Genomic DNA, 283,295 nt, shown 5'->3' on the forward strand with positions numbered 1-283,295 from the left:
GCAGATATAAGCTGTTGATGGTATTTACAGACTACATATGTATTTTTAAAAAGCTGATCAGGCTAATCAAAAGCACGTTTCCTCAGATTACACCTGTTGGGGGAAATATCAAGGGAGAACCGGGGCTTTATCTGCAATACACACCTGTGCAGTGAAATTGTATTTGACAAACTGGTTTATAAGAATGTTCCTACAAAAGAGGGAGATGAAAGGTGCTTTAAAAATCACAGCCCTGCCTCCAGTTCCCACACCAGTATCGAAGTGCTGCTTCCCCTGCTCAGACTGGGCTTTGAGGACATCACCCTGCTTTAATGATCAGATTGCGCCAATAATCACCTTTGATTAAGATATTTGTCTAGGTCGTGTGTATTTTTCCCTCCAAGGCTTGTTGTTGGGTGCAGGGTGGGACAGTATCAGCCCAGCGGCCACCGCCTGGGTACAAACCCCGGTAACCGAGACACCTCCTCCTCACACTTGGACAGGGATCGCCCTTAAAAGCTTCGTGTTTGTGTGAAAGAGCCCCTCAAAGGTGAGCTGGAGCAGAGAGGAGGAAAACCTTTAGACTTGAACGTGTCTGGTACACTACGATCTTGCCTAAAAAGAAAAATACCAAACAAAAAACAACAAAACAACAAAAACCCAAACCAAAACAACAACCACCCAAACATACATTTCTCTGGAGAAGTGCTTTGCTAAGCCTTCGAGTCAGTGCACCCCAGGGAGCGCTGTGTGTGCGGCAGGGCTGAACCCAGGCCGCAGCTTTCGGACACTCGTACGCCAGCATTCCACGCGTTCGCATGATTCACGGCCCTTCACACCATTAAAATCCCTTCACCAATTAAGCCCCCATGAACCTGCAGGACGGGGACCTCGCAGAGCTGTCGGGTCGGGGAGTGCCCGACCCCTCTTCCCCTCAGCTCCCGCCATGACAGGAACAGGCCCAACCCGGGGCCTGGCGGCGCTCTGTCCCGCCCTGCCGGCCGCCTTCGCCACTGCACCCGCCCCGGCAAACCCGGGGGCGCTCGGCCCGACCGCACCGCGGCTGCCTGAGGAGAACGGACCACCCCCCCGGGGCCGCGCTCCACCAAACATCAGCCGGTGGGAGCGAGGCCCGTGGCGAACAGGGGCTTGGCAGCGTGGGTCCCCTCCGGAGAGAAGGGCCTCCTCGGCGGGCCCGCAGCCGAGGGAACAGCCGGGAAGGCGCGATAACCGGCCGCGCCCGCAGCCGCCCCGGCCGGGACTCGAACCGCCCACCCCCCGAGCCCGCAGCCACACTGCGCCTGCGCTAAGGCTTGGCGCTGCGTACGTAGTGCTATCGAGGCTGCTTCCGCCCTTAATGGGGTTTTTTTTTTACCCTCCGACACTTCTGCCTTCCCCCTTTTCCCTTTAAAGGAACGCGGAAGGGCGGGGGGAGCCGGCGGGCGAGAAACACAAACAAGCGCGCGCGGTCGTGGCGTCATCACGCGACGCGGCGTGACACGTCGGCGGCGGCGGAACTCCCAGCCGGATGTTCCAAGATGGCGGCGGAGGGGGCCGGTGCTGCGGCCGTGAGGGGGGGCGGCGCCCGCTGCTAAGGGGCTTCCGTCGGTGGGGAGGACGCTGCCAGGTACCGTGAGGGGCGGCTGAGGGAAGGGGGGGACGCTGGGCTGGGGGCAGCCGGAGGGCTGGGGGATCGCGGGTGGAGCGGTGGGGCCTGAGGTGCGGGCCCCGGGGCTGGCGCTGCCCGGTGCCGCCGTGCCTCAGCGCGGGTGGGCCGCGGGGCAGGGAGGCGGCGGGTCGCTGGCGGTCCCGGGAGGCGGCCGCTGCCCCCGGTTGGGGCGAAGCGGCGGAACGGTGCCGCGGCCGGCGGGGCGGTGCTGCCGAGGTGGCTCTCTGGCGGGGTATGAGTTGTTCTGGGTCGCCTTCGGTGCGGCGGGGGGGACGGGCGCGCTGGCTGCAGGCGTTCCCGGTAAGATTTCGTGCGGTGGGGGTGGAGAGAAAAAGAGATCCTGCGGTCAAAAGTGTCGCCTGGTCCTCATTATCGTGCGTTTCCTTTGAGGAGACAACAGTACTTCTTGTAACTCAGGGTTGTTTTTTCGAGTTGTCAGGTGTCATAGATCTGCGCTTTATTGGAGCAGCAACTGGTGCTGACTCAGGAGTACGGTTGCCTGAAAGTGTTCAGGACCTGCTGGTGCGATGGCCTGGTAGTCAGTCCCCCTTGCAAAACAAGTGGGAATGTTTTATCCTGCCCCTGTCTATGAAGTGTATTAAAACTCTGTGCTTTTGATTCGCAAAGAGCTCTTTTTGCTGAATAACATTTGTAACTATGGTTGCTATTTAGGAAAAAGCCAGTGGGAAGGTATCGGCCGTGCTGAACATGTAGAATGTGTTCAGTCTGAGCGTCATCCACATGTGTGCAGATGTGCAGCTCTCTACATAGAAAAAAAATCTGAAAAGCTAGTGTCCCAGATACTGATTTTTAAACCTGCAAACCTTATTTTCCAGCTATTCTTGTCTTTAGGTTTGTAGTGGGGTTTTTTATTCACTTTGTTCTTATTGTTGGGAATCTATGTATGTGAATATGTTATTTATTGTTTGGTACAAGTTTGTGCAAACACGTGTGTGCGTGTATATACAGGCACACATGAGAATATATATATAGACACACATGAGACTTAATATAAGTACTCTGTAACCTGCTTTGTGGGCATACTTATTCTTGTTTAAGAGTAATTTATTTAGCTTATGTCCCTTGGAGATAGGATTAAATGAATTCCCCCCAAATAAATTATTCCTTCATGCAGATAAATTTTCACAGAGGAATTTAATCATTGCTGTAGAGCTCATCGGGTGAAATTTATTGATGATCTTGTCTAGAGGGTAGTTTTAATTTTTTTTTTTTTTTTTTTTTCCTCCGGTAGCATTTTCTTGGCACATCTGGAAACACCTTCTGCAATTGTTGTTTCTGGTGACTAATGTTTAGCAGGCTGCTCTGCATTATCTACTAATAAACCTGCTGGAAGTTAAGAATTTCCAAGCTAGATAAAGCAAAGATGGATTGCTCTTAACTTACATAGTTATTTCTCATTTATAAATTTCTTAAAATCAGTATTTCTGTTAATACTGGGTTGGGAGCAGGGAAGGTCAGTATCACTGAGTTAATATCTTCTGTTTAAATTACCTGACACAGGCACATTCATTTTATTTGGACTTAATTCTTCAAATCTTGCCTGCTTTTACTACTGTGTGCAGTCTGTTAATATTAACTTTCCTTCTGTACGGAATCTGATACCCTCGTATTGAACTTCTGTAATGCAGCATTAGAGATCTTGTTATAGGAATGACGAACCAGTGCTTTAAAGTAGAACTCTACAGTTAATTTAATTAGTTAATTACTCATACTGGTTGTTACAAAAATGTGGTAAAGTATGAGGATTTTTACCTTTGTGTACATCTGATAAGATGCTATAAAGAGTGACGTCTGAAACAACTTTTCTATTAAGAACAGAACTTTTAGGTAGACATCAACGTTTTGTTCAGTTAATTTAGTGATTTCCAGGAGGGAACTGTCTTGGCAAATGTTTTAATCAGCTTTTTTCCTCCCTGCTTCATAGTATGCTGCATAAAAACACTAGTTTATTTGGAGGGGAGAGAGGAGTTTTTGCAGTTAGTTAGTGCAGTAAAGAAGACGATGAAATAAAAACGAGGATGTCCAGAGCAGCCTGGCGTTTCTTAAGCATGTGGAAACCGAGGTGGATGTCAAGGCAGGGTTTCCTGGTAGCATGGCTGGCAGTAAGCATGGCCAGCTGGAAAACCTTCACCTCCGTATCGTATTAGGAGAAAAGATTGCCAAGTACTAAAAGCTTTTTGTAAGTGTTCCTTGATAGGAATTCGACAGGCAGCTGTGCTTTTAAAAAGAATGTTGAAGACAAATTTAAGTGATGCATGAAACTAATGAAGCTTTCTATTTAATGCTTTTCTGTTGTAGTTAGTTTCTGGTCTTCTTTCCTGTTTTAACAGAACACAAAATTTAACAAATTTACAAGGTCTTAATATAAGATATGGCTGGGAAATATATGGCTGGTACTTCAGGCTCTTTGAAAGAGGGACCTGGATTGTACACAGGACTGTTGGATTCTGCAGGGCCAAGTAGAAGAGATTTTTCCATAGGATAAATTGTACTGATGTCCAATAAAGTCTGTATAGATCATGCTGTCATGTCAGTCAGTATTCTTTTTATTGGATTTTTTTATTTATAAATCTTTATGAAATACATGTAGTTACACAGTGTTCACTCAGTATGTATTTTTGTTAACTAGAAGCGTTTTGCATTTGAACTTCTTTATAGTTATGAAAATTTTGGCTTGAGTACAAACATCTGAATTTTCTGGCTTCCCATTTTATTACTTTTACTGAGAAGATGCTGAATCTTAAAAAAAAAAAAAAAAAATCCCAAGCAACTAAAAATTGCACAACTTTTATCGGTATTGTTTGGAGTCCTTGCTGCCAATGTTGGAACACTTCTGTGCCCGTCCTTTCCACCCTGAAATACAGCTATAACTCTGATAGTGTACCAGAGTCTCACTAGTGTTAAAGCAAGAACATCGATTAAGTAATAGGTGGATGGAGTTTCTTGTCTTTTATATTCTTACATGCGGTTTTACTACTATGCAGCATTCATCTAGAAGAGAGAATATTTGTGATGAAAACTGGGTTGCCTTTCTCAAAATAAGTCATGCTACTGTCCCACACAATGTTTTCTTTATTAAAACAAAAATGGGCCGTCTTCTGTTGAGGGGAGTAACATCTGATGAATTCTTTCTTGAGACGCTTCTCATGTTACCTGTAGAGAGGTCCATTCACATTGAGCAACAGCGCTGAAGATCGTCTCTAACTGAATTAGAGTTAGATAATAATTTCTCGACTCTTTATCATTGAATTGAGCTCGCCATAGTGCTTGCAGGTTCTGTTGTAGGCTGACTGCTGCTGTGTCTTGTCTATGATACATACTTCTGCTTCAAACAAATCAGGGGCAATGTAACAGTGTAATGACATCGGTGCTCTAACGGTCTGAGATTTTAACATTTGTGCAGGACTGAACTGTGTTTAGTTACTCTTACTTGGAGCTGTTTGTTAATACAGTTGTTAAATAATGTGCATTGTTACTACACAGCATTAAACTTCATTAATACTGGACTTGGATTTAGAAAGACAATGTTATGTGCAAATTTCTTATGCACTCTGGAAAGTAGACATTTTCCACTTCAAGTTCTTTGAGTAATTATGTTTGTAAAATAATAATTGCTTAGGTGCTGCATGTATTGTGAGAAAGGGAACTCACTTGTCATCTTTTTTTGCCTTGACAGGGTAGAAGAAGGAATCTGTCTACGGCATCCACTACTAGTTTTCCATCTGGCATCTGACCCTGCTAGAAGGCCACCATGCAGCAGCCTCCACAGACTGTTCCAGCAGGAGCGGCAGCTCCACCTCCTGCAGGGATTGCTCGGAACATGTACTGGAGAAACAGCTCACTCAGTAAACGAGCAAATGCAACAGCTGCCCCAGTGCAGCCTGTGACAGACCCTTTTGCATTTGGCAGACAAACTCCACAGGGATCCCCTTTAGATAATCCATCCAAGGGCAATGCATTGGTTATGCAAAGTTCTTCCCCAGCGGCGTTTCCGCAGCCAGCCGTTATGCATGCTTCCCCGTCACGTGCAGGGGACAATCCTCATGGACAGCATACATCTTTAGCAGCTCCTGTATCTCAACCAGGAATAAATACCAGTACGTTTTCTAATGTTCCGATTCCTTCACCGTCCCCAGGATACGTTATAAATAGTACTACAGAAGTGCATCCAAATGCAGATCTCGGACTCTGCAGCCCTGCAGTACCATTGCATTATAATGCAGGAGCAGCAGTTGAAAATTCTTTCAGTGCGCATCCTGGAATGGTGTCTGCATCAAACAAACCTGGAGGTAGACAAGATATTAGTAGAGATCCAAATGATGTTCCTTCAGGACCCGCTGCGACAGCACTCTTCCCTCCACCTCCTCAGCAGCCTGTGTCTCACTGGAGGCCTGTTCAAGGTAACCTGCAGTCTCCAGTTCGAAACTTTGTGCCCTATCCTGAGCCGTCTTCTCAGATTGACGTTCATAACATTTCTCAGTCTTCTGTTAGCACTTCTCATCCTCCTCCAGAGACAAATTTACAGCAGGGTCCTGCACACCAAGGTATTCCACAAAATATCGTGCAAGCACCTTTAGCTGTTGGTTGTGAAAAGAATGGGAATAACGGCTCTGCAAATAGCAGTCATCACATGAACAACATCCAGCCTGGAAATGTGTTTAGGCAGAACACAGAAATGCCTAATGCTTGGTTAAATCAACCATATCAGGAACAGTTTTACCCACAGCCACCATTGCAAGACTCCAGTTTTGTCATTCCCACAGCTCAGGAAAATAATCCCCAAAATCAGCCTCCAGATATGTCTGAAACATCAAATAGACCTGTTCCCACAGATCGAGATTCAGGAACTCTCTCCATGTTTTTCAAAGGGGATGAGGCAGAAAATGAAGAAATACTGTCATCTGAAAAAAATTACATAGCTGAGAAAACAGAGTTTGATGCTTATCGGCCAAATTCGGCATCCTCGTATCACCAGCCAATGCATCCTCAGCGGGTTGCGACTAATGTTCTCTCTCAGGCGCAGTTTGGTACAGGTTCAGCCAATGAGATGGTACAAAAAGGAATGGATGTCCAGTACTTTCCCAAAATTGTAAGTCAGCAGGAACCACAGGCTGCCAAGCACTCTATGTTTGTTAGTGATGACAAAGCACATATAGCTGATATGTCTGGGAATGGTGGGCCACAGTATGAAAATGTTGAGAACCTGGAGTGCATTCAGAATCAAGAAGTGCTGCCAAGTGAACCACAGAACATCAATGCTTCATCCCATGCCGCTGGTCCTGATCTGTACAGATATGGATCCTTTCCAGGTCAGATGCTTCCGAAGAATGCTGTTATGAGCCATGCTGAAGGAGGACCAAATTTGGAGGCACCTGATTCATTACCTCATCCTGTCCGACCAGATAGTGTATCTTCAAACTATAGCAACATTAGTCACAGGAGCACTTCCAGCTCAGCAAGACCTCAAGAGCAGGTCGGTACTTTTATTCAGCAAGAAAGTGGGAAGCCTGATGAAGAATCTTCTGCTAGCTTCTTTAAACAGATTGACTCCTCTCCTTTGGGAGGTGATTCAAGCGAGCTAAACCTGGGCAAGAACTACCATAGTAATCTATCCCAGCCTCCAACTCCAAGTCCTCCTAAGCCTACAGGAGTATTTCAGACAAGTGCAAATAGTTCTTTTGAACCTGTGAGGTCCCATGGGGTTGGTATAAAACCTGCAGAGATTGACCAAGCAAAGATGGTGGTTGAATTAAGAGAGAACCACTTGAACCAAAAGAGTATCAAGAAGAATACAGCTGTACCAGCTGCGTCTCCAGGCAACCTTGAACAGCCACCAGATAATCTGGAAACTATTTTCATGCCTCAGGTACACCCACTGCCTCTTGCAGTCACGGGTGAAGCTGGAAATATGTTGCACTCTGGACCTGTTGTGGAAAACATACAATCAGTATCTGAGAGAAGGTCTTCAACAAGAGCTCAGGGAGCAGTTAAGAAGTGTGATAGCCCAGCAACAACTCTGTGGGCTCATAATGAGTTACCAAATTTTGGAGGAAATGTTCTTCTAGCTCCTGCTGCTCCTGCAGTCTATGTACCTGCCAAACAAACTGTAGAAGTCATTCAGCCACCAGAAGAAGGCCTGTCTAATCAGCAGCCAAGTAAACCAGGGACTATTCCTGTGCAGCTTTCCCAAGATGGAAATATAACTTCTGAAAATCTTGAAAATCCTCCCAAAATGGGAGAAGAGGAGGCACTTCAGTCTCAGGCAAGTTCTGGTTATGCAAGTTTGTTGTCTTCTCCACCTACAGAGTCTTTGCAAAATCAGCCTATCTTGATTGCTCAGCCTAATCAAAGCTATAACTTGGCTCAGCCAATTAATTTTTCTATTTCTCTATCTAATCAGCTCAGCAGCAATGAAAACAATCAGCCGATGAAGGACTCTGGGGTTGGCGACAAGCCCGCAATGGGTCCCCAAACTTCACATGCTGGTGGGATCATTTCTGGGGAAAACGTGCCATTACCTGTGATGCAAGTTGGATCTCTATTAGTTAATGCACTTCCAAATGCTAATCTGTTAAAACATAATTTATTACAGAGCCCTGTTAATTCCTCTGATACTGCTTCTAATCAGCCTGCAAACTTGCTTATGAAAACTCCGCTTAATTTGGCTCCAGAAGGGCAAAAGAATGTTAATATGGAAAGTTTTGTGCCCGAATTTGCTAGCAAGCCAGGGTCTAACTCATCTGTCTCTCCTGGGACAAATCTCCCCAGTGGAAGTGCAAGTGCACTAGTACCCCCTGGTAATTCTGTAGTACAGGCTAATAATTCTGCAAATCACTCAAATAGCAAAGAAGAAGCTGCTGGAGTGCTTGACTTCACGGTATCACGGATGTTGGAGAAAAACAGTGCAAGTAATTCTGTACAGGTGCATAATCAGTCACTTGCTGGTGGTCCAGTATATCCTCAACAGTCAGCTGGTAGTGCTGGTCAGGTGGGTCCCGAGATGCATGACAAACAACATTTCTATCAACAGGTGACAAAAGATGTACAGCATCAGGCTGTCTCAGACAGAGCTGTTCAGGGAGCCTTGCCACCTCAGCCACAAATGCAAGCAGCTCAAATGCAGCAACCAACATCTGGGCAGTCCTCAGTTCCTTCAAACTACCAGGTCGCCGCAGGGACTAAAGCTGTGCCAGCATCACAGCAGCGTGAGAACCAGGTGCCGAGTAACCATCCTCCACCTGTGGGTCCCCAAGAGGCAAGTTCAGCGCAGCTGACACCAAGGTATGATCAGACGAGTCCCGATAAGCAAGCAGCACCTGGACAACCATCGGGTGCTCCAACTTCTGTAGTGCCTTCAACCGCCACCAGTCAGTCGGTCACGCCAAGTGTGCAACAAGACCTGCAGCGTCCATCCCTGCCTCAGACTCCTCAGGATGCCTTTGGTCCAGCCCAGAACCCTTACTACTACTATAGACACCCTTATGATGCTTACCAGCCTCCGTATCCACCACCTTATCCTCCTGCAGACCCCAGAACAGCAGCCCAGCTTTATTACATGGTAAGTTTTTATTTTTCCCTTCCTCCCGCCTCAGAATGTATTAGTAATTTTGATCTTCGAATTACTAGTTTAAACAGTTGTCATGATGAACATTCAGTGTAGCATTCATGTTAAGCATTTAATTGTAGGGAAAGTCCAGATAGCAGTACCAAAAATGACATTACAAAGATTATAAAAACTTTAAAGTAGCTGCTAATACAAATTCCAGTTGGCACAGACATCAGCTGATAGCAATTGATTTGGTTCTTTGGAAAAAGTTGGCAGTTATAACTGTTTTAGCTGACTGGGTGTTCAAATTTGTTTCCCATCTGCTGCCTGAATTATTGATGGTTTAGCAGAGTGCCCAGCGTAGTGGTTGAACTGCCTTTAGTCCAGATGTAATGTGTTTTTTTTATTAAGTTTAGGATATTAATAGACTCAAATATAACTTCCCACAACAGTTATGGAAAGCTATACTGTGGTCTATGGATCTATATCTCTCCAGATATCATAGTTGTTGTGTGTATGGTGATTTGTTTGGTTTTAAAGGTTTATTCTTAGAGGTGGGAAGCCTCTTACCTTACCTGTCAATCTCTTCTCTAGGAGGATAGCTACGGACAGTATGACCCACGGTACAGACACTATGATAACACCGGCCCTGCTTATATGGAGTCTGGGAGCTACCGGTATCCTGAGCCTGAACGTCCTAGTTCCAGAGCAAGTCACTGCTCTGACAGGCCACCTTCTAGGTATGCAATTCCTAAATGCAGTAAAGATCTGGAACACCCCGAAGCAGAGAGTGTAATGACGCCTGTTGAAGTTTTGTAGCATAATCTGCAGTGAGGAAGTTCAAAAACTCATTGTGTGCTGCCATAGGAACGGATGATATCAAATGCAACATCTGAAAAGGGATAAAATTCCAGAGTCTTTTCTGTTGCTAAAGCTTTATTGCTCCTTTCATTCAGTTCTCTGGGTGGTTGTTGGCATTTCTGCCAGGCAGGAGGTCACTGCGATGGACTCAGTGCTGAGGTTAGCTCTTTTTCAGGTGTGCCGTCAAAGAGCAGGCCATGGGTTGGTTAATCAGTAGTAGTTTCGTTTCTGGTTAGCACTTAAGCAGTGGCCTCTAGTTCTATTAATAAAGTGGCACGTTTGCACATTGGTCTGGGATTTGATCTACAAGCATAGCAGTATGTGTGGCACTATTTTCCTTTTATTATTTTATGAATGAATATTTCATTAAAGTAGTTTAGTTTCTTCTAAACTCATAAGTGTCTTTTCTCTCCCTTCTCTCCTTGGAGAGAGAGAGGTGAGGGAAGAACGTCAAATGAATGACAAAAGGTTACTGTTCCACTATCTGGTGGGTGGGTGTGCTACCCTTTGTAGTATTTGTCTGTTGTTGTTGGTAGTTCACTCATGGAGTGGTCTTCAAATTAAAAACATAACATTTTGCTTACGACCTCCAGCAGGTTATAGGAGGTGTATATTGGCCTTGAGGAGTACAAAACAATGGCTGTAGCTGCATGTGATAACTTTTATCATCTTCTTAAGTGAATATAAGTGCACTGTGAGATCTTGTAATGAGATAATAACTCCTGGTAGCTCTTCCTGGTGTGTACTCTTACATACTATTTTCATAAGAGGTTGAAATTCCTACGGGTGGCATTGGGCAGATCAAAGCCTGTTACGAGTAGCTCTGGCAGTGACGTGTGATGTGACACTGCAGTCGGATGTGGGCTGTGGTATGGAACTGCGCGGCAGCAGAGCGTAAGAGTAGGAAAGTCAGTGTGATAGCGTGTCTGAAACTTGCTCTTAATCTACCAGTATTGATGATGCAGCTTTGTAAACTCTGCTTGGGGAAGGGAATAACATTTTCCTGAAGGAGACTGAGAAGATTGGTTGGGTGGATAAACCTGATCTGATAAGATCACATCTCCTTCTCTGCAGAGGCAGGTGCTGTGTTAGCAAACTTCCCACACGGTCCAGGGAGGAGCATCACTTGACTTGCTTGGCTGCTTTGGAGTTTGCATTATCAGTTGTGTGATCAGTTGTAAAGGAGCATGAAAGTTCCCATCATTCTACCTTGGCATTAAATATATTTACCTCCTGTGTGTGTACGTATATGTATGTGTGTTTGTGAGTTGTATATACGTGTGTATATACACATGTATAGATATAAACATACATGTATACACATACTCATATGTACATGTACGTACATATATATAGACTCTACATTTTTTCACCTAACAGTTACCTTCTAGCTTTTTTTTTTTCAGAAATTGAGGGATGGTGTCCTGAAAATGGCATATAATAAAGGTTCATGATTTTTCAAGTAATGGCCACATCTTTCTTTTTCCATCAAAAGTATTCTAATTATCTTGTATATGTATGTACTGTTTATTACTTTAATATGTTAGTTTTAGTTAGCTTCTCTTGCTTGTTCTGTTCATTTGGACAATGAGTAGATGAGTAAATGAGTATTTTCTTCTGTTCGGTCTTCTCTGTTTACTTGCTCTAATGAAAAACGAGCCTTTCCTACACGCTACTGTCCATCCAAGCTTATTGAGAAGGGTAATAACCTAGAAGATGCCTGGAATTAGTTGTGTAGTGATGTGCTGTGTTACAATTGCATCTCAATGCTACCTCATTTATTCACTGAAGTATTAAATGTAAGGATGTGCTAACCCTCAAAGCATTGCTGCATCTGCTGAAAAGCCGAGATTGAGAAATGGCCTGATTGCAGAATGAGAACAAAGCATTGGGACTAGGGTAGCGCTGGCTCTGCAGCGTGAGTATTCTGTGTTCTCGCCAGCCACAGATCAGCCTCAGCTCCAGGTTGAACAAGACGATACAGTATTGAGTTCTTTGGCCAGGTACCCAAAGAAAGAGCGCTTCGGTTTTGTTTCTTTTCTGGCTGTATTTGACGCTGGTGGCAATGGCAGCCCCAGAGGCTGAAACCCTCTGTTCAGAGTTACCTGGGAGGGTGCTAGTTCATGTCCTGACCTGTTTTCATGACCTGTTCTCCAGACCGTAGTCTTCTTTTCATCACCATAAGATGTAGAGTAAAACACCGTTAAAGTAGAGGGAGCAATTATTTCGTTACTTGTTAAGTTACTGACTTCTCTGTTGAGACAGCTCAAAGGATGCTAATTATAGCAGTAGTTTGTGTGGTAAATTGTCTATAAGTAATTAAACTTATCACCAACACAGTTTACAAAAATCACTAAACTATTATGTAGTCAGGGCTGTCAGCTTTTTATGGCACACAACAATTTAGTGATACATTGGTTTCTAAAGTCTTAATTTTATGATTCCTTGATTTCCTGTAAATGCATTATTTTAAATATGAAGCACTACCTTGTGACATACAGTTCTTCATATCTCCTGCTGACTTTAGAAGAGATTGAAGGAGGAATAATAACTATTTATACCCGTGCACTTTCTTTCAGGCAAGGGTATACTGAAGATTATTATTCAAAAAGTGGATGGAGTGATTATTATCCAGGCTATTACCCAAACTCTTACGATTATGGAGGTAAGGTGTCAAAATGAACTCTGAATTTTTCTATAGAAAATTGCAGGTTTAAACAAAGATTTATGGGGAACAGGAGTTTCAAGATTAGAGAATTATTATATTTTTCCATGTTAATAACTCATATCCTTTCCACAACCAGCAAGAATAAAGTTATACTTGCTGAAAATTGATCTTTGGGCCTAGTTCAGTTCTCAATAACATGCCATCCTTCCTGTATGTTTTTTATTCAGTAGAAATAGTAAATAGAAACTAAATTGTTTTTTCCTCACTCCCAGCCTTCAATTTGCCTTTCCATTGTGAAAGCACAGCATTGTAAGTCTACAGAATAGTTTTCTTCAATGTGTTGCAAGCCTGTCATTCACTGGGGTGTAACCTGCAGGGAGACTTCTAAAGTAAATTTTAGGTGGGTTTAAACAGAAATTGAGCCAGGACTAGAATTTGGTTTTGTCCATAATTACCTGAGTGCTCACAGAGCCGTACTGCCATTGGTAATCTGAGGATAATTGCTTGTATAGTGCCTGGGAGGATTTTAAGCAACATCTGTCCACATCCTGAGACATTTAGTGACACGCTCTGAAGAGTGATCACAAAGATTCTGTTAATGTTTCTTGAGTTGTTATTATGTTATGATCGAGTTTTAAAGTTGTTAGAAAAGATCTGTCTGATGGTAAACACTGTCCCTTTTTTGTATATTTAGCTAACTATAATAACCATGTTTCTCTGAAAGGTGTGGAAGTGATTTTTTTTTAGTTGTTTTTTGTTTGAGTTTTTTAAACTAAAAATGAGTAGACGTTTATGTAGTTTTAAGTACATTATTTTGGTTTTTGCTGTATCCTTCTGGACCAAGTCAGCATGTAATTAAAAAGAAAGGAGTGAAAAAAGGTTATAGGCAAAGGCTTCCAGTACCTACACCATTTCTTTTTATTTTCCAAAGATCCAAGTCGCTGGGAGCGTTACTCATCGGCGTACGACCCCAGATACAGAGATCCTAGAAGTTACGATCAGAGATATTGGTATGATGCTGAACACAACCCTTACCAGAAGAGAGAAGCATATCCATATGGCAACAGGTTTGTCCATTCAACCCATGTTCTCTCCATGCTCTTTCCTGATCTAGGCCAGCACGGGGCCTGGGTGCTGATGATGATCAGAGAACTCGTGTGTGTCTGAGTGAAGGAGGAGAATCTGGTGTTGGTTTCATAAGGGCTGAACCCCCTGTAGCCAGAAAATGAAATTAATGTCAGTAGGTGTTAAGACAGAGGCTGAGGCTTTGCTTGTGCACTAACAGAAATACTACTTTATTTGCTGAAGATCTACCCCAAAGCCTTCAGAACTTATGAACTGTTGTGATAGTTGTATCGGGCATCAGAATTTCAGGGTATCATGCAGCTTTGTAAGTAAAATGTTCAATATTCTGTAGGAATCCAGATGCATCCCATTAACAGACTATTAAAATGCAGGATTACACATAAATGTTGCTATTCCTTCCAGTAGCTTTGACATAGGTCATTGAGGAAAAACAGGTGAGCCGTAACGTCACCCTGAAGAAAAGGATTCAAGGCAGTAGGACTTGTTTTCAGATCAGGTGAACATTCTGTGGATTTTCCTGGAATGTTCTGGATGAACTTCATGAAGAAATGTCAGTTTGCTTACTGTAATAAAAATCTCAATCTAGGAAATAATCTAAAAGCTCTTCTGAAATTAGGTACAGTTTTTTCTTGACGGGTATGCAGTGAAGTCACTTCCCTCAAGGATATGGGTGCCTGTAGTCATTTTGCTTGCATGTTTGTTTCTTCTTCAGGCATGACCGGTATGAAGATAACTGGAGATATGACCCTCGTTTTACTGGAAGTTTTGATGATGAAGCTGAACCCCATAGAGATCCTTACGGTGATGAATTTGATAGACGCAGTGTCCACAGTGAACATTCTGGTCATAGTCTCCGCAGCTCCCGCAGTGTTCACAGTCGCCAGAGCAGTTTCAGCTCTCGCTCTCAACAAGTGAGTTTCAAATGATCACATCACGTATTCTTTCAGCTGGGTTGGGTCTTTCTCTATGTTGGGGTGGGTGAAGCATTAGAAAGATGGAAATAATATTTCTGGGTTTAGCTTGGGGCATACGTATTTTGAAAACTTTTATTCTGTAAGTTAATGCTGTTCTGTAATATAGTTTTGAACTTAATATTTATCACAGTTGTCAAGAGAACTTTAACCAAAATCAGCACTCAGCTGTGCAAGTTGCCACACGCACAGAAATGGAAAATTTCCTCTACTGAATCCGTTTGCTGTTTGTGAGAACTTTGCCCTTACTGTGCTTGGCTGTAGTTGATAATGTGTCTGGCTTTCAGCGCTAGGTCATTTTTTCTCATCACATGCACGAATGCTATTACTGAACTTGAGATCTGTTAAAAGACTAACTCTATGTTTGTATGATGCTACTTTGACTTCAAATGCACAACCCAGATCTAACTGACTACTCATCTACTTGTGCCATAAGTACAAATACCCGAGTAACACAGAATATTTGGGTAATTTTTGAGCTACAGTCTTTGCTAGTGGAATGTGTCATTTTAGCTGTAGTCTCGTGTTGGTTTCTTGGACGTTTAGGTGATTTTTCAGTCTGAACTCCAATTCATTTAGGAATATTGCAAGTAGTATTGGAGATCATTTAGGCATTAATCTTTAGGCGCCTGAAGTCATTTAGGCATTCATCAGGTTTAGTCAGTTGAGATTTTCTGTTAAAGTGTGGACAGCACTGTTACACCAGTTACACACTCTGTTACAGCAGAGGTGGACACTGATTCTGATCCTTAGTTGCTGATGCAGCAACACTTGAACCTGTAACTCACTTTATAATGTTATTCTTCACACAAGCGCATGGACGTTCTGTCTTGACAGAACTGAACATACTTGGATGTGAACAGATCAAATGGTAGTGAAAACACTGAGGGAGAACACTGAGACATATTAATTATCTTCTGTAGCCTCTTGGTGCGGGTGCCTTGCAGGGTAAGCTTTCTCAACTGCAGTGATACAGTAAGCCTGGTTTACAAGAAAGAATCAAAGGCGGGGGTAATGCTCGCCGTCTGCAGTCACGCTTGCAGTATTGCTTTGTGTAACTTCATGCTCTCTGCTAACAATTACTAATATGATCTATTTAGAGCCAGCTGTATAGAAGTAATCATGATCTAACGGCTAATGCGTATGAAACTACTGCACAGGCAGTGTCGCTCCACGCAGATTATCCATATGGCGGATATGCTCCTAACTTTGATGGACAACAGCCTTTTACAGATTATGGCTACCCGACTGAAGCTGGATGGTCAGCTGTAGAACAAGGTATTGGCGCCGCTGGGGAAGGAGGAGGGAAGGCACTGGGCTTGCAAGGTTGTCTACCGGTAGCAGTCTGCACTTCTGTTAGTATTTATAGTGTATGAGATGCCTGAGATTTATTAAGCCTATTAAAAGGAAAAAAATATGCTGCTTTACAGTGTATGTACACACAAAGTTGTGTTTCCTTTTCAGTGTAAGGATAACTTGCTTACTGAAACCTGGATGTATCACGGAACAGTAGTAGCTAGACAGTGTTTGCTATTAAATACTGCGTACTTCCATTTCTAAAGGTCTATTTAGATAGATTTTTAACTACGCTGCTTGTGCTTCATGGGGAATGATTAAAGTTTAAGTTAAACTTCAGATTTTTCCATAAATTTTTCTTACTCTTATGGGTTGGAACAAAACACTGTTTCTCTGGAAAAGCTTTTCCGGAGTGTGTTGAAGTGTATAACATCAGCTCTTTGAAGATGCATCATGTATTTGGACAGACATCACAGAAATGTGGTCTGATACAAACAATTAAAGCCCCTGGGTTGAAAAAGTGAGTGGATTTTAAAGTTCTATAGTCCAGTTTTGTTCTTGTTGATCTTTGTTCAGAAGATCTTTGGGACTACAATGGAACTGATTAATTGTTGCTTATAAAGTTTAGCCAGATTGAATGCCAGGGTTTTTTCCACTAGTGCTGCAGGATTACTGAATTGGATAAATACATCAGCAAGTTTATTTAGTTGCAAGACAGATTACTTGTTCTTACTGTATCTTTTCTTCCTATTTCAGCACCTTTAAGGCCCTCAACGCCTGAGAAATTTTCAGTGCCTCATATCTGTGCTAGGTTTGGTCCTGGGGGCTTCTTAATCAAAGCACTGCCAAACCTGCCTTCAGAGGGACAGCCAGCTCTGGTTGAAATACACAGTATGGAGGTAAAGTTTGAAAGAAAAAAAGGAGTTGGTGGAATACAGGCCTTTCTTTTGGAAGGAGAGTAGGGAAATTTGATCTATAACTTCCTGACTTTGTTTGGGTTTTTTTTTTTTTCAGTATGTCAATGCATATATCTTTATATTTATCTATAAGTACAACAGTAACTTTATAAACTCTTTTCCTCTGAGAGATGATGTAGTCATGATCAGATCATCCAGCTCCTTAAAATTTTCTTCAGGCAAAATCCTTAAATCCTAGAAGGGCTGGAGTCATGTTGATTTGTTTCTAGTGTGTTGTGGTTCACAGAGACAATATTGTCCCGTACATTCTCTGCAGGGCTAAGAACTGCTTACCATCTGGGCATTAAACATCAGGGATATATTTTCATTCTTGTGCTTCTACAAAGAAATGCAGTACTCTAGTAATGGAAAATATATGGAAGGACAGGCTTAGAATTCATAGGTAAAATATCACTAGAAGGAAGTAGAATTGTACACAAGTACTAGAACAGCATTAGAAGAATTATTAAGGAGATGGGGCAGATTTTTCTGTTTTGCTACAGAATGCCTTCTCATGTGAAGGAGATTTTGTCATTTGTTATCATTATGCTGATTGCAAGTCACCATGTGTATTTTGTTTAAGAGCGATAGGCTTAATTACACTATAGACTATGCTGAGGTCTGGGGGTTTTATTGTTAAAAATCAAAATTCATCGTTATAAGAGTTTCTTATGGTTCATATTTGTGTTTTAGACTATGTTACAACATTCTCCAGAGCAAGAAGAGATGAGAGCATTTCCTGGTCCTCTTGCTAAGTATGTTCTTACAGATTTCAAAAATAACTTTCATGCTTTCAGATTTCATTTCTTCATCAAACTCTTACTTGTCTGCAAATTACAGGATTTAAACTGACTCAAAATATTTATGGCTTTTCACCTGCTTTAAATAATACATGAGCTTTAAGCTTATTCCTCATACTACTCACAATGAGCTGAATGTTTACAATTATTTCACTAAAAACTTTTTAATTTTTTTTATTTATTTCAGGGATGACACCCATAAAGTGGATGTTATTAATTTTGCACAAAATAAAGCTACACAGTGCTTTAAGAATGAAAGTTTAATCGACAAAGAATCTGCAAGTCTGCTTTGGGATTTCATTGTACTGTTGTGCAGGCAGAACGGGGTATGTCTCACTGCGTGAGGTTTTGTCTATCCTAAAATATTTCAGACACAAAATATTATTAATGTAGAAGACAGTAATATGCTTATAGTGACTTATCTTGGAATAATTCACAGATTCCCAGAACAGGTAAACTGGCCACTTGTCCTCAGGTGCTCAGAGGTGCTGATATTCATACATTGTTACTGAAGCGACAGATAAAATGAAGGCGATGATGAAATAACAGAAGTTTTTTTTTTTTCTTTCCACCTGTATAGACTGTTGTGGGAACAGACCTGGCTGAACTTCTGCTCCGAGATCATAAAACAGTGTGGCTTCCTGGGAAGTCCCCTAATGAGGCAAATTTGATTGATTTCACTAATGAGGCTCTGGAACAAGTGGAAGAGGAATCTGGTGAAGCCCAGCTCTCATTTCTCACTGATAGTCTTGCAACTGCCATTGACAGTCTTGAGAAAGAGACAGAGAGATTCAGAGAGTTGCTGCTTTATGGCCGCAAGAAGGTGAATGCTTATACTGTTGTTCCAAATACTACATGTGTCTTATTTACTTATTTTTCACAAATCTTAAAGCTCTACATAGCAGTTAAAATCGTTCTTGCAATTTGCAGTGCCTATAATATTTCATGGTGCTGTACTGCACTGGTATGGAAAAATTGTCCCCTACAGTTTAAAATATAAAACAAAATTATAGTCATGTGTTAGTATCCTGTCTAAACAATCATTTTTTCATTCAGTCACAAAGTACCACTGTAAAACAGTCATTGTTTATCCAAGTAGTATGTTAAGCTATCCCCAGGAAATTAATTTCTGTATTAATTAGGATGCTTTGGAGTCTGCCATGAAGCATGGTTTATGGGGCCATGCTCTTCTACTTGCCAGCAAAATGGACAACAGAACACACGCCAGAGTTATGACCAGGTACTGCTTTGCTTGTTGCTTAGTACATACAATGTGACTGTCTGTTCTGCTAATGAGGTAGAGACTTGGTGCTCAGAAATCTTAATGTCAAAATCAGGAGTTGTCCTTAGTAGCTCATGCAAGAATTATGCTTTAATTTTACCCCTCTATTCAGTTGTCATTTGTTGCTCTTTATTCTGGGCCCTTCCGGCTGTAAACTTAAACCTGAGAAGTTTTTCTATGCCACTCGCTTCATTTAAGGGGTATTTGAACAGTGTCCTCTGTGGGCTTGCTTGAAAGGTGCTGTTAGGCTTTGAAAACACTGCAGAGAACCAGCTGGCAGCTTGATTAAAGCCAAGAAACTCTGCGGGACCCTTCATTCTCCTCGCCTGGAAGAAGCAGATGTGTTCATGCATGCTTTGTCTAGAGACAGGAAAACTCTCTCAGCTTCCCTGAGCTGGTGAAATCATGCACTGGGTCTAGTTAGCTGGCATTGGGAGAACCCTCAGGTTTTTCCCAGAGTGGCAGATCCAGTTAATGTTTTGCTTTTGAACATTATCCACTGGACAATTGCTTATTCAGTATAGTATTTTCAAATAACATTTCCTTCTCTTAAACTAAGCTAGATTAACTGCCGCTGACTGTTCAAGTATATTTTTAACTGCTTACCCCATGTTTGTGTTTTGTTTTTCTGTGTAATGTCTCTGTAGGTTTGCCAACAGCCTCCCAATTAATGACCCTCTGCAGACTGTTTACCAGCTCATGTCTGGAAGGATGCCAGCTGCATCCACGGTAAGACTCAAGCGTGAGCCGCGCTGGAGACATAGCAGCGAGCAGCGTAGTTCACAACAGTCATCTTTGCATGTGCTTTTTCCTAGAATGTCAGATAACTTTGGTCCTTTTTAGGTTGAAACACTTACCCGTGCAGAGCTCCAGTCACTGATTTGACTAAGTAATTCTTCTAATTTTAGTGCTGTGGAGATGAGAAATGGGGAGACTGGAGGCCTCATCTAGCAATGGTGTTATCCAACTTGACCAATAATGTGGACTTGGAATCCAGGACCATTGCTACCATGGGAGACACTCTTGGTAACTCTTGGGGAATAAACAGGGTGATGACTGACGGAAAAGCTTTCTGAAAGCTTTTGTTACTCAGCTTATTTTTTTGAAAACAAGCAATTGCTGTGTAAAATATAAAGTGGAAGAGTTTTTTATGGGGGTGTCTCTATTGTGAAGGCATTTGAATGCAAAACCAAAACAATAGGGGACACTGAATTACCATGTGCCACTGCGAGGAAATATCCAGAGTTCTGTTGCTTATTTCTCCACAGCTTCTAAAGGCCTGCTGGATGCTGCTCATTTTTGTTACCTTATGGCCCAAGTTGGTTTTGGAGTTTACACAAGGAAGACGACAAAGCTTGTCCTAATTGGATCAAATCATAGGTTTGGCTTTCTGTTTTTTCTTTAATTTTTTTAAACATAACTTTTTAGATGCAAAAATGAAAGCTTAATGGCTTGAGAGACTGGATTGCACTGCTCCCTTTATCACCAGCCGCAGCTGGTTTTGAGATATTTGATGCCTTGTCCTTGTTTGAGGAGTAGGAGTTATTGATATTGTGCCTAACAGAGCTATGGTTTTGACTTTATTTCTGATGTACAGATCTGTATTGTCAGCGCATATAATCTCAATGTTAAATAATATTTTTCCTCTCCCATTCCCAAATAGTTTGCCGTTTTTGAAGTTTGCCACCAATGAAGCTATTCAAAGAACAGAAGCCTATGAATATGCACAGTCCCTAGGAACTCAGCCTGGCTGCTTGCCCAATTTCCAGGTGAAGAGCTGTGTCATCTTTGTTTATTTGGGCAAGTTTTCTGCAACGTTTACGTCCCTCAAGTGCTGTATTCAGCTTTATCCATTGTAACATGAAATATTCATGGATAATGTAGTGCAAGATAGCTTTTTTTTTTTTCCTGTTATCACTTCAATCTCCTTCTTGCGTTTTTCACCTATGCATTCTGAACTTCTGAATTTTAAATTTTGTTGTTATCATAACTCTGTATTCCAAAAGAAAAACCCAGCAGAATTTGTTAGCACTAGCTGTAGACAAACAGATAACTTCCATTGGATAGGAGAATTGAATGGTTTTTTCCCTAATTTTTTTTTTTACCCGACTAGTATAGGTATGATAATGGGATATCTGAGCTTTCAACTGAAATGAGAGACTGCTTTTCATTTGGTATGTTTAAGAACGTTCTGATCACTTGGTTTATTTCTCCTGCTTGCATTCTGTAGGTTTTCAAATTCATCTATGCTTGCCGACTAGCTGAAATGGGACTTGCTGCTCAGGCTTTCCATTATTGTGAAGTGATTTCCAGAACTGTCCTCAAAGATCCACATTACTATTCCCCCGTACTAATTGGCCAGCTCATCCAGGTAACATAAGGAAGAATTAAGTATTTGTGGCTTGATGTTGTAGGTGGTAACCTGTGGTTAAAGCTGCCTTTTGTTGGATGGTTAAACTTTACAATGATTTCTTTCTCTAGATGTCATCACAGCTACGCCTGTTTGACCCACAGATAAAAGAAAAACCAGAACAGGAATCTTTTATTGAACCTTCATGGTTAGTAAGGCTTCGACATGTGGATGGACAGATCAAGGTACAGAATGCACTTTTCAACATAAAGTATTCTCTTTTAAGGATTAGTGTAAATCCCATTTTTAAGTGGTTTTGGTTATACTGCTAATTACAGAAACATAAGGAGTGACCTTATGATATATTCATGTCATAACATACAAATGTTATGATTTAAACGAAGTGGATTTACCACACTTTAGTGCCCTAAGATTAAATACAGAATAGTTAAAGGGCAGTGTATGTTATATGAGATAAGGCTTTTCCTAGTACCGTAACGCAAGGAGAATTGCAAGACTCGTTAGGTTGCAATAACTCCTGCTGTAAGTAGAGGATCTGCTTGCAAGAAAAAAAAATGTCTGAATTAGTGTAGCTAAATTGTAACAGAGTGGAAATAATTGCCATTTATTTAAAGAGATCTGTTAGGAATTTGAACCTTGAGCTAATTAACTAAGATTCCGATTAAAAAAAAAAAAAAGACAAAACAACACAACAAACCCAAAACATAAACGTTTTGGTTGAACTTGGCCTGTAAATGGCTGACAACTCATTTTTTTGACTAAGCACTAAAAAAACCTGTGTGCCGTTTTTAAGATTTCCTTTGCTGTATGTTCCCTTGGTTATGAACTTAATGTCTGGTACAGTTAATAAGATCTTGCTTTTTTGTGCAGGAGGGTGCAATAGCTTATAACACAGACAGATCCACCCCACCACCATATGCATGTAGTACACCAAGCTCTGAATTAGACCATGCTAGTCAATGTGATGGAGCAGGAGTTGGCCGTGACATGGGTCCAGGTGCTGAAAATGCATTATTAGCATCCTTATTACCCAATATGGCTCAACAGATGCAAAGTGTGCAGCTGATGCCTTCAGGTTAGTGTTTCATATCCTCCTTCCTGACAGAGGGAAAATAAACCTTTCAGGTTTCTGGTATAAGAAACCACTTAAGAGGGTGGTAGAAACAGTGAGATTTCACTTCTGTGTTGTATCATTTTATTCATAGGGTAAAAGGTTCATACACTGGAATCTCTGTTTAGTTACAACTTAATTTGGTTTTGTTTTTTTTTTTTTTTGTGCCGCAGTACCTCAGGCTGTCCTTGATGGGTCAGTTGCTATGATTCCTCCTGGTGACCAGGAAGCTGCCCGAAGTGTCCCTTTCTATTCAGTGGCTTCTCAGCCTATCGGTCCAGGAGCCGGCTTTGCACCTCCAGGATTTTCAAATCCGTATGGAACTGAGCCATCACCGCTGTATTTAGGGTCAGCGCTACCACCAGGAGGGCCACCACAAGAAGCTGAACCACGGTCAGAAGAACAGCCAAACCTGGAAACAGGTCGGGGATCTTAGTAAACGGCTTTCCTTCCTTAAAAGGGGAATGAAGTATTTTGGGAAGTAATGCAAAATATCTCAATATTTAGAAAGCAGTAAATCAAGGAAATGAAACTTAAAACCACCATGTAATGAAACAGAAACATCTATGGAAAGCGACAATATTTGTCCTGCTTACTTGGCTTGGTTTAAAGGAGAGGTCAGATTCAGCAGATTATGATTTAGACCCGAACAGGTCATCACAGAGTGCCCTGGGATTGGCAGTTCTGTTTGCAAGGGCTGGGTTTGGAGCCTTGGGGATTTCTGCCTCTGGACAGCAGCTTCCAGGACCCTGATAAGTTTTAATTCTGTGTCAGCAGAACCTGACACGTGCGAAGGCAGACCTGCACAAGTTTGGCAGGGCTGCTAGAAATGTGGAGAGCCTTAAACTGCTCCATACTGCTGGTAGCATCCCTCAGCCTGCTCTGACCTGTATTAATTTATTTAAGCTTAATACCCATGCAGGAGAAAAAAAAAAAAATCACAGCAACTGCAGTTCACATTCTTTAAAAGACCAGGTTCTTTCTAGCATAAAATTCATAACTAGTGAAAATTTTTGCCTTAAAGGTGCTGGTGTGGTGTTTGGGGGTGCTTTTTTTGTTGTTTGTGTGTTCCCCACTGCTAACATAATCTAATTTGGTTTTTTAAGGAATGCAGAGAATTGCCCCAGACTCTCCTTCACAAAACTCCTTCACTGACCAGAGAGAGGACGATTTCTACGGCAGAATGGCCAGCATGGTATCTTTATTTCATACATCTCTTCAGCGAGTGTCGGCTGCGTTGCAGATCTCTGCAAGCACAAGAGCGTATTGGGGCTCTGTCTTGCTCTTCAGCAAGACATGAACCTTAGTTTTTCTTCCCCGCTGTCCTTCCCCTTCAGTAGAATAAATAATGAAGAACTAGTAGAAAACTTTAGTCATAATTTTCTTCTCTAAAAATAATTACTTTTTTAAAAAGAGGGGATTAGGGGAGATATCAGGCTGTTGTCTGAAGAGTTTGATTTATCTTTCTCTTGCCTGCCTTCCTCTCCCATATCCCAGAATGATTCTTCGTAGCCAGAAGAGCTTGTAGCATACATCAGCCAGTGAGGCAAGCAGGCCCCAAAGAACAGATCTGTGACTGAGTTCTAAAAGCATAGTATTGACTACCATTTGGTCACGACTGGAAACGTTGGAAGGTGTTTATCAAAATCCCAACCCCCTTTTTAAAAGATATAGTATTTTCATTGTTTAAATATTACTGAAGTTAGTATCTTCTTGGAAGTTTGTTTGAAGTGACAATTGTTTGAAAGAATTAATATAAATGTTTTTAATAGGGATACATTTGGCAACTGATAAAGGATGGGGAGATTTTTTTAACTGGAAGTTAACCATAGTTATAGAAGAAGCAGTGAATTTTTTTATGTTTGAGTTGCTGTATGAATATTAGAAGAACAACCTAATGTTGGAGGGAGGAAAAAAAAATGCAGCAACCGCTCCTTGGTGTAGCATTTTTGGATCTTTCCACTTGTGGGTGGTTTAGCCTGCACAGCAAGCGGTGCCCTGATTTAACACTTTTTAATGAACAAGTGACATGATAGTGCAATGACTTGGCCAGACTCCAGATCTTTTTCTGCACCTCCTACATGTCGGAGGAGATAGAAATACCCAAATAACCAGCTTGAATATCTTGAATTGTGTGGGAATTTTTGATAAAGAGTGAATGTTGTGTCAGATATTTAGCTGCTTGCGTATTAAGCATGTCCTGGCTTTGTATCTAACCAGGCACCAGGACGAAGATCCAGATCTGCATCTCAGTCTTCAGCACACATGGTATGCCACGAGCAGGCTGTTCTGTTTGCTAAATCTTCGTTGTTCTTTAAGTTTATTTCTATGTGCTTTTGTATCTCTTCCTATTACTAACTTTTCAAAGGAGGAACTTTTTTAGCAAGTTGAAACGTAATCCATTACTCCAGCAGTGACAACTTTATACTTTCCTCTATATTTGTAATTAAGGGCTATGGGCGAAGATCACGAACAACTTCAGAGTCCTCTGCTCATTCCGTGGGACGAGAGAGATCCAACTCTGCAGCAAAACAGCCCTCTCCTTCTCCCTCTGTTCCTGTAGGGAAAGAGACTAAAAAAGAAGTAAAAAAGGAGCCAGCACCCAGAAAGGTAAAATTTATAAGGAAGGTAGTTATAGCTAGAAGAGACTTGTTAGTAAATGTGGTAACTCCTGGTCCGGGGTACTGATTAAAAAGGTCCTGACTAAACTGTTTTGTTCTATTTATTAGGTGCAACTCTGCGCTCAGAGTTGAAATCCCTAACAGAAAATGAATTGTTGCATCCATGTTTCTTTTGATCTGTCTGTAAAGACAGTGTTGAGAGAATTAACTGAATGGATGAATCTTTTTTTCAGAGTGGTGCAAACTGGTTTCGCTGGCTGATGGGAAAAGGAAAGAATGAAGCTCATCTTCCAGATGACAAGAACAAATCAGTAAGGCCCCTAAATCACAAAAACCTTTATACATTTTATTGTGTTCAAAATGTTCATCTGTTACCCAGGAAAACATTGTTTTAACAAGTAAACAAATATATATAAAACTTTCAAGATTATGCTTATTCCAAGACTGGCTTTTTAAAAAAAAGTTATTGGTTTTTTTTGTGATTTTTTTTTTTTTGTTTTTCGTTTTGTTTTGTATTTTGGCTCAACAGCTGTGTTTGAACTCCTAATCTTTGATTTCTATGTAGATTGTTTGGGATGAACAGAAGCAACGCTGGGTTAATCTGGATGAACCAGAAGAAGAGGTAAAAGTCTGAGGACTCATTATTTCTCCAAGTGGAAAACTGAAATCTGTGCTGGCACACAATTGTCTTTAATCTATTATTGGCTCCTAAGAACTGCATTTTACTGAATTTGGATTAAGATGTGCAACATCTTGAAACTAATAAATAGGTTACATGTTCTTATAGTCTACATCCTTATGGAACCATCTGTATCTTCGGTTGCTGGCATGGATCCAGTAATTCCAATTGAATTTACAAGGGAATTTGTTCTAAATTTAGTCCTGTCTATCTTTTCATAGAGGTTGACGTCACCTGGACAATTGTTCATTAATTTGTTGCAAACAGAATATAGGGGGAAAATCTAGGAAGATCTATAGTTTTGAAAATATAATGCATCACATAACAAAGAAAATCATACATCGTGTCCATCCTTACCATTCAAGAATCTGTCTCAAAATGCAAACAAATAAGAACACTGTTATAGATGTTTCCTTTTAGAATGAGCACAGGTGGGTTGTAGAAATGCCTTGATGTTAGTTATATGGAATATTGGTCCACACTACAAGATGTGTGTCTGTATACCCAATTCTATGTGCTCTGTAATAGGTAAGGAAAGAAGTTAGACGGATACTTGGTTTAAAACTCTCACTCAATGATGTGGTTGGATTATTTTTTTATTTTTTTTTTTTTTTGTTCTCCCTGCAGAGTAAACCTCCACCGCCACCCCCCACAGGATTTCCTAAAGTCCCTCAGAATGCTCCACCTGGACCTGGAGGCCCACCTGGTGCCCCTGTCAACATGTTCTCCAGAAGAGCAGGTAACAGACAGCACTGATGCCTGAAGTATGGAAGACTTCAGATTTTCTCTTGCATAAAATGTGAAGGCGGAAGTCTTGGCTTTTCTGGAGTTTGTTGGGAGCAGTTAGCAACTCGGTGATAGCACGGAGCGGTGGCTATTGCTGGCCTTGCTTGTGCCTAATTTCTGTGCTGTGATTTGCTCTCACAACTGTATTGTGACTTGGGTTTTATTGTTTGTATCCCTGGAGCATTATTTTCTGATTCTGAAAAATGGCTTAACCTGCAGACTGTTCAAAATGTACATGGGGACGACTAACGCAAGGCTTATTTCTGTTACTTCTGGATTTTTCTGTTGTAGCTGGAAGCAGAGCCCGTTATGTTGATGTCCTGAATCCAGGTGGAACCAAGTCCGGCGGTGCTGTTCCAGCGCCATCAGACCTGTTTGCCCCCTTGGCACCAATGCCCATTCCTGCAAATGTATTTGTTCCAAACTCAGGTGTGTTATGAGTGGGTAAAATTGTAAGGGGGTTGTTTGGTTATTTATGGTTGTATGGTCGCCTGTGCTTTTGCCAGTGTATGTATTATGTAGCCTTTATGAATGTTTAAGAATGTTCAATCTCATTAACTGTAAGTTGTTTTAGAAGTAGAATTAGTCTTGGGAACTGCAATAAAACAAATGGGTTGGTAAAGCCCAGCTCTTTGTGCTGCAAACAAGGGTTTTACCTGCACGCTTGCTTACCGTGTTCCCCCCCCCGCCCCGCTTTCACTACACGCTGTGTTGCACCAAAATGATCTGTATGAGCTGTATGCATCTCCCGCTTGCAGACTTGTAACAAGACGGGTCATCTAAAGACATTGAGACTGCCCTCTTTAACTTACCCTTTTCCTGGGAGAAGATTGGTATTGTAGAAATTCCGTTCTGATCATGCCCCCACTTCTCACTCTGTGAAATCAAAGGCCCTGCTGTGGTGTGTTCGGCTAAATCCCATTTCCTTTGCAGTTCCAGGGGAGCCCCAGCCAGTGGAAGGGAGTGCTGCAGCAGAGCACGCACCAGCTGCAAATCAAACCAACACGGATCCTGCTGCAGCTGTTGAACCAGAGGTGGGTTAGAAAGAATGTGTTATGTATATAATTCCAACTTCTTCTAAAAACCCTTGTGATTCTGAATAGTAGGTTTGTAGCCACAGCATGTACAAAGCATGTTGTTGTTGTAGGGATTATGTTTGTGTATAACATTTTAGTTAAAAGACCTGGAGAAGGGAAATGCAAGTGCAAATGGAATTGGGAAGGCCATGAAAAATTGCATTTCCTAATTTGGCAGGGCTGCAGGTGGTGTGGGTGCTCTATGTGTCAGGAAAGACACATAACACAGGAAGAGCCATACGGTGCACGTTTCACCCGCCTTGATGTATTGTAATGTTGGTTTGTTTCAGTGGGATCAATATAGCAGAAATGTGAAATAGCATCATAGTAAGGAAGATTAAACAAAAACGTATTGTTTCTTTTTAGTATTTAAACCCTGCAATCCTTCCTCCTGGATCTGGCCTTCCTGTTTCTAACCCTGATGGCTCCCAATCAGGCGAGGTAAGGTTTGATTCAAAGTTAGCTGATGACTTTTGCAGCGTATTTTAACCATTAATTTATAGTGGGCCATCTAAACCAACAAGTAACTGATTCAGCTGCCGATGATTAGCTGAGGTGGAATCATATGACTGCCTCCAAAATTGTACAGAAAAGACCTCTAAGCCCACACGAGAAGTTCAGGCTCCATGTCCTACATTCTGTGGTGTGATCTCCTTTTTCCATATAAGTAGACTTTCACAAGCCTTTTTCAGAGTAAAATGTCAATAGCAGTTTGAGGATCTCTTGTTGCCTCCCTGCATGCATATAATTTCACTAATATTAAGTGCAAGACACAACAAGGAGAATAGATTGCTGTGTGCCAGGCAGAGTAACATTACCTTTGTTCCTACTAAATGTTTTCTATATCTACATAATTTTGTGCTTTAAGAAGTCCTTTTGATTTAAACTAACTTCTGGCTTTACATTTGTTTTTTGTTTTTTTTTTAACTTGAAGTTGGTTTAACCTTTGGCAGTGAGACTTTTAAAATGAAATAAAACAACTGAAAGCTTGGGGCAGTGACATGCATGACGACTTTTTTTATTTGTGTTTTTTTGTATTTGTGTGTTCTTGCTGTTTTGTAGCTTTCGCGCTCTAGTTCAATGAGTTCATTATCACGTGAAGTAAGCCAGCATTTTAATCAGGTACATGTGGCTGGCCATTCTCATTTATGTTAACTTATTTACTTTGTCCCCTCCTTTATTTTGCATTTGCTCAAGTACTTACTAATGCTACTTTTAGTCATTTTCCCCTCTTCTCATTTCACAGAAATAACATTATATGTATTTAATGATGTAGTGTTCCTTTTAACACTCAAACAGGGCCTTCAGATTTTTTTTCATATTTATGAGAATGCATGTAATCCGGGCATGCTTTTTGTTTATGTTCATGTTCCTAAGAGATTCACTTGATAATTTTAATCAGTTCTTTCCTGGGATACCAAAGAACTCGGTTGATTTTTAAACAAACAAACAAACAAAAAAAAGAAACAATCCAAAAAGCCTCCTAAAAAGAATCACATAAGCAAAATGTTGTCATTCTTCTACTGCCAGTCTCAAATCAATAATAACACTGTTGCCTGTTCCATCGGCACAAGCCCCTGTAGGAATTAAAGGAATGCTTCATCGCTGCTCTTAAGTTCAGTACCGTAAAGGGGTGACAAACTCTTTCTGATATTTCTTAGTAAAGCAAAACTTGACTTAGACTGTTTATTTTGGGGCAAGTCCTAAGGTCTACTAACAAAAGCAGAAGGTACTAATTCAGTGAAGTCACGCCGGTGTCTTGTTTTGGTTTTTGCATGCTTTGGATATTCCGAGCTATCTACAGTTTGTGCATGTGACATCGTTTTGCCAATTCCTACATTAAGCAAGCAATATTAAAGATCTGGATGCAAACTGTACCAGCACTGTTTGCAGTTGTTACAATACGCTGTGCTGTCCGTATTGTTGGCATTTTTACTGTGAATATCTGCTCTGTCTGACTAAGCAAAGCACATCTGAGAGGCAGTGAAGCTCCGCTGTTCTGTAACTTCAGTATTATCTGCTTTCTAGCCGGCCGCTGGACCGCCTGCGGGGGGATCTTCAGCAGGAGCCGTTCCGTTCTACAACCCTTCGCAATTTGCACAAGTGAGTAAAGGCCTCCTCTTCACTTTGAACAAAGCCATTCAACAAAATCATGATTTTATGTGTAACTGTCTTAATCTGGACTGTTGCATGTAGGGTGTTAAATGTGCACACGGACCAGTCTAGCACCTGTTTAACTTAAGTTTTGAATGCAAACTTGTTTTATTGCTGCCTTTTTGTACTTTGTCTCCAGTATGACGCTTTTACAGAACATTTTTTTTATTATTCCTCTTCTCCTTTTTCAGTCTCCTGCAGCCACTGGAAGTTCAAGACTGGGAAGAATTGGACAGAGGAAGTATCCAACATTGAAGTAGAGTCCAATGGCTTTGTATTTGGATTTCTCACTGGTGTCCTGAGTATACAAAGAACTATTCAATCTTACGGCACATGGTATCAGTTCTAGCTGCAGTTGACATGATGGAAATTTAATGATGGGTGATTTTTTTTTCATGGGTCTCCCTACTTGCACCTCATCTACGCAAATCATTACCAAACATGAAATATAGGTAACTTTTCCTTTTAAAAAACCTGGCTAGAAATAGCTTTCCTGTGATAAAGAATAGACACAAGGGAGGAAATAGTTGCTGTCTGTTACAAGAACTATTTGTAAATTGCATAGGCAATTTATTCCTTAAGTTTATTTTAAACCTACTAGTATGACCTTGGAAGACATGATTTCAGGGGTTCCTTAATTTCTGAAGGATGCTCCCCTCCCAGCGGGAGGGAAAAAACCTGTCCACATTGTAACGTAATGCTCTGTGGCCTTAAGAGGACCATGCACAATTGTGATGCTCGTTAAAAACAGGACTTGGTGTGTCAGCATGTGAGGCTGGAGGCGCTCGTTCCTTCAGGAAGCGCTCGTTCCTCCGGGAAACGCCTCATGCTGGTGTGGTTTTTGAAGTGAGGAGGGGGCCACAGCTCATCCAAATAAGTTGACCCACATTGAATGAAAACTGTGACTGTAATCTAATACTAATTTGATTTGGATCTTACCTAGTATGTATGTAGTTTGTGGTTTTAGACTACTTGTAAAGCAAATTGTATAGTCTGAAAGAAGCTCTCTGTATAATAGCCGATGCTGTACTATTTGACGAGTGAGTGTTCTTTTAAGTGCAATACGGTTACTCGCTTTCTCTCCAACTGCTGGCACCGGACAATTAAGGTGGGAACAGCTTGACAGTTGCTGAAGTTTTTTTTCCTGTTGAGTGCCAGAATCAGCATAATACTCTATTCTTGAATTTCCATTACTAAAAAAAAAACCAAGGTCTTAAATAGCTAACGGCTGAATTTCAAACATACTAAAAGTAGACGGATTTAGACCTCTACCCATGGACTCTAAAATCTTTAGGTTTAATATAAGAAATCTTGAAAACCATGATATGCAACATTCATATTTGCTGAAGAATCTGAATTACCTGCAAAGAGAGAAATAAACTTTAAATATTTATTAAATCATTAGGCCATACTTTATTTAGAACTTGCCACCAAACTATTTTATTTTACTTGAATTTCTGCCCATGAGAAGAAATAATGTGAATGTGATATTGCCAGTTTTGGTCCCCAATTGTTTGTTGGGTTTTCTTTGTTTGTTTTGTTTTTTTTTTTTGTTTTGTTTTTTTTTTTTTTCTTTTCCTGCATAACGCTACCTTTCCGAGATCTCGATAGCCTTACCTACGTCCTAAAAGGTTTGTACGTAACCGAAGTTAAATGCTCTTTGGGGGATTAGAAACCTTTGCATAATGGTCCATACTCAATTCCAGACGTGGTCAGCAGCTGTCAGTGTGGTTTACTTTTCTATAATTGAAACCTCGTCAGACACTTGGCTTTCCTCTCCTTCAGCCAGGCTGCTGGTGGTTTTTCTCCTTTCAGTAGAGACTGCCAAACAACTTCATTCAAGAAGGCTTCCTTTGAGCTGGGAGCGGCTATCTTTCCTAAGTGTAAGATTTGACACTGTAAATTCTTAAATAAAATATTTTGCGCTCTGGAGCACTTTCACATTTTACTACTTCTTGTGGTTATTGCTTTAAGGAGCCGGGGGGAGGCACAGCTCCTCTGCCTTTGGAAATAATCCAGCTACAGGGAGCTGGAGCTCCCCGTGCATAGGTGTCTTCGGTGCGATGTTCAAAATCGAGGCTCTAGACTTAATGTGAAGTGTAAACGCTTATTTAAATGCCGCCTTAATCGTGGTTTTGCAGTATTTCTTCCTTTGTCACCCAGGGGGCGGGGGCTGGTGGTGCGGTCCTCCCGCCGTCAGGGGGCGCTGCTGCCGCCGCTGCCGCTGACGGGGCGGGCCCAGCCCGGCGTCGCCGCCGCCGTTGCTACGGGCGGGGCTGGGGCGGCCTCCACCGCCGCCCGCTCGGCCCGTCCGCCCGCCCGCCGGGCCGGGGCCGCCGCCCGCCCCGCTCTGAGGGGCCGCGGGGAGAAGCCGGGGGGGCCGAGCCACCCCCGGGTGCAGCCGGCGGGGCCGCTGCCCGCTGAAGGACCGCCGAGGTCAGCGCGGCGGAGCCGGCCTCCGCCGGGGCGGCAGCGGGCCCGGAGGTCAGTGGTCTCTCTGAGGGGAGGGGGGCTCCGAGGCCGCCGGTGCGCGCGGCCCTGGGGGGGGGTCGCGTCCGTTCTCTCGTCCCCCCCTCAGGGCTTGGGGCGGTGAGAGGGGAGGTGTGAGGGGTTGGCGGAGCTCTCCCTCCCGCCCGGGCGGCGGAGATAGCGGGCGGCCTCGCCTCGGGCGCAGGAACAGCGCTCGGGTGTGCTCTGACGGGATTTGGTACTTCCAGCACAGGGTGTGCCGGAGCAGGCGGGAAGTTTGGGTCACAATAACGGCAGAATAACGAGATGCTTCTCCCCCCTAAGTTTACCTTACACACACCCCCCTCCCCCCGTGTAGGAGTTTACCTTGAACCCCGATTCTGTGTCCCTAAAACTACTCCTCGGATGTTTTCTGGGATGTTTTCTCAGTTTCGGCGGCGGTGGCCGGGGGTTGGCACAAAGCGGCGAGGTCCCTGCTGTGAGATCAGGGTAGAAGCTGAGATCACTGGAAATTTCCTGGCCTCTGGCAGCGGGCGCTGTGGGCAGCCCGGTGGTGCTGGTGACTCACGGTGCAGCAAGGAGGACAAGCTGGGATTTATGTGCGGTTTTAATTTCCTTTCGTGCTAACACTATACACGAGCTTCTTTCTATGCAGCCCTGATGCCCGCAGCGGTGAGGAAGTCAGTCCGCTGCTCTGCTCTAACAAGGTCATGTTAAGGTTTGAAACGTTCTAGAGGGAGGTCCCGTGAGGAGCAAGCTTTCTGCTTAAGGAGCGGGATTCACAGCTCAATAACTTCGTTCTTACATGTTTCTTTTTGGGATATCCAGGTATCCCACCTCTTGGAGTTCTGCAGACAATGCATCCGCCTACACCTGCCCCTGCTCTTCGTTCTCAACTAAAAAGTGAGCTGTCTCCCGTTTCTATGTCTTTCTGGCTCGGTTAAAGCCCTGTGAGCCTGCGGGGTAAGCGAGGGAAGGAAACGATGCTGTGAGGAGCTTTTCAAACAGAGCAGTGTCCGTAGCTGGTACCCCGGGGAGGATGAGTACTCCAAATGGATTTCCGCAGCACTCAGGGGCATGTGTTACTCGGAGCACGGAAGGAGGAGCCGTACAGGACCTGCACGCTAAAAAAGCCGGCAAAGCAGCCAAGAAGGAGGCTGGTGGCAGTGGGGTGCTTACCTTTGAAGATCGTCCAAGTGTAGGCACCTCTTTAAATGAAACCTTAAAGCTTCTACCAGATGAACTCAAAGCTAACGTGAAAATTAAATCGATCACTCCAAGGCCTCCCCGGAAACCCCGGCTGGAGCGTGCTGCGTCTCTGGATGAGAAAAGCTGGAGGAGGTGGAGGCGGTTTAGAACAAGCCAGGAAAGTCTGACTGATCCCAACGAGACAAGTTCCTCCAACGGTTCTCTGCAGGAAGCGTCCCTCAGCCCTCCGGTCAGGGGCAGGGCAAGCCCCAGCCATCAGTGCTGCCAGCAGAACTCCTTGCAAAGTTCACCAGATGCCTCGGAAACCGGTCCCGTGGGGAAGAGCAGAGGAGGCACCTCCGACCTGGGGAAACGAGCCTCCGAGATCTCCAGTGCCTTTGGTGGGCTTCTGCGGGGGAAAGCGTTTGCAGGCGGCAAACCCCGGCTGTCCCAAATAATGCCGGCTCGACCTCTGCCGCCCATGGAGTTCAATGTGGCCTCTCACACGCTGAGGACAGCTAATAGGATTGACTCAGATTGTATGGATTATCGACATTATTCTCAGCACAAGTTTGGGAGGGTAAGCAGCAGCTTGAGCGATACCAGGCTACACGGCAACGGGATGGTCTGTGATAATTGCTCCACAGACTCCATGAAATCTACGTTCAGCCTGCTCACTCCCATTCGCTCCAAGGATGTTCGAAGCAGGTACGTCCCCCAGCTTCTCCTGGGAAAGTTTGGGGGGTGTTAGCAGGGATTTGGCTGTCTTGCAGAATCCTGCTGGGCAGGGGCAGGGAACTTCAGACCAATCGGTAAAGTAGAGAAGTTGTTCTGTGTTGTTTAACCTGCTGTGGAGACTGGAAGCAGCTTGCAGATCAAGAGATTAGTACAAATACTCTAAATTTGCTGCTTTCAGCTGGGTATTTTTTTACATAAATATGTATAAGTTATATTTGCTGTCAAGTTGCTTTTAGTATTTAAGTAATCTGTTTTGAAATTTAAGGAACGGTAGTGGTGCATGCTAGCAGTTGGGAAAACTATTCTTTTTCTAAAATCTAGAACTACATTGGGCTTGAACTGAAATATTAAATGGCAGGAAGAAAACCCAAATGTTTTAGCTTGAAACTATGACATAGTACTGCATGTACTGTCACAATGCTGTAAGGTGCTGAGGGTCCTCTGCAGATACTGAGTTTGTTTGGCTTCTGGCAGGATCAAATCACGTCCTTTGAACTGCTTCAGTGTCCCACGGGAGCTCCTCTGCCCCGGCTTTTCCAGGAATCTCTTGAGGAAGAGTCTGCTTCCACTCAGGTCTCGGCACTTTCTCCTAGCGTGGCCCTGACCTCTTGCTCTGGTTGCTCATTTGTCTTCATTCTTAGTTAAATTTAGATTAGTGGTTGGAGGGAACTGAGGTGGGTATATTAATCTGCTTGCTAGCGCATCCAATCCTCTTCTTGTGTTGGCGGCAGAGCCTCTATTTGTGAAGACCTCCCAGCACACAGCACAGACACTGCAACGAGTATTATTGGTAGTACTGCAGGTCAGGAAACATGCAAAAGGTAAAGGATATCAAGTACTCAGCTAAAGGTTGTATGTTATAGACACACAACAGTCTGTGAGACCTTGAGGGATAAATCTGATCATTGATCCAAAGAGTGGGAGCCAGTGGTAGAGGGGAGAATAATTCTGAGATAAATTAAAGTGTTAGTAACTGGTGAAAAAGCCCCAAAGATAGATTGTTACTCGTTTGCCATCAGGGGTTTTCTTTCACCTCCCTCTGCAAAACTGCTAGAGGCAGGTGGGCGCTGGGGAGACCAGTGGGTCACGCAGCGTTCCCTAGCATTGTGCTCTCATCGTTATTTGTAGAGCTTAAGCAAGATTAAAAATGCTTATTTAACTTGCAGTCCTTTTGCCAATACCCCTTGCTTTTGTGTTCTTCGGAGAGGCAGGCGGTGTGGGGCAGATCTGTCCTTTTCGAGTGTGATATTCCTTTAAACCTCAGACTCAATAAATCATTTACTTGAAAGCTAATTTGATGAGCTGAATAGAAGGAAAAATGTGAGTTTGAATCCTTGATTAGGAACAACTTGGTGCCAGAACATTGAGAACGGTGGAGCTATTTTCATGTTTTAAGTAAACTGACCTGCTTCAGGACAGTCAAATATCAAACCAATCTCTTCATTTTGTGTTTGCGGTAAGTTCTAGGGGGATTGAAGACTTTGGATGGCTTCAGTCTTCTCATCACAGAACCTCTGCATCATCAGTCTCACCACCATACTCGTGTCCTGGCTTGGAAAAGGCTGGTTTATGACCATAGTTTTGTTTTCTTGCATGTGATCCGTGGACTCTCAATAAGGGTTGGAACTTTATAAGGAATTTCAGGCAAGCAGAACAATATATACATACTAAATGCCATTTCTTGAGCTAGAGACATGTTCTTGATTAACTCAAGATTCAGATGTTACAAATCATTATTCCAACTGTCATGTTGTTTCCTTAGATGCTCATTTATGCGTCTTCTGTTCGCAGAAGCTATTTGGAAGGCAGCCTTCTGGCAACTGGTGCCTTACTGGGAGCAGAAGAACTTAGCAGATATTTCCCTGATCGGAATATTGGAATTTTTGTGGCCACCTGGAACATGCAGGGTCAGAAGGTTTGTGCACATCAGTCTCCCCAGCTCTCTTGGCAGTGGGAAAGTTACCCCGTCTTTACTGCAAGGACTGGTGCAATGGTTTTTTAATGTTCATGACTATGTTCCTCGTAAGCCCGAGTTCATCAACTTTATTAAATTACAAGGCCCTCTTACGCATGTTCACCTTAGTGAGAATTTTTAGTATTGTCACTTAATGTATTTTTTGAAGCATGAATTGTTTGCACGTGCTGTGGGACTTGTAGCTTAGCCTGGACTTTTCTAGTAAATCTGTACATAACTAATACTGCTTTATTTTTTCTTTTTCTTTTTCTTTTTTTTTTTTAAATAATAGGAACTTCCTGTGAATCTGGATGACTTCTTACTACCAACAGATCCTGACTATGCCCAGGACATGTATGTCATTGGGGTTCAAGAAGGCTGTCCAGACAGGTAGCAAAAACAATGTAATGAGCCATCCTCTTTCATTGTTAACTAATTACTTGGGTTTTAGTTAATCTGGAAATAGTCTCCATCATATTAATATTTTCAATAAACCCATTTAATAAGACTTTGAATTCCATTGCATGAGCACCAGAAGAAATGGGATTTAGAGATAAATATCAAAAAACTCTGTAAATACAGAACTTGGTCCTGTTGTCAGGGCAGCTAATGGCAAAACTCCTGTCTGGTTTCTGTGGGCATCTTGCCATGGATCCAAGCTGGCTGTGGGCTGGCTCACGGGCTGGCCATTAGCCTTAGCAGCCACGTGCTCATTAGTAGCACATTGCTGTAAATGTCTAGTCTGTCTGAGATTGACCAGCCCTAGAAGTGCCAATTGAAGCCTCATGTCAGACCCTGCTTTGTTACGGTGTCCTCCCAGTGGGACTCTCTTTTCCCCAGATTTAGAGCTGCTCGGTGCAGGGGCAGTAATACCCTCCCACCAACACGCAGTGCCTCTGCATAGCGTGTGTGGAGTTACACGTCAATCTGACCATCCTTCCCTGCAGCATCACTGAGGCAGCGGAGCTTTTGCTTACTCTTACTTGACCTTGGCAAAGGGATCGCCCTGTTTTCGCAATGCTGATTTCCTCTCCTGGTTGTTGTCTCCTGTACTGTCCTTGTGACCCAGCTGTTCTTCTTCCCTGCAGAAGAGAGTGGGAGATCCGCCTGCAAGAGACGCTGGGCCCCCACTACGTCATGCTCTACTCTGCTGCCCATGGGGTGCTCTACATGTCGGTCTTCATTCGCCGGGACCTGATCTGGTTCTGCTCAGGTGTGTGGTCCAGTAAGAGCTGGAACGTGGGGAAGGGAAGGAACTGCAGCCATCGGGTGTCTTGTCCTTTCTTCCAGGGCTGTCCCTCATCTTACTTTCCTCCTCTCTCTAGAGGCTTTTTGGTAACAGCAACTTCTTTTTCTCTTTCCAGAAGTGGAGTATGCCACGGTGACAACCCGGATCGTATCTCAGATCAAAACCAAGGGAGCTCTGGGAATCTGCTTCACGTTTTTTGGGACCTCCTTTCTCTTCATCACCTCCCACTTCACATGTGAGACATTTACACTCTTGTTAGAAGTGTCCCGATTGAGGGAGGAGGAGGTTTGCTTTACTAACGTGAAAACCAAAAATTAACTCTGCACATTTATATCCCTTTTTCCACACTTTCTGTCATTATTTTTCAGTGTGGATTATATTTTACATGTGGGAAATGTTTAATGCCCTTTGGAAGCTGCTGTTGTAACCAAAAATGGTAATTGAATGAAAATGATGCATTGTTGGCAGTAAATGGGATTTCTGTCTTTCAGCTGGGGACAGTAAGGTGAATGAGAGGAAACTGGACTACAATAAAACCATTCAAGCCCTTACGCTTCCCAAGAACGTTCCAGACACAAACCCCTATCGATCCAGTTCTAGTAAGTCTGAAACCATGTTTGTGTGGGAGCCCACACGAACGGAGTTTGTGCATTGTCTGTCAGTCTGGAAGAAGAAGGATAGCACTAATTTGAGATGGTACAAAAAGAGGCCACAGGTCTTTTTGTCTGAGGATGGTTACTGTTCACATAATTATTTTTTTTAGGTGGGGCATAATTTTGGGGGGAATTTGAGAGAAAAAGTTGAAATGGAGGGGAAGGGAGAAAATTTGAAAGGAATTTTCATGTGATGTGTTTTTTCTTAGAACAGCAGTATGATAATTTTGGTGTAGTAGTTATCAATATTATGGATGTGTTTCACTTTCCAAGTCTTTTCTAGAACAAGTAGAAATTATTTCGAGACTTAAGAGCAGGAACATTATTTCAATTTGCTGACACAGGTCAGCGTATTGTTTGCCAAATTCCATTATTCTTTCTTAATACTGTGCTGTTAACATGACGTCTCGATGTATAGCCAAGCCCTTTTTCTAGAAAGATGAATTTACTCTTCACCTGTAGCATTCGGTTTTTGTGTTCATACTATTTTTAGGTCCTATAGACATTTTTTTTAATGATTTTTTTAAATTTCATTTCAATTTTTTACTGTTTTTTTTATTACCATGTTCTGTGATGGTCACAGGCAGAAAACATGCTCAAGTATTATATCTGCTGGTAGTGAAAAGAAAGAATTTATACCTGCTTCTTGAACGTCTCTAGCAGTACTCTCAGTGAGCTGTGCCTCATACAGCTGTAGCGTATACTTTAATTTTCCTCAAAAGAAGATTCAGGGAAGAAAAGTTTGGTTTTTTTTTTCTTTCCGAACTTTTCAGGATGCTTACCTTTATACTGACACTTCTGGCTTGAATTTGCAGATGATGTCACAACTCGGTTTGATGAAGTATTCTGGTTTGGTGACTTCAACTTCCGACTGAACAAGGATCGTGAGACCGTGGATTCCATCTTGAACCAGAACCCAGAAACTGACGTGTCCAAGCTACTGGTGTATGACCAGCTTACCAGTGAAATGAGTAGGGGTGAGGGACAGCTGGTTTTCTCCCAAGTCTCCAGGAACAGAAATAATTACAGCCAAATCCCTATTTCTTAGAGAGCTTTCCTGCTTTCTCTTGTCAAGTTCCCTAAAAAAGGAAGGCAGCAGTTGTCAAATACAGGGGCTTTTTGCTATAGCATTTTGCTATATTTAGTGTAATCTCCCAAGCCATTTACTGCTCTGTTTCATCTGACTCCTCTACAAACTGGACATCATTCTCTCAGTGTCCAGGGCATTTAGGTTTGAGGCATTTGCAAAGCACCGTGAGCTTTCAGTGGAAGGGGAAGTGCGTGCACCAAGTGTTCTTTGTTTAAATAGCCACTGACTAAGTAGCCACTGGCTAACTTTTATCCTCAATATATAAGAACTTGAGCTTGCTCCCTTTCTGGAGCCCAAGCCCAGGTTTTTCTAGTCATTTGTGTATATGGCTGTTGTTTCTAGCCAACACCAGTTACGCAGTGTTGAATAAATGCAGAAAGTGTGGCAGGTTCTTAGGAAGGAGGAATTTGTTGTTCATGCTGTTCTCCCTTTCCCTTACAGGGTCTATTTTCAAAGGATTCCAAGAGGCTGACATTAATTTCCGTCCTTCCTACAAGTTTGACATAGGAAAGGACAGCTATGACACCACTTCCAAACAAAGGACTCCTTCCTACACGGTAAGGATGGTTTCAGAGCAGCATGTTCAAAAGGGCTGCTCAGCCTCACGTCTGCCTCCAAAGGGGATTCTCAGCCATGCTGAGATTTGTTGCTTGAGAGCAAGAGGGCACATGGAACTGCTTTGAATCCATGACCGCAGGGAGAGTTTGGCACAGGCTGCTAATCTCATTTCCCTGCCTTACATCCCGTTCCAGTGCATTCTCCCCTGTGCTCGGAGCTGGGCACAGAACCGCTATTGGGATCAGACACACATTCTTCATTAATGTGTCCCGGCCCAAGACACTTAATTTCACTAAGTGGAGCGTGATAAACGAATGGATTTGTCTCTTGGGAACCAGTGCTTCTTTCCAGGGTGGATGCGTAAAGGGAGTTACCATCAGTCTCCCCTTTTTTCTCTGCCTCCCAGGACCGAGTTGTATTCCGCAGTCGGTACAGAGACGACATCCAGGCTGTCAAGTACTCATCGTGTCCTGTGATCAAAACTTCAGACCATCGGCCTGTGTTTGCGTTGTTTCGTGTGAAAGTGAGACCCGGCAGAGACAAGTTAGTACCTCCTCCACCACTCTGTATGATTGCACGTGGCCCCGGTGATCCTGGGATATGCTCCTGTTCTGAGTTTGTCCTCTCAGGAGAGTTCCTGAAATAGAGTTTATCCCATGTAGCACTTCGCAGGCTGTTTTTTACCCAATATATGCCAGTAAGAGCGCTTAAACCTTGCACTGACATCTGAAATTCCTGCTGCCGGGTCCCTTAATCCTCCTCAGCGAGAGAAACGGAGTCCATTGCCATGGGCTATAAATCTGTGTTTTAGCTGAGATGCAGCTCTGTTTTTCCTGACAGCATGGACAGCTTCCCTCTGTTGTGCATGAGCCGTACCAGCGAACACACCAGGTTAACAGGAAACTAGCTGAGCTTTTCAAATGAGTGTTTTTTGCCCCTTATGAATGCAGGCCTGCTCATGCTTAAATTGAAAGTACATTTGCCTTTTACAACCAATATTTTCTTCATTTAAATGTATCGTGAAAAATCTTAACTTGTTGCTGTGAAAGAACAACTTTGATTTACCCCTTTTCTCCCACAGCAGTAGCCGAAGGCCTTAAGAAAGTAAAAATCAGGTTTCTGACCTTTCTTGTATGGACTAGTTGGGAAATTTTGGGCAAACAAGAAGGTTGTATTTGTGCCCTGATCTAATTGCTTGTGTTTATATTGTAGCATTCCACTCGCTGCAGGGCAGTTTGACAGAGAACTCTATTTAATCGGAATAAAGAGGCGGATCACAAGGGAACTTCAGAAACGGCAAGAGCAAAAGGACCAAAAATCCAGCAGCATTTGTAGCATTTCCTGAGCCGAGGTCTCTGCAATGCTTGTGTTAGAGGTGCCCGGAAAGAGGATTTCAGGCCACGGCAAACTCTGCAGGGAATTGTCTGCCTAAGCACCTCTGGCAGTTGCTGTGGCTTGTGAAGAATGTCTTAAACCTCATCCTCCATCTGCATGAGCTAATCCATGTAGCTCAAGTGCTTTTGCTGAAGAAAACGGAGTCAGTTATTTAGGACATCCATCCCGACAGATGTAATTGATTTATTTTTAACCAGGCTACCTTTGGAAGCGACCAGGTACAGTCTCTCAGTTCTAAGGTGACTCCACGTGGGGAGCACAGCTTCTGGAATTGGCATGACTGCGGCAGGGGACCTAAGAAAAGCCTGCAGAAAGGTGAAAACTTGTGTTTGTCTGTTTGAGTTGATCTGGTTAACACACATACGATGTGGGGTTGTGGTTTTTTTTCTCCTTACCTGTAGCCAAGTGTACAGTATTCCGTAAAATGCGTAACAGGGACCAGTTAGGAGACTTGGGCAGTTTTGTGTAAGGATGGTGCTCCTGCATTGGGCCTTTTTGGTCCTCTACAGCAAGACGTGTGTGAATGTACTACTGTATATCTGAAGTGTAGAAACATTGCCTTTCAGCAATTATTCTATAGGCCTTCTGTTGCTAAGGGGGGAAATACCAGTCTCTCACAGTGTATTTGGCTGTTGAGAGTGCTTGAAACAATCCCTTCCTTAACTCAACTCACTTGCCCTCCCCAGGGGTGATGAACCACCACCTGCCTTCAGCAGGACAGTCGAGTTGAAAATAAAGTATAGCCACTGTGTGATGCTTCACCAAAGCGATTACGATGTCGAGGGAGGGTACGTGGGAGGTGCGCAGAGAAACTGCAGCAACTCGGACCAGCGCAGTTTCGTTACCTCTGATTACAGTTAATTCCTTTTGTTTTTTTATGTATTCAATTCCGTGAACTGTGAATAACTTGCTGTTTTTCAAGTAGTGTTGTCTTAAGGCTAAACATATTACATGGACCAGTATGGCACTGGTAAAACGTTAAGTACAGCTAATACTTCATGGGCACAGATCGGCTGGATCATTAATCACCTTAGTAGATAAAACAGCGTGCAAACAACTTGGAGGAAGTGCTGCTAACTATGCAACCTGTCCAAGACAGAGCTTCTCTTCTGCGGTACAAACATTTATGGCACTGACCTGTCTGTAGCCATCAGGTATTTGAATTTCCTTTCTTTTTAAAGGAATAAAAATAAATTAATGCAATACCTTAAATGAGAACCAGCTCTTATTGCAGGGTTGTCAGAACTACAGTTCTTTGTGTGATGTTCGGTAACCATTCGGGTGACCTGAGCCTTTCGTCTTTCAGCTGGAAAAAAGGGACAGATTCCTTTGGGAATCATTTGCATTGAACAAACAAAGCCCATTTCACCGGGCAGTTCAAGAAACCCAGCCCATTAGCTGATGAATTTCAGAACTCGTACTACTTGCTCCAGTCATTCAGAGGTCTCTTTATTTTCTTACGAACATACACAACAACTGAACAGGACTTTCATACTGTGGGTTCCACAAGAAGCGATGCAACATCTTTTCTAGTTGCACAAGGAAAGGTGTGGGGGTAAAGCAGGTAGTAGCTGCCTCACCGTGTTCTGCTCCCAGTTTGATTGCTCTTTACAATGCTCATCGAGCCAGTGAAGTGCTGCAATGCAGCTCTCTACATTTTTAAGCCCATATATTAGGGGATTATGTAAATCAGATGTTTAATTTCCTCTCTTTTGGGTCTTCTTCAGTATATCAAATGCGTGGCACTTAGCTTCATGTCACTCACTTTAAAGATAATGAGCTTTCTGAACGTCATTTTGGTCTGAGTTCCATCTCTGCTCTGAGACTGACCATTACGTCTTCTTTTTGCAAGGCCTTAAGTTCACCTGTGTGACAATTTGAAGGAAGTAGGATGCAGCAGCAACTCCTTTAATAACTTCCTGTTTTGGTACCAGCTCTGGAGTAAAAGAACTTTTATTCTTTAACGTAGTTCACTTACTTACAAATGAAAAACCTAAAGAATAGGATTGCCTTAATTCTACACTAAGTGTCCATGTAGCATTACACACAGTATCTCTGTAGATGAACTCCACAGAAACTTAAATTATGCCATAGGTCTACTTTCCTCTGAGCTCTAGCAAAATGATGAAGTTGTTTACTTCCAGCCATGTGACTTCTAATAGTACCACAGATGGTAAATCACACTGATGAAATGGATCGATGATGCTTGTAACAAAACCTGGACTGCTGGAAACCTGTTATTCACATGGATAACAACTGGTATTTTCCTAACTCAGTTTGACCAAGTCTTTGCTCACCTTGGTAATGGCTATAAATATTCTTTGAATTCGGATCCATAAGCCCAGCTTTACGTGCCACCACATCCCACCAGAAGGGCACACACCAGCACCTCCCGTGTGACAGCCCCACCTCTACTGCTGCTATGATTAAATGGTAACACAGCAGTGACTGACTTCTCAGATACATGCTTTCAGTTGTAGTGATGAATATTTTGGCTTGCTGTGTTCTCCCCCATGCCAAGAGAAGGCTGTACACACCCCTCTTCTCTTGTAACCTACTCGGAGGGTCGAAGCACTCATCCAGAGCCAGGGTGGGCCTTTGAGCCCAACATAACGAGCTCTTCACAGTCCAGTGTTGTGAAACAGCTTTGTTCAGCTGTCGCGTAGCTCCGTGTCTGCACAGTATGCCTGGAAAGATCGGGGAAAGAGGGCTCGCAGCAATATTATAATCTCAAAAACATATTAAAAAAGAAGCAAGTCTGTCAGACGCACAGGATGCACTGCTTTATCGAAAAAGCCGGTACATCCGAGGGAGTCGCCCGTCCTTGCTGGAAAGCGCCGTCTGGATGTGTTCGTAAGAGGGCAAATCTGTTAAGTCGCCCAGGGCGGCCACAGCAGGTTTTTTATGAAGCATCTTAGTGACCACTCTCTTGATATCAGTAGGTTTCACCTGACCTGCAGGGAAAAAAAAGCCAGAGCTGTGACAACTATCATTAACTCTAGACCTTCTCTACCGTCCTTCTGTTTTTTTCCTTCCTCCTGATAAAAACAAGCATTGTGGTAGCTTGCGAGCAATTGAGAAGATTGGTTTGAAATACAGATTTGTAGTATTTATGCCCCCGCGCTTTCTAAGGTAACTCATCTGCGTTACAAGAATATGTTTTAAGTTGCTCCCCCCACCCAATTGTACCTACAATTTGGTCAAGGCAAGGCAAGGCAAAGCACTGTCTACTCACTGATGAGGGCACAGAGCTCGTGAGGCAGCTTCCTTGTGTTTGTGGCCAACACTTGCCTTCCCACATCTTCAAAGATAACTGGCCGAGACTCAAGGTTCATCATGAGCATGGACTTCAGCTGTGTCTTCGCTCTCTCGAGTTCTACCTGTAAACGAGCAGCAAATACAAACAGATGTTTAAAAAAAGTCTGGCCACTGCTCTCCAAGATGCCATGTAAGAGTTCTCGGAACATCTTCCTCTTTGTGAATATGTTGCTAAAATTATTATTATTCTTTTACAGAAATACTTAACATGCTTATCTAAAAAACTATTTCTAGCAAGGTCAGTGCAATGCAAGATTTCAGCTCAAAGGCCCTGGGCACAGCGTGTAAGTTCGGGTGCTGACCTCTCCTACTGCTCCTGCCATTAGAATGAATTCTCTTGTGATGATTTCCACCATCTCTTGAACCTAGGAAAAACAGATAATTGAAAGAAGATTAGAACAACACTTATTTTATTAACATTACTGCCTGGTAATAAATGATGTGATTCCTTTTTAAGGACAGCTGCCTTTGAGTTCCGGACTGTATACCTGTTTTGGATCGGCACTGGCATGTATACACAGGAGACCAGTATCCTCGTAACTGTGGTGGTAAGAGGTTGCATTATACATCCAGTGGTGCCTGTGGGTATACAAACAGTATTTAATTTTTTTAAAAAAAGAATTTAAATGTAAAAATGAAACAAACATGGACAGCGAGTCCCCTCCTGGTGCATTTCCAGGATTCTTGGCAGTACCAATGAGAATTGTCAGTTCCTGCCTCTGACATGATTTCTGCATGTGCCAGCTACTTCCTTCTCCCCACCTGCACCCCTGAGACCAAACCCAGAACGACACAGAGCAGCGTCACTGGTGCCTGCTGCTAAGTCCGTTACTGTCCCCTGATTAAAGGAGGGATTAGTCTAGTGGAGGAAGACAGGATTCCTGGTCACTTCTGCCCTTTGCTTTTACCCTCACAAAACGCCCACAGACAAACCAGTCACGGGTGTTTCAAGCGGAATAAGCTGATGTAAAACCCAGGGTGTTGGCTTTCAAAAGGTGAAGCCATCCATGAGAACCTGCTAGAGAAGACCGCTCTGCTGTCCTTTACACAGAAAGACAAACACACCTGTTGAGCACATTGAGATACAGGCGGGTGAACATGCCCTTGCCAGGCCCTCCAGCTGAAAAAGAGCCACCGCCTCCCATCATCATGTTTAACACCGCAAAGGGAATGAAATCTTCCTCCTGAATCGCAACAAGAAATTCAGTCAGGTAACAGCAGAGCTCTCAAGGGTCTGGGATGAGTAAAGAGCCAGAAAGAAAGATGGCACAAGAAGAGTGTAAAAGTCGGTGCCTTTATCAAACTGTTGGTGAAAAAGCTGCTTGTCTGTTCGTGCAGCATCAGCAGCAAGAGGGCCAATGCTTCTCAAGACCAGGGCACCCAAAACAAAGGATTTTAGGCTGATACTTACTAAAAACGAGCAGCTTTCTAACCCAATCATGATGTGGGTAAGCTCTGGGATGGGAGTAGGGCCCAGACTCACATCTGACATATCTTTTTCAACCTGTGGGAAAGGCAGACAGGTTATTAGGGCAGATTTTCCCCTTTGTTGTACCCAGTTTGATATATTCCCAGGAATTAAGCTGTCACCCGGACAATGGCTGTCATGGCCAGCTTTGGCTTATGTTCATGAACAACATGTAATGTTAGGAAAAAAAAAAAGCTTATAGAGAAATCATAGAATCATAGAACTGTCTAGGTTGGAAGAGACCTTTAAGATCATCTAGTCCAACCATCAACCTAACTCTGATAAAAACCATCACTAAACCGTGTCTCTAAGCACTATGTCAACCCATCTTTTAAATACCTCCAGGGATGGTGCCTCAACCACTTCCCTGGGCAGCCCACTCCAAGGCTTAATAACCCTTTCAGTAAAAATTTTTCCTAATATCCAATCCGAACCTCCCCTGGTGCAACTTGAGGCCATTTCCTCTTGTCCTATCGCCTCACCAACAGCCAGGAAGAGGCACGATGTCACCTCCCCCCCTTTTCCTTTTACCTTGACGATGCCTCCTGTGTACTGAGCCACCGATCTGTCCACGTCCCTGCTCTGCCCGCTGCCCCACACTGGCTCCACTCCAAGCAGATGTTTCCTCGCACACTCCACTAACTGTTCGTGCTCAATTCCCACCCCGGCGAGCACCATCCTGTCCGGGGTATAGTAGTTGCGCAGGTAGGAATGCAGGACCTGGCGATCGATTTTGTCAGTGTTTTCCACGGGGCAGAACCTGTTCAGTCCAACTGTATTGTCTCTGTAGGCTGCCTAAAAGGAAACAGATAGATTAAAGCACCATATATTATTTCACCCCCCGCCATCTAAAGCTTCTCCTTCCTGTGTTAGAATTATGCCCAACTGAGAGATGTAAGAGAGGAAAGGCTGAGCGCTATTTCACTGATGTCAGCATAACTCATCAACGTGCTGTCACTCGTGTCAACAAAGATTAAGTTATAGATAGTTCTAGTTCAGGTTAAAATCTTTCACGTGTGTAGAATGTAGGATTTCAAAGTGGGGGGAGAGCAAAATTCTCCCTCTCACCACTGAAATCTAATTGAGGAACAGAAAAATCTGTTTTCAGAATAGTCTGATATAAGCCCTGTGTTGAGGAAGGGAACGCAGCGTGTCGCGTACAGGGCACTGCGCACAAGGTATGGCTTTGCAGTGTTTTACCGCGTGGATCATTTCGGTGAGGAGAGGCTCTGGATCGGGTCTCATATTCAAGTCTTCAAGCTCAAATCGGATAGCCATTCGAGTCATCTCAATTTCTTCATCTGTAATAAGAGAGAAAGCAAGAGATAACAGACAAAATACCCAATTGCTACATGATAACTTCTCGATGAGCTCGATCTAATGAAGAATTCTGAACTCTAATAGCAAGTCATGCATCAGAAGTCTTTTTGAGACAAAGACTTGTGTTCCCAGACCTGATAACCTGGGCTGTAGGGCTACATCAGCCAGCAAGTTGACCACTGTGTCCAGGCCTTTGGCATCAGCAGAAACAGCGTACATTATGGTGTCCCTGCAACACAAGCAGACGGGTTCGGCCCTGAGAAGTCACAATCATTCAGTAAATGCACACCAGGAAATCACAGATATAGCTGCTTGACCATCATCATTAAATGCTTTCAAAAGGAAATAGATTTGACTTTTAGAACCCTTTCAGGTTCACTTCTGTAGCTTCTTGGCAGTCGCCACAGATGGATTTCTTCTGCTTAGAAGCAAAAACTGGCTTTTACTATCACACACCAGGAAAAGCAACTCAAACTACTGCCAGTGTTACAACCACCCAGGTAACACAGGGAAAGAGCGTCGTACCTTGATGCCTGGCAGTCACAAATGCCCCCGTGCTTTTCTAAGGTGAGCAGAATTTCATCTTTGCTGCCAAACTGAGCTGTGGACTAAGAATGAAGATACCAGTGTTACAAACTGGTAAAATCCTTCAGGGTGGCCCAGAACAAGCAGCATCTACATTCTTGAAGTCAAATGGTTTGCTAAATACTCACTGACTTCGGAGGGGAAAGCGCAACGGACTTTCAAAATATAGTTATAACCATCAGGAATACCATCCCCATCTACTTTAACAGCTCAAACCCGCCGTGCTGCTGCGAGGAGCGGGCCCTGCCCTCGGCCGCTCTCTCTCGCTTCCCCCGGTTGCCCCACTGCTGTGCAGATTTACGGTGCTTCCCACAGACTCTGGGACCCCGTAAGGGCAAGAAGGGTACTCACGGAGAAGGCCAGCTTTTCCAAGAAGTGAGAGATCCCGCTGAGGTATTTTGCTTCGTGTCTTGATCCCGAATTTATAAGAACTAGCGTTAAGAAGAGAAAAAACTTAGCGTGACTTTTATCCCCGCCCCGGTCCTTATGCACAGCCCAGGCTCCCCGGGGAGGTGAAGTGTCACTGCCGCCCCCCTGGCCAGGCCTGCGGGCAGGGCCGGTGTGGCTGTCCCCAGCTCAGGCCGCTGCCCGGGCCCGGTGCCCCCCCAGTCCCCCCGGTGCCGGGTACTCACGGCCCACGGTGCAGAACTGCCCGAATTTCTTCTGCGAGGCGACTCGCAGCCCGTTCTCCAGCACCGTCACCCGCGTCTCGAACCGCTCCCGGCCCTCGGCCGCCGCGAAGACCGCCTTGGGCACGCCGGGCAGCGGGCAGGTCAGCGACACGCTGGGGTAGGCGCCGCCACCGCTGTAGCTCCGGCCGGCCGCCAGCCCGCACCTGCGGGACACCGGGAGTTCCGTCAGGGAACCCGAGCCCGGCGGCACCTCCCTGTAGCCGGTACCGGGCGCTGCATCCCCCTGATCCCCCCCTCCCAGCCCATTCCTCACCGCCGGGCCGGAACCCAAGCGCCCCGCCGCAGCCACGCCATGGCGGCCGCCATCTTGCCGTCACCCGGGAGCCAGCAGGCGGCACTGCGCAGGCGCGCTGACCCCGGGGAGGGGGGGGGTGGGCGGGGAAGGAGGGGGGGTGGGTGGGGAAAGAGGCGGGGCTGAGCCCCCTGAGGGAGGCGGGACTCGGAGGAGGCGATTGGGTAAGAGTGTGGTTGCCGCTCACTAATTGGTCCCTTCTGAGGGAGGCGGGGCCCGCTCTGAGGCGAGGCTCCGGCCGGTGGCCGCTCCGCCTCGGCCCGCTCCGCCACCGGGGGCGGCTATGGCGGCCGGAGGGGAGCCGCCGGCGGGCCCGGCCGAGCCTAACCCCTTCTCCTTCCACGAGTTCGTCCGCAGCAAGGCCCGGAGCGGCGAGGAGGCGGGCGATGCTCGCCAGGTAGGGCCCGGGCAAAGGCGCGACTCACCTCAGCCCTTCTGCTCTCCTCAGGCGGCGCCGTCCGGCCCGAGCCTCGGCCCCCTCTTATTCCCGGATCCGGCGCCGCTCGGAGAGGCGGAGGACGAGGACGAGGAGGAATGGAGTGGGAGCTACCAGCCCTTGGCCGTGGAGCAGGCCCACCTCGCCGCCGCGGGCCCCGCCTCGCCCGCCGCCGGCTCCTTCTTCTTCGAGGGCGCGGGGCTGGAGGGCAGCGAGGAGCCGAGCGTGGCCTCCCTCGGAGCCCCCCCGGGGCCGGGCTTCCCCTCCCTGCGGCAGCCCAGCTACGAGGAGGTAAGAACCTGTGCTGCCCGCCCGGCACCTTTCTCGGGACGGACACAAAGGCCGCCTGCGGGCTCCGTCTGCTGTCAAACGAGCTCCGAGCTCCTGTACCAGGTTGTTACAGAAACTTGGTGTCAGCCTCCAGCGTTATTAACGCGTGCTGTCAGCAAGGGCTGTGCCGTACGTGGTAGCTTGTTGTTAGGGATGCTTACAGAAGAGAACTAGCTCTGAAAAGCTAAAACTGGCACGAGTCAGATCCAGTACCTTGTCTGTGCTACTGCTTTTTGCATGGCCCGGGTGACTTCCTCGTGCTCTCGCCTCTTGAGGTCATATTAATTTAGAATTAACGGCATTTGATTAGTCATATTGGCACTGGTTGCTCGGTGCCATGTTTCTGTGCCCTACAGGGTTAGTGAAGTTAAATGGTTTTGAGAGGGGAAAACTAGGTGCAAAAGTAAGCTTGAATGGAATAGAAAGTGCAAGACTTTCCAGCGCTAGAGTTAAAGCTGCATATTTCTTCTGGTACTAGTCTTTGAGTGTTAGTAGTGTTGTGAAACTACACCCTCATTTCTAATGAGAATTTTTATTTTTTAGCTAAAAGAAGAGAATGCCAGTTTGAGAAGCAAGATCAATAAGCTTCAGATTTTCTCTGAAACTCAAGCAGACAAGTGCGTAAGCCACAGTACGGGGGAAAGTAACCACATAAGCAAGGAGCTGTCTTAGAAGAGGTGCTCACTGGAAACAGTCAGCGTCTTTAAAGAAGAAAAATGTAGTTGAAATCTATGCTGTTTATTAAAAAGCTTTAACCAACCTGATTTTCTTATTGAAAAGGGTTTGGAAAGTAAGTGGCAAGCTGACATCTGATGAGTGTGCTTGTGTGGCTTATGCTTCGTGCAGTTTAGGCGGTCAGTGAAAATGAGGGTAGGGCTTGACAGGATGCATTTCGTAAAGCTTCAGACTAACAAAATAATGAATCTTAGTCTCTCTCCTTTGAAGCAAGAAAAGCATTTTTTTATTTTTGCTGATGAGCAGCTTGATACTGGGGTAGTTGAATTTCCTGAGGTTAAACAACCCGGTGACCAGTCCAGGGTGGTAATTTCTGAAGTTCCTCTCAACTGTGCTGCTCCTCGCAGCGAGGCAGCTGATGCTTCCACGGTGACGGGGTCACCGTTGGATTCAGAATTACCCTTAGTTAGGCTGATTGTGAATGGCCGTGTTTTCTGCACAGCCTTTTTGCAGTCAGGTGTATAGTTCCCTTTAACACTAATGGATGTTGAACAAAGAAATCCCCTGAGCCACAACCTAGAACTGTACTTCTGTGGGAAGACTTCGTTTTTCTTATGACACAAAAGAATGTTTCTTGATTCTTCCCTAGAATTTTCTTACTAAGGTATTTAATGCTACAAGAGCTTAATGAATATTTTCCCGTGTTTTTTTAAGGATGAGGAAGCTCGAAAGAAAGCTTGAGGAAAATAAAATTAAAGAAGAAAAAGAAGCGCAGGATTTGGAAGCAATGGTGCAACACGTGGAGCAAAATCTCCAGCTGATGACGGTATGTGTTGGCATTTGCCACGGCAGGAGAAGCTTGTTTGCAGGTGGAACTGTATAATTCTGTTCCTTTTCCTTCCTCTCCCAGGAGAGTGAGGGAAGCTGAAGTGATAGTTTTCCCTTATAAAAGACTGTGCCCTTGTCTAGAACTCCATTTATTACCTAGAGCAAGGGAGGTCTTTGCAGAAATACCATTTTCGGATTCATCAACACCTTCAGTTGCTTTTTTGCAGCCTTCTGGAAACACCTCCTGTATGAACTAAGCTGTTTTTCCCACTTGCTCATTTACACTGAGTACCTTTTCCTCTTGTCTGTGAAAAAAAGCTAATGGCTGGAGGGGAAGGACAGCGCTTGAAGGTGTCGGAAAGGAAAAATGGGGAAGAGGCAGCTGATCAGACGTGACTGGGGGCACCATCTCCATCTCGTCAAGCATAGATACATACAGGATGGCCATGAGCCAGCAATGTGTCCTTGTGGCCAAGAAGGCCAAAGGCATCCTGGGGTGCATCAAGAAGAACGTGGCCAGCAGGTGGAGGGAGGTCATCCTCCCCTTCTGCTCTGCCCTGGTGAGGCCCCATCTGGAGTACTGTGTCCAGTTCTGGGCTCCCCAGTTCAAGAAGGACAGGGAACTGCTGGAGAGGGGACAGCAGAGGGTTACAAAGATGACAAGGGGCCTGGAGCATCTCTCTTATGAGGAAAGGCTGAGGGACTTGGGTCTTTTTAGTCCGGAGAAGAGAAGGCTGAGGGGGGATCTGATCAACACCTATAAATACTTAAAGGGTGGGTGTCAGGAGGATGGGGCCAGTCTTTTTTCAGTGGTGCCCAGGGACAGGACAAGAGGTAACGGGCACAAACTTGAACATAAGAAGTTCCATCCACACATGAGGAGGAACTTCTTTCTTGTGAGGGTGGCAGAGCCCTGGAACAGGCTGCCCAGGGAGGTGGTGGAGTCTCCATCTCTGGAGACATTCAAACCCCGCCTGGACACGTTCCTGTGGGACCTGCTCTGGGTGGACCTGCTTGGGCAGGGGGTTGGACTGGATGATCTCCAGAGGTCCCTTCCAACCCCATATCATTCTGTGATTCCGTTTCAGAAACGGGCTGTTAAAGCAGAAAACAATGCTACGAAACTGAAACAGGAAAACGCACTACTTCAGGTAGGAAGCAGTGTTCCTGAGGTCTCCCTGACTGTACTGGGTCCGAAAGCATGCGCCTTGAAATCGATCCTATAAAAAGGAATATTGAAAACTTTTAAGGACGCCTCACTTTTCCCAGCGGATGCTGTAGAAGACGTTCTAGGCTAGAACATTTCAGTTCTTGGTAACTTCATCCCTGCGACGTGTGGTGCTTCCCTGACAGTTTTTACTGAAGTTTCACGTGATGTTCAAACGCCATTGGATCGTTGGGACCTGTGAGGGCCGTAACGCAACAGGGAGAAGCGGGGGGCTCGGCTGCGGGAAGGCGTCCGACACAGAAGGGAGAGAAGCTGGAGAGATACTTAATTAGAGATGGTGCAGCAGCGCCCGCCGAGTGCTGGGTGACAACACCGGGGTCAGAGAACAGCCTCCTCCCTGTTGTCAGAGTCTGATTAGGCTGCTGTAACACTGGAGTGAAAAGAGCAGATTTTGGGCTGCTGGCTGGCATGAAAATGAAAATTCAGCTTTAATTAAGGCTTCTGAGCTGTAGTTTGCTGTCAGTCTGCTCTCCAGAGCTGGGAGGACATTCTCTCCAGGCAGTCTGCTTACGGGATCTGCCCAGGAGTTGCTGTACCCTGCTCAGAACTGTGAAGTATCTGCTGGAGTTCTGCGGTTATTTTTCATATCGCTTTTGGCCCTTTCCTCCCCAGGTTCAGCTGAAGAATTACAAGACGGAGAACGAAGCCCTGAGGTCGGGGCAGTCGGCCAGCCTGGCCGCGGTGAAGCGCAACGCGGACCTGGCCTTGCAGAACCTCCTCAGCGTCGTAACGAGCTCCCGCTCCTCCATAAAGTGAGTCCTTGTAACCTTGACTCTCCCGACGCCGTCCCGTGTGTTTCTCTTGATACCTGTGGGCACAACTAAATCCTTAGTGGAATTTTTAGGACTGAAACTCATCTTCTTGTATTCTGGATGCCAGATCAGCCTGTGCGTGTTCTTACTTACCTACTGGGTATTTTTCTGCAAGGTTAGGTAATAAAAATAACTAGAACGTGTCTTATTTCTTTTTACTTGATGTAAAACTGCTGTATTTAGACTCTAAGTCTCTTACACTTTATTTCTTTACAACTCCCACTTCACTCCAAGCAGCAAAGGCTGCAGTCCGGATAAATGGAGTCTTGAAAAACCACATATTTTATTTTAAAAAAAAAAAAAAAAAGCCATCAAAGCATCCTGGCTGTTTTGTGCCCCCCCCCCCCCTGCTCTGACGCTGCCCGTGTCCCCCCCACCTCGCTCTAACGCTGCCCTTCTCCCCCCATCGCAGGCAGCTGGTGTCCGGGGCCGAATCCCTGCAGCTGGTCGCCGATCTCCTGAGGTCCATAGACCGGATGGCTGAGGTGCCGGAGGACGGACAGTGACTGAAACCGAACGGACTCAAACCCAGAACTTCGCTTTCACGCGAAGAAATCATTACTTAAAAGCTAATTTCTGATACTCGGCCTGGTTGCGGTCTGCGGAGGCGGTCTGTAGTCCTCCTCCTCGGGGCGGGGAGCTGGGACCCGGGGGCGCCCTCTTGCTAGCCCCGCCCCGCGGCGTCAGCGGCGCCCTCGATTGGCTGGGTAGCGTCACGTGCGGAGGGGCTCAGCTGACCGCAGTGCCCAGCGGTGATTGGGCGGAGGGAGAAGGGGCGGGCCCCGCGGCAAAGCGGTGCGGCCCAGGCCCGGGAGGCTGCTGCGCCGCCATGTCCCGCTGGCCGGGCCCGCCCGGGGCCCGCCGCCCCCCCGGTGCTGGGGCCGCGCTGTCCCCCCCGGCCCTCGACCTGAACGCGGAGCGGGAGAAGATCCGGCGGGAGATCGAGGAGCTGGAGCGGAGCCTGGAGCCCGGCGGGGCCGGAATCGAGGTGGCCGACTCCAGCCTCAGCTCTGGCACTGGTACGGCGGGGCGCGGGCTCACTGAATTTTTAGAGTTGGAAGGGACCATAAAGATCATGTAGTCCAACTCCCCTGCCGAAGCAGGCTCGCCCCTCTCCAACCGCCCCCGGTGCTTCTGCTGCTCCGTTAAGTTACTGCTCTGGCTCTTGAGACGCGTCCCTGGCCTGACGGGATGGAGGCTCGTCCCGTTTCTGTGTTAGCCCCGCCGTTTCTGCCCCGCGCTGCGCACAGGCGGTGCTGGGATCCGGGACTTGAGGCGAGGCGTCCTTGCAGGATAATCCTCTTGCACCGGTGTTTTGCATATTTTCATGATGAAACCAACGGCAAGCGAGGGGGGAAGGTTGAGAGAGCCATCACGCCTCCTGATGGAGGTCTGTAGTCAGGGCGGGTGGTGATGAGCTGACTTGTGAAACCCAACAGCCCACCAAATACTGTGAATAGTTAAATCGTAGCCTTTTCCACACCGTCTGAATGAACAACACAAACTGCTGTGCAAGCCCTTCCATTTCACAGCCTGCCTGTGCCTCTTAAAATTAAATTTTTCAAAGCAAGGAGAGGGTGGTATATATCTGTGGGGGCTGTCACGGTCCCTTCATCCACCAGTGTTTTGATCACATGAAGTCAAATAATGTATGTTAGAGCTCTGCAGCCACACTGAATGCAAACCTAAATATTGCTGAAGAGTGTGGAAGGGCTGTTAGGTGCTTACAAAGTTTGTGGGTTTTATTTGGTTGGAATGTTCATTTGGCTGCATACTCTGGAGCCTTTTACCAAGATGTGTAGGGCCAAGACACAGCTTGGTTATTGCTGTAGTTACCAGAAACTGCTCTTTTCTCCTACTCTGGAACAAAAAAGTGCATATATGGAGTATAACTAAACATAATTTTTACTTAACAATATTGGCAGTACCTGAAACCTCTAGTGGTTGTGTCTGAGATACTATGCGAGGCTTTATTCTGTGTTCTTCAATTGAAAAGTCTTTGGGTTTGAAGCTTTCTGTTTTTTTAATCCCACTGCAGTAAGCATTTTTGTATTTTTGTTGTCTAACAGATGATGGTGAAGATGATGACTCAGATTCTCCTGCTGAAATGGTAACCATTTTCTCTTTAAGCATATTTTTCTATGTCTATTGAAGGGAGCAGGAGGAAGGGGAATTTCACTCTGTTCTGGGGAGATCTAGGCAGCTGGCTTGACTCCGTAGCTTGGAAGGATTAATAAAGGAGCTGGAGGTTTAGTTATTCCTGCCCAGGTCTTTGTTATTCACATATAATAGAGAGACTTCTTCATGTGAAAACAAATGACTGGGATCAGAGGCCTCGCTGCTCTAGTGCTTGCTGATCTCTGTCACTGGAAACGCACCAGCTTCTGGGGAGGTTGCAGAGCGATTGTACAGGAGAAAGAAATCATCAGCTTGTGATCAAGAAATCTACTGGTTTGTACCTGAAGAATACAGGTTTATACATGAGGGGAAAAGGACTTCTAAGACTTCTTACAAGTCTTTTTACCTTTGGTGGTGTTTTAAACGTAATACTTTCTCAGACTTCATATAAAAGAAGTTTAGCAGAGAAATATCTTAACACCTGTAGAGCCCAGGAAAGGAGAAGCTGGTTTGTGAAGACAAATCTGCTGGTACAGACCAGACCCAGGTGCAGAACACTTTCAGGAAACAGCCCTGCTTTGTATCCAAAGCATGTGGTAATACATCATGTAAGGGAAGAACTGCTTCAGCAGAAGCACAAATGAGCTGGAAGTTTGAAGGGGTGGTTCTGAAGTAGAGATTTGTCAGGTCAGAGAGCTCCAGTGTAAAGTACTTCTATTTTACAGTTTACTTACAGTTTCACAGCTGATGGCACAAGACCAAGCATTGGTGAAGTTTGGAGTCAGACTTTGGTTTAAATAGCAGCAGGCTGAACTAATGAGCAGGGCGAAGGGGAGCTGGGCAAGGCTGGTACCTGCCTCTGGGAGCATTCAAAACAACTGCCAGGGAGGGACAAACAGTTACATGCCTCCAGTTCTTATCTCAATCAGTTTTGTAAGATAATAAAAGTAATAACTTAAAAGCAGGTAGGTAACATAATTATTTTTCTAAACAAGTATTTTTCTGTTCTTTTCTTCCCCCTCTCAAATGCCTAATTTTGCATCAAGGAAATGGAAAGAGAAGATGACAGCAGCGATGATGATATTGAAAGTAGTCTGCCACAGGATCCAGAAACGTGTCTGCAGATGAACCATGTGTACCAGGAAGTTATCCAGGAAAAGATTGATGAAGTTGAGCTTCTCATTGCACAAAACAAAGAACAGCAGGTGAGCAAAACAGGTGTAAAATGTTAATTCCGTTTCTTTTCTGGGTTGCCATTTGCCATCTTCCCCTGCCCATCAAGTCCAGTAAAACTTTCCAGGACATTCCTAGTCCGTCGCAGGTATCGGTGGAATCAGCTGCAGCAGTCAAAGTCCCGTATGCACACGCTGGTGCGGTGCTCAGCTTGCTTTGCCAGGAACCAGGTTCATTTTCTTCATGGCAGATCAAACCAATGTCACTTGACTGGCCTTTCAAATGGCATATTTGACTGATGTTTCTGTGCTTTCTTATCACCAAAAATGCTACCACTACTAGGGTATTTTATATCTTATTTTAGCTTGTTGTAGCAAGTTAGTATTATTTTTTTTAATTATCTGCAGTGTACTATACAAACTTAGGAAGTTCCAAATCCTGTAACACGTACGCTGATTTACTATCTCGTGCTGCAGATTTGAACCCTGCCTGGGATGTTTGTGATGGCTCAGCCACTGCTCTCTGAAATAGGAATTTGAAGGAGACACTGACACTGTTTTATTAATTCTTGTATTGCAGAAGGAAATCATGTGCGAGCTTGATGGTTCAAAAATAGCAAAGGGAGGAGATGGTAGAAATCTACCAGCAAATATATTTTTGGGTCATTTTATGAAGCCATACTTTAAGGATAAAACAACAGGAATTGTAAGTAAATATAACTAGATTACATACTGATGCATCTTTCTATGATGGATTTAAATTGTAACTGTGTTAGAACTGTTATGTTTCAATGTTGTAACTGTGAATGTTACTCCTCAGTTTTGAAACCTTTTTCTTCCTCACTTGTTGCTTACTCACCCTCTTCTGCAAATGTTTGTTCAACCCATGTCTGGCTGTGACAGCTGAAAGTGAGTTCTGAGGAGTGGCATTCCAGCCATGGGGCACTTGAACATTCTTGTTTTCAACTTAACTTTGATTGTTTGTCTTCATCTCCATGATCCAATTCCATCCTGTTTAAAGTACTCATTGAAATGTGATTGTCTTTGAAACGGAGTTTTCTGAGGCAAATGTCACCACTTTTTTCATGTGTTTTTGAAAGGTCGCTGGCAAAAGGAGATCTTGACTTTTTGTTGTAGTTAAGATGTCAGCTGTCACCATACATATATTAATATAGTATTTGAGCAATGACTGGTAATTTTTCTATTAGATCCTACCCAAGTTGGTAGTGCATCTTAAGTAGGTACAAACGTATAATATGTGTCCCCACACTCAAAATGCTGCTTCAGCCAACCGTCAGCTAATGCCAGCGGGGCCTGGCTCTGAGCTGAGGATGTGCTGTGTAACCATGGACAAACTTACTTGCTTGAAGTATCTATTTGCATTTGTTTTCTTATGTCTTCTGATGTATCTGTGAGCTAGTGCTAATAAAGTTAACTTAGAAGTTTGAATGTGACAGTTTGCACAAGTTTGAGTTACCAGTCTCTTTTTTTAATCAGTTCATGCTAAAGTTCTAAGAAGAAAGGACATTTTTTCTGTGTATCTTACTCTTCCAATGTATCTAATCTTCATTAGGGCCCCCCTTCCAATGAAGATGCCAAGGAGAAGGCAGCTCAGGGCATAAAATCCTTTGAACAACTGATTTCAACAAAATGTAAGGAGCTCTGTGCTGTTCAGTGCTGTTCAGTGTTCTGTAAGAGCTGTAACAAATGTGTATATTCATATTGTTAGTTCCCCCCGACATCGTTTGCAGTTAAACGTCAACACTTCTGATATTTCATACTTGACTCCACAAAAAAAGTAGTTAAATGGGATGCTCTGTAAATTGTTTCGTTGAGTCATTAATGACTCATTTCTTTCATTTGCATTTGTTTTGATGCATCACATAACAACCCTTGTGAGCACTCTGAAACCAAATGAGATTGTGCAAGGGTGGTGCTCAGGTGAGAGAAGTTCGAGGGATGCTTACATGTAGATAGTTACAACACCTGGATGATGATCTTTGTTGAGGTCTCTTTGAAACTAAAACTGAGCAAGAGGCTGTGATTTGCCCAAGTCAGACATGACATTAGTCATTTTGGTGGAGAACAGAATCAATTCACCCAGTCGGTGTGAAGCTGCCTTGCTTTACAAAATTGTGTAGCTAATGAAGATGAACTGTTATTGAAGACCTGGGGGATACTTCAACAGTGATATTAAAAGCAGTGGATATCTTTTTTTTTCTCTTTTCTTGGCAATGGTTTAACACTAATGTCTGAACGCTCAAATACCTTTTTTTGTCTAGGGAAAAGCAGAGAGAAGACATTATTGCAGAAATCAGTAGTAAGTGACCGCTTGCAGCGCCTGCTTCAGCCAAAGTTACTGAAGTAAGTGCTGTGCAAAAATCTTTCTCCTGATGAGAACATTATATACCGAGGAAGGAAAGGATATATGTGGAGATTCCACCTTCCTTGCATTCTTGTGTTAACTGTTTGCGATTCGGTAAGGTTACAAACCACAGCAGAAATAGTTTGACTGTCACCGTTGGGCCTGGGAAAGCCACTCTGTGAATTACAACAGTGGTCCCCAAGCACCCCTGTCCTGTGGGCACCAGTGCAGAGGACGACACTGTTGTAGGTAGCAGCATCTTAATTATTTGTTGACATCTGTATTATCTGGGTGAGCGCATGGTACTGAAGGGTCTTGGACTGCAGTGTTCTGACCATAAGCCATAGGTGACAGCATTCAGGTTGGGTTGTAGACGCTTGATGATTGTTTTGGGGGTATCTGGCAGGTGGAAAGATTTTGTTTTGGAGGTATTGTGGCATTTTATGGCCATTAATTTCTTCCCATTGACATAGTGGTATAACTTAAAATAGTCTGCAGGGCTTGAAACTGGAATTGTGACGGGCAGCGAGTCGTAATGGGGTGTCCAGCGAGAGTTTTCTGTGCCTGGAGCTGGTACAGTCTGTCTTTGTTGCTGTTGCAGCAACTGTCCTCTCTGTAAATAACAAAATTATTAACCTGAGACCTTTTCTGGGTCAATGATTTGCACTGAAGGGGCAAAAATAGGACAACGAGTGTGCAGTGTGGGAAAATGTAGAACAACAGCAGTTTTGTGCTGTGTGGAAGTAAACTTGAAGGAAAGAATGAGAGACTTGAATGAGAGACTGCTGGGGAAACAGTCTTTGCCGTACGTCTTCTGATGCCGTCAGCCTCATTCCCATCTAGTGATATTAAGTGATGATAGAAATGTCTTTGAACAGGATGAATTATTGGAATCAGAAACTGGAAAAAGTCAAGACTGAAATGGAGAAACAGATCTTGGAAAAACAAATCAAAGAAGTGGAGCAAGAAGTAGAGGCCATTAAGTGAGAAGTCATTTTTTTATGTTCTTGGTGAAAATCAAAGTCTGTTCTCGGAGTTTACCTCTTAAAATTCCCTCCTTCCTCAAGTACTTCTAGATATGACATTTGGAGACAGCTTTATATGTGTTAGCTTGCGAAAAATTAAGTGCTGTTGAAACTCTATAAAGCTCTCATCTCCACAGTTCTTTACTAAGAACCGTGTTTGGGGTCTTGATATGCAAATGTAGTGTCTATACCCCATATAGAGGTGCTGGTTTAAGTAGTTATTGATTTGGCAATAAGGAAGCAGCGAGCTCAGTAGTTCTGAGCTTTTGCTCATTAATATGCCTGGAGCAATGTATTTTGACACTGCATTAATAATTTCGCCCGCTAAACCAACATCGTCTCATAGGGGACTTTTTTTTCAAGAAGAAAAATTGTTTTGGGTAAAGTGACTGTGTTAAAGAGCCGGATGCTTTGAGATAGTGGGTGCTCAGTTCTTGTGGGTATCAGTGATAGGTGGGGAGGAGTAAGATGAAGCAAGATCAGGAAGACAAAGTGTCTACTGAATTAACCATTTAATATGGTTCTTTCTCTTTGTATCTTCTGCTTTAGTCAACTCCCAGAAAGTGACTTGTTAGGAAACAGATTCGATGAGCATGACTGGGAGAAAATTTCAAACATCCACGTAAGTCAGGAGATCGGCTGTTCTATTACTTCTGATTTCTGTGTCCCTTCTCTTGAGAATTACCTGACCTGGTCTAGTTTGTGTCCAGTGTTCCCCTCCTGCATTTCTCAAAGTTAACTATTCTGTGATCTGGCAGGCACAGAAGCACTGGAAATTTGATGTTATTGGTTAAATTTGATGATTTAATTCGGGAAAACTTATCAGTAAGGCATATCTGGAGTGCAAAATATATTCCCTGTATCAGTGTTCCTGTCTGTCTAGGCGTTTCAGTCTAGCTACAATACAAAACAGATTTTTGCTGTTTCATTTAGTTTGATGGACAGCGTAGTTCAGAAGAACTGAAGAAGTTCTGGCAAAATTGGGAGCATCCAAGCATCAACAAAAAGGAATGGACTGAGGAAGAAATAGAGAGGCTGAAGAAGATAGCTGCGAAACATGGTTATCTGGACTGGCAGGCGATAGCCCAGGAGTTGGGGGTAAGGTCTTCGGAGCTCAGAAATAAGTGACAAGACAGTTAATTCTGGCCTAACTCTGTCTCATGTCAATTGTCCGAAAACATTAATGTTAATTCATTGTTAATTAACGGTTTTCTGTGACACATTCAAGAACAGTACCAAAAAAGTTTGGTACTTCAGCCTTTCCCTCTTGCTTTTTGTCCTCATAAATAACCAAGTATGTGCATATCTCTGTTTTCATTGTATTAAGACCAACAGGACACCTTTCCAGTGCTTGCAGAAGTATCAAGTCTATAACAAAGATTTGAAAAGGAAAGAATGGACCAAAAGTGAAGACCAGATGCTTTTAGAGCTTGTTCAAGAGATGAGAGTGGGAAGTCATATCCCATACAAGAAAAGTAAGTGACCTACAAGTGAAAATGCCTTCCATTCACCTGTAACGTTTTTTTTTTGTTCTCCCAGGCTTATGTCTGTTCATGTTTGTGCGCAGGAGAGCACCCAGCCTGCTCTGATTCAGGGAATTAATGAAGTCTTATTTCCTGTGAATGTTTCCATTTCCAGGATAGTCATAGTTCTGTGTTTTCACCTTACCATTCCAGCCGGTGATCTAGGCAGGGCACAACATTGTTGTGGCTCATCTGAAACTACAGATGTGCAGATTTCTAAAAATCCCTTGTTGGGGAGACGAATGAAAGAGAAAGTTAAGTTTTCCCTCTCTCTTCTTGGTGGGAGCAGTGATACGTGCCTTTCCTGTGCCTACCTGGAAGTTTCATTGTATCACCAAGAACTTAGTATCTCTTGGAACCTTTATCCATCTTTGAAATTTGGTTGAAACTGGCAGAGAGTTACTAACAAGTGCTGATGGTTGTGTGAGCTTTGTTTTTTGTAGCGAAATCATCAGAGTTCTCCCTAGAAAGGCAGTATTCAGTCATGACCAGCTGTTTTGGCAGTTTTCGGTGCTGTGCCCAGAATCCTTTTCTAGGGGCTCAGCACTGACACTCCTGTTCCTCAGACATGTGGGAGGCAGCACGACTGCTGAGGACCGGAGTTGAGAATAGTAACCCAGTATCTGGGGTCCTAAATCCAAGCCTGTGAGCGTAACACCTGGTGTCTTGAACGTCTCAGATACATATTGGAGCTGAAAGCTTTCCTAGCAGTTCTCTGTTGTTGCATGATGGATTGTTGGGTCGTCATGTGTCTTGTATGGATAATGCCATTATAAATAGTCCCATTTTGTGTATGCCATGCTCTCTCAATTCTTGTTGTGTACCATTGTTTAAGTATTTAAGCTGAGATTTAAATGGTTCTTATGGGGATCCACTGTTTAAAAACATGCAGATCTTCAGAGGTCCCTTCCAACCCTGTATCATTCTGTGATTCTGTGTTTGCGACAGACTTTAAAATATACTTTTGCATTTCTAGTTGCTTATTACATGGAAGGACGAGATTCTGCTCAGCTGATTTACCGATGGACAAAGAGCGTGGACCCCAGTTTGAAGAAAGGACCCTGGACACCCGAGGAAGATGCTGTAAGCTCCGTTCTCTGAGGCCTAGAATTGCAGGGTGCAAAAAGCGGGCAGGTTGGACTGTTGAGATGGCTATATACATCTGAGCTTTAACAGTGGCACAAAGGAATGTAAAACAGACCAAGGGGGGCAGTTTACAAGTCAAGAAGGCTTAGAAGCTCCTAAAAACTTCAGTTCAGAGACTTACAACGCAGTGGAAACAAATATAACTGCTTCTGTCTCAGGCCTCTTGGGATTATTACTGATGAGAACTTCAACTCTTGTTTTGTCTGATTAAATAGATGCTGTTGGCTGCCGTTAAGAAGTATGGAGAGCGTGACTGGTACAAAATTCGGACAGAAGTGCCCGGGAGGAGCGATGCTCAGTGCAGGGATCGGTAAGTACGCTAAGTGTAGCAGCTGTGCTTTCAAGTTTACATAGAGCCAAGATGCAACTTATAGTACAAATATATTTGGTTTACTTACACCAGTGTCACCTTAAGGGGTGTTTTGTAAAAAGTGGAACAGAGAACAGTTTATTGTAGCCTGTGACGCGCTACTCCCTCAGTGTAGTTGCCTGTGGGTTAGCAGAAGTTGGGAAGGATGTTCAAAATAAAGCAAAGGGGTCATTAAATGTGAGTGCGTGAATGCAGGGAGGGAAGGTTGTCATTCAAGGATTGTCTGTAGCTGTGAGAACGATCTAGTCGGTGACTTCTTGTAACTAAACACCAATAATGAAGTGCTGAGCAATTTTCAGCCTTGGACCCAACTTCAGGAGACTCGAGTACAGTATGTCCTAATTTCAGTGACCCATTTTACAGCTGCTTGTTGTAATTCTTAATGATGTGGCCTGATATTTTTGAGAATAAAGAGAATGTAGCTGTGCTGTATTAAGGGAGTAGGGATGGGACCCCTTGGACAAAGGGAAGATCTGATAAGGAATACTGGTTTTGTTCAGCCTCGGAGTATGCAGTGCTGATCAGAGCTGTACAAGCAGGATTGAATGTTCCTTACTTTAATGTTTTCATTTTGAAGGTACTTAAAAGCGTTGCACTGTGATGTAAAGAAAGGCAAGTGGAGTTTAGAGGAAGAGGAGCAGCTAATTGAACTGGTTGAAAAGCATGGCCTGGGTAAGTGTTTCCGTGGCTGAATCTTAGAGAAGTGAGTATTATTAAGGAATTTATCATTTAAGTTTTCTCCCCTTTTTTATTTTAAGCCCTGCAGCTGATAATATCAGGCTCTGCTTCATACTGATGATTGCAACCTTCCTTATATTGGGTAGTGTATTCCTGGAAGTTCAGTTACTGAGGAACTGTGTAGGAAAGAGTTCTATAGGTGTGTTAGCAAGGTGTTGTCCTAGGAAGAGCTAGGACAGTTCAGAGGGGTGAATTTCCCTCTAACCAGCCTGTGAAAGAGTTCTCTTATTTTCTCTAAGACAACTTTCCTTAACAAACAGAAGCTTTTCCGCATTTGGCTTAAGATTTCTTTTAAGCACTCTTATTACTGCTGCAAAGGGAGCGTGTAGTTCTGCGAAGGTTTTCATCACTGGTTCATTTGTTGTAGTTTCTAACTTTAGCTGAGTGTGTAGTAGCGCGAAGTCTGAACACAAATGAGTATTAAGGTTTTGAGATCCACTCATACCAACTCTGTCTCTTATACAAGGAAATGTATAATATGTGTATAAAGTTCTGCACTGCAAAGGCCTGTTGCCCAGTTTGTTGCATTAATCAGTGTGCTCTACTCTTCATCCTTTATAGGTCACTGGAGTAAAGTAGCTTCTGAATTGCCACATCGAACTGGCTCCCAATGTCTCAGCAAGTGGAAACTCATGATTGGATCCAAGGTATTGTACAAAGTCCTGCTATGTCTCAGTCCCATCTCTTTGAGATTCTCTAAACTAAAAGCAAAATCCTATTAAATCAATGCAAAAATTGACATTGATTTCACACAGTCAAGATTTTGTCATGGATGTTTGTGGTCTCATTTTTTGATATCTTAAAGCAGCCGTTGTTCTGAAGGTCTGAAGTTAATTTGCTATATATCTGTATATTATCCAGAATTTCTTTATTGCCTGAAGTGCCTGTAAGGATGGGATATACCTAGGTTTTCATGTATGTACTTCATGAGTTGCCAGTTTTTGGCACTCCAGAAATTCTGGCTGCTTCAGCCCGTGTTAAAGAGAGTCTTGTTTCCGTTGGCAAAGACCTGCCCTAGGGAAGGGTTCATGGAAACCCGAATGTTTTGAGATGGGGCTCTGTTTGTGCACTGGAAGTTTTTACTTCCATGTGCACCAGTTCTTAACACAAACTTGTCTCAATCTGTAGCTTTTCTTTGCATACAAGAATCTAAACCAATAAAAATCTGTGTCCAAAGGCAACTGTCAATTGTACAGTATGTAGTTAATCTTAGCAGAAGTAAAGCAGAACTATCCATTTGAAAGTCACACCTTACTGACAGGATACTGCCTCATAAAGCTTTTTAACTTAGTGATTTGAGAGATTTGCAAGTCAAGAGTGAACACTGTCTAAAACTTGTGCTTTTTTTTGACTGAGCAGAAAAGATCTAGGCCAACAAAACGCCGACATGTGCAAGAGAGTTCCAGCTCTTCGGAGAGCAGCAGCGAAGACACAGAACTGGACTTACCAGACAGTTCAGAGGAGGAGACGACAAGTGAGGAGGAGACAACAAGCAAGGAGGAGTGTGCATTTCCCAGCATCGATTTGTGGATTCCGACACGGACAAATACACAGGAGTCAAACCAAGGAAGATACCAAACTCCATTCCTTTTCTCGCCCACGAGTGCTGATGCAAAGACCAGTAGCAGTGAAATTCCAAGCGCAACATGCAATGGAGACAAGGACAGAGCTGACAATACATCCACAGAGTTGAACACCCTCCTGAGAGGCATCGCACGTCCCCATTCAACGGATATCATTGTGAAGAATCCAGTGGAAGTAATGAACAAGGTAAATCTTGGGATTCTCAATGTGTTCTTGATGGGGTCTGAGCTTAGATCAGAAAGGACCAGGAGATGCAGTTGTTGCAGTAAAGAGAGTATGTGATGAGTGAAATGGCGAAATCTTTCTTGTGCCTCTGTTGGCTGTTTCTCACTATGCCATTGGGGGGTGCTGTTGGAAACAGATGTGGGATTGAAGAGAAATTTCTTGCACTGCCTCCTCGTGCATTTCGTAGAAAATATCTGTTTGTCTAGATGTAGTATCACAGAAACAAAACTTTCTTTAGATCGTCATACAGCAGAATTGTCCAGTGAATTGTGGTGTCTCTGTACCCTGGTGACTACGGCACTTTGGCTTAGAGTTTGGAAGAATTAAATTATTTCTACATCTGTATCTGATTCTGAGCTGTGTTTTCATCCCAGGTCAGGTACTGAAACAGTACAAACCCTCCTACCACATTTTTGCAGAAAGATACTCCTTAGCAAAATATTAAATGTCTAAATTGCTATTTAAGTTCGCATAAGTAAAATTGTTCTGACTTAAAAAATGCAAGGAGAATCATCCAATAAATTCTGACCCTCTGTGTGGGTTTTTGTAGATACTTCACACTAAGGCTTCTATGAAACAGACATTTGGTATTGCGATAATGCACAAGGACTAAAAGATAAGGTAAATGTCTGCACTTCAGGGCTGATTTCATTTAATAAGATACTCTCAAACAGCAGGAATGTTGAAAACTTTTGTACCTTCTGTGTATAGTCACTGCAACTAATTTTCTGTGAGATACTTTCCCTTTTATCTTTTCTTGTATGCTTTTATTTTAAGGCTTCCAGGTGTGGAAAACAAGTGCTACGGGTTAGCCTGGAGAACGTGAGAAGAGTATTAAGATATAACACGTGCTTTCAGAGGAAACTTGTAAGTGCCTCTTCTCTCTTGTTTGCTCTTGTGACATGAGCGCTGGAAAATGTTTTTTTGATAGAATCACATACCTTCTTGCACTGTATTCCCAAGAGGAAAAGCTCATGATTTTTTTTCATAACTGCCCTGTGAATAGTTTTTCCTGGGACTAATTATGGCAGAACCTTCCTAATTGGAACTCTAATTATGTATTTGTTCATGCACAGCAATCAAAGATACTGAAACCTTCTGCCGCCGTTCTAACAAAAATATCTGGAGTTGGTACGTCTGGCCAGAAGCTTCAGGGGCTGCAGAACATCACGGAGAAAACATATCGTCAAGAGAGAGAGCGTTTGAGGAGAATGAACCTTGACAGAAAGCTTCTAATGGCAGTGACACCATGGGTGGGCAACGTGCTACTGCCTTGCACCTTGCAAACTGGGAAGATGGCTTTTCATCACACAAAAGGTACTGGTGACCCATTAGGGATACTGCTCTCCTACTTTTTGTCCCTACTTTCTGACCTCTTGTAAGTGAATGCCTGGCTGATTTTGATGTTGGACTGTTTTCTAGCTGATTATATTCAAGAGAAGATTAAGTCGGTCAGTCTGGCGAGCACTCCGCTGTTCACGCTTTTCATTCAGGTAGGTTTTACTGTCTCAGTAGCATTATCTGCTTTCAAACAGTGGTAGTCCTTATTTCTGTATTTGATGCTTAAATAAATAGTTTATTTTTATTCCTTAAACTAATCATCTCATTACTGGATTAGTCTGACCTCACGGCTTGCATACGATGTTTCTTAAATAAATCCTGCATCGAAAATCTAAAACTATCAGGATTTTTTCTGTAAGTGTAAGAATGTCCCCAGAATCTCGCATGTGAAGCCTCTCCCATCCATCTAGTGTTGTCACTGGCTCTACCAGAACATTTTTGTTCTCGGTCAAATTTTAATGAAATTCTCATCTTGCAGCTCTTTCAGATTGATACCAATGGCTGCATGAAGATCATTCGTGAGAGAAGGCTAAGGCAGTCAGAGCTTCTTAGGGCTAACACAAGGCGGCCTCAGCAGGTATTTGCACATGCTCTGTTTCTAAGCTTTTTCCAGTGAAGCCTTGACTAAAGTAGAGATTTTTTGTTACGTGTGACCAGTGGTGCTGTTTGTGTGCGTGTTACCAGTTCCTTTTGCTTCAGACGCGTAATAAAATGCTGGCTGCGTGGCCGCTTGTATCAGATGTTGGCAGATGTGGCTTGATTCACATCTGTGCTGTTTTAATGATCTTGAGATATCTCAGAAGTATAATTTAATATAATTTTTTTGGCAGGCTTCCCAAAATATGGAGACTTCTTCAGGTACCTACCAGAACCTTTATTTTCATGATGTGCAAGAACTTTCACTTAATTCATCACCGTTGCATTAATGACCAATTTAACTGAAGGAGAACTTTTGGAACAAAACTACATTGTTATGCTCATTTTTGCTAGCTCTTGGATCTTTCAGTTATTGGCTAAATATGTTACCTTTTGGTAAGGACTGGGAAAAAAAATACTGAAGGGCTGGGGGACCAGCGGCACTGGGCCACCAGTTCTGTAGACTATCACTGACAGGCTTCTCTCCAGCAAGGTGCTGGCTGTAGTGAACGTGCTGGCACTGACCAAAACCCCAGTTTGTTGTTGTCATCCTGACTGGTGCAAAGTGCCTGTGTAGTACTGACCAGTACAGGTCCTTGTGTGCGGCGTTAAGGTGCGTTCCCAGCCCATCTGTGATTGCTGGGGAAAATAACATCATTCCTGAACGAGTGGTAACCTATGGCATTAGAGTTATGGAAGGATGTCAGGACAGGCCTTAATTAAATCAAAACTGTAGTGTGTAGGAACTCTCACGAACAGGAATTTTGCTGCTTCCTGTGCAGGGCACTTGATGCTTAATAGCTAAGGAATGGCTTTTGAAAAGATTTTCCAACCTTAATTTTTTTATTTCATTCCCCCTTCTCTATAGGCAATTCATCACAAGCTTGTACTCAGAGGAACTCGCGAAGGGGCGTACCAAGGAGTGCTGTCAGGAGACCTGTTGCCTTAAAAGCACGGGAGACTTCTGCTGCTGCCTTGGAGAGCAGTGCTCCTGCCATCCAGGCAGCTCTGCCAGCCCAAGGGCAAAGGCAGAAGCCCAAAACTGTCTCAGAATTACTGAGAGAGAAGCGGCTAAGAGAATCCCGGGCTAAGAAAGCTGTGCAGAGGACAGTGTTTGTTGCCCCACAGATGCTGGTTTCGGGGCCTCTGATCATCCAGCATCCACCACAGCAAATCATTCCTTCTGCGCAAGCAGGGAGCAAACCTGCAGCAGTTGGTTGTGCAAACAGCCAAGTACAGCGTGCACCAGCTCCATTGCCAGCATTTACTCCTGTTGCAGGATCAACTTGTACTGCTATTGTGCTTGAAAACCATTCCTCATCAGTGCCAGAAACTGGGAAAAGCCCTGGTTCCTCACAAGGGACAGAACTGCAATCTAATAAGGAACTAAAAGAGCAAGCTTTGGAAAGTAGCCCTGAAGGAGGGGATTTTCCAGGCCCGAATCCAGCTGCAGCGGAGAAGGCCCCAAACCAGGGAGGGTGCAATGGCCAGGTCGTGGCTGGTAGCTCAGCTTCAGTAGTGTTGCAGAACCAAGCTTTTGTGCCACATCAGATTACAGTGGTGCCTGTTGGCATTGACTCTGGCACCACCAACTTGTCTCTTTCCACACCAGTTACCTGTGAGCTGAACAGTAAAGGGCCACAACAGGGACCAGTCAATCTATTGCCTGCTCTTGTAACTCCACAAGCTGGTTCGTGTTTGATTCCCAACAGCATTCTGCCTTTCACATGGGTCGTGACGCCCCAGGCTTTGCTCCCCACCACGGTACAAACTGTGGTGGGTGTTCCCCAAGGACTGCCAGCTGCTGCTGTGAGAAGTCCGTGTCAGACAACAGTGACTTCCAATGGCAATGTCTCGAGCTTAGCAGTGCCTCCTGCACCAGCAGGAGCAAACGCACCTCAGCCCAGCGGTGCAGAGACAAAAGCACCGAGTGCCCAGTTAGCAGAACCTTCGGGAAAGACAACTAATCATTCCACAACTCTATTACCTATGACCTCAGGGAGTCCTGGGAGCACCACATCCAGCGTTTCTTCTGCAACGCCTGCACGTTCAGGTGGCTTCTCCAAGGCTTCTGACTCCTCTGCAGCTCAGGCTGCTCTTCCAGCAGATGGACCAACGCTGCGTGCTGTGCTGCTGCCCCAAACACAGCCACCTGCAAGCAGTCAAGGGGCTGATTCCCAGTGTGTGTCAAGTCTCACTGGCTTAGGAAAGAGCCATGACTCCTTTACAACAAATGGATCATCTTCCAATCCAAGCATCGTCACAAAAGGGCTTGTGCTCCAGCTGGGAGATCCCCATAGCAGTGTCCCAAGGAACTCTGAGTGCTTTGCTGCAGGAGCATTGAAAAACAGACCTATTGCCTCCAAACCTCCAACTACGCAGCCTGCTGAGAGTCCACCCCAGCCCACCACCTCCAGTGCAGAAAAGAATCCACTTGATTTCAGCCTGATTTCCCTTGAAGACGAGGGGGTAGTGAAGGAGTGGCTGAGCGGAAAACAAGGTGTCCAGGTACCGTCACTGCAAACCAGGTTGCCTTATTTGCCACCTTTTCTGTGCAACATAAAAACCCTCTCAAAGCTACTTCTGCAGAAAGCAGCTCTAGAAGAGCAAGCAGCATGTCTTCTGCCTTCTGATGCCAGTCAGGGTGAGGGCACTGGGGTTGATTTGCACGCTATTGGGGAGCTGGTACAGCAGAAACTGGGCGATAACCCCGCTTACCTCCTACTGAAAGCCAGATTCCTAGCAGCCTTTACACTCCCGGCTGTACTAGCGACTCTGCCTCCTCCAAAAGTGGCAACAACTCTGTCAGCCAGCAGGAAGCAATATGGCGAGAGTGATGAAGAGGAGTGGCAGAGTGAGAAGGAAGAGTCTGAGGAAGAGAGTTGTGGGAATGAACTTGCAGGTGTACGGTTGGATGGGACAGTTGGCGATGAGCCTGGAAACAAAGACGCTGATTTACTAAATCAGGTAAAACAGAGGTGCCAGAGACTAAAACCAGAAAGTTATTGATGGCTAAATACTGCACCCCCCTGGAATCCAGGGTAGCAGAAACTTGATCCTTTTGAGTAAGCATGGTTTTGTGGCGGATAAAAAGTTTTCTAGCTCAGCTGGGAGCCCTTAGTCCTCACAAGGGTAAAAGCCTGTGTTTTATGTACCACGTTAAACTTGACATAATAGTTTCCAGAAGTGGGTATCAAAGCCCCCTTCCTCTTACAGTTTATAATCTGCTGCACTGACTCCTGTATGTTTGAAATCGGGCCCTTGTTTTTCATTGCGTGTCCTTTAAGCCCCAATAATATCAGGGGGATTGTGTATGTTTGCTCTTACTGCCATGCGAGGTCTTCAGCCCGAATTGTTTTATATGACTAGAGATTATTGGAGTATAAGGATCGATGTAAGCTACAATGTTCACCTAAAATCAGTCTGATTTTTAAGGTAAATCCATTACTGCCCAGTACTGTTTCTTACAAAAAGTTGTGTAGCTCAAGCTTCCTTTTCAATTCGTTGTGGCTCCAAAATAAACAAACCAACCACTAATGAAGATGAATAAACAATATAACTGGCTGTTTCTATAGAAAGATGGCAAAGCTGCCTAAAAATCAGAGTTTTCCCATATTAACAGCCAGCAGTCCTCCTATTCTGGCTCCGACTTTTTGGGTCTGGGCAAAGTTCAGTGTAGTTTGAACTGTGAGCAATTGGTCCAAAAGTCGACAGCGGTTCTTCACTGCCTGATCTTTACTGCCAACCTCTGTCCTGTGCCATCTTCCACTAGGCTCCATCCCACTGCCTTACTTAATGCTGCAGCCAGATTTTTTTCCTGGTGCTTTTTAATGAAAACCTTGCAGTTGGAGTATATTTCACGAGAAATCCAATTTGTGTTGATCTGTGTTGTGTGGGGCATTGTCTGGCTCCAGCAGGGAAAGTTAAAGCATCAATTGAGGCAGGCACACACAACATCCCTAACGAATGGTGGTGCTCACAACGTCTGTAACGAATGGTTCTGCCCAGACAGAAACTACAACAGGAATTGCTGAAAGGGTTCTTTTGCAATTATGCCAGCACTCCTGGTGTTGATAGTCTCTTCTGCTTATGTTGCAGGGCTCGGGAGCTGAAGGGATTGCTGCACAATCTGTCTTGGATTCCTGCACTGATGTGGCTGGTGCCAGTGCTCCTCAAATCAGGAGAAGTACCCGTTTCAGGAAAAGGAAGAGGGTGTGAGAAGGAAACGTGTTAGTAGCTATTCAGTGAACCTTGTATTTCTTGACTGAGAACAGAACCTGAAACACTTCTGTCTGGTACAGCTGAGACAATGAATCATGACCCTGGGAGAGGACTGAAGTTATCTCGACTCCTGTTCCCTTGAGTTCTACAATCACCGTTAATCATAGACTAAGGCTAATACTTTGAGTTTCAGGGGGAGGGAAAGTGGATGGCTGCATGATAAAATTACATACAAAAGTCATGAAGTTCGAACACCTGGCAGCCCACTGGTATTATACCTACTTGGTAGCACTCTACAGGCCTGCCTGCTAAAACAAGACTAGTTTATTAATTGAGGGTCATAACTTGGGGGACAGGAAAGCCTGGGCAGCTACTGCTGAGGAGAGGGTTTGTGTGTGTGAGTGCTAAAAGTTTGGAGCAGAAGCTGCAGTAAATCCTTGGTGTAGGTTCCATTAAGCTGGTGGGAAGGTGCGCTTGCTCGGGGCCGTCAGGGAATCTTGAGATCCTGGGCAGGCAGGGGCAGCTCTTTGTGCAGTTAGCCCTCTGCAGCCTGACTTGTGAGTCTTGAAAAATAGTACTAAAAGCTGGTGGGAAACTGGGGCTTAAGACCAGCAGGTACTTCACTGGAGTTTGTCTTTAACAACTTTGTGGTGGTTTTTTCCCCCCTGTATGGCTTCATTTCTATACATGTATAACGGGAGCTTCTATAGGGTACGGTTGTGTCATGTCTTAATAGATGTTGAGTGAAATAGGCCAAATGAACATGAACGGTGTTTGATGCACATAGTTGTCAGATGGATTTTTTTCTTTAGAATTGGTTTTAGAAACTGCAAAATGCCATCTTTCTTATAAAAATGCTGTGACTAAAGGAGTTGTTTGTGCTTTGTTACAGGAGTCGTTTGAGTGAGGTCTGCCCTCCTGCACGGCGGTAGGAGATACTCTTTGCACTATTCACTTTTAACACTTCCAACAAACTGGTGGACCTGGGGAAAAGAGGAGAATGGCCGGACTGGTTTTCCCATCGCCTGACAAAGTCTGCATCTTTAGACAAGCTGCAGAAAATGAAACAGAATGGATGGAGGGGAAAGTCTTTCAGACCAATCCTGTTCTCTTTCAAACTAGCACCTGCCATGGATGCTGGGGGAGAAGATCGCTGGAGATCTGGGGAAACCAGCAATGATGGTTATTTATTTCCTTTTTGTGTTATCCCCTATTTATGTGAATGTTTATCCATGTTCAGAATATGTTTTTCATTGGCTGGTTGTTTTTTTTTTTTAGTGCTGTGACAGTGGTTTTGCTTGATAGCTGACTGAGTACTGCTGAATAAGCAGCAGTTTAATTTTGTATCAAAATGAGTCTTGAGTATTTGTTGAAATACAGATGTTTTATTTTTCTCACTTAAAAATTAGTACTGTATTCTGTGTGGTTTTTTTTCCTGGTAAATAGTGCTTTTAATAATGTGTGGATGAGTGTGATTGCTAATGAGAAAAATGAAGCTTGTAAGCTGCGTGAAAACCAGGGAGAACGTGAAAAATGAGTATGGATGTGGCTAAAACTGCAGGACTGAATTAGGCTTGGATTCCCTCTTGACTCTTCCGCTGCCTGCCCCATCCAGACATGAGCAAATCACTCAACAAAAACTTGTTTCTTCGTTCATAAACCAGCAATTTCTGTCTTACAGAGAGGTGCAAAGGTAGCCGAGTCAAAGCTGGTAAAACTTAGTGGGAAAGTGCTGCAAAAGGTTCGTTCCCCTGCCCTGGTTGAGCTTCCCCAGGGCGTAGTGGTGAGTTTAGAGCTCTGTGAGCTGCAGCTCTTGTCTACGAGGGCCCTTCAGGCAGCGCTGGGGTCAGGAGGATACTGGTACTGATGTTGCTGTAATTGGGTGTCAAGATATGGAGCAAAAGGAATGATTTTGACATGGCTTTCCTGTTGCAGTTTACTCTATTTTCCACAAGCCAGTATAGATAACGCTTTTCCAAGAACTTCAGGTGTGGCAGAAGCTCTGCCGTACGGTTCTGCGTGCGATTCACCACAGGGCTGTTACCGTGAGGGTAGTAAACGTGACCTGTGCTAGACGTCACGTTTGATTGTTGTCCTTTGCAAATGCCACTCAAGGGATGCCCTTGTAATCTTCCTGCTTGTGGAAAAACTTTGTATCAAATGACAAAAGCAGCTTTGTTCTTTTTCAGGATTAATCTCTTACTGTAGAGCAAAAACTCCTGAGGCCAGATTGGTCAATTAGCAGACATTCTGATTACCTTCAGCAAGGGCATAGCTAATAGAGGTACTGTATCTTTTTTTAGTGTGAAGCTAATTTAATGCCTAACAAAGCAGCACAGGCTTAAAGAATCTCTGAGCATCTCTGCCCCGCTCTTAATGATAACATGGAGAAACTCTCCAGAAACTTAGAAAGCAGAACAAAGAGCAGAGTGGGAAGCTAATGGGAAAATGTGTCATGCTGCCATGGTATCGGAGCGTGCATGTTCTTGAGACTTTAATAAAACAGCCTGTTAGTGAGTTCTTGCTGCAGCTGCAGTTCCAGGACTGTGGGAAGGCGGGGAGGCAGTCAGAGGTATGATGTTGATGCTTAACATCATCACAATGCTGCTTGCTGTGCTGCTCCTTTAATTACTGTTAGAGCCACAGCCTGTAATTTGGGAATCGTGGGTTATGTTCCTTGCTTTGCCAAGACTTGACTCCCTTTCCCTCAAAATACTGAATTGTCATAATTATGCTTGAAGCTTAAGGACATCCAAAATTAGAGGCATCATTATAGAAATCATCCTTTTCAGCTGAACTCTAAACCAAGACAGAGTTCTTGCTGCCACCCGCTTTTCTGTATAAAGATGTGATGTTGACAGCTGAAAAGGCCGTTTGAAGAGCCTCTTTCTTCTAACTCTGCCTTATTTTGTCCCCTGAAATCAGCTGACACGCCAATGCCTGTGACCTTCACTCTTTTTAGTCTTTCTGACCCCTACACACAGAAACTTTCTGGACTGTAGCTGGAACTTCAGTGGTACAGATCGGAAAACAAAGCCGGAACGAGTCTAAAATCGGAGCATATGAAATGCTGCAGACTCACAGTGCGACTAATGCTTTTCTCCTCCCCCATCATCCATTCTGGCTTCCCCCTTGTTTTTTTTAATCTTCGCTCCCTGCCTCCCCTTCCCTTTCCTGTCTCAGAGCGTAGCTGAGTAGTTTCCCCTTTTTGCTTTTCTCAAACCACTTTTGCTCCTGGAATGATCTTTGCTCTGACCAGAACATAAAGCGGGGCTGCATCCCAGACAGGTTTTCTCAGAGACAGGACACAGACGAGTGTTGCTTGACCAGGAGAGGAAACACGGAGGCTTCTGACTGCACAGGCTCAGGTTGGTCCATGTAATGCAGAATGGCTTATATTAATTAAAAGGGAAAAATAATATATTTTACAGCTCTGAGGGAAGGATGTGGTGTTTATCAACAGGGGAACGTGTTTCTCGTAACCTGCTGGGGCTGGTTTGATGTCAGGCAGAGCAGATTATCTTCTGGGAGATGTTCAGCTGGTTGGAGGGAGGTCATCGAGCTTTGGAGACTTCTGTTTTCTCAGCGTTTCACCCTAGCTCTCCTTCACTTATGTGTCAGCAGCGCTGGCAGTAGCCTCAACCTGCTGTTCTTTTCAGGTGTGACTGTTGCGTATCACCGTGTTCTGCAGGTGATTTGGAGGTGCTGAGTTAAAGACCGCGTGGGAGATGTGTTCCTGTATCTAAAAGACACTTTTCCATTCTCAGTCTGTTAACGTAGTTGGTTTCACCACCCCTTCCCCACTTCTCTGGGAGGCTTAGAGTCTCCTTGTTTGTTTTCTGGTTTTGTTTTTCCAAGACAGGACGACACGTGATCAGTACTTCTCACTCCTCAACATGTTGGAAGAAGATAATGATGAGACGTGTTGGAATAACCTGGAGAACTTCCGGGTGAAGCTGATCTCCGTGATAGATCCTTCCCGTATAACACCCTATCTTCGCCAGTGCAAAGTGATCAGCCATGATGACGAGGAACAAGTTCTTAATGACCCCAGCCTGGTCATGCGCAAACGGAAGGCAGGTGGGTGAAGTGCAGCCTTCACGAGGCTTTTCTTGTGTAATAATTTTGCAGGGGGACATTTCCAAGAATAATTCAGTCCCTCGTTCCTATCTCCTGGTGTTTGAGGGAATGTTGGCAGCACAGTCAGTAAAGTCTTCGTGACTCTTCTGTACGGTCCTGGTCTTGTTCCAACCAGAGAGAATCACAGAATTCATTATGGTATTAGTGCATCTTTTGGATTGGGTTAACTCTTACTGATAAGTTATTGAGGGTCATTGAAAAAAAATTATTTTCCCTGTTTTCCAGATTGGGAAAAACAGGACAATACAGAAAAGCAGCCCTGTGGGGCTTGATTTGGTACAGATATTTCTAGACAAAGTAGGGAACTGAGCTCAAAGTCAAAAAGACTTTGGGAGTCCAGGCTCTCTTAGGCTTATCCCTGCCCTTTTTTTCCTGTATTTGCTTCTCATATTCGGAAATGGAGCTTCAAGCTGCAGAAACTGTTGTGGTGCTTTGTTTTAACTTATGTTTTTTGTAATTATCAGCAGGATAACATAAAGTGCTCTTCTGCGATCAGCTTTTTGCACCCCCTGTAGTACGACTTAGGTACTAGGGTTAAGTTTTAACTGGTCCTCCACAGTTCAAGTACTTTTGTATAGTTACTGGGTGATTGTCTTAGGGTTGGCTGGGGTTTTTTTTATCCAAGTGATTTTAATCTGCTTGTGAAGAAAGTGGAGTGATTTGTTATTACATTAGAAATAGGTAAAGAGATAAATGAATAGAATATCCTGTTGCTATTATTTCAGGTGTTCTTCTGGACATTCTTCAGCGGACGGGACAGAAGGGCTTTGAGGCTTTTCTGGAGAGTCTTGAGCTTTATTATCCACAGCTGTATAAGAAAATAACTGGGAAGGAGCCCAGCAGGGTTTTCTCTATGATTATAGGTAAAGTTTTGTGTTCTGAAAAACCAGCTCTTCGTTTGGTGGTGTTGTGTAAATTAAGGGGGGGTTCACCTCCGCTTTTGCCTCTCCCCAGCTTCAGTGAGCAGTTGGGAGCGTTCCCTGTGTGCTTCAGGAGGGTTCTGGGAGAATGTCCCTGCTGTCTGGTGTCACGGGCTGGACCTGGGAGAGTGGAGGAGGAAGCAGAAGGATCAATTCTTCCTTCTGCCTGTTCTGACAGAGAAACAGCAGGGATAATTTGATCACACGTGTCTTCAGGGTTTGCACACTTGTGCGTGGCGTGTGGTGGTCCCGAGCCGCAGTGATCAGTGGATGGGAACCTGTGCTGTAGGTGTGTTCAGGGAGCAGACAGGACAGCGGTGGCTGATATCTGTCACCAAACAGACACCGCAGGGGAATCCGGCCTGAGCCAGCTCCTGATGAATGAGATCATGAAGCTGCAGAGCACCGTGCAGGAGGAGAGGCGGAAGGCCCAGGAGCTCACCATGTGGCTGCACACCAAAGAGGACACCATCAGAGAGATGTGGGTGAGGGACAGCCTGCTCCGCAAGCACCAAGAGAGGGCACAGAAGATGAAGGAGGAGAGGGACAGCCTCAGCAAGGAGCTGCGTAAGTGCAAAGACGAGAACTACAACCTGGCAATGAGCTATGCCAAACAGAGCGAGGAGAAGAGCACTGCCCTCATGAAGAACCGGGACCTGATCCTAGAGGTCAGTCACCCTTTTCTAAAGCTCCCCCCTTCTTTCCCGATCCCTGGAAGGCTGTGCTGTGCACCAGACTTTTGCAGGTCAGAGTTTTCTTTTTGTTTCTGATGAGCTCTGAACCTTCTGGTAGATCGATCGCTTGAAGCACAGCCTCATGAAGGCAGAGGATGACTGCAAACTGGAGCGTAAGCACACAATGAAACTGAAGCACGCCATAGAGCAGCGTCCAAGCCATGAGGTGATGTGGGAGATCCAGCAGGAGAAGGAGTTGCTCTTGGCCAAGAATCAGGAGCTTGAGAACACTCTCCAGGTTGGTGGGGGTGGTTGAATATGGACTCCTGAGAAATGATTACTTGTAGCAGCCAGGGCAGCAATGGGGCTGCACTGGAGATGGTGTGGCTTAGCTGTGGCCTTGTTCACCCAGGTCAAATAGAGCACGTAGGACTGTGGGAAGAGAGTTAATATGGAGTTAGATGTTTGCTCTATCTCACTGTTTTTTTTTTTTTGTCCAGCAGGTTGCCAGGGAACAGAATTTGGAGAAGAGCCTCTCCAATGAGACTCTGGAGAATGACTGCAGCCAGATACTAGAAGAACGCCGGGAGCTGATGAACACCATTTACAGCCTTCGCAAGGAGCTGCGACGAGCTGAGGTGCTCCAAGACAAAGTACGTGATGCACTGCAAACTCCTGCTGAGGGTCAGTGGGCAAGACAGGCAGAGGCAGCACCGCCAAGGTCTTGTCTATGGAGCAGAAGAGCTGCTCGGCACCAATCCTTGCTGCTCCTACTCTAGTGTCTGTGCTATAGTTTGTTGAAAAAAGGCACGCTAATATTTTAGCATTGTGTGGTATTAACTGTTACCTGTTATTGCCTGTGTTAATTAACAGTCCCCCCTCAGCTTGGAGGGTTTCCCTCCCAAGCCATGGGAGCTTTTACCATGATTGACGGCTCAGGGACGTGTAAATCCATCACGTTGACCAACCTTCTGGTTGGCCTTGCTCCAGCCGGACAGTCTGGCTGAGCTTTGATATGGCACAGGGGTCTGGCCACAGTGATCTGTGGCACCGAGCAGGAGTGATGAGGGTCTGGCTCAGGCTCTGCCCACAAGGAGGGTTGCTTTTGACCTTGTCTTACCAGTACGCAGAGGAGAGAGAGATGCTTGAACTACAGTGCACGTCTCTGAGGAAGGACTCCCAGATGTATAAAAAAAGGATTGAAGCTGTCTTGCAGCAGATGGAGGAAGTGGCTTCAGAAAGAGACCAGGTGATGAAACATTCCTCTTGGAGCTGCCGCTAATCCCTCCTTCCCTGTTTGAAGTGGGCAGATACTGTGACCCTGAATGTGCTGTTGTGTGACATGCCACGTCATGTTGTCCCTTATGCCAGGCACTCCTGACCCGAGAACAGTTCTACGTGCAGTACTCCAAGAACCTGGTTGAGAGGGACGCTTACCGCAAGCAGATCCGGGAACTGGGGGAGCGATGTGACGAAATGCAACTGCAGCTCTTCCAAAAGGAGAGTCAGTTACTGGCTACCGAAGCCAAGCTGAAACGGTTGCAACTGGAGCTTCCCACACCGGTACGTCTGCGGGGTCATCATTTGTGTGATGAGTTGGGAAGCAGAGTACAGGCACCTAACCAGTATGAGTCCAGCAGGCCGTGCCCAGCTGCGTGGGTAACCCTTTCCAAGCAAACGCCAAGTTTAGGAAAATGAAAGTCATGATGGTCCTATTACCTTACCCTGGTTCCAGGCAGGGAGAAGCTGCACCGATGCAAGCTGAGACCTTCTGTGGAGCGTGTCCAAAGGTGATGAAGGGATCCTCAATCACCAAAGAGTAAACTCTGTTTAGAGACCATGTATGAGCCATTTGGAGGAGGGTGTAAGGGTGCTAAAGTTTTTCGGAATGAAAGTAGATATACAAGGGCTTTATTTAATGTGGTATCTTGTGTAGTTCCTCCAAGTGATCAGACAGGAGCGTAGGAGGGAGGAAGACCACACTTCTCTGTTTTCTGGAGCTTTCAGTCTCTTGAATATTCCCTTACTGCCACTTCCTTGCTCATGAGGAATGATTAATTTCTACTGGTTTTATTTCAGACCTCTGACCTGGATGACACCTCCTCCAGAGATTCCCAGGAAGTGAGTAGGGTGCCTTGTTTGCCTTTTGCTTTCTCCTGGGATGCTTTCAAATTCCTCACTTGTGCTCAGTTCTCTAAATAATAGCGGGTTTCAGTCCATGGCTCAGGCTCATTTCAGTGATATCCAAAAGTACGGAGGCAGCAAAACAGACCAGTGACAGAATCTCCCCGTGTCCTGAGATTTCTAAGTGTCAGACACAGTTGTGGCGTTAGTCAGCAAGATTTGTTGAGTCTAAGAAAATCGGGGGAATTGAATTATTTTGAGTTGTTTCTAATTGTCTCTCTTGTGGGAAAACAGGCAAAAATAAGACTTTACCTGGGGACATCTGTAGTGAAGGGTTTTTGCTTAGTTCATAACTTCAGCGTGGAAGTGAATGTCACATTGTCTGGAGGCTAAAAGCATAAAATCCAGTACAAAGGAACGGGATCAATTAATGGGGGATAAATCCATGAGTAACTTCTGGCTCAGTGTTATGGTTTGGGAGAACCCATAACAATCTATTGTCGTTAGACAATTATTCTATCACCCGATGACCCCTCCCCACCCAGAAAGGGGAATCAGGGAACACAAAGAAGCACAAGGGTTGAAATATAGATTTAATAGACTAAAACTAAATAATTAACAATAATACTAAAGAACCAGTATTAATCCCAATACTGATATAAGACTTACAGGAATTATACTCAGCCAATTATATCAGTAGGAAGCTGTGCCCTCCCAGCAGGGACAGCGAATGTCGGACACTGGGAGTGCAATGGCTTCAGGAGGAAGGGGAGGCCTCAGGGTTCTGGCACCGGGGCCAGGAATTGTCTGGACCCGCCACCATCAGGGAGAGAGCCAGCTACGCAGCAAACTTTTCTAATTTATATTGGATGTGCTGTTCATGGTATGAAACACTCCTGTTGGCCAGCCTGGGTCAAATGCCCAGGCCTTGCTCCTCCTTGTCCCTGCCCCGGGCAAGGCTCGAAAACACTAACCTTGAATCCCACAGACCTAGCTGGCTATAAAGTAAATATTTTCACAAATTCAGACACTAGAGTCTTCTAAAAGTGCAATTTTCCCAGCATTAGAAGAAAAGTTAGTCCTGTGTCTCTCAACCCAGGACACTCAGTCTCCAGTTTTGCTGACAAGGGACGCAGCAGGGAAAGGTCGGTTCTATGCACGTCCTGTTTCTTAAATTCCTCTGCCTGTTCCCAGCTACTGTGTGAGACAGAATAAGGGGCAGTTCTCATGTTCTTGCTTTGTTTCTGTCCCATAGCTTACTCTTCACGGTCACCTAGATGAAGATACACAGCCGACTAAAAGTAAGGCTTTTCTTGGGAAAATGTAGAGTAGAATTCTTGAGAACATGGTCCAGTGTTTCAAAGGGACAGGAAAAGACATTCCTGGGTTTTATTTTTAGTGAAGAACAGGTCGTCTGACTGGGGACCTCCAGTCTTTTTTTAAGCAATCTGTCTACTGAATTTTGTCCAGGAAAAATCACCTGGAACCTGGTGCCTTTGAGAAATAGCCCCTGGGTGCCTCTTCCCCCCTACTCCTCTTGCATTTGTGGCAGAGCTGAGAACAGAACAAACATCCTTCCACTTCTGCTGGACCGTGTGGCTTTCTCCAGGGATTTTTCTCTCCCCCCTTCCCTTTTGTTTCGCAGTTTATTTTCACAAGAGCAGAACCACGTAGTTAATGCTGTCACTGGTTCTGTTTTTGTGGCTGAAATGATTCAGCAGTGTGGAAAGGAATTAATAGGCTCCTCTAAGAACCCAAAATTCTCTTCCAAAACCTGCTGAGAAAGGAAGGAAACGAGCACAGCAGCAGAAGTTTTCTGTTTTGATCTCCTAGAAGATCTAAATGATCTTTTCATTCATTGAGCTGGGAGATTTTTCACAAAAGCTAAACAATAGTGATCCTAAAAGCCTTTTATTATTCTACCTCACTGAGTTCAAAAACATCTATGGTGATACCCTGTCACTACATAAGGAGTTGCACTAAAATATGGTCTGATGTGAAGTGCCTTGATATACACAATGTAGTTGTTGGGGAACAGGAACAAATTATGGTTAAAATAATGATTTAACATGATTTCTCGTGGTGACCTCTAACATGATTTTTTAAAAAATGATTTGCTCCTGCATAAGCAGAAACTAGAAAGCCGTTGTCTCTCTCTGAGCCTGGTGGGGAACTCCATCACCCTAAGCAAGACTCAGGGTTTGAGTGAAACGGGAATTGACTCGCACGTTGATCACAGGATTAAACCCTGAATGTTCGGAGGTTTCAGTTCTGCTCCCGGCTCTGTGTGGTGCTGGGCAGCTGCTACACTGCAGCTACTGCTGTTGGACGAACTGGTGGAGGAAGTGACTTCGCAATGGCAACTATGACTAAAGCTGTGATTTCTCCTTCTCTTAGAAGATTGCCCTAAAGAACAAACCCAGCAATTCATCCCTCGAGAGAGCAGTCTGCCTCCAAAGTCACCCAGTGTAAGAGAATCTCTCTGCGCTCTTCTTTACTACGACTGGGGTTTGTGATCTTCAATGTTCTTGTTAACGATGGATTTACCAGGTTTGAGAAGCATCTAAGGAGCTACCGCTTTTCCAAAATCTGAGCGCTTTGTGCAAAATTCACCTTCCAAAAAGGGTGAGCTCTGAACAGCAGAGCATTTACGGTGGTTATCTCTCCATCTCTGCCTGGAATCTTCTTCTAATTATTTTCTGGCCTTCATCTCTGGGTATGGATGTTTTCCAGTTTAATTGTCTTCAGTATTACTGTTGGTACAGGAAACAGAATCCCAAATTTACAAGTGGGAGAGAATAAAGATGGTAAAACTACGTGAAACAGATGTATTACCACCCTGCACACACAACAGTGGACAGCCCAGAACTGAACATGCTGCATTCATTCTGCAGGCCCGAGCAGACGCAGGAAGGCAGCTGTGGGCTCCTCTCCTGGAGCAGGGGTTTGGTAGTGAACAGGCCCAGGTTCCCTTTTTTTTTTTTTTTTCCTTCATTTAAATGTAAAATGATTCATTGCACAAACAAGTCTGAGAGGAGAAATGACCAAGCTTATTTGGGTGGTCTGTGGCCTCTTACCCTCCAGGGGCCAGATGTGGTGCATCAGCCCCAAAACCAGCCTCCTTTGCAGAACAGGTTTTGCGCTACTTGCTGCTAACATTGATCTCATCGTCAGAGGAATCCAGTTCATATTTGGGTTTTTTTGTTTTTTTTTTTTTCTTTCCAGTTCAAGGAGTGTGGCTTAGCCAATGAGGAACTGGCAGAAAAGGAACGGAGGAGGATGAAGGACTGCTTCGAGCGTTACCGAAGGTCAGGACTTTAGTAAGCAGGACTAATTCAGACATACCCGTGTGACTTAACTGATTGGCTTGTTGTGTGTATTTCCTCTTTTCTGTCCATCCCCTGTCCCCAAGCTTGATTCACGGAGGGCACAAATTCATTACAAATCCTATCTTCAGAGGTTCACGCTTCTGGCTGAACTGGTTGAGGCTCCTGCTTTAGTGCCAGAGGTAGCCAAGACAGCAATGATGGCATTTGCTCTGGACCACGCAGATGGTTCCACAGCGGGGAGTGGAGGGTAATCCAGAGAATTGCTACTTTAATACATTTGATAGATTTCTCCCATGCAAGTGAAATCTGCCTCGCCTTCACTGTCTGTCTGACTGACGTATGGCTGACAGTCAAGACCAAGCTCCCACAACTGTGAATGGAGCAGATTTCCACCCTCTGTCCTCTTCAAATGCTCTTTGAAGGCCTGTTCTCCAAACGCCTGGTGTCTTCACTGATCACTGCCTTTATGGAGCACGAGACCAATGAAAACCTTGTGAAACAGGGACCTTAGTTCTAGCATGAGATAGAAATGCTCCTTATGGCACTGTAAGCTATTCCTGTGATTGTTGACAATACTATTTCTGTTAAAGAAAGGACTTTGGGTAGGATTCCTTGGCTTCTTCAACAGAGCATCAACAATACACCACTCTTCAAGAAATCTAAGGATGTCTTCATCAATTTATATGAATTCTCTTTGTCTGATGCTTGCTGCAAGTCTCGGCTTTATGTTGGGTGTGCGAGCAAACCCTCACCTTCGATTAAACACCAAGTGGATCAATACACACTGAACCTCCCCACTGAACTCCCCAAAAGTGCTCAAATGCCACTTCTTTGCAGAAAACGTTCTTCTCAAAATGAAACATCTCGTTTTTCAGAAAAAGAGCCATGCGGAGGGCACCGGCGGACCGACACCACGAGGCTGACTGGGAGAACACCACCGGCAGCGACAACACCGACACCGAGGGCTCCTGAGCGTGGCAGCTGCCCCGCGAGGGGACCACCAGCCTGGGCTGGGGGCTGCTGGGCATGGTTCTCTCTCAATGCACTACTTAGATTTTAAAATCTGTCTAAACAAACACTTATCAGAAGTTAATGTTTGTAACAGGACTGCTGTTCCTTTGTCCATCTCCCTCTTTAGAGGTCCATCTTTCTCTCCTGATGTCCCCTCGTCCATCTGTCTCTTAGAAATGTAGTGATGCAAGAGGTGTGAGGTGCACAAATGAAATAAACAGGATTTAAGGGCTCCAAGGCCCGAGGGTGCCTGTGTGGCACTTGCTCTGCGCCCAACAAGGCCCAGGCTGAGCTTCTCTTGAAGTCAAGGCAGGTCGCTGGTGCGATGCCCCTGCGGAGGGGGAGGCGTTGCTCCTGCAGGGAGCTGGAGAACCCTCGGCCGGTGCAGGGAGGAGGCCGCCGGTCCCACCGACCAAAGCGCCGGGGGTGATGCCCGGTTACCGGCCTCAGGCCTCCCGGGGCGGGGACGGTGGCTTGCCCTCACCTGACATGGCCGCCGCCGCCGCCCTCACCTGACATGGCCGCCGCCGCCTCAGTGCCCGCCCCCCCGCTCTGTGCCTGCGCCGTCGCCATGCAGCGCGCGGCGCGGCCGTTGCTGTGGGCCCTGCTCCGCGCCGCGCCGCCATGGTGGCCCCGCCGGCCCCGGCTCGCCCCGCCGCCCCACCGGCTCCTGCTCCGCCACCCGCTCTGCACCGCCGCCGCCCCGGGACAGCCGCCGGCCACGCACTACCGCCTGGTGTACACCTGCAAGGTGGGCAGCGGCGGGCCGGGGGGCAATGGCGGGGCGGCGGCTGAGGGAAACGGCTCTTCCCAGAGGCAAGGCCTCTGTCCGGGCGGGCCTGGCCGGGGTGCGGCCCGTGCGGTTCCTTAGTGCGAAGCTAGACGGCAGGGTAACGCGAGTGCAATAGCTAGAGATGAGGGAGGGGGAAAGAAACCTTTTAATCAGGTAAATAAAATATTTTTTTCACTTAAAAGGCAGAGAGGCTGCGTGGTCATAAAAATCCGTTTTGTTCGCTCTGTAGGTCTGCCAGACCCGGTCAGCAAAAACCATTTCCAAGGCAGCCTACCATAAAGGGGTGGTGATCGTGACATGTCCTGGCTGCGGCAACCACCACCTCATGGCTGACAACCTGGGCTGGTTCTCCGACCTGGAGGGGAAGAGGTAGGTGCTCTGGAAGCGCCCCTGCGCCGAGGGGAAAGGGCTGCTGAGCCCTGACGGGGTCCTCCTGGGCCGATGTGGTATTGCTTTGTGGCTTTTAAAACGAGGTTCAGAGAAAAACAAGAGGTTTTGCTGGGTATAATTCTGTTTCATTCAGTTTCTTAAAGCGCACAAAGCTTTATAATGGCCTGTAACTTGCCCATTGCTACCCAGGGTCCAAATAAGTGCTGTAAAGCTGTGACACAGGTGACCTTGTTGGTGGCAGCAGGTGAATTACTGCCTGTGGGCTGCTCAGTGCTCCCTCAGGCTTTATCACACCACTGCTAGGTTTCCCTCCCTAAGCGTTTCAAACATATAGACCCATCTGCTGCTGAATTGCAATGATTTCTAACTCCATCGGATAGCTTTAAAAATTTCTGTTTAGCCGTAATTGCTAAATTATTGATCCTAATGGAGGAAAATAGTCCCAGAAGGTTTGGGTGGTTTTATCCGCTTCCCAGACTCTTTATGGAGAAATACTGTGATCACGCTCGTGTGTGATCTGCGAGCAAAGCGTGAGGGGGTGAGCCTGCGCTTGGGTCTGGCCTTTGCTGTGGTGTCACTCTTGGTTTTCAAATCGCTGTTAAGGAATATCGAGGAAATCCTGGCGGCCAAAGGAGAGAAGGTGAGACGTGTGGCTGGTGAGGAGGCCTTGGAACTGCTTCTGGAAAGCTCGGCAGATACCGGGTCTCAAGGTCAGCTCATGGAGGGAGAAAACGGGGAAGATCCCCCAGAGACTGGTGGCAAAGGACAGACCTGACGAGTGGGATTTGTGTCATTCTGCTGATGGCAAGAGAGACTTTTAACCTTTATTCCCTGATTTCAGTGGGAAATTTCTGTGTTTAAAATAAATTCAGGCATTGGTCTTTCTCTGTTGTGTCTTTGTCTTGCGTAATTTTGCCTTTGATCAAACTAATGTTTTAGAGATGAGTGGGGATATTTTTCCTGGTGCTTGTTTTTAGGCAAGTCTTGGTGCTTCAACAGTGTCAGAAGCTTTGTTTTCTGATGAGAAGGGAAGCCAGTAATTCTTTGTCTGTGTGCTTTGGCCTGGGGAGGTGCCGCTGGAGGTTTTAGCGATGTCTCCTGGCCCAGGTGTTGCGTGGCAGCAGCTGGTGGCAGAGCAGCAATTGATACCACCTGAGGAGCCGTGCCCCGACCCTGTGTGAGTTTGCAAAGCCAAAATCACCCTGCAGGAGGGTCACAGCAGGGCTGAAAGTCTGCTGTCTTTGTGGGTCACGGCATGAGCCACCCTCTGGGACCGTCAGCCCCTTCCTCAGTGGTGAGGGGGAGGATGGGCGTGCAGGCAGAATTCATATTTGTGAAGCGTGTTGGAGATTAGTAGGGCATTTAGAAAGTTTTCTTGGAGTTACTTGGCAGATATTGAGGTGCTTATTAATGCTACTGCTGCATGTTAAGATCACTTAGAAGAAAAATTAATTTAATAAATTAAAAATAGCATTTTTTACCAGCATATAACACTCAGGTAGTGGTGAATTGGGCAGTGAAGCGATCATAGTGCACTTTGTTAGGGCTTAATTCCTCTGCCTGCTTGAAAGTTTACTTCTCTCGAGGTCCATTAGCCTGAAGTACAGTGAAGTATCTGCTGTCTTATGGTTTTAAGTCCACAATCAAAGAATAATTCCAGTTGGAAGAGACCTCTGGAAGTTTCTAGTTCAACCCTCTCATTCAGAGGAGGATGCTCAGGGTTTGTCTTGAATATCTCTGAGGATGGAGATCCCACAACCTCTTTGGACCCCTGTTCTGGTATTTGACTAATCCCATGGTGAAAAAAACCCCAACACTGAACTGAAATTTGCTGTTTCAGCTTGGACCCACTGCCTTTCTCCCAAACACTGTGCCCTTCTCTCATTAGCGAGCTGCAGAAATCAGTAAAACCCCACTTTGCCTTTGAAAGAACCCAGTTCTTTCAGCCAGTCATGTCCAGGTGCTTGTGGTCCTTAATCAGCCGAGTATTCAGGGAGGGGATTGCATGTATTAATGAGTATTAATGAGTTTACTTCATTCATCTGAAGTGTTCCTAGTAATTGTGTATGTTTTGCAAGCGTGGATCAGAGCGACAGGAAAGGAGTCGTGTTTTCCTGTTGGTACGTGAGTTCAGAGTGATGAAACAGCCCTGAGGGGCAGGAACTTCATCCCTCAGGCAGCTTTTGTGTGTTCAGATCCTGGTGAAATAACAGCTCCGAAACAACTAGGTTTGAGACCGATCCATATATTTATTAAGAAATAGGAGTCTTGCATCTCGGAACATTGCGGTGTGCTCACCCTGTTGTGAGTTGCTGGCATGTATTAGCACTCTGCTGGAAGAGAGGTTATTTTATTACCTTTTACTTGAAAATTAGCATTCTGCTTCCTTTGTGCTGATGCCTTTGATGGGGTGGAAGGGAGCAGCTGGTGCAGGATCCGCGTCGCCTTGGAAACAGTTCATTTACAACCTGACTTTTTTATGCTGTCTCCTTACCTTTCTTACCTGTTACTGTGCCCCAGCTACAGAAGAGGGGTGCTAGTTTTTCCTGCGCTACAGTAAAAAAACTGTAGCAAAGTCTGTCCATGTTGGCTTTTCAGGATTTTGGTGTTTCCTCAGTCCAGTGTTCTCTGCTCCTGATGCAGGACAGGGTGCCCGGCTCTGCAGCACCCAGAGCTGAGGCTGGAAGGTTTTGCTGCTGCTCTGAAGGTTCAGGCCAACACCATGGACGGAAGAGGAGGCAGGGGATTGCAGGGGGTGGACTGCTAATAGCTTGCAGGTAAAAAAGGAATTTTGTGCTCCCTTTTGAAGGTGGTGTTTTGTTGTGTTTTTTTTTTCCTGGAAAATATGTCACAGGAAAGTGTGTTTGTTTTTGAAAGTCAGAGGTGAGCGCGCTTTGTCTGGGAGGAGCCTGGCAGACTGTGCTTTAGCCAAAGAAAAGGGAACAGGGAGAAGAGAAGCAGCCTTTCTCCTGAACTAAGATGGGAAAAAAGGAGCCGTGAAGTACTGGTGCAGCCACCCAGGGTGAGTCTTTGTGGCACAGAGGAGCGGTGGCGATTTCAAGGGGAAGTGTAGGGGGACGCCAAAGCAGCATTCACAGGCTGGATGGCAAACATAAAGCTGTTTGCACATTCCTTGACACATTTCACTGTGGCTGTTAAGGGAGGGATCCTGTTCCTCAATCCTGGCCCCTGAGCTTTTCTGCAAAATGGCAAATACTTCACCTCTTGTTTTCTGCCTCTTTGAGCAAATCCCCCTTTTGTAGCACAGCCAAATTCCGGTGTTAATCCGGCCGGGGGGGGGGGGGGGGGGGGGGTACTCTGCTGGGCCATGTCTGTTCGCTGCAGGGTTACTGGTGGTGTGGCCGGTGCAGCGGCGTTGGGTGCAGGTGGGCGAGATCGGGGAGGGGTCCTGCAGGGCTGGGACGTGAGTGGTGACGGGACTTGCTGAGGACAGGCCTTTGGGCAGGCCCAAGAGGGGTGCTGGGGTGCGGCGGCTTGTTTGCTGGGGACACCTGACATGACATAACCCCCTGCTGTTTTTTGCTGCCTGTATGCACGAAGGCATTGTGTTTGCTGCGCGGGGCTGTGCCTCCTGCTCCCTGCACAGATACAGCAGGTCTAAACCCCGCCACGCCTGGATGTGCCGTGGAGGGCTCAGCTGTACCGAGGAGCCACTTGAGAGCCTCCCTGGGGGATTTGCCAGCCCACTGAAGTGGCCGTTGGGCAGGTATGGGTTTTTTTTTTCTCTTGTAGCAGCAGTGAGGAGGGACACCGGGGGGCTGTGAAATGAATCACCATGTATTTGTGCTGCTTGTACAGGGTCTAATGTCAGTGGGTTCTGGGCCTCCAGGTCCGACGGGCACAGTGAGGCCGAGTGAGCCCTCCCCTCACAACCCTGCATGCATCTGTCCCCACTGTGTCCCTGAGCTGGGCTGTTCAGTGCACGGATGTCCCTGCCTTACTGCAAAGCCATGCAGGAGTTAAGTTAGCCCACAGCTGTGTCCTGGCCTAGCGGGGTCCCAGGAGATTGCTATGGAGAGTTCCCGAAAGCTCCACGCTGACATTTTCAGTGCCTGGGTGCTCTGGGCCCGGCCGAGAGCCTCTCCAGCCGGATGAAGATCAATGATGGCTGGAGCAGTAACAGCGCAGGGCTCTGGGGAGGGATGAGGTAAGCGCGGAGACTCAGCCCTGATGTGACTGGGCAGATGAGCAATACAAAAATCCCCATGGGCCTGACATCAGCCCTGGCTCCCAGGTGCCTCTCAGGGCATGTGTACAGCCAAGGAGGAGAGAGCAGTGTCTTGCAGGTGGTTTTTTGGTTTGGTTTTTTTTTTTTGGGGGGGGGTGGGGGGGTGTTTGGGTTTTTTTTTTTGAGTTGTCACCTCCAGCCCTGCACTGGGGACAGAACTCGCAGTTCACAGCTGCAGCAGCAGCTCTCTAGAGTTCAAAGGCGAACAGGCCCTGGCAATCCCGCATCTCTCCGGCGGGTGTCAGCATCGGAGAGCGCGTCCCTACAGGGGATCAAGCTCTAGGGGCCTGGGGGCCTTGGTGGAGTGGGAGAGGGGAGGGCTGGCGCTGGACACGGGCACACTGCTGTCTGCTGCTGCAGGGTACAGGGGAGCAGCAGCCATTGCAGGCTGTGAGCTGCTCTGGGGACTCCCTCCTGCTCACAGGGGCTCTTTTTCCTGTTTGGCAGGTGCTCTGAGGGAGAGAACGTTTACTGGAGAGTGTGTGCTCCCTTCCCCAGCTGCTAAGGCCAGAGAGAGAGACCACAGGTGAGACCTTGTCACTCACTCACAGGGATTTCACCTGTTCCCAGGAATCCAAGCCTCTATCCTTTGTTTACCTGGGGGCATGGTTCTGTCCCCAGGTCACACACAGAGACTTCTAGCACCCAGCCAGGCACCAAGAAGCATGAGAAGGACCTGATGGCTCTTCATTAGTCTTTGCTCTTTGACTGGCAGTGGCCGGCACAAGTTAGCCAGGCGTGGGAAGACCAGCTGTGACTTGGCTTTATCCTCACAGGGCTCAGGATCCAAAATCTGCCGCTCTCAGACCCACTTTCTAGCACAGTCTAACGGCCTGCTCACACCCGCAGCGTTGGAATGAGCTAGTGCTGCTGCCTGCTGCTTTGTGTGTCTTCACTTGGGGCTGATGCCAGGGCTTTGCGCAGCGCTCGCTGCCCTTCTCCTCTGGTGGCTGCCGCCCGGGAGACAAGACACAGCGTTTGGGCCAGGCGCCGTGAAGGCACCGAGACAGGGCTGAGCCTGAAAGGAAAGGCTGGGCTGCGTTCCTAGAGGAGGGCTCAAGCCGGTCTTTTTTTCAGCCACTGCAGGGCTGTGTCTGCCCTGGCACCCTGGTAACGTCGGGCCTTGGGCTGATGCTCCAGACAGGGAATGCTCAGGGCTTTGTGTCTCTCTCCACAGCCACACAGTCACATCGATGCTGTGCATTTGAGACCCGCGGAGCTGGGGATGGTGCTCCTGCCTAAGAGACCTGTGTGCTCTTAACATAAAGGGATACCTACACCCTTTTCTTAACACTTACCTGTGGTGGTATCTGCCACAAAATTGCACCACCCACCCCCCAATCCCATTCCAAAGGGCCAGCATTAGGTCTGCTCTCGGCAAAGCTGGCCAAGAAATAATGGAAATGAATTTCTGTCACTGAAGCTTAGACACAAATATTTATTAAGCACAACCCCCCCCTTTCCCTTGAGCTGTATTCATTTCTAATATATTAATTCATTTGGCAGATTATTTTTTAGAAAAAAAAGTACCTGTGGGTTGGAAATTCCCCATTAAAATGACATTAGCAAATGCACATGTAAAAAATAAATAAGCTCATACATTCAAGTATATGGCAAATAATTAACACCTCTGAAAGCTTAACGGTCAGATTCCAGTTCACCACCTGGCTGAAAGCTGTACAGGCCCCAGCCTGCAGCTGGTCAAGTCATCTTCATCTTCAATGTCTTCCTCCTCTTTACCAATGCAAGGTGGGTCGGTCTGTAGGTGGCTGGGCAAGTTCTCCAATCCCTTCTCCAGGGCCCTGGGCAGCCCCAGGGAGGGGCCGAGCCCTCCATGTGGCCGCAGAGCCGGTGAGTGCTCCCTGGTAGCGGGTGAAATGCAGCTGCCCCTCCACGGGGTCAGTCAGGCAGGGTAAATGCCCGATGAGCAGCATCACTGGTCTAAAAATCTTAACTGCTGGTTGGAAATGTTTCCATCAAAATACATGTCAAATAGAAAGTGCTGATTTGTTTTCTACAGGAACGTATCTGCTTTGGCAGAACTCGTTACTGGAGTTTCTGAAGTCCAAGATAGCCTGTCTGGTCAAGCAAATTAAAAATACTCCACCTCCCGACATTAGACGCCTGCTCCCTCCTCCCCGGGCTTGCTTTTCCAGCCGTTCCAAAAGGGTAAGGAATGGAAGTACATGTAGACCCTTGTGCTTGTGTGGGGGTTGGAACTGACTTCCCAGCCAGCATCCCAGTCTGCAGCTCTGGTGAGGCTGCATTTATTGGAAACGGCCTGGGCAAAACTGGAGTGCTGTGCTGAGAGCAGCTCTGCCAGGGCCCGCAGGGACAGGGAGAAGCTCAGCACTGATTTGGGGAGAAACAAGGGGAGGTGAGGGCTGTTGGACACAAACGGGAGGAAGACGTGGTCCTGCTTGCTCTCCTGACGAGTTGTGGACAGAAAACGAAGCAGGTCGTTGCCGAATGCGGGCTTCTGCCTTGGGCACACTCACCCGCACACGGGACAGTCCTGCCTGAGACTGTGGCTCAGCAGCACCAGAAGCCATGGGTTGCCCACGTTTGCCTCGCGCTGAACAGATGGGCAGAGATTTCCTCCCTCCCCTCCCCGGCGCAGGCCCCTGTCCCAGGGCTGCAGCACGGGCTGTGCAGCTGGCGGTTGCCTTTCAGACTCTGTCCCAGGCGGAGGCTGCTCTCCAGAGGTGACCAAATTCTGCTAAAGCTCAGGGCGAGCAAGGCCTTGCTCCTGCTCAGGGGGTCCCGGTACAGCTCTGCCCAGGACCGCGGTGGGGGACGCAGAGGGTGGGTCATGGGTCTCACTGCAGAGTCCTCAGCAAACCAAAATAAATTCAAGGGTGTGTGGAACCGTGACTGCAGCTGGGGCAGGGGGGAGGTTTAAAAGGAGCGGTGGAGACTCTGACTTGGGCTCATTTCCTCCTGTAGAAAGAACAAAGCTGAGCAAGACGTTCCAGGGAAGGATCCGGAGGAATTTGTGTCACCTCGTGATGCGGACAAGACAGGAGAACTTCAAAATGGAGAAGGTGCTCTTCCCTTCCCCCATTAAATTAAAAGTGTTGTGAAAATAAAAGACATCAAGGCTGGAGTTAATTACCCACTCTGAGCTTCTCCTTTGGCTGACAGGATTTTTCCTGTTCCTGGACTGTTCCTGGAGTTTTAGGTGATAAGCAAAGGGGCTACCAAAGTTGTCTTCCCTCGTGCTGTGCCCAGTGTTACAGCGGCCACGTGTCCTAAAAAAACCCCTTGTTTAAAAACCGTCCCCCATCTGGTAGGCCTTCCTGTAACGCCGCCTCTGCAGAGCAGCCGGGTGCGACACAGCAGAGATGCAGCTCCCCGTGTCCTGGGAAGGCTCCTGGGAGAAGTCTGTGGTAGCGCAGGAGCGCTCGGGTTTGAAACCACCTAAAGCTTTTTTTTCTTCTTAAAAAACAAAATGAAACCAAAACAACCCCCCCAAAGCAAACCCCAGTTCTTAGCTGGACCCAGGCTTCTGCTGCTCCTCTGCTGCATCCTCCTGGGCTGAGGCCAAGTCTACCCGCTGCTCGTCCATGCGTTTGGCCTGGACGCGCTGGATGAGGCTGAAGAAGTCTTCATCCGGCATCGTGGGGCCGCGGGGAATGGAGTCTGGTGGCGCACAGCGCTGGTCATCTATCCTGGAGGACTGCACAGGGAGGAGAACAGGCGTGAGGGCTGGGAGCAGCGCCCAGGAGGTGTCCGCTCTCCCCGTCCGGGGGTGCAGGGCAGCGGGACCAGCAGGGCTGCACCCCACTGCAGGCTCCAGCATCAGGGCAGAGCAGTGACCCAGCCCAGGGGGTGGGCACCCCGTGGGAGGGGGGTTCTCCAGCCACCCGCTCGCTCCTAAAGCGGTGACAAAGTGCAATCCCTGGTACGGGGTAAAAAGAAGGATGTGGAGGCAAAGGCAAGTACTTGCCTGGTGCCCAGGGCTGAGGGTGGGTGGCTGCTGGCCACAGCCTCTCCCAGCAGGGCAGGTGGGATCAGGGGATGGTGTTTGTCTGTGTGGGAGAAACTAGTGCGATCCCCCGACTCTTGGCAGCTCACCCAGCCCCGCTCCGGTACCTGACACTTCATGAGCATGTTGAAGAACTCGTCCCCGGGTTCCTGGGCGTCCCCCTCCACACGCAGGTGCCCCAGGTTGTTGTGTGTTATCCGGAGGCCTGGCAGGTTGCCCACGTTGGCCCGTTGGTCATCCAGGCGTCTGCTCTGGGAGCTGGCGATGAGATCGAAGAACTCCTCCGTCTGCGGAGATGCCATTAGGGAGGACTGTGCTGTGGGAGGGGAGAGGAGCACACGCCGGGGTCACAGCTCTGCTCGTGCCTGAGCTGCAGCTCCACTGTCTGCAGAAAACCCAAATCCTCATCACCACACTGCTGTTCAACCGGGCTGCGGCCGAGCCTTACAGAGTCCCCCCGCCACGGGGGCTGGCTGTGCACCCTCCCGGGGCTGAATCAGGTAGGACGCTGGCTTCTTGTGTGACTGTTGTCATCTCCTGCCACCCTGCACGGGGGAGCAGGAACAACGCCAGCGCTGGCAACACAAGTGAGCAAAAACCTACCATCAAACCAACAAGTGTTACGGGCAGCAAAACCTACCGTCCCATCGTCACAACCACTCGCTCCTGGAGCTCAGCCATGCACAGGCGGCGTCCCCAGCCTTGGCATGTCTGCTCCGGGCGGCACCGTGTTGGCTGGCACGGGACAGAGCAACAATGGGACAAAGGGAGGATTTCAGAAACAGCACACAAGCAACGCTGGGAGCTCGACAAAACGAGCGGGTCAACCCCCGGCCCTGGAAACGCCCCTCGGGCAGCACTCAGTGGAAACAGCCTGTCGGTTCCTGGCAGCTGCTGGGCAGCGAAACGCTCCCAAACAGACTGCACTTGGGACAGGGACAAGCAAAAGAAAGCGGTAAGAAACCTGGCCCGATTGTCCCAGTGAGCACAAAACACTTGAGCAGAGGGTGCCCTGAGCTTCCCGACACGACGTGCTCTTTTTAGAGCCCCAGCTCATGCGTTTCTGCAACTCCACAAAAATCTCAGCACTGACGCGAAGATGAGTTTCTTCCCCTTCAGCTCACAATGAAACCTTGAAAATAACACATCTGAAAGGCTCAAAGACCAAATGAGAGCTGAACAGAACGTGTGCCTACTTGTACATTCTTTATAAAGCTTCGTATTTTAAACTCAGTCTCTTAAATTACACAGCTGTTACAGCCAAATGCACTTCTGTATCAGAAATGTGTATCTCGACAAAGTGATGCTCATTTCCACCCTATTTTTAGCGGATAAAAACCTGCTCAGCTCACAGCCAACCTGCCTTCCTGCCGCAGCCTGACCTTCCCCGCGCTGCCCTGCTCTCGCTGCCGCTCAGCCCCTGCTCCTGGCACCTACTTCCCGAGCAGCCTTGTGCTGTGGCTCTTGCCACACTCGGAGGGACGTCGGGGATCTCCTCCTTTCCCGTTTGTACTTCGTGTTCATAGGGAAACCGATAAACAAATCCATCAGTTCTATTGAAGTATTTGGAGCCCTTTGTGATGGTGCTTAAGCGTGCAAGTGTGACCTGCACGTTTTAGTGCTTCTCTCCAGCTTGGTTTAAACAAAGGACCTCAACACCGTCTAATAAAAAAAGACACGAACCCGAAGTGCAAACACAGACCTGCCCTGCCTTTCCTGTCCCATCTATTTGTCAGACAGCTTCCTCGATTTATCTCTGTTCTTCCCCCGGGTGAGCGAGCTGTCTGCCTGCTGGACCTTCCCATTGTTTATCCATCCTCCCGGCTTCTCTGCTCTTCCACAGCACCTATCACCACAGCATCCAAGAACCATACGAAATCCAGAAGTTTTTCCTCCATGGCAACGCTATGAGAAAAACTGGCAGCACTTTACCTCGCCTGTGAAAGCCCACCCCAGCCCTCCGCGTGCCCCCGCTCTCCAGGCTCTCACAAGGGCCCCTCAGTAATGACCATCACCATCTTCCTCCAGGAGATGCTGGCAGAGGCAGAGCTCCTCGTGCCAACCTCACCGTTCAGAAACTGAGACCTTCTAAAGGATCCATACTGAAAAAATCCAAGTATATTTTGCATTTCTCTTGCTAATTTACTCTCTAAGCCTTGGTTCACATTCTCCAGCCTTTCCCTCAGCAACCATTAACATAAGAATGTTCCTTCCTTCCTTAAATAACGACAGAGATTGCCAAAGAACTGCTAAGTTCAGAGAACTGAGGCTCGGGGAAAACATCACAAGATTCCCAGTAAAAGCCCGACCGCTGGCCACAACCACGGCAGCCGCGTCACTCCCAGAGTAACAGTGACTTATAAACGCATCGGTGCTTACAGATCCGTTCTTCCAGGGCAGGGACCGGTGTGGCAGCTGCCTCTGCAGCCTCCGACGGGCATTCTTCCAAGGGGCAGCGCTGATCATCCATCCGGTTGCTCTGGAACTTGCTCAGCAGGTCAAAGAAACATTCCTCATCCGAAGGGGTCCGGTTGATTTTCTGGAAAGACAGTAAAATAGAGAAGAGAGTCAGAACGCCCCAAACGACTCCCCGTGTCCAATCGCTCCGCCTGGCATGGCCTCAGCAACGTGTGCCCTCTCCTGCTCTGTTCAGCGGCCAGCTCCTGGCAGTGCCCACAGCTTGTCAAGCCCCACAGCCTGCTGGGGGTCACCGCTACTTGATCCCTCCGTCCTCCTGGCTCTGAAATAACCTCTCCCTTTTTCTCTTGCCACCCTTCGGTGTGGACAATCTTAACACCATCCTCCAGAGGAGGCCACATGAAGGTCCCCTCTTCCCACAAGGACCCCTGAGTGGGAGCAGAGTGAAGAGCTGCTCTGCGAGACAGGGCATCCGTGGAGAGCTGCGCGTCCCCCAGCAGGTCACTTGCTGTCCCCCGAGGGTCTGGGCACTTCTGCAGTCCCAAACCAGAGCCAGGCTCCTACCAGCGAGCAGACGAGCCTCACGCAGAGCAGCCTCCGTTGCTGCAGAGCGTCTCGAGTGCTCAGAACAAACCGGAGGCTGAAAGGGAAAGAGGGAGGAAAGGGGACAGCATCCACCCTGGCACAGCTCCGCCGGGGAGAGGAGCTTTGGGCTGGCAAAGGGGTGGGTTCAGAGAGCGACCGTGGCCAGGAGTGCGAGGGACGAGGGGGAACCGTGCGGATGCCCTGGCTGGAGCGTTGTCGTGTGCCCAGCCGAGGCTCAGCTCCAGCTCAGGGATGCCGGCGCCCAGCCGTCCTTCCTAACCACCTAAATTTAACCTTTGTGGGCCACTGCCCCCCGCTCTCCCAATGCTTCCTTCCGGTGCTCCTGTGTCCTCAGCGCACCACGGGTTCTAACAGTCACCGAGCTGCAAATGCCACAAAATTACAGTTTTCCAGGGAAACGGTTCTTGCATGAGAGCCCCAAATAAGCACCTTGCACTAGACAGTGATATATTTATGTCGCGCTGCAGAAGGGTTTGCGTCCGAGGCAGCCTTTCAAAGGCGCCGGGCTGTGTCCGGCTCCAGCGCAGAGCGGGGCTGCGTGTCCCGTGCTGGGAGAGCGAACGCGGCGCAGCAGGAACAGCTGATCTTTCCGAGGAGCCTCTCAGAACGGGATGTAAAATTAGACAGCGATAAGAGGGGCATCTGCCAGGCTCAGGAAGCCAACGTGCTGAGCCGGTCCCACCAGATGCTGGAAAAAATACCACAACAGAAACCAACCAAAAACTCCTACAACGGGGTCTGCCTGTGCTGAGGTCTTTTCCAGCACAGGGCTGGGGAAGGCCAGTCTGGGAAGGGGCACTGGGACCTCGTGGGGAGCAGCACGTCCCAGCAGAGAGAGCACAGGGAGAGCCCGGAGCACCAGGCCTTTCAGCTGAGAAAGGGATCTCTCCTCGGCTGTACATGAAGCAGAGCCCCTCTCCCAGCTCTGCTGGTGGCCATCCTGGGCCGACGGGGAGCCCTCCCTCTCCTACCATGTTCCCAGCATGTTCTCTCCTCCGTTCCCAGCAGAGAGTCTTCCCCGGGGCAGAGGCACCCGAAGCCCTTCAAGGGAGGTCTGGGCTGGGGAGAGCCTTGTGCTGACAGGGTTAAAGCCGCAAGTTGGATTCAGTAAATGAAGGGAAACGATTTTCCCGTATGCTAAGCGAAGCAGATGAGATGCACTCAGCTTCTATTTAGGGCAGCGTCAAAATTAGCATCGGGCCAGAGAGGAACATTAGCAATGTGGGAGCTGATCAGGGAGAGGAAAAACCCCTCTCACCTCTTCCCACGTGCCGAACTGCTAATGAAATAGCGGCTCAGACAGACCCTCTGAACCATCAACAGTTGCACCTTGGAAATCAAAGCTTGCTTGGCCTTGAACCGAGGATGAACTACATCTCTCACAGCTCTGCTTTGTTGGCTTGCGTGACCCAAATTTCAGGCTCTAGGAGGAAGCCGGCTCATTCACTCCAAACCTCCCTCTCGCTTCCCCGCAGCCACATGGAGTGAATCGGAGCAGTCGCAGGTCCACAGGAGAAGTTTTGCCTTGCAAGGGAACAGCCGGGCAGCGCGATGGTCAGAGCCCCCAGCTCGGGGCTTCCCCCCAGCAGAGACCAGATTCTCCCGGGGCGCATCCTGCCAGGGACCCTCTGATTTCCCTTGTCATGATCTCTGCTCAAAACATGCCCGGGAGAGGAAAGGATGCTCCGAATCATTAGGAAAAGCAGCCGGTGCACGCCAAGTGTGGGACAGGGCTGGCTGCATGCCTGGATACCTCCTGGTATGGTGGCACCCAGAGGGGCAAGCGGCCGGTGCCCGTGGGCCAGCGTTAGGGCTTTCACGTGCTGCGCCAGCCCGGGACGTGGGGTGCCACAGGGCCCGCTGATGCCAGGCTCCCTCCAGCGCTGCCCCAGCCAAACCGTGCCCCAGGCCTGCACATCTCTAATTAAAATGCCCAAATATGACAAGGCACAGAGCGCTTGGCTCCCTCCACTCACAGTCTGCTCCCGGCCCCGAGGAAGGAGCTATGAGGGCAGATGGATGCACAATCACACCCTGGGGCCCACCATCTGCTGCTGAGCTATGCTTGCCCAGGGCTTGGCACATCCAGGACGGTCAGGAGGCTCCCGAGAGCCAGGGCATCCCCTAACGGCGCTGAGCAACAGTCCCACGATAGGACGGACGCACAACAACCAGTCACCATGGGCCCAAGACCCAGAGCCCTAAATGGTTCCTGGGCAGCAGCTTTGGTTTCCAGCCCCGAGACCAACTCTCACCCCACGGGTGATGTCTCTGCCCGGCCTCATCCTCTGCCCAAATTCTGCCAACAGTTATTTTGCCCCAGTCAGGCAGCCTCTACCACAGGCAAACCAACACCATTTGCACTGGTCAGAGGGACCTGGGGCTTTTGCTGGTACCCACAGCCCGGGGGCTGCTGGCACTGCAGAGATCACCCCCGGGGCAGCTCTGGCTGCAAACACGCTCACCCTCCACATGGGCACAGAGACACACACGCCTCTCCCCACGCAGGGACACGGACAAGTGTGGAGCCTCTGCTCCTACTCCCTGACCTCGGGCAGGACATGGACAGCCACTATCTCAGGCAGGTGGAGGTCCCATACGTGGGGGGGGTCAGAGCCTTGTTCCCGTTTTCTGAGCGGTGTTTCATCCCAGACACCGCCGGCTCATCCGAGAGCTGAGAAACCTGGCTGAGGACAGCCCAGGAGCAGGACTCGCTCACCTGAAGGAGGTCTCCCTCGCTGGAAGGCATCCAGGCTTCTGCATACGTTTATTTGCTGGTGGATGAGCAGGCTGTTTAACCTGCCAGGTTGGATCGGGGATGCGTAAAACACAGCTGAGGTGTTGGAAAGGCAGCAAGGAGCAGCTGCGGGGGGTGACGGGGTGTCTGCTGCCGCTCTCCCTCTCCCTGCAGTGAGATGTTGCCCCGGGGAGCCCCTCAGCTTGGCTGGGACGGGGGGGAGCCCAGTGCCGGGGCTGCCCCAAGCCCCTGCCTCAGGTCCCTGCCCTGCAGAGCACAAACGCACCCTATTTCCTCTCTGATAAACTCTCACTCATGCTAAACAAAAACCTTCCAAAATCTCTGTCTGAGAGGTCCTGGGCTGCCCAGCTCTGTGCCCCACGCAGGGACCAGACCAGCATCCCCTGGGGAAATCCCTCAGACTGGCTGCTCCGGATGTGCAGGCGAGGCCAAGGCTGAAGGGATCCCCAGCAAAGCAAAACACAATCAGAACAGACTCCTGCGCCTAAACCCCCTCGGCCATTTTCACTCGGATGCAGGAAAGCCATTAAACAAAGGCAGAAGGCCTAATTGCAAGAACTAACCCACTTTCCAGCTCTTAACCCCCGAAGCCACAGCCCACAAACACCCCGCAGGGTTTCCACCCTTGGACACCGCTGCCCACCTCTGCAGAGAAGAGCCCTTCTCTGACACATTCCTGAGCCCCATCCCGGGATCAGCAGAGGACATTTTAATTATTTCTGTGCTAGTTTCACATGGTGAGGGCCCTGTGGAGCAGGACACGGCACTCCTTGGCAGGCAGATAAGGGGGGGTCCTCATGCCCAGCCCCACACACACATCCCAGGCCAGAAGTGATTTGGTCGGAGCAGGGCAATGCCACCGACTCTGTGGCTTGGGCTTTCTGCTCCACGACGCTGCTCCAGCTCCCAGGCAGCACCCTGTCCCCAGTCCCATTTTGTAGCCCATACCCACCACCGACCCTGGCTGTGCTCTCCCACCACACACCAGCTGTTAGAAATACCCTCAACCCAAAGGGTCTGTCGACGGCGGCTTCTCGCACGGCTTCCTGCTGCCCCCCCAGGTTTAAAGTCAGGTCGGGCAGAACCGGAGGCTCCCCGAGGGGCAGTGGCAGCCAAGGCAGGATGCAGCTCACCCTGCATCCGCTGCTGAGCCCCACCGAAAGCCTGCCCCATCGCGGCTGCACGACAACACGCTCCTGGGTTGCTCTGGGACAGGGCTCCAGAGGCCCCCAAGGACCACAGCAGGTATCTCTGTGCTGGCAGAGCCACAGCACGTCCCCCAGCGATTCCTGCTGCTGCCATGTGCTGAAAGCACCCACGCATGGGTGAAATGTCCCCTTCAAAGGGAGCGCCGCCCAGCAGACCAAACTGCAGACACCCTCATGAGCTACCCAAAGGGCCAAACCTTGTTCCTGTGTCAGATCAGCTTCTCTTTTCTCAGTCGGTGTTCCCACGGGGCGCTGCTCTGCCTTTGGTCTCCCTCCTCTCCTCCAGGCTCAGCGTCCTGCAGACCTGCCTCAATGCAGCACGGACACGTCACGCTCGAAGACTGCTCACTCCGGCTTCACCCAGCCCTCCGAGGGGACTGGCATTGCCCTACCTGTGGGCAGAACCTGCTGCCCAGTGGCCGATGGACCCTGGTGGGTCTGGCACAGCGGATGCAGCTCAGGAGCTGCTGCTCGAAGAAGGTCTGGCCCTGGTGTGTGGGCCAGGTCAGGGACAACACAGTAGTTGTCACCGCTACTCCCACAGCAGCCCCTCAGAGAGGACTGTCTTGGCATTTAAACGTGTCCACCACCAATTCCTCCTCCTCGCCTTATTTCAGTAAGACCACAACCTGGAGGCAAAGTGACTTGACCATGTCCTGCAGTGATGCAGTGGCAGAGCTGGGACAAGACCCAGCGATCTGTCCCCAGGGCAAAGCTCTTGACTGCAAACAGTTCTTGGAAAAATTGTGCCCCTTGTTCTAGCAGGCAGTTATCTGCCCAGGCCCTAGCAGATATTCATCCCAACGCATCTACGCCCGCGTGCCATGCCTTATCTGTCTCTCCCTCTATAAACCAGATACATCGCAACTGCTTACCTACTTTCTTTTCAAGGCAGTTGACCCCAAAATCACCAGGCAGGAGCAGGGCTGGGGTGTTGCTGGTGACTGCCAGTGCTGGGAGCGCTTTATCCTGGGCTGCCCCTCTGCCTGCCAGTCCCCTGCGCGCAGCTTTGCTTTATCCCTGCATCACCCCAACACCTCGCCCCGGAGGAAACCGCCGTGGAGGCCAGCACCACCACCCCAAAGCCCCTCACCTCGCGGGTGCATCAGGCTCTGAACTGACTTCCTCGCCTCATCTCTTCACCTGGTGAAAGGCACTGAAGGCGAGGTTTGAAAGGAGCCTCCCAGAAGGTGAGGTTGGAGGAGAGAAGTGGAAGGAAACCCCTGACCAAAAGCCTCAGCCTGCTTCACCGAGAGATGAAATGTCTGGAGCATCATCCCTGGGCTCGGGAGCGGGGCTCTCCCAGTCCCCAGCCACCAACGGCTCGGTGCTGGCTGGATTCTCCACTCCTTGATGAGACCGTCATCTTCCGAGTCAGAAAAGCTGTTGAACTTGTCCAGTCTTTGCTTAGGACAGCACTTCCCTTTCAATGCCAATCCTTCAGCACTGCTGCCACGCTCCCTCCCAACCGGCCGGGCTGGCCGGCAGACACCCCGTCCTCCCCCAGTGAGTACAGCCAGGCTCGGAGAACCACCAACCGCGCTCACCACGCTCTGCTGTAAGACACCGGCAGGCACCCGAGCAGCCTGTGCACTGCTTGCGTCTGTTTCCCATAAAGTTGCAAAAATATTAATAACAATAAGTTCAAACCGAGGCTACCTAAAAACTTAAAAAAAACCACCAAGCATACACAGGCAATATCCAAATCCTGGCCCGAGCAAATCTCTCTTCTGTTTCTCTGTATCTACCTCCTCTTCTTACTCCCCATCTAGCCTCTCATTTCAGAGAACAGAAGGGAAACACAAACAAAAACCGAGTTTTACTTACTGACCTCAGCAGCCAGCTCTTCCCCAGGCTCCAGCTTTTACATGTCCATGGCAAGACGGACCTCAGCTCGCAGGGCAGAGCCGGGCGATGCGGGGCTGCCACTTCGATGCTCGTTAGCAGCCAGGGAGAGCTCTCCCCAGCTCCGCTCCGGCTGCCGGAGCAGAGATTTATGCGGAGCGCGCAGCCATGCGAAGAACGTCGCCAGCACCAGTGACCCGCTGGGTGCCGAGAGGCAGCTTAAAGCGACAGCCCCGCTCGCCACGCTCCTCCCGGAGTCACCCCTGTGCCCTCGCTCCGGGGGGTGGACTCCAGCGAAGCTCCTCTCTCCCTCACCTCTCTGCCACGATCCCAGCGTTATTAGATGATGCTCTCAAACACAGAGCGGAGCTATGTGAATATTTAGCTTTCCTTCCACCTCCTCACCTCCTACCCACCACACACACTTTACCTTAAAAATAGATTGGGATCAATTTTCCTAAACTACATCTGCAAACACACTCAGCTCTACAGGCACACGCACCACGACAGTGAATGCACCGTGCACACACACACACACAATATGATCACTCCGATTTAAAGCACCACAATATTGAAGGACCATTTTTAGCTCCTGATAGCCCCCCTGCTCTTCATATTATTAGATAAGTGATATTTTTTTTTGTCCTATTGCAAGAGCCAAAGATGCTCAGCCATAAGCATCTCTTAATTTAAACATACCACTGTTGAACAGAGAGAAATTTCTAATTGCAATGAGGTTTTAAGCATGGAAAGATGGAAATGCTATGCAGCAATGTTCTTACCTCCTGTTTGTGACATGTGAATTTCTCACAGTGAAATGGGTCACTGGAAAGAGAAGCAGCTTGCCAAAGGCCACCTGGCAGGGCAATGGCAAAACAGGGACAGTGCCCCTTTGGCACTCTCGGCTCCCTGTCCACACTGTCTTATACTTCATTCTCGTTTTTCATTGCAAAAGTAGGAAATTTCTTTATCCTGAACAAATGCAGCTTTTGGGGACTGCCCATGCATTTCCGTAGCAGTAAATTTGTTTCCAGGAGTCACACGGTAATTAGAAACACGGGAACTGTGTGGGGCCTGAGATCAGGACTCCTGGCTCCCTACCTGTGCACAGGACACGGCGGGTCTCAGCCCCCAGACCCTTCCTACCCTCAGGAGGGGCTGTGAAGCCTCACTGGGCTTCGCAATGATCCCGGACCCAAGGGCAAGGCATCAGGGATGCACAAAGCACCTCCAGGAGAGCAGCAGCAGGGCTGGGGCAGCCGTGACCGTGAACCCATGGGTGCCCACGAGGCTGGCAGGGAGGGGGTCAGGCTGTGCAAACACAAGCTCTGGAGCTACAGGTGATAAACGCCCTGTGCTGATGAGACACGGGCAGAACTGCCGCGGTGGGGATGCTGCAGACATGAAAGATGGACAACCCCAGCGCAGCAGCGATGCTGGCCAGGATCTGTCCTGTGGGGCAGCCCCATCTGTCGTGTGCCAGGAAAAGCCAACTCTCCATCACCCAGGACCTTGCAAAATCCCAGTATCAGGACAGAGCAGGCAAAAGGCAATTACTCTGAATCTATTTTGTTCTGGTGCCACGGGCTATGGAAGGCAAGAGACCATTGGGAATCGGCCTCAAACTAAGCTGCTGCCTGGGGAGCTCATGTACTAAACTTCAATTTAGTTGGTGATTTAATTTTTAAAAATGATACAGCAACCAAGGAGGGAAAGAAGGGGCAAGGAAGGGCACGGGGCAGGGCACAGCCGACCTGCCTGCTGCCACGCTGGGTGCGGGGACACAGACACTGCCACAGCTTGTGACAGCTGAACGTCCCTGCTGTGGCACTGCTGGGGGCTGAGCCACGGGGATACTTCGGTGGAGAGGGGGAAGAGGGGAACGAACCAGAACTGAGAACCTGCCCCTCATCTGAAGAGCTGAGTTGACTTGGGAGAGCTGTGAAATGGGGCATCTGGAGCTGGTACCGAGGGTGAAATGCAGAAGACGGGTACAATGCAGGGACAGAGCCCCCACACAAGAGGTCGGTGCTTGGAACAGCAAAAGGAAAGGACTTTTTGCACCTGGGTTTAGGATGCAGCAAAGGAGAGGGAGTGAGACGTCCGTGATCTGCAACTCCAGCTCTCACTCCAGGGAGCTGCGAGCGTGTGTCCGAGTGTGCCCGTGGCACCCGTGTGCCCTTCGGCGGGTTTTGCAAACTTGCCCAGCCCTGGGTGCAGACCATACACACCCCGCGCAGACACGGGACGTGAGCACCACGCTTCCCTGGTAGGATGAAATTATCACCCTTACTTGGACTGTTTTCAAAGATTTTTTTTTTTCCCTTTAAACAACTCGCCCACTCATCCCTATAAACGCCGGTGCTAAAAGCTGCTTCTGTTGTTAAGATTTCAAATAACTTGGGTTTTATTGTTTCAAACAAAATCAAAATAACTCACCCACGCTCCCTCCTTCCCAAATAGAGTAACTGCTGACCTGTTGGGAGCGTGCCCTACCGCCACACGTGGCTTAAACCTGCGCCTTTGGATCACTAGCAGGTGACAATAGCGTTTTTGCTTTTATTTTGAGACGGAGCGTGGCGTGTCTGCGCGGGTGTCTGGCTGAAGTGTTACTGACACCTCTGCTACGTGCGGTGCCGATCCAACTGCCTGAAAGCTAATGCAAATGCGCTCAGATTTGGCTACTTTGTGCAACAACCTTATTAATTCCGGATTTACACATTTTCCCCAGCTACGCCATCATCTACCCTGAAATCACAGGACGAGCCAGCCCTCCCTGCTGAGACCAGTGCACCCATAGCGTGGAAATTACTTTTGGTTTCTCTTTGGGAGGGAATCTGTTAGTCAGCGTATTCCAACAGTCCTCAAGGAGCTGCAGCGATGCTCTGTAGTTAATGTAGCAACTTTTCCACCTAGGTTTTGACAGCATTTACCATGCCAGGCTGGCTTTCCCCATCACCCTTTAATAGAAACACACAAGCCTAGATGTAGCACCTAAAGCTTAAATGACGAACCAAGGAGACAAGTGAGAAGCATTATCGTTCCAGGTCAGTCTCTTCAGCCTATGGGAGAAGATGGAAAGCTCCACAGGCCAATTTGGCCCATCAAAAACTTGGAGGGTCCCTTAAATACCAGAAATGGTAACGAACCTGCACTATTTGCTCAAAACAATTCAGGTTACAGGGCAGACACCAGCAAGGGGTGAGTTCCTGGAGCGTAACCGATGCTCGGCCTCAGCCGGAGCTGGGGTCCCTGGCCCTGCTCACCGAAACACACCCCAGCAGCAAAGCACAAGGATGCAGCTGAAGCTGCTTGCAGGGATTTACTTTGCAGTTGGAGGGGGGTGGAACTAGGACCACGCTCAGCTGTTGAGTCTCAGCTGAGCAGCAGTAATTTGCTAAACCGAAATAGCTCCATCGCTTTAAATGATATAACCCATATTCTTTGATTAATTAGCACAGAAGCCAAGGTTAATATATAAGCTCTCCACTCCCAGTCACCTACTCGATCCACCAGACCGCACCACCTCCCCACTTCCAGCCCTACCGAGGAGTAGGTGGTGATGGAGGAGACAGGTGCCTGTGAGCCCGCTGCTGGTGAAGGACACGCTCCTCTCCAGCGATGGAAATGATCCAACGCTCCCCCAGCAGCAGATATGCTCTCCTCCCCGCAAGATACTGCGCTCGGTGCATCTGAAACGGGAACCGACTGACAATTTGCTTTGAAAACGCTTTGCAAAAAAGCCTACCTGTCTCCGGATTGCCAAAATTGTGCCGCTTTCTTGAAACGTACTTTTATTTAGACACCTACCTGCTCTTAGCACAGCGCAGTGTTAAAAAGCAGCTGAGCAGACGCAGCACCTTCGATCGTGTGAAGTTAAGTCGGTGGAGCCGCGCACACCCATCTACATTTGCACCCATAACGCACCTCTAACCTTCACATAAACACCCTTCACTGCAGCAAACGCCCAAATCTTAATTATTATTTACCCTGTTCCAGTAACGCCTGAAGGCTGTGCTCCAGATCAAGGCCTTGTTACGCAAGGCACCCCACAGAACATGAAATCCTGGCCCTGCTGGGGCAGGGAGGATCCTGGGGCCGGTACCCCTGGGTTTACCATTTCAGCCATGGTCAGACACAGCCCTCCTCAGAAGAGCTTGAACAGGTCAGGCAAAAATCACATGCAAACACAGGAACAGCTTCTCCTGTCAGCAAAAAGCACCTCTTGCTCTGGTACACGCTGTTTAACAGGGCAAGATGAAACTACGCCCCGTTTGGGGAAGGCAAAGATGGGGAGACTGATTTGCTCCATGTGACAGTGCCCTGAGAATATTACAATGAAAATAGCTTTAGACAGAGGCAAAAAACCCTCCAGGGACTTTTCTGCCCATCTCAGGGGACTTGCACCTCCTGCACCTAAGTATATTCACAGTGGTGTTACTCTGCTGGCCCTCAAGAGAGGGCTGCACCCATGGTTCCCCCTCAACTCCAGCTTAATGAGCGCCGCAGGGAACTGCAGCTCTCTCTTTGGCACAGATGCGACTATCCAGGATGGAAAAGTTGGTTCCATGGCATCGTTAGGAGCCCTTCCCCTAATTGCACGTCTCCCCAGGAAGCTTCCCCAGCAGTCCCTGCACACGCAGCATTACACTGGGCTCAGCCAGGTCTGGGCTGTGGTCTCCTGGGGCCGCACGGGGCAGAGGAAGGAGCTGGGAGCTTTGAAAAAACATTATTTAGCCTTTTTTAGATTAATTGGTGTTAATTGCTTTGGGAGGCTCGAAAATAGCAGCGCTAATGGGAAACGTGGACACAGGCTGAAGGTGAGGTGTGAGCAGAGACTCGTGATCATCACATTAAACCAGATGCAGGTTGTGCCCTGCCCAGCGGGCAGCTACTGCCAAAAGCAGGGAGACCTTCTCCTGTCCTGCCTGCACCCCTAATCCTGACACCCCCCCGGACAGCCACATTCACACTCATACGGGGGCAGAGGAAGCCTTCTGGCTGCCATGACAGTTTTTTTATCATGAAATCTCCAAGAAACAGCACTTGAACCTTCTTCATTTCAGGCTCCTTTGATTTATGGATTCACATCCTCCTCCTTATTCCCGCAGCTGTGGAGGACCCTCAGCCAGCTCCAGGGAGCCTCGGTTCCCTGCACCTCGTCCAAGCACAGACACAAGGACAGCCCAGAGAGACCCAAAACCTCCGCTATCCTAAATCCAGAAGAGAGGATTGGCATTGGATGGGACCGCAATTACCCACAGGCAGGGGGTTAGAGAACAACCAGAGGAGATTACTGCCCACCGCCTGGATGGTTGAACTCTCCTGCCTGACAAACACACACTGGGGATGGAGCTGCGCTGGTGATGAGCGAAGGCAGGGGGTGGCCTCTGGGCAGGATGTCCAAGCGGCCACACGAGGCTGTGATATGTCCTCCTCAAAGCTGGGCAACAGCAGGCAGAAGCCAAACTTGCCCCAAGGCTGTGCTGTGTTTGTGTCTTCTGGAAGAGCCTCCAGTGCCGCAGCCCTGTCCAGTAGCTGGCAACAGCCGTTATCAAGGATAAAGCACAGACAAAACGGGTCTGATCATACAGGCGCCTGCACTGCTACAGGTCTGTCCTTATGTGAAACCCAAAACCCGTATTATCAGGGTGCATTTCCCTGTTTTTAAATATAATTCATACAAAGAGAAACTCAAGTTACTGGTACGGAAAAGATGATCTACCTAGACCCACCAAGCGATAGAAAAGCAGACAGTACGGCTCCTGCAAGCACAGCCAGACCACGCTGCCTTCCCAGCCTCAGTCCACGCAGAGACCTGCTGGGTCCATCAGGTTCTCTCTTACACCCCAGATCCCACCAGCCACGGCTGGGAGCTCAGCCCCCGGCACTGGCACGGACACAGGGCACTGCTGGCCCCCCAGGGAAGCACAGGCACAGCCATTGCTGCCTCCCACACTCACGTTTGCCTGAGCAAGAGACACTCACGGAGGAAAACCAAACAAAATCCCCAGTCACTGGAGGCCCCTGTGTCATCTGGTGTCATCACAGCTCCAGTGATCTGAGCAGAGTTATGTTGATTTACATCCAAAGAGAACCTGGACTGTGATTATCTTTTTTTTTTTTTAAGCTCTTCTGGCATGTGCAGTTTATTAAATGCAAGAGGCCGGAACTGTGAATGTACAAAGTGCCCCAGGCACAGCAGAGACCCTAGAAATGAATGAAGAGTTCCAGATTTTGAGAGAAGTCAAACATTTGGAGTTTTATTGCTCTGGGTCTGGCTTTGATTCATCCCTCTTTTTAGTATTGTTCTCTTTAAAGTGACAGCTTCTAGGAAATGGTGAGTGTACATCTCTTTTACTGTCTCATACCACTTGATGGCTGACAATTTGCCGGGAGAAAGGCAAGGAGGAGAGCAGACCTCAATTATGGCTTCAAAGTGCCAATAACTGAAAACTCAGTTACAATGAGTCAGGGGAAGAAGAATGTTATTTCAGTAGCTTGGTTAGTCAGCTCCAGCCTGGACCACTGGACTGGTCAGTCTGCAGACCTTCTGTTGTAACCTCCAGGCCTGCTGGGGGACCTTGGGCAACCAGTTCAGATTTTACCTCCTTCCTAGAGCAAGTTCCTTTCTTAAGGAGAGGCTCTTTCTTACAGTTTCTTAGCTCCAAAACTGGCCTCCGCTCTTAGCAGAGGTAAGGTAATTCCATTCCAGGTACGGATGGAATACAGGGTTCTCAGAAGTGCTTTCATGCATTTGCCTGATCCTCAGCCCAAGGGATCTGAGAAGTAACCAAGACCTTGGGGATCCTTGAGCCATCACGTTCCTTTTTTCTGCATGCAGTTGATGCACAAGCCCAGGCTTGTGTTAAAACCTGCCTCCTATCTCCCTTCCACAGCACAGCTTTGATTCACAACTTGACCTCGGTCTGGGAGGAGGAGAAACAAGGGACAGATGTAGTGGGAAGAAGCAGAAAGAGGGTGTACCAGCAACAAGAATATCCCGAAGACAGGAAGAAAAGGAAGTCAGCTTTACCTCTGGGACCTTAAGCACCAAAATATCTCACCAAGGACAAGGTCCAGGGGCTGACACCAAGGCATGGAGGCAGCAATATCTCTGCCTTGCTTCTGTTCAGAGCAAAATCTGGGCAGGACACTTCAAGGACCAGCCCTGAGCAAGCAATCCTCCACCCATCACCGTCCCAGACAAAGGATACTGATCAAGCTGCTGCCCATACAGATACCATCTGCTCTGCCAACATCAGTCCTGTCCCACAGAGCGTGTGGGTGTTATCTGCCTCTTAAGTGGTGACAGGCTCTCTTTTCTACTTAGCTTTTGTCCTCCATATCATCTGCAGGACAAAGGGGAGAGAATAGTTAACACTGGTCCTGTGATGCACAGCGCACCTTGTAGGGGCCATTTCTCCTGTTCCAGCACCCAAAAGGGTCAAATATTCACAGATGACCCAGAGATCACAGTCTGGCCTTTTTCTGGTTTAAATTAAGAACTGTCAAAGCCATTCACTGCACCTTCGGGGGCTCCATAGCAGAGCAGTCATTTTTCCAAAATGAAAAGAGCATCAACTGAGACTCCCAGGTACTGAAAAGCCCACTGCTCTGAGCAGAGACACCCCTGGGACCTGGCTGCAAGGGGTGGTTAAAGCAGCCAGTGCCCGTATCCTTCTCATAAGCAAAAGCTGTGGGCGGAAGAGATGATCTCTGCTTCTCAAATCAAGCCAGGCAGCCGTCTACACTGCACCCAAGGCATCTAAGGCAGAGCCTCTGGACTCCCAATTTTGGACTCCGCAGGGCAGAAGCTTCTTCTGGCCACCCAGACAAGCAAGGCAGACGATGCCAAGGAAAAGCCTTGGACTGTCGTGCAGAGTGCAGGGAACCTTGCACAGCTCCTTGAAGACAGCTGGTCTCTCACAAAACCAAACCTCAAGTCACAGAGTCGTCCAAAATGCAGGTGCCGCCCCCAGCGAGGAGGGGGGGTGACGGCAGAGACACAAGCGCAGGATTCAGCCCCAGCATTCTGGAGGAGCAGGACGGCTGCTCCTCACGTCTCCCTGCTGGGGATATTGCTTCCTCCCAGCCACACCTCAACCAGGACCAGCTTCTCCTCCCCAGGGATGCCAAGGAGCCTGTCAGGTAATTCTGGCTTTTACTCCAACTGCAGATGCTAGTCTACCTCCCAAACCCGCCCCCCTGCATGAGAAAAAGTAACTTAATGAAGGGTGGTAAAGCCATAAGGCCCATGTAGCTGCTTGTGCAGCCCCAGCCCCACACCCTGGTTCAGTCCCCCAGGCACGACACTTGCCTGCGGCAGAGCCTGCCGTGCCTCCCTCTCACTCACACGCTCTCATTGGATAATTACAGAGAAAACCAAGGCAAATCCCAATTTTAGTGCCATTATAAAACAGAGAGGGGGAATTCATTACCTGGCAGCTGTTAATATTTAAGGAAGAAACTGATAATTTACCTCTGAGGCAATGAATGCGGCAGAGGCAGCGCAAGCCAGAAAATGCTATCGCCTCCCCCCACCATCTCTGTGCAGTTACTGTGCAGAGATTTTTGATCTACCCATTTATTTCCCTGCCTCCCATGCCAGCCCCAAAGCCCCAGCGAGGAACAGCGTGTGCCAGGGCTCTGCGTTGCAAAACTCACGAGAGTCTCGGCTCTGGCTCTGCCGTCCCTGCTGCACCTCTAGATTTGGGAGAGCGTCTTTTAAATCTCTCCTGGCTCATGCAGCATCTGTGAGAGCAGCCCACCTGAGTCAGACAAGAGGAGCTAAAGAAAAGAAGGGCCCTAGAGCTTAACAACGAGACTCATAAGGAAAGAAAGGTCAGACAGTTTAAGATGACATTGGGGAGGCAACCACATCACTGGCTGCTTCTCCAAGCAGCCCAAAAACCTGGAAGTCTCCTGATACCTGCCAGACTCAAGCCCTGCAGAAAGTTTCCCGGCGTATCCTGCCTCCAGCTAGGAAATATCTCAGCCTCAGCCTCTCTCCCAGGTCTCTCTGCACGATGCACTACAGAAGGTCCCACAAACTGAACGGGAAGATAAAACATTACTAGAACGAGCCACGGCTCAGTGTTTACCTGCTCAGTTCCAACAGGACTGACACCAACACAGCAGCCTCCAGGTGTCATAAGAACAGTCTTAAATTTAGCAGCAGTTGCCTTCCCTCTCCCTGACTCTGGCTTCTCTCTTCCTCTCCATCCCCCTCGCTCTTTGATTCTTGGAGCACGTTGACACCAGAAAGCCTGACCAATGATAATGGCATAATTATACCCATGCAGTTAAACAAAACATAAAGACTGTGGGATGAAGGAGGGTGTGCATTTGCACTGCCCTTGCATTGTGGTCATTTACACATCAATAAGACAAAGAGGCCACCACCTCATCTTAAAAGAGAGGTAAGACCCTCCGGCAGCCACCACAGAGCAGCAAAAGCTGCCTGGTGCAACCCCCCGTGTTCAAGCTCCTGAGGGACTGCAAGGAAGCACCAGTTTAATTTCTCTCAAAAAACACAAGACCACCAGGGAAAGAAGCTTTGGGGCCAGGGTACAAGTATTTATCTTTGCACCTGAGCATCCATCTGGCCAATTCTGCACCCCAGGGTGGAGTCCCAGGGGACGGATGGGGGCACCTGACATCCTAGCACTGCCTGGGCAACACATGATTCAGCAGGGACAGGCAGGACCTCCCTGCCCAGCTCCGCCACGGAGCCCACGCCACCCTCCAGCCCTGCTCTCTGCTCAGTGACAGCAGGAACTGAACTCTCACACTTGGAGGCCAGGCAGAGGGTCAACCACCAGCACCTGCTCTGCACATCCCTCCTGCAACTGAACACACCACTAGTTAATCACAGGAGAGAAAACCATCAAAAGAGCTCTGGAAACCTGCCTTTGGGGCGGGGGGGTTGATATGATCTACAGAATTTTCCCTTCTTTTATGGTTGCTTCTCACCGTAATCATAAAAAAGGTTTTATAAAAACATTTGTCCTAGGGAATGCTTGGCGATGCAGCGTGCTTGCAAATTGTTCAGTGTCTAAATACATCAGCAACCCATCTCTGCAAGTCATCACTGCAATCAAACACAGCTCCTCTTGACTATAAATGGTCTTTGCTGAGGACAGGATGGATGACAGGTTTGAAGAGCAAGGAAGCACTCCCTCGAGCTGATGCACTCCCCTGGGAAGAGGGGAGTCCAGATGAACAGAAGCATTTCTAGAGCATGGATCCCCAAGGAAGGGAGAGGATTGGGTTCGATCCTTACCTCTCTCTATGTTTTTTGCTCCAGCTGTTGGACCTTGACCCAATAAAGTGCTTTAGCCCTTGTACATCCATAGTCTCATCGAATTCAGAGACTTTAGCTTGGTGCAGACCTCAAATGCAAAGTTCAGAATTGGAGCAGGTCCCCAGCCCCTCCCCAGAAAGTCTTTTCAGGAACACACATCCCCTTTCTTCCACGGACCCTTTCCTTTTTCCACAGTGGTTGTTCTCAGAGAGGCGGGGTGAGGGACACACAACCTCTGATATTTCTGAAGCATTAGAAAAATTCCGTCTTTCTAGTAACCCTGTAAAATACAGCTGTTACCAAGTCAATCAAGAGCTGGAGCATTGTGACCTTCTCCGCAGAGGAGCAGAGGGGTTAAATTTATGAGTAAGCTTTTGATGTCTGCAAGCCTCATGTGGTACGAAACCTTCTGCTTTGATGTTACTTTTAAAAGGGGGGAAACTCAGAAGGTGTGTGGTGCACGAGTCCCAGGGAGCATTCGGATCCAGCCGCCCGCAACTGCAGGCACAGGGACCGAGCTCTAATGCGGCTACTTTTGCTCACGCTCTGCTGTGACAGATAGAAAATGTGACCAAACACATCTCACCCTCACCAGCTTCTCCCAGACCAAACCCACCTTTGCTCTGCCTGTGGAGAACCAGGCATTCACTGCCCTCATCTTCCAACAGGAGCTCCAGACCTGACTTCAAAGGAGAAGAGGAGCCTGCCTTTGCCCATCCCGCAGACTCAGGCAGCCACGATCCCTCTCCTCCCAGTGACCACCAGCCACGGCTGGGAAATTCCCCACTTTCACAGGGATACAGGAGGGGAAGGAAGCCCATCTCTGCCCCACCAGCGATGCAACCCTCCTGCAAGAGCTCTCCATCCTGTGCAACGCCAGCGTCTTGCACCGCAGTGACAGGAAGGTCTAAGCCGCAAGGAGGGACCTACCGCAGGCCCTGGCATGCTCTCCTACCTTACGCAGCACCTGGGCCATGGCTTCTCCTATCCATCCCAGCATCCCCACGGCTTTGCTAACAGGCTGAGCCCTTCTCCCAGGGCCTGACAGAGCTGCCAGCAGGGACAGGCTCCTCTCCATCCCCGAGCTCACTTCACCTCCCTTCCCTTTTCCCTGCCTCCCCTCCCCTCTCCCGCCTCCTCCCATGGGGAGTTTCCCAGCAGTTCAGTAATTAGCATCATCATCACCAATGCTAATAACACCACCACAGCTCCTGCCATCCGAAGCTCAAACAACTTTACAGCCATCATCACGCCTCTGTAACCTCCCCAGGGTAGGCAGGGAAGCAGCATAACCCCATCACGCAGATGGGGAAGAGGGAGGTAAACAGGAGGCAGAGATGGGCAGCGAAGCCGGGGAGCTCTGACTCAGGCACTGCACCCGTGGGACCTGCCTGTCCCAGGGACCTGCCCGCTGCAGCAGTGGCCCTGTTGACAGCAGGACTTATCCAGAGATTACATGGGAGTCCTGGGATGAGGTTTTTTTCCTGGGCATCCCTGTGCACAGCTTCGGCTCCCCTCTGCAGAACGGCCGTGGGAGAGCAGCACACAGGACTGCGTGCGCAGGCTGAGCTCACGCCTTCTGATGGGACAGCGAGTATTGTGGCATCCCATAAAAGCACCTTAAATTTCACTGAATTTCACTGAATTTTTTAGAGTTGGAAGGGACCATAAAGATCATCTAGTCCAACTCCCCTGCTGAAGCAGGATTGCCCAGAGCATGTCAGAGCATGTTACTCAGGACGGCATCCAGGCGGGTCTTGAAAATCTCCAAAGAAGGGGACTCCACACCCTCCCTGGGCAGCCTGTTCCAGGGCTCTGGCACCCTCACTGTAAAGAAGTTTCTTCTCATATTTGAGTGGAAATCAACCATTAGAGCTCACCTCTAATTAAGAGCTTGCTGTTTACTGATGGCTTAAAGAAGATTTTTGCTTTGAGCATTCACAGAATGAGGAATTGGGGGAAATTTTTGTCTGAACAGCTTGACCAGGGAAAGCTTCTCTCCCATCTTGGGTAGGGTTTACTACATTTGATTTAAAATGTCTCACATGGATCAGAATTACAGCTTTTCAAAAAAGCCCACCCACACTCCCCATACATCGGTCTGATGTGGCCCTGGCAGCCCTCTGACAGATGGGGACAAACACAGAACACAAGTCAATGGGTTGCTTTGCTTTTGGCAAGTACCTGCAAGGTGACACTGACTTTAAATGTTCTGAGGCCTGGCCTATGCTACAAAGTCAGGCTGGCGAAACCGTCACCTGGGAGCAGCAACACAAACCAAAATTCACCTGAAGTGACCCGGCCTCGTCCACCAGAACATACTGCAGGGACATTCTCCTGGCAAAAAGAGCCCTTTCTGGAGGGTATGTCATGTGTGGCGGCGGCATGGTCTGAAGACAACCAGCTGGTGTAAGCCATGTGCCAGCGAGGCTCTGCCGCCTGCAAGAGGGGTGACGGACCACTTATTCCCATGCCTGGGCAAGCAGCACACGCAGCATCACCAGGCACCAGAATTTCAAATGCCTCCTGAGCCTCTCCAGCTCTGGTTTCTGGGGAATTACTGGCTTTCTAAGGGTGTTTCAGAAAACTTTAGGAGAGGGGATATAAATGCACCTGCCTTCACTTTGTGGGTGCACAGGCAGGGGCAAAACCTAGTTGGGAGCTCCAGGCTCCTTGGCAAGGAAGGATGGCAGGATGTCCTGCCAAGAGCAATGCTGGGAGGCTTCAGTGTCCCACCTGCATTGTGCCAAATGCCCCTCTGCCATTCAGAGCATCTGCCTACAAAGACCACAACCCTGATCATGCTACGTAACCCTGTACAGCTGCCGGCCTGAAGAAAAACCAAATAAAACACTTGTCACTGTCATTTTTATGGTCTATGGTCCATTAGATACCAAATAAGGGGCATTCTTTAAAGCGCAAGATGGGCAGTCGCCCTTCTCCAGCCACGAGCACCATTGAGTGCATTCTCTCTTGGGATAAAATGGGAGATGTTTAGTGTCTGCAAGGAGGAAGATACCATCTTTTTTCCACACGCTGCTGCTCTGCGTATCCTGTTGAGTTCACTCTATGCTGTTTCACGACCACGTGCACCAGGGAGCTGAGCTGAAAATGGGCTCTTGGGGCTCAGCTCACACACACACACACACACACACACATGAGCCACCCTCTGCAAGAGCCAACCCAGGGCTTAGCATCCCTGCCGCGCGGTCCCCCATCCCCTGAAGGGGGATGTCCCTCGTGCCCCTCGCCTGCTCACGCACTCCATCAGGAACCAGCGTGTACCCCAGGTGTCTGAAAGGCACCTCCTGTGACCAGAGTGCGTATGACTACACTTGCTCTTTCATGGACGTCCACCAAAACCCCATGTGCACTGTCACGAGGTCACTGGTGGTTGGCAATGTCCCACAGGGCCTTTTCTTAGACACAGTCTATGTACTCACAGCCACACTCCTGAGGAATGCTTTTTTGCTTTGCTTTTGATGGAGCATGACTTTTGTTTGGTTTCTGGCTCAACGTCTGAGTTAAAAATACAAGGCTATTTCTGGCAGAAGTGAGGTTTTTTTTCTGCCTTTGTATTGCCTTGGATGCCCCTGTGCTGCTGTCTCCTTTCTGGCTCAGATGAGCTTTGTTTTCCTTCTCAATGATCATGTTTGCACCGGTGAGCAGTAGGAAATGCTTTTGCTATTAGAACATTTCCACGAGCACTGTTGGGAATGAAGAATGAGCTCAGAGAAGTCTAAAAAAAACCCAGTTGGTGTAAAGATCCTGTCTCCAGTGGTCAGAGAACTGAAAATCAGGAATGGCTATGGTCAAAAAGGGCTGTGTATGTGCGCACATGCACACAGGTACGGCAGGATATGTTCTCCCCATGACCCACAGATCAGGAACAAACGGCTCAGTGCTAGAAACACTTTCAAGCATCCCCACTGTACAGACAGGCTTCATTCCAAGCTCTGCAGCTCAGACCCTTTGTTACCCAGCACAAAAATATTTTATTTCGCTTTTCTTAAATGCCAAGAAAAAAATAGGCCTATCTTCCCTGGCTGAGATTAATTCCATCTGGAATCACTGCATGATCACGGGATTGTGATAGTGTGCGTTACAGCCTCAGTATAAAGCAAGAGCCCAAATACTTTCAAAAACCCGTGCAATCGTTAAATCTCTGCTGTTACACTCCATCTCCTGGCAACAACAAGCTGAGGACTTGGGGTTTCTCACTTGAGATCACTGAGTTCAAGTATCTCCAAGCCCCCTCCCACGATCCAGAAACATGCCATCATTTGTGGGTGTGATCGCTGTCTCCAGGACTGAGAACAAAACCAACACAGCTGCAGGAAGCCTCCCCGGTACATTGGATTTGCCACACGTCACAACAAACATGAACACAACCGGAAGATAACGGCCTAACAAACAGCTCAATTGTTCAGGCTAAAGACATCAAAAAGGCACGTGAAGAGCTTTCCAGGGCACAGGTCCCCACCACCTTCTGGGGAGGCAAGCACAGACTGAGTCAGAGCTCTTCAACACCCAACACAGGACCTGCTGCAGGCCGGGAACCCATAAATCACCCACATTAGGGCCAGCTCCTCTTGCCAGCTTCTGCTCTTCAGGAAGCACACTCCCAAAGAGAAGCTCTTAGACAATGATTTTCTGTCATCTGTGCCTAATGACTGATGAGTTTGGAGACCACTCTGCAGACTGCCACTCTGGAGACCATCAGTGTGATCAGGAGATGAGAGGGAACAGGACCTAAGGTGCCAGATTTGGCAAAGGCAACCAGCATTTTTGGTTGCTCATCGAAAACCCGAAAAGGGCTCTGTTTCTTGAAGGCAACAAGCCCACTCCTCATGAATCCCAGGGGACTGATCAAGTCAGGCTGCACAAAGCAAGGGGTCCAAATTCCTGTGTTCTTCTGGAATTCAAGGCATCACATCCTGACAGTCCCAAACTCAGAAAACCTCAGGTCTAAGACTCCCATCCCTCAAGAGAAGGTTACAAACACCACCGCTAAATACCAAGCTCTCATTAACCAGTTCATGACGGAGGTTGGTACCATTGTTCTGTTAAACGGACAGTGATGCTGAGGCTCATAAAGGCAAAATGAATTGCCTACAGTTGCTCCAACAGCAGACCAAGATGCAGGCTCTGTTTCCCAGCCAACAGGTCACCCCACCACCCATACAAGGTTAGAAATGAGGTAAGAACAAACAGGCTGTAAGAAACTCCCAGATCAGTACTGGAAAAATAAAAATTATCTTCCTACCGACTGCGACACCTGGACACGGACTTCGCTGGTATCCAGTGGCGATGTACTTGACCCCTGGGACTTTCTCTCTGAACTGGACTGGTGCTCCCGGTATTTCTTTGACCTCGCAGGTAACGACAAGAACTCTTTTCCTGAGATCTTCAAGTCTCCCACATGATGGCTGTCCCCATTCTGGTCCTTGGGAAAGCAAGAAACAGTCATTGCACAAATCGCCTGTCTCAGGTTTACATGGAGATCTGCTGGCAAGTATCCACAGCACAGGAGACACAAGGAAGCAAGAAGTTAATGTGGAGTTTAGATGGTGTGAGTTGCCACTTGTCATGTGCAGGGTCGAATGAGGACATTCTATCTCTGCAGTGCATGATTTTAATGAGTGGAAAGGAAGCATCACCAATACAACACACAGTTGCCAACTTCTCCACAGGGAGAAGTCAGGGAAGAGTAACATCCTCTTAAAAAACCCAGGTATGCAGGTAGAAGTACGGCTGATTTATTTACAGACATAGGGAATGATGGATGAAAGGTCTAGAAGCAGCCACTGCTGCTAGTGATTTATGCCAACTGCACTCATAAAAACCTCTTCTGAAGAGAGTCACAAGCTCATCTTGCCCAGGATACCAAACTCTTGGCCCAAGTCCCTCTACTTGCTGTATCTTCACTTCTTCCCAGCACCCAGCCGTGCAACAGCCCGCACCGAACCATGGATAACCCAACCATGTCCCCACAGCTATGCTAGATGCTCCACAACCTTTCCCACCTCTTGTGTGCCTCAGTGTCTCCCACTGTCTTCAGCAAGAAGAGCTCTTACCTGACGATTTCCTCAAAGGCAGGCTGGAGTCCCATCAGCTCTTTTGCCAGCCCTGATGCTAACAGAAGCCCGTGGGGACTGCAGGGTAATATGACTAACTACAGCAGATGATTACGAGCAGTCCCCTCTTTCTCTCACTGCTGTCCTCCTTTGCTCTCTTAATTCCTTGTGCTCAGTGCTCCCATAGACATATAAAATATAGGATTATCACCCCCGTGTAATGCATGGAAAAATGAGGTGACAGAAATTACACATCTCTTGAAGTTTTTGTCCCTCCTCACTGCAGCTCCTCACTTTTCCAGGCCCTGCCCCATGCCTGGTTCCTCCATTCTCACCCCCTTTCCATAAGACACACACGACTCTATCCCTTCTCTGTCAAAAGACTCGAGTTAATGGCCCTGCCTGTATTATCATAACAGCCTCATTACTGCTGTCATGCAGATGAGGCCCTCGTACAGAAGCACCAGCAGGAGTATTCAGTGTTTAGCTCCAAAGATACTCATTAAAGGCACCAGGCACTTTACATGTAACCGGTGGGAACTGAGTGCCCAAACCTGCTTGGTGCTCTGGGCTTCAGTGTTCCTGGTGACAAACCACCTCTTTATCATACATAAAGCACTGAGGGGACTCCCCAGAGTGTCCTCACTGCAGCACCCACATGCAGGAGAAAGAAGCACGGCTCAGGAGATGACCCAATGGCCCACAAGGTTGGGATTTAAGTGCACATAGACTAAAAAGCCGAGGATACCGAAGAGGATCTGAAGTCACAGCACACCAACAGCACGGTAGGGTGCTGCAGCCTAAATGACTTTTCCATTCCTTGCAATACAAACAGGAATCATGAGAACAAGTAAGGAGAGATTCATTTCCCTAGATGTTATTGATGGGACCAACTGCAGTCAGGCTGGTGTCCACATTTTGAAAAGCAACCACAAAAATGGATTTCAGAACTGGAAAGAAACTGCCTTACGATGCCTTACTGCCTTAGTTAGAGCCCTCAAACTGTTTAGTTCATGACAAAAAGAATAGATGACTCAATTACAGCATGTAAGCACCTTCAGGGTAAAAGCCAGCATGAGATAAAAAGATGTTTAGTCTGGTAGAGAGAGGAATAAACAAGAACCAATAGCTAGGAGCTAAAACCAGAGAAGATCAAAACAAGGAACAAGGCACAGGCTGGAGAGAGCAGAGCGATCAGGGAAGCCGCGTTCCTGCTGTCTGCTGGGACATTCAGAGTCAACATGGGAGCTTCCTGGGTGCTCTGCCCAGACACACAAGCGTGCACAGAGGCATTGGACAAGAGCTCCTGTGCGGTGACAGGGTCCCTGCTGACTTTGACAGCTGTCTCTGGCAGAGGCAATGGGACGATAACGAAGAGGTGCTGGAGAGATCACAGTTCACTCCACTGATTTACTCTTTACAATCTTATCACCCTCACCATAGCAAGCCTGAAGCAAACAACTCTCTCCCATGACTGTAATCACCTCTCCCTAGGAGCCACAGCAGGAGAGAGGAAGGGGAATTGAATCCAAAACGCTCTCACAAGGAGAGGTGAACTCACACACACCCCTCAGGACCACTGCAGGGGGAACCAGACTACTCACGTCTGACACCACAGTTACGGACTACTCCCGGCTCCTGTTTGCTCCATCCTCCCTGTGAAATCCCTGAGATCCCATAACCACACCTGAATTATCGAATAAGGTTCAGCTTTTACAGTGAAGAGAAGGAAACCAAGAGCATTAGCAGCAAATCACACATCAGTGAAACTCTCCCTCCCGCCAGTCCTCTGGACCGCGCCGCTCCGAGGAGGATACACAACTGAATGTCTCCCTGACATGGGGCAATGCTGTCCCTGTTATCAACACCCCAGAGTCGGAGTCGCACTGGTTAAAGCAGCAAGGAGCCAAAATGGCCAGTGGGCAGTTGGGAGAATTAATAAAAATACATGAGTGCATCTGGCATTTAACTCCCAAAGAGAGTTAATTTCGGGAGGAGCTTTTGTCTGGTCCTCCCAGTGCTTACTGGGATGCCTAGGCACTCACATAGTTTTGCAAGCCTGAGGGTGTTTCCCATTGACCGTCTAAGCCAACCTTGCAACTTGGGCAAGTTTTTTCTCTCTGTGATACATCTGTAAAAGCGGAAATGCTCCCTGGGACACTGGGGATAGCTGTGCCTGGAAAGCACTGGGTGAATGTAAATTATTCATGCCAAAGTCATTCCAAAAAGGCAGACCCTCTGGGAAAGGGCATGAGTGAGCCCCATGGCAGTACCAGACACATCGATCCTGGGCAGGATTTTCTGAGAAACTGAAATGTTCCCTGTAGGTGGAAAGGCTCAGTGCCTCCCAGCTGACTGTAGAAACAGCCTTTGCCCTGGGGAGACTGAGAAAATACTGATCTGCTCAGATCTGACATTTCCATCAGTGAACCGGAGCAGAGGCTCCCTTAGAGCCCCTTGAAAGAAAACCCTCTGCCTCCTGCCACGCACCATCCCCTGCTTCTGCCCTCTCCTTCCCTACTCGCGCTGAAGGCAGCCCTCCGCTGGGCTAATAAGGCCCTGAGATTTGCCACCAGCCACTAAAAGGGCTAAAACGCCAGCGATTATCCTCTCAATAAAGGGCAGGTTTTTTCAAAAAAGCGGAGAAGTGGCTTTTTCAGCTTTCAGTTAAGTGCCTTTTTAGTTAGACCAGCTGTTCCTCTCCTCCAAACTCTCTAGAAACCCTCTTTGGTTAATCCCATTGACTCCAATGATATCTGCTAATTGCATACTTCCCTGCAAATGAAGCCAGTCAACAAGCCATTACAGATTCCTACTGATATTTAATCTTTGAGGCCAGACATCTTTGCTTACCTTTTCAGAAGGGAACTTCAGGAGGTCTAAGCTGTCCATGCTGTTCCTTTGGAGTCTCTTTGGCCTGGCTCCTGCAAAACAACGCACTCTCACGTCAGGAGGGTGTCACTCACCAACAGCACTAATGTCACACAGATAAAATTCAAACCAGGGCAGACCCTCCACTCCTGTTAACTACAAAGTCAAAAGGATAGGATGCTGCAGCTGTGCTGTCCTTGAGATTCAAACACGGGTTTTTTTCCCCCTCTATTGTTTTGGGACTTTTTCAAAACACTATCACAGCACAGTCAGCAACAGCTTCGGCTGCGTGAAGCTTTTGCTCTCAAACCAGTGGCCGGGTCACGCTACGACCCTGATCTCAACTGAGCTCTGTGGAATTCAGGAGTTACGAACCCTACTCTAAACAACAAAAGTCAGGGAACTGACATTGAGAAAAATCATAACAAAAATATAGTTTAATAGATGCGTGGATTTGTTGCTTTATCTTCATGTTTTTAACTTAGAGAATGTAATCTGGGACACAGCTTTCAGTTTTTCTCTACAGTCACGAGGGTTGGAAAACTAAGCGAAGGAGCAAGTATTTTCTAACTATCGTAGGCCCAGCCTTAAGGGGAGCAAAACCTTGGACAGCATTCATTATATTTATTTGAGATTTCATGAAATTCCTTTTAATGTAATATTCTAGCAATAACAGAGAAGGTGAAATGCAGTTCAGCTCTGACTCCTGCTTTCCAAACTCTCTTTACCTCCACCATGTCTCCATCCAACCTGCTTCTGGCATCTATTGCCTTGCTCGCTAACACAGCCAGGATTTACAAAATAGCCCTGGGATGCCTTCACCGCATCTGGGAGAGCTTCTGCCCTTTCACTCTCCTGCTTTCCTGCCCTGAAGGTTCAGCTTCGCTGGGCACCACATGACATCCCACACCAGCAACACCAGACAGCGCAGAGATGAAAGCTGTGGACTCACGGTCCCATGACAACTTCCAAGCTTCAGGGGAAATCCTTGGGGAGGTTGGATGAACGCATGTGAATTGAAACCCATCCCCGTGCTGAGCCCTGAGAACGGAAACCACTGAGCTCTATGTGGTTCCTGCAACAGCAAACTCACCAAACCTAAAGATTCCATAGTTTCCCACCACCACCTAACAGCATCATTGCTTCTGTTACAGCATAATTACGTTTACAGCAGCCCCAAGGACCCTGTTCAAACCCAGCGTGCCACCGAGCCGCTCACGGGACAAACTTAACAAGAGAGAGAGAAGGCAAAAAAATCATGAACCAATTCAAGACTGACTGTAAGCAGAATATCGTGATTAAATGAAAAAAGCCACCAGGTAGCAGGGATTCCTGCATTAACATGTGTCCAGCTCTTCCAGGGCTCCAGATGTGACCAAAGCAGTCTCTAAACTGCAGAAACTCCAGAGACACTTCTGCTTCCAAAAGCTCAGCCTCAGTCAGCTTTGTGAGATACAAGACAAGCTCAGATCAGCTGGGACTTCACTAAGGGTCATGCGCATATATCACATCTTAGTTATAAAAGACCTAAAGTTAATTACACTGCCCCTCGCTACCCTGGAGTGATTTACTTCTTGCAGCCATAAAGATTCAAATCAGCAAAATATTTCTGCACATTTCTGTCTCTCTATTCCAAAAAGCACATTAGCACCAGCTTCGTTTTAAGGTGCCTTCATTACTAGGCTTTGAGTTGAGAAGGGAACGACATCAGGGTTGGTGAATAGGTGCAGAACAGATACTGATGCGAATACACAGAGAGAAAAGAAAACATGTCATGTATAAGCAGTCGTCATTTCTACTCTTCCGCACTGCAAAGCCAGTTCTCCCTTGGCAGCAGCTCAGTAACAACAGGATTTGACGTGGGAAGGTCAGCGATTGCTGCTGAGACCGGTGAGATTGAGACACGAGGCTACCCTCCCTTTGGAGTGGGCAGGAAAACAAGGACTTTGCTGCCCTCAACAAAGCAGGCACAACTCTTTGATTTTACCATTTTTATTCCAGTCTTTGTTTATGTTTACTAAGATATCTTATCTAAGGTATCATATGTTTGCTAACATCTCTTAAGCACCTCCAGCGAGCAGGTTGGGAAAGGCTCATGCTGTTGGATACCAATGAAATGATACGGTTATTATTTGGTAGCTGAACAAATCTATTATCACAGGCTGGATGTGAACTCGGACACGAAGACACCTGAAACAAAGCGTGAGCCTTCTCCCAAAATAAAATGGAGAGATAGCTGCACTCTTGGTGGGGAGTCACAACCCACCACCCTCCCAGAGACACCGGTTCACTCCATACAGGAGTACGGGACTTCCCTTCCGTGTGCTAAATACTACCTGAGTTTACGCTCCCCCAGGGAATGGGTGATACCAGTTTTCAGCTGAGCTCTTAAACAAAGCTGAGGTTCCAAACCAACTCAGTGGGAGACGCAAGACACCCCACACCCAGCTCCCATCACTCCACCACGCTCCCACCAGCACCCTGGAGGCATCAGCAGGGAGAAGGTGGCTACCGCTGGCCTCGGGTCTCCTCCCACGCTGCCGAATGAGCAAAGGGCTTTTGGCTACTGCCACGTCAGTCAGGCAGGAGCTCAGCGAGGGGAAGGCAGTGGTGGGTTGTGGCCGGTGGCTCCTGGTCACGCACGATGACGTTGTGGACACTGCTATAGCTGCTGATGGCTCTCGGCTTCCCTCAGAATAACCTACAGTTGTATGTGCGGAGAAGTGAGGTGGGTCTGGAATAAAAGACACCTACAAACACTTAATCGGATGGAACATTTGGGTTTCAAAGCAATGCCCAAGAAGCAACGCCAGCATCTGGAAGTGAGCGTGCGTCACAGCGGCTTTTAACAGCCACTTCCAGGAAAGCAAGAAAGAAGCGAAGTGTGCCTGATTAGATAAACACACATCATTTCCAACAGTCTAAAGAGTCGTTAATTATACAACTCCGTCCTCAGGTGCTTTTGTACATTTGCAATAGCATTAAACTGCTGGCCAGAAACCATTAATCTCCGATCTGAGAAAACCTGCCTTCCTCTTTGTTAATTTAATATACGTAGTCAGCTGAGACTACCCCAGCAATTAGGGCACGCAGAACAATTTGTCTTTTTCAGTTGTTTTGACGCTGGTGCTCCTCTGTTACCGTGTGGATTTCACATGAAGTTGAGTTAAGAGAGGAAGAAGACCGGAGTTACAAACTCAACTTCAGAGCCATCCACTTCAGCTACTTTCTTCCAGAAGAAAACACAGTCAATGCCGGGGCCAAACGCCGGCCTCACAAAAGCCCACGGTTCCACCATCCCCACTCACCACGAGCTGTCCGGCGGGTGGAGAGAGCAGCACAGTTAAAACAAGAAATTAGAAGAATTAAGAGGCTACCTATCGGTCAGGGCTATCAGAAACCAGATTGGCACAGGCAGCAATTCCCATGGCACGTGTGGGAACTTCTCCCCTTTATTCCCCAGCAGACAGGCTCGGCAGCCTGCACGTACTCATCTTCCAGCAGAGCAGAGAGATTTCTGTACTCACAAGCACCCCACGACAGAAGGAGTCCCATTAATTTTCTTTCTCTGATCAGGACATTCCCTCAGATGGCTCCAGGTGTAACTTTCAGTCTCCGTCAAGCCATTTTTCCCAGAAATACCTGCAGCACCGCCCAATACTCAGCAAAAATTCAGCTCTGCCTCTTTCTCCCCGGTGCCGATCAACAGCAGCCGTCGTGGATGCAAAAGATCGAGCAGCTGAAAACCTGGGTCTGTTCCTCTGGAAGGTTTTTTCCTCTCTCTCCAGTATTTATTGGCGTGTTTACCAAGCCTACTGCAGAGTAACGGAAAACCTCAGGGGCATTTCTAAATGCTCTCTCTGTCTTCAAGGTTTGCTGAGGTCTCGAATAGAGCAAGTTGAAACCTTCTTGTGAACATCAGCTGAGCAACGCTCCTGACTGGCTGTATTCATACCTTGTTTTCCTGGAGCTCCTCAGATGTTGTTCTTTTCACTGCTCAGGCTCGTTGTTTCTTTTTTAAATATTTTTTTTCAAAATCTCTCCCCTCCCCCATGATCTCCACACCACCATGAACCAAACGGGATTTTTTTTTTTTTTTTTTTAATTTTGCTTTTGCAATTTGGTTCCTGAGGCGAGTTTAACGGTTTTCACATTCTTGTATTTTAAAACTCGATGAAGAAGACACCTCCCTCCCTGGAAGGGAGCAACGGACTCCGGGGAGGGGGAAGTTCATTGCAAGAGAGCAGAGGGTGATGCTTGTGTGCTTGCCTGCATGCAGGTGAGAATCCTTACCTCCCCCAGGTCCTTCACATCCCCTCATCTCACAAATACTCCCTGTTCTTCAGTCTTTGGGACACAAACCCAATATTATCCATGTCAGATACGCACCTAGACCCATCTTTTTTCTCTGTCTCCCATCCCCACCCTGCAGAGATGGGGATGGCCCCTCTGCACATCCTTGTGCTACCTCACAAGTGATGACATGGATACGGGAACCGTTATCTACAACCTCTTCTTCACCACCAGAAGTTTGACAGTGCAGGCTTCCCACTTTCCTTGGGCTTTTTAAGCTGATGAGTGTAGAGCTACAGTAGGCCCTCCATGTCTGATGGAGCTGCTAAATCAGAGAGCTGACATGGTGCACACGGCAAGCACAACATCTTCCCCCCATTCTTCTCCTGTCCCCTTGGTATCTGTCACCAGCTTCACAGTGCCTGGAAGAGCAGGACCAGTATGGTCTCCAGAGAGGACTCTATTCCTGTGCCACAGGCAGGCCCTCCAACAGGCAAGTCCTCATTTTTCAGGATGCAATTAGAGGAGAAATGCTCACGTAGCAGAAATTCTCTAGCAAGGTACTGCTACAAAGTGAGATGTAGCCACAGAAAACACAAGGAAGTGTTTTATCGTGGGATGGTGATGGGATCATCCCATGTAAATTTGCAGTAGGGCAAAGCTGGGTAGACAGCGTGGGCAGCGTTTTGTTCCTCTATGGACAGTCTCCATACCCAACTGGCACTCCTGAGATTTCAGAGTTGACAAGATCGAGCAGAACACGTGTAGCAGCGACTCGGGGAGCCCTGCCAGGAGCTCTCATCAAGTTGACATGTGCTTTGATAACTCCTAGGCTCTCCCCCCCCTCTCCGGCAGCTTGGAGAGCTGCCTACTCCATCCCTCTTAGAGATGAAGCAACCCCCCCACCCCGATGCAGATCGAGCCACAGTTCTATTTGCAGGCTGGGAACACACTGTAGCCCTCTGGGGTGGCTGTACCAGAGGAAGCAGAATTAAACTTGACAGTGGACTCCTCAGAAGACCAACAGGGAAAGGTTGTATGGCCAGCATCATCCCCCCCCCCCGCCATCTCCAGCACTCCTGGCTGAGCAGCACACACAGCTCAGCAGCAGCAGTTGCCCCATGGAGTATAAGCTTTGCAGCCCAAAGAACACAACAAATCTTGGCATGAGCACTTGCTGTATTTTCATGAAAAGGTCATTTCTCTCTGTACCTGTATTAACTGAGATACTGACTTGTGCCTCCCCACATTTATACAGACCCCAACATTTCAGAACCTTGATTTTGGCAGACAACTCTAAATATTGTTCAATATGATTAAAATTAGACCAGCCCAGCCAGTTGTTTGGGGTAGAAGACTGGTCTGTAAGCCCTACCAAGCTCAGAAGTGACCGTGGAGATATGGTCCAGCAATCCAAGTGCTCACAGATCATCTCAAATCATACACTACTGACATCTAATCAGGAAAGCTCTGTCAAGCTAGTGTTCCATTATTACTGCAAGCTCCTCAAAGAGGAAAGGCGGGGGGGAGGAAGCAAGCACAGCAGCAAGAAAAGAAAGGAGGCAAAAAAAAAAAAAAAAGCAGCCTCCGGTAGGACAAGCATCTCATTTAAAGCTTTAATTAGTCTTTGAACACATAATGGGTTCTGGCACTATAAATCCACTTGACCTCTATTATTGCCAGCACTTGAATGATAAATGCTGGTATTTGTTTTCCCAGTTGTTCCTGGGATAGAACAATACTTTTCTCTATTCAGAGAAACCAAATAATATCTGTTATTTATGATGACTGCCATAAAATGCTGGAACCGAGCTGTTGTGTGTCAATCCATAGGAAGGACCATCTGCTTACCCCCCCAGTCCTTTGGACAGGAAAGGACAAGGGGAATCCTGACAGCTCTGGCCCCTTCCGTGTCCGAGGATACGGCTAGATGGGCAAAACGTTTTTCTCCCTATTTGAGGACTTTTCTGGCTGCACAATGTAGACAAAAGCCAAGAGCAGGTAAGGTTTATAACAGAAAGGACATGACAGATGAAAATAATAAAGTCAACCCGTAGCTAAGAGCTAGGGAAAGCTGCGGGGAGGTTGTTTTCATGTGGCGTCACATCAGACTTCCTCAGGAACGCTTTGGTCTCACGCAAGGCCCTCCATCCTCAGCTCTCTCTTGTCAGAACGGGGAGCCAAAAGGAGAGGAATGAAACCCCTTCTGCTGGGAAGATCGGGCTCCAGCATGTTTGCTATGACATGCTGTATTCATTGGCACACAGACAGCACACAGCTGAGCAAATATCAACCTTCCAGACAGATCCTGAGCACTACAAAAACCTTCTCCAGAATAACAATTTTGCAAGTTTTTTGCTCCATGGTAAAACTGTTTCTTTAAAAAAAAGTATATGCAGTATGTGGTAATAAAGAGAAGTTACTTTTGAATCAAGATGCTCGTCTGCCTGATTTGGCAGAAGATGCTTTGCGTATATGTCACCCGAGTTTCACATCCTCCAGAATCCAGCCTGACAGCTGAACAACTGGCTGAAAAGAACAGCAATATTGTACATCTACGTGGCACCCAGGAGCCCCTTGACATTTGGCTGACTGCACTCAGGGTGAGCAGGAGCAGCGAGGCTTCTCAGGGGTGGAGAGGGAATAAGGAGACACTCTGGACCACATGCCAGAAGAGTCTTCACATTCACGTGGAAGAGGTAAGACTTGGAGCAGAAGTCCTTCTTGGAGACACAGATGGCACAAGGGAGCTACTTTCCCCCCAGTGGGGACAAACCCAGTGTAGCTGAGGAATGCTGCAATCTTTGAGTAAGAGGGCGATCTTACATCTTGTGGCCATACAAACTATTACTAATTGCCATGATGTCAGGCACATCTTTGATTCCAGTTTTCCCCCACACGTGCAATGGGCATTAGTTTTGCCTTTAACTGAGCAAGGCTGGAGTAAGGCTTATTTGCAAAAAAAGTGTTGGCAATTCAGGCCAAAGAATGAAGTATTTTGGTATGTATTTGCAGGATCTAGAAAACGCAGAGCACCCAATCACACAACACCTAACAGATTGTCAAATACAAGCCTCGGAGCTTGTGGGAAGCTTGGAGCCGTGTTAAAGGAGGCCTCCTATAACCATAACCCCCTCTCCCCCCAGGCAATGGTCTGCTTAATAGATTAACAGTTGTGGGGACAGGAGGATTTTCTGGGAGATAATCTGAACTGGGTGGAGCAGGCTGGGAGGAGATCTAACCTCAGGGCTAATTTAAGAACAGCCATGAAAGGCTTGGCAGGAACACCTGGCTGTCTTCTAAGAGCAGGATTTTCTCTGCCAGTATATAGCAGAGCCTCATGACCTCCCATCTTCCGTTATCAGCTTGTGTTGAACAAGCAGAGATCAAAAAGAAACTCAGTTTGAGCTAGAAAGTGACACACAGTGATTAACACAGGCCACATCTCCAGCAGCTAGACAAGCCCAATTACAGCAGCTGTGTCCTAAACACTGACTCAAGGAGGGCAAGGCAAAGAGCAACACACATCTCAGAGCCTCGCAGTGATCAAACACTCCTTTTTTCAGAGGGGCAATGTACTTGATCCCTCCTCCTGGATGCTGTTGTGAATCAGTCACCAGCTTGCACCAGCCAGGCTCTTTCCAGCTACCGGAACATGGCTGGCCATACTGGACTTTGAATCCATGAGCTCTGTCTCTACAAGCTGCCAGGTCTCTTTGCTGAGCAAAGGTCTGCTGTCTGAGTGCTCATCCCTGCCAGGCTTGGGGCCAGCCTCGCCGCCGAGTGAAGGAGTGCGGTTCCCGGGGTCAGTCAAGAGATAACGGTGACTCATGCAGAGGGTCTGGCCTTGCCTCGCTCAGTGAAGCGCCAAAGCAGGCCATGGTCATCCATATAAAAAACTTTAAGAGATAAAAAGTCATTCTAGCTGAGCGATAAAGCATTTTCTTCTTCTCAGTCCCTTTCTGGCTCTGTGCTGCAAGAAAAATACAGTAAGTAGAGGCATCATGTTCCTAACAGTAACGCTGTACTGTTAGACAGAAGATCATCATAGCCATAGGCATTTCCTACATGCTGGCTACCAAAGGAAACTGTCTGTGGAAAGTGCATTCGGGAACCAGACAGCACACACCAGAGCTGGGATGGCTGCAGGAGCCTGGAACAGCAGCCAAAGGGAACTACAGGCTTCCCAGCCTGGAGCAGGAGTTTGCATAAGAGACCGACAATTGCCAAAAAGTTAGCTCTCCCCACAACAAGAGATCCCTTGATTTAATGGGTGGCTTTGCCAAAAGCCACGTTGTACCTTCTCTGCCACAGGCGTCAAGAACTGGAAAGGAGGACGAGGAAGAGGCCAGCACTTGCAGTCTCCCCTGGCATCAAGATAAAACAAGCACCTGAGTTTCATTAGCACAACATCCTCTCCTCCAGCCCCCGAGCGTTTCCTCCACTGTGAGCTGAGAAGCCTTGCTGTACTTTAGCCTGACACTGGGAAGGAGACTCACATACAGAGCAAGATGAGAGAAGAACATTAAATACTTCTTAACACTTTGAGAAGAATATTTTAAAACTTCATGAAGCCAATACTGGGGCAGTCTGAACTGAGAGCTAAATTACTTGGTTTAAATCCAAATGACTCAGAGGTTCATCCCCCCCATCAGAGCTGCTGGAATGATTTAACAGCTGTAATAGCAGAGGTTGCTCGGATTTGGAAAAGACTCATTACAAGGATAATGAAGAGGCATCCTTTAGAAGTCCTAAATCCTCACCCAAGCAGCTCCCCACACAAGTGGCACTCCTGTCCTTCCTGCTCTGCTCTCTTAAGCATCACAGCAAGGACCACCACAGACACAGGTCTTTTTGGACACCTCCCTGCAGGTGCCTTACTGGGCAGCACACGGGAACATTTGTGCTAGCACTCCTCTGAGCTCAGCAGCTAAAGCTCCACTGAGCATCTGTTAGAGCACAATAAAGCAACCCGACCACTCTGCAATCTGCCTTCCACTTGGCCAAAAGCTACTCCGCTTCAGTCAACAACCTCATCCATCAAAACCCTGCATAAGCAGGTACACTTAACCAGCACGGCCTCAGGCTTTCATTTTCAGGATGAAAAAATGGCCGAGCTGCAGCCCATCAGCTCTTGGGAAAAATCAAATATAGCTGAGGATACTTAATATTAAGCAATTTCAATTGCTACTATGCTTGCTCAGTCTGACCGATAAGGACAGGGCAGGTTCCATGCCGAAGCCATTAGCGATGTGACCCCCTGCAATTGTCTGCCAAGCGGAAGGCAAATGCTACCGAGACACTGAAATCCCAGCCTGGGTGCACAGGGCTGTCCCACCGTCAGAAGGACGCTGCTCTCCAAGGGCCACATCTCCCAGCTGTCACCCAGCACAGTCCTTCACAGAAGGGTCAAAGAAACCATGGAGAAGGAACACCCCTATCCGTGGGCAGCATCCCAGCACAGGCTGGCACGGGTTAGCAGCACTGCCACCTCCCTGCTTTGCATCAATAGAGGGCTGGTCAATCTAGCATATTCCAGTGGGCCTAAACGCTTCTTAGATACTTCAAAGATACTTAAAGCAAACAAACAAACACAAACAAACAGGCTGGGAAACATAAAAGCAGGTTTCTTCTATCCCTGTCTAATTGACCCAAGGGTTCAAAGATTCCTGTGAAGGCGGCAAGCTCAAAACTGCATTGAAGATGCAAAGACCCACATTCAAAGCCACACACAGCTGATTACTGCTCAGGAAGAAGAGGGATTTCATGCCCACCCAGACTGCCCACTTCACCACCTGAGAATGCAACCTGAAGCACAGCTGCCTCTCACACAGGGATGAGCAGGACCCAGCATGGAGGCTCCTGAACACCAAAGCAGCAGACTCGCCTTGTGCCTACCCTTTTTCAGAAGAAGATGTGCAGAGAACAGGGAAAGTCCTTTCCTGCCCTCAGAGCTTGTTAAGTACAGCTGGGCAGCACTGTCTGCGTACTGCAAACAGCACAGAAACCATGCCAGGAAACAGTTTACAATGCTCTGAAAGCATCTACACGCCAACGCCTTCTGGAACATCTGCATCCCTCCCCACCTACACCCAGCTGCCAGGAGAGGTGTTGCTCAGTGTCTCCTAACACCAATGCTATCGGAGATGGCGACCGAGGCTGACACGCTGTGCCGAGAGTGGAAGAAAAGCAGCCCCGAGTCAGTTTTCAGATTGGAGGGCTGACAAGGAGGAACCGAAGAAGGGAATGATGCAAGGCAGCACTCTGTATAGTGTACACCAGACCCGAGTTACCCACCCGGGGACAGCCCGGGCCGGCACTGCCACCAGGCTCTGTCTGGGAAGGGCTCAGCTCCGTGCTCCTCATTCACTGCTACCCCCGAGCACATGGCACAGCCAACTCCTTGCAGAGCTGACGCTCAAACCTACTGATCCAGAAAAGGGCAGCCGGCGAGGCTGGCGCGGGCAGCTAGCGCTCCCACCCCACGGCCAGCAGCCATGCCGAGGGCAGAGCTGGCTGTTTGCACCGTGGGACATCTCCTCCCAGCACCAGGCAGCACTTTTTGGCGTTCACAATTGCCTTCACCCCTATGAAACCGCTCCCTCAAAGGCACAGCAAGTTCCCTTACTCCTCTCCAAAGGCAAAAGCCCTTGGAGATGCTTACTCGATGCTTAACTTGCAGTGTGTGAAAGGGGGCAAGACCAGTTTTCAGGGCCACATTTTTGGGTGTTTGGAGAAACAGACACAACCTCTGTTTATTTGCTCCATGTTTTAACTACTCTCTAGCTTCTTTCAGTTTGTTGCTTTAAGCTAGCTGTTGTTTGCATTTCTTGACAAGGTCGCTGCTTTCACAAGACTTTTGCAGCGTTGCCCCACTTCCCTGGCCTCCAGCTTTGTCTTCTGATGTCCAATTGCTCTCAGAATATTAATTAAAATCACAAAGAGCTCAGGAAGAGGAGCCAAAACAGCAGAGGAAAACATCAGACACTCCTTCCTCCCCCAGGCCCCCGGCAGAGGGCAATGCCCAAAACTTAGAAGCAAGAGTAACCTGTGAAGGACACCACAGTCTGATGGTCTGGCTCAGGGTTTCTCAGCCAACAGTACAGATTTTCCCAGAACTCAAGTTTGCTATGAAACTTTATTCTACCTGCTTGATGAAGTTAATGTGTTTTATAACACGCACGCCCCATCAGATGATTTTAGCATCCTTATGAATATGCAGACATTTTATAAGCTTAAGCAGGGAAAATAATTTGAACGGAAAAAAATTTGAAAGCTCTCCTCACCATGAGACTTGTTGACATCAAAAGGCACGGCTGGTTCAGAAGTCAACTTGAATCTCAACTCTCTCACCTGCTTCCTATTACAGAAGCAGATGTTCCTCTTGCTGTAAATTGCTGCTATTAATAATATAAATAATTATGCTTTTCTAATCATTTAATAGGCACACAGGAGGGTACTAAAGTTCCTGGCAGTCATTAAATACATCTCCCTTCTTTTCAAGGGCTCAGAAACACGTCGGTGGCCTCTCTTATCCTCCACTGAAGTTCAGAACAAGAGAGCTGAAGCCAGAATAAAAGCTAAGGAGAAACCAAGGGAGCCAGGCTCCTCTGCAGACCCATCCTTTCTCCAGATCTCTACAGGGACAGCACCTTTCCCACCTGAGATTCATGTGTCAGAGCCCAGACACGACTGAACACTGCAACACTCACACTCCCTTCCTTATGCAAGACACTACTGCACAGCCCCAGCTGATTTTTGCCTCCCCAGCAGGTTCCCAGGACCCAGCGAGGGGCAGCACCGGCCACGTCCCAACAGCTGTTGAAGCCCTACTGCGCAAGGGGACCTGCCCCGGTCCCTCCCTCCCTCCCCGCACTGCAAACCTCAGTCATTTGCTGGTTTTCCTCCAGAGAACACTTTATCCTTCTGTTGACAAAAGCCCCAGCCTTGGGAACATGAGCAATGACACCGCAGATTAACGAGGTCACTGCAACCTCCAGCGAACACTGCCCCTCACCGCGGCTGCTCAGCCCCTCTCTTCCCACCCTCCAGCCATCACACACACAGACTGGCACAGCTCTGGCTCTGTCAGATGAGAGAAAAAAAATCATTCCTGGCTCCAGATGTTAACACAACAAAAGCACATCTGGATCACTGGAGGGCAGTGAGCAGCCCGCGGGCCACATGCTGGCTCTGCCTTACCTTCAGAGTTAAGCCCAGTGACCAACTGGGCTTGCCACTTGCCTTAACCAAAAACTCCAACCCTTCAGTGCCACACACTCCCCTAGTCTTGCGCGGTCAGTGGGGCTGTGTCACCGCCCATGCGGGGGACACTGCTACACACCAGGCTTAGCTCTCCCCAAGAGGGGCTCTGCTCAGACCGAGACACCCCCCCGATCCCCAAGGCTCACAGTCCTGCCTCCAGGGGGACACCAGACCAGTCCAGAGCAGGTTGCATTCAAGCTGAGATTCAATGCTGAGTGTATTTTGAGAGCAGAGATACCCTTTCTTTGCTTTTTCAAAATTATTTCCAGCTAAAAAAGGTCATGCAGTACAGTCAGAGCTGCAAAGCCCCTCATCCAGACAAATCTGGCCTGACTCCTTCCCACTGCAGCTCTTCCACGCAACATGCTGAGGCATCCAGTCACACACATCTCTGTAAGCAGCGCTCTCATGCCCAGGTGGTCCTTGGCACTGCCCTCCTGCATCTCTCCATTCCCCAGCCTGAGGGACCTGGCACCCCATCAGCTCGTTTCCTCCACACTTCACTGTCCCAGGAGCAGCAGTAACATCAACGTTAATTTCCCGTTCCCCTTTCAGAGCAAAATAATTGGCCAAAAGGAAGCCCTTAATGAGGTGCCACAATGAACAGAAGGCCCTAGCTAATAAGTTCCCCAGCAGTTATAAAGATGGACCCGACGTGCAAAGGGAGGCTGGGGCAGCCGCTGTGGCCCACGTGGCCTTTGAGGAGGCAGCTCAGCTCCAGTGTAGCCCCTGATGGGGGACAGGCTGGCTCCCTCACCCACAGCTTGACTTCTCAGGAAAAGATTTAGCACCGACATAGACAGGCTACACCTTCAAGATCAATACAGAGAGCAGAGACACGCAGCCAGCCTTTCTCCCGCCCAGAACACCGTGCCTCAACCCAAGCATCATCTTCTCTACGCTAGTTCTACCAACAGGAAAGAGAACGCATCGCCTGAGAAAACACACTCACACTAACAAGGTCATATTTAATCAGCCAGCACCTCCCAGGATGCAGTTTCGTCTGTGTGAATTAATAAGTCTGTCCACAGCGACAGAGCAACCAGCTGGAAGTGCCCCATGCCAGGCACCCACAAATGTCTGCAGTGGGCGGTTCCAGGACAGGCAGACGGTCCCCAAGCTGGGGACACACGTCAGGGTGACCATGCTGTGGCAAGGACTCAGCTCTGCTCTCCTGCTCGCCGGGGAGTGAAGGGAGAACAACCCAGTGCAGGGAGTAAAGCCATTTTGTCTGCTGTGACCAAGCTGGGCATCACTGCAGGTGTTGCAGGGGTGAGACAGCACCCAGCACGCTGATGCTCACAACCTGCCTTCAGCCCATGCTGCAGGCTTGTTCCTTGGGTGCTAATCAGAAAAATCCCTGCCAGTCACCTTTTGAAAGCTTGCTTTATCAGTCAAATCAGTTAAAAGAGCCCTGCAGAGCTTTACAATAGACAAAAGCTGATTTGCTGCTTGGCACATGGAATTTCATTCCTAATGCAGATTAATTCCATTAACTCATTCTGTGCCCTTTTTGGGGCAGATCCTTCCCTGCCCTTGCAGCTTGCGGAAAGCACAGAGCAAACAGACCACAGTCTCCTTTCTGGTAAGGACACTTAATAGTCCCATCCTGCTCTGATATTTGTATTTCCTCTCGTGTTGCCCACTTGCAAGCACCTCCCCTCCCCACACACCATAACCACATCCTTCACGAGACCTTTCAATGCCAGGAAAAGCTCAAAACTCACCTTGTGCTTCGTAGCCAGAATAGTGGTGAGCTGTACCCATGTCCTCATCCCCAGGGCCCAAGCCGAGGGCTGTCTTGAGCTGGGCCATGTTCACCTGTGCTGTCAGCTCTCCATTCCGGTCCCCAATCTACAGGATGAAAACCAACAGGGCAGCTGGTTAAAAGGCAACAAGCTCTAAGCAAACAGCCCCTAGCAAAGGGTTTGCCAGTCCCATATCAAAGCAAACACACAGCCAACCAGAAGAGAGCTTGGAGACACCCTGAGAGACCATACAGCTCGGCTTTCAACACAAAAGTAACTCTTCATAACTACTTCTCAGTGGTAATTTGGGAGAGGGTCCATGCACGCTGTGCTGCATACTGGTGGCATCTCAAAGCATGTTACTGCAAAGTTCAGTACCAGGAACTGGGGGGGCTCTGCTTGCCCACTGCTACAGACCTACAGAGGTAAACGTGCATATCTTGTCCACCCTGTAGCCACAATATGGCTTGGCAGAGAGCCCCAACACTCTCAACCCCCCTTCCTCAAGTATTTCCATAGTTACTGAGCACCAGGCAGCCACGCTACTATCAGCCACACGGGCACTGTCACACTTAGGGCTTGGATGCTCTGAGTGTCCTTCTCTCCTGGCTCAGTTCCATACAGCTTTGAGTTGTTTCTAGGGATGTACCCACACAAGGCTCCAAAGCTTTTTGGGAGTCCAGATTTTCCCAAATTCCCATCTCCCACTCGCCTGAGGAAGGCAAAGCTACATGTTCAGGAAGAGATCTTTCCAGCGGCTCCTGCTACTTAAAATAGGGAGTTATAAGACATGCCGCTGGGCTCTCCTCAAAGTTTAACCAAACAAGAAAATTACTGTGCTACATATCACCAGCGAAACAGAGAGGTCACTCAGAAACAGTCTCTAATCTTTAGAGAAACAGCAGCCTCTGTTACAGAGGAAGACCTTGGCTGTTCTTTTGGAGAGGCCTGACTCCCTGTTAAATGCCTTGCAACAGCTCTTCTGTGGTCCTTCAAGATAGACTGGAGGGTGAGCCAGCCTAGGACAAAATCATAAATCCCCACATTATTTATGACAAAGCCCCAAGCACTAGTAAAGGGAGGCAGATCAAATGGCTTATCATCAGGCATAAATCCCCTGCCAATTACAAGAGATTTGCTGTTGACATCATCTCCAGAGAAATGACTATGTCCTGGCTAGGTCTTGAAGTCCTTGATGCTCTGTTCAATGCTTCCTACTTCCACTCATTCCAGATCCTCTCCAAGGCCCTATTAACATCAGAGGAACAGACTGGCAGAACAACAATCCTTGGCAGGACCTACCACACACACCGTAGCAGAGCCCTGTCTTCTGCCCTCAGCTCGGATGTCACAGTTTCCCAGGAGCCCCCTGCCACATGCAGAAATGGCAGAGGTACTCCAGAGCAGTGTCTCCAAGCTGGGGCAGCTTCCAAGGTTTTTGGGTATGCATCCTTCACTCCAGCTGTTTCAGAAGAAGTTTTTCAGTAACCTCTGATCAGCCTGCAGCAGCTTCCAACATGCTTACCCTGAGAACGTTTCATTTGGAATCAAATATAACCATCAGATTTATGTCAGGGCAGGGGGGGGGAAAGGGTGATGGGAAGTGAGCTGAACACATTACCGTGTAAAGGTTTGTCCTGGGCAAAATGCTGGTGCTTGCCACAACAGCACAAGCAGCTCACTTGGTTCCCAAGGCTAAAATAAAACATCAGCTTTAGGAGAGAATCACTAGCTGCTAGCAGCTAATACAGGCTCTCCTCACGAGCAGACAGGCTCTGCACTGCTCCGTAATTAATGATGTGGGGGTATTAGCCCCATTAGCCCCATTAGCCACCTGCCATGAGTAACCCACCCCTGACATGCCCTGTAATCACAGCCATCACCCCAGAATGAGACCACCACCACAAACCCCCACCCTGCTGGGTTTCCCCTCCACCCCTAGAAGCCACCAGAACCGTGACTGCTCCTGTCCTCCCCTCACCCCTCATCTGCCCCACACATCCCCGAGCTGCCATCTGGGTCTGAGTATCAGCCCCGCGCTGCAACAGTCCTAGCAGACTAAAATGAAGAGTTCATTTGTCCTAAAAATTTACAGGCCCAAAGAACAGTATTTCTTCTGCATGTCTGATAAGTATAATTAAATACATAATAAGGCTGGTATGTCAGCCCTACCCCAAGATTTAGCCAACCTAACAGACAGGCAGGAGAACACACAAAGCACTTACATATGGTGATTTCAATTAGTGCTTAAATAGGGCAGTTTCTTCATCTGGGGAGGACTAAAGAGGCCACAGCTGATTTCCTCATAGCACACTGGAAAGAGCAAACAATGGCATTCTTGCTTTCCCGACTTCTGAGCCTCCTAGAAGTGCCATACATTTTTGCACCAGAAAAGCTGCAGCTCGCTGGGCAAGGACATCTGTGAAAACCAGAGCAGCCAGACACATGAAACCCCAAACGGCGTGGCCACACTACAGGGCTTCAGGCTGTGCACATCCAGCATCAGCCATCGATGGGGTTTGGACAATGCGAGAGTTTACTCACAGCTGGGACCCCCGGCAGCTTGTCACACATCCACTCTGTCACAGTGCAGAACATAGCAGGCTTAGAGCACCCAGCTACCAGGTAGAAGCTGGCCTTGTTTTCTGCAGGTAATTAACTTGCCAGCAAATCAGGTCAGACCACAGCTAGAATCACAAGGTCTGTCTCAGTCAGGATCTCCCAGCCTTGTGCTCAGGAAAAGGGGGTCTTAAGAACAGACCAACACCAAGAGGTAAGAGAGTACCTTCACACCCACTGGGTGCACATCACCTTGGCCAGCAGACCAGACAAAACTAGTCCCCAGGTTCTTTCCCACCCAGGAATATCAGTTAAGAGCAATGTACAGCAAATGCATTAGCCGTAATTAAAGGGAAGGCTGGGAGCCTCTGATAAAAAGAGTATTTTTCAGCCAAGCTTTGCAGTTCCTCACGACACCATTGAAACAGCACATAGACAAGGGCTTTCCAGAGTAGTCATAGCAAGAGAAGAACTACATTAATGTAACTTATTGGTGTAAAATAAAGTCTCTCAACAGGGCGGGCTGGTTCCCTCTGATGTGAGCCAGCTTCTCTTACCTCTTGGGAGATCTCAAGATGTTTCCTTGCAAAGTGCAAAGCTTGTTCATGGCTCCCCAGGGAGACATAGGCATTTCCGAGACTCCAGCAGGCTCTTCCTTCTCCCACCCTGCAAAACAGGAAACTGTCAACCACAGAAATGCTGTGCAAAACCCAGCAGCACAGCAGCCCTTTCAGGGCCTCCTCGAGAGCACCAACAGTCAGGCCTTCTAGCGATGCCTTCACCAATTAAATGCACCGTGTATCTTAAACTCTTCTTATGCCGAGGTCAGTAAGATCAGGGAATGGGCGATAGCCTCACAAGAGGGCCTGCACCCACAGTGGCAAAAAGCTAAGCAGTGCAGCAGTGGCCCAGAATGGTTCAGCTTCATTTGTGAGCACTAGCCAGAGAGCAGAAGCCAGAGCTCCTGTCCAGCTTCCACCTCACACAGCAAGGATTCCTCCCCGGAGATGCACAGTGCATCAAGAGGACGTGTAACATCCAGACCTTCAGTTCAACAACAGCCCACAGCTAAATTAGCAAGAACACGGCAAGGAGAGAACATTGCAGGCATGCAACGTTCTCTTGTGACACATCAGCATGGTGGTGCCCAGGACGCATGTACAAACCCAACTGCATGCAACAGCCGAGCAAACATTGACCTGCTTCTACAAGGCCTCCAGGGCACTGCTGCTTGTTTTCAGAAGCCAGAGAAAGCGGGTGAACGTGAAACTTGCCCCAGGCAGCCCTCACCCCCAAGTGCAGCCCACCCAAGCCAGACACCCAAGTGTCCCTGGAGCAGGTTTCAGCACTTGTTTGCAGAAGCAGGCAGGGACCTACTGCTCATCGGAGCCTGCTCAGCTCTGCAAGCGAGCAGATGTGGGGGGTGATGGGATAAAAAAAGCACATGGGGGCGCAGGGGGAGGTTCGGCGTGACTGCAACTCCCTTTTCAGAGGTTTGGGCGGGTTGATCAGCATTTAAACATTTTTCTTGTCACCCTGTTCAATACCTTCTGCTCATAGGGTGTGTTCCCAGAAATGCAGGAGCCCACAGGCCTGCACCCCCACAGCATGATTCACCCCTGGGTGGGATTATACCTTCTCTGAGCAGATGCTGCCCGGATAGTGCCACAGAGCTCCCATTTTAGTGTCTCTGCTCCATCTAGTGGAGGACACCCGGCTTCTCAAGAGCCATCAGCAGTAACACTGAACAAGGTGGCTGCAAAGTCACTTAAGCTGCAAGAAGGCAACAGGATCACAGAGAATGTATCCAGAAGAAGAGAACCAACCTCTCTAAAAAATATAAAATGAGGCTAAGCCTCCTAAAAAAGAAGGAATGAGGCCAAGAAGCAAAATACATCTATTCCACATGCCCTATGTAACATTGTTTGCTTCTACGTGGAATTTTCCAGCATCATCTCAGAGCAACAGGACAAAGCAGCACGTATGTCTGTCTGTATGCCCTAACCACACACTTTGTAAGGAAGATACAATTTTTGTGAACTTGAGGAAGATTTAGAGAGGTCCTTCTGGAATAAAATCAGCAGCAGCCTCACAGCAAAGCGCTGAATACAACGCGTCTTCTTGAAGCACCTCTTATTAGAAATCTCTCTCAGCCCACACAGACGTAGCTTTAAGGGCACAATCTCCAAGTTTGAATGACATGATAAAGGTGTCAATCAGGTTATGTTTTTGACAGATGACTGGACCAAGGCCTGCGTTCTGAGATTTTAAAGACTTTCAAGAATACATGTCATTGCTGTTTAGCCCCAGCAACATCCCTGCAATCTATTGTTCTCTAGAACAATAAATCTACAGGGAAGGGTCAGTGCTCTGAGCCCAGCAGAGCAGAAACACCATCTCCCAAGGCAGTCCCTTACCTGTCTCCCAGCTCCTGTGCTATCACCAGGTGTTTTAGATGGTACTCAATCGCTCTTTCATAGTCTTGAAGCAGCGTGTATGTGTTTCCAAGACTGTAGCAAGCCTGGGCTTCTACTGCCTGGTCTTTGAGCTGTCTGGAGAGCTGGAGCGTTTTCCTGCATGGAAGAGGTAGAAATGAAGAGACCTGGCCACTGGTCTGCAAAGCGATAGGGAAGTCACTGCTTCAGCATGTGCTGTGTTGAAGTTGATGCCTGTGACACGCTGCAGGCCATCAGGTGGCTGTATTACTTGCCACTGCTGAGCACCAGACATGCAACTGGCCTCTGGGTCCCTTGTCACATCCCCCTGAGCCTATGAATTCACTACAGTAGGTCAAGATTTCCAGGGAACACATGCCCTGAGTCTGCCTTAGCCCCTGGCACTTACTTGTAGTACTCAGCAGAGATGTCAAACCTCCCAAGGAAGATGTGTGCATTGCCCAGGTTGCTGTACGCTCTCCGCTCGGCTGCCTTGTCCCCAAACTCCTTAGCAATAGCAAGGCGCTGCAGCAGACACAAATCAGTGAGTACAGGCTGGCCACTGCCAGGCTTCTGTTACACAGCAACTTTTCTGGGAGGTTAACTTCTTGGTTTGCAAAGCTCCTGCCCAGCAAGGTAGTGGGGCACATGTTTATTGGGGCTGGATGCAGGAAATATCTCCCTCTTTTGCAATTCAGGATCAGTAAAGGCCTTTGGAAAAGCGGAAGTAATGTCACATCCTCCTCTAACTCCTGCTCCAGCCTGGTCAGTACACATCTCTGCAGCTAAAGCGCAAAAGGAGTTATGCGCGTACTTCAACAGCTGAATAAAGAGGTGAAGGGAGAGCTGTGGCTCAGGCTGGGAAGGGATGTGGTTGATCAGCAGACTAATGTGCAAGAACAAGGCTGTGACTGTGCAGGGTGCTGTGGCACAGAACGAACGTGGATGTGTGCATGCTCCATCTCACCACCTGCACTGCTGCTGCTCCCTAAACCTCTGTCTTACCTTCATCTCACCCTGCCTCTCCTCTCACATCCCCCTGCTCCCCACTTCTCTCCCTCCACTTCACAGCACCTGCTCCTGGTCCCAAATACTGCACAGGGTTTTCCTGCCCCTCCTTTTCAAGCCCTTTCTCCCAAAGCACGGCTGGCTGCTGTCCTCCAGCATTAAAAATCAGAAGAGCTGTGACGAGGCTGACTTCCCAAGGTGCTGGGTACCTTCCACTCCAAGGTAATTGATTATATTCTGAACTAGAAGCTGAATTGCATTTGAATAGGGGCAGGGACTGTGTCGCCTCACCCCTCTGTGAAGCTTTTACAGAAAGTCATTATGTTCTACAACCAACATTTATTCCTGATCAACAGCTCTTTCAGCAGCTTAATTAAATTCATAGCTTGCATTTATTAAAATCTATTCCAACATAAATTAAGAGCAGAAAAGCTTTGCTAGGCCCAGCTGCAATTTGCCCTTAGATATTGCCTTCATTTTCCAAGCCAACAGCACCCTTTCCTCAAACCACTCGTTAGGTGCTGATGGGGACTGGAGTACGATGTTGCTTAGCATGAGGTAGCACAACACGGCCAGACCCCGAGGTACACATGGGAGAAAAAAATAGCTGAGGGCGAACACCTCCCTGTAGTTGCTGCCCCTCAACGGTCAGTCCCAGCCCCTGGCCCCAGGAAGAAGGTGCAGCGGTTTCCTACCTCCTTGTGGAAGGCTATAGCTTCACTGAAATTGCCAAGTAAGTACTGGGTGTTGCCGAGGTTGCCATAAGCACGGCCCTGCGCAGCTCTGTCCCCCAGCTCCTTCACCAGGGACAGGTTCCTCCTGAAAGAAGTCAGAGCAGGACATCTGGTGAGACACAGCCAACCCTCTCCGCAGGAGACACAATGAAGAGACTTGCACCATAAAGTCAGGAGAGCTAACCCTGAAGGCAGCACTTCCCCTGCCCAACCACCCATCCTGGGCATCCCCTGGTGAGTGCCTGCTGCTCCCTTGACCTCCAGCAATCTGCAGCTGTGTACAGGAACTGCTCACACACCAACGGTCTGACAGGACCCCACAGGAAATAATAAACAGCCATCTCACTGTACAGGGGAGAACCAGGAGCACAGGAGAAAGGAGATCACCTACAGCAGGACAGGAACAAACCTGGGGAGAGGGCAAGATCCATAGTGCCACGCCAGGGCTCTGCTCATGGAGCTTCCCAGCATTTCTTTACCTTGTTTTTTCTCCCTTTACACATACAGCACACACAGGGAAGCACAGAGCTCCCAGCTGGCATAAATTTACCCACTGACTGTGGTACAGGCACCGCTCTTTGGAAAAAGGATGGTGAACTATATATAGGCACTACCACATCCTCAGATATGAGAAGACTGATACAAGATCTTGTCATACTCTTCATTTAAAAAAAAAAAACAACCAGCCCTGTACTAACAAAGCAACACTCTGCCATACAAGGAGAAAAACATTAGCCCAAAAGTCTAGTGACAACCTTTCTGTGTGGGACAGAGTGATCTTTGAAGCTATTTTAGGAAAGGAAAGGCTGTTACAAGCAAGATAAACCACAGATCCATGAGAAGGACAACCAGGACTTCAAGTGAAAGTCTCCTCCCTGGAGTGACAGAGTCTCTGTTCGTGACCCCAGCAACGGAGACACACAGGGATCCTTCCCATCAAGGCCAGCAGAGAGCAGCAGGGGCTACAAGAGCCAATAGTGTAGCTTCCAGATACAGCTCTGAGAAGGAGCAGACTATTGAACTTAATTGCATGATCATACTTCAAACTACACTGAGTTTTACCAAAGCAACACCAGGATAAATTTTAGCTCTCATTTTAGAAAAGCTTGCAGTCCTCCTCTCACCTTCCTTGAGATCAATTTGCCATGATAATGCGGCATCTCTAGGGAATATTTCTAATTCATCACAACATGCAAAACCTCACTCAGTGCCCTGATTTTCAACAACACTAAGCCCACAGTCTCATTCTTTGCATCAAAGATCTTCCAGAGCTCCCAGAGCCTCAATGGCCCAGGAAACAAATCCCCTCTACAAGAAATGCTTCCAAGAGGACTCAGTAAAAATTGTCATCTTGCAGCCTGTGCAGCTATCATTAGCCTAGTGGCTATCAGAGCTCAGCTTAACCTGCAGACCCTGAAAACTGTCACCAGGACAGGGATACCACAAATACAGATTATGATCTAGGCAGGATGAGCTCAGCAAAGGTGTATCTGTGTGCATTTTAGCAATCACTGATGCCTGACCAGCCCTGTTCCCCACAGAATGAAGGGCTGGCCAAGCTCGAATACTTACTCATAATATTCTGAAGCTTTCTGTAGCGTCTCCTTGACTTCTTGAGACAGGTAGCCTGGGTCTTGGGCCATGTTCCAAGATAACTGCTTTCCCTTTGCATGGTAAACATTTCCTATGTTGTAGAGTGCTCTGGCTTCACCTACCTAAAGGTAGGAAGAACAAGAAACAGCAAGGTATTACCCTTCACATCCCAATATGGACCGTTCCATTGCTGGGCAGACATGGTAAAAGCCAGGAGCCCCACATTTTCCCATCTCATCTTCACTGTCACGGCAGCTGTTATTGTCAGCAGCGAGAGACCTGTGATGCAGTCAGAAGGGAGAGCTTTACGCTCTACATCCTTCCAAAGCCCACCTTCACCATATCACATTTAGTGACTTGCAAACAGATTATTCTTAAAGCTAGGAAATATTTCCTCTTGGATGCCATGAGCCACTTACCTTGTCTCCCTGCTCCTGAGAAATGTCTAAGTGTCTCTGGCAACAAACGACGGCTTCATCAAACTGTCCAAGTATTTTCAGTGTATTCCCGAGGTTGCCACTTGCCTTGGCTTCTCCAATGCGGTCCCCAATTGTTCTACAAGATGACAGGAGGAAGAGAGGTGTTAAAGAGCTCACAGGCTTTTATTCACCAACTGTTGGAGGCAGAATTCAAGCTGCAGCAAGCACTGGACGGTATATACACCACATACAGCAGTTCCCAGCACACACTGACTGGGGTGCTTCATACAAGCTGTCTCAATTTTGAAGGCAAATTCTTGGTTTTCTGCTCTCTCAGGTGAGCTACTCTAATGACTTCAGGAGACTTAGAATGAGTACCTGAGCACAGGAGAACTGGACACTGTCCCGCTCTTGCTCCAGGCACCCTCCTCATATCCATATCCCTTTCTCCACCCCTCTGCTCTGAAGGTGGCTGGCCCACTCTTGTTGTCTCCTGAGTTTTCCACAGGACAGTCACCCCATGCCTCAGGGCTAGATTTGGATGCTTATTTCTGGGGCAAATTCCTTCAGGTTGCTGGGTTTAGACCCTGACAGGTTTTCTCCCATTAGGACAAAGCACTGCTAACATGCTTACCTGGCCAGAGTAAGGTCATGTTTATGGTACTCCAGGGCCTTGGAATACTCCTTTAGGTAGAAATAAGCATTGCCCAGCTGACTGTAGATGGCACTGAGAGTCTTCAGGTCCTCTGTCCCCACCTGCACCGCTGCTTCGAAGAAGGCTGCCCCAGCTTTGAAGTCCCCAGCCTTGCACAAGCGCTCTCCTTCCAGGGCCAGTTCCAGGCAGGATGCCTCCATTCTGCCAAAAGCAAGATCGTCATTTCTAGAGGAGTTAGACTGCAGTGCACCCGTGCTGCTATGCAATGTTTAAAAAGTTTACTTCATCGTACACCTTTAATTACTCACATCCACAACCTGGATGGAGCCACCCTCCAGGCAGCAGCTGCCTCTCTGCATTCAGCCCCAAGCACCAGCCCCACGTCAAACGCTGTTTGGGCGACAACTACTCTAGGACAAGCAGCTGGCACACCTCAGCGGTGTGGACACCAGCTTTCAGTGGACATGGTGGGCACTCAGCCCCTTGGAGAAACCAGCCTCCAAGGCCAGAGACACAGGAGCGTCCAGATTTACAGACCACATGGGCAAGCGGCCAAAGGCAGCCCCTGGGTTCCCCGTAGGAATTTGAACAAGAAACTCAGGGTTCCTGGCTCTCAAAATACACACGCACATTGCAAGAGTAACATGGCACCCGTTTTCCTTCCAGCTGGTGCACAGCACAGAAGCCAAGTACCCAGACTATTCACGCCTGCACCACTTTCCCCAGGGGTAAGAGAGAGGGTAGCCAAATTCTAACACATTTTTATTGGATACCAGGGAAAACCCTGGACTGTGCAGAATTTCTTGGCTGAGCAGCTTCCAGTTGTCGGTGTCTGCTTTTCATTAACTCTCCTGCTGTCACTTTTTCCACAGGCTCTCTGCACGTTAGCCTCCAGGCTAGCTTTCTCCCTCTGCATTTCTTGACACCCTTGGCAATGGCACATGCTGTGCTGTCACTGTGAGCACTTTGCGAGCCAGAAAAAGAGGAGTAAGACCAGCAATACTGCCTCAGGAGACAGGAAAGGTGCTCCTTTGAGTGCTCCACTAAGTCCTCTCTAAGTTACAGCTGTCCCTGTTAGACCATGTGTATCCAAAGTTCTCAGGAGGGACAGAGCAGGCGTTTGAAAGCTTACATTTGGGAATGCGTTGCCTGCTACAAAGTCAGCCCTGTCACAAGGCAGATGGACACAGCATGTTCCTGCTCCTCTATTCAGATGCTTTTCCTTGCTCTTTTTGGCTTTTTCTTTTCTGCTCAATGTATTTTTAACAGTCAAAACTATCTAGGTCAAAGGTGGACATCTGCTCAGAAAAGAAACATAGCTCACTTGTCCAGCATCAGAAAAGCAAGGGTCAGATAGAAGATACTGCACGTCCGAAGGTGGTTTCTATTGTGTTCTCAGGCAAAGAGCACTTGCCAGAAGTTTGACCGTGGTACCCAGACCACGAGAACAACTTGCTCATCATCACCGCAAGAGCGGGAGCCCAGCTGACGGCTCCTGCAGCAGTTTCCCGGTGAGCCCCAGAAGATGCTTCCCCCAAAGCCAACCCTGCGATGGGCCAAGGCCTGGCCCCTGCAACCACAGTCTCCGCAGACCGAGGCTGAGGTTGTGCTGGCAGAGCCGGGGCATTCTGCGCTGCTCTGGTGTCTCTCCCCAAGGACAACCCCTGCCACCGCGCACCAACATCAAGGCAGAGCTCCTCCTGCTCGGGGTCTGCACTCCAGTATCTTCTGCCTAAGTCCACACACAGAACTCGCCTCCCACTGCCGCGAAGGGGCACAATACCAATCCTGATATGTTTTTTTCCTATAAACAGGCAGAATGGCATTGTCTCAGCTGCCAGGAAACAAAGCCAGCTCCTCTATGAGCAGTGCATAAACTGTCTAAAATCCAACCCTATTTGCCTGGTAATCTCCCCACTGAGTCGGCTCCGTATGGCTCCAAACACCCAACGCTTGGCAGCCCAACAGCACATCCTGCAAAGCAGGACAGCCCTTGTGGGTTGTCCAAACAACAGCAACCAAAAAAAGGGGGGCAGAGAACTGGTTTCAGACTCTCCCTCGAAACACATTTGTGACCTCTCCTGTCTCTCTGTTCATTTGTCCCCAAAACCACCGAGTAACAAGAGGGAGAACAGGATTGTGAAGCAGCTCATTTGAGCTCCCACCTCAAACTCCCACACAAATATTTGGTTTCAATCTCACTGCAAAGCCCACATTTGAACGGCTATTTTACTTGCGCAAGAAGGCTGCCTGCGGTGCCAGCGCAGCATCAGTCCCTGCTTCAACTTCTGTTTGATTAGGGAAATAAAAATATTAAGACTGTTAATACTAAAAATGTTAAGCTTATCTGTACTGATCCTCTTGCTAGGCCATATGAAAATTAGTGAGAAAGATTCTGCTACAGCATGTTGAATTAGAGGGACACGTTTGGGAATGATACCAAACTTCCATCGGTCCCAAGGCACATTCATGGTTCATGGGTCACTGCAGTGGTTACCTAGTGTCATCCTCAGGCATTGACAAATCTCATCCCAATGGGCTGAAAGAAGGCTTGGGATTGGAGAAAGACAAGGAACACCTTATACTCAAATCAGCGAGATTAAATTCAGGCAGCTTAGCAGAGATGAATCTTGAGGACTTGAAATATGGGAATGAGCCACTATAACGGGATTTAACGTTGAGTTCCGATTAGAAGATGGGAGAGACAAAAGCAAATTCCAGAATAATTTCAGTTCAAATTCCAGAATAATTTCAGTTCAAATTCCAGAATAATTTCAGTTCAAATTCCAGAATAATTTCAGTTCAAATTCCAGAATAATTTCAGTTCAAATTCCAACACAAACAAGACTCTTCCCAATATCCAGGTTTGCTTTAAGAAACTGAGTTCACCAACTGTAAACAGTCTAAAAACTGAGCTGGAGACCAATTTCCCTAATTCATGGCATTGAAGTTTAGCTCAGATCACACTTCTTGTGTGAGTTGAATAGCTTGAAGTGAGACTTCCCATGCCCGCAACACAGAAAACCCTCCAGCAACAGAACCCAACTACATGCTCCAAGGATGGCCTCTCGCTCCGGCCATATCTGCTGGTGGAAACATAACCACAAGTGAAAATTGTGCCCTGGGGCTTGCATTCTGATACACACACACACTTGCACACAACTCTCTGGGTGCTTTCCTGGTGTTCCCATAGTAACTGTTCAGGAACAATACAGTGACATGACCTTCCAGTGCACACAGCCTTCAATTAAAATCTGTTTGTCCTTGAACAGGCTGCTTTGCAGAGTATCTGACTTATCTAATTAACATCACCACTCAGTTTGGGACCTAAGCAAACAAGGGGAGGGGAGAGGAGGCTTTTTCTCTGCGTCGCACTCTGCCAAGCCTTTGCTCCCATGTAAAAACGGGCAAGAGTCAAGGATAGCAATTATTAATAGAAACACAACCCACTTCTAAAACCCACCTGCCCTTCCCACACCCTCGGGGCCCCACAGCCAGAGCTAGTTCTTGGAAGCAACTTTGCGTGCGGTTCAGTCACCGCAGGCGTAAGAGCGCTCAGAAACAGTGCCAGGGGCAGAGGAACCAACTAAAGGTCAACGAACAAACTCAAGCACACTACAACACTACATGCACAACAGCTTCCAAAGGCCATAGCTCAACTGTCCATAAGAAAAGACCAAAAGTGCGATTTAGGCAGAAGATAGAAATCCGCTGTTCGAGTGAGCCAGCCTGACCACCCTGACAGATTGGCAAAGGAAAGGGAAAATAGCAAATAAAAACAAACTCAAGTTACAGTCCCAGTTCCTCCCACAGCACCTGCCTGAGCCATCTCCTACCTCTTCTTCTGCAGGTTACGCATTTTGTGAACATAAACCCAGAGCTCCAAGCCCACCGGCAGAAGGAAGCAGCGGGGCTGAGGTCTACTTGGAACAATTTTGCAGACAGGTCTCTCTGTTAAGTTCCAGGGTTTCGAAGATGCCGATGGCATCTTCGTGTCCATGCAACTTGCACTGCTCTCCAGTTTTCACTCCATCTGCTTGGACAACGTTACCAGGAAGTTGCTGGAGTCCTGAACTTTGTCTATCTGGGACACTTGTTCTCTCTGTATGCAGCCCTTGAAAGGGAGGTGTAAGGAGCATTGCTTTTGCTTCCAGAGACCTAGAGAAAGTAATGTCCTCCTTCCTCCAAAAAATATATCATCCTCCATCCACTCTTGGTTTCAGGTACCAGATAGGTGAGTTCAAAGATGAAATCCAGGAACAAGAGAGCATCTTGTTTCATTCACATACATTCAGCGCTGCTCAAAGAAGAAAAAGAGCCCTAGTAGAGTCCATGAGACGGCCAGAGTCAAAAGCAAGCAGCTCCCTCCTTTCTGAATTGGTCTCTTTCCAAAGCACTTTGCTTCTGTAGTCTCATCAGCTATTCCTGTTGGTGCTTCTGCTCCAAGAGCAGGACTTCTGCTGCTATGAACCTCTCCTTGTCAGGTGAGGAGCTCAGGGTTCCTCAAAGAGAGGGTCATTCTTGGGCAGAATCACACAGTATGACAGGCTCTAAAGAGGCCTCATCCATCTGCCACCCAGGAAGCTTTGCAAATTCCATAAACAATCTGAGCAGTTCTCAGACTGAGGAAAAGCAGGAGAAGGCAGAGCCCACAGAGCACATCCCTGTCCATTTAAATGGGCTCCAAAGCATCCCCATCTGAGAAGGCACAGCCCTCTACCCCCACCTCCCAGGTATTAAGTTTCTCCTCTGCTGACACACAAACAACACGTCTGGGCCTGTACCACTTCAGCAAGGACCTACTACTCATGTCTTAATACCAGCAAAGAAGATTCAGTCCCTCCTGAGCCAGCAAATTACTGCTGACAAGCTGAAGGTGCTGGGCTTGGCCATATGGTGTGGTTCAGAAGAAAGACACTGCAGAACATGAGCTGCTTTTCTTATTTCCACAGCTGAGATGCCAGAGCTTGTTAATGCAATTCCACCACTGCCCAACCTTCTAGCTTACAGCATGGTATGTCCCTGCCTGTGGGTTTGAACAAAGACACAGGGAGGGAGGATGCTCACTTGGAGTGGCCCCTGTTCATAAGCCTTGCCCCAAATCAGTGCAAACCATTCAGAGAGATTTGCATGTTCCTCCAGATAGGCAGAATTTCCAAGTTCACATCCCAGACTCACCACGAATAGCCAGGAAGGTCCAACAACCTTCCCAGATGATCAAGTCCCAGACAAAGCCAAGACTACACCACATACAGCAAAGCGTTTTCTTCTGAATGCATGGAGATGACAGACCATGTCAAGTCTGGCCAGGTAGGAACAAAGTTTTGAAGACACCAGTATAAAGTTGGTTTTGCGTGTACAGCACAGAGTCCCAGCATCAGTTCCCAACTGGAGCGCTAAGCAAGTCCCACAGCTCCTCCACACCTTGGGTTAAGGACAGATCCTTAAAACAGCAATGAAGGTGGCTCCCTGAGCGCTTTGAGATCCTCTCGCAAGAGGTACTTCAAATAGGGCAATTTACATGTTTAAGAAACAACAACAAAAAGAACAATTTTTTTTTAAAAGCAGTAAGAGGCCGAATATAAATCCAATGTTTGGCCACAAATGAGTTAGACAATCTGCACAGCATTCTGCCAGAGGAACGAGTGAGTGGCATAACGCTGGCACATCGCTCGGTCCCCATCAATGTGACAGCTGTGAATTGCAAACCCGGGAATGGATGTTGCTTCTGATGCTCATATGAGACAGAAAAGGGTGACCTTCCACAGTGTGGTGACAGGGATGAGGAAGCCTCTTCCCAATCCAACACAGGGCAGGGCCACCCTCCCTCCTCCTCAGCTTCTTTAGAGGATAACTGATCTGAAGGCAGAAAGAGCCAAGAAGAACAGGAAGAGCAGATATTGCCTTTAACAACAAGATTTCCCAGGGTCATCCATCACTGTCAGATAGCAGCTAATGATGATCTGTATCACAGATTGCCTTTTGGCTGCCTTGCCTTAAGAGCAAAAATGTTCCTTTACAAAAAGCTCACAGGCAAAACACAAAGCCTCTGACACATCAAATGTTTTCAAGCAACACAGCAGTGTGGAGAAGGCAGCGAGGGTCCCCGGAGTGCTAGGGATGCCAAGAACACTGCCAAGTAAGAAACAAAGCAAACGGCACAAGGTGTTATCAGTGCTATTAACAATGATCACCATGACTGCTGTGAAAACAGAACTATAATTAGGACTTGGGTGATGATATAGGTCCCCAGAGAGGGAACATGACTTGTAACGGGTGTTCAGAAGCTCGGAGCTACAGTCAGACCTCCCAACACTCCACTCTCCCCCAAATCTTTGCACCTCCCTTGCCAAATATTCCAAGAAAAATAACACTGCATGGACAATATCACACTTGTCCTCCCCCTTCTAGGCTGGAAAACAACAGCACAGAGTGCCTCTAGCCATGAGCTATTCTGCAGGATCATGCCCTGAAGCTCAGGGCTGCTGCAGCTCCTGGAGATACAGCCACAAAAGCCAGAGTAGGACACAGCGACATCCCATCTCTCAAGTCTGCATCTCAGCCTCGTGTCTGCTCCAGGCAAGTGGAAAAAGGAGACCGTACAGTGTCCAGCAAGTTAAACCTGTCTTACTCCAACCCTCCCTTCCACACGTTCAGGGCTGCCTTGTTCAGACTGTCTTGCTCACAGCACTTACCCTGCTGACAACAAATCCATCAGGCTACACAGGAAATAACCATGTCGCAAGGCAGAGCTGGGAGACAGTCCCCTGCTGCCTTAAATACTGTAAGCATCACAGGGCAAGAGCACCTCTTCCTGCCTGCAAGGTGAAGCTGCCTTTAAAAATAAATAAAAGACATTTATAGGTATTTGATTCATATTAGTGGGGGCGACTGCAAAACACATTCCCAATGAGAGCTGCTGTCGTTCTAAAGCCAGGAATGAAAACCAAGCCTTTAGAAAAAAGGTAAAGAAGAAGAAAACCCACCAAAAATATCAACAGTAGTAAAAAAAACAAACCCTTAGTACATCTATTGATATGAATTAATGAAGCAACAGATTTTTGCACCTTACTTGCAATCTGATTGAATTTTATACAAAAATAAAGGTAATTTTAGAGCACTGATGACAGGGGCAATTAAACATTTTTTCCCAATCAAAAAGCAACCAAGTTTATCAGGTGCTCAGTGTAAATGTATATTCACTGCTTAACTAAATATGCATTTAAATAATTAACTGACAGCACATCCTTAAAGAAAGTAATCAAGCTGGGAATTATTCCCCGTTAGTAATTTCCTTTCCCAGCCTTCGCACAGCTCCCGCACATGAAAAGCCGCTGATGACTGAACCACCAGAAAACACAGCCAGGGAGGAGCTGCTCGAACTCCCCAGGGACGGCTCCCCATCACCGCGCGGGGACACGACCGAGGGAGCTCATGTCCCACATGAACCAGCTCACGCTTCTCCCGTGCCAAACAAAGCTCACACTGCACTTGAAGGGTCTAACCATCTTCATGGGCTTCCCTACATGAGGAAAGCTATCCCAGATCCTCCTGATGCACAGCCCAAATTTATTCAGGATGAATTTATACCTGTTTAGCCTTGGGGCAGCACTGCAGGCTGGACTCGACTGCTCTTCTCTGCCTGGGGCACTCTCACAACATGTTTTGGGCAGTTTCTCTCTGACTACTCAGCCGCAGACAGGGTCCTCGCTCCTCATCAATCAACACTTTCCTCAACAGGCTGGGGGCCCACATCATCATATCACCAGCACGTACATGGCTGCCTCTCTCTCTCACTTGCTCCCAAATGATGAGGTCCCATCTTTGAGAAGAAAATCTTATTACTAGCTCCTAAGTACACGTGCTTGCAACTTCATATCATTAAATATCAGCACATTGCCATGACACCAGACCTATCAATCATTCTGTTCCTCCTATTCAATACTCATCCTCCTCTGCACTGCTCATACCTCCATATCATCAACACACCCGTTAGCAACCTGCTCTCTTTTGCAGGCAGTGGACTAATAAAATACTCTATTAGCTCACTCCCAAGGTCAGTTCTTGTGCAGTGCAGCTAACGATGCCTCTCCACCCCGCCGACAGCTCTCCCCGCAGCACAGCCCCTTGCTTCCCACCCACATCGCAACCCAGGCACTAATCCCCTCCTGACAAGCAGTTTCCCCACAAGGCTCCGTATCAGACCCAGGCTGGCAGGGAAGGGTGACAAACAAATCAAGATACACATGAAATTAGCCTGACTCAAACTACTTTTTGGTAGTTTGAAAGCAGCACATGGAAGCTGGTTTTCCCTCCAGTCAATGGAGGGCAGAACCTCTGGGGCACTTTGACCTACAGGTCACCTTACTAGCGAGGGGAAGAAAACAAAACCTCTTGTTCTGTTTGGAGAGGAAAGGCCAAAAGATGAAACAATAAATGCTGCATCCCGTGCTTCCCAGCTCCTGAATGGGTTCCAAGCATCCGGGCCAGTTTCCTTCACACCTCCTGAAGCACATGAGGTGCTGCAGAGGCGGCTCTGTGCCGCCAGCACATGCGGAGGGGAGAAGGTTTCCACTCCACACACTTTCACTGGTAGTAGTGTTGCAGTGAATCCTTTCAGTGACCCCCAAACTGAAAATAATACACACACACACTTACCTGCTGCTTGAAGTGTTTGCTCAAGCTGGAGCTCCAGGGAGTACCGAGACGAAGCAGTTTTCACCGCAATCTTTTACTAAGGGCATGAAACGGAGAATCCAGAGGGGAAAACTACCAGGAGTTCTGGAAGCCACTGGGTCTGTGTGCTGGCTCCAGATCTCCTCTTCCACTCACTGATGGCAGCATCAGTGCTCAACAGTAGTCATTTCAGTTAATTGCTATCTACCATTAGCTGCAGAGTACTTACAAGGGATTCAATTCCACTGCATATTTGCTAATAAATACCAAATGACAGTGAGGAAGACAGCTGTATTTAGTTGCATTTACCCTCTTATTAGCTGAGCTGAATAAGACCCCATTTCAATTCATAATGGCTCCAACAAGCTGCGTCATTGTCAGAAATTCAAATTCAAAACTTCCCATTGCCTGCTTGAAAGCAAAAGTCATCTAACTCCCCCCTGTTTACCCAGCTCCCCTGTGGCTGCACAAAGCTCTCCATTTGACCAAAGGCCACGCAGAACGACTACCTCTGTGGTTTTGATCCATGGGGATGGTGAGAACTGAGAGCAGATGGGAGTTATTTTCTGGTTTAGTAGCATTTTGTGAAGCAACTTATGATGCTGAACTGGTACGTGTAGAGACTTTTCAACCCAAGAACCACAAAATATTTTGCAAAGGTGCAAGGGTAGCAATTACCCCAGTTTGCAAAAAGGAAGCTAAGATACAGCAGGACTTAACTTGCCCATGGGGAATCAGCTGTAGAGAATGGAAAGGAACCCAGGCTCCCAGCACCCCTGCAAGGTCCTGCCTGGAAAGCACCAAGTGAACCACTCAAACAAGAGCTGCTCTGTTGGGGGATGAGGTGCAGCATTTTCCACCCAGACACCGATGCTCACACAGCTCGTGCCACCAGCTCAACACAATGCCAACCACTGAAGATCTAACCCTGTCCAAAGAGATGCCCTCAACTCCAGGAGCCCATGATACTCATGACGTCTAGAAACCTGCTCTGCACCTGGAAGGATTGGGCTCTCAATAAATTATACAGTGGTAATAATTATCTTGAATCTACGTACCTTCCCACAAATACAGCTTAATCCACAGCAAGAACAGAAAACACAATGAAATTTGTGCCATCTGAGGAGCAAAACCTCTAAAAGGCAACGTGCACAAATTTAAGCCTTTGTGCTCCAAAATTACTCAAAGGATCACAATGGGATGTAATTAACTTGCAGCATTTGAGAAAGCTGAGATGGGATTAAGGTGCAAATGTGAATTTCATCTCGTCCTGGGTAACAGTTTCACTTGATGCCCAGTTTCAAAGCACTCAAATTATAAGATGCAAATACTTTCCAGTGTTTATGGAAATTATGATCAAGGAGATACCAATTTGAAAATTAATTCATAAAAACATGTTCTGCCTTTTGAATAAAAAAAAAAAAGTAAGTCCAAACATATGAACTGATCAAGATGCCTCAGCAGAGGGACTGTGCAGGAGAACTCATTTTCAAGAAGACTGAGAATGAACGCTTCTGAAGAGCCCGGAACATAATCTCTTTGCTCGGCTCATCTGCAGGGCATAAACCCAACCACCACCACCTGCCGTTTGAGCTGAAGGAAAATAAGTCCAAAGGCCAGCAGCACTAGCTTGCCAAATGCCAGTGATGCTTATGTCTGAGGATGCTCTTTCCTTTGCAGGAGGCACAAAGGAAGATGCTCAATCTGTGCTGTCAGTAGTTTGTCTCACCCTGGTACCTGCAGGCCACGGTCAAAGGTAACAGCTCTAACATCTGAAACCTGCCGTGCAGAGCAGTAAGCAGCCAACCCCTGCATCAGGATGACTTTTTTAGGCATTCAGATTTTGTCACTGAGGATACTTGAAATGAACTCAGTGATTTCAGCACAACAAGGGAAACTTCCTGATTTTCCCAAGAGCATTTTGCTTTCTTGTCCAATGCTGGTGCCTTCAGTGAATTTAATCCCTCACACTGCAATGAAACAACACTCTTGGGATGATTTCACTAGAAGTGAAGTGCTATTTCCTTCAGTCACTTCCAGAAACCAGAGGGCAAGAGAGGACATGCAGTCTGAATGGCTTTTCATTATAACAATACTTTGGCAATTAGGTCAACGCATCTTCTCACTAAAATATATGCTGCGATTTAAATCGACACACTGCTCCTGCTACAAAATACATTGGTTACAATTACGATATACATTAGAAAAACAAAGAGTTGGCTTATCAACAGCTATACAGGGAAAACAGCTGTTTTATTTATTACCCATTTTATTCAACTTCTTTTACCCACCAAAATATAGGGGTTCATTCATGCCAAACTTTTTACAGAAAATGGTTGGCTTCTGGTTTGGGGGATTATCTTTCCCAATTCAGAAGCACCGTAAATGAGATGAGAGATGTCCTCCAGACTCAGACACCTCTTCTCCACAACTGCCCCACACCTGCCCCCACAGACACCCACTGGGGGCTCATGAAGCAGCTCCCATGGGGCCAGCCTGGACCCCAGCCCAGCTGCTCTCCCCCTTGTCCCTACCTGACCCCTCCTGTCCTCTTCATCAGAGCCAGGACAAGTCCTCACAGACCATAGTGGAGATACAACATGACAAAGTGAGCATGCAGCCTAGGACTCAATCTACAAGACAGCTTTGATCACAAGGCATCGCAGCCTCCCCCTAATTCCTGCCCCAGGGTCCTGCCACCCCCCCAGCTGCCGGCAGGGTCAAGGCTCAGCTCCAGAAATGCCACCCAGCACAATTGTTCCAGTTGTGCTCTGTAATCGCACAGGGGCCTTGTGAGACTTCTTTTTCTGCACACTCAGACTACTTTTCTGAAGCCAAGTGAAAGCACGTCTTGTCTTCCCAGAAACACAGAGGCCACAGGCCCAAGTCTTTTGTCGGTTCAAGCTGCCTGGAAACCCCTCCAACTGCAGCCCCCCCTTCTCCTTCCTCTCTCTACCTGCCAACTGCTCCTGCCTCCGAGCATGGGCTTGAAGCAGGAAAACAACTGGACGTTGAAAAGATGCTGCCAAGTCCCAGCAACACTAAGGACAATATAATGCTTAACCCTGGCCAAAGGAAGCCCCCTCTGCCTGTCCCAGCCCCCCAGCCCCTTGCCCCATCCCAAACCTCCCCTGCATCTGCGCAGCGGCAGCAGTCGGAGAGGCTGCACACACTCCCTGCAATCCGCCTCCTTCCTAAACATACCCACCTAAACCACCGGTCCCCGCTCAGGGCACGGCAAAACAGACCGTCATCATGACGAGGGGTAAAAGGCAACAACGACAAAGTTCACACCACAGTTTTTCCACTGACTGCTCTGCAACCAACAGCCAATTTGGTTCTGTTCCCTTCCTGTCTCATCCGCTTCCCTTCAGCCCCCGGCCAAGTGTTGAAAGCCAAAGAGAGAGGCCTTTGGGATCCATCTGAAAACACACACCCCAGATCTCGTGCTCCCGGGCCATCCAGGCTCTGAGCCAGGGAGATGCTGAGCGATTGCAGCTCACCAAGAGACTGCTCAGGACGCTCTGCACCGACACGCACGCTTGAAAGGGATTTGGATGTGATCTTCGGGACAGAAACAGCATGAACCTGGCCCTCCTTTACTTTCTGCAGAACTCATTGAAAAGCTATTAGCATAAACAAAGCGATCAAGTTCAGCAAATCCTTTTTCGAATTTCCACTTGGTAAAGCCAATAAAGAGGGCGACATCAAGCCAGAGCACACCAGCGAGAGCCCGTGATGGTTCCTCCCTCAGTGATTACAGTCCTCTGTGCCCAAACCAGAGAAAGCCACAAAGGAGGAGACGTGGTGGTTCTCCGAGGTCACAAAGAGCAGGCGGGCAGAGCTTGTGTCAGGCTGGAAGGGATGCCAGACACCAGGACAAAGCTGGAGCAGAACAGATTGCCCCAATTCTACATTGTTTTTCTGCAGCTGTCTCATGCTCTGAGGGCACTGTCATGCCCTCATGAAAATTTCAGAGGTGCTAAAAATCAGAAATCATCCCAGCCACAGGCACGTATTTAAAAGGCTGCCTTGGCTAACAGCACGAGAGCTCAGGTGCAGGACACCGCTGTTCTTCCTGGCTGTTGCGCAGCCACAGGACACCCACGCCTCTGGATTTTATAAAGATTGTATTTCATATCTGTCTGAAAAAACAGGAAACGGAGGCTCCCCAAGAGCTCAGATATCAGCCAGGGTCCTCAGCATCTCGAGACACAATTTCTGCAGCTCCTCTGGGCAAACCCAGACTCAGCAGGGCAGCAGGAAAAGTGATTTTGGGTTCTTCATGGCATTATGGAAAAAAAAATCTATGCGTGCCACCAGATTAATCTGCAAACCTGTAAATCAGAGTGTGGCAGGATTCCCAGAAGGCTGGGCCATCGCCTCACAGTGACGCAGCTCACATGCAAGGTGACAATTACACTCTGCTTTGCTAATCCGAGGAGAACAGACCCACCGTCTAGCACCGTGTGGCACAGTCTGTGACGGGTGTCTGCTGCCTCTGCGGGGAACCCTGGAGCTCCAGCATCCTGCAAGCTGCTTTTGCTTCTTCCAGAGGATCGTGTGGCTCAGTCCTCCACCGCATTTTTCCCAAATTTTTAGCACTTCTGGTCTAGCACAGCTCCACAGATAACATCTACCCTGGAAACGCTTGGCACCACTGCACTGAATGTCTGTATGAATGCAGTGCACAGAGGCGAGTCCCCGCTCCTCCCCGGCGCAGCACCACAGCAGGTTCTGCTCCCACACTCCGGTATTAGTGTAATTCAACCGTGTGTGTAAATCACAGGCAGGCATATATCACGATACAAGTTTGCCACATAAATCAAAAGGACATCTTTGCATTTGCCAAATGGACTCTGATCCTGTTCTTCCAGAGGAATTTGTATACACATCAAGTATATTGGAAAGTCTTCCTGGATGCAGCAGGAACACTAATGTTCTCCCTAATAACATGAGTTAGTCCATATAATGATTTGCTTTTTAAGCAAATTGCAACACTTATTATGAAAAAAATAACAAAATTATGTTATTTTATGTTTTTTGGAGCCTTTGGTAAGGAGAATAAAAGCATGAAGAATCAGATTTTTATGCTTTTCTATGCCAAAAAGTCTCATCTGTTTTCCTCACAAACTAGAGTAAAGGCCTGCAGCACATCCAACTCCAGCAAAACATCCTTGTCTCCCTCCAAATCTTGGCACTTCTCTTTCCAACCTGACACAACAGCTACTGTTATGCCACAGCAGACACTCTCCCACCCCCGGGACACCAGGTGAGGCTTCAAGTCCAGCTGGGAGCAGGCACAGATCCTCGGTTCACAGGGAAGTTCTGCCTTCGCTGTACATGGCAGCAACCAGGCAGGCAGCTGTACCGCACCCAGAGCCAGGGCTGCTGGGCTACAGGCAGAACCCAGTACCCTTTGGGGACACCCTTTCCAAAGCTTCCCAAGGCCATGTCCTTCATGGCTTTAACTTCTGATTCCTTGGGGTTTTTTTTCCCCCCCATCTTCCATATTTCTTTCTCACCCTCACCTCTCCTGCTGCTGCACAGTCCACCTTGGCACGGCTGGTATTTTTAACTGTGCACATAGGAAGGATGAAGCCAGAAGTTTGATGTTGTATTGTGCGTTACCTACCTGATGGAAACATGCAGTTAAGGGGACAGAACGAGCAGGAATGGGTAGCGGAGACCTCTCCACAGGCCTATTTTAGGTTACAACCTCAGAGGTATTGCAACGGCTTTATACAGAACACAGGCTGCTCTGTAGCACTGGAAGAATTCACTGCTCCCCTCCTCCCTTACGCTGGTGGAAGAAGGGAGGCTATAACATCAGGGTTACCCACATGCCCAATTCAAGGGAATTCATTTATCCTGACTACTGAATAATTCATGTCTTCAGAAAAAAATAATACCTCTGTTCCTTCATAGAGACATCATCATCTAGCAGTGAAAGAAAGAGATGGCACAACAGCAGGCTGCGTGGAGCAATACACCTCAGGAGCACAGGCAGCAGTGACAGGGAGGACGAGACAGGCAAGAACAGAGCCCCTTACCTTAACCCGTCAGGGTGGTGGGCTGTGGAAGCTGCCGACATGCAGGATCGACACTGCTGCCACACAGATTTCATGTGCTGGAGAAGCCTGCCTGTTTTAATCCAGGGCATTATGGAGCGGCTGCATTTGTGCTGTACAAACAGCCTCTATGAGCCTTTCAGGAGCAGTTACATCCTCCAACACACATGGCTTTAATTGGGAATTATTTTTTTTTATTTTAATTCCAGTCACATGTTTTGAGCTGTTACTTTTCTCCTCCATGTGTGTATATAGATAGATTTTTACATCTCCTGTCTGTGTGCCATGTTAGCCTCAGGCAACCAGCTCTGAGAGAGAGCCGTCAGCCTTGACAAATGACTCAGTTCTCGTCTAGAGTCAGGTCTGTACAGCATCCCCTTCCTTCCCTTCCTAAGGCTGCTGTTTGCACAGCCACCCTGGCCCTGGGCAGGTGAGCTCTGCACATGGGCTTGGAGCTTCACTGAGCACAGCCAGAGCCTGATCCTGCTTCAGCAAACCTGAAATTGCACTGATCCTCACCCAAAGTCCTTCACAGAGACTTCCACCTCAGCAGAATGTCATTTTTTTTTTTTTCCATTGGAGTGAGCCAAGGGTGGGTGACACGAGTTTTCTCTGCTCTCTCCTCATCACTACGGCACTGCGTGTTTAGCTTTAAAACGGGGAGAGGGAGAATCCTGTATGCTGGGGCGAGATCACAGACCGTGTAACGGAGGATGCCGGCTCGCTGATGAGCCCAGATGCTCACGGGCCACGCGTCAGGACAGAGCCACGGCACACAGCCCTGGGGCTCCTTCCTGCCAACACACAGCACGACAGGACACCTCCCGTGGAGGCCACTGTCAGACACCCACGCAGCTTTCACAGGCTTGCTTTTTCTGCTGTTGCTGGTCTCTCACACACCTCTCCGCAAAACACTCACTCAACGGCATGACTGATGACAACTTTTCTGCCAAAACCACCGATGCCAAAGAACGGCTTTACTGAAAGAAATGTACATTTTGCAGAGTGAGTTTTCATTTTCTTCCCGAACAGCGGAGGAAGTAGTAAGTATTTTCAGCCATCTCATCGTTAACTCCTTAGATACCTGAACACGTTGTCAAAGCTCTGTCACATACACTCTCCTCCCAGAGCCTGTGGTATTTACTGGCACACTTCTGCTGTTTGCACTCCCAGTGGTGCACATGAAGGGATGAACGCAGACAACACGATGGCCTCCCTTTCTCTGGAGCCTTTACCCAGGAAAGCACCAAACACCACACTTCAGTCAACCAACTGGCTCGTGCTTGCAGTTTCCTGGATTAAAGCCCTGATGGAAGCGATTGATACAAGATCTGGCCAAGGGCTGCAGCCTTAAAATTCTGGGCACATCACAGTGAACTCATACGTTTTATTATTTATACCAGCGCAGGAGCACAGACTCTCAGCTGAACTCAGAGGCCAGGAAAGGCCGAGGCACACACGGAGTCTCATAGTTCCAGAACGTTCATCTGCATTTATGTATATGAGTGCCCGTTCGCTCGCCATGAGATGTTGGCCCATGGGTTTCCCAAGCAAGCTACTCCTCGCTGAAATCAGAAGGGCTTATTTGTCAGAAAAGAAAGACAAACACACACTGCTTATGATGCTAGATATTTCCATTTGTTTAGTCACCGGTGGTTTGTATTCCTGCCTTCATGCTGCAGAAAGCTCGGCCAGTAAACAACTCAGATCTGATGGCCTCTGTGGTTTGCAGCAAGATACAATCCCCAATGCCATTTCCTCAATACTAATATCTGAAGACAGTTGCTAAAAGAGGGGCTGTTTTCTGATGCAGTGTCAGAAGTGATAACTTTAGAGGAGCACAGCTGGAGTACAGTAATGACAGGACCCCCCCAAAGCATTGCCATCCACTGCCCATCCCCAAAGCTCCTTGCCCAACTGCAACAACAGAGATGTGTTTTTTTGTCTCTCCATCTGTCACCGTACCCCAAAGGCAACCCCCCTCAAGGGAGGGCACCCAGGAACTCCACTCAGTTCTTATGCGATTGAACTTGCAAGCAGTTTTCTGTCAGGAAGCATTTTTCTGTGTCCCTCTCTCCTTTATTAAATTAACTGCTCTTCTCAAAGCCTGAAAGACACATAACTATGTAGAGTCACAAGTGCCTGAGTACTCTAACAACTCGGGACTGTTCTCCTGCTTTCTTCAAGCCAATACCTGGAGTTGGGCTCTTCCTGGTGACCAGACCCCGTGGCCACCCAGGCAGCTCCTTTTCCTCTCCCGGGGCCTGTGGTTTGCAGGGTTCCCACCACATTTGCCAGGCACACCTTGCAAATGGGCAGAGCCTGCTATTTAATTCACCAGCTGGTAACTTCCTTCTAAACAACCTTTTTGCTCCCTCCCCTATTAAGCAGAACAGCAGAACCATTGTAATCTCGTGCAATGCAAGTCCTGCAGCTGCCCTGCACACTTCAGTAAAAGACAAATCAAGGTCTCCCCTTCAATTCACAGTTAATCTCACTGTGAGGTGGGTAAAGAAGTGCTGAAGGGAAAGGAGTGGGAGTCAGGACATTCAGCTCCCAGCTTTGCCACCTATACTCTTTCACCCTGAAGACTATACAATTTCTCACCCTTGAAAACAGGAACAATATTTCTCAGAAAGGCTGCAATAAAATACTGATGCTTACCAAGCACTCGGAAACCCTGGAAAGGATATAAGCCTTCCAGGATCCGCTCAGTCTGGCACAGCGGTGTGGGGCACTAGGCAGTACTCTAATGCAAACCACGAATAACAGTAATCAACAAATAGCCCCAGAGAGATTAATATTCATCAGCACTTTCCAGCTCTCCTCGGGCATGCATGGATATTCCACAGATGGAGTGTACAAAGAACAACCTCAACTCTGCCGTGTGGATCACAGGAGAAACCTGCCCTGCAGCCAATTTGCACTCAAGCTGCTCCAAGCCAGAGCACAGGAAATCGTAGCAATTTACACCAAAAGTGCCCAGGGAGACACCACGAGCCAAGCCCCTGCGTGCTATATGGGGTGAACGCTCAGGAAAGGCACCTGCTGGGATACCCACCAAAGAGCAAATACAGCCTGGTGGGCTACAAAATCACAGGAGTGTCAAGAAAGTCACGGAAACACATAACCCGGCAAAGCCATTTGGTACAGCAAACCACCCATTCTGCCTGTAAATATCCACAGCTTTTAAAAATCAAGACATGGAGAAACTCCACTGCACATCCATGGACCACTTGCCTGTCCTTCCCCCTGGGAGCTCAACACAACTATGAATTATTTGTGTTCCCACAAAACTTGCATGCCCCTTGGCAAAGCTGGCCTCGCTCTGCTGAGCCTGATGCAGTCCCACAGCAGAAGTCACCTCTCCGTGGCCTAGATGGGGCCGGCAAGCACAAGAGGCTGTAAATCAAATAACTTGCCCCAGGTCTCATTATGGATCAGCAGCTGGACTTGTGCCCGCAGCAAGCTCCGCACAGTGTGCAGGAACGGGGCTCAGAGGGACGCATGAGCCCCCTTTGCTGTCGCACGAGCCATCCCCGACTCCTCCCCGGCAGCCAGAGCGTGGGATGGAAACGGAGCTGGATCCCTAGGGCAGGAAAGGAGCCCTGCCGTGCAGTGCGTGTTCAAAGCTGTGTCCCAGGAGCATCACACAGCCGTCATCTTCTGCAGCTCAGAGAACAAACTGCATATATCAACTGATGGCACTAAGTTTTATCCATACATTTTTAAAAGCAGCTTCCAAGACAAAACATCTGCTCTCAGGTGGAGCCAGGGCTCAACATGAAACAGCTTCTACACCGAGTTATGTTATTAGTATAACAGAGGCATTTACCCCATTTTAAATCCATTTTCTTAATCTTTTTCCTGCAGCATCTGGAAGAAAGATGCATTAGCCCAAAATTCTCACGGAAGAGCCTCTCTGGCTGTTCCAGAGGGTGTTAATGCAAAGGGTAACAGAAAAGCATGCAGGGAGACAAGACAATCCAATATTCTTCATTCAAAATTCCTTCAGGTTTAGCAGCTGCACGGAGTTACTGACTCATAGCAGAAGATGAAGCTTCTTTAGATATATCATTTCTAATCTCAGAGTCAGAAAGGCCTGTGGTTCCAGTGCCTGTCATCCTTGGGCAGAAGCCTCTTGCTGAAAGAAAACTGGGAATAGCAGAAGACAAGCTATTTATTTCTACCCCGAAGGTAGTGATCAGACAGTAGCACCGCCTTCCAAGTTACTCATTCAGGGTTCGTGGTGCTGCTCCAACATCTAGAGTCTTGCAGAGGAGTCTTTTTATCGCTTCCACTGAAATAAGGAAGAGCAATCAGATATTAATGAGATGCTTCAGTACGTGCTTGCTCTCCCTTTCCCAGGCTTCCATGGCCAGGGATCAGTTAGGCACTTGCAGGATCAGGCCATTACACTGGTTTGGGGGTTGGCTACCCACTCCAAGGGGGAGAACTGAGCCTGGTTCTAAAAAGAGCCTGTATTTGCTCCACTCCTGGTGGGAGCAGAGGCCACGGCTACTGCCCTTTACCAGCCCTGTCATTTTACCCCGGAGAAGTTAGTTAAGTCAGTTAAATACAGGGTTGTGCTGCAAATTGTTCATTTAATATTGCCCTTGAAACTGCATTGTAATGATAAATTTTCACTTCCTTCCCATGGCAGTTGCATAACGTTACTGGGCATTGTTTAGAGAGCTGCTGCACTCCAAGCCACAGGCAGCTGGTGTCCCCATCCTCTTCCCCTCACCAAGTGCTGGCAGGATCGTTACCTTTCTGGTTGTGGGGTTTTTTTAACACTCTGTCAGCTTACTGCATTAAACAGATAGTCATGACTCTGAATGCAAGTAACCTTCCAACAAGATTATTCCTACTTCCCTCAGCTTTCATTGGGGGAAAAAAATACCCCACTTATACTAGTTAAATCTGAGCCAGTTAGAAAGTCATATCTGTCAAATAACATTTAACTAAAAGTATCTTTAGGGAGGCAGCAGCTCAGTCAATGGAGAGCTTTCCCACTGACAATATAAATAGCCCAGGCACAGAATTCAACAGCCCCACTTTGTGGTCAGGCTCCGCAGCCTGGATGCCCAGATGCTGGAGGAATTTCTGTTTCATGGCTTTGGTTGGTATGGTTTTTTTATAACAAGAAAGTGGCTTTGAATTCTGGAAGCTGGGCTGGCTGATCAAAGCTGTACACACAGCAGGAGTGGGAGGGAGGGCAAAATTATGTATACTTGAACAGCAATTTGGAGATAAAATTGCTCTTAAAGCAGGACAGCATCAAGAGTTAAATAAGATGCATCCCTCCACTTCAGGAAACTTGCTGCTCGTGGCTGCCATCAGTGGGGAAAGAAAATTATTTTCCAGCCTCTTACAAAAATATCCAATTTTAAGCCTTTCTGCTTCTGTCTGTGATTTTACTCATCCTCCAGGCACACACCAAGGAAAGGCTTTTCCCTGTGGTTTATGTAACATACCATGAATAAATCCAATGTCTGGGACACTCTCATCACTGAGCTGGAGGAAGGGAATGCCAACCGAGCAATGCAGCCCACTCCTGTCTCCTTCACCCAGGCGTTTCTAGTTTCTCATCAACTCCCAAGTCTCTGCTATCGTCACCAGAGCAGTCACAGTTCAGCTGCATTCAGAGAGAGGAATGGCCTCAAAGGAATTTTAAAAACCACTCTTCTGTAACAAATCAATTTCTCAGCTTCTTCAAGAGTTTTCATCCTTTGGTGTAATACGCACTGCTCCCCTCACTTACTTTGAAAATAAAAGGCAGCAGATCCCTAATTAGTTACATCCACCAGGAAAACAGCAATTAATTACACACAAGATTTTCATGTAGCATAAGCAAGCCACACTGCAGACACCAGCCAAAGTTCTGACAAGACCCAGATCCAGCAGGAGCCACAATGGGACCCACCACCCATACAGGCAACTAAATTGCAACACCTGGTCACCATGATCCAACCACGATGCAGTGGGGAGAGGTCCTTGTTACCACTACTGACCCCAAGAACTCTCCATCCTTGAGGCTGCCCTAACCAGGCCCTCACCAACCTCCTGGTTATGGGAACCCTTTCCAGACGGTGTCTCCCTTGCTGCCATGAGTTCTTTCGGCTACTTTCCCAGGAGGGATGCATCTGATGATTAATGTGATAGCTAGCAAAAGGCACCTCAGTAGCCAGCCATGGAGCTACAGCTCACTCATGCTTCATGGACAACATCCCAGCCGGGAAGGGTCAAGTGCTCCCTCACTCCCAGACCCAGCTCTCCACTCAGGCCGATCAAATAGAGTGCTAACCTTCATCTCACAGAGAACTGGCTTCAAGGGGTGCCCTCAGGCCACACACATATGAGTCACATAAGCCTATTTGACTTCAGCTGACACAATAGCAAACACCGTGGGCCAATGCACAAAGTTCTCTTCTAGTCTGCTTGGCCCAAATGCCCCGCACAATGCGAAGTATTTCAGGATAAAGAATCCAGAGGGACAGCTCTCACCCCAGAAGCACGAGGTACAACAAGCAGGAGGCCTGGGATAACCCGAGTCAGCAAAGTGCAGGTCAGCACATGGAAAAAACCAGTGTATCATCTCAACTTGATTTACACCTGCACACACAAGTCAAATTAACACCCTGGAGACAACAATTGTTTGCATTGCAGCAGCACCTAGAGGTCAGAAGTAAGATGAAGATCAGGCTGTGCTAGGCACTGTACAGCTACAAGGCACGTCCTCTACCCATTTAACATCAGGGAGCAAAGGGAGAAGGAAAAGAGTTTGTCTCCCCGCATCCCACAAGGTGAAACGCATTAGAATCAAAAAGGATGGCCAAGGTCCTGGGGGACACCTGCAAAGCCAGACACTGAATCCCAGTCCAAGGCCCGACCAGTAAAGGGTTCCCCCTCTCCCTGCTGCGGCGGAGACTGAATATTCTGCTTGGCTCCACTTTGGGATGACCACATTACTCACAAATGCTGAAACTAAGAGTCAGTTGTTCAAAACGTCCCAAAACAGATGTCAACAAAACCAATACTGCATGCTAAGCTATCGTATAATTTTTGCTCAGGCCACCTATTATGCAGCACAGCTATTTTAGAAATGTTCGTCCTGTTTTTCACATCCCTCTGCCTAACGGAGACTGAGCGCCTCGGCCTACAAAAGAAAAAATGTCATCTTTTAGAAGCCTCTAAAACAGCCATTTCAAGTTTGATCTATGGAGTAAAGAGACAAAAAGGGTCATTTTCAGCTTTCTGGTGGCGCAAAACACCACATTTTCACTGTGATGCCAATTAGTCCCCACTTTGCAAGCCCCCCTCCATCAGGAGACACCACCTTCAGTCACAGCACTCACAACACTCATTTTCAGCTGGAAAATCTTTACCTGAAGACAAGAAGAGGGGAGCTGTGGCAATTTGGAACATTAAAATAAGGAGATGAAGGAAGTCTGCCAGGGAGTCAAACAGCACTAGCTGCTGCCTCAGTAGTTCAGAGGTACCTTCAGCAAGTTCAAAGGAATCCCTTCGCCTGAGACCCTTCCCAGTCCCACACAACAAACTCATCACACTCTTCCCTCCTGTGAGCCAAGAACTCTCCAACCCTCAGGCTCAGGGGATTTTTGCAAGGCACAGAGCTCTGTCACCATACTGCTGCTCGAATCCAGCCCAAGCTAATACAGAGCCAGCAGTTGTCACCAGGAGGCTTATTCACTTGAGTATTCAGTAAAACTGCTAACTAGCACCAAAACAAGCACTGCTGGTGGTGCTAATTTTCACCTCTGAGGCAGATGCATTTATCTTTTAAGAGATGGTATTTAATGGTATCTTTAAAAAAAAGCAATATGTAACTTCCCCCCCCCCCCTTTTCATTCTGAATGAACAAAAGGCAACACTGCTTCTAGCATTTTATAAAGTCCAGACTTAAAGTTGTGAAAGTTTACTTTACAAGCACTAGCAGCTGGAAAATGATCAGAATATTTCACAGTAGTGATCCCTTGGATACATGCAAAATGGACAGGAACCATTCCAGAGGGAGGTTCATCCCAATGGTGGACTTTCTTCCCACCATTGCTTTGCAAACATCAGTTTACTCTGCCTCAACCCCCAGGCAGAGTGATGCCCTCTGTCACTGCCTTCCGTGTCAGAAGGCCAATCTTCACCTCAGTTTTCCCATCAGAATAGGAGAAAGTTGCCTTCTCTAGAAAAATCCATGGTGCTCCGAGAGCGTGCTAATTGCCCAAAGCACATTCAGGTCAGGTACCCACTGTAGCGACATTAATGAGCGAGATGGAGACTGTTTATGACACAATCAAGAGAAGTTAGTAAACATTACAAAAGCCAACAGCTCTGCTGAAAATATGTTGCACTGCAAGAGAGCACGGAGCAAGGGAAGGGAAAGGGAGGCACAAGCCGTTCTTTTATCAGAGTTCTCATGTCAGATTTATACATTTCTGGCCCAATAGCAGCATTATCTGATGTTCCTTCTGTGCGAGATCAATAGTGTCTCCACGATGTCAATGGAGTACAGTGATGGTTTCCCCAGAACGTGCCCATGCCTCACTCCCAGCCATGGGAATCTCCAGAGTGGAGATTAAAAGCAAAGGGCCAAATCCAGTGATCTCTCTGAACGCTGGCAAATTTGTCCCCAGCACGAGCTTGACACCCGCTCAGGAACCATAGTGCAGGGGAATCATTTGGTGGGCTTCATCCTACATGTTCTAAGTCAGCCAGCCAGCACAAAAAGGTGAGACTGCACCTGTGGAGAAGAGAAGGGCACCTTCTCCAAGTGGGTATTTTACAGCTCCTGTAGCCCAGGTTCTGTCCAACAAAAGCCCTCAGAGGTTACACACAGATGAATTGGATGCACTTAAATTAGTACCACATCAAAACCCCATGGAAGGTAAAGCATTAGCTCAGGCTCGTGTAAGACTTGCTCAACTCAAGTTTGTGGAGCATGATCACAGAGCTCAACATTTCCAAAAAGAAAAAAAAAAAAAAGAGAGACATTTCCCTAATTAGAGATCCTACACTCAATACCAGGAGCCAGCCACCACAGACACGCCAGCCCTACAGAGAGTCACAACAGCTCAACTGCTTCCACAGCCCTCTATTTCCAACAAGTCTCCCTCGAGGATAACAGTTCTGCTGTAGCAACGGCAATGAAAGAAACGGTATTGGAAAGGTTAGCGAGAGCTGGCAAAGAGAGCTGCACAGAACCTCTTCTCCAAAAACGCATACGGTGTGTTACTGCCGTAGCAGAGATACTTCTGACTTCAGCCTCTCTCAGTAGAAGAGTTTGGCCCCGTCAGCACACGGATTGTCTGCTGCGAGCACAACAACAGAACACATGCCTTTGTTTAGGATGGGCTGAATTTAGGGAAATACCAAGGGATGTAGTAAAATGATCAAACACTTTCATTTCTTTGTGGCACGCTTCCTTCCACCCCATCCCTCTTCCTAGAAGGAATCTACCTCCCTCAGCACCCCCCAGATAAGGGGTCTGGCACTCCTGGCCTGCATAGGCACCTTGGGCAGTTCTTACACCTGAGTTACTGCTCCCAGACCAAAAAACACACACAGAAAGGCTCCGATACCAGTCACTATGGCTTTAGCACCTTAACAGACACCAGAGGTTCTACCCATCACCCAAGATGCACTTACTGGATGGATTTCAGAGTAATTTTCTTCAAGTTAGAAGTTTCTACGCTGTGATACAAGTGCAGTTACGGAAAAAACCTCTAAGTTACAGCTCCAGTTAACAGTGCAGAGAGACATGTAGTGTCAGGGCCTGCAGAGTGAGCCTGAAGAGCACCTGCAGGGAGTTTTAACACCACACACTCTGCCAGAGCCACCCAGAGTAAGCCACAGGAGAGCTGCTTCCCATTTCTCTTCTGTCCTCTCTTCACTAAGCAGCTGGTAGCAGTGTTTACCGTGCTGAAGAGGCACACCAGTGGTACACAGCCTCCCACTAGGATTCCCTTCAGAAAAATGACCAAAGTCTATTCCTCAAAAAGTTTTCAAGAAAACAAAAGAGAAAAACAGAAAGAAAGAGATCCAGTCAGATTAGAAGAGTGTGTTTCTCTGCAGCTCAAGCTCCACCAGGGTAGGCAGCCCAGGTTTTAACTGTGAGTTCTCTTCGTTTTCCCAGGAGTTGCTATACAATACAAGGAAAACAAGAAACACCTGCTGTCCTAATGAACCAGTACTCATTAAACTAGACAACCCACTAGCTGCCATGCTAATTATTGCAAAACATGCAATGAGAATGAACAGAAAGCTACTGTATCGCATATACTTTGAACATGTTTTTTTTTCCCTCCCTCTAGTCCAGATACAGCACTACCTCCACTTCTGCCTGCCAGAGGAGAAATAAAACACAATGAGGATGAACAGCGTAAACAACAGTGCTCCAAGCAATGCCCTAAGGCCTCAAATTGACTCCAGTTCACTTCTAATTTTTTGATCTAAATGAAAAGAACGGACAAGATACGGTATTTTCATGAACACCAGACAGCCTGAAGCTATTTTTTTTCCAGCCTTGTGTGAATTTCTGTAGTGCTAAATTTTAAAGCTGAGACTTACAAGTCTCTGCAGTGCGACCAAGAGCCTCCCATGCAAACGCCCAGCACAGACAAGGTTTCAGCATCAACCTCCTTAACAGGAGGAGCCGATCGCTCCGGGCTAGTGCCAAGGAAAACCACAGTTTCCCTCTCAGCAACCTCAGCACCCACCATCCCATACACGAAGCAAGAGCTGCCCCAGAGAGGAAACACCACGTCCTTCCCCTCCCTCTTCTCTCACTCTACTCTCGCTGGGTCCCCAAGGCGTGCAACAGCCTCTCACTTCCTATGGATGAGCGCTCCCTCCCCGGAAAACCGGCGGCCGCCAGCCCCCCGCTCTCTCCCTCCCTCCCGGCGAGGGGTCGCGGCTCTCGCTGCCCGCGGCGGCAGCTCCGGTACCGGCCGGGAGGGTCCGGAGGCGGGTTCCCCCGCGGCCGAGCTCCCGCCCCGGCCCCGCTCACCTCGAGTAGAGCCGGCGGGCGGCGGAGCCGGGGCTGTCCCCGCCGGGCAGGCACGCCATGGGCGCCGGCCCCGCCGAGCCCAGCCGCCCGCCGCGGCGGAGGCAGGCGCGGCTGCAGCCCGGCACCGGGCAGCGGAGTATGGCAGCGGCGGGAAGTGATGCACCGAGCAAAGAAACTCGCGGGCAGGCCCCTCCTCCGGCTGATGTCAGCCCCGCGGCGGGCAACGGCCCTTCCTCCTCCTCCTCCTCCTCCGCCCGACCCGCCGCGATCGGCCCCGCCGCCCGCCCCGGGGGCCGCGGTGGGACGGGGGGAGAGCGGGGCTGAGCACCCGGGCAGAGCACCCTGCTTCCCCGGGCTGCCATCATCCCTCCACCCGAGGCACAGCGTAGGGGAGCATCACGGCAGCCGTGACAGCAGGGTGGGCCACAGGTCACGCGTGTCCCCTGTATTTAACATCACCTCGCAGCGCCTCAACACTCACCTTCAGAGCTGCCGTAGCAGGGAAGGACAGAGCCACAGCGGTCCCACACACACAGCGGGGTGCAGGCACTAAACCTGCACGCCAACACAAAAGGAGAGTTGCATATCATTGCTGATTTCTGAGCCATGCTATATGTAGCCACTTAATTCCATGATAAGAAGTCTCTGTTTTCGCTTAGCCTAAGCCCCTTTGTCCTGGAGAGTAAGTGCCTGCACCTGGAGGCAGTTAGGACGAGCAGCAGAGAGCTGGACACAGCTGTGTCTCCCTTAGGCAAGTCAGGAGGGGTCTGCCACAGGGGCACTGTCCTCCCACTAAGTCTGCGTGAGCAGAGTTGGCCACAAAGCAAAGTCTGGCTACTGTCTTTGGTAGTGAGGAATTCACCAGGAAAAGGGGTGTTTCCTTCCGGCCCGCAGCAGCTGGCTCTCTGTGTTAACTCTGTTTTGTTGGGGCCTTTACTGATTATTGTCAACTAAATGTCTCGAGGTGGATGCAGGTCATCTTCAAACACTGGATCCACCTCCCTCTGTTTTCCAAGGCCTGAGGTGCTCCTGTAAAAGTTAGCGAGCTGATCAGACAGCGGAAACCTGTCTGTAAATCAGTGCCACTTATCCAGCAACACCAAATTAAACATTATTATCGTCACAGCCATCCCAAAGAAGCACAGGTATAAGTTGTGGCTTTCAGCAGGTTCTAGCAGTTAGCTCTGCAGATGCAAGAACCCTGTGGTCAGAGGGAAGCCAGAGCCATTCCCTACTTACTGGACTGTTTCCCCTGGGGACCTGCACAAAAGCCCCTCTCAAGAGCAAGCAGAGCTCCTGCTCAGGAAAATACATCATCAGTAATACCCCGCCAGCAAACCACAGAAGCCTCTTTGCCCAGAGCTAATTGATTGGGTATTTAAATCCAAAGCAAATACCCATAAACAAACCTGTATCCGTGTCTTAGCTTAGGAATAGCCTCAATTCTGTAGATAAACCACAGCGGAGAAAGCTGAAACGGTCTTGCCAAGAGCTGCCTCCTCACCCAGGGAGGTGTGCTGGTGTCCTGCGTACCACTCAACAAAAGGGAACCCCTCTGCACCCCCAACCAACCAGCTGGAGGGACTGCAGGGGAACCTGTGGGCCACACTGGGACACTGCTTCACACCAGCCAGCTTATACCCAGGTTTGTGGTTTCACTGAAAACAACAAACATCTTGGCACAAGGAGCTGTTCACAAGGATGTAGAAACAAGTAACTCTTCAGCCCAAAGAGATTTTGGTATTTCCAGGGGGTACGTTTGTCCATGCTTCTCCCCAGCCCCTCTTCAAGTCAAGAACACTAGTGCAAAAGATGAAAAGCAGCTGCTGTTGCCGCTGGCTGCAGCCCTTCCTCAACCGCAGGAGACAGAGGGTGCTTTGCTGCTCCAGGCCCACAGCGCTGGGTCGGCATTTAATGACTGTGGGCAGAGAGAGTAATTGCCCTTTGGAGAAACAATTCTGGAAAAGGGAGAAAAAGAAAGGAGGGTGGAGGCCAGCTTCCAGTTTGGGCTCCGGCCAGATATATGGTATTCCACAGAGCTCCAGGCAAACGGGTCACCCCCACGTTAATGACACAGGAATCACTGGGTCAAATTCCCCGGCCAGGGTGATGCAGGAGGTCGGACTAAGATGAGCATAATGGTCCCCTTTGGCCTTAAAATTCATGGATTTGCAATGGATAATTTATCATCTGACAAACTCAGCTTCTTTTTCTTCTTGTAGAAGTGGCAAACAGGTCACAATAGATTTGAATTCATTAGATGAAATAATTCAATTACTTTGCTGTGGGTTGGGTTTGGTTAACCCTACATACTCATGCCAAGAAGCTTCCTGCAAGTACTTGGACCTAATCCACAACGCAGATCCATTGCTCAGCAACAATGAAACAGGCGAATTACAAGAGTACAGATAGAAAGAAACCCAAATACTTTAAAAATGCCACTAATTCATCTGGTGAATTGTGTCCGCATTGTGTCATGTGTTGGGAAGAACATGGAGCAATTGGAAAGACTCCAGATGAAAGTGACGAGTGTGACCTATGAGAAAAAGGTAAAAGAAATGGTTTTGTTCAGTTGAGATAAGATCAAGAGGAAGTGGAGTAGTCATCTTTAACCATGAAAGGGGCTGCTGCAAAGCATGGCAAAAGGGAGAGATGGATCATGAAAAAGGGGGTAGGGTACAAAATACTCAGGCTAGAATCCATCACAGGAGATGCAGGGTCGTGTTAGATACTCAGACATTACCTGCCTCTGCACCTGCAACAGCATTTTGTTCCCGCAGTCTTAAGGCACCACTGATTCCTAGTAAGGAGCCAGACTTGTCAGATTACCTGCAGCATCTTGTTCCTCCCAGTTATCCAATGTCTCGGTGTCTTCACTTATAAACAAAGGCAGAATCACAATGCTAAGCAATAACATTGCAGGATCCTTAAAACTTATCGAGCAGTTCTTAGTATTTCCTTTAAAAATCAATATTCAAAGCTATCACAACACAACATGAAAGAGCTCTAACTATTGTCACATTTCCCACCACTTGGAAGAGACAACCATAAAAGCAACAAGACACAGAAAGCCAAGACAGTAACACAGAACTGTGGTACAGTAGTCAACCGGCAAATTCTGTCAATCATTTAAGGGTTGCTAGGACATAGCAATCCATTCCTCCACCGCCTCAATGTTTTCATCATCCAGACACACAGGAGCCAGGCACTCCCTGCAAGGCACAAAGACCTCTCTTAATTAGCATGGAAGCTTTCCTACAGCTCCTGAAATGGATTGCTGGTGGCCTCTGCTGGGGTTTATGTGCAAAAAGAGGACTGTAATTCAGATTCCTGAAGCTGACAGACCCCAGCTGAAATCACTACTGAACTGGCATTATAATTGCCAACTCTTTCTGGCAAAGCTGTATTTAAACACCATCACCTTGCACTGTCTTTTTTTTTGAAACTGGCAGGTTCTGAAAGCACCTAGCTATTGTCCGGCATACTGGAAAAAGTTTGCCATTTTCTAAATTCCTTTAAAGGTAGCCTGCAAGGAAAAGCAGGCTTTGGTCTCTCTTTCTGTGGATGTAGAACTGTATATTCTTTCTTGTGTTCTTTTTGTAGTGAAAGAAGGCACATAACAAACAAGTGAGTTTTCTTGTTCAAAGCACAAATTTCTATCTACGTCACCTCTGCTCTTCTCGTTTACGGGGCAAGGCAGTGCCACCAGGCAGGTCATTTAACCTTTCAAACTTTGTTTAGATCTGGCTAAGCCTGTAAAGCGTCCTCTGTTTCTCCTAGCCAATCCCCGTGGTTCCTGAGCACTGGTCCAGCACAGCTGTTCTTGTGGCCACACACTGAACTGAATCAAGAGAACTACACCAAGTGAAAAGTAGCCCAGTGAATTCTCCTCACATACATACACAGTGGGTATTTTTCAGCTAGATCCGTTTCTTCCCCAGTTTGCTGGGCAAGTGTCTGCACAGATGCAGGCAGCAGAGGAAGAACCCAGAACTGGAAGGGAGGGGACAATGGCAGCTCAGCCTTGGCCAGGACTGCTTTCTTGTGGAACATCCCTGCTGGTGCTGCCATGTGCTAGTTTGTGAAGTGGAGATAATAAAATAACTTCTACCTATCCCTCCTGGGGAAGGAATAAGAATTACAGTCTGAAGATCTTAAATGTATTACTGAGTTGTGAACAAAGTAGCTTGAATAAGCATGAAAGCAGTGTGAAGATAGGCAAGAGAGCAGTTAGCCTTGTTAAAGGAAAAGGGAGTAATAAAAATGCCCCTGGAGGGTGCAAAGGCTGGTGTGCAAATTGGGGCCACACACAGCCTGTCTGAACCAGGAAGGTTTGCTTTGGCTTTGGGATTTTCATAAAACATAATTACACAGGTTGCAACAACAGTCTCCCCAGAACAGCCCGGAGCCATGCAGGAAACTGGTGAGGGGACAGGGATGGGTTTCAGCAGGAGCACTTAGCCATTCCTCTTATTTAAAACAATGTATTAAGAACAAGGTTCAATATCTTTCCTTGGGGAACATGACCCTGCATGCATCTGGAAGATCTAAATAAAATTGCTGTGCTGCACAGGTGGGGTTTTTTTTTTTCAGGATCTGGAAAGGAATTAGAGTTTTCAAGCGCTTTTACAATTCTTCTTTCCACTGAATCTGGTGCTACAGCAACAGAACTCCGCTGTTCAGAGGGTGGAACTCAGTGAGGAACCATTATTTCCTCTCCAAAATAGAAGCACAAAAGGTTATTACAATCTCCAGATAACCTGTAATAGATACTCACAGCCAGGAATATTATTCATACCTGAAATAAGGAGGATCATCTGAGAGTGAAGAGTTGCTTTGCTGACTGTAGTTGTCTCTTTTAAAACCTCTTGGAGCACAGAGACCTGGGAAAAGCTCTGAGTAACGAGCTTCCCTGAATAATTTAGCTGAGTAGCATGCATGCCTGAAACGGCCACAGCTGCTGAGCAGAGAGACCCTCTCTGGGGCTCACGTTCACAGCCAGAGCTACGTTGCCCAGGCTGGCCTGTGGTGCTGGGGGTGAGATGCCTGTTGGGCAGCACGGCTGGATGCGACCCCCTTCCCAGAACCGGGCAGTAACTCAGCAAGCGCCCTCTTAGCTCGCTTCCCCCACCCCAGGGTAAGCCCCTCACGCCCACCCCTCTCGTCTGGTCCAGCATGAAAACACACATCAAGACCTTAACAGTTTTCACAAGTTACATTCCTTTGTGTTTGGGTGCATCCAGCAGTTGAAGATTTGGCCTTTCCAGTTTTGTGCATATTTATACATCTTGTGTCTCTGATGTCCCTGAATTTCCTTTTCATTAATACTCCTCTCGGCCTCGGAAGAGGCAAACAAAGAGGCAGAACTCATCCGCTTCCTTTAGCTTTCAAGCTGGACTGAAAATGCTTCATTAAATAAATAGCAAGAGACCCTTAAAATTCCGTTGCCCTCAACCTCGTAGCTTGTTTGATGCAACGAAACCCTATGGCCTGGCACTGGCCTGCTCGGGAGCTGGGGGTTATTTAGGCAAGGCCAGAGAGAACTACCTTAACTTCGTCGTGCTAATGTCGGGTATGCCTTGTATCCAAAAAGCCAGCACCTCCTCCTCAGCCAAAATCTTACTCTTTACCTCAGAGCAGAATGACTCTTTGTACAGGGTGCCTGAGAGGGGTTTTGGACTCAGCAGGTTCCAACCACAGGCAACCGATGCGTGTTGTAACAGCGTTCTCCCTCAAACCAACCTCCTCCTCTGCCCCGGGATTGCTGGATGCAGCTTGCCCAGGGGAGACTGGCCCAGCCTGCCCCGGCACCGCGGCCTCAGTGTCCCCAGCCTGGGGTGCTCGGGGTCTCTGCAGACACACGCGTCTTCCTCCTTGCCTGGAATCAAACCTGGCCACTGGTGTGGTCTGGTTTTCAGCTTGGCTTTGCCATGGCCATGAATCCCCTGAGACCCAGCCTGACTAATGGGGGAGAGCTGGAGCCGACGGCAATATCCAAGACGGATGATACTCGATAACCAGCTGGGGGGAACGTGAACAGCCTTGGCATTATTAATTGCCTCTCACGCGTGTCCCCAGGCATCTCAGGGGTGTTTGCAAGCATGCTCGAGCAACACATTTTGCTTCCTTTCCATCTTTTGGTAAATTCCCATCGCTTCTCACTGCCTGGGGGCATGTGCTCGGCGGAGCACGGTCCCTGCCCGCTCGCTGTTCCTGCAGGAGAATTTAACAGCCTGCAAGGTGCCTGCTTCAAGAGGACCTCTTAGGACTTCAACCAATACCCCAAGAGGGTGACAGGAGTCGCAGAAATATGCTGCCTTTTTTATGAGCTTGGAAGACTGGAATGGCAGTAACAGGGAGCTTTTCTCGGAGGCTCTTTATTAAAGCTTTATTGCTCAGGCAAACCCCCCAGAGCTCCTGGTCATGATCAGCTTGTATTTACAATGGTGGCAATGGGTTTGTTTAACCAACTGCAGTTTCCAATAGTCAACAGACAAAACCCCAATTTCTCCTGCTGGAAGTCTGGGAAAACCTCCTGTTCGCATTAACTGAAATAAGAAGTAATCTTTAGTAAGACTTGAAAGCCCAAGGAGAAAATACACATTTTCACCTTTGAAGGGGGTTTTATTTCCTTTTAAAATTGTAACTGTTGGTAATGACATCAATTACAAGCAGGCATGCTTGGGTTTGTTTTTAAAACAGATTGCCAATAGTTACACTTTAATTGCATTGTTTAGCCAAGCTTCTGCCAGTGCTTTCCAAACACTCACCGTGCAACTGACGGAGTTTATTTCTATTTAACTAACCAACAACTCTGAGAATCAGGAGCAGGAGGAGCGGGCGAAGCGACTCTGTCACCAACCACACCGCAAGGTCACAGAGGCTCCTGCAGCAGCACCAGACTGCACCTCCCCTCGTGTCCCCAAACCAGCTCTCTGTGACAGGAAGCGCATTCTGGTTCTAAGCAAAGCTGCAGTGTAACCGCACGGGCTCAGGTCTGAACCCATCCATTTCTTCACCAGCAATGAAAGCCAATGCAAAAACATCCCCATTTCCAGCTCAACTCTTCTTAGTGTTTATGGCAGGATATGCAATTTTATTTTTTTTTGCATTTCTTCCACTTGAAGATAAGTCAGATCTTATCATTCTAATAGAATATTAGGACAATATTATAGAAAAATCAAGCATTTTCTAAAAGTAATAATTTTCATTTTAGGAGTGATGATTGGCACGTGGCACACTCGGCAACATTCATGCTGATTTTTGAGCAAATAACAGAACACAAGAAAAATTTCAAAGGTCTGAGAAGACACTAAAAGTGAAATGAAATATTTTAGAGAAGTAACTGGGATGACCCAAGTAACTTTTTGCCTCATTAGTCCAATACTGTTGCCTTGTTAATTCAGGAAAAAGAGTTGTAGAATGTCAATCCATTGCTCCAGAAAACTGCTCATCAGACACACAATCTTTCTTTTGAGGAGATAATAAATTCCGTTAATAGAGGTAATTCTGCTGACATAATAGACCTTAGATTTCTGCAAGGCAGTTGACTTAATCTTGCATGACATTCTATTAAAAATAGTACTCAACAAAATCAATGTAGCTTACATTAAATGGATGGAAAATTTGGTAACATGCATCTAAAAGTAATTATCTGACAGAGGAATTTCTGATGTGTCCAAAAGGATTTACTCTTGGTACAGTGTTATGCAGCGTTTTTATCAATGATCTGGAGAATAAGTATAAAGACATTACTGGTGAAGTTTGTGTTAAAAAATGAAATTTAGAAGAGCAGTAGCAATTAATGGGAGAGGTGGGATTGGTTGGTTTGGTCGGGTGGGACACTTCGGAGCGTGCATTCCAGCACAGCCAAACATCACTGCATTTACAGTCCTGGTGACAAGATCAAGATGAAAATGCACACGCTGAAATGAAGGGGCTGGGAAGAGGATGTCAGGGTGCTGGGAGTTAACAAACCGAGTGTAAGACCACAAAGCAACGCCGAGCAAAGACAGTAAATAACAGGATGAGTTTTTTGCATCACAGGAGTGATGCAAAATTAGCAGGTCAATTGATTTACGTTGCTTAAGCGAATTTTAAGGTGTGACTTAATCATAGGTGACAGTGAACTTTATAGACAAGAAAATTTCTGGGAATAGAAAGCTTTTTAGCCTAGTAGAAAGTGGCACATCCAGAACTTGCAGCTAGGCAAATTCAGACTGGAAATAAGACGTGATGTTGAAATGTAGGTAATTAAACAGTGGAACAACTAACTTCTTAGGAACCGAGTGCACCCTCCATTAGCTGTTATCTGGAAGAATGGTGTTTAAATATGCTGCAGTTCAAACACCAGTCCTGGGTCTGACGCAACATTTGCTGAGTGAGAGTGTTTGCATTATGTCAGAACTCTAATTAGACAATCTGCTCTGTTATCTGTAAAACCACTCTTCTTGTTTTACCTATTGATCAGTTTTATCTACTGATATTTGATATTTTCCCTGGGTTGGCAAATCTCAACATTATGGTTGACATCTCAGTCGTGTTTTTAGTGTAACATGTACTGCAGTATCGATCACACTATGTGATTAACAGCCTGCATTGCCTAAGGGACAAAATGAATATTAACATTTGCTCAAGTTGTCTATTGAGATCAAATATTTGTGTCCTTTGTTGATTGCAGCCCGAAGGCTGCGTTGGCCTCTTGGAAAAGAACAGAGCCCTCATTCCAAACGAAAGGTTTGGGGAGTGGCAACGCACAGGGTTAGTCTACGTTTACAATCCCATCCCCTCACTTTTCCTTGGAAAAGCAAAGGGAGTGAAGGTAATGGCTTGGCTCCTCAAAACAGTGTATCTGCCTCCCGGCTGCTGCTTTTGACTTTCACTCGAGAGCTGCTAAATGATGTTGTCATAGAAACATAAAAGCGGTATCTGGGAACCCTCCCAGTCTGGGGTACGCACAGGACAGCACATTTCACTCACATGTTATCTAGGTCTCCACAAACTTAGTACCTTTCTACCAGACAGCACAATTAACCAAGTCCAGGTTTTCTTACCAAATTCTCGCGTAGTGGTGGTGATCCCTGCTCACAGGGGCTCAGCCCTTAAATAACCACCATTTCCAGGTATCCAGGATCTGTTCTTTCTCTCAGTGAAGTAACACGCCCACCGACTTCACTGCAAGCAAACAGAAATTCCTCAGGGTCAGCTTCTCTACTTACATAAACTGGGATAGCTCTATTTACTGGCACAGCGCTACACGGCTTTACATCAGCAGAGAATTTAGCCTTCAAACATATGCTATATTAATTTTCCATTGGAGGTGGGTATGCAGCTAGTATCTATTTTCCTTTGCACTTAGCTCCATATAGATTAATTTTATCAATAATAAGGCAATATTTTTGCTGATTTACATTATTATCTGAAGAGACAGGGAAAAGAAAAGAGCCCAGGCAAACAAATTCCAGTCACAGTCATAAATGATCTTGGGTTAAATGACTGTGCTGTCTAGCAGCCCAGGGGAGAACAACAATGAAACTCTGGCAAATCTGAGGGCAACCTGACTTGACAGAGCACAACAAGGCAAAAGAGAGTCTGTTGTGTTGCCTTACCCTGCTGCTTCTCCATTGACAATATCGTGGATTGGCACTTGCTGGTAAAGCAAATATAATCAAGGGGAAATGGGGTGAATTTACGAGCAGAGGGTCAACGGCCCCAGGGACTGTTCTTAGTAAGTGGGATGCACAAAGCTCTTCTGCTCTCATAACCTCATGTAGTTGCCCATCCTGGTGTCCCAACCGGGACAGAGCAGATCAGCTCTGATGCAAGACAGATGTTGTGCATCCCAGATGAGCTGTCACGGCACATCTGTACACGCCACAATGTACTGGCCTGCCCGAGAGGTTTTACCTCAATAATTAGATAAGCTTCTCACTATGTCATTTGCAAATGATGTAGGGCTGATATTAGTGGCCTGCAAATTGCTGAGTGGAGACAAAGAACTGAAAGGTGGCAGGAGGGATTTGGAAAGCCACTGAAGGTCCAGGGAAAGCACTACAGAAGAGGAAAACATGCAAAAGGGAAGTGGAAACTCGGGCTGGCAGCATCTGCTGTGTGGGCAGGACTCGATGGCAAAGAAACAGGCAGCAGCCGAGGAAGGACAGGAGGACCCAGTTCTCAGATTTTGATTAGAGTATCTGGATCTTAAACATAGAACTCTTCTTGAAGGAAGAGGATGAATTCTTGCCATTCTTGGTAGCTGTTTGATGTTTTATTGAAAGGTTGAAGGAGAACAAAGTAACATTTGAAGAAAAAGTTGTGGAGCAGAGTAAAACATGCTTACAGAGTGTGCAGACCTTTGAGTCTGCTGCCAAGAACAATGTATTCTCCTGCTCAAAAGGAATTTTCTTTCTTATATTTAACCTTGCAAATATACCCAGGTGTGTACTAAACTGCATATTTAAATCCAGTCACGCTAAGCCCAGGACACACAGTAAGTCAGGAGATTTTGAGCTCTGTTACTAGATATGACAACAAGGTAAATTACTTAAACACATGCGGTTCTGCAGGAGCTAATGGCCACACTGGCCCCATGGTGGTTCCATGTAAGTTAGATTTAACCATTGCCCTTAACTGGGAGCAGGATCAGGCAGGCGTGTGGTGTCTGATTCAGGAGAAGATTATGTGGCATTGTCACTCAGGTCTCAGTAATATATGGTGATGAAGGCAGCACTGCAAAAATAATGTTGTTTCTGTCTCATAACACTCCATATATCACTCTGCTTGAATGTCAATAAATGGGAGAATCTGAAAACAGTAAATCATTCCCCACCATCCAATCCCTTGTTACAGAAGCACTCTTTGTGGCTTACAGTGCACTTTGTCTCACTTATAGGGGTGACAAGCTGGTTTGGGGTCTTTACCAGATGGACTCTTTCCCAGCTCCAAAGCAAAAGCACAAACCGGGCAGCGTTCCCGAGCTGCGGGGTCTACCACCTGCAATGCTGTGCAAGCGGGGAATGGACTCTGCTTCTCCCCTCTCTGAGTTTGTTGGGCACAGGTATGGTGCCTCCTTGTGCCTATTGCTCTGGTTCAGGGCACGAGGAACATACCCCTGCTCCCTGCATGCCTGGTCCAGCCCCCACAAAACCCACAAGAATCTTTGCATCAGCTTCTGCGGGTTTTAGGTCAGGCTTTAAGACACCTCATAACTTGGTACTCCTGTAATTCTCCCCACCCACCTACCCTTCCTTTTTCATTTTACTGTGCACGGAGGCAATGTGCAAGGAAATGATGTGCCAATTTACCTGTAGATTGTTGATTTAAATTGTCTAGTCCCAGCCTGCTGCTATAAATCCTCTCATGCAGCTGGAGAGCCCCGTTTACTATAGCGGGTTTCCATGGCAATCCTGCACTCTCCCACGTTCAGCTGCACAGTGCAGGCAGCCCCCTGTCCCCCCCTCCCCACTTCTCCCTCCCCTCCCCCCCCGCCCTTCTTCCCTTCAGATTCCATTCACATAGTCTGCTATTGATAGGAAAAAAAACCCAAATGGGCCATGGTGGGCCATGGATAGCTATTTCCTATCTTAACACACTTTTCCCCAATAACTGGATGACATATATATGTATTTTAGCACATTAGGAGAACACTTGCCCTTTTCCAGACATCATTTGGCATGCAGAATAACACCCAGATATTCTGAAGGTCTGGCTCTTCCCTGACACACATTCCTCTTGTTATTTTAGGACATCAATAGGAAGATACAAGCTTAATATTTCCTTGTGTTTCTGGCTGTAATCCCTGCAAAGGAAGTGTATCTCTCTATTGCAGCAAATCCCTCCCCAGGCTCGGGGCAGCCTGATTTTAACCTCCCACCTGCATTTGAGCAGTTCTCTGTACAGCACTCGGTACAACTCAGTAACTCCGTGTACGGCACAGACCGTGGGAAAAATATCTGTTTATTCCTAACAACACGGGAAACAGCATGAGCTGCTAGGATTAAAAAAAAAAAGAAGTAAGATCAATGGTACCAGCAAAAATTCTGCAGCTGTATCTCTGTATCTCTGAGTGTTTTACATGAATATTGCTATTTTACAACATTACCTGTGGAGGAAGAAATTTGTGTCTTATCTCAGGAATTGTGACAAGGCATCGTTAATGAGGCAGCCCATTTATCTCAGTCTTATTATGCTGCTGATTTGAGAGATGATAAGTACCCTTAAGGATTACTTCAATATATAGTGGTCAACCCTAAGCTCTCTGCAGGTTCAAATCAAACCCCGATTTATTAAGTGCCTTCATCTTTGTCCCTTTTAACTTCAGCTTGTATTTTGTCACAGATTTCAGTGGGTGCAGTATTGGCCCTTGGCTGTCAGACTTCAGATGAGTACACTTTTTTTTATCAGCTGTCTTTTCCCACCATATGCTTACTACAAAATTCATGTCACATCCAGCTTGCAATCCGAGTCTAGATTTGTGCTTTGATTGTTTGCTAACTGAGAATTGCTGTGAAAAGCGGTTTACAATGTAAAATTCTTAGTCAGGCACTGTAAAAAACCCAACAAGCAAGTACCATTTCCTTTCCTTTTAGCTGGACGTATTTCCCAAAAGTGAGGGGACTCACAACACTCTCACAAAGCTAAGCGCAAGGAGCAAACCAGCAAGAGAAAAAAAGTAGTGTGTCCGCCAGAGCTGAGAATTATTGCTTATAAGATCTTCGCAGTATATCTGGAGGGCACAAAAGTATAGCTGCACGAGACGCAGCTGTTTGAAAACACAGAGACTTGGGAGGAATTTCTGGTGTTTGTTCACATACAGATGCACTTCCTGAATTTTGCTTGGCCTTGTGGGTTATTGGTTTAAATATTTCCTAAACAGTGACAGTGCACAACAGCGGAAACCGAAGCCTCTGGGAGGTGAGCCTGCCGCCTGAACGATGTCAAGCAAACCTCCAGACTCCAAAGAGCCTTGTATGGGGTTGAGCAATGACCAAGCCCACTCGCCCACTTGCAAAACCACCAGAAAACCACGCTCAAGCTCAGAGTGCCACAGCCTGGCAGAGCTGGGCACGTATTGTCCCACTTCATCATTGTGCATACAAGTGTAACGGTAGCGGAAACTGCTGGTTGGGAGGAAAACACAGAGACTCGTATCAGGACAATATGCTCTCCGTGGGATAATCCCACGCGATGGGCTAGCAGCGGCTCTCTTGGCAGATTCTTAGCTGCGAGAAAATTTGCAATATCCTTTCCAGAAAAACCCTAAAATGGCTTTTGTAAAACCTCCACTGGGTATGCCTGGAGTCTAATTTGCTAAAACTCGTAGGTGGTAGCATGAATATCTGTAGGGGAAATTCAGTGTTTGAGGGCTGATGCATCATAAATGCCATATGAGTGAAAACACGGGGCCTAATTCTGTCTTCATTCCATGTGACAGGAGCTGTGGAGTCAGCAGGCGAGAACCCTACACTTCTGGCTCATTTTGCTCACAGATCTAAAATACAAACCCAAGTGGATTTTCTCCTCTCTGCCTCAGCTCACACTTGGCTCCCTGACTCGGGAGTTTCACACACTGCAGAAGTGGGATTTGGCCCAACAATAGGTTTCGCTTCATCTCTCAGCAGATTTGTGGTCTAACACTCCAAGATGTGCAGCATAACACGCTGGCAATCTGTCACTCGCCTGGCTCTCGTCAGCTCCAACAGCTTGCTGAGAAGAAATGGTGCCAAAATAGATGCCGGTCCGACCTGAGGGACTTGAGAAGCATCGCCTGCGGCGTGCAGCCGAAAGCTCTGCCTGTCACAGCACGTGCATTCCTGCTCCACTTGGCTCCTCCATCAAGCCGGCAGGCTGGGACCAGCCCTGGGCTTTCCTCGTTACTGTCGCAGTTTCCCATCTTAACAAGTCTTCACTGGAACTTGCCCTCCTGCTGCTGAGGTCTCACATTACTGTTCTCCCTGCTCTTCGGTGGACCAGTTCACTTGGCTCGGTGGCTGCGCGTGAACCCCAAGACTGCAATTAGGGCTCTTATCATTTGCGTACCCTGAATAGCTGTGGCTCCCCTCTTGGACAAGCTCTGCATTCCTCGCACTGAAACCTCTAATCAGGCCAAAACGTTGGCTTGGAACAGCTTGAAATGGGAACTTGGCGACTCCAGTCTGCAGCTCAGGAATTCCTTGTTCGGTTAGACTTGAAAAGCTGCAGTGCTGGGGATATCTGAGCACAGACTGCAGTGACATTTATTAGATTAGCAGTCTGAGTCTGTTTCTTCAAGAGAACTTCTCTAGAGACCACAGGGATCCATGTACATGAAAGGATGTGGTGTCGGTATCTTGCCTCACCATCTGACTACTTTCCAGTAATAACGAATGCTTATAATACTGACATTGCTGCTAAAAGCAAATCTGTAGAATTATAAAGCATGAATAAATGAGGACATAAACCAGAAGAAAAAGCCAGATTTAATATAAATTAAAATGCCGGTGAAACAGCACATCAGTCTCCTTTGCTCTGCAGTGAGGTGGGACCTAGAAGAGGATACAAAGCCTCTTCTCAGGGTACTTACTGAAATTCAACCCATAACAGCGGTAAGTGATGGCCACTGCTGTAGGGTGACAAGAAATGTGTTTCATCCCTATTTGTTTGTCTTTATTGTACCCACATGCCTTCCATGAATATCATCTGAGCCAATGGCAAGTATAGCTTTGGGACTTGCAAAATTTCAGCATATATGAGAGGGTATTTGTGGGAAGCAAATTTACAATTCAGAAATGGAAAGATTTCACAGGAAACCAATGTCTAAGGACCATCCAACCAAGGAAGAGAAGCAGCATTGAATGATCAGCCTAAGTCTTGGCCGTTTTATATTGATTGTAGTAGTTTTGGTTGTAACCACAGATCCAGGAATTAGCTGTGAGTAACTCTGGGACAAAGAGCTGCAGAAGCCAAGTCTCCCACAGCAGCACACGGGCAGCATGCATAAGAAAGCAAATTCACCAACTGAGATATACCTTAAGGGATGCTCAGGCACCTGCAGCCATAATCTCAGGAGGATTTAAGAAATGCACTGGCAGGCCTCAGTCCAGGATGTCACTGCCCATTGAAGCCCATCAGAAAGATGTTCTGTGAAAAGGCTGAGTATTAAAATGAAGAGGAGCATAAATCACTGCTATAGCAAGAGTTTTTCTGCTGCTGCCCATGCCAGGTTGTCTTTGACCAAGGTGACAATTGCCATTCTCCCGGGTTGTCCTGGCAGAAACCAGGGCCCCAAGCCTCCCAGCACGGCGAGTGCTTCGTCTCCTGTCTGCGAGCTGAGTTTGCCCTCTGCTGTTTGCTGAATAGACTGTTCCCTCTGGTTTATCCAAAACGGGAGGGTAAGAACAGCAAGACCTGAAGAACCAGAATGGTTACCCGCAGATTTCAAATAGTTAAACTTAAAAACTGTGACACTTTAAAAAAGTGACACCCACAAACGTGGAAAAGCCTGATCTGAGACTTTAGCATACACTCACTTTGTATTCTCAAGCTTTTCTTTATAATCACAAAGACCAGAACCCCCTTTTTTTTTCATTTCTCCCTAAATAAAAGCCAATACTCAGAATTAAGCCCCCTGCTCTCTTGAGACCAGGGATTCAGGTGTGACAGAGAGTACTGCTGAGAGCAGGATCAAAGGCTGGATGAGCCCACAGAGGAAGGTGTGAGGAGGGTGCCCTGGGATGACGAGAGGTGCCCTGTGATGAGGACTCGGGTCTGCTTTCTCCCCCTGCTCTGGCACCATGTTCTCTCTCCATCCCAGAACTGCAGCCCTGCTTCCACCTGGCCCCCAGGTTGGTCGCTGCCCTCCGCTGCCCTGCCCTCTCTTCTGTAGCCATCCAGCCCTGGGAGTAGTCATTGCCAGGATGCCAGACGCCCTGGAAAGGACACAAGGGCTTGTCAAGAAAGCTGCTGGCTTCTTGCCACGTGTTTGCAAACTGAGATCAGCCTTCAAGCTCCTCTTGTTGCTGTTTGTTTTCTCCTCTGCTCCTAACAGCCTCTCCCTGTGCTGTCGCTACTGTCGCCCTGCAAAGAGGGGCTCAAACAAAGGTGTGGTGATGGTTGGTGGCCGACTCGGCTGGTGGGACTCCTCTGGACGTCCTCCCGTGCCTCCCAGCTCTCATGGGCAGGGCAGGGACTGAGCTGGTGCTTGTTTCAGAAGAACTTCTGCACTCCCAGCTGGTACCAGGGGGCTGGTGCCTGTGCATGGCTCAGCCCAGGGAAGGAGCATGAACGGGTATGTTCAGTTCTGAGATCTTTCTCACACCTCCCTTTGGAGGTGTCTTCTGGGATTAGCCACTGTAGAAAGACTGCAGCCCTCCCACAGGTCATCTCTAAATTGCTTCTCTAGGTGCTTTTGCACAGCTCCTAAGCGGCCACTTTGTTCCATACATGGATGAGGCTTCAAAAGGTAAGTGTTAACCGGACAGTAACAGGGGGACATGGGAGGGAGCTGACTTTCTTGACTCTCTGATCATATAGTCGTGTCCTCAAGTGGGCACATCAGACTCTTGAGCACCTGGGGCAGCTCTTCAGGGTGTACTGACCCAGAGCAGGACATTTACCAATTGTCATATCCCTGTCTCTCCCCGAGACTCCTTCACTAGGGTGAAAAAATTAACGTTAATGAGTAACATTTGCAAACACCACAGAAATGTAAATGATGAGGGTCTTTGTGGGCAATTATAGATGAGAAAAAAAAAAAGGCATAAACGACCCAGGCTGTTCTCAAAGGGCAGCAATGACTATTCCTTTTGCATGGTTATTTCAGACACGGATATCAAGTAAGCAGAGCTTAGCACAGCTGAAAGATGGATAACAGTTTTGCATCTGGAGAATCAGATCCTCTATCTGGTACGTGGGTAATGAGCTTCCATTTTCCTCTGTATGGTCATAGCAGAGACTTGGATAACTTTATTTTAAACCAAGGATTTATCTCCTACTGAAAGACTTTAGTGCTTAGTTTAATCTGGATTGCATGACTTCAGACACAATGGAGCAAATGTTTTGAAGTTTGGGGAGTGTTGGACAGTTTTGTAACCGTGCTTGTAGCTCTTACAGCAACACCAAGACTCCCCATTTCAGGCTGCTTTCTAACAGAAACCTGCCCTATGAATCTTCCTCAGCCTGAAGTCATCAAGGCTCAATTACTGTTGAATGTATGCAGTAAGTTCACAGTAGAAGCTTCTCTCTATCTGATGTGTTGCTTTGTTTCTTCTGTAAAAAGACACGAGCCATTCTTACTCTCACAAATAATCCTGTATGATTTTTTTTTGTAAGTAAATACTACCACCAAATAGGACTGAATTGGGAAATTCAGCTCCATCTTTTTTAAATACATGCAAAACTACCAGTTAATATGAGTGAGGATTTTGCTGAATAAGCACTAACTCAGATACCTCAAAGAGCGTTACCTCTGACAGAACTAAGCACACACTGAAAACAAGCCGTATATAAAAGCAGTCTAGACACAATTTTTTGGGAGCAATTTTGTGTTTCAGCCACCAGCTCTATAAACTATTCTGGGTTGAGCACGAGGGCAAATTGCCTATAGTGAAGACACATGTGAAGAGATGCTAAAACATATCTTTCATCTCTCACTTCCACAGATGTGGCCTTGGCTTGGAAAAGTCTTCGGAAAGCCCAAGCAGTGGTACGTGCGGTTCAGGGAACACTTGCTGTCACATAACTTTATCGCTCTCTGTCAGCTACCTGGGCATCACCTCCACAGAGTTTTTTTGCATGGATATATGTAAAGATGCCATTTTATTTGTTCTTTTGCACTAAACGTGTAACCTCTTGAATCATTTGCTAAATGACAAAAAGAGGATAAGAAGAAAAGCAAAGAATCTTACCAATTTTCACAACACTTCAAAATTAATGACAAGAACAGATTAAGGTTTGCTTTGCTTGTGGTTGCAGCCCTGAGCAGAATAATAGTTGACACTCGCTGAGCTGGGACATCCTCTGAATTCTCCCTGTCTTATTGTCCTCTTCGTAGGAAACATGATAATGTTTATATCAGGCACAGCAGCTGCAATCATAACAGTGAAATTACTTGGATGAACGCATAATATTATCTAAATGCATGCAGTGTTGCTTGTGCAGTCAAGACCTGACACTATTATCACACTGTTGAAGTTGCTCTCAGCTGAGGTTACTCCCAGCTTATACTGTTTTTAAAAACATCACAACAGCTCTGGTAAAAATCCAAGGCACGCATACATACAACGTGTAAATAATGGAGAGAGGTGATTTCACCTCTTATCTCCCCAGTCAATTGCATTCTTTCCAACTGTAGGAAATACCACATGGAACATGCTCAGACATGCCAGTATTTACAGAGTAACTAGGAGCTGCAAAATTAATCAGAGAAGCGGTGTATGCCAGCAAAAGGCTACCATGGAAAAAAAAAACATATGTCTCCCTTCAAAAGAAAAATCTGCCTTTTCACAGCTACAAAGGATTGAAAACAAATTTTATCATCAAACGTGGAGTTGTGCCAAATCACAGGCAGCCAGAAGAAAGCTTTGGCATGAAAAAAGCTTTGGTGAGTTCTGGGTTACTGGGAAACTGCTGAGACGGGACTGCTTCGGTGCTGGAGGGAAGGGAAGGTGATAAAAGCTGGTGAAAGGCCCCCTTCCATTAAAGAAAGTGTATATTTTCAGCTATCTACTAATGCTCCCAGAAGAATCTCACAATGCACAATGCTCTTTGCCGGAGAGAGTTCAGGCAAAAGATGCAGCATTAGTTCACACCAGCTACAGCAAAGTAACAGCCACCAGTGCTTAACTTCTGAGATATTTTTCCTGGAGATAAGTGATGTAAATACAGAATTTTGTTCATTTACTTTTGCAGGAAATACATAATGTGTTTTAAATCATCTCTAAAAGATGAAGTGGGATAAGAAAAAAGGAGGAAATTGAACCAAATTACACAAGACTTACTTAAAAACTAATGACAAGAACAGACTTCACTTGTCTTTATTTTTGCATTGGCTGGGTATTCGGTTTTGAGGTTGGCTGGGAGCAGCTTAGGCTGCCAGCCTTTAATATTTACGGATGCCATTTCCTCTCTGAGCAGTAGGGCTTTGTACCACGCTCATGGTGATGGCTCACTGCCTGGACCCCGCTCTTGGTAACAAGGACTAGCAAGAGAGGTGTGTTGAGTCGATCTGTTAGAAGCTTTGCTGGAGCTTGTGGTTTTGCACGTGAATCTTTTTGTTGCTCCCAAGGCATTTGAACAAGAGAAGGAAAGATGAGATGGATGTTTGTCACTGGGTTTAAATGACATGCTGCACGATGTCACCTGGTGGAGCATGTACTATGCTACTTGAGTAGCTGGGACACAGGGTACTAAAGGCAGCGCGGGTTTCTGGGCAAGCTGGTAACCAAATCCTCAGTGTAACCCACAGACCCGGGTGCACGGAAACAGTGTACACAGAGATTTTTACACCAAAGGACAAACTCTCCCTTTTCCATCCCAGAACTGCAATGCTGGCAGGCTCGTTACCGAGTATGAAGGAAATTGTACCCAGGTGTCCAAAGAGCCAGATATGGTTGGGGAAGAGTCCTCAGTAAAATGAACTGGTTTAATTTCGTGATTAAGGAACTTTTTTGACATTTTGTCATTGACATGATTTTGCTTCACTGCAGATGGCCAGAGGAACAGAGATGAAACAGTTTTGAATGAGAAAAAGAGCGATGAGATTCCTCCAGCCTGCAGGTAAATAATAACCTTAATGTACAGCACTTGGTGGATGAGGAGGCAAAGGCACACATAAAAGGATTTAAAATTCTGGGATGCAGGACTTCAGAAGAAGTTTAGCACCTTACTATTTATTAGAAAACTAGAAAAAGTCACCAGACAATTTCACCCTTGGAAATGCTGGCCAATAAACCAGTGGAACAAGCCAATGCCCTGACATCAGTTCTCTGTGTTAGCCTGGCTGCCCTTGCTTGTAGTAACTCTTATCAGACCATAGTGCACTTTGTACTTTCCCAATATTATCTTCATTTGCCAAACTGTTGGTAACTGGCAAAATGCTGATCCTGTGGAAACACTGAGATTCACCATGAGAGCATGCTCTAGAAACTCAGCTGTCATTCATATTAGCTGTCTATTGAATAATTTAATAATACACTGTACATATTTAGTCTTGTTTTTCTTTTTCTTAAGAAAGGGAAACTGTGCTGCTCTCTCTCCTACTTGGACACAGACCTGTTTCCTTGAGAGCCCTGCTGTGAGCTCTGGCCCACCCAGAATGACCCTTCTGTCCCCCCGGGGAGGTTCCTGCTCAGCACCATGCAGCCCTGCCAGGAGGGAGGCTGCAGATGGCAAAAGCGCAGCTGTGACACGATCTCCTGCAAAGAGCCTGTACAGACCAAGATGGGACAATTTCAGGGAGCAGGCAGGTTCAAGGGGTTGCAGAGTAGAAAAGGAAAAATCTCCCTTCTCTCTGCATCACCCGTCTCACTGCCCCGTGGGGAGCAGTCCATTCTCAGCTGTCCCATGTGGCAGCCAGAATAACGCTCCCGTGCCCACGGCTGTCCTGGTTCCTACATACCACCTTCCATCAGCCAGCAGACCCAGGAATCAGAAGCTTGAAGAGTTGTGGAAAAAATCGCCCCAAAAGAAGTTAGAACAACTCAAGAAGAGAATCCAGGAGCAGAAGCAAAAGCAGCAAACAGCATCTCAGGAGCAGGAGCATCTGATTTCTGCCTATGGTAAAGGGCCACTGCAAAAAAGACCCCTGAAGAGAAAGGTGTGCAGAGTGGCGTCTGCTCCTCCTGCTCCAGTTTACAGAGGTGAGCAGTACAGAGGTAGCAGTCTGGTGTCTATGGAGAAAGGCTGAAACCCTGTATTACCCAGCAGTGCTGAATAACTAACCCCACAGCTTCCACCTCACGCTTTGATTTATGTTGGGCAGCAACTATGTTCATGTGATAAATTCATTTACTTCTGCAGCCCTTGGGGGAGCTGTAAACCTCCCTGTGCTGCACGTATCAACCTGCTTACGGACTTCACTTCTCCACTGGATTTACTCCCCAGCACACACAAATGTATCAATTTCCTTTCACAAAATAGTAAAGAATTTGCTGCAAGTATATTCTTTTCTGCCCTTTCCTCCCACATTCTTCCTTTTGCCGGGTATAAAGCATGAAATGGGAAGTAGCAGCACAGCAGTGTGGAGAGGCATCACAGGTATTTAAAGCAGGAATTGTGTAGTTCAGAAGCATTACAGGGGATTTAACAGTTCATTCAGTGGAACTAGTGTGGATCTGAAAGCAAATATTATTAGACTTCCTTATCCTGCTTTGCTGCTAAATTTGGGGCTGAAGTACCATTCATCTACAGCTGTCGCTTCAGTTTAGCGTGATTTAAGATCTCAGGTTGCCTTGAGTAACACATGGACTCGAGAGCAAGGGCTGCCTGTGGCTTGCCTGGTTACCCTGCCCACTTGGCAAGCTTTTCAGCCAACGGGGGATTACTGAGGGTATATTAGACTAGAGAAGACGAGCTGAAAAGCTGTACATAACAAATCTTATTGCTATAATAGCATTAGTGTTAATTCATCGGGCACTATGATCCCTGTCACACACCACCAGCTTCCATGGGCATTTCCCTTAGATTTGCTCCAAATCACCTTTTACGATGATGTATAGGAGTACTTTGTGGCGTGTGGGTCTGTGGGAGCACACATCCGTGCTGCCGTCTCCCCTTTTCAGCTGAATCAGGCAGTGCCTTCTGTCATCGCTGCGCAGCGTTACCCCTCCTAATACCCAGGAGCCAAAGCCACAATCCCTGCTGAGCCTCTTCTGAACATTCCCAGGGGAAGGCTAGTTTAGGTTGTTTTTAACGCAGATCATTTTACGTAACCGAGTTAGGGAAATACCAGACAAACGGTTCAATTTGCAGAACAGAGGCAGCCTCTGAGGCTGAAGATTAACAGCTCCAGACACTCGGTTCAGATGCAGCTTGTTCAGTTTGTCTGACTGTACATTACCATTGACAAAAGTGTGTCACAGCTGCTTTGCCAGATATTGCCTCTGTCAGATATCTGCAGCCTGGCCTAGGAAGCCAGCTTCTGCTTTGCTTTTTTTTCTGGGTTTGGTTTGTTGGTGAGAGCAGTCATGTCTGCAGTTTGATTTTAGCTGCATACTAATTTTTTTTTTTCCCCTTCTGATTAAAGACCAAAGAGAGAGAAGCTCAGCACGGAGAATTCAAATGCAAAGCCAGAGGCAGCCTTCACCCAAATCCTCTGCTCTGGAGAGAGCAGTGAAAGGTAAATGTAAGAATGGAAATCAGGAGAAGTTACACAAATTGATGGACAAAACTACTGGAGGTTAGTGACATCCGAGCGCTCATCTGCCAAAATCTTTAGCTGGTTATTAAAATAATACCAAATCCTAGGGTCTGCAGTCAAGGACCAAGGCCTAGTTATACCAAGCAGGTAACAAAGAAAACCACTGAGGGAACGGACAAAAAGCAGCATTTGTTCAAGGAGGTGGAAGGTGACCACTGGCAGCACAAGGAAACAAGGCTTAATTTCTAGGTTAGCTGCTGGTGAGTCGTGCTGAGGCCCCAGGATGGGGTATCAAACTGGCCACCTGATACCACTTTCTGTCACTGAAAAATAAGTCCTACACCCTAGGTGGGAAGAGCTGTCTGTCACCTATTCAGTTCTGTGTTTCCTAGTGAATTAAGAGTGCCACCAAAAGGCAGGGATTTCCTGGCCTGCAAAACAGGGACCAAATCAAAATAGTGAAAAATCAGGTGAATTATCCACAGCCTTACTACAAAGTCAACAGTAGGACCAGGAGTCCCAATCACTAGTTCTCAGTTTTCTTTGACTTGTATGTCTAAGTTCAGATATTAATTACTGGAATGATTTAACCCATTTAATGCTATTACTTTGCATCAGAAATAGTTGCATTCAGACTTCGTGGGGAGCAAGGCAAACAGTGGAAGAGCTATGGGCGCTGCTCTCTCCAAGTGGTTGTATTTTACGCTAGCCAAGGGACTAGATATGTAACTTGTGTGAAACAGGAAGAAAAAACTCCAAGCTATCTAGTACCGTGCAGATGAAATTATGAGCATAGTGGCTTCATGTGCTCTGTTACCTAAGTACTATTTAAAATGCATGAAATATATAATAATTTCCTTCTCCCTCCCTTTTTTTTTTTTTTTGTTTTAATGGATTGTTTGAAAAATGGCTTGATCTTCCTCTCAGAGTGGGTCATAATAAGACCATGCCACATGAAGCATTCATCATTGTAACTGCCAGTGTCATGGTGTCTTTATTGGCTATTAGTTTCTGTCAGTGAAAGAGCCAAGGCAGGGCTACAAAGAGATGAATGAGGGGCAGAGGTCAGAGCCAGAGTACTCAGGAATTTGATGAATTATAAATTTGCTGTAGTTAACAAAAAATTAAGTCACAACAGCTATAAAATATTCATCTGATCATCGGCAGAAAAAAAACAGGAGGATATTTAAATCAAAACATTTCCTTCTAGCAAGTGTTTTCATCAGAAATGCAGCCTGCTTGTGAACTTTAGCACCATAGTTTCTGTAGTTAATAAACACTCTGTAGATAAAAAAAAGACTTAATTGAAATCAGACAAGATGGTGAAGTTCTGAAGATTGTTAGATCTACATATAATTTGTCAGTTGCATTTGGAGAAACTAAGACAGCATAAAAATAACCTAACTGTAACATCCTGCATTTTTAATACTGCTAAACTAGAAAACAAAGTAATACAGCAAAGTGTTTCATTAAAAACACTGATGGATCTCAGCTGTCCCAAGTCCAACAAATTTTGGCAATTCCACCCGTGGTTCCTGCTGTCAGACACTGAACTGCACAGATCTAGTGAATAATTCCTCTGAAGGCTTCCCAAGTAAGTCCACGTGATTATAGGCAGTGACTTCGGCCCCACAGAGAGGGAAGCTCTTCCTCGTCTGAAAACATCATTTCTTTTGTGACGTGAACTAAACCGCACGGTTAAGATGAGCTTCTAGAACATCTCAGAGTCTGCTGCAAATTCTGCTGATGCAGGGGGCTGTGACTCCACCAGTGGCCATGGAGCCCAGGGCTGTTGGGGGAGGAGATGTTGCCTTACAGCGGTTGTTCACAGAGCAAAGGGGAATCTCAGGACAATCCCATTAACCAGTCGGTCTCTGTAAATGCTTCGTGCCCAGCAGCTGGTTCTCAGAGGTGCCGCACAGTCAGCTCAGCCCATAGACAACTTTACTGAACAGAAGCTAGAAAAGCCTGACTCAGTCAGTTGACTGGGGACTGAACCACATCTTTGACCTGAGGCTGATACTGACTTAAGAGTAAAATCTTCTCTTTAATAAAAAAGCTTGAATATTTTCACTGGGGGAGAATTTGGTGAGGAGGATTTCCATGCAAAAAACAAGTACCTGTTTAGTCACCTTCTGCAGGAGAAGTGTTTGCAATAAATACATAATTATGCCAGTGCAAGTATTGGCATGCTGTGAATGCAATCTGAAATTATGAAGTAAAACAGTGATAAATGTTGTCTATTATGTGACACCACCTATTAAGCAAGAATAATTTGTTTGTGCTCCATACTGTATCATTTATTTTTGCATTATACATTGTCCCTCGTCCTGTATCGTTCATTGATTCTTCTGCACTGCATCCTGCTGATTCTCACCAGTTTAAAAATTAATTACTCTACTGAGTTTGAAGTAATCACAAGGAAAATCACTTTTTTGTTATCCTCCTCCCTCCAGTTCTCAAATCTGCTGGTGCCCAGTAAGTACCAGCTGTCTGCAGCTGCCATCCGAGAAGGATGCTCTCAGACACTCTTAGGTCAGTGTCTTGACCTTCTCCTAGTGTCCTTGAGGACTCTGGGAGTCAATGGTTACTGAGTAAAACTTGTAAGAACTATGTGAACATGCTACAACTGTTAAATTATTTAAATGCTAATGGTAAAGCCTTAGGAAATCACTGAACCTTCATGTGTTGCTCTCGTCTGATTCATGACCCAGCTCTCTGCCAGTTGGCGAACAGACACCTGCAGAGTGACAGCCTCCAAAGTTTAGTGCTTTAAAAACTTTTTGTTATCGAAGTAGCATCAACTTTTTTTAAACCTGCTCTGACTGAAACTTTTTATTTCTCCCCACACTTTGTGCGTGATTCCTGGAAATCACCATTAAAAAGCTTTACATTAGTTACAATTTTCTTTCAAAGAACATGTGAGGGGTTAATAATTAAATACAAATCCTCTGTTTCAGGTGTGAAGCTGCCTGGTGCTTCTGCATGGAGAGAAGGTCAGAAGCTAGCTAGAAAGCTGCTTGGTCCACCTCCTACGTTTCCAAATCTGAGGAGCACAGCTGAAGAGCGAAGCACAGCAAACATCTTTGGTACAGTTGCCTCTACACTACACTAGTTGTTTTGGCACACGCACACAAAAGTGGTTTATTAAAACTGGTTGAAACAAAAGGTTTAGTGACTCTTGTAATAACTCACTTATCAGGTTAACAACCACCTGGAACAATTACTAAAGCTGTTGTCCATGGTCAGCTGGAACAATGAATCCACTGTGGTTTTGAGGAGACAATGCAAATGCACAGTGTCCTTAAAATAAGACTTGTCTGGATCATGACACAAGCTATGTCTCCCTAGCAGAGATACAGCATCAGCTCCATGTCCCGCATGTGGTAGCATATTCTGCTCTTTAATGGGGCTGGTTTCCCAGACACAGCTGCAGAGCTTCCCTGGGTCTACCGATGGCTGAGGCTGGCCACTGCCTTCTCATTGTGCTACACTGACACCGTAAGAGGTTTACGAGATAAAGGGTTTCACTGCCCATATATACTACATCCTGAAGGACCACAAACTACACATCATCTGTACAATTGGCACTGCAACTTTAAATTTTACACTTAGGGATTTGTCTTCTTAGGACATTGCACATTTTACAACAGATGTACAAGCCTGCGCTACACATGCAAATAGTCCTCGGGCACATAACAGGAAGCAGGTTTCGAGATGCACGTGGTAGATACAGTAATTGATACATCTCTGAAGTAATAACACCACTATTCTTTCAAAATGCTTTCCACAGAACCTGGTAGAAGATGTGTAGCAATGGCAAACAGCTTCCGAGAAAAGGGAAATGAACCTGTGGGGAAAAGCCCTGAATTCAAAAGCTGCGTGGTGCCCCCCTGCAAGCCCATTGAAAGGGGCAGCAATGCACCAACCACAGACACAAAACAAATACTCAGGAACCTGCATTTGCAAAGCCAGTGTCATGATGATCCCAGACGTACCAGGCTCCTGAAAGACACTGTGAAAGGAAAGGTAGAAGTTCTGCAGCAATACCTAGGGATCCATCCTCCTTCACCTGGACCTCAGGGCATAACTCTCTCTGCCTTCAGTGGGGAAAAGACACAATATTCATTAATGAAAGACAGAGACAAGCCCAGCAGCTCAGGAAAACGCTGCATAGGAAAAAGCACATCTCCTCAGAGGCAGAAAGGCTCAAGCAGCCCGGCACAGAAAGGATCTGAGAAAGAAAACCTTAAGCACCCTTCAAAGAGGAGGGTAAACGTTAAAAAACCTCACCCTTACAGCCCTGAAATTGTTCAGGAATTTATGTATCGAAAGAATGAAGAAAGAAAGAAAAAAAGCCTAGAAGAGAAAAAGTCTTTGGTGCGGGCCCTGGAGATGAGAAATAAGAGATTGCAAGAGGTATATAGGAAACAGAAAGAAGCTATTGGAAAGAAAATGTGTTCTGACCAGCTGCGCGGGCTCGTCGGGGAAACAGCTTCTGCAAAAGCAAGTCCTCAGTGTAAACTTGAGCAAGTAAGTCATAAAGGAGTGGCAGATTGAAAACCCTCCGATCTTGATCAGTACAGCACCATGTAAGAGATTCAACACTTCAAATAAATGCTTTGAAATGTCAGGGAGAAAAGTTTTATCTGGAAAAACAGAGCAATTAACTTCTAATCATGGCAAGTTATTATTAGTATGCTGTGCTCATTAGTAAGGCTGGAACCCTTGACTTCAGGGTCAAAAGCCTGGAAATCTTCATTGCTTGAGCTAAAAGAACAGGTTTGTTGTTTCGTGCATGCAGTTTTCCCGTTACATGAACTGATTATTAAGTGGAACAAAAGTCAAATATTAGCCTCGCGTTGCCTAGCTATTTAGTGCTTTCACTGATGGTCCCTTCTGTTTCAGGAGCAGACCAATGGTGGAATCCTGGAGAGCAGTTTCATGGCCCGTGTGGATAAAACACCATGTATTCTAAGTAAAGATCACAGAAGCAGGTATTCAGACATAAAAAGCATCCTAGAAATCCTCTTTCTCAGCACACACTGCAGACTTCTCCTAGTATTCTGTTGTAAACTATAAAAAATAGAGCAATGGTCTACTGTACTGTCATGTCTCACCTTAAAATCAGCTTCACTGTTGTTATGGAACCTGGGGACATCTGGGAGTGCTTTTGAGCATGGAAGGACACCGATGCTCTGGCTCTCCAGACTGAGGCGAACCTTTCAGCCTACTTTTATGCTTTGTATTTTTAAATAATAATAATTTCTTGCCAGCCCGAGGCTGATTCTTCTCTGCATCTGTCAGCACTTCATGCTCCATCCTCAATCTATCATTTGACAAATGTATCTATAGACAGGGAAATCTGTTTCTTTTTCTTTTGTGAAGCGCTTTAGCTGAGGATACTGGTCTGTGCAGAAAGCTACTGTGACTTTGCCTTTATAATGTGACATTTCTCCTTTTTGTTTAAACAGGAATCAACTTCTATATATGGTTCAATCACCTAAAAAAAGAGCAGAATTAGCTTCTCCACCACCACTGGAATCTGAATGTTGGTTTTTCAGTCCTCTGAAATGTGAAGACCTGAGAGGCTGCTCTCCCCCAGCTCTGCAAACGCCTCCTCTGAGCTTTTCCCTTCCTCAGAAAAATGCAAAATCTTACTCCCAGAACGTGAGTTCTGATCTTTCTCCATACAGAAGTAAACAGGACCAAGTGAAAGCCATACATAGTCTATCCAAGGAACTTGCAGAAAAGATTGAGGTGGCAACTAAGAGACTGAATGCAGCAAGCTGTGTTAAAGACTCTGCTGACAAAACATCAACAGAGAAAACTTTGGACCTTTACAATGAGTCATCTTCCATCCCAGAGCCTGAGACATCCAAGGATGAGCAAGACAGGACAATGACTATACAAATGCTTCTGGACACCCCAGATCCTGGTGTGTTACGTGTGTCATCAGATAGGGAATTTCATGGACGGGGCAGGATTAGCCGTGTGGGTAGCACTGAGAGAGCAACCTCCCTGGACAGACAGAGGGAAATGCCCACTCCTTTGCCTGGTGGGAGCGCTGCGAGCAAAGAACTACCATGGATCACTCATGGCGCAGGACAGAGGCACCTCAAGACTGGAGAAGACCTGAGCAATGCATTGCAAGGTAGATCATATTGACACGATGCAACAGTGAGGCTCAGATGCCATAGCCCAAGTCTTTCAAAGCTATGAAGCAGTGTTTAAACCTGATCTCCCCTTGGAAGTGCTGTGTCTTGGAAAATCCCTGAGCAGTAGGTCCTCTAGGCTGTATCCACACTGCTCAGAGGGAGCAGTCGCTGGAGCCTTGAGTGTTTGCAGGCTTGTTTTCTGCCCAGCTCACAAATTTAAGGCCAAGAAGAGTCATAGGTGCCCTCAGCAAGCAGCTCAGGCAGCCCAGGGACCTTCTGGCAGCAGCAAGTATAAGCGCCGCTCCGTGTGCGGTTCACAATCTTTAGATTAGTAGGGCAGAACCATGAAATTTCAGCAAATCTCCTCAGCAAGAGCTCCGGAGGTTGCCAGAATCTTAGTAGTGACTGACTTCTCTTACGTATTTGTTTGAGTAGCACTGAAAACTCCATCAGTCCCCCTGTGAGAGGAGAGATGGGACTGAAGTAGAGACTATCACATTAAGAAGTAATGATCTATCTTAGGTAATGATCTAATTACTTTCTTCTCCTCTCATTGCTCTCATTAAGAGAAACTATGTCTCTTAATTTTATCTGTGGCTTTGCCATTGATTTTGGACATACCACTTCACCTTCTGGTGCTTAGGCTTTCCCAGAAGTAAGAAAGGAATTGTAAGCCTAACCCCACATGCTTAGAAATCTGTGGATAAGAAGAGCTATATGGAAGTTAAGTGCTCACACGTAAATATGCAGAGAATAGATGCCAAAGCTTGGGCCATTTCATTTCTACAAAGAGCATATTTATTAAATGCCTTCATTTGTCTTTTTAAAAGGTTTTCCTGTGAATAAGGGCTCCGAGGTGGACATAAGCCTATTGCACGAAAAGCCAATAACCAGCCCAGCCTCTCCATCTCACCGATTCCTCGCTAGAAGGTAAACAAATTTGGATATATTATTCTCTGCTAAACGCGCCACACACACACACACGTAGTTAAAATAAATAGCACCAATTCAGCATGGAGCCAGACTGCTCTTTACTCCTTACCCAGAGAATTGCCAAGTAGGCAGATTTTGACACAAGATATACTGAAAGAGGGAACCACCTATTTGTAGAGACCTGGAAGATCAATAGGAAAGGTTCAGCTGGGTTTTTTTTTTTGGAGAGATGGATCTCCCCTACAGAAGTTTGGCCCTAGATGAAACCTCCCAGCGGCCTGAGGAGATTGGGAGCTGAGAGGGGGGGTTCTTTCCACGTAGCCAAGCCCCGTCCCGCCTGTCCGGGGGAGCTCTGCCTTTCCCCCGCGGCTCCGGAGCAGGGGTAGCCCCCGGGAGGAGGCGGTAGGTGTCCCGAGAGGAGCCGGTGGGTGCCTCCGGGAAGAGACGGTGGGTCGCCCCGGAGGAGGCGGTGGGTCCCCGAGGTGAGGCGGGTCGGGGTCCGCGGCGGAGGCGCCGGGTCTGTCCGCCAGGTGGCGCCGCGAGTCCGCACCGCGGGGGCGCCGTCAGCCGCGCGCGCCGCTCCGCGCCCGCGGAGCCCCGGAGTCCCGCGGATGAGCAACGCGTGTTTGGGAAGGGACACGGGGCTTTGCCTCCCTCCCCGCCCCGGTAAAAGAAAGCCCTCGGTATTTTAACATATGGCATTGACAGAAGAATGAATTGATTATCTTCGCGAGCGCCCAGTTAAATCTCCACCGATCTCCTTTTTGCGGGGGATTAAAGAGTGATTTAATGAACTGAATACTATAAATTCATTTTTAGTAGTTGTTTTCACTCACTTTGCTTGCAAAAGTGGGTGAAAAATTCTGATTACTGCAGCTCTACTGGTTGTGTGTATGTGCAGCAACACCTACTCGCAAACATCAAGTTTCCTTGAGCAGGACACGTCGGAGCATGGTAATGATTATGGAAAATAGGTTTTGTAGCAGGAAGCTTAGAAAAAAGGATTATATTAACATAGGTTGTTTTCAGTCAGCCTACGTTAATTAAATGTTTAATGTAGAAGGCAGTTGATAGAAAACCCTCTGCATTTAGCCTGTATCTTAGAGAGCAACGACATATCCCTGTAACTGCCCCAGGTGGGTCATCTCCGGTGACAGGGAGGACCACGAAGGGACCTATTAGTTCAGACATAATCACTAACTGCAGACCAGACCCTGCTCCTGTCCAGCCACGGAGAAGGACAAAGCCAGAGTCCTCACAGGGGACACACATCTCTGCGGAGAGGTCTTTCCTGAGAGAATAAATCCCCTGAGCCCTTGAAGATTAAATATGACCTGGACAGGCATTACCAAAGAAAGGACATATGTGCAGCAAACTGGCCACCGCGTCCCCAACTTCCCCTTCAGAGCGAAGGACGAGGTGTCGGTGCTGCGGTCCCTGCCCGGTGGGATGATCTGGTGCCGCTTTTCGGGCAGTTCGCTGGTGCCGGGGGCCGAGCTGGCTGTGCCAACCTGCTGCAGTGAAACTGCAGAAAGCTCTAGCGGGAAGAAAAGCAGTTTTGTTAACTGAAGGCAGGATATAAGGCCTTTTTAAGAAGATTGTTTACAGCTTTACTGTGAAAAGTAAACAAGAGGAAAATGAAAATTGGAGAGATAAATGCAGACAGCTCGGCTTACCAAAGTTATGAACAGTAATTACTGGAATTACTGAGAGTTAAACCCCTGTTCTTTGTGTGCAACTACCACATGCACAAAGGTTGGGCTGATTCCTGCTCCGAGAGATCAGTTGCAAGGATTATGGAGCTGTTCTGTCACAGAGGATGGCAAATGTATAAAACATGAGCACTTGGCACTCAGAGTGTGCAGTGAAGAGAGTCAGAGCTGCGTATGCACTGCACCTTCGAGAGCGCAGCCCACCAGGCTGAAGAAAATGGTGGGGTCCATTACTCTTGTGTTGATGCGTGCGTGGTTATGTGCAACTCTAATTCACAGTAATGGAAGGTAGGTGCAGAACCCCCGTGAGCCCCAAAGGGAATAGCCCCTCAGCTGTAATGGACAAGCCTCAGACAAAGTAGAAATAAGACAGATTGCACTGATCTCCTGAACAATGCAATTACTGAGAAAGCAAAGCTGCTGTGTGTTTGAGCGGTGGAGTCAAAGTCCTCAGAGCACCACAGAAAAAACCCCACCAATAAAACCTCTCAAACAATAAATCACAACCCTGTTGCAAGTGCTGTTTCAAAAGATGAGGAGCGCTACTTGCAGATAAAATATCACTGTATTTAGAGATTAGAAGTGGAAAGTGTTGCTATGTTGTGAACGGCTCCAGACTTACTTCCTTGTGAGTTAAGGGGCCACTCTGATGAGTGACAATAGTGACAGTAAGGGGACGATATAAAGGAAAGGTCATCTTAAGTCTAACCCTTTCTTAGCTACTGGTAAAGTAGATAACACAAAGCTTCAGAGTAGAAGCCTGTCTTTGAATTGTCCTCAGCTTTTACTTGCATATGATCTACATATTTTGCACCTAGTCCTGCAGCCTGAACGCTCACTCACGGGAAACAAAAGTGGATGAGAGTCCTTCTTCACGCACCAGTGGGCAGCACACACCAGCGAGGACAACACGATCTAGCTGTGCCTGAAGTTGCTCCAGTATCAACTGATTCACATGCCTGCTGAGGGCATACAGCTACGATCTGATCAGCCAGAAAGCCTATGCTAAAGGAGCACCGATGTGTTAAGGAGGTGACTGAGGAACACATTTCCCAGGGTCGTAATTTCTCCTGCTCCAGACACATTTGCACTGTGAGTGCATGAACCCCGTATGGGGAGTGTTAGTGGGGAGTGAAGGCAGCCTGTCTTTTGGTGGGCGTACAAAGCTCTACAGGACTCTGCTAACAGGCGGGGATAGTGCTGTGTCCTTAGCCCTTGGTAAACCCCTGCCCGTACAGCTCGTCACCAACGTAGCCAGCGCGAGGTTAGAAAATGGGATAGCAAAAGCAGCTGAATTGGGTCTGTGCTCTGACTTCCACTGTTGCTACCAGCGGTAATGAGTTATGAATCCACAATTGCCTACAACAGATAGTCTCTTCAAGAGTTCATCTAAACAAAGCCACCTGTTAAAAACTGACTGTTTGCCAGCCTCATTCACAAATACAAAACATCCAGTGTTACAAAATCCACGCTCTTGAACATGATCTTATCCACAGCCAGTTTCGACAGCAGAGTTTTGTGTTTACATGTTTAATTATAGCCGCGAAAACAGTGACTCATGTTCATGCAAGAAATCCTGCAGGTGCCTCTTTCCGTAAGAAATGTTCCCATTTCGTGCCTGGCTGCTCTGCAGTCCGCAGTGGCGGCGGAGGGAGATTTGTCGCTAATGCAAATGACTCACTGATGGGAATTCTCCAAACCGCCAGAAAACCTGTATGCAATTTCATCCTTATTTTGATTCAGTTACCAATATAAATGCCTTTCTGTTACATTCTTGAGAGTCAAAAGGATCGTAACACTTCTGCCATAAGATCCGTTTTGAAAGCACACGGGGCAGCCTCACGGGCTGGGGCAGAGCCAGCAGCCACCAGGCCGAGGTCTGATGTCCCGAGCTGTTTGATCACAGCTCCTGCTGTGGACCCAGTAGCGTTTTCTCTTTAGCCAGCGCAAATCCAAAGAGCCTCATCTGGGAATTGTGACGGCCACTGTAGAGCTGGTTGTGTCTGGTGGAGAACGGTTACTGGCCAATCCTGTTAATCCCCGTTTTCTGTAGAATCTGCATTGACTCCCACTGATGTTGGCAGTGGCCTTTCCTGGACACAGGCAGGGTTGGATTTGCACCGTGGCATCAGTCTTTTCACACAGAAGTAGGCCTTTCTCAACAGCCAAAGGAAACAGTGCATTGACTAAAAAACTAACCCAACAGAAGTGCAGAGACAATATTCCACACATTTGCCCAACAAATATTAGAACTGCTTTTTAAGAAATCCCTGTTACCTCTTCTGTTTCTCTCTCATCCACCTTTGCTCCCACTTCTGAAGACTACATCCAAGACACGTTAGTGGAAGCTGTTCTAATCGTTTTAGCAGTTTCTGGGTCATGAAAAACAAAGCAAAGCTTATTAATGAGAAAAATGAAATGAGATTTCCCTAAGCTGATTGCCGATAAAAAAAAATTTCCACGTTCATTTTTCTGTATAAAAAAGAAAACATCTGTCACCATTTCAATGTGTCTCAGTGTCCCTGCCTGTGTTTCAGCCGAGGCTTGATCAATAAATGCCCATTTTCACACCTTCCTTCCTAATCTTTTTAGTTAAGCTCAGATAGTTACAGTAAAAACAAAGTAAAACCAGTTAGCTGAGATCTTTATCAGGACTGTGAGACCTGGTGCTGACATTGTTTTGAAATATTAAAGTATATATAACAAATTTGGTTGGGCCATAGCCATGTCCCAGAAACGCTGGAACAGAGATCGGTACTTTGTGTTTCTAAAAGATTTCAGAAAACTTTGCCAAGGTTCAGAGGTAGATTGTGCAACCAAGTCCTAACAATGGCACGGATTGTACAATGCGGCCCTCATAAATTAAGCTTCAAATGGCAAGGTTGTTGTTTCTATTTTCTACCAGGTTGAAAAATATCCAGCTCTTTCAGAGCAGTGTTTAGGGTAGGTAAAGACGGGTGTTGTTAGCTTTCCTGACAACAACAAGGTACAAGAAAGGGGATTTTGTACATTGGCAGGTATGGCTTTTCAATGAGTCTTTTGTTTCCATTTAACAAAATTGAATAAATGATGGCTTTGTTAAAATGAAATAATTATTTTGTTGTTCAAAAGATTACTTATGCTTGTGCACAATCTCAAAAACTCTGAGTAATTGTTGTTGTTACCTTGACACAGTCGGCAGAGAGAACTCACCGCTCAGAGGAATCACTACCAGTGTGAGACTGTTTTCAAAGTTCAGAATCAAGAGGAAATTGCCAACCGGTCTCCCAGAGAGAGCCTGAGGACACCGGACAGCCTCAGGTCACAGCCCTCTGCCACTCTGAGCCCCGGAGCTGAGACTCACCACAGCTTTGAGCAGGACTTGGGTAAGGTGGCATTCCCCGAAGCGTCAGAGCACAGTGGTTACTCAGTAAAGCTTTTTAGGTGAGAGGGAATTTCAAATAGCTGGTTCATGTTCCAGACTTCACTGGTGCGCAATGAATATATGAAAAAATGTCCCCTCAACCTTCATGTCCAATTTAACAGATATACCCCACTAAAAAAAGGCAATAGAAACGCTTTGCCTTTTCCATGCAGTGCTGTGCTGTCTCACAGCTGTGAATTCACCAGAATGTCACCTCCCAGGTTGCTCCTGTGCTGAGTGACACAATGACAGCTTCACACAGCCCCCGATGGAACAAACCCCACTCAGACCAGAGCCATTTTCAGCACCTTGCAGCTTCATCTGAAGGTCTCAAGGAGCTTTGCAATCAATTCTTCATAATTACCACGTCAGATAAGTGTGGGATATTACCCTACTTGTACAGCAAGAGGCATCAAGGCACGGAACATTCACAGGGGTTAACAAAGGATATGGCTGAATGGAGAGATGTGCCGGAGGATCCTGTGGGGCTGGCCAAGGGTGGGGTGCAGGGCATCGCCACTTCTGCTCGGAACAAATGTTTGCATAGAAACAAGAGAAAGTTTGTGGCTGAAAGGGTTAAAAGGCAAACAGTACCATGCAGGGCTCTGTCTGAAGAGATCTCTGCTTGCTTCCTCCAAACAGTAGCAGATGGTGCATTGTTTTAAGGGCTTTTCCGAGACAAAAGAACAAGATCAGATAACCTTTCCTCAAAGAGGGTACTTACAAAAAGCCCTTGCTCTTATTAAGGATTCTTCATTGTTTTCCCCACAAAATTTTATACCTAATATTGGATTTTGAGGTGGTGGAGAAGCCAACATTGTTTACTATGCTTCTTCCCATCCCCCAGAGACTAGGAGGGCATCTTACATGATTGGACAGTAAGTCTGTCATCTGAAGTGTTTACCACAAGCGAAAGACATTGTATTTATTTAATATTAATAACTAGGGGCCCCAATTCTGGAAGCTATCTGGCAAAAAGACCCTGCAATCCACTATTCACCACACAAACAATAGGAACTGCTGCCTGGTGTCTACGCCAGGAGAAACCTTTACCTTCTCCGACAGCATTAGAGCGAGCTCAAGCCCCAGGTTTGACTGTAAACCAGCAGTTCTGCTACGGGCCATGTTGCTGCAGATGAGGCACAGAACTGTCACTCTGAAGACAATGTGGTTTTGAAATATGGGTCACAAGTGGATCTGTTCCCCACTCTTATCAGGAAAAGGGCATTCAGATGCAAGGCTGCATTGTCTGCTATGATGTATCACACCAGCAGTTGATTCTGTTCCCTTTCACAGAACACAGAAGTCACTGTGCACACGCAGCATAATGATGTGTAATTATACAACTGCTGCGAAATACATTTACCTTTAAAAGATACATGCATCACCCAAATGCTAACTGCTATGCCAAAGACATGAAAAAATTTCTGTAGTAAACATTTGTAAAACATAAGAGAACACAGTATAAGAAGCAGATATTCACAAAACATTTGTAACAACTGCCTGGAGTAAAACGGTGAACCTGTCCCGAACTGTTGAATTTTCTTTTTAAACACAGCCGGTATAAAATCCAGAATTACAAATGCTATAAGCACATGCTGTAACGAACAGAAATTATCTCCACAGGGATCCCTGGGAAGTATTTCACATAGCTCTTATATGGATCTCTAATCAGGTTAGGCACAAAACTTGGTATAACCAAGTGAGCTAAGGAGATTCTGCCTCTCTCAGAGACACCACTACATAAAGTCTTTCCACCATTCCTGCCTGACCACCAGGTCTTTTCCACAGGGAGTTGTACTTTCCTTGATGCTGCAGCACACCCTCTGAATACAGCTCACAGTACCCAAGTTTCTGTATCATCATTAAGTAAGGAAACATTTTGCCTTTGCCCCTTCCTACAGCCTTGTGATTGGACTATGAGCCAGATTGGACTAAATGAGCCAGAAAGCTCTTGTTTCCTTTTTTTGAGTTTGAGAGATAACAAGATTAAAGCTGAAATTAATTGTTAAAGAAGTTATTTTCTAAATGTTGAAGCTTAACCCTAGCTACTGGTTTAGAGTAATTGGCATTTAGAAAGAAAATGGAATGCTCTCCATTATTCCTAAAATGCAGAATTATAACTTGGATTACAAAAAAAAAGGTATCCATGTGTAACATCTTTCTCCTTAACTGCTGATTGACGTATTTTCTCGTATCACTAGAGGGAGCTGTTTTCTTGCTTGTAGCAGAAAAAGAAATGATTAAATTAGTGGAATCAGCAAAGAAGTGTAACAGCATGTTTTCAGCTAATTGCCCTCTGATTGATAGTTTTGAGATAAGACAGCTCTTCCTGTTTTGCTTTAAAATCCTACAGTCTTTTATATTTCACAAAGCTTCTGCCTAGTGCAGCTTCAGTGAGCTCCATCCCCAGCCTTCAAACATCTCTGAAGTAGTCTGCAATGATGGCAGCGTTGAAGCATAGCGTGCCTCTTGGCTCTGTGACAGGCAACACAAGAATCACTCTCACTTCCTTTGATACCAGTTTTCTCCCTCTGAACCAGTTTCTCTCCATACACACAGAGACTACTTGCACTGCTCATTGGCTGGCTGATAAATCATCTCAAAGCCTGTGTGTGCACAAGAAGTCAGGATTTAATCCTTCTCTGTGCTACTGCTGCATAGGGTGCTATTATTTGTTAAATACCACTGCAAAGCATGTGGACACATTTGCATTTCTTGCTTTGTGGAGTCCAGTGTTGCTTTGCCACACAGGCTGGGCCTTTGGTATTCATACTGCAGGTGTACTGGGTTGAGGGAATTAAGTATAACTGATGAGCGGTAGAAGGAACACTCTATGGAAAGTCAGGGTTCTGGTTAGGTCCAGATCCAGGCCCAGCTCTCTCTTGCTAGCCTGCGGCAAGAGCTGCTCTGTATGTGACACGCCGCACATGGAAGGGTCAACAGCAGGGTGAGGTATTGCCATGTGCTGCAACATCTGGCTGGAAACTGAACTCCGGCCAACCCTCCGCGCTAGAGGATTTAGATATAAACACAAAATATGCAGAGAACAGGAGCAGCACAGGCCACATTAATCCCCTTGTCTAGCAAGCAGCTACTCTTCAGTGACAAGTGGGATACCAGACGTATTTATAGAGGAGAGAACAAACTGATTCAGCAGGCGTGGAAATACAGATTCTCCAAGGTACTCAAGAATGCAGATGAGCCCATGGATTTGCCTGCATAAACAAATGTAGCCTTCAAGTTTAGAGTCTCTTGCTTAGGGATTGCTCTTGGCTTACAGGTCTTGCTGAAGAGGGGCTAACCAGCCATCCTGTTTCCCTGTGCTGAATATCTCAGTTGTCATCAGGAGTCAGCGAACCTCTTTTCTGCATTTCCATTTACCTGTCATCACCGCAGCTCAGTTCTTGCATGCTAACAAAGTACTGAAATGCCTGAGTGCTATTTCACCTGTCCCTTCCCTTACCTGAAAAGCATCCTAAAATAATAAAGCAATTGAGCCAGCACAGTAATTTTGGAGAGGGGAAGGATTGCCCTGAGCTGGGTATCAAATGGGTCAATTCCTTCTGGATCTGTTGCTCCATTCCACAGCAGCCTTTCAGGACTCTTTACACCCCATCCTCATAGACCTCCCGGCAATAATGTAGCCAAAGTTGTGCTTGCATCTAAAGTTGCAAGTACATATTTTTGTAATAACTGGTTTGGACTGATTGCTGACGTGGGCAGAAAGAGAAAAAGCTGTCCTTGAGTAAAGCAGCAGTAAGTGCTTCTGCCTAGCTTCAAGTGATTAGAAAAATGAGACTTTTAGCCCGGCTTCTTTAATTATATGTCACAGAGATTCTACAGGGCTTTACCAAGATTCTGCAAGTGCAGCGGAAAGTGATTTAATAAATAGCATTTTTTTAAAAAGACTGAGTGTATGTGCATTGAAGCTATCTGGGTATGCAGTAAAATGCCATTCATCATAACATAAGAGGACATGAAGTTTAGCCAGATGGTATTTTCTTTAAGGCAGGATGTTGCAACACAAGAAATGCATCTGGAAATAGCCACAATTAGGAAAATTATGTTCAAAAGGAGTGAAAACAGATCAGAACAAACTTTTTATTCGCTTTGAGATCAGTACCATTGGTCAGGCTTTGAGCAGAACAACAATAACATTGTTCAGTTTGAGGCACTAAGTTAAAATACTTCCCAGTTTTCAACTATATCCTAATAGATCCCCATGCTTCAGAATGGCCCAGATATTAGTATTAAAAGCTACTCAGACAACTTAGCATCAATAAATTTAGATATTTTTTTTATATAAAGTGACCTTACCTGTTAGTATTGAAGGAGGCATCCTCATCTGGCTTTTGAAAGTGCTGAAGAACCCACTGAAGAACTATTCACTTGTCCTTTCTCTATTACATTGCTTAAAACCAGTAATAAAACTTTCTTGTAGAAACAACAGTTCTTTCTCCACAGGATTTTCCTAAATATACCATTTAACAAAATCATCTCTGGCAACTATAAGCATTATAGAGTCTCAATCAGTCCGCAAAATTAGAAAGATTGGGGTAAAACTAAAAATCTTTTTAAAAGGATGAACTCTTTATTGGGCATGTAATTCAGTGTGATTTTGCCTTTTCAAACAACCCTCCAGAACCAGGAGATATGCACTACTGAAATAAAAGATAAGATTTTCGTCCAGTCTCTTGATTCTGAAAAGGAGAGGGTTAAGAAAAGCCTCCTATAGTAACACTGTAAGACGTAAGTGAAATTTGCAACCAAGCTGTTTATAAAAACACAGCATCATTCTAATATAAAATCTGCATCAGGCTTGAAGCATTGACATTTTATTTCACTCACATCCATGCAAACACAAAAAGCATCCTGGCACGCCAAGAAGCCCACGTCTCTGTTCCTTCCATGTTAAAGATTCTTCAGTATTTAAAGTGAAAACGAACCTTGCATGTTGTGGGCTTATCCTGAGGCATGGGGTAATTTGGATTCAGACAATCTGGGGAGGGATACAGATTTTATCTCAAGTTTCCAAGTCAAACCTATTTCTATTTATGACCCACACTTCAATTCATTTATGACTCTGGTTGCTGTGACAGTGGCACAGCACAGAGTAAACACGCAACCTGTTTGCATAAGCTTAGCAATTCATCTGAGAAGCTCAAAGCAGCCAAGAACATATCACTGGTAAACATTACATCACCTATCCTGTAAAAGACAGACAGGAGAGTTACAATAAGGAAGTAGCAGTGAAATAGGTACACCTGGCACAAGAATTGTTTCCCTGATTAAAAGTGAAAGCTTTTTTCCATGGGCTTGTCTCCCCCCGTGACAAAAGAGAAATCGAGCCTGCACCCCTATACAAGGAGGAGCTGCGAGATGGAGGGGGCACAGATGATGCTGCTGGAGGTCCCAGAGAGGTGACCAGGTGGGGAAGCTTTTCTTCTTCTGTAACTAGTGGGTCTGATCCTGTTGGTTCAGCGAAGGAGCAGTAGGGACAAGAGTGGCCATAACCCAGGCTCTGGACTTCAGGCTTGGAATGGGAATTGCTCCCCAGTCCTTCTCCTTCATGGCATAAGTTCTCTTCAGTGCTACCTCATCCCCTCTCCCCAGTACACGCATGACTTCATGCTAACAGATTTATTGACAAGATGTTGCTAGTGACATTTTCCTTCCTCAGATACGGTAGAATAAGTAAATGTATGCAGAGAAGCTATTCCAGGAATAAAGGCAGATGTCAGATTTGGGAGGCTTCCAAAAATAGGCCCAGGGAGGATTCAAAAGCAAGATGCAGTTAGGAATAATGTACACATCCCCCTTTCCCTTTTGGCGATCCCCTGTTTAAATCTGTGTATTTAAACTCAGGCATGTTTTGAGAGGTACAGCCAGACCTGAAATGTAGCAGAGCTGAGAAGCAGATGCCCTGGTACCACACTGAAAATATTATGATGCTGTTAGATTATTTACAAGGTGTACTGACCTCAATGGTGACCCAGCCAGCCAGCCCTGGTGACAAAACACTTTGCAAATGCTTAAATCCCCATGGACTTTGACAGAGTAGAAACACATTTTCAGGGCAGCATCCAAATAGAATCTGAACTTTCTTCAGCTGGCACCTATTAAATGGAGCAGGGCTTTTAAAATTTTCTTTAATTAACAAATGGTGACTGTTACCATCTATTTCCTAAGCTTCTGCAGGTGAGGGAGACCCCAGCTGCACAGAACTAGAAGAGAAACACAGGAGCCATCTGGACAATTTGAGGCAAACCTCCCTACTACTGACTCACAGACTGAAAGTAAGTTATGAAGCAACTTATGAACTTATGAAACAAGCAAAAAGCAATTCCAATTCTGCTATCCCAGGGAAAAAAAGGGTGCTAGCTATCCTGGAATCAAGTGTGTTTAGGCTGTAACCAGTTGGCATCAGCTGACTCTGCAGCAGGTTTATAAACCCCATGTAGGTGTAAAGGAGAGGTGCCAGACTTAATTTGCTATTTGGCAGGCAAGAATGCATCCCTGTGCTGCAGCCAAAGCAAGCATTTATAGTACCTTCTGACAGCAGCAAGATGCAACAGGAGTTGGGTGTTACCTGTGCTACCTTCTCTTGCAGTTTGCTGCCCTTTGCCCCCAGCTCTGAGGAATCAGGTGACTTGGTTAAAAATGTCATTTATAGCATGTTATTTCCTAACACAGGTCCATCAGCTCCAGCAGAAGCAGCAGCTTACGGTGCTGAGGGAGAAAGCAAAGCTAGAAGTTCAAGAAAGCCAGAGGTTTTTGAGTGACCTGCTTCAGCACAATCCAGAGGTAAGCTATTGTTTCAGATCCTGTGCTACTGCTTCTGGGTTCAGCAGAATGTTCCTCCAATCCCCACTGTTGTTTTTTTTCCTCACTTAGAGTCCCTTAATCAAAAGAGGTTTTTTAACTGATAAAAACTGTAGATCCAGGTAACTTTTTGGAAGTGCCCAGGTCTGTCAGGTAATGGAATCCCTTAGGCAGTCATTTGGACTGTTGACCTGAAATCACTTAGGTACTGAAGCTTTTGGTGTCTATGGCTGGCTTTGCTGTAAAATCAAGAGAAGGGTTTTTAAGTCCCCAAGAGATAATTACTGTGATTCTTGCTCAGATGTGAGAGCCTAGTGAGATGCTAATCTTGACCAAAAAGTATCCTTCCAAAGATAAAAAGTTAGCGTGCCGTTTATCTGCAGCCTCAGATTCTGAAGTCAGGTAGGAGCTGGTGGACTTCAGTGTCTATTTGTTAGAATAAGAATTTAGCCCCACATGCATAAACACAGGCTCAGACCTCATGTGCCATTCCAAGCTCTCATTATGTTGTTGAGAGCAATTGCTTTTGAGGATACTTTAGCTCAATTGATGTCTCTCAATATGTTTGAACAGCTCAGACAGAAGTGATCTCTGTCTGTTTCTTTTTTTAAAGCCTTTAGGAGGAACACAGTATCCTACCTTCCATGAAAGCATCTCTAAATACACAACAGTTTGAGTTGTTATACTACCTTACATCCATATGCCCACAGTTATTTCACTATGAGTAGCATCCAGCTCATTAATTAATCCAACTCTTTGGGAATTACTGACATATGAAAAGCATTATCTACAACGAAGATGTTTTCCAAGAGAATGAGGGAAGAAGGCTTAAAAGTTCTGCCTTTTGAATAGATCATTCAGGTCTACAGACAATTTCTGTGTTTGCAGGAGTGCAGTAGCTTCAAAGGCTGTTATTCTGTGCCAAGGTTGGACCATGCAGAGCAAATGTGGAGAGGATCCCAATCGGAAGGTGACAATGCAGCTGGCAGGTACAGAAGGCAGTATACAATGAGGCACCCCGGTGGTTTAGCCTGTGGTTTGACTATATATATTATTTGGGGTTCTAAAGCATTTGCACTGAACATGGTTTCTAAGAGGGATGTTCATTTCAGGTCATTTAGGAAGAGTTAACATGGCTGTCATGATATCTTTAAGACTATTTTAATTTTACTCATTCAGATCTCTGCTGTGAGGTATCCATCTCTGCAACACCGTCTTTCTACTCTGATTTATGCACAAACCATAGCAGAGACACCTCTGGATGTTGTGGGTGATCCTGTGGTTTTTTTTGGGTTTTTTTTTTTTTTTTTTAGATGGTAGGAGCCCCTTGGAAACTTGTGGGAAAATATAATTTTCCTCATTTTGTTTTACCATCATATACCTTGGTATGAATGGGAATATTTTATGTGCACATTTTTATGTTCCTTTAAAGAGGCATAGATTAGACTTGAGAATTGCTTCTAGACTCTTATGGATACAATTACCAGAAAGGCACATTTGCACAGGTAAGACTTCCAATATTGCATAAAAGTGAGCACCAGGCTGGTTTGAAGAAGATTCACCGTCCGCAGAGGACTTTGCTATGAAAGCTAGGAATTGAAATAGTATCTCTGACTGCAATAAGAACATATTTCCTTTCTTTCTTACCATTAGCAATCAAGAAACACATTCACTGAAACAATCTGCATTGAAGACAGAAAGAGATTACAGTCCAGTGGATCCCAAAACAGTGGGAGAAAGAAAACCCCTGGGAGGAGGGGGTTCGTATTGCTCAGGGCTTCGAGAAGGTGAACACTAAGTTAAAGGGTTTAGTGGTATTGGGCAAACACCACTACTTTCTGGCACAGCATGAGAAACAGCGCAGCATCCAGGGGCTGGAACGTGTAATCACAAATTTCACTAATTTTCTAATGGATTTTGAAAATTTTGGTGTAAATACTTACATTCATTATGCATATTTAAACCATAGTTATCTCCCTTTGTACTCCTGACCCTCTTACAGAAAATAATCTTGGGAGTTGAGTGTTATTTACCCTATTTATAGACCCTTTTTTTTCTTTTTACCTATTTACCATGATTTCACTTAAAACTGAGGTTATTGTTCCTAACTTGCTCCTGTAAGTGGACAGCTGTGGGGTGACTCCCCTCAGGCTCCTGCTGAGGGCTGGGCTGCCAAGCCTTTGGAAAGGCACCTTGAATTCAAGAATGGACACTAATTCATCTACTACAGCAACCATTCTGGCAAGGTCTTTTTCCCCTTCTATTACAGAGAAATATTTTACTTACAGTGACTTAAAATCTCCTCCTTAGGATCCCTGCTGGCAGAGCACGGGAAGCCAGTGCATGACCATGAAACATTGAATCTGTTGTCACCTCCAGTGAATCTGCCCCATGTGGAGACTTGTGCAGGGGATAGCTCTGGAGACAGCAGTGAACAGACCAGCTCCAACAGCCGGGTAACACCAGCTCTTCTACCAGTGTGGGGTTTTTTTTTGGGGTGGTTGGTTGGGTTTTTTTTTTTTTGGTTTTTAGTCCCAATGTCAAACTCGTCACCCACATAGCACTTCGATAAACATGATGCTCTGCTCTGTCCCCAGTGGAGTGAAGTCGGCCAGCACTATGGAGGCTCCAGCACCTTCTGCTGCTTCAGCTTGGCCATGGTGGAGCAGTGTCTGAGGGGAGAAGAGCTGCGAGCTCGACACCAGACTGCCCTCCTCAAGCTCCGCAAAAAAGCTCTCCGGGAGAAAGCCAGGGCCAAGTTGGCCTGGCTGGACCACGAGAAACGGTGAGGAGGACATGTGTGGGCAGGACACAGGGCTGCTCTGACTGGGACAGGTCCCTCAGCAGGAGGTGGAGGTACAGCTGCCTGCTCAAAAGAAGAAAAGCTGTCCTTTCTCAGGGGAAGCAAATATAAAATCCTTCTCTTACAGAGTAAGTGCTGGTAAAGCAGAAGGAGAGGAGTCTGCACAGTTTAATTCTCCCCAGAGCACAGTTGAGCTCCCTAGTATGGCCTCCTTCAGGTGCGGTGTAAGCCCCTCCTCAGTGCTGACTGGGCTGAGGTGCTATTGAGGACAGCGTGAGTCCCCCAGTGTGAGATGTCCCTTGGTGCTGACTGGCCTGGGGCACCGTGAGGTACAGTTTGAGCCCCCCCGGTGCATGGCGTCCCTCACCCGTTGGTGCTGCATACTGAGTGCTCAGGGAAGTCCATCTGCCTCAGTAGAGGTCCAGGCGAGATGCTCCCAGGGTAGTGAGATGTCCTCCAAGTCTAGCAGAACTTTCTGCAGAGCCTTCCATAGCTACTGCTGCCTCTACAGCTTTTGTTTCCTGAAGAGCATTAAATTCACGGCATTTAATTATCTGATTGCGATCCTCATCCTTCTCTGGTCTCCAGCTGTCTGGAAAACCTGCAAGATGGTGAGGGAGCATCTGCCGTGGCTGAGAAGCAGTGCAAAATCCTAATGGAGCTGAAAAAGGAGCAGGTAATTCTGCAGCAAGAGGAACTGGATTTCATCTTATAAACAGTGGGAGGATGCAACGCTGGGAGGCGGCTGGAGCAAGTAGGGTTTTGTTTTTTAAAAAAGTCACTGATATCATTTCACATGCATTCTTCTGCTTTGCTTCCTACATTCAGTGAAGTGGCGTTTCTGCCAAAGCCTGTAAATATAAGAGAAAAGAAAACACCTTTTTTTCTTTTTTTTTTCTGCTGCTCCACTGTTACTGTGGATTTTTCTATTTGTGCCATAATAAGCAGGTCATATAATGTAGGTTTCCAATGATTTATGCAGATATATCCTTCTGATTTTGAAAGATAATAATTTCATCTGACAGCTAATTTTATAGCCTCAGTTCCCCTACTACTGAGAGGAATGCTGGGCTCATAATTACACTTGGTAATCAGAAAATTTCTGTCCTACTCCTTATGTAGTACAAGCCTCTCCGTTACTTCAAGGAATTGCTGTGCAAACCACAAGCATCCTGTAGCTTTGAATGACCTGAAGATAATTTATTTCCAAAGGTCTCACCTCTCACAGACGCCCCATCTCCCGGGCAGTGAAATATCCCCCTTACCTGTCATTAGTTCTCGCAGGTAACCCCCAGTCAGTGTTAGTGAAAAATAAAACTGCAAAAAGTTTTTAAAAAAACCAAACAAAACCTGCATATTGAATTTACTGTGAGCAGTATTGCTGTATGTTAAGAAACCTACTTAATATTGTGTGTAGTCTCTCTTTTCTGTTACTCTAACACTTTCAGTGTCCTTTCTTTTTCTGCTTTGTGTAGGCAGAAATCCAGCACCTGCAAAACATCTACAGGGCAGCCCATCAAGAAAGAAAGCTTTTATTAAAGCAGCAAAGAGAAATCTTAGTGATGCGTCATTCAACAGCACAACTCCAGGAAAAGCTGCATAATTTGGCTGGGAAGCCAGAGGTTATTAAATCACAGTCACTGGATATCTCGGTGGGTTTTTTGAGGGGATAATTAACTAAAGTCAGAGCTGGCACTACAGCTAAGGAACCCAGGTGAAACCTTATGTATTGCCATTTCCTTCTAGCTTACAAGGAGCCCAGCAACGGAAGAAGGAATAAAGCTGAAGACAGTGAGACTTATTCCTAGCCCGAAGCTATACTCCTCCTCAGCAGAGCCTACAGCCCACCCAGAAAAGCCTGATCTGTCAGGAAATAGAGAGAGTTGTGTCCAGCTAAAGAATAAACAGAGCAAGAAATATGAGGGGTAAGTAAAATCCTTTTCACAGTAACAGCTGAAGAACCAGTCCAGTGGAGAAGATGGAAGCAGTTATGTCCTAGATAATTGTGTGAGCTTTAAATGCTCCCAAGAGGGAGTTTTAGAACAGTAAGTTTTGACAACCTCTGTATTCAAGCAGTTGATGCATTAAGATCACTGCTTATCACTCTGACCAATATTGCCTCACTGTTTATTTGTGCATCCTCCATATGTCCAACCTACCATCTCATGTCCAAAACGGTAAGTTCCTCAGGGCAGGGACCAGCTTATTGTGAGGTATGTGAACAGCACTGGGTAAATTAAGGTGTCTGGATCCAGCTGGAGATCGTTTCCATACCACTTACTAAATTTTTCAGGTAGAATACATTCATCACATCAATATACCAATAAGAAACTCTGTATTTACTTCAGACTTTTTCATTGTTTAAGAAGAATTACCTTTCTATGCAGTCACAAATATTAACTCCTTCAATAGAACAAGCTAAATCTGAGCATTAATCCAGAAATTTAGACTCTGTGTATATGTATATATCCATCTGTGTCTGTATACATATATATGTAATCATGTAGTACTGTGGTTTAGATTTATCATCAGAAGTTGGACAAGTCTGTTTCACGCTGAAACAAACACCATGTTAGTCTGCCATCGTGAGCTTATTGCACGTGGAAGGGGCTGTGCTGTGTAATAAACCATTTAATCCTGTGTGCAAAATGTGGACTGATACTTGTTCCCAAGGCAGTTGTGTTTTCATTAGAATGGCTCCATGCTCTTGCATTCAGTGTCTGTGCTTTAAGAAAGCCAGTCCTCGTAGGCTTTATATATTAATTTTAAACTCTGCATTTTTGTGCAAGCAGGTAAACATATTTCACTATGATTATCTGCACTATAAAATGTTAAGCAGTGTTATTGAAGTCTGTGGGACTGGGGCCTGTCACTGCAATGTTAGGAATGAATGCAGCTTTGACATCAGGCCTAGGCAAGTTAATTTACATAGCATTAATAACCAGGATATTTTTAAATTATGCCATACGGCAACTAATGATAATTCACATTTTCATCATGGCTTTTAACTACAAACTCAAAACACTTTGGAACTATCTATTAATTAAACTTCAAAATACCCATACGGAATGAGTGGAAATGTATTGATTTAATTGGTGAAATTCCCTTCTTTGTCATCCTATGTATCACTTAACCCCTCAGAGTAGGTTTGTGTTTCACTTACCATTTAAACACAGCAGGCTTTTGTACTACACAGGGCTTAATTTTATGCTTAAATGGAAGTGCAGAGGTGTGATGTAAAACGCCCCCAGCCAGAGGTAATTCAGGAGCTCAGTCAGACTGTTCTGAGAAAGCACTGGCTTCCCGTTCCCCAGGTGCTGTATCCCCAGCATCCCCGTTTGACTCCAGCTGAGCAGTGCAGATGAGGACCCAGCAGTATCCACACTGCTCAGCAGTCTTCCAAAGCAAGCTCACATGAACAAATACCCAGTTTGCTTCAGGGGAAAAAAACCAACCAAATGCATTTAAAGACAAATATATATCTATATGAATTAAAAACACCCTTTCATTCAGTCTTACCCAGACCTTTAGCAGACTGGTGAGTCAGATTTGTGCATTTACTTAAGTTCCCACAGGGAAAGGCTTTCAAATAAATCCCTGCATGGACCTGATCTATAATTCATGGTGTTATTGATTACAAGTCACAGAAATCTTTAAAAGGCTTCTTGGCTGTGCTTTCACTTCTTATTACTGACAAGCCTGCTCATAGGAGAACAGTGAATATTAATATCAGTCTAGAGCAGACAGGGCCTGGTGGAACTGGCAACGCACCCATCTCTGGCTGCTGCCTGATGGTGTATAGATCTTTCACCTGCAAGAGTGCAGGGTGGTAATTATGCTTTCTGTCCACCAGTGCAGGTATGTTCCTATTTTATACTGATCTGAAGATGGTTAATAAGCAGGGCTGTAAGAAAGGGTTGAGAAATACTTTTAAACATGAAAGCAAACTGAAATAACAGATTACCAATATGCGGGAAAAAAAACCTGCTGCGTTGAGATTTTGTTAATGGATATTAAATAATAGAAACAAGGAATACAGAGACTTCTAATTATTATAAATGGACAAGCTTTTAGCTAAGAATTGGGACTATATCTTCTGAATTGGGATACTTACTCTGAAATCTATAATATTAGTAGTGTTGAATACTCTATAGGCCTACTTTTTTTCATGTCAAAAAAATTGAATACAGATTTAGCTTCTAGATGCTGTCATATTGTTAGTTTTAATTTATTCAAGAATAAGTTTAACTTTTTAGACTGTTAATGGAGTAAAAAAAACAACCCACAAACCAAATAAAACCAAACCAAAAACCCCACATGTAGATCACTGTGTTTCTGGACAGAGTAACTTATTTAACTCTGTATTCTATAACTTGAACCACTAATGGAAAAGTTTGTGAGTATGAATTGTGTTGTCTCACGCTTTTGCAGTAAGGAGACTGTTTAGAAAGTTCAAAATCACCACCACAATCAGTATTTGATGTCCCAAATGTCCATAAAGTTGTGATATATTTAAAGTGGAAAATTCAAAGATCTGTTGGAATCTGATAAAGTATTGTTGACTGGAAATGGAGGAGGCAGACAGGTTCAGATTCTGACCCTAGTTTTGCCTTTTCAGTGCTGATGATTTCTTCAGCCTCCTAGTCTTCTCTGTGAAGATCAGAAACCTGATTTTTATAAAATACAGTATCAAGTGAGAGGGAGGGGAATAGGGAAATAAATACTCTATTTAGAGTGCTTCTGGCTTTACTAATTTGCTGGTTTATAAACATATGTGCATGTGAGCACTCTACAGGTACTGTCAAGCACCACCAGAAGCATTTAATTCATACCTTTATTGACTTCATATAGATTTGCCATGATTAACTTGGGAACACGAAAACAACTCCCAGTCACTAATTCCTTGTCTAACTGTTTACAGCTTTTCTACTGAGAACAAGAGAACACTGGTACAATACAAGAAACAGGCAGAGTCGTCCCCAGGTTTGGAGCAGCCCCTTGATGTGCAAGGTCCTGATGCATCTGAAACTGTGGCCAGGGAAGTCTGTGGTGCTACCAGCCAAACCACAGGCTCGGTCTTTATGATTAAAGATTGCATAAACACAGGTACCCAATAAAGATTTCTGTAGCAAACCATGTTTGAGACCGCTTTGTCAAACTGAATGACTTAGGAGAAAAATTGAATTCTCAGCTGGTCTTTGAAGCAGCTCAGATGATCTTTTAAAGGAAGAGGACTGTCAAGCTAATTAGCCCATGAGGGAGAACTTGTGATGTTGATCTATTCCTCAGTTACCTCCAGCACGAGTTTTGGTACCAGGATCTGTTCAGGATTAGCAAGAAGAAGGTGTAACAAGGGTGTAAGATGCTTTGTTGAGATGGCAGCTAGCATGGACGAGGAAAGAGTGAAGAAATTTCTGGAAGTGGGCTTTACAGTTGCTACCATGTAGCTTGATATGCAAGGTGATGATTGGATAAATAAGGTCATTGGTCCTTTTGGCTTCTTCTGGCGTGACAAGGAATGTGTACGGTAAAACTAAGTTACTCAAACTATAAATATCTTTAAGCCTTTTTGACTGAGCTAAAAAAAAAAAGCTATAGCTAAGTTATTCACGGGGGGAAAAAATGCAGTATTGGAAATATCATAACAATGTTATACCTTTCAGAGCTTAATGCTCAGGATCATGTTTTATTACCTCTGGAGCATGCAAATTCAGCTAGAATGGATGAGCCTATATCCACGCCCATTACAAGAGAAGGCAGAAAGCATGCATTTCTGGTAAGGATCACCTCTGGAATTTCATTTCTGCCTACAGGTTATATTTGCCTTAAGATAGGACCAGCACAAGACTGACACATTTGGCAGCTACGAACATCAAGTAAAAATCAGTCTTGTGTGTTGATTATGTGCACTTCAGCTAAAGACCAAATTTTAACATGGGCTGGTTTACCACAACTTTCCTGCCCCTTCTGTTTTCTCTATGTTGTTAACTAGTGGCAATGTTTTTAAGCCACCTCCTGTGGGTAAGTGCTGCACTGCTCCAGGAGAAACTAAACTTGTCCCTGGAGCAGTAAAATGTTATTTGCCCATAGCAGCTGCAGAGACCGGTCCCTTTCCTCTTTCCTGCATCAGTGACACAGCCCCACTGTGGGTATATATATGCACAGGAGTCAATATGTACTTATACATCTTAATGTGAACATGTACATTTAATCTTTGCTCTTTAAACTATTTTTGTGCCAGTCCTTTTATCTTAAGATGTTAACTCTTTCTCTTAAATATTTACATTCTAGGAATCTGTGCTGAAGGAAAAGGCATTTATTTCAAACCCAAAGACAGATCCTAAAGACAATGAAGATATTAATCCATGCGACAGCAAGTTCACAGTGGAAGGCTTGGGGATGCTTTCTACTTGGTGTAACTTATGCCTGGTGCAGGCAGAAAATACTCTTCAAGGAACTGGTAAATCATATTTAATGTTATTATGTCCAATCTGTTTCAACCACTTCAATCAAACTTTAATCCAGACAGAAAGAGAGACAATATTCTCATTTATTACCTAAGTGTCTTGCTCACTATGCCCAATATATAAATCACTGCTAGGCAAGATGGGGGAGATCTCTCAAAGGTTTATTATGAGATATGATTATACTGCTTCCTCAGAACAAAATCATAACTTATTCTGCTTGTGTCATTAACAATTTACTCTCTTTTGAGGCATTTTTTTAAATAATTTAAGGGTGTTCTTTTTAAAGGGACATAGATCAGTTGAAGATAGACTTAGACAGGACATGCTGGAGTTATTTTTGTTTCCAGGTTTTATCCTCAGTTCATATTTCTTCCTCTCAGTAGGACATATGAAAAATAAAACTGGCTGTTTATATATGAGCCAGTTATATCATTTATATAGTTCTGGGGATGCATAATTTCTGTATTATAAATATTTACATATTGTGGCAATATTTCATATTTGCATTATTGTTCTAATGAACTATCTTTCTGCATTTACTCCTAGATACCATAGTGAGGGAGGCTATAGATTTGTGTAATTAAGGCAGAGTAACAGCGGTCGTCAGGATAGAAGTTTGGCACAGACTGCACCTTAACTAGATTCTCAAGCCTAGCTTTCAGCGCGTGGACATCAAATTGTCTGAAATAAATCCTGTCCTACAGGAAAAGAGGATTTTTTCCATGGACTTCAATGGGCCACAATTTCACCATTAGCGTTTTGACTTCATTTTTTATATTTGGCAAGGAGTCTTGGGCTGTCTCATAACCCCGAGTGTCAGTTCATGGGCACTGCCATAAACTCCGCTAGCAAGCCTCAGATTCCTGTAGTCATGGCTGCTTTGTGTGACTGAGATAAAGAACCACCCTGTATTTGCCATCTGTGTATTCCAGGTGATGCTACATCATCCTTAAAATATCGAAAGGAAGAATCTCTGACAGTGGAGAAAGCATACGAGGAGCAGAGAAGTCATGAAATGCTAAGAGAAGAGCAGGACATCTGCAGTCCACTTCAGGCATGTGGCAAGCTTATAATTTATCTTAACTGTGTTTTTTCTTACGTAAAATTTCAACAGAAGAAATCAGCACTATTGGCTGTCATGGAGATACTGTGCTTGGAACTCAGCTTGCAGGCAGAGAAGCTGAAGTTGTGTTGAGGTTTTGTTGTACTGTGTTAAAATATTGCCCTTAAGTCTGGGTAAGTCCAGCAGCTATTTAGTTATTCTTTAGGTTTCCTGTATATTCAGTGATTTCTGATCACACTCTCTGCAGGATGAAAAAAGGAAGAAAGACCTTTCTTCTGATGATGAAGATGAGAAAATAAGATCAGCAGTGATTTCAGATGGAGCTACATTAGTGAAAACAGAGTTAAGAAAAGAAAGGTCATCAGAAGAACAGAGGTACTGTGTCTGTCAAGGCCAAGACCTTTGGTCCTACTTTCTGATTCTCTCATCGATGTGTCAAACCTCGTCTTGTTTCTTTGATCCACGTAGTTGTAGAAAGACCAGGGAGACTTGAATGACCTTAGCCTGGTATTGTTTGTCTTGTATAACTTAAAAAAAAAAAAACAAAAACAAACCACCGAAACAAACCCAACCAATAAAACAAAAAAGACCAAAAAAACCCTCCAACAACTCAAGTCCCAACAGAACACAAAAAAAACCTCCTTTTTTTATAAAAGGGTCTGACATAATATTAGTCACATTCATCAAACGTTGTCTGCCAAGTTTTCTTAGGCAATGTAATTCTTTGGAGTCAGTTGAAGGGGTGTTGATACCAGTTTGGGGGGAAAAAGCTGTCTTCAGCCAGCTTTGGGCTAGGCAGAAAGCATCTGAAGTAACAGTTAAAACAAGGCATATCATTTTGCATTGCGCTGCCTGTAGGCAGCAAATAGACCCAATGAAATTCTATGGTCTACTCAACATTCTTGAATGACAATGTGTACTATACACCTCATAACTCCAATTTAATCCAATTATGTTGTATTTTCAGGGTTAGCGCAGACTCTGAGAGAAAATCAGAAATCAAACATACAGATGAAAAAGCACCTTCTGAAATCCCTTTGTCAGAAGGTAAGAAATACCTTTTTCTGTGAGGCTTTGTATGGTTATTTAACATACAGCCTGAGTATTAGCTCTTCCTGGAGTTAGTCCATGGAGGATAACAGCCTACTTCTTGTACCACATAGTGAAGCTACTTATTGGGCTAAAATAATAGACACCTTAATGAAAACCCTGTATCCAAACTCTTCTGATCAACTAGAATGGACACTATTGTATTTATTTGTTTGCTACATTACTGAGTTCCTTATCTTTATTTGATAAGGCTGACTTTTTTTCTTTAAATAATATTAAAAATAGTACTAATCTTGACTGTGTACTTAATGCTATTGTCTTCTGAATGCAATTTGCAGCTGAAGATTACTGGGCTTGAATCCTAAATTACCTGTCAGCAGCCTCTTCTATAAAATAAAAAGATTTTTCTGAAATGCTGATATTTTTTTTAAAATTTTTTATTTAATGTTCCAGTTAAAGCAGCAGAAGTACCTGTCCCTTATGAGATCCATCAGGTGGATGGCAATCAGTGTTTGAAGCATTTGGACCATGTTTGTCATGAAGCTTCTGATGGTGAACTAAATTTAAAAGCATTTTCCGAAAGATTAGCTTCCCCTGAGACATCGTCCAAGTCAAACAACTTCTCTCTGAGGTATGAAAATGCCAAATCAGACTCTTCACTCCCAGAATTTCAGAAAGTGTCTGCAGTTTGGATTGACATCTCGGAAAGCTTCATGTCAGACTCTGAGTTAGAGCTGAAAAATGGAGAGGACACAGACGTCAGTATCCCGGAGGAATTTGTCTATGACAATGGTGATGCGTTTCCTAATGTTTCAAAAGAGATGCTAACGGCAATAAGTAATGGAAAGGAAATGTTGCCTAGTGACAAACATGATGAACACGAAGTGACCATAGGTGATGACACTAAGACTTCATCGCACTCCCAGAAATACCCTGGAGATGTTTCAGATCATGGCTGCACTGATGATTTGTTTTCTTTCATTCCATCAGACAAAGCAAATGCCTCCAAAACAAAGTCAGCACGTTCCTCCCAATCTGATAACCCTGCCAAGGGAATGGATGTGCCACTTCTGGATGCCTCAGAAAACTATAGTAGAAGCAAAACCTTTTCTCAGATGATCACAAAACAGGGTAAAGATGCAGTTGCTAGCTCTCCATGCAGTGATAGTATTCACTCACCCAAGATCCACGAACAGCAGAAACCTGGTTCTCCAACTAGCAGAGTGAAAAAGGATGGTGGAATTAACAGTTTATTTGTGGATCAAAATAGAGACCTAATGGGGTTTCTGCTGACAGGTTCTTTGAAATGTCTAGATGTGGTTACTGACCGATTTAGTAGCACTCTTCCACCTGACAAAGATACTTCAAATGATAAATCATTAGCATGTCTATCTAGAAGAAACTTATTGGTTTCAGGAGGTGAATATAATCATGTACAGCTTTTGAATGAGAGACTCGCATCCACTACACTCAGTAAGATTGTATCTCTGTCCACGTCCATGCCAGAAATTTCCAAGGAAGTCCATACAGAAACCAATTCGTTAGAGTCTTTGCAAAAGGTGGCCACAGGAAATCAAAATAACTCAACAACTGAAAGGCAAGCCATAGAGAAAGCGAGGAGAGAACAGTTTTCTTCTGTCTCCTCAAAAAACCAATTGTTTCAAGTCGAGAACTGTTCTTCCAAAGGTGAAGATGATACAATTTTTATTAGTGATGAGGATCTCCCTCCAACTGATGAGGATACCTTGTCAGAAATACTGTCTCCTGTTGATGAAGTATTGTCCTATGGAAGTGCTGACTTGCCATCCTCTAATAAAAAGGATTTGTCATTTCTAAGCGAAGATCTTCCTCCTCCCCCTTTAGGCGCAGATGCAATGAAAAATGATGATCCTAGCTTCAGTATGGATGATTTCCCATCTCCACCAGAACAAATGACAGCCTCAGAGACTAGACAGTGTATGGATGAAGATATATCACTGAAAATGGATGCATTACCCCCATTACCTGATAACGCTGGGCCTGAAGAATTTCCCCTGCTCAGTGGAGAGACAACTGATGCTTTTTCAACTCAGGATGGTAGTCCCTCAGAACAATCTTTAGTTAAAGATATTTCCAGTGCAAAGGAGGGCTTGTTAGAATACCAAGAAGGAGAACATGAGACAGCTTTGCAGCATTGGGAGTTTCTGCCTGTGTCAAATCCTATTTCATCTGGTCAGGCCAGTAAAAGTCCTGACTTCATGATGAAACAATGCAAAACAAACTTAACACTGCCCATCACTGAGGAGGACAGTGATGACCCGTTACTATCATTTGAAATTGGGGACAGAGTGTTAGTAAAGCAGACCCAACCTGGAACCCTAATGTTCAAAGGGCAGACTTGTTTTGATAGTGGCCATTGGGCTGGTGTTGCACTCGACAAAGCTGAAGGTGATAATGCTGGAACTTACAAAGGGGTGAAGTATTTTGAGTGTGCTCAGCGCTGTGGTGTCTTTGTCAGACCTGGTGAGATTTCACACCTGTTGGAGGCTAATGAAAATGCTTCCAATTATACTGGGGATGAAGACTCTGACTCCTCCTGTGATGACAAATCCTTCAAAAGAGACTGCAAATCCTCTGAAGATGATAAGCAAGAAGGAGGGCTTACAGAGCAGAAAGCAGAAGACACAAACAGTGCAGGAGGATCAGAAGTGAAAGAAAACCAGTCTAGGTTACACCTTACCTTGCTGTCTGGAAAAGGGCAGAAGCTTCCACATTCTGACCAGTGTAAGTGTAATGAATTCCTCTGTCAAAATAACTTAACGTGCTTGGGATCAGATAAAGAAAAAACAGAACTGACACAAATAAAACAAAGGATACTTGCAGGTGTGCTTCCAATGAAAAGTAAGACCAGTAACACAAATGAAGTAAAAACAAGCAAAACTATTTGTTGCTTGGTAGAGGATCAGAAAATAAACAAACTCGCTGATGATATTGCAAGTGAACTTGCTAAAAACCTTCTGTTTGACACTTTAATTGCATTTTCTGAAACAGCTCAACACAAATATAAAAGCGCCTTTGAAAAAGACATGATGAATTATGGCAAAGGCCTAAGACAAGAAGACAATCAGAAACCGTTTCTCCTCAAAGAAAATTCAGTTGCTATCTTATCTGAACAATCAGCACAGGATTCTGATGTTTTACTGTGTGATTTAGATATGCTTAGCATTCACGGTTGTCACACAGTAGCAGAAAGAATTGTAACTAAATTTGTAGATGATGCAGTTAAAGAATATATGAAGATTAAAAGAAAACATGGATCGAAAGCATTCAAGATATTTCACTCATCTTCAGAGACTTCTCCAACCACCTTGCCAGTAAGTAGAGTCAAAGTTTTTGTCTACTTAAGTTTTGGACCTGAAATTTGGCCTATGCAGGCAAGCATTTGCATTGCCCAGTTGCTTTTTATCATCCATAAAAATTACATCATGCCAACATTTGGAACTAGATTGCTCACTTCATCTGACACATTCCTTGTTTAAGGAATTATCTTGTAGGCAGTGGATAGCAGGAGTATGGAGGGGACAAGGACGAGCCGAGCATAGGGATAATGACTACAGCTACTCCAAACAAAACACAGGGAAATTTTTTTTGTTGGAATTTGTCAGTTAGTCAAAAGTGATAAATCTGCTCAAACTTCAATTTTTATTAATTTCAGAGGAAACCTGGACACCCGCCAGCTCATCTGCCGAACTCCTTTACAGCTCCTGGCTGTGGGACCTTCAGCTTTTTAATTCTGTATTAGCTCTGCAGGCAGCTTCTAGCGAGGTCACAGCTCTCAGGGCCTCCAGACTCTCACTTTTCCTTCAGCCCCCTGGGAGGCTGGAACCCCAAATGAAGAGGAAGCTTTTGATGCCTGCTGCTTCCAAGCCCACAGTGTTTAATTTATGCTTTCTGATGGACTATTTAAGATGTAATACCACAGAAAGCTTAAAAAAAAAAAGGAAAAGTTTTGCTTTAGGGAGGTGGGGAGGATAGTCCCAATTCAGAACAAAAATATTTCAAAATGTTAAAAACTTTCATAGATCTCCAAATTTGGAATTACTTCTAATTCTGAATTCTGCCAAATACAGTTAAAATAGGTACTTTTTATGACACACTAGTAAGCCTTTCAATGAACCTGTAAGACAATGGTTTAAGTGTAATCAGTTGCTAATAATTGCAATACCTCTAAAAATTGTGGAAAAAATATGGAGTATGTCACCTGGCTTTTCTTTTTCTCTCTACTAAAGTTCCTTGTAAAAATCCTTGATGCTGGTGTTTTTGGAAGCTCTGAAGACTTTGATCAGCCTAATTCTGACCAACATACGCTTGCAAGACAAACACAAAAGCAATGCTTGTACAAATTAGATCAGTGGCACTCAGCTCCTTGGAAGAAAACTGTGGAAGTTCCTCTTGTGATACCACATTACAGTTCATATGTAAAAAAATTGTCTGCACATGCTGTAGAAGAATTATGGACCCCAGAAAACATATATTCAAATTTCAGGAGAATCAGTGTGCCGAAGCACTTTGAATGTAATGATCTCCCAGGGAACGATTTGGAAACAGAAAGCAAGAGGATGTATAATCAGGTATTTTTAAAGCACTGTTATTAAACTTTTCTAGTGTTCTGTAGGCTGACTCATATTAGCTAGTACTTAGTATTATTCTAGCTGCTAACACTAAATGTAGCTAAAAGAACACTGAAAGAGGTATCGCAAAATACTGCTTCTGGTAATTTACTGCAAGATAATTTTGCTAGAATAGATGTCTTTGCTGTGATAAAAGCCTTTGGCTAGAGCTCTTCAGTTGTATGACTCTGGACACCTAGCCCAGGGTCTGGTTTGGGTCTGTTCAGAAAAAGCCAAGCTTCTGGAAAGCTGCAGTCTAAAGAGTCCAATTCTCCTGCCTTGGATGTCCTGCTGAGTTTGGACAGATCTTCATGTTCTTCAGCATCCGGAGACTACTGAGTTTCACAGACCTCTGTCTACACAAAGAGATTAAAGGGTCCCATCAGAGCCTCTTGTATAAGCCATCCATACTTAGTGAGTGTTCACACATTGCTAGGAGTCCAGTATCTCCTGCTGTACAGGCTTACATGTTCTTTGGGTAAGGTCATCATGACATCAGCTATAGGAACATCACTGATGTAGATGATGTTAGGAAATTTTGCACTGAGATGCAAACCCCTACTGTCACCAGCTTAACATCCTTCAGAAGCACTAAGAAAACTCTCGAAAGGGTATCAGTGAGAGATTCACTTTATATAAGTACTGTGCTTTTGTTACAGGTTGTATTTGATTTGACCCGTGAGTTGCTATGTGCAGAATATCAAGTGATGACAAATCCAAATACATTTCCGTGGATGAAAGAAAATTTGAGATCTTACTGTTCCAGGCATCTTTGCAGAAGAACAGATGTCAAAGAGGTCCAGGTACGTTCTGGAAGAATAACAAGAGTCAGTTAAGAGAGCAAATATTGCAATGGCAAAATGAGAAAAATGTGAAATTTGGAAGGATTATGGCAATGTAACTGAGGTGATTAGAGAAGGAAACAGCATTGCTCTGAAATGCTTGAATAAATACAGACTGAGCCAATTAGTCTAAATATTCCAAGTGTATGGAATTCTGTAGAGGAATGGGAATTGGGCTTCTAAATCCTCCTGGTTATGACTACCTTGGGTTTAACCTCTAAAGTAATGTTATATTTAAAATGTATTGGTTGGTCAGTATTGATCAGCTACTTCTAGATCAATTCCCTAAACTTTGGGACGTTTCTACATTTAAAGCTGGATCTTCAGGCTGGCACCTGTCACTCATTTCTGACATTCACAGTGACGGAATTTCTATGAGAACAATTCTTTTCAGCCTTTTTTATTTTGTAGATGTTTGTTCAGGGTGAAATTATTAAAATAATGAACCTGGAAAAGAATGACTTAGAAATGAAAAGAAAATTCCATAATATGACCAAGTATGGAAACTGTAAAAGAGACAGAGTGGACCTTATTCTGGTAAGCAGACTTCCAAATGGAGATTTGTTTACTTTTGATTCTCATGCTTTTGTGAGAATCATGTTTACTTAAAGAAAAACTTCAGAACTTCAAGTTATTGCTTTCTAGTACATTTGCAATAATTTCCAGTTCTTTGGAGTGGTTTAAATTAAATTAACTAAATTAACAATGCATATATAAAGTTGCTGGATTAGATACCGTGTCTTAGTACATTTCAGAACAGAACCTGCTGTTATTCTTGAAGTAAACATTCATATCCATGTCATATTTTAGATTCAGGAGCTCCACAAAGAAGAATCTCAGTGGACATACTATGATGATGATGAATTAACTGTGAAGATGAGAATGACTGAAGACATATTTGATAGCTTGATCCTTGATACAATCAGAGTTCTTAATAAGATTTATCGAAGAAAAGCCTGTAATTAGAAGTTTTCCCTAAAAGGCTCTAATGGAGGAATTTTAATCTCTGATTTTTTGATTTTTTTTTTTAGCAGAAAAAGCACCATTTAAGAATTTTAACTCTGAACTTGTAACCAATACCAGTGCGGCCTTGGCCTAATTTATATGTTCATGTTTACAATGAATGAAAAGATGCAAACAGAGACTGAAGTAGATATAGAAAAATATCACACAAAATATTCGCCTTGTGTTTTGCACTTTGGGAATGCTCATTAAGATCAATGTTCTTTGATGCCACCCAGAATCCAAAGGGTGGAAATCTTATTCTTGTCTGCTGGTTTTTTTTTGGTCAAGATAGCACTTTATTTACTTTCGCATTTTAAGAGCACAACGTGTTTTAAAATTATATACAAGCTTATACAAATTTACATGTAAATTATCTTATTCTCTGTTATCATGTTCAGGTTGGGAATGATAACAGGTGAGAACCAGATTTTGAAAATAATGTTCAGAAAATCGTAGGGGACTGTCTTAAGAACGTAAATGCACAGGTGGAATTAAATCTCCCGGAATCTGAATTGCTGTGGACCTCTGTTGTTAGAAATAAACTCCTCTAACTGGAACAAGCTTTTCCTCATGGGTACAGCAGAGTTACAGAGGTGATTGTGCACCATTTCTTACACACTGCGCAACTGGTTAAAAGCAGCCTGGAGATGGCTTCAGAGATGTGGCATAAAGAACGGTTTTTGCCCTGGGAGGATCTAAAGCCAGGCATTCACTTTTAATGTCTATAACTTTATGTAAATGTGAAAAATACTGGTGTAATGCACTTTAAATGGGATACTTTGCTATCAGCAACTCCAGTTTCTGAAAATTTAAATATGTGCATGTGATTAGGTTATTTATCATGCCTTTAACACAAGCCCTTTGAATTCTTAAAACATCTAAACATAGGGTGCTGAGGATGTACTTGGCAAAACAGAGGAAATATATAATCTTATTATTTTATATTGACAAACTTGGAAAAATCAAGATTTTAACAAGGAAATAGAAGCATTCCCTGAGCATGCTATTTGTTCACGATCTATACTGCTGTGATCCAACCTATTTTGCATTAAGAGAAGACCAATGATAAGTTTTCACTTGTTAGGGTTTTTTAAATAAATACTATGCAAATATTTCCTATTGGAATTCAGAAACTGATCATTATTGAATAATCAGATGTAAGTAGACCTGGTTTGTTCAAATCTCATTAATTCAGGGTGTCTTTCAAATAAAATGAAAAGCAGGACAATTAAATATAAACTAATATATAAACTTATACTTCAGATCACAATAGTTACCATCTGGTTTTGGTGGGAAAAATAGAGATACATTTTATGTTTGTATTTTTAAATACTGATGGTTTAACTGTTTTCATACCTAATTGTTTGTTTTCTGAATAAACAAAATAAACTCTATGTATCTCATTTTTATTTATTTTTGCTGCAATTTTAATTTATTTCAGGTTATACTGTATACATTGCTATTCTCATTAGCAAATGGGAGTAGTTTTGTTGTTTTGCAGACAGCTCCTGGGGATGTTAAAAAGCCCTGTCCTGCTAGTTGTCATATGAACAGAAATAAAAAGGCAACTTCTGCCCAAAGCGCGTTAACTCTTGATCTTATCCTGTAAACTATTTTCATGTCCCTTGTGGTACATTTTCTTAAGTCTCTGACATTTACCCTCATTGACTAATTAATCCAGATAAGTTATTTGTTCTAAGATTAATGTTTTCTTGCTGTCAGTTTATAGTAGAATTTAACTCAATTTTTTTTCTCCTGGACTTATACACAAATTGCTGGATACAATGACAAATCTATATACTGAAGCACTACAGTTTTTCAGTTTATTGTCACTATGGTTTTGCAGCAGCAGCAGGATCCTTGTTGTATTTGGAATGAAAGCTATTAAAAATATAACTTATATATGTGAATGAATAGATGAAGGACTCATTTAATTTCATACTGGTGCCTTATGTTACACTATATGTTACACTTGAGGAAGATAACCATTATATTTGCAATTAGGTTTGTGAGTGAAGCCTGAACCCTTGCAAAACGCTATATACAGAAGGACATAGCTATAAAGTAAGTACTGCTGATGAGAATAAACAGTGTATACATAGAACAGGTCAGACATATTTAATATCCCCCACCATTCTGTGTTCAAAACCTTAGATTCTGGCACCCAGATATATTGACCTGTTCAGTCAGTGGCAAGACTTCAATATCAAGATTACTCTCCTTCAAGGTCTAATATTTTGTTTGCCTTGGTTTAGATCAATATTAACCTCCTGGGTCAATAAATCTTGATACTAGCCTCAAGAGGAGTCATTATCTTTCATAGAAAATGATTATTTCTCAGTTAAACCCTACATTTAATTTTCCTGTAATCCATCTCTCTCATCTTCACACATTTAACAACTCTTCCGAATAAAATGCACTCTAAAATATCTTAGGCATTGCAGATTTTAAAATCCTAATTAGCAGCTGCCACAAGATTTTTCAATTCTTTGAAGCTGTTGGACTCCGCTTTTGTAACTATCTAATTTTGTTGTTTACAGTATCCAGGAAAAACAGAGAGAGAAATCCCCACAGCTGTGGTGTGATAGCCGTGGATATCGATGCGAAAGATACATGACTGAACCACTTCAGATACTAAATGTCAAGAAAAGATCAGGAAAAGGCAAAGGTGGCAGAACCTGTTACTCAGTTCTCAGAGAAGAGAATTTTTACTGTACGTGATCCTCACCCTTGTACTGTCTGTGGATTACTGGCCAGAAAACTAGATAAACTAGATTCTAACTTCTGAATTTACACCGGTGAGCCTGAAGTAAGAATTTGGACCCATTTGCTTCCTGCTTGTTCTTGAAGGATTAAAAGAAGTGTTTGTGAGGAACAGAAGCAAGAATTATCTTTTTGGTGACCTCAGTCTTTCATTACCTGAGTTTTAAACTCCTCTGAAGTCGTCCTCTGGGGATGTTTTCTTTGTTGGTTTTCTGCCTCTGTTAATGTAATGAAAATTCTTCAGCCTGTATTTACAAATGAAAGGAGACTTTCATGTTGTGGCTAGAGCTATAAAAGATGCTAAAATCCGTTAGCAGCGTGCAATCAAAGTGAATTTACTAAAAGGACAGAGTTTCTAACATCCTCTTCAGAATTCACAGCATCCTGCCTGCAGCCTGTTATTGCATCTTCAGTTTTGAGGAGAAATGGCTCTTTCCTGCCGAGTGATGTACTTTGGGATGAAACAGTTTTGACCCAAAGGCCAGGCTATTTTAATTTCTTCTCAGTGAGAAGGGTCATGAAGTTGAAACTTCTGTTTCTATATCAGATTGCTCCACAAAATTAGCCACCAAGCTATGGTTTTAGCCTCAGTAGTCTTACTTTTTTTCCTTAGTCTCTCTGAGGGAACCGTGGCTCTGAACAGAGCGGCAAAGGATTTGCCGGCGGTGTGACCCTATCACCAGGGTTTGATAACGCACTTGGGTAACGAAGGGGGAAGGAGGGAGCGACCCTTCCACCTCCCTCGCCCTGGGCCGGGGGGTGAGGCCATGGCGGCCGGCGGTTCCTGGGGGGCGGCTGCCAACAGGTGCGTCTCCAGCCGGGGGAAAGGCAGTGTCGCCGCCTATGGCCGGTGTGGCGTTGGGGACAGCGGGCAGCGCCTCATCGTTTATCTTTGGAAGGCGGGACCTCGCTTCCCTCAGAGGTGACCCGGGGTCGGCCCTCTCTCTCCGGCCGCCCGGGCGGGACGGGCCGCACTAGGCCGCGTCTCCAGGGCCGGCGCGTTGCTATGGCGCCGCCCCGCCCCGCCCCTCGCCGCGCGCCGCTGGCGTCCCAACATGGCGGCGGCGGGCGGCAGCGGGCCGCTGGTGCTGCTGGCCCTGCTGCTGGCGGCGGCGGCGGCACGGCTCTACCGGGCCGGGGAGGACCCGCTGACCGTGCTGGCGGCCGGCTCGGTGCGGCAGGCGCTGCTCAACTCCTCGGCCGCCTGGGTGGTGCAGTTCTACAGCTCGTCCTGCGGCCACTGCATCGCCTTCGCCCCCACCTGGCGGGCCCTGGCGGGGGACGTTAAAGGTGAGGCGCCGCCGCCCCCTCCGCCCCCTCCGCCGCGGGTTCTCACCGGGTCCCCCGCACCCGGGGAGCGGCTGCTGTTGCCGCCCGGCTCTCCACAGCTCTGCTCGACGAAGGGCCAGGCTGCCTCCGGCCTGACCCGCAGTCCCCGCGGCCTCTCTCCGGGCCGCCGCCGGTCAGTCCCCGGTGCCGGGACCGGGGCGCCCCTGTGGGCCGCAGCGGGGTCTCGGCGTGTGCGGTCACTCGTGGGGCGCTGGGCTGTGGTGAGGCCTCGGCACGCGTGGGGGACAGCGGGGTGCCGGCTGGCGGTGTCACCCGTGGGCTTGGTGGGGCCTTGACATGCGTGGGCTATGCTTGGTGGGTCTCCTCTCTTCTCGCTTCTCCGGTGGCGGGCATGGCCACGGAATGGCCCACAGGGCAAAGCGAGGCATGGGTGAGAGTAGCAAGTCTCCAAAATCAAACGTTTCACGGAAATCCAGGGATAAAATACCCTCACACGCAGCGATCCAGGTGCAGATTTGCGCTCTGTGCGTGCAAGGGGATGCACTAGGGCACAGGAGGTATGGTTAGACTGAACTCCTTGAGGCAGGATCGTTATCTTCTGAATGTTTTGTAAAGAGACCAACCTGTTTTAGAGGCTAAATGAAAAATAAATATTGTGGTACTGTAGAGGCCGTGCACGTGTTTGCTTTATATCTTGCGAATTCAATGTAGCATGAATGGACCAGGAAAACAACTGCCAGGAAATAATAAAAAATAAAACTAAGCGAGAGTCAGATTTTCAGATTTATCAAATAGCGACTTAAAAAGAAGTTATGGCCTCCATGCTTTATATTGAGGGAGACTTTCATTGCTGTGTCTTAGTCTGCTCAGTTTTTTTTGCAGGTGCTGAAGTGTTTTACTCTATTTGTAGATCTAAGGTAAGGAAACAAACAGGCCCCCCAGGTCAATGTCTTTGGTGGGGCAAAGACCTGAGATCAAATTTGAAGGAAACGTTATGCTTAATATAGCGGTGTTAAAAGCTGTTAAACTGCTCTTAATTTATCTTTTGACGTTCATTCCATTCTTTTGGATGGAGACAGCAGTTCAAATGCTTCCCTATGGTTTCAATTTGAGAGGGAGTGAAGAGCTCTGGCTTTTCTCTGGCATCCTTGCATGTGAAAAGTGTTGGCGATTAACATGAAATGTAGGTGCAGTATTAGGTGTACGTGGTTGTAGATACATGGAAATGGAGGCCTACCCAAAAATAGGCCCTGACAAACTCATCACGTGGTGAGGATTGCTGACTGAGGAGCAGAAACTCTGAAACCGAGAAACACAGAGCAGTAATGGTTTCAGAGCGCTTCAAATGTTCCTTGTTTGCATGGTGGTTTTGTTGATAAAAGCAGTAGCTTTTTTCTGTTTTCTTTGCATAAGTTTGTGTAACATTTTCATCTTCTCATTTGATTTGCTTGTGGTCAGAATAGTATTAATTTCCTTCTTTTTGTGAAGAAAAGTAAGAACGAGGCAGCGTTTTGAACACTGCAGTGAAGATCATGAAGAGCTTCAACCGACCAGAGCTTTTGTCAAAATAAGACAGGGGTGTGTTTATGTATCACTACAGCAGCATGAGACCTTTGGAGGCAATATTTTTTGTAACTTGTAATGACTTCTTCAAACGTTACTTTTTTTATTCTCACCTGCAGTCATGATAACTCCAAATGACATTATGCACTTGTATTACTCTAACCAGTTAAAGGCCTATCTACTCCTTAATCCATTGAGTTTTTATGAAGACTTATGCTTAAAAAGTGGATTTTTATGTTTGTGGACATTGGCACTACCAGCAAATGCAATTGGCTTCTGGTGTTATTTGTCAGCAAAATGTTTCTGTTTTAAAGTTGGCGTGAATGGATTTTAGTAGGAGACTGAGAACAGTCACGCTTTTCATCGGTAGCTTCATCCAAAAATAACCCCAAAATGTTTTGTCCACTTAGGCTGTCTCAGCTTTCATTTTTCAAAAATGTTTACTCATCTGCTAGGATATTACAGCTATCTTTGAGGGTGCAGACTCATCTACATTAGAGAACTCCTGGATCACTGTGGCTGTATTTGCTAATTTGGTACAGTCCAGTTAAATTGGCACAACTCCTTCGTTCATAAAAGGCCTGTGGTAATATATTTAATTTTTATTTCAGTTCTCATTTGTTAAATCTTGGCAATACTATCATTGCAAACTTCATAGCAGGAGGTAATCCTCATGAAAAATAGGAGCAGTGATTGCTTTTGTGTAATTTACATTTTGAGTTTGATACTCCCTCTCCTCTCAGAAGAGGCTTTAAGCTTAGAGTAGTTGCTGCTGCATTCCTAATCACACATTTAGTTTTATTACAGTAGTGGCCAAAGTGGCCATTATAGTTAATTGTACTTTTTCTGTCTTAAAAGATGATTGAATTTATCCACCAAAATGCCTGTGGGCTGGCATTATGTGTAGTAATTTTCTGCGTAGAAGTAACAAACCCTTGGAAATCTCATATACGACAACTCTTGAATTATATGCAGAAGCAATCCACTCCTCTGGATTTGGAACTGTTCCAAATCTAGCAATTGTTCTTCCAAATCTTGCAAGAATGGTTTCTGCAGAAACCTTGTCATTATTCAGGAAGCAACTTGTGTGTTAAAATGCGTAACTCTTAAGTAGCAGATGGGGAGAGAGGTTCCTTGTGATCTTGTCTCCCTGGCTGAAACTTCACAATGGAAGTTAACACACAGCATCGCATCTGCCTGCTGGAGGGAATACACAAGGTTTATGAAAGGAAGTGTCTTCCTGGTAATGCAGGGTGACTGGTGTGCTGGCATTCCGTAGCATTTCTTAAGTGGGATGTTTAACCAACCTGCCAGCTTTCCAGATTGTCCAATACATACATTCGTGTCATTCATTGGAACTTGTTTAGTGTAAAGAGAAATAGTGTTGGTTAATGTGATATCACTTCGTCTACCCCTTTCATATAATTTGCGAGTTACTATTTCAAAAATACTAATGCTAATTTGAAATTCATCAGCATTTAAAAAAAACAACGACAATCCAGGCTACGGTGCCACTGTAAACTCACACAGTCTAGGCTGTGCACGCCAGCAACTTTGGCATCCTTTAGAAAGGAAAAGGTCCTTTTTAAGCAGAAGCAAATGCTAAGCAGCACACATCCCAGCTGGTGCTCTTTAACCCAAGTATTTATCTGGAGATGGGTTTGCATTGTTGTGAGGAGGCAATTTGCATTAGGTTCATAGTGCTCCTATTCATTGCGTGGAGGAGGATGGAGACAGGTGGAAAAAGGAGGAGGAGTGGTGAAAGTTGAATGAGATAGATACCCAGAAGCCAAACTTTTTTATATTATTTATTTATTTTGCATTTTATTTAATGAAATAGACTGTTGTATCTTTTGTGTTCCTGTGAATACATGCCCATCTGCTCTAGCATGCTTGGAGTTACTCCTGGTGCCCGTTCAGCACAACTGAAATTCTCCGTCAGCTGCCCCATCCTCCTCCAAAGACAAATAAAGGTCAAACTAAATTTCAAAAGCAACTAGGCATGCAGCTGTCAATCACACCTTGAACTTGATGAAGCTTTCATGCTCTTTGCTGTAAAAGCAAGTTTAATTTTAGTGCTTTTTAAATTTTATTGATAGTTGGGAATTGTGTTGTACCTTCAAATTCTGCCCACAGCTGTTTGGATTTAGCTTAGCTTTAAAAAGTAACTGTCTAAGGAGTCTCTGGGAGCATTTCTTCCTTAAAGTGATTGTTGCAGTGGAGCATGGCTCAAAAAGATAAGTTCTTAGCAAAATGAGAAGGAAAAAGCAATAAATGAGTTGAAACCTTTTATTGAAGTTATATAAGCATATTTATAGAAATACTTGAACTCTTGTGGTTATTGCTATGAAACATTTTTAAAGGAAACTTATTGTGATGTTCAAAGTGACCTATTGAGCACTCTGCTTAAAACTCAGATATTTTTTGAGGTATATTTAATGTATTCCTGAACAGTGCTAAAAGATAGAGGCAACTTTCAGTAGACAATATATGAGTCTTTGGTTGTGTGCAATTCTGGAGAAAATTTAAGTTTGGTAAATAGTGAGTCCTTGTTAAAACAGCTCTAATACAAGATGCATCAAATTGATGGTTTTGTGATTTACAGCCATGTGGATGAGTAACTGTTGGATTAATTTTATTCAGTTATATCTATTATGCATGCTTTACTTCATGAGCTTAGCTAACGGGAAAAGCTAGGGAATACCAGCTGGGCAATACCTTCCGATATCTTGCAAGTGTTGGGTTGGCCCCTATTTCATCTTCCTGGATTCAATAAAATGTTTTCATCCCTGGAACGGCTATATTGCACGTGGTAGGATTCTTTTTTATTTAGGTGTACTGAAAATACTGATGCAGCTAAGGCAAAAAACCAGGGAGGTTTTAGTTATTTTAAAAATCAGTAGGTTGTATTACACTTGAGGATAGAAATGAATAGCAAATGAGAATCGACTGCGGGCTTGATTTTTATGCCACTGGAATCTCTGGGAGTGCTGCTGTTGACTTCCGTGGGCAGCGGGGCAATCCATCAGCTGGGATCTGAGATCGCTTCTGCTGGAAATTGAAAGATCTCTGTTTTCAGACTGGGAATCTGCAATTAGAGTTGGTGTGCTGGATTGTGGGGAAGAGGAGAACTACGAGACGTGCAAAGAATATGGTATTCACTATTACCCAACTTTTAGGGTAAGTGTAATAATTACCTAAGGGTAATATATTGCCTTAGGTAAATAATGCATGCTTTAGAGTAACTAAAACCATAACAAACTTGCTTGCGCAGAGTGTGACATGCAACTAGTTCTGTAGCTGGACTTTTTCTTTGATTTTGCTGAGAAAGTTGCAGGATTGATAAGAGATTAATTCAAGTTCTTCTTGCTGATGCAGTTATTTATAGCAGTAATTCACTCCTCGGTTCTGAATCTGAAAAATTCGTATTGAAAGAAGATACCATTCTAGAAAGTGCTATATTGTTAACATTTATATAATACCTAGTTGGAATATATTCGATAGATAATAACAATTTAATAAATATTTTTCAAATTAAAATGTTCATGATTATTAATAGTGTTTTTAGTTTTGGTGCGTGAAAGTAAAAGCCATACATTTCAATTGCATCATGAAATCAGCTGATTTCGTGACCAATTAAAAATTTAGCCTTGATCGATCCTTCAGTATTTTTCTAATTAATTTTGTAATTTGCTTAAACTGGCTTTTAAAAGGGATCTTGTGTTTGCCAAAAGTATCTACCATTGTTCATTTCCAGGTCTAAGTGCAATTTTTAACTTCTCCGTCTTTGTCAATCTGTATAATCACATTATTAACTGTAAGTGTGAGCAGAATGTGATGGATGGAGATGACTGAATAAACTGTGTTTGTTGTGACAGGAGAGGGAACAGGAGACATTTCACTGTAGAACTTGTGATGTTCTACCCTATTACAAAGAACAATTGTGGGTGGTTTTTTTTTAATCTTTAAAGTTCTGGGTGTAAATTGGAATGTACTCTTTATTTTTTTTATAGCAGAAGGCGAACAGGCTCCATTATATATCCTGTTTAACCACTGGAGGGAGTTGAGAAAATGTGAAAAGTGTTCTAAGTATATACGTGGTTGTTAGTACTGATTTGTTAATCATTTAATTCATACTTGGGTTAATGTTTGCAGTAATGGATCAATATACAGTATTGAATTACGCATTACGGTATTTTTCCTTTAAAAGTTGGCTTTATTGTATATCAGAGTTTCAACTGGTGCATATGAGCCACCCCCATAGAGTTGAGAAGCAGGTCTTTGGAACTCATAGGTTAAGAGGGAAAACTGTCTTTTGAACAAATAGATAAAAATGTTTTGTAATTACAGCCATAAGAAGTAAAAACTCTTGAAAGCCGTTTTTGTTTCTAAACTGAGCTTTTGTCTGATACAGTGAGTTATTTTCAAAGCAATAATACTTTTTTTTTTTCTCCCGCATAGTACTTCAAAGCATTTACAAAGCAGTTTACTACTGGAGAAAATTACAAAGGTAAGAATATCCTGCTGTAAGAAACCCCCAGAGCGGTTATCCTATCAGCCAGGAATGTGTCACACAATAAGCAAAATCCTGTTGCCTGTCAGTCAGTTTAGACAGCCAGAGATGGGATGGACAGTAAATAGCTCCTTAAGATGTGATATTACAAGTACTGTATGAAAATGGAATGTCGGGCAGAATTACAGACAGGCAAAACATTTGTTCAAAAACGTAGCACTCACGTTCTTTATTTTTTTTTTTTTTAATGTAGTTCTTAATTTTCACAAATGGCTAGGTAATTTTTTTAAAATTCCTTTTTTCCACCACACACCTCATCAGCATGAGATCCAATTTGCTCAATCCTGACTCTGGTGCTTTTTGATCTGTCAGCCACTTTCCAGGCATCCTGAGTCTCACTGGGATAACCCCTATTCAGCTGTTGGCTAACTGAAAACAGGCTTATCCTCTGTGTCTGACAGGATCACAGCTTGAGGTGGTTTGTCTGGGGACAAAAGTAATGTTGTCTTTTTCAATGGATTAACATTTAAAAGGCCAGAGGTCAGAAGAGAGACCACCTGCACCATTAACCCTTTGTGTTAGAGACAGACCATAGTTGTACCTGTTACTTCTTGACGTTTGTGAGAGCTTCTGCTTTTTAATTTATTTATTTTAAAGCAAATAAAATATTCTTGCACTTCCTCATGTTGTTACAAGGCTTTGTAACCTGACCTGGCCCGTTCGGTAAGAATGAGACACCTTTGCATTTTTAATGCACGATGAATATACTTATTGCAAAAAAGCTACTGAATTTGTCCATGCGAACTATTGTGAAAATGAGCACAGATTTAGAATGAAGCATTGTTTGCAGAGAATATCAGCAAGGTAGACAGATGGTTAGATTTGGAAAAGTCTTGAGATTCTATTGATTTTTTTGGAGTGGGATGACAGCTTTTAAATATGATCTCATTTCAACGTTAAAATGAAATTGTACAACTAAATCCTTAGTCCCTGTTCTGCAGCCAAATAGTATTCTGTTTTTTAAGTTTAAATGTTAAACAAAAATCAGACACAGGAAAGTATGAGAATATATGAAAAACTGCATGTTAGTAATTTTTTCTCAGTTAACTGAAGTGTTTTATTTTTTTTGTTAACCTGTACTCAGCAGGAGCAGATCGAGAGCTGCAAACAGTTCGTCAGATGATGATTGACTTCTTACAGAACCATTCCCAAGAGTTGAGACCCCCTGCTTGCCCGCCATTGGATCCAGTTTCGTAAGTTCCTTATTGAAAATACAGTTCGTGTGTGCTAACTACGTTAATTAAATGAAATGTCGAAGGTCCTGTTAGAGATGAAGTGACCTTTTTATCAGTTCTGCTGTGAGATCATAAAAGGAAATTCTGTCAGTGGGTGCATTGCATTCTACCTGTGGTAAATAACTTTTCTTTTCCTAAAAGGTCCAGCGAGATTACTTCTCTTTTTGACAAGAACAGCCATCATTATACCGCCATTGTGTTTGAGAGTAATAACTCCTATGTTGGACGAGAGGTAATGTACGACTTACGAATGGCATAATGAATATGTATTTAGTCATACAAAGGAACTTGCTTCCAAATGAATGAGATGTCATGTTAACTTCTATTCATGTTTTAGTGGAAGATTAATTTATCAATTTCATTGTTAGCACGATTCTCTTGTCTTTCAAGATTAGTACAAAAATATTGTCAGACTATTGTTTTGTTACCGCTAGAGAACTGTTCATAATATTCATTTTTCTGGGCATCTTTTGTGATTTCAGCTGTTTATAATAATCTAAATCTTCTAGTTCTCTTTCTTCACATACAGGTTTTAGGAAATTATGTTCTAAAATAGGATGATAGCATAAAATTATTTTCACAGCTCTGAGGCACTGAGGAAGTGGAAGTCTTTGGTTTTTTACTTCCCCCCCCACCCCCCAATAAAATATTTGGTTTGGCATCATTTCACCACCTAATGAGCCTGCTGTTAGCTTAGACAACTGTTACTTTTCTCTTCCTGCCAAGATCTAGGATAAGTAAAGAAAACAAATTGCATAATTATCTAGGCATAATCTGTGTAGAAACATCCAGTGTCTGTGAAATGTTTCTAATTAGATCTGATGCTGAGATGACCCAGTTGCATAAGAGGAGGAGGGTGTGCTGCCAAAAGCGAGAATCACTTGGAGAAGCAGGCTGCTTCCAGACATTTGTTTTCTGGAAGCTGCTGTGTTGAAACAAGTGGGCATTACTGAAGAGAAGAAAGGTGATGATTATAAAGTTCCTCAGCATTTTATCAAAATCGCTTTAATTTGATTACCCGTCTGATATAGGGAAAGACTGAGTGTCATCTGATTAACAGAAAGTGGAGTCTGCTTTCAGAAGAAGAAAATATTTGCTAATGTTATGTAGTATTTTAGCTTTATAGAATAGCTTAGTGAAATAGAAAATAACATTGTTTTCAAGTTTACAGTATAAGATAATAGGGACAAATCTAATAGAAATCACAAGAGCTGGAGAAAGGAAGGTCATGCGTTTATCACTGATGAAAGGAAGGTCTCTTAAATTACAAGTCTGAAAGTGAGGGGAAAATGTAGCAAGGATAATATTCACCTGAAAGGGAAGAGTACAGTTGAAACTGTGAAACTAACAACAGAAAAAAGAAATGGAAGAATCGGAATTGGCAAAGAACTTTTCATAGTTGAGTCCTGGCAAATCTCTGAGGTTCCCTGATGTTACCACCTTCTGCCGCCTCCACCCTTTACTGAAGTTTACACCTTGCAAAGAAATTTGTGCCCATTCCCAGCTGCTTTACTGCAAAAGCCCAGCAATTGGTTTGAGCTAAAATGCTGGACTTTGAACTGGAATTTTTGAGATACCTGAGAGTCTATCCCTCTGTGGAGTCTCTGCTGTGGGATTGGTAAAGAAAAAGAGCTGAACAGCCAGCGGGGTGCTGGGGCGCCATAGACTACACAGCTTGGTTTGGCAGGGTTTGCCAGGCAAAGCCTTAACTCCTGTAAGCCCTTAGCTGTTTTCTAAGGCATGGACTTTGACATCAGAATTTCCTAAAGTAGCGGGACCAAATAAATGTTTCTTCACTACCTGGAAATTTGCCTTTAGACTCTTATATATATATATATATTTTTTTTTTTATATATATATATATGTGTATATATAACATGAAACATAAACCTGTTGGTGCCTTTGGAATATCATCTGCGCTACTTTAGGTTTATGAGGACACTTTATCATTCATTCTTATGTTTTCTTCAGATGTCAGACTTCAAAGGGAAAAGATCAGTATAGACCAAGAAAAAAATGGAAGATAGGAGTAAATAATTTCTGGAGAAGGGTAAATCTTCTTTAACTGATATTGTTCATGTCCACAAAATAGTTGTGGATGTGCTTCCTTGGTGAACAGCTTAATGATACCCTTAAAGGATGATGCACTTCGCCTATTTATACGTCTTGTCCTACAAGATTGGATATTCCTTGAACAATGTATAATTCATGTCATCTTTTCATTACCCAGGTTATCTTAGACCTGATCCAGTATGAAAACATTGTTGTGAAGAGAGCGTTGAATTTTGATAAGCCTTTTCTTGAGAAACTTGGTATTACCTCAGTCCCTTCATGCTATCTGATACATCCAAATGGGTCCCGTGGATTAATTAACAAGTAAGTAGTTATCTGTCTGAGGAATATGGGGAGGTTCACTTAAGCTATAAAAAGAGTTTCCATAGCTTCCTTTCACGCAAAGTAAATTATTCTATAACCTTCTTTTGCATATATATAACGACATCGTGTCCTGGCATGTAATCAATACGCTGTACTGACTGAAGCCGTGTGTTCCGTTTCTTTGTTTGAAAATTGCTTGTCTTGAGCACTCTCTAGCAATTAGCAAATAATCTGGTGTTACCGTTTATTCTCTGTGACTGCTTGTAATACACAGACGTGGGTTATGCCAGTGCAAGTTAAACTTCATCGGACAGTAGGGAAGATTAGCCAAAATGGTGTGGTGGCTAGTTATAACCCTTGGGATGTTTAACTATAATAACAAGTTTATACTAGTGACAAAACTCATTTGTGAAGTAGAGGACCTGAAGTAGTGTTTCTGAGTGGAAATAAAAGCTCTAATGCAATGTTTGTTATATGGAGTTTGATATGGTGGGAGCAATGAGCTGGTTGTTCTGAATGAGCCGTTTAATACTGTTGCCTCTATTTTATGATAAGAGGCCTAGTATTACTTTTGCTTTCCACTTTTTCTTATTTATAGCTTTAACTTATTACTCTGATCCTTCTGAAAGGAAAACGCTTTGGAATAAAAGTGGAAAAAAAATAATGAAGCATCAAAGTTCTTAAAAAAAAAAAAACAACTTGCTTCTAAGTCAAAATAGTTGTTCCACATGAACATTGCCTGTGTAGGCGAACTGACATTTTGATGAACATGATGTGTTCTTATTTTGAATGGAATTTCCAACTACTAATCCAAATAATTGTTACTACGATTCCTAAATTGAACATTATTTCATTTTGTATCAAAGCAGAACATGTTGCACTAGGACTGTGAAACAAAGTGAATATCTAATTTTATAAATATACTAATTTGCTTTGGATATTCATTCAGTCTGAGATTAAATGTAATCTTTACTTTGTCCGTTTATATGCAGTTTGAAGCCTCTACGGTCTTTCTTTTCTTCATATTTAAAGTCACTGCCAGGCGTAAGAAAAAAGCTTCTTTTGCCACTTCAGCTCCCTGTTCCAGAAAACAAAGAGGAGAGTACAGAAACCAAAGTGTGGAAAGAGTTTGATAAGTAAGTGACGCCCTTGATTTTCAGATCAATGCTTGGTTATTAAAATTTGCTTGCAGTTTTTTCTTGCCATGTGGGAAGCTGTGCTGTAATTTATTATCAAAACCTAGTGCAGTTCAAAATTCTATTACATGTCATGCACCTTGAGTTGAATAGTTTGGTCACTACTGAATGATCTGCATTCTTCTGCCGAGTAAAATTAAAGGCATTTGTGCTTAATACTGGAGAAATTATGGCATCGAAGCTGTTGGTTCAAATTTGTCCATTTCTCAGTATATTCAGGTAACACTTAAAAATTATTTCAGTTCCAGCATCAAGATTACAACTTCTTTACGATCATGAGCAGTGTTTCAAAAACAATTCAGAGGTGAAATTACTGAGGACTGCCAGTATTTGGTTTTTAGCAGTAAGCATTCCTTGTTTAGCAGCAAGGAATGTTTTTCTCCAAAAGTATTGCTTAATACTTCATTGACTTAAAAATGCCAAGGACTCAGCACCTATTACCTGAACTGTATAGGTCACTGATTTGAATTGTTGGAAAACTTCAGCAAGCAATTGATGTCCCTGAAAAAACAAATAGTAAAATAATAAGCTATGACATTTCTGTAGAAAAAGAGAATTCTCTGTATGTCTAATAGTGAAGCAGCACCCACTAAAAAGTGCTTGTCAAATGCAAGTGTAATAGAAAATACTAAAGTCACTGTAAAAGATGTTTATCATACAAAATCCGGTAAGGTTTATCTTCACCCTCTTTCCCTCTTTGTTTGAGAGAAGGATGCAAAGGCTTTGCAGAGAGATAATCCCTCAGCATCTTTAGATGGAAAAGATGTAGGACTGAGTGCTTTCATTTTGTACTTATTTTCCTTCCCTAGACACTATTAGTGTCATCTCCTTTCAATGACTATTATAAAATATTTCATATGAAACATTCTGTTATCAAAACAACTTAGTTAAATTGAGCTGCTTTCCAGCAAGATAAAATCTTGGTGATGTGAATCTCCAGTCCAAGTGGCTTCTAAATAGGATCCTTTGGGAGAACCTCATGCATTCATATGGATGTCTCTTCATTTAAGAAACTTGAAGCAGAATTTTGCTGGTTTTTAAAATTTAAGTGAGTACGCTATTAAGGAGATAATTTCAGGATAAGTCTGTAGTTTGAGTTGTTAAGAAAATAGATTATTCTGCATTTTACTATGTTATTTCCTGTGTTTTATGTAGGAGGTGGGGCCAGCCAGTTTCTAGAATGATTGTTCTTTTAATTCTATTTGTTTTAGAAATAATACTGATGCTGAACTCTTACAAGAAGTGTTAACTCTATTAACTATGTGAACTTCTGTTTGTTCACTTACGTTGCTCTGTGTCATACTGTCTGAAGTTTGTAGGATGGTTTACCTGATGCATTTGTACTTTGTAAAATGTTTTTTGATGTTATGGAGATACTTGGTTGTGAGAAGGAACTCTTAAAATCTTTGATTTGTTTTATGTATTTCACTTGTACCTGTCATAAGGCACCTAATTCTGCTTTAAGAGCTGCTGTGATTAAAATTAACTGTTAAACTTGTGTGCAAAGAACCTACTGTAAAACTGCTGCATCTGCAAGAGGATTTCTGGATTCGGTCCTTTCCAGCGTTGACCTTTTTTAGTCTTGTTTGCACTTCTGCTCTGTGTATAATCTACTTTTGTTCAACAAAAGTCTCCCTTTTTTCATAGCCTGTAATTTTCTCTTTGTGGTCAATCCTGGAGAGAAGCTGTAATTTCTTTACATGAGCTATTTCCTTGTTGACAATGTCAGGGTTATAATTTCATTACAAGGTAAAGCTGGCTGGGAGGCAAAACGTTTAGTCAAATATAAAATAGTTCTTGTGTGTGGTTATGCTTCATTTGTCTAAACTCTGAACAAAATGACATAAAATTACTCTTTTTGGAGAGTATGGTGAAACTCATTGAACTTGACATTCACCATACCCAGCACCCGGAGTAGCTGCTGTGTCTTCCCTTACTGGTGTAGGACAGACTGCAATCACTGTGGAGTGGCAAATGTTGAGGTTTTAATGACACCTACTATATATCAATTTTACCTTCATGACTGGTGAGAAAATGAGCGAAAGAAACCTGCCACTTTATAACATTATATATGTGTGTTTCAGATCTAAGCTGTACATGGCTGACCTTGAGTCGGGATTGCATTACCTGCTCAGGGTAGAGCTTGCGACGCACAAGACACTTGAGGGAGCTGAGCTCAAGACCTTCAAGGATTTTGTTACCGTCTCTGCCAAGGTATACTCTTCTAGTCTTTGATTATTTGTAAGAATAAAGTGGCTCTAACATAAAATTTATTATGTGACATAAGTCTCTCAAAATGTCTTTCAGAATGTTCAAATATATGCTTCCTCACTGGCTTAAAAAAATAGTTTTGTGGGTTTCTTTAAATGTTATTTTTGAGTTATTGTATGCCGTTCTGACACACTTACAGGGCTGAAATGCATTTTAATTTAATCTTAGAGGGCTTGAAATTAAATAAAGCTTAAGTACTTTGCACCATATTGAACAAACACTGTAAATATAGTCCATTTATCAGATTTTCAGGATAAGTAGCTATTGTAACTGAGTGGGATTAAAAAAACCTTTGTTTTTCATTCTTGACTTTTGGATTTCGTTAATGTGTACTTGACAAATGGTGTTCTGTTTAGAGATATTAGTAACTTCTGTCTAAATTTTGAATATAATTGAGGTATTGCATTTAATTTTGGTATTTAAAAATAGTTGAGGTATTGAATATAACTGAGCATTTCAAAAATAAGGATGCTTACATATTACATTGGAGTGAAGGGGCAATGTATGTAAAATAATGTGATATGACCTAAAAAAAAAAAAGAAATAATTTAACTTTATAACATCAGCCTGCTGAAGTAACCAATGTCTCTATAGATTTGCTTACTGAGCAGTTAACACTTTTATTTTAAAGTGAATCAATAGCTATTTAAGGGAATAATAAGGCCTATATGAACTATTTCCAAATATCTGGATTTATCTGAAAATCAGACAGACTGTTTCTTGTCCCCCTGCCCCCTGCAGCCATCAGAGGTCAGAAATCTCTAGCTGGCCTCATTTCTTTAAGAAAGTGTAGTGGTAATCTTTCCATCATATTATCCCTAAAACATCCTCTGGGCTTCCTGATGGCTCCTGGCCAGCTGATGTCATTTGCTTCCCCAGCTATTAGTGCATAAATGGGGAATGCTCTCTTTTTTTAGTTGCATGCTCATCTCCAGGCTGCCACTGCACACGTGGGGGCTGCTCTCCTCTATTTGCATTCTCTTGTCGTATACCACTTCCCTCGGAGTTCTCGTTCATGAGTCTCAGGTCTTTCCTTTGGGACACTTTTTATACTGTCCTCCTGTGTAACAGCGTTTATAGCGATGATAAATCCCAAGTCACAGAGATTTCTGGTTCCCTACTAGGGGAATTTTCATTGTTGTAGAATTAGATTTTTTTTTGGCAATCAGTGCAGAAGTCCATTGTTTTTTGAATCTTCAATGAGACAGATACCTACCTGAGATGCTGTTGCCTTTTGGATCGTAATGCATGATATCCTGGGGCTCCTACAGGAGTATATGTAATTATTATATGCAGTCAGTAGTTCAGAGGTGTGCTTGTTTTTTACAGGCTATTTAAGAGTTGTCTTTGGACCCAAACAATGCACACAGCCCCTTGTGCTAGATACAATATAGACAATTAGCAAAAGGGAGTTCCTGCTTATTAGATTTGCATGGTATCAAGGAAGCGGTGTATGAATTAGAGATACTATCGATAGTTGGACAACGGCTGCAGAATGACCAGCATATGTATAGCATGTACTATCATAAATTGCTTTATGTGTTTAATGTAGCAGATACAGGGACTTTATTTCCCCATCTGTTGAAATACTGCTCCCTCTGGAAGGGTACTTAAAGGATAGTACACATACTCTACTTAATTCTATAGTAATTACAACCATCACTAGAGCAAGATACCATTTCTAGTGTGAAATAATGGCATTACCTCTGATTTACAGTTCCTCATGCTCATCTGCCAGACTCTGACTTCTTTAAGTTGCAAGTTAAGGAAGTCACTATTTCCAAATCACTTTGGAAATCACTGTCACACGTCTGAAAATGCTCTTCTAGATAACCATCATCTACATTTACGGAAACCTGAACCAATATTTTGTAAAAACTAATTTTTGTCGTTAACCTTCTAAAAGTGAGAGGGATTTCGGCCCCTCTGATTCGCTTAGGTGTTATGCTCCTTTCTGAGCTGAATTACCTGAATGCAAAATTCTACGTAACCTGCCAAAAGTTGTTCTGTCGCATTTCTGCCTGCTGTTGAGTAGCTTCATTTTACTGGTTAACATTTTGGGCATGCAACTTGGTAAATTTTGTAAGCAGAAGTTAATGTGAGATGGCTTTTTATGGAAAGCAAAACAAGTAATTAATTTCATCATAACAAAAGAAAATCTGAAGCTTTTTAAAGACAGGAAAAACACATTTAGGTAAAGATAAAAGTGTGTTGCTGCTAATGAGGTTTGTGCTTTAAAATATGGGTATTTTCTTCTTATTTTTTTTTTTTCCTCAGCTTTTTCCTGGCCGTCAGCCTGTGGTAAAGTTGTTAGAGACCTTGCAAGAGTGGCTGGTGAGCCTTCCATTAGACAAAATCCCTTATGATGCTATCCTAGATCTGGTCAACAACAAAATGCGGGTAAGCTGTTAGTAGTTTCCAGCATAAAATACAGCATTAGTAAAGGATAAGATTCTATATAAATCTAAGACATCACTTACTGATAGTCCCTCAGTCATAATGGAGTTATAAGAAGGTTAAAATGAAAATGAGGTGAAATCATCACCAGAACAAAAAATCCACATGAAGGAATTGAAATGAGAGAATTGAAATACACAATCCTGTCTCAGTTTTATAATGAGCAAGCAACTGCTAAGATACATGGAAACACGAGTTCCCTAACGTCACCTTCAAATGACGCAAGGTTCCCAGCAGATATTGCTGAGTTGCCTTTGCTTGCTGTGCCTGCAGGATTCTCTTGAAGGTCAGAGTTTAAGCGATGGGAAGTTTACCCATTGAAATGGGCGTTATTCCTGAAGAGTTTCCCAAAATACTCTTTTATCAGTGACTGTACGTTGTGTATCATGTAATATGTTTGCAAGAGGGATGAATTTTGTATGGTCCATCAGAGTATCTTAGACTTAAGGATTGTTATGAGTTTAAAATGTGTTTGCCCTAAGCGTGAATTCATTTGCAACAAGTGCAGAGAGTCATTTACTATTCTTTATCCTTGGATCACCTCAATTTCAAGGTAGGATCAGGTTCTAGAGCCACGTATATCTGAAATACTACTTTTTTTTTTTTTTTTTCTTCCAGATTTCTGGGATATTTCTCACTAAGAAAGTTCAGTGGGTCGGATGTCAGGGCAGCAGACCGGAGCTGAGAGGTTATACCTGTGCCCTCTGGAAGCTGTTTCACACCCTAACTGTTCAAGCTGCGCTGCGACCAAAAGCTTTGATAAATACAGGTAAGCAGCAGTTACGTGAGACTCTTGCAGGGCGAAACAAATACGTGAAGCACTTCTGCCGTGCAATAGAAAAAGTAATGGATTAGAGGAATTATTTTGTGTGTGTAAATACTCCACTAATAATTGGTAGCAGACAGTGGCGTTCGAGGCTCAGCTTTCAGGTTGGTACCAGCAGGGGTCAGAGCGTAGCTTTACTGCAGCGGGAAGGCTTTGAAAGAAAGCCTGCCCATTTGTCCTTGCTTAGAAATGTGGTAAATAAAGTGTGTGGCCTTAAAGGTGGGAGCAATAAAGCAGAAAAAGGAGAGTATTTCAAGCAAAGAAATTCTGAACTACCTAAAGAGGGTGAAGATTGTTCAGGTTGCACAGTTAATTTGAGAAGAATGAAATATAAGTGTGCAGTTTAGTAGCTATAAAAGCTGTACATCCATTAGCCAATCCTGTAATTTTATTTCTTAAATACTGAATGTTATGACTCGGGGTTTTTTTCAGCTGAATGTACCTACTGCCTGTTAATCTGTGTAGTGATACGCTAATTTGCAAGCAGTCTGTAAAATTGCTTGTTTTTAGACTTGCAGCATCTTGTGAAGCTGCGTGTTTATATTCTGGTGATGATTCCTATTTAAGAAATGTGTTGGATATATAATCTGTTTTCTTTACACAATGGAATTACTAATGCTAAAATACTGGACTTCATATGTTTTTATTCTTGCCAGGACGGTGCTTATAGTTCTATTTAGTTTTCACTTCAAGCCTTTTTTAATGTCTTTTCCAAGGAATATAAGAATAGAATGTTACTAGATCATAAAACTCAGAAATTTGCAATTTGTCCATTGCTGACTGTGTGTTAAAAAAAATCAGTTATTTGATTATTTCAAATTATGGATACACACATTTGTCCAGTGTTACTTGCAATCACAGTGGAAATATCTCAATTCTTAATATTGAATCTCCTGCAGAATAGGGATTTTTTCTTTTCTGAAAGCTAATAATCCTGTTGTTGATTTTTGTTTCTCTCTTTGTTTTGGCTTATTTTGCTTGTTATTCATGGGACAGTACCTTGAATCCCTTTAATTTAGTACTGTGCTCTGTGTGGTGAGTTTGGGGTTTTTTGAACTGGATGATTTATTAGCTGTTCAACGGCATCGTGCATAAGTTAAATTTCCCCTTTTGTCCCTGTTTCCAAAACTGTTTTAACTAAAAGTAAAAATGTTCTTAATATTTAGCTATACAAAATTGCATCTTAAATTGGTCCCATGTTTCAGGCGTGAGCTCTAGTCAGTCTGAAGTTAAAAATACATTGTAGAACCTGAAAACTCTTTGGCACACTTAACCATCGATTTAAATCGGGACAAATATGTGATGATCACTTCTTACGGCGAAAGAATTGGGTCAGTCTGAGACTGTCGGATTATGTCTTGGGAGGTTTTCCTCTCCTTATTGCTTGTTTAAATCCCATCTACTAAAAAGCATGATGTACTCCCTAATCCTTCCCACCACAGGTAGGGTTTTATGGTTCTTGTCCACTTTAAAGATTAGGGTTACCCTGAATTGCAGTAGTTTGGGAGGAAAGAGAAAAGGAGGATTACACGATGATACATGGCAGATGTTAATAGAAGATTCATCTCTGGGCTGATAAAAGAAAAACAAACAAAATGAGCCATTTTGCAATTGTTTGTTTTCTTTTTAAAGCAGCTGTATTTTTCTTGATAGTTTCCTCTACTTGCAGAGGCTGGCAGTCGATGTGAACTTGCTGTGGCTTTCTTGATATAATGTTTTTATTGGTTTATATTTGACATGTTTTAATGTTGAATGGTGTAATTTGAACCTGCAGTGGGATCAGCATAAGGGAATCCAAAGGAAGCCTGAACAGGACTGCTCGCATCAGAGGCTGTATAAAATCATCATAGAAATCTAGTCCTGAGGATGCTTAATTATATGAAATCTGGGTTTAGGTAATAGGATCTGTTGGTGTGAATAAGACAGGCTTGAGGATTTTTTTTTTTAATTATATGAATTATTTTTAGTCTGTGCTGAATTTGAAAGACTTCCCCACAAAATGAATTTTCAAGAGCGTAGCATTACACAGGAGAACAGATATAATTAAATTTATGTATGAATCTCACTTCCTCCATAAAGAGGTTGTTTGCAAGTAGTCACTTTTGTTGTGTTTGTTGTGTTTTTTTCTAAACACATATTTTAGTATACATGCTAAAACTGTTTTGCCTGAAATTCGTTTCAACTTTCCAAAATTATTTTCAGCCTTTCTTTTAATACTGTAATTTAATCTGCTTTAATCTCATAGCTTTTATTTATACAAGCCTGTTCAATCACAGATATTGAATGTCTGAGTAGAGATTGTTTGCTTTTTATGATTTCTTTTTGTCTCTAAATTTCTTGCTATGTTTAAGAATATAATGTTGTTGTTCTAAATCAAGGTTTTTATGACAATCTTCATGCATTTCTCATACACATAGCAATTAAGTACCATGATAGTTTTGAATAGGTTTTGTTGAGGTTTGGGGTTTTTTTCCCCAAAAAAACAATGCACGTACAGAGGGCATATGTCCTACCAAACTGCTTGTTATTCACTACCAGAACAGGACATTGAGCAAAGCACCATAACCCTTTACTACAGAACCTACAAAACCCGTGTTGTAAATTACTGGTGGTAGAGGTATTCAACTACAGGAGTCGGTAATTTGATCAATCTGCATCGTAAAATGTGTTTCATTTGACAAGAGTGTGTTTGTGATAACATATAGTACATTTGTAAGTACATTTGGGCATAATTTACTAGGTCAATTAAGCATGAATCAGGAAATCTGAGACAGAGATGAAACCGTTAGGATTCTAAGGAATTATATCAGGTTTTCAAGCTGCTTACAGATGTAGGGACTACCTGCTGTCGCAGTAAGGGCCCAGGACAAAGTTTTCAATCTATAAAGACCATAGCTTGCTTCTGAATAAAAGAATGATTTTTTTTTTTTATTATTATTATTATTATTATTATTTTTCACTATCCTTAGTGTAAAAGTTGAATGTTACAGGAAGAATAATGTGTTTGTATTTTAGGAGGAGTTCCTGAGTTACTCTCGGAAGTTCCGATGTTGCTCAGTAGCTATTATGTGTATGCATTCAGTGCCTGCCAAAAAAGCCGTGGCATTAATAACTGTAACGAGATTCTGGTATTCTGTAATACCTCAGTTATGCAGTAACAAACAGGTATCACAGGCACCTTGTGAAGTACTTATTAGAGGCGTTTTGACTCTTGTTGGTTTTTTACTAGCAAGGTCACCAGAACTTAGCGTCTGAACCTAAATGTAATGGTGAATGCGAAACATATATATTCATTTAATTATTGGGCAAGATAACGGAGAAAGTCTGGGCATCTGGAGGAATTGTGTGAAATACAGGCAGTGTGGGACTTCGTATTTTAACAATTTCAAAATGTACTCTCATAATGGGCTTCTGAAAAAATTTGAATGTCTGATTTTCATTTAGCTAGGTTTGTTCCCCCCTCAAATTGTAAGATACTCTTTGAAAGGAGAAATTTCACTGTAAAGAACACTTGGCCTTCAACTCTTATTTTAAGGCACTGTTCAGGGTAACTTTGAAGACAGGTACGTTAGTATGTATTGCTATAAACAGCTACTTTGCATTTTTAATAACACTATCGCTTACCTAGCATTGTTTGAACCTTAGTGTGTTTGAAATAATTCCCTTGTAGTTGCGTCTGATATCCCAGACAACCCTTCAAAACAGTATGTTTTGCAATATACTGTTTGAGATCACCTTAAACTCTACATCTATGATTTGAAACCAAATTATTTGGCAATGAATAAATAAATGTCTCACCTCAACTAATTAGTGACGATATCAAATAGGTATTTTGTTGGGGGGTGGTATTTCTTCTAAAAACTGCGTGAAGCTTTTAATTCCTCTGGTATCTTTGTGACTTACTGAGGTATAGGCTCTGAGTGATGGCACATGTCCTGTGGATATCTTTAAATTATAGAAGTGGCTAGTTTCTTATATCTCAAGTGGAGGTGTAAATTTGCATGGGACAAGAAGGGAGCAGCATTTCCTTTTCTTTGCCCACAGTTCACTTTTATGTGCGTTGAAGTGCCCGTGTTGAAGCTGTGTTTGTCCAGATGGTGCTATCTATCATTTGTTTTCCTAGGTATTGAAGACAATCCTCAAACAGTGCTTCAGATCATGCGAAGATACATTCACCACTTTTTTGGATGCAAGGCTTGTGCTCAGCATTTTGAAGAAATGGCTAAAGAGTCCATGGATTCTGTGAAAACCTTTGACCAGGCTGTTCTCTGGCTCTGGGAGAAGCACAACGTAGTGAATAACAGGCTCGCAGGTATGGAAGACCTGGCTTAGGAAAACCCACCAAAGGTAGCTGTGTCTGAAAGACAAGGCTATGGCGTGTTGTACAACAGGGTTTACATTTGAACAAGGAGAAATGCAAATTAGGCTCTGTAACATGAGTTTAAAACAACAGGAACTGTTGTTCCAGCTTGTGATGGTCCTTTATTAAATACTGACTTCAAAAGAGTAACTCCACAATTACAGTGGTGTGCTGGAGAAGGTACTTGTATATAAAGCAAAACCTAGAGCATCCCAATCATCTATAACTCTAAAACCTTTGCGTGAGTGAGAAATAGACACTTGAGAGACGCTCTCCTCCAGTAACAGAGTTATCTCTTATGATGTGTAATGAAAAAAAACTTCATCATTCTCAAAGATACTGTTTCTTCCAAGATTTCACTTGTTGCTTGGTGAGAGAATCTTTTTGAGGAGTACAAATCAAAGCCTTTTCAAAAAGGAGCAATACAGTTCAGCTACTTAGTGGTGGATGAAACATAATTAAATTTCTTTCTGTAGCAGTTTAAATAGATGTTAAAACCTGTCTTCATTTTGTTCTGGAGAGATGCTGTATAAAAAATGATGATAATTGAACAGGAGACTTTCTCAGGATAAAAGAGCCTAAACTATTAGCAGATCAGCAACTGAATAAAATAAAATTACTGTATGAAGAAAATCTGTTCCCCCACTAGATTGCTATGTTTTCAGTTAGACTAAAAGTACCGTTAAAATACTGGTTGTATTTAATCCGTTCTGTTATGGGGATATCAAGTAACTAAAGCACTAAAGAAAATTGGTTTCTCTTTGCTCTTAATCCCTGTCTGCTGTTATGGATCTGTGTAATGTAGCATTAGTTACAATTTAAATATGCTATATTGTGTTTATATTATGGTTATGCTGAATTCCCAAGATTTATGAAGTATTAAATACTGTTGTGAGTATAAACAGTTTGTCTCCTTTCTCCAAGGAGGAAAAAGTAAATGAAGAGGTATTAAATAAAAACATCCCTTAATATTTGTTACTATTGCCTGGTTGGACACACAAAAAGGTAGTCCTGGTGACTTTAAGTCACTAAGCAGTGGAGCAATATACTTATTTAGAACATTAAGTTATTGAAAAACTCGCATGGATATTGATTTAGATGATGCAACAGCCGGCTAAAATACCCTTTTAGTAAGAAGTATAAACATACTGGAATAAATAATAATGTTAAATTACGCTTTTTAAGTTCAGTAAAATTTCTCTTTGGGACAGTGACTTATTTTAATCCTTAAAAGCTGCATCTGTATTTCTGGTAATATATGCTGCTTTCAACACGAATGGTGTTTGACAGGTCAATGAAAACACCTTGGCACAGCCTTCAAGTGTGAGTCCTGAGACTGTTGTACGTAGCTCTGCCCTTAATAATTCTTTCCTGTTGCTTTAGAATGTACGTTTCTATTTGTAATCTTACCATAAAATGTTTTGTTTCTACTTACTCTACTGAAACAAATTGTTTACTGAGTAATTGTTGAGATATCTGAGACGCAGACTTGTGCTCTGACTTGTAAATATCGAGGAGACAAATATTTTTAATCATCCTTTGAATCCCTAAAAAGTATTTTGCTCAAAATCATGGGAAAGTTTCCTGCCTTTAAAAAGGATAAAAATAATAATAAAGTGAGAATCTATATTTATTTCTGAAATATTTTAAGTATTAGTGTACTAATAACAATCAGCTGAATAAATTAGCTTTTTTACCACGTAGAGATTTTTGTTCTAAGAATTCTCTCCAGCCACGTTTTAAAATGTTATTTTTTTAGAGCAAAGTGTACCACTAGCTACAGCATTCAGCTCTTCACCGTCGAGACAGAGTGGTCACAGCTATGAGCAACTGGAATGCTAAAATTAGATCCAGTTCAAGATACTAATATGTTTAAATGCTAAAAAGCAAGCTGAAAAACACATCTTAAATATGGTAACGGTTTTTAAAGTACTGGAAATATTTTGCCATAAGGCAAGCTATGGAAAAGCAAGCTATGGATGGAATGGTTCACAATATAGAAACATGAAAATATCTGCAACTCTTTGGCCTTGGGGCTGCTTGCTGCAAACCAGGCTTCAGGATTAAAGAGTATTGAGTGCAAAAGAGCAGTTTGTTTTGAACCATAATTCAAGTTAACCCCTGAAAGGCCCAGATGGTGGTGTTTTCATGCCTTCTGAAAACATAGCAATTGTAGCATCTTGTTGTATTAGAATTTGAACACTACAGCTTTTACTGAGAGAAAAGGAAAATAATTATGATCTAGCGTTTGTCTTTCGAAAGAGGAAGCAATACTTCCGAACATGACTGATGCATCCATAAGGAAATTTATGGATTTCCAAATCTGTTCATGATTGTCTTCTGCTTAATACAAACATTATTGTGCTGTGGGCTTTTTTTTTGCCAGCCTCTATTTATAAGTGGAAAATGCTCTCTGCGGTTTCCAGTGAAATCTCTGATGGTTCAGCTCTCTGAGTTTATTGACTTCTGATATTTATTTTTTTCTCCTCCCAATTAGGTGATTTGACTGAAGATCCAAAATTTCCCAAAGTTCAGTGGCCGACTCCAGACATTTGTCCTGCATGTCATGAAGAAATTAAAGGATTACACAGCTGGAATGAAGCCCGAGTTCTACAGTTCATGAAGTATCACTATAACGGTGAAAATATTCTATATAAATACACTGAAAGCCAGACTGACTCCAGTGAAACCGAACAGGGCGATACGAGGGAGCTGAAGGACAAAAGCCTACTGAAGAAACCGAGTGGAAACAGAGAAAATAAGATCCAGGATAAAGAGAAGATACTAGATTCCGAATCGAAGGCATTAGATAAGCTAGTAGCAAATCACGGACCTGTCAAAGATAGTGGTAAAAGCGCAGTTGAAGCGACTGACCTTAAAGAGACGAAGCAGGCCCTGTCTTTCTTAGGGATTGGATTTTCCAACATAGACATGAGTCTGTGTGTCATACTGTATGTAGCATCATCCTTATTTTTAATGATAATGTACTTTTTTTTCCGAATGAGATCTAAACGGTGGAAAGTGAAGTATTATCGTTCGTCTGTATAGAAGTTTAAATTGGAAACAAAGTTTTCATTGTGTGTGGCTGTTCAGTACCAGATACAGCTTTAATATTTATGATCAGGGATTTTATATACAGTATTCTTTGTTTAAAACCCCTTTGTTCCCAAGTCATTTTACAAGTGTTCTAGCTTAATAGATGGAGCTCGCTGTAAGAACCTTAATCTTTAACTGAGGCACATAGTGCTGTCATAAAATGTCCAGTGAAGTAAGCATTGCATTTTTCAGTTAAGATTTTTCCATGACTTACCACCTACATCCTTTACTCATTTTCAGAGTAAACATTACATTATGCAATCAACTGTGCCTGGTTTTAGAAGGAAATTGGATATTGTTTTGTGTACTTCAAGTCAGTTGTTTTTCTTTTTTAATTTATCCAGAGGTGATTTTACCTACCAGAGTACTGAACAGTTCTGCTGTTGCCTTGGCTGCTTCATTTAGAGAAGCAAGAATTCTGAAATGTTTGGGTTTTTTTTTTTTTTTTCAGGAAACAAGAGTTCTCTTCTGATTAAATTAATTCCAAACCTATGTGACTTTCTGAAGTATTATTTACACTGCATATTTAAAGTAGAAAGTATTACGTGTTCAAATAAGTCTTCCTTTCTCCTGTGCGTTCCAGCCAAGGATGTGTGTCTCTCTGCTGGGATGAGATTTTTGGGGTGGTTTGTATCTCAATAAGCAGCCTGGTTCTGATTGCTAATGCTGACATCTATTTTAATGGAGTTTAGATGTAAGCAAGGCCATACTCGGACCCAGTGCTTTACTTGCTCCTCTGTTGGGTGTGTTAATGGAGCATTAGATAACACACCTCACTCATTTATGAACCAGAAAAGTAACTAATTATTGTGTTATCCAGATGGAAACCAATTCTGATAAACTCCAGTAAAGGGAAACAGTGTGTGCAGACTTTGTTTGCAGCAACAAGCCAGAAGAAATTTACAGATCTGGAAATACTAAGTTTCTTATGATGTTGGAGAACTCTACAATATAGTCATTTTTCTTCATGTAAGGCGAGGTAAACACTTCATTTGGTATTTCTAGCTTTGAGCTGTCAGAGAGTATCACCTGCTGGCTGTGAACTTGTCTGCACAGGACTTAGCCCGTTTCTCTTGCCCTTCTGCTGGAGGGCTACTGTTTGGGTCAGGAAGGGTTCAACTAATGGTGAAGTCCAAGAGCTGCTCCGTTCTGGGATGTGGCAGCAACTGGGAACATGACAGTTGCCTTTACAGATCTGTCTGGGGTCCTGGCTGGCAGCAATTAGAAGAAACCATGAAAACAGTTATAAAATTACCATTTGGAATGGGGAGTTCCTTTCTGATCCTGGCTGTGGGGGATAATTCACGTCCTGGATAGTGAAGTTTATAATCCTATCCAATGTAATTGAGCATGTTCTGGTTATCCATTACCTAATCTTTAGTTAATCCTAATAGGTTTTGGCCTCAATGTTTTCTTGTGGCAGTGAGTTCTACAGATTAATTATGTTATATAAAAAGGCTTTTCCTTTCAATTCTACATTTGCAACTTTTAATTTAATTGACCGTTTGCTAGTTCTTCTGTTATGCGAGAAGGAATAAATAGTCCCTGGCCAATTCATTCTATTTATACTGTTAGTGTGTCCTCCTCTTATTTCCATCATAAGCCCTAGCATAAAAAGTTTAAAGCCTAGCAACAAGAATGGTCTAACTCAACAGGGATATTTTTTCATAATCAAATCTTGTTTGTTCACAAACCTGAACGCTTCTGACACGACTTGCTGCAGCTTCCCATTGGAATAACAAAGTTGAGCTTCAAAGATTTACTGTCCCTTGTTCCTTAAGTTTATCAAAATAACATACACATAAGGTAATAATAAACATGTCGGAGGCAAAAAATCTCCATTCACATGGCACTGTGAGTCTGAGCTGCGCAGAGGCGCATTATCTGTGGTTTTCTTAAGCCGTCGTCGCTGTTTATTGTACACACCCGATGGCTCTTGCTCCCATGTGGGGAGACTTGACTGTGTGCTCTCCCCGTGAGGCTGGGACTGGCTCCTGCCTTCTGCTGAGCTGGGGGCACCTGTGGGCAACTGCTAACAGGAAAACTTCTCTTTAATTTTGATGTTAAATCTGCGACATTAAGTCAGTCGGTGCTTTTTAAAGACCCGCACTGTTCAAGAGTTCTGGCACAAGGAGTAATCATGGGTCTCCTTTCTTTAGGAATTTAGGAGTCCCTCTAATTATCCGTATAACACCTGGTCTTGAATAGTAAAACAATCTGTAATGAACTGGAAAAACAGTGAACCAGCCGTGGAAGGTGATCCAGGCCACTAGGAAGGTGGTGCCACTGGCTTTGTGCTGGAATCCAGCAAGAGGTCCCAGGAGGAGGCTCGTTAAGAGGAAAGCCCAGAGTTTCCAAATTTTGATTTGAAAATCAGACAACTTTTGAGTGACCTAATCTGAGGGGATGCTGATACCAGCCAACAAGTAAGGACATTTTGCTTCTCAACCCCCAAAACCACCCAAACATCAAAAAAAACCCAAAACTGCATCAAAGCAAGTGTTGGATCTGGAAAACGTAGCCGGTTTCTGTGGGACTGTTGAACGTCCTGCTGTCGGTATCGCTGCACGTTTAGAGGTTGAGAATCAGTCATTGCTGCTGCTGTTTAGAACTCAACCAGAATACCCGGACCCGAGCTGGTTAGCTTTGACTCGTTCTGCTTATTTTTATCTGCAGGTGAAAATAAAAGGCTTTGAAAGTTTGTGTGGGTGATTTTGCCATTAAAACAGCAGCAAACATGGGTTTGGAATACAGTATTTTTTTTTTTGCTATGCACCATTAACTTTCGTGTTGCTGTGCCCCTGCTGGAAATGGGGCAAAACGGACCGATCCTCAAACCTCCAGTGTTCTGCTTTTGTTTCCTAAGAGCATAAAAGCACGAAATTAGGATGTTGATTATCTGTGTTGGTGCTCTAACTGGCCAAGACTTTCCCTTTAATGGCCAGTAGTGACCTCATCTGGAAAAGTTTTCTTGACTTTGAATTCAGCTGTGTAAATCTTGGGTTACTTGTTCTTATTTTCTATCTTTATAATGACAAATTACGGCCTTTTTATGTACTTTAACTGTAAAGATACATTATGTCTGCTGGGGAATGTGGGCGACTGCTCTGCTGTGGTGCGTTATTGGTGGGTGAGTTACCAAAAAAGTGTTTCCTTTTTAAAAATTGTCTCAAAGCACCATCTCCTCAGTCCTGGAGGCTTTATTTGTGGATTGTGTTGGACCACAGGAGTTTCTGCAGTGCCGCTTCTGTTTGTGGATCGTCCCATGCTGACAGCAGTCATTTCCGAGAAGGATTTCTTGGCCTTTTGTAATTCACGGAGCCGCCTTTGCTCTTCGGATGTTTTTACAGAGGGAATAGTAAACCTGTGTAGAAAATAAAATGAATACTGTGGAATGTGCCAGGAGAGAAAGAAAAGCTGCAAGTGCTAAAGAAACCCAATGATGTTATTCCTGAGAACTCTTTAATTTTCAATTTCCAGCAGTGTATCCATCCTGCTGTTCCTGCACAGAACTGGACGGGAGCTACCAGCTTAGGGAGAGATCCTGGGTGTATTGGCTCGGTCTCTGCATCGCATACGAGGTGTTGAAAATGATGAATATAACGGTTTGGTAATTTAAATGTTTTATTTAATTTGGTGACTTGACATTTTCAAGTCTATTCTGTTTTGGGTTGGTCAGTTTGTTTGCTCAGTCTCATACCTCTCTAGGAAGGAAAAGTGACCGTTTTGTACTAAATTGTAAACTAATGTGCTTGTTTAAAATAAATTGCAAACATTTGGGCAAAGTGGTGTGTTTTGGCTTTTTAGCTGCATTTCCAAGTTTCAGAGCTGAACTGTATTGCAGGGATAGCGTGTATCCATGTCCGTTTCAAGCCATATTGGTCATTTTATGTAGGTACTTAATTTTGAAAAGGACCGGGAACAGGTAAATTTTACTCCATTTCTTTCACTGTTCTCCTGTGACTTTATAAAACGCCAGTGAATGCAGGAGTGATGGAAAGACTGTCGGTTTCTGACCAGTTATTTGCACGTTCTCTCTGTGTATACACACATACACAGACCTTCCTTTCCCTTAAATCTGAACATCTCTCCTTTGGCCGGGAGGGCGCAAACCTCCACTGGGTGCTTCTGAATCTTCCTGCCCCTCCTGCTGGCGTCTGTGGTGTGACTGAGGAGGTGGGATGGGTTACTTGTTAAAAATAGTGATTATCTACCTGCAAAAGTATTCCAAAATATTTTTGGAAGTAGTAAGGTTTCTAAACCTGTAGCTAAGGTTCTTGGAAGCTTGACACTGCAACCCACTTCTCCAGGGAAACACGTGTTTCCTTGCTGGCCCGTGACCTTGCCAGGAAAACAGTGATGTGGGGAACGTGAAGAAGGGGCTCATGGCCTAAATGTCTTGATGGAAAACGCAGACATCGGCCCTGCTGGAGCAGGGATAGACGTGCCCTGTCCTTACCACCCAACGTTAATATATCTGCTGTCTCGTTTTAAAGAGGTGCAGGGTCTGACGCCTGCTACAACCTGAGCAGGAGAGTGTGCAGAGATCATCCAAAGGGGCTTTTGTGGAAACCCGCCGAGGTGGTGCCACAGTGCGAGTGACCCGGGGGGCTGAAAACATGAGGCTGTGCGGGGCTGGCACGTGCCACTGATGGTCCTGAGTGAGACATCAGCCACTGCCCTCTGTCCTGCACAGCCACAACTGCCACGACCCTGCCCCATGCACGGGGGAACAGCCACCACCCACCCACTTTCTTATACTGCTTCCTTAGAGGATCAGACTAAAAATCTACTTATAAAACTGAGCTTAAAAGAGTCCATGTGGGTCATCACCAGACCCCCAGAAGCTCTTCATGGTCCTGGGGAGGGTCGAGGTGCCCAAGCGCAGCTGGTGCTGGTGGTACCCAGAGGGACTCACCGTGGTACCTGGCATTCCTGCAGCACGGTACTGGTGATGCTCTGCCTGTGCTGTACCCATACCCCAGCTGAACTCCAGCCTGACATTCCCCCAGGAGCTGGAGACCCCCGATCCTGGTCCCTAAAATGTCTCCCTGCATTATTTTCCAACCGTATGGGTCTGAGCTGTCCCCAGGCTGGGACCTGTCCCCCACCAGATGAACCATCAGAGGGGACAGTCCTGGCCCAGCTGTTGGCTCCTGCAGCCCTGCGCTGTGCCGGATCCGGAGCAGGCAGGAGGGCAGCCTGGTACCCAGGGGTGCTCAGTGGGGCTGCGGGGCCAATGTGGGTGCCACCAGATTGGGGGGCTCGGGGGCTCGGTGCTGGGCCCACTCCCCGGCTGCCCCCATGGGTGGGCGAAAGTCCCCGTGCTGCCGTCCGGCAGGAACATATGTGTGTTTGGAGGCTCCCGCCCCTAAGCTGCTTTTATTAATTTGTAATCCCCTGCGAGCAGGAGGTAAAGGGATTCGGGGGATTAACGGGCTCACAGTAACAACCACAATTATCAGCTCCGGCTGCCTGGGACAAGCGGTGCACACACGCACGGGGCTGTCCACCCCGGCACAAGCACAAGCACACAGACACGTGCCCACACCCCTCTGCACACACACCAACACCTCTGCACACGCAGACACACAAGCACCCACGGAACAGAGCACAAGCACCCAGGTACAGACACGGGCACACACCCCTGCGTGCACACAGAAACCTGCACAACCCTGCTTGCACACCCACAGGGATGCACAGGCTGGCACACACACCCCTTGCACGCACAGCCACACACACAAACTGCATACAAACAAGCATACACACACAACTACACCCGCAGCCTTGCGTGTGCAGACCCCTGCACCCCATGTGCACACGTGTGCTCCTGCACACACACCCACACACACCCATCTGCACATGCAAATACACACAAGAACACAGACAGACACACGTCCATGTCCGGCCCCATCCTCAATTAGTGCAATTAACCTCCGCCAGCCTCAGGGCACTGATTGCCATGGGTCAGACACGACTCCTCACCCGTTTCCTCTCCGTTCTCATTGACTAATTAGTGTCGGGGGAATAATCCCCCCAGCTCCCCACGGGCACCGTCGGGGAACGCCCGCGCCGCGGGGACAAACGAAATCCGGGCGCGGGGGCGGGCAGAGGGCGGCCGGTCTCGGGGGGATGCTCCCCCCGACGGCGACTTCCTCGCCCCCCCGTGTGCCGCCGTCGGGGGCTTTGCGGGGGCCGCGGGGCCGCTTTGCGCCCGAGGGCGGCTGCTGCAGCCTTGAGCCCACGCGTCGGACGCGGCGACCCCGGCCACGCGTGGGACGTGAGGGGGACAGTGCCCCCCACCCCGTTCCCTCCCGCTTTTGTGATGCTAAAGAGCCCCGCCGTGAACGGTGGCCCAGCTGCGGCCCGGCCCGACGGCGCGGTGCCGCCCCCGGCCCGCCCCGCTCCGCCCCGGGCGGCGGCCAGCCCCCGCGCTGCTCCCTGCGCTCCCCTCCGCGCCGCTCCGCCACTCCTCCGCAGCCACCCGCGCACCTCGGACGGCGTCCGGCGCGCCCGCGGAAGCCGCGATGTTGCTGGAGCGGGTCCGCGCCGGCTCGGAGAAGGCAGCGGAGCTCTGCCCCTTCCCGCGGAGCCCAGGTGAGGGGGGCGACGCGCAAATCTCCGCGTTCTCCCGCGGAGGCACCGGGAGCGGCTCTGGGACTCCCGGCGGGAGCGGGCCCGGCCGTTCCGCGCTCCCCGGGACACCGTCGGGGTCGCGGTCGGGGCTGGCTGCAGGGGAGGACGGGCGCCCCGACGGCACCGGGGGATCTCCCGGTCCATCCCGCCCGCCCCACGCTCCATTTCGTTCTCTCCTGCCTCGTCTCCGACATCGGAGACCACCCCGCTGCCCCCCGCACCCCGGCGGCTCCGGCCCCGCGCCCGCTCCAGGCGCCCGTTTGGGATCCTTCGGGTCTGGATCGGGGGTCCCTGCCCGCTCCGGGGGGAAAGGCGGCGGCTGCCCCGGGCTCGCCCCCCGGCCCCAGACCTTGCGGGACTTCTGCCCCGCATCGCGGAGCGGCGGCTCCTTTCCTGGGGTCCCGCCGCCCCCCGCACAACGAGGGCAGGTAAAAAACGGGGAATTTCTGCCCGCCGGTTCCCCCCCAAGACGGCGGCACCCCCTGCGCCACCCCGCCCGGCTCCGACCCGGCTTTTCCCCCCTCTGGAAAAAATCCCGTTAATTCCTTTCCTAAATGTTTTTTTCCTCCCGTTTAACGAACGAGACGGCGCTGTCGGGGTGGGCAGAACGGGGCCGCGCTCCCCTGGCGTGTCCGGGGCGCCGGGGCTCTCACCGGGGGCGGCAGAGCCGGGTCCGGAGCAGCGGGTCCGGTCCCGGTGCGGACCCGCCCCAGTTCTCGGCAGCATCGACCGCGGCCGACGGGGACTTAAAACCAAAACAACGAAGAGCCGGTGCGGGGGCCCCGCCGGTGTGCGGGGACAGAGGTGTCACTGGGAGCGGGACCTGCCGCGCAGCCCGGCAGCCCCCCGCGGTCGAGCCGGTGCCCCCGGTCCCGCCCGGCGCTTGGCGCCCGGTTTGTCTCTCTGTGGCTCTCCGCGGTGCGGTCACCGCAGCCGCGGTAGTTGCGCGTTTGACCCGGCAATCAGGAGATGCTTTTGCTATCGGGGGGAAGGAGGTGACACCGCCGAAAGAGAACCCCCCGTGGAAGCAACGACGCGAAAACGTCGTTTTTCCGCAGGACGCGACGCCCGTTCGTGGCACCGCCGTCCCCGGCCGGGTTCCGTCGGGGCCCGGGGAGGCAGCGGGAAGGGAGCAGCGGGGCTCACCGGGGTTTACCGTGGCGGAGGGTCGGGGTAGGGCGGCGGCAGGACCCGGCGGGGGTTTCGTGCCGCCGGAGGGGCCGAGCCGCGCGGTGTTTTGCCCGGGCCGGGGGCAGATCCCGGGGTTTGCTGCTCACAACGAGCTTGGGGCACCTGCCAGAGCTGCCTCCCCCACTCCGGCCCCCCCGGCTCGCCCCCCCGCCCGCCCCGGCCCCGTCGGGGGGCAGACCCGCCCGGGTTTCGTTTCCCGGCGCCCCGGAGCCGTCGCCCTCCCGCCTTGCCCAGCCGCGAAGGGGCGGCGGGAGGGGATGTGCCGGGGGGGAGATTAAATACAGCGCGCCGCGATGCCCTGCCCGGCGCTTCAGACCGGCACCGGCGGGGAGGGCCGGCAGCTAAAAATAACCCGCTTTAGCGAATTAAATCCCCGGCGCCGCGGGGGTGGCAGCGGCCGGGGGGGGGGACAACTGCCACCGTGATTTGGGGGGGTCGGGAGGGGAACGCGGCGGTTCCGCACCCCGGCCCGGCTTCGGCAAGGAAGGGGCGGGGGGGCGGTGGCGGCAGGTGCGGGGCTGGGGGTGGCGGGATCTGCGCCCGCGCCCCGCGGAAGATGCGCCGGTGCCCGCGGCCTGCCTGAGGGATCGGCGCTACCGCGGCCCGCGGAGTCGCCATGCAGCGTAAGAGCCGCGGGCCGGGACCGAGCCGGGCTGTACCGGGACCTTGCGGGGCTGTGCCGTGCTACCGTGCCCGGGGCTGTGCCGGGCCGGGCCGTGTCACCGTGCCGGTGCGGGAGCCCGGTCCTCCCCGATCCTCCCGGAGCTGGGGCCGCTGCCTTTAGCGCTGCCGTTATCGGGGTTATTTGTTTGGACACGGTGAATTGTTGAGGAGACGATTATATCTATAACGATATCATCTCCACCTCTGCCCTTACCCACAGCTATACACCTCTAGATATCTATATAGAGAGTTATCTTTACATATAGATACTCTTATGTCTGCATCTATCTATATCTATATAGCCATGTCTATATATCTCTCCGTCTGTATCTATACCGATGTATTTATGTACCTCTAATCAACATTTTTATGTAGCTATCTATATCTACACCTCTATACCGATATCTATATATTTATGTCTATATATCTGTACATTTTCGTTCTTTATCTATTTTATCTGATTATTTTTATAGCTCTGTTTTTCTATATCTGTATCGTTCTGTCATCTCTTTCTACACCATCTCTGTCGGTATCTGCAGGGCGACGGGACAAGCCTACCGCGTTTTTATTTTCAGGGCAATTCTCATCATTTTTTAACAGTTTCTTTCCCCATCCCACTCGGGCTACCCTGTCCTTATTTTCAGGTGAATTTTGGAAGTGTATGAAAAGGGAGAAGAACCGGGAATAATTGCGTTGCAACTTTGCCGGCGGCTTTGACCGGGGGTTAATTCCGTTCCCATTACTTCCCTTCTCTTTTTTCCCGGTGCCCCCAGGCGCTTCCCCCGGTGTGCGCGGCCCCGGGGCCCCCTGCTCTCCGCGGCGCGGGGAGCGGCTCACACGTCACCGCGCCAACGAATTTGAACGAATACTGATTTTTTTCGGGCCGTTCCCCGGACCAGCCCCGCGTCCACCGTCGGGCGGCAGCAACCCCGGGGGCGGCGGGCCGAGCCGGTCCCGGGGGGGCGGCGGGAGGCAGCGGGGCTGACGGGGGCTGCCTCCCCGCAGAGATCCCGCTGTGCGCCGGCTGCAACCAGCACATCGTGGACAGGTTCATCCTCAAGGTCCTGGACCGGCACTGGCACAGCAAGTGCCTGAAATGCTCCGACTGCCAGACGCAGCTGGCCGAGAAGTGCTTCAGCCGCGGGGACGGCGTCTACTGCAAGGAGGACTTCTTCAAGTGCGTGGGGACAGGAGGGGACGGGACGGGACGGGGCGGGGGACGGGGAGAAGCCGGGGACGGGGGTGACATCCCGGATGGGTGTCAGCACCGCGTACGGGCACGCGTGGGGTTCAGCACCGCGGAGAGCGGCGCGGCGGGCGGGTTCAGCACCGCGGAGAGCGGCGCGGCGGGCAGCCCCCCCACCCCAACCCCGCCGCGCTCAGCGGCCGCCGCTTGTCCCCCCCCCCGCTCAGGCGCTTCGGGACGAAGTGTGCCGCCTGCCAGCAGGGCATCCCCCCGACCCAGGTGGTACGTCGGGCCCAGGACTTCGTTTACCACCTGCACTGCTTCGCCTGCATCGTCTGCAAACGGCAGCTGGCCACCGGCGACGAGTTCTACCTCATGGAGGACAGCAGGCTGGTCTGCAAGGCAGACTACGAGACGGCCAAGCAGAGAGGTACCCCTTGCCCCATCCCTCCCACTCCCCAGGGGCAGGACAGAGGCGGCCCGGGGCCTTCCTGCCCTCCGGGATGCGCTTATGCAGGGGGCGGGAGGGGCGCCGGGAGCATCTGCCGTCAGGGGGTGGCTGGAGGGAGGACGGGGGTCCCACGTCCCCAGGGACACTCCGGGGTAACTTCGCCTCTAACTCGCACCGTGCCGGCAGAGGCTGAGTCCACGGCCAAGAGGCCCCGCACCACCATCACGGCCAAGCAGCTGGAGACCCTCAAAAACGCTTACAACAACTCGCCCAAACCGGCGCGGCACGTCCGGGAGCAGCTTTCATCGGAGACGGGGCTGGACATGAGGGTGGTGCAGGTGAGCAGGAGCAGCCCTGGCCCCCCCGCCGGGTCTGCCCGGGCCGGGGGGAGGGGGGCGGCGGGGAAGGAGCCGGCCCCGCAGAGAGGGAGCTCCCCGGCGTGTTCTGCTTGCAGGTCTGGTTCCAGAACCGCAGGGCCAAGGAGAAAAGGCTGAAGAAGGACGCGGGGAGGCAGCGGTGGGGTCAGTACTTCAGGAACATGAAGCGGTCCCGGGGGACCTCCAAGTCCGACAAGGACAGCATCCAGGAGGAGGGGCCCGACAGCGATGCCGAGGTCTCCTTCACAGGTCGGTCCCCGGAGCCCCGGTCGGTGCCCTCTCTGCAAAGCTGCTGTCCGTGTCTAGGCTCCTTTCACCCCCTCGGTGCTGCGTTAATAATTTTCAGCCATAACATAATGAGTGAAAACAAGTGCCCGAAGCGGGAGAAGTGCGGAGCTGCGGGATTTACCGCGGTGCGGCCCCGGCTGCCCGGTCCTGGCAGGGCGGCGGGGGGAGGAACCGGAGCCGCGGCAGCGAGGGGCAGCCGTGGCTGAGGAACTGCCGGGGAAACTCCGCTCGCCCTCCGGGGGAGCTGTGTCGGGTCCAAAAAGGTGCAAGGAGGGCAGGGAGAGCTCCCCAGGCAGGCGCTGCGGGAGTTAGAGCCGCTGCTCATATACAGCCTTCCAAAGGGACTTTTGGAAATACAAAAAAACCCAGAGTCCGGAGTCACTGAACGTTTTTATGGGGAAAAGTACCTAGAATAATTTTTTTCTTTCTATTTAGGGGTGATTTTATTTGCGTAGTTACTAGTTAGGATGCCCTTCCCAGGTCTGTGGGAGCTGTTACCTCTGCACTGTGCGGTAAAAGGGAGATCGCTGCGCGTTGGGAGGTTTCTGCAGCGGAGGGTCCCACTTTTGGAGCAGAGATTTCTGCTGACAAACGCAGGGACATACCTACACTAACTCTTGTCCTGCATGGCCTCATCTCGCACTCTCCAGAGCCAGGGCACCTGCTGCAGGAGCAGGATACGGCCCTGTGCCGGGTGAGAGGGGGACTGGTGCCTGCGGTGCTGCGTGGGGACACGTTCTGCGCGTCCCCAACCCCAGCCCAGAGCTGCCCCAGGGCCAGGTGGGCTCTGCCGGTGTTACCCGGTCTGCGGTGTCCAAACGTGCCTCTGTGTGTGTGTATCCTTTTTCAGGAAGCTGAAATGCAAAACTCTGTGTACATATTTACACAGACATATGGCTATAACGCATGTGTGTTTATACACACACAGCTTTGCATCTCAGCTTCTCCCCCATGTTCCTAAAAAGGATTTGATTTTCAGGTCTGTTTATACACACTGTGCACCAGCGTCATTAAATATGAATACACTATAAATAATAACTAAAAAATGTTGAACAATTATTGATAGCTTGATGCCACAAACAGGTTTGTATCCTTGGCAACGGAACGGCTCTCACTCTCCATAAAGCCCCTAACGAATGCAAACAATTTTTGCTGGTAACTTAAAAAATATTGCCTATTTTTCAGAAGTGTTTCTAAGTCATACAAATAAATTCCATTAGCCTGTTCCGGAGCAGACGAACTCAGCTGAGATTTTTTTTTTTTTTTCTGAGCAATGGAGAGTTTTTCTTGCATCGGTGAGTGTTCAGGTAGCTCTTAAAAATGATATAAAAATTCAAGACAAACCTCAAAGCCAAATAGAAATGCAGAACAAAAGGTGGAAAGACATTGAGCTCACATTCCCCTTTAAAGGATTATTTTTAAATCACAGTCTTATATTTTAATATGTACTTTTAATACATATTTTTAAAATCCAAAATGTATTAGATGTTTGTACTCAAAAAAAATAATAATCCCGTGGCCTTCTCTGAAGACCCGTCACCAAGGACAGGAATAATAAGGAATTACAAGTGGCAAGTGCGTGGCTGCTCAGCTCCTATCCATCTAATCTATTTATATCCAGAGCTTGCAGGAGTTCCCGTGTGACTGCTGCCAGCCATGGCCATTGCTCTCCCAGTAAAACCAGTCTATTTCCCTTTCAGATGAGCCCTCTATGTCCGAGATGAGCCATTCCAATGGGATTTACAGCAATCTCAATGAAGCGTCCCCTGCTCTGGGGAGGCAGGCTGGGACCAACGGGAGCTTTGCTCTGGACCACAGCGGCATCCCAGCTCAGGACCAGTACCACGACCTGCGATCCAACAGCCCCTACGGGATACCCCAGTCACCAGCTTCCTTGCAAGCACTGCCAGGCCACCAGCCTTTAATCTCCAGCTTGGTTTACCCAGACAATGGCTTGGGCATCATGGGACAAAGCGGACAAGGGGTGCCCCAGTCCATGAGGGTCCTGGCCGGGAACGGACCCAGCTCCGACCTCTCCACCGGCAGCAGCGGGGGATACCCGGATTTCCCTGCCAGCCCGGCCTCTTGGCTGGATGAAGTCGACCACGCTCAATTTTGATACAGGGTCCACCACCCTGCAGTGGGAAGGGAAAGGATTCGGTGCTGTTAAACATCATCTACTCTTGGAAATAGAAGAGGGACGAACTGTGACTGCTGAGCGGGGCAGGAAACGCGTGACGGCGCGGAGAGAGCGGCCGAGCTTTCGGAGGGCGACCCAGCGGCGGGTTGGCAGAGGACGGGGGGGAAAAGCAGTCGGCCCACAGTGATTAACGTACGGAGCATCCGAACGAAACTGATTATTGTGTCTTTACTAAACACCAAGACTTGTGCTTTACAGATTTGATATGAGGTATTTTGCTTTCTGTTGTCAGTACATTCCCCAATGCAAGGACTTTGCTTCATCACCCATCCACACCGAAACCTTTTAAAGAGAAAATAAAGTCCTCATCCACGGTAAAAGGTGTGACAATGTCTATATTTCTATAGGAGAAATGTTAATAGTGAACCACTTCAGAAATCCATGGTAGAAAACTTCTCTGTTCTTCCAGCAGATTTTTTAAAAAGCGCACGGATGCGGTATGTTCTGTTTTATTTTGAATTTACATTAACTTTTCTAAAATGAAATGCTCTTTAATATGCCAATCATTTATCAACAGCCCTTTTCCTTTGTAAAATGAAAATCGTATGTTAATTCTGCTTCTCATCTTTTTAATTTGTAGATTGCTAGCTTTATTCTTCCATATAAGCATTAAACCGTGAATAGATGTATTTATTACCAAATAACCACACTTTTATCACGAGGTCAAGAGGCGATTTTTCTTGACCCAGGAACACTAGCTGCTCTGGGTTGTGAATCTTATGCTTTTCTTTCGCATTCCTTTGCAACAGTTTTACTGCAAAGGGTCTCAAAAACCACCCTGATGTCTTGTTGCCAAACCCTTTCTCGGGGGCGGGGGGTGTGTGTGTGTCTCTCAGCAGGGGGTTTCAGCTGGTTTAGTTCCAGCCGTTCTCCAGGCACCGCTGGGAGCGTGTCGGAGCGAGCGGACACTTTCCTGGTGACACCTCTCTGTTCCAGGCGCTGTATTTCCGCAGATAAAGTGCGAGCTGATTGTGAGGAAAGGCAAGACAATATGTATATTGTTCTCTGTAAAAAAATTACTGAATTATCTGTAGATTATGTGAATGTCCAGTGTCTTTTATTTATACTCTCGCTTTCTCTCTGATGATCAAATACTTCAAGATTACAAATAAATTTGTCAGCTAAACTTTAAATAGTCTTTTGCTAAATTCACATTTAAAGCATTAATATAGGAAAAGGCAAAACCTGAAACTAACAGGAAAAGCCCTCAAAACTCAATGCCGTGACTCAACAAAGTGTTGAAATACATTCTCCCCCTAAACACAGCAGTAAACCCAGCAACGTAAAACCCAAAGCAACGCTTTGATAAGCTGAAACAAAAAAATATCATTCCAATGACGGTTTTAGAGGCTGGCAATCCTTGGGAGATCCAAACAGTACTGCTCTGTGCAGGCACAGGATCTGATCGCCGTCCAGCTATTTTTGATGGGTCGTGGTTATTTTTCAGCTTTCATCGCAAAGGTGGAGGCAGAAATCTGTGCTGATAAAGCAACAGAAAACAGCAGAGCCTGATGTTGTCTGGCTGTCAACAGAAAGTTGTGCACGCGAAATGCTAAAAGCCAGATATTGGAATATTTCGAAGAGAAATGGGAAAGAAAAGAAAAGGACCCCTGAGGAGTGAAGCTTGACTGAACAGATGCACCCCGTGTGTGTGTGTGTGTGTGTGTACACTCCAGAGGCGCGTGCACACACACATCTTCAGACACAAACGCCTGTGGTGCCACCCCTGGGAGCAGAGTGAAGCACTTTGCTGAAGTCTCTGATTTAAGAATCAGGTGGGAGACACTTTTTAAAGCACACGGGCTTCGAGCTTCTCACTCCCCTGGGAAGTCGGGGGGTATTTCCACCGGGATCTTCTGTGTATCAAGCGTCTTTGAGAGCGTGTGAATTTGATAGCAGGGGGGTGGTGGGGGGGGTGGTGGTGGAGCTGCCTCCCAGCCCCGTCCCCGCAAGTGATGCTCCGGCACACACGTCCCGAGTTTTGCAGGGGACCCCAGGGAAGAGCTGTGCTGTCCCCGGGAGGCTGCTGGCACCCCGGCACGGCACCGTTGCCCCGGGGACTCACCAGATGTCAAGTGGTGACGCCTGGAAAGTCCAGGCTTTTATTCCTTACCTTTTCTAAAGGACACATCACCGCTGCTGGAACAGGGTGACGTTGTGAGAGACAGGGTGAGGTCCCTTGCTATAATCGCCCTCGCGGGGGGACGTGTGCTTGCCATAACGTGTGCCCATCACTCCCTGCTTTGCTCAGCAAGGGTGTAACACTGACGACTCCACAAGCGAGCAGGTATTGACCAGATTTGCAGAAAGATTTAGATTTGCAAAATCCTTGTTAACCACCGCGCTGTGTAAGCATCTTTACAGCTTCCCCCCTCCTGTTACACACGCATCACACCTGAGGAGAAGGAACACGTCCTGTTTCTGCTCTCAGTGAGCCTGCCCAAAGCAAAACAGGCAGATGCATGCTGCCTTAGTGCTGCGATATTCACTCAAAAGAGAAACTCACTCTTTTTTTCAGGACACTCAGTCCAAGACCTATGGCAGGGAGGGGAAAACCCCCACTGTGTGACACCATGGAGCTTTGGGTGTAAAAACCTGGGGGTGACGCTTGTAAATTTTCTTGTGTCTCTGCTCCTGGGGGATTTCTCGGATGGGTGAAGCTGTGTCTCCTGCAGCCACGGCAGAAATTTGCCTCATTTGGGTCTGAGCTCTCGAGTCTGAGCCCAGAACTGGGCTCAGCAGCAAGAGCCTGGAGCTGCTGCTTCTTCCTTCTCCAGAACTGAGTAACAGAGAGACAACTGTTGCTGTGAGCCCATAGGTACACCACAAGGACAATGAAACTTATGGAGTAATTAAAAAATTATGGGATGTTTTTAAAAGCAAATTACAAAACTTCACTCAAAGAGAAAACAAGAATTTGTGTTTTCAAGAATTCTGTGGTTTCTTTTCTCTTGCCCTACACTCTGGAAACACCCCCACCAAATCCAGGTAAGTGTTTTGTGTCAAAACATTTTGGCCGTTCAAGTGTAAATAACATTTTCCTACAAAAGACTAAAAAAGACTATAAAAGACTCTTATTTCCTAAAAAAGAAGGAAATAAAACCAGAAAGAAATGTTTAGGATAACGATGCTGTTATAAAACCACTGTCTAGATACTGTAGTAATTGAACACGTATGTTACAGATATTTTTTATATCGTTTCCCTCCCAGCAAATAACGGGCGCTGTTGTTCCTCTCACCCTGGGAATTCCCAGCGGATGGCTGCATTTAAGAAAGGAAGAAATGCAAATTTCACACTCTCCCTTTGTGCTTTGCTCTGAAAGGCAGAACAGGCTGAAAGTTGCCGGTGCTTCTGCTCATCTGAACGTGGAGAAGAGCTCCCCAAACGCCCTGATATAAAATTCAGGGATTGCATTTCAGCCTCTCCTTTCAGGGCTGAGGCTCAGGGCTTCCATTAATATAAATGCTTTCTTCCCGTTAAAAAGAAAACCAATTTGAAAGAAGCAAATAAAACTAACACTATCCAACTGACTGACAGCTTGTAAAACCCAACCAGAATTAGGAGGAGGGGTTTTGCATTGCTCAATTTGCAGGTGAGCTTTACAACCTCCGCTGATTTGCCTGAGTGCACGACACAGGAGGCAGGAAAGTTGTTGTGCTCTCAGCGGGGAAAATCTAACGAATTCATATTTTATTTTTTTTTTTCTGAACAGCATATTAATCTTTTAGAAGCAGTTGTGCCTAAACTTGCATCCCCTATAGACGCAGGAGATGATTAGATTTTGTGTCAAACAGTAGAAATAACTTACTTTTTTCTCATTCTGATTCCCTGTATGAGGCCAATGAGAGCAAACCCCTCTCAGTGCCAGGAGGGAGAGACACCACTTTAGTGTTAAATATTTTCTGGAATTTCCGCGGGGCTGTCAGCTCTGCAGGGGACCCTGTCCCTCGCAGCGGGGGAGGCTGCCGGTGCTCGCAGTAACCCAACGCCCGTGATTCCAGCCGGGAGCAGGGAGGCCAGCGGGAGCCATGTGCGGGGAGGGCGGCTAATCCGCCCGGCTCCCCTCACACAGCTCCCGCGGGAGCTACTTACTTGAGCAGCCGGTGCCAGCCCGGCCAAGCAGGGATGGAGAACACAGGCTTTATCCAGCCTGATCCAGGGGAATCAGGTGGAAAAAGTGGGGGTTTCCGTGGCTGGAGTCCTAGGGCTGGCCTGGGGACAGTCCATTTCCCCAGGGTGCAGGGCTTGGGGATCTTAGTGCCGCTTTTGGGACATTAGTGTCCCTTTAGGGACATGCCCCAGGTGAAACCCCTCGCCCACAGGGAGCAGTGAAGGTGGCCAGGGCCAGGTCACCTCAGGGTCCCCTCTGGTGGCTTCTCCCAGGTGTGTCAGAGCATCTGAGCAAAGGTGTTCTCACCACCCTGCGCATCCTGCCTTGCCTCCCCCTGCAAGCACCGAGGTCTACAGGAACAGGGCAGGAAAGCAAAGACCTGCATGATTTATACACTGAAATAATATTTAAAAGCAGAAAATGACTTTGTTAAGACCTGACAAGAAAACCAGCAAAAATATGCTGAGAAAAAAAGCGAGGGTGTTTAAATTGTTGTTGTTTGGGGTTTTTTTTCTCTTTGACATCTTTATTGTGCATTTTGCACTAAACCACGCGTGCAGGCGTGTTTGTTGGCACACGGGTGCAGAGGACAGGGAACAGAGCCTGGGTAAAACCACTGATTTAGGATGCAGAAAGCACGGCTTTTGTGCTCAGCATTTTGCAATCCGGGGATGAAAAATAATCTAATAGCCAAATATGCAAGGCTTCGGGATTTAAATGAACTTTTCCATGTTAGAACACAGTCAGTTTCTGTGTATTATTTTTCTTGCAAGATACACATATATACGTGTGCGTGTGAGCGGAGTGCTGGGAAGGTATGTGTGCTGCCTACAGAAAACACAGGCCGTGATTCACAGAAGATGCTATTTAAATCTTTTCTGGTTTATAAGCAGAAACTGCATATTTGCTACCAAGATGTTCTGTCTTCATTCCCTTTTGGATGAAGACTCAGGGAATTTCTAACAAACAAATAAAGGAGACCTGGGGAAGCTCAGGGGCTCTGGGACTGGGCAACTGGCAGCGGACCGGCACTGGCCAACACACCCCGGCTGCTGTTTTGGGGCTCTGGGAACAGCGATGCTCCTGAGGGAGCAGTATCCGAATGGAGGGGACCTGGGTCCCTTTCCTTTCTTCTGACTCTGAGATTCTTGCTCTGAAGCCAGGGAAAACACAGAGGAAAGCTAACAAATGGCTCAGCCCTGACTCACCGGAGATGTTTTTTGACACTTACGTATGACCCGGACCCTCCTCCCGCAGCGCCGGCAGAGCTGCCAGCCAGGGGGAAGGAGAGATGCCAGAGATTTGGATTCAATACATATTCCAGCAAAGATGCTGCATTTTTAACAGGCCACTTTGGTCACCAGCAGCTCCCAGTTCAGACAAAAACAAACTCCACACCTTTTTTTTTAGCTCCCTGGTTATTTTTCTACTGTGGTCTGAAGAGCATCTGTCTCCCCGGGGAGGGCAGAGCCACTTGCTGCCAGTATCTGGCTGGACACGTCCCGTGTCCCGCTCCCACCCAGGCACTGGCCTCTTCCAGCTCCTACACAAGAGCCTGTAAAAAGTCTCGGAGTCAGCTGGAGGCGAGTAAATCATTCCTGACAGCTACATCTCTACAGGGCAGTTAGAATTAATGTAACAATTTGGCGTTTAATGAAGCAACAACATGCTGGGCTGCGGAGAATGGCTGGGACCTGCTGCAGTCATATTATAATCCCTGAGGGACCCAAACGGCAGAGACTTCATCAGATGCCGACTTGTTAGGCTGAGCAAACTGCCATGTGGGAGGAAAAGCGGCACGGCCGGGAGCCGGCAGCCCCCTCCAGCTGGGAGGTAGCCAGCATCGGCCAGCTGAGCGCGGCTCGCAGGGACCAACCTGCGCCTCCGAGCCCAAAACCTCGTGCTCCGGGGATGGGCCATCGCTCGGAGCAGAAGGAGCAGCCCAGGGGATGCCAGGGCACGTCGGTCACACATTGCCCATGCCACGCTGCGTGCTGAGGGTAGCAGGGAGCTCTCGTCCTGAGGCAGGTCACAGGGGTGCTGGATCAATGTTGTTTGTGTAAAAAACCATATCTTCTGAAGCTTGTAGGAAGAGCAGAGAAAATAAATCAGCATTGGAGGTGCTGGGCGGCGGGGGGAACCGGCAGAACAATATGTTTTGTAAATGAAAACCGGCTCGATCGGGTGCTCTGCACCCAGAAGTCTCTGATTTCTGCAGAAGTTGCAGGTATTCCAGCCATCTCCAGGATAAGGCCTTATAAAAACACTCACTGTGGGAGGGATGGAGGGAGGGAAGGGACAAATGCAAATGATGTTGGAGATAATCTCCTGTTTCCCATGTATACACATATGCTCTCAAAGCATTGCAGTTTGCAGCGGCTCGGAAGCTTTAAAATAAATCATGCAGTGCATTTTTTTTTTTCTTTTCCCTTGCTTTTAGGTGAAACTGTAGCACAAAACAACATCCCCTGGCTTCCAAAACCATCCACGCCGGTGCTCCTCTCCAGGGCTGGCTGGTGTGTGTGTGTGGCCATAAACCTCAATGCGTTTTGTTGTGAAGCCTCATGGTCACCGGCTTTAAGGGCTTGACAGGTTTATAAAGTGCTGAGTGTCCCAGCGGGACCGCGGGACTGTTTGCAGAGAAGATGAAGCGTGCCATATCCAGCTGGTCTAACAAGGCAGCGGGAAATCTAAATTAATTCAGGAATCACTTCTGTTTTTCCGAGGGAGGATGTTGTTCTCAATCTATGGAAATAGCACATCAGAATACTTATTAACGGCGGGCGCGGGGGGTGCGACGCCGGGCCCCCCTCTCTCACAGTGGTGTAAATCAGGGGCATTTAACAGAAGCATAAAGGAGCAGAGGGAAAGGGGGTCCCCAGGCTGTGTCCTCACACAGACACCCCACACAGGGCTGGGAAGGATTTGGGGTGGAAGGGTTATTTCCACTTGAAACAGCTGATTGACTCCAACCTGCCTGTAAGGAGGGATCAGCCTCAACAAGTCCCACCTGGGCTCTGCAGGTGAGGCCAGAGGGGGGTTATTTAATAGCTCCTGGCTGCCCCTTTTCCAGGGCTGTGTCCTTGCTGATTCCTGGCTTCTGTCAAGCACTGTGGGGTCACTCTGTATTGACTGTCGGGGACCTGGGATTGGGCCTTGTCTCTGTGTTGAAGGTCAGTTGTGTGGGCTGTGGGGCTGGGTTTGGGGGAGGTTATTGCAAATTCATGGGCTGTGGGGCTGGTATAGTCTTCAGAATGTGGTTCTTGGTGTTTCTCCAGGATCTGTCCTGGTATTTGTGTGGGCCATGGACTAAGCAGTATGTGTTTCTTTATATCCATGGGGAAGTTGGCTCCCAACGTGTCATTCCTTTCTCAACTGAAAAACCCTAAAACGAAGGTAATATCAGCTTGATGTGCAAGAAGCCTTTATTTTCTCACAGCCTGGGTTGGAGGTGTTTGCTAGCTCCTTTTTGTGAGGCCACACAATGATGAGCTGTGGCTGTTTTTCCTTCTGCATGCTGCAAGTTGGACTAGGAGCTGTTTTGTTTTCTCAAATATGAATTATAATTTGAAAGACAGAAAAAAAATCTGGAGACTGGATGCTGAAATTCCTGCTCCTGGAGCAGTCCTGCCCTGGGTCTGGTGCTGTCTTGTCTCTTGGGGGTCTCTGTGTGTTGGGGATGGGAAGGTCCTGTTGAATGAGAGGGACAAGCCAAGCTGTGCCTGTGTGTGCAGAAGAGGAGGGGTGGTGATCCCCTCCTGGCTAAGGAAGGGCTAAGCACTGTGTATCACTCCACCAGAACCACTGCTTTCTCAGGTGCAGTGGGATGGAGGTCCCACAGCCCACTTGGTGCCTGATGGGCTCCTCTGAAGATGATGAAGCAAAGCAAGGTGTGTGTGATGAGCAGTTGGAGGTGGCAGAAGGGGCCGTGTGTTAAAAAGATATTTGTTGTAACTATGCTTTTCAGAAAGTTAAGTTAAATACCCATTGTAGTCCGCAGTACCCTGCTCATGTTGGTGAGCACACAGTCCTTCTGGCCAGCAACTGCTGGGATGGCTCTGACCAGCCCTAACCCAGAGCACGGGGAGCCTTTAGCTAAATGAGGGAGGATTTGGACAGCAGACCTCTGTGTTTGGGAACTGGGCTCCAGTTGTTGACTTTATCATGTTGAATTGGCTTCATATTAAATGGGGCTTTTATGACAGCAATTGAGAAGGAGCAGAGCCAGATCCTGCTTCTGTTCCTTGCCACCAGCAGTACTTAGCACAGCCTTTTCATTTTCATTTGCTGAACGTACCCTCCTCACTGTGGCCTCTTCCTGACAGGAGGCTGCCATGAACTTCAAAATTAATTTTCCTGGACTGTCCTAATCATTCTAGTTGAAACATCCCCTTGTTATGCTCTTATTGGGACTTGGCTCTGGGGGATAAGGAGGATATTGGGATTGGCTCTTGATGAACCTGCCTGATGTGGCAAAATTAAAACTTATTCTGGTTTTAATTTGTACTAATCATACACTCAGAAATAAAGAATTGGTCCCCTAAGTGTTTTTCTGGACTAGAGGACCAGGCTCATTTATTTGCATGGATTAATATGCTGCATGCTAATCGTGGGATGCTGATATTAGCCATGCTGCAGCAGGAGGGGCAGCGTAACCGCACCGAGTCAGTCTGGAGACATAGCTGTAGCCCAGATCCATTGAAATACAGATTTGTGCAGTTTTTTATTGCTTGATTTGCCAACAGAAAAATAATCATTATCATCATCATTTTCAGAAGTAAATTCCCTTGTGTTAGTTGAAACATCTCATTAACTTGGAAGAACACTAATTGGGCGTGCTTTGATCAGGTGGGATATTTCATTCCCAATTCAATATAAAGGGCAGTGGGTTATGTCCTATGTGCAAGTTTAACTGTTCAAGCGCAGCTCGGTGTGGTGGGCTCCTGAGCAACCCCACAATGAGTAACTGAGTGCTCAGCTCAGATTTTTGCAAGCTCAGATTTTACCCCAAGCAGATTTTTGCTGTGGGGTACTGCTGTAAGATGTGTCCTCGTGTCCCAACGCCTGCCCTTGGGGGCAGGAACCCCATCCATGCTTGGGGGAGAGGTGCAGTGCTGGGTGAGGTCCCTCTGCACCTTGTCTTAGAGCACCAGCACCCTTGGTGCTGCAGGATGGCAGGAGAGACGGGGCTGTGGGTGCAAGGTTTTCAGGCCCTGGCACGGCCCTGGAGTCAAGGTGAGCCTGTGTCTCTCCTTCAGGCATAGCACGGCTGCAATATGATCGTTTCTCTGGCTCTGGGGGTTGACACATTACTTGTCATTAATATTACATCAAGCCCAGCAGAGATCGAGTTGCAGCACGTGGAGCCTTGATGCAGTTGTGCTTTCCCTGCTGTGCCCAACCGGCTGCAGGGAGAGGGCTGGAGTGGAACTGGGGCACCTGGGGTGGAACCGGCAGTAGGAATATAATGGAAGTCTGATGAAGGCTCATGAGCCAGGGCTGGGTCTGGCCCCGTTGCCCCCAGCTTGCTGTATCTCTGGGGACAGGAGTCACTCGGGAGTCACCTCCTGCTTCTGGCATGGCAGATGTTTTACTTTCTGCTAGTCTGGGCAGAAAGACCCAGATGTCCAGCAGAGGATGGAGGAAGGGAAAAGGAGTTTTGTTTTTTTTTTTAAGCACCATCCCTCCTCCTGCTGCGAGTTAGCGCAGGGAAAGGTGAACTTTAGTCTACTCCAGGGAAAGGCTTTGTAAAGTCACAGGTCTCTGTACTGGCACCCCTTAGGGCACAGCCCCAGTTATGGTGTACCTCTCCAGACTCTGTACGTCTGTTGTGTGCCACAACACGCTTGTGTGCAAATGTCTTTTCTAAAAGATTTCTATGTAGCTCTATAAGCTCCGTAGCTGTAGCTCCGTCTGCGCCTACAGGTATATTATATATAATGTACGCTGCGTGCATTGGGCACCCTGTGCTGGGTGGGTGCTATGACACTGCCTCTCACCACCGAGCTGGCAGCGGGTGGATGCTCCAGTTACAGATGGGGAAGGAAAGCCAAGACTTCTCTCAGGTATTTTTCAGCTGTCTCAGACCAACCTGCAGCCTGATAGCAATCACAAGCCTGGAGGTCAAACTCACCTTTGAAAAGTGGAGTTGAAGACACTTGTGTTGAGGCAGAAAGATGCTGGTGGCTGAAATAAAAAAATAAAAAAAAAAACAAACCAAGAAAAACCCCCAAACAAGCTCGCAGGTTGCATTAGCTGTGTTTTGGGGAGCTGTGTCGCTTCCCACAGATTAGCCAGTTGTGCTAATGAGAAGACATGCTCTGAAGTCACCTCTCCTCCATTAATTAAAGCTGTTTGGTGTGAAGCAGTGAAGAGGAATTGAGGAAGGGCTCTCGATGCAGTTACACTTTCCATAGATGTTGCTGAGTATCCATTATGGCCTGTGAAAGCCTTGTCAACATTTTTCCAAGGAAGAATGAAAATGTAAATAACTTTAAAATGATTCAATGTCACTGTGGTATGGAAAAAGGTCATGCTGCTGGAGACCATTTATCTTTTTGCCGATTTAAAGAGCTTTTTTCCTATTACATTTTTTGAAATTAATGTTTTTAAACATTACCCAAAGTAATGTTAACAATCATGGGGTTTATGGGATTGATCGTTACGCAGCCTGGGATTTAAATTGAAAAAGATTTGTTTTAGGTAGTTGTTGTTGGGGGGTTTTAACAGACTTTTTGATTTATTGCACATAAAAATGTTTGCATGATTTAATGAAAAGACAAAACCAGACCCTGAGTTCCCACACAGATATGAAGGTAGAATATTCTTTGGGAGTGAGTTTGGGATTATGGAAACAGCTCATGTGTGCATGTGAGTGTTAAAGTATATAAATTTGAGGTGAGCCTGAAGGGACAGGGTCCTTATTTGCAGATTAAGGGTAGGAGGGAAGATAGGCTGGCAATTTAGTTTCCCCTTAGCCCTCTGAAGTGCTGCTCCTTGCTGCTGTGAGGGCATCTGGACCTCTGTGCTCTGTGAACATGGCAGAGCAGCAGAAAGTCTGTATGTGTAAATCACTCGGCAAAGACCCAGCACAAAGCTGAGTTCAGCTGTGTCTGGTGTCCCAGTCAGCTGGGACATGACAGATCTGTTGTGGGTTTTGGTACCTACTGCTTGCCAAGCATCAGTACAACTGCAAAACACTGCGTGGACATAGGAGATGAGGCCCCTGATCTGAGGAGGACGAGCCAGCAGAGACTGTGGAAATAAGGTCTGGGTGTTAAAAATTAAAGTTCAAGCTTGTCAGTACGGCTTAAAGAAAAATGCTTGGAAAGAAGGGTGTAAGGATGCTCTTTGCATCTGATGAGGGAAAGCCTCACATCTGTCCCACAAATGGCAACAGTGCCGGTGCTGACTGGCTGTCAGGGTGGATGGGCTGTGGCTACCTGCCTCCTGCAGTGGCAGAGCACAGCCCACATCACAAGGTGGGCCAAGACCTTCTGGGTAGCTTGTCTGCTCCAGCTGCCCCGCAGTGATGCTGGCTTGAAGCTACTCTCCCCTTGACTATGAAAGCAGGTGACACTTGTGAAAGGCTTTCTGCTCTTCTGCAGAGGAAGAATTTCAACGGTTCTGAGCCTCGGTCTAGGGAAGGGGAAAAAATAGCTGTGCTCTTAATAGAAATGCTTGGCCTGCTGAGATGTACTTGCATTTTTCACCTCTGTTGCCCCTGCAACATCAAGTGTGAGGGAGCAGGGGATGCCACAGCTGGTGCTTTGCATGTAATTTTCACCCTCTTGTTAATGACCTTGCAGGGATTAGCATGGCCTTCTCCATATGCCAGTAGATTATGTCTGTTGGCAGCTGCTACTACTGGAGCAAAATGGGATAGTTTTCATTAGGAGTGCTTGACACTAGGTTGCCCTGGGTGTCGTCAATCCTAAACTGTCAGTGCCTTTGAATAAAGCAGTGTACAGATGTGATTTATTAGATGTGCTGCTGCTTTGCTGAAAATGTGGCATTTTCAAGTCAGCAAGGTCTTGCAGAAGTGTGAAAGGGACCTTCTTGCTCTTCCCTACTCACTTACC

The 283,295-nt window shown here is 46.1% G+C and overlaps 10 protein-coding genes across 13 annotated transcripts; 8 read left to right on the plus strand and 2 right to left on the minus strand.

Annotated features, from left to right (window-relative positions):
* Positions 1–5,420: 5,420 nt before the first annotated feature.
* On the plus strand, positions 5,421–31,873 carry SEC16A (SEC16 homolog A, endoplasmic reticulum export factor). 2 transcript variants are annotated; one of them, XM_074161019.1, is made up of 31 exons: positions 5,421–9,227; positions 9,810–9,955; positions 12,656–12,741; positions 13,676–13,811; positions 14,543–14,741; positions 15,902–16,079; positions 16,854–16,996; positions 17,747–17,808; positions 18,041–18,179; positions 18,434–18,676; positions 18,996–19,093; positions 19,783–19,864; positions 20,044–20,161; positions 20,404–20,515; positions 20,799–20,904; positions 21,366–21,506; positions 21,617–21,730; positions 22,377–22,581; positions 22,791–23,039; positions 23,724–23,812; positions 24,838–24,885; positions 25,069–25,227; positions 25,472–25,549; positions 25,804–25,860; positions 26,545–26,656; positions 26,995–27,132; positions 27,637–27,737; positions 28,146–28,220; positions 28,842–28,901; positions 29,808–29,882; positions 30,125–31,873. In XM_074161019.1, the coding sequence occupies exons 1-31, from the start codon at positions 5,421–5,423 to the stop codon at positions 30,191–30,193; spliced, it is 7,425 nt and encodes a 2,474-aa protein (XP_074017120.1). In that variant the 3' UTR covers positions 30,194–31,873. The 2 variants fall into 2 exon arrangements, with proteins under 2 accessions (XP_074017120.1, XP_074017121.1); XM_074161020.1 differs by lacking the exon at positions 24,838–24,885.
* Positions 31,874–33,441: 1,568 nt separating this feature from the next.
* Positions 33,442–42,437, plus strand: INPP5E (inositol polyphosphate-5-phosphatase E). Its single transcript, XM_074161203.1, has 10 exons — positions 33,442–34,298; positions 36,120–36,243; positions 36,575–36,672; positions 37,371–37,495; positions 37,647–37,766; positions 38,023–38,130; positions 39,000–39,161; positions 39,716–39,831; positions 40,239–40,375; positions 41,045–42,437. The coding sequence occupies exons 1-10, from the start codon at positions 33,442–33,444 to the stop codon at positions 41,175–41,177; spliced, it is 1,980 nt and encodes a 659-aa protein (XP_074017304.1). The 3' UTR covers positions 41,178–42,437.
* A 219-nt stretch (positions 42,438–42,656) lies between these two features.
* On the minus strand, positions 42,657–48,933 carry PMPCA (peptidase, mitochondrial processing subunit alpha). The gene is made up of 13 exons (XM_074161142.1): positions 48,864–48,933; positions 48,551–48,753; positions 48,270–48,349; positions 47,859–47,941; positions 47,468–47,562; positions 47,214–47,314; positions 46,545–46,808; positions 45,957–46,049; positions 45,611–45,729; positions 45,034–45,124; positions 44,848–44,910; positions 44,463–44,607; positions 42,657–44,181 (listed from the first exon to the last, which is right to left on the minus strand). Exons 1-13 carry the CDS (start codon positions 48,914–48,916, stop codon positions 44,012–44,014), a joined length of 1,560 nt encoding a protein of 519 aa, XP_074017243.1. The 5' UTR covers positions 48,917–48,933; the 3' UTR covers positions 42,657–44,011.
* Positions 48,934–49,122: 189 nt separating this feature from the next.
* Positions 49,123–53,792, plus strand: ENTR1 (endosome associated trafficking regulator 1). 2 transcript variants are annotated; one of them, XM_074161268.1, is made up of 7 exons: positions 49,186–49,299; positions 49,351–49,629; positions 50,212–50,285; positions 51,058–51,169; positions 52,260–52,322; positions 53,012–53,151; positions 53,624–53,790. In XM_074161268.1, the coding sequence occupies exons 1-7, from the start codon at positions 49,186–49,188 to the stop codon at positions 53,715–53,717; spliced, it is 876 nt and encodes a 291-aa protein (XP_074017369.1). In that variant the 3' UTR covers positions 53,718–53,790. The 2 variants fall into 2 exon arrangements, with proteins under 2 accessions (XP_074017368.1, XP_074017369.1); XM_074161267.1 differs by having other exon boundaries at positions 49,123–49,629; positions 53,624–53,792.
* A 209-nt stretch (positions 53,793–54,001) lies between these two features.
* On the plus strand, positions 54,002–73,075 carry SNAPC4 (small nuclear RNA activating complex polypeptide 4). Its single transcript, XM_074161144.1, has 23 exons — positions 54,002–54,230; positions 55,281–55,321; positions 56,376–56,534; positions 57,082–57,207; positions 58,075–58,153; positions 58,784–58,865; positions 59,745–59,849; positions 60,441–60,513; positions 60,825–60,989; positions 61,219–61,366; positions 62,391–62,497; positions 62,776–62,870; positions 63,508–63,602; positions 64,230–64,315; positions 65,028–65,438; positions 66,255–66,344; positions 66,554–66,794; positions 66,900–66,970; positions 67,297–67,395; positions 67,649–67,676; positions 68,323–70,421; positions 71,553–71,683; positions 72,568–73,075. Exons 1-22 carry the CDS (start codon positions 54,041–54,043, stop codon positions 71,670–71,672), a joined length of 4,710 nt encoding a protein of 1,569 aa, XP_074017245.1. The 5' UTR covers positions 54,002–54,040; the 3' UTR covers positions 71,673–71,683; positions 72,568–73,075.
* Positions 73,076–74,885: 1,810 nt separating this feature from the next.
* On the plus strand, positions 74,886–84,114 carry CARD9 (caspase recruitment domain family member 9). The gene is made up of 13 exons (XM_074161228.1): positions 74,886–75,043; positions 75,538–75,755; positions 76,541–76,678; positions 77,078–77,403; positions 77,528–77,707; positions 77,910–78,062; positions 78,533–78,658; positions 78,781–78,972; positions 79,489–79,530; positions 80,789–80,834; positions 81,931–82,001; positions 82,759–82,841; positions 83,738–84,114. Exons 2-13 carry the CDS (start codon positions 75,572–75,574, stop codon positions 83,832–83,834), a joined length of 1,638 nt encoding a protein of 545 aa, XP_074017329.1. The 5' UTR covers positions 74,886–75,043; positions 75,538–75,571; the 3' UTR covers positions 83,835–84,114.
* Positions 84,115–84,438: 324 nt separating this feature from the next.
* DNLZ (DNL-type zinc finger) lies at positions 84,439–85,944 on the plus strand. The gene is made up of 3 exons (XM_074160981.1): positions 84,439–84,624; positions 84,896–85,035; positions 85,660–85,944. The coding sequence occupies exons 1-3, from the start codon at positions 84,445–84,447 to the stop codon at positions 85,829–85,831; spliced, it is 492 nt and encodes a 163-aa protein (XP_074017082.1). The 5' UTR covers positions 84,439–84,444; the 3' UTR covers positions 85,832–85,944.
* A 4,778-nt stretch (positions 85,945–90,722) lies between these two features.
* GPSM1 (G protein signaling modulator 1) lies at positions 90,723–149,091 on the minus strand. 2 transcript variants are annotated; one of them, XM_074160982.1, is made up of 14 exons: positions 148,928–149,091; positions 145,071–145,292; positions 144,437–144,572; positions 143,997–144,139; positions 142,386–142,509; positions 141,092–141,207; positions 140,665–140,820; positions 138,805–138,913; positions 135,668–135,794; positions 121,365–121,435; positions 117,701–117,880; positions 95,673–95,832; positions 93,401–93,609; positions 90,723–92,984 (listed from the first exon to the last, which is right to left on the minus strand). In XM_074160982.1, the coding sequence occupies exons 1-14, from the start codon at positions 149,089–149,091 to the stop codon at positions 92,796–92,798; spliced, it is 2,106 nt and encodes a 701-aa protein (XP_074017083.1). In that variant the 3' UTR covers positions 90,723–92,795. The 2 variants fall into 2 exon arrangements, with proteins under 2 accessions (XP_074017083.1, XP_074017084.1); XM_074160983.1 differs by lacking the exon at positions 148,928–149,091 and adding an exon at positions 111,772–111,783 and having other exon boundaries at positions 117,713–117,874; positions 145,071–145,291.
* Positions 149,092–233,907: 84,816 nt separating this feature from the next.
* Positions 233,908–258,601, plus strand: QSOX2 (quiescin sulfhydryl oxidase 2). Its single transcript, XM_074161192.1, has 12 exons — positions 233,908–234,157; positions 238,800–238,900; positions 240,182–240,230; positions 241,378–241,486; positions 241,670–241,760; positions 243,759–243,904; positions 244,897–245,040; positions 247,185–247,314; positions 249,649–249,771; positions 250,447–250,597; positions 254,778–254,966; positions 257,512–258,601. The coding sequence occupies exons 1-12, from the start codon at positions 233,923–233,925 to the stop codon at positions 258,060–258,062; spliced, it is 2,019 nt and encodes a 672-aa protein (XP_074017293.1). The 5' UTR covers positions 233,908–233,922; the 3' UTR covers positions 258,063–258,601.
* A 6,036-nt stretch (positions 258,602–264,637) lies between these two features.
* Positions 264,638–271,021, plus strand: LHX3 (LIM homeobox 3). The gene is made up of 6 exons (XM_074161206.1): positions 264,638–264,707; positions 267,606–267,777; positions 268,014–268,216; positions 268,424–268,575; positions 268,692–268,863; positions 270,603–271,021. Exons 1-6 carry the CDS (start codon positions 264,638–264,640, stop codon positions 271,019–271,021), a joined length of 1,188 nt encoding a protein of 395 aa, XP_074017307.1.
* Positions 271,022–283,295: the final 12,274 nt, after the last annotated feature.

This window comes from Numenius arquata, chromosome 19 (assembly GCF_964106895.1).
Source record: "Numenius arquata chromosome 19, bNumArq3.hap1.1, whole genome shotgun sequence".
Lineage (NCBI taxonomy): Eukaryota > Metazoa > Chordata > Aves > Charadriiformes > Scolopacidae > Numenius > Numenius arquata.

Coding starts and splice junctions, on each gene's coding strand:
- SNAPC4 (XM_074161144.1), top strand. CDS start 54,041: ATGTCCCGCTGGCCGGGCCCGCCCGGGGCCCGCCGCCCCCCCGGTGCT. Junction 58,866..59,744: donor CTTCAGCCAAAGTTACTGAA/GTAAGTGCTGTG, acceptor GTCTTTGAACAG/GATGAATTATTGGAATCAGA. Junction 64,316..65,027: donor AACTCATGATTGGATCCAAG/GTATTGTACAAA, acceptor TTGACTGAGCAG/AAAAGATCTAGGCCAACAAA.
- DNLZ (XM_074160981.1), top strand. CDS start 84,445: ATGCAGCGCGCGGCGCGGCCGTTGCTGTGGGCCCTGCTCCGCGCCGCG. Junction 84,625..84,895: donor GCCTGGTGTACACCTGCAAG/GTGGGCAGCGGC, acceptor TTCGCTCTGTAG/GTCTGCCAGACCCGGTCAGC. Junction 85,036..85,659: donor TCCGACCTGGAGGGGAAGAG/GTAGGTGCTCTG, acceptor ATCGCTGTTAAG/GAATATCGAGGAAATCCTGG.
- ENTR1 (XM_074161267.1), top strand. CDS start 49,186: ATGGCGGCCGGAGGGGAGCCGCCGGCGGGCCCGGCCGAGCCTAACCCC. Junction 52,323..53,011: donor AGGAAAACGCACTACTTCAG/GTAGGAAGCAGT, acceptor TTTCCTCCCCAG/GTTCAGCTGAAGAATTACAA. Junction 53,152..53,623: donor AGCTCCCGCTCCTCCATAAA/GTGAGTCCTTGT, acceptor CCCCCATCGCAG/GCAGCTGGTGTCCGGGGCCG.
- PMPCA (XM_074161142.1), bottom strand. CDS start 48,916: ATGGCGGCCGCCATGGCGTGGCTGCGGCGGGGCGCTTGGGTTCCGGCC. Junction 46,809..47,213: donor TCACCGAAATGATCCACGCG/GTAAAACACTGC, acceptor GTTTCCTTTTAG/GCAGCCTACAGAGACAATAC. Junction 44,182..44,462: donor CGAGCTCTGTGCCCTCATCA/GTGAGTAGACAG, acceptor TTTTCCCTGCAG/GTCAGGTGAAACCTACTGAT.
- INPP5E (XM_074161203.1), top strand. CDS start 33,442: ATGAGTACTCCAAATGGATTTCCGCAGCACTCAGGGGCATGTGTTACT. Junction 38,131..38,999: donor CCCCTATCGATCCAGTTCTA/GTAAGTCTGAAA, acceptor TTGAATTTGCAG/ATGATGTCACAACTCGGTTT. Junction 39,162..39,715: donor TACCAGTGAAATGAGTAGGG/GTGAGGGACAGC, acceptor TTTCCCTTACAG/GGTCTATTTTCAAAGGATTC.
- GPSM1 (XM_074160982.1), bottom strand. CDS start 149,091: ATGGACACGAAGATGCCATCGGCATCTTCGAAACCCTGGAACTTAACA. Junction 140,821..141,091: donor ATCTCTGCTGAGTACTACAA/GTAAGTGCCAGG, acceptor TCTTCCATGCAG/GAAAACGCTCCAGCTCTCCA. Junction 93,610..95,672: donor TGCCCTGGAAGAACGGATCT/GTAAGCACCGAT, acceptor CCCCTCCCACAG/CACAGTCCTCCCTAATGGCA.
- LHX3 (XM_074161206.1), top strand. CDS start 264,638: ATGTTGCTGGAGCGGGTCCGCGCCGGCTCGGAGAAGGCAGCGGAGCTC. Junction 264,708..267,605: donor CCCCTTCCCGCGGAGCCCAG/GTGAGGGGGGCG, acceptor GCCTCCCCGCAG/AGATCCCGCTGTGCGCCGGC. Junction 267,778..268,013: donor TGCAAGGAGGACTTCTTCAA/GTGCGTGGGGAC, acceptor CCCCCCGCTCAG/GCGCTTCGGGACGAAGTGTG.
- CARD9 (XM_074161228.1), top strand. CDS start 75,572: ATGTTGGAAGAAGATAATGATGAGACGTGTTGGAATAACCTGGAGAAC. Junction 77,404..77,527: donor ACCGGGACCTGATCCTAGAG/GTCAGTCACCCT, acceptor ACCTTCTGGTAG/ATCGATCGCTTGAAGCACAG. Junction 82,842..83,737: donor TGCTTCGAGCGTTACCGAAG/GTCAGGACTTTA, acceptor CTCGTTTTTCAG/AAAAAGAGCCATGCGGAGGG.
- QSOX2 (XM_074161192.1), top strand. CDS start 233,923: ATGGCGGCGGCGGGCGGCAGCGGGCCGCTGGTGCTGCTGGCCCTGCTG. Junction 241,487..241,669: donor CCGCCATTGGATCCAGTTTC/GTAAGTTCCTTA, acceptor TTTTCCTAAAAG/GTCCAGCGAGATTACTTCTC. Junction 245,041..247,184: donor GTGTGGAAAGAGTTTGATAA/GTAAGTGACGCC, acceptor TGTGTGTTTCAG/ATCTAAGCTGTACATGGCTG.
- SEC16A (XM_074161019.1), top strand. CDS start 5,421: ATGCAGCAGCCTCCACAGACTGTTCCAGCAGGAGCGGCAGCTCCACCT. Junction 19,865..20,043: donor GGATGCCAGCTGCATCCACG/GTAAGACTCAAG, acceptor TTCTAATTTTAG/TGCTGTGGAGATGAGAAATG. Junction 25,228..25,471: donor AGGAGCCAGCACCCAGAAAG/GTAAAATTTATA, acceptor TCTTTTTTTCAG/AGTGGTGCAAACTGGTTTCG.